The 288,358-nt window shown below is 46.6% G+C and overlaps 1 protein-coding gene, 1 long non-coding RNA gene and 1 other non-coding gene across 5 annotated transcripts; 2 read left to right on the top strand and 1 right to left on the bottom strand.

The window, feature by feature from the left end:
• The first annotated feature begins 80,441 nt into the window (after nt 1-80,441).
• On the top strand, nt 80,442-93,332 carry LOC123614752 (uncharacterized). The gene is made up of 3 exons (XR_006722236.2): nt 80,442-80,536; nt 91,299-91,423; nt 93,056-93,332. It is a non-coding gene; the product is annotated as an uncharacterized LOC123614752 (long non-coding RNA).
• Nucleotides 91,569-91,675, top strand: LOC123614778 (U6 spliceosomal RNA). The gene has a single exon (XR_006722250.2). It is a non-coding gene; the product is annotated as a U6 spliceosomal RNA (small nuclear RNA).
• A 29,340-nt stretch (nt 93,333-122,672) lies between the features above and the next one.
• Nucleotides 122,673-281,142, bottom strand: ATP10A (ATPase phospholipid transporting 10A (putative)). 3 transcript variants are annotated; one of them, XM_074354282.1, is made up of 21 exons: nt 280,516-281,142; nt 215,950-216,154; nt 177,368-177,453; nt 167,091-167,197; nt 166,482-166,613; nt 165,293-165,423; nt 163,303-163,555; nt 159,986-160,203; nt 157,840-158,034; nt 156,019-156,631; nt 150,464-150,567; nt 150,259-150,385; nt 143,957-144,141; nt 137,790-138,117; nt 135,222-135,298; nt 130,780-130,905; nt 126,903-126,989; nt 124,868-124,948; nt 124,688-124,792; nt 124,101-124,288; nt 122,673-123,968 (listed from the first exon to the last, which is right to left on the bottom strand). In XM_074354282.1, the coding sequence occupies exons 1-21, from the start codon at nt 280,971-280,973 to the stop codon at nt 123,350-123,352; spliced, it is 4,425 nt and encodes a 1,474-aa protein (XP_074210383.1). In that variant the 5' UTR covers nt 280,974-281,142; the 3' UTR covers nt 122,673-123,349. The 3 variants fall into 3 exon arrangements, with proteins under 3 accessions (XP_074210383.1, XP_074210381.1, XP_074210382.1); XM_074354280.1 differs by having other exon boundaries at nt 126,903-127,103; nt 280,516-281,141; XM_074354281.1 differs by having other exon boundaries at nt 126,903-127,103; nt 156,019-156,628; nt 280,516-281,141.
• Between the last annotated feature and the right edge of the window lie 7,216 nt (nt 281,143-288,358).

Genomic DNA, 288,358 nt, shown 5'->3' with positions numbered 1-288,358 from the left:
TATACTACATCTTGTTAATCCATCCTACTGTGGCATCTGAGTTCTTTCCTGTTTTTGGATATAATGAATAACTCTGTTAGGAAAATTCTTGAAGTGAACGTAGCCTGCCTCTGCTTGAATCATGAACAAAGGACTCTTCTACCGCAGAAACAGTGCCCCAGATTCACCCGGCTTTCTTATCACCATCCAGCTTTGTGATCTGCAATATATTTGATCAACTACGTTCTTCCACAAACAGCACGATTCATCAACACAACACAAGCTTTGTTTTCCTCACTGTTCTATTAATATGCTTGCCCACTAGAGAATATTATGAGACTTAATGAGATTTAAGATTCTGGAAGTCCTTGGAGCACCATGGGAGGAGTGCACTAGACTAACTCCCAGCTTGTTTATGCTAATGGGATCCAGACGTAAGGCAGATAACATGATATCAACACAGTAAATCCTCATTTCTGTCCTACAGTTTGGTCGTACTATAAGTTCTCCTCCAACTTTCTCAGTAAAGCTTCCGAGGGCAAAATTAATAGTCAGAACCAGCAACAACTTTGAATTGTCAACATCTGTAGTGTGCTACAGAGTCTGGATCGGTAAGTCTGAAGCAGAGACCAGGAGACACATTTTTAACAAACACGCAAAGGAGACGTCAGTACACGTGTTCTTTGGACTCTGCTGTGGCAAGGCTGTCAAGAAGCAGGGACAGGAGGAGAAGCAAGGGGTATGACTAGGGGAGTGAAGAGAAAGATTTAAAAAACGTAAGAAGATGACAAGAAAACCAACTGCACTCCTTGCTGGAGACAGTGGTAAAGATCTGACTGTGGCGAGTGCTTAGAACCCAGGACTCTCTCCTCTGGATTCATCTACCTCCCACACCAGCGCTGAGGCAAGTCGGGGTCTTGCCTTCCACATTGGCAGGCAGATTAGCAAAAACTTGAATGTTGCATGTACTCACACCAAAGTGAGAAGTCATTTGGGGAGCACAATGATTTCAAAATGAAAAATAGCATACTCAATTATAGATCGTGTCAGAAGTAGAAATATTAAAAGAGGACCAATAAATTAAATTATCCCCCACTGGGGATAACACGCTGGATGAGACAAAAGACAAAGTTAACAATGGGAAACAAGAACAATAAGAGTCTGACAACAACCAAGCAGAAAAATTAGGTGTCAAAAATAATACCTAAAATAAAGAATACAGTCATTGGGATGTGTCTGAGGAATGAGTTAATAAATTAGAGGACAGGATGAGGAAATCTCTTGGAAGAGAAAGCAAAAAAAAAAAAATTTTTTTTAATATATGGAGGAGAAAAATAGAAGTGCCAATATCCAGATAATAGGAGTCCCAGAAAGAGAAAATATAAATGGATATAAGGAAATATTTGAAGAAATAATGGAGATTAAATTTTCTCAAATTAAATAAAGATGAAAGACCTCTGTTTCAAAGGCCTCACAAGTGCCCTTGAAGACATAAAGGAAAGCTTACGTGCATATGTGCTATAGTGAAACATAAGATATCGAAGACAAAGAGAAATTAGAAGGCTTTAGAGACAAAACAAATCACAAACGAGACCAAGAATCAGATTGACATCAGATTTAGTTTTCACGATCAACTAGAAACAAGAAGACACTGCAATAGGATAGTCAACATACTGAAGGCACACAACTTATAATCTGGAGTTTCATATCCAAATAAACTGTCATTCAAACTTGGAGACGGGATAAGATATTCTCTGGCACAGAAGTCCTTAGACGGTCTGTCAAACAAAGATCTGCACTGGAAACAAGGGTGAACTAGTTAAACAAGCGGAGACAAAATCTAGGAGATGCTGCAGGAGGTCTACAAAGGAACAAGAGAGCTCACATCTTGGTAGAGTTTATTGTTGAATTAAAAAATGACATCAAAGAGAGATAAAAAATATACTCATAATAACTATGAATTTTTAATCTAGATATTACCAACATAAGGGGTGAGGAGTCTGAAATATTTGAAAATGTGATAAAAATTCTTTCACTTTGGGGGTAGAAGAAATTAAAACATCAATACCAGAAAAAAAAAGTTAAGACAGCAATTAAAATAATGGAAAAGTGCAAGAAAACTGAAATAATACACTGAGATTGTGAAAATAGATTTTGTTAGATCAGATGCCCCCCAAGCACACTCTGACATGAGAATGGCTCCATGCAGAGCACAGCACTGTCTGCCAGGCAGGTCCAAGTCCATCAGTAACGTCAATAAAGGTAAGTGAAATAAGCGTACAGGGAAAACCATGGACGTGTCAAAGTTGAAAACCTAGGAATGGAAAAAGACATATTATGCAGTGACCTTCTCCAACCCCACTAATATTTATGGTCTTAAATCCTATTCTTATATTATTAGACAAGAAAGGTCACTACATAGTGGTAAAAATTTCAACACACCAACCAAGTGCTTTCTCGGTGTTAAACATGCATGCAGATAAAACAGCTTCAGACTATTTTAAGTTGATGATTCAACAATGTAGAATAACAAGTTAAACAGATCATTTGAACGTCAAATTTCAATAGGATGCATACAAATATGGAGGAACAGATACATATTTAGAGCAGAGATTTACCAGATACTTGAGGTATTTAAGACAGTAAAACTATTGTAGAGAGGGTAGGATGCCTCTGGGAAAAAACTCTATGTCCAAAATGATTGAATATTAAATTTTTCCCTTCATGAAATGAAACTATTATGTAAGTTTAAGCAGTGGAAATTAAGAAGAACATGTTTTTTGTTTGTTTGTTTGCTTTAATGGAGGTACTGGGGATTGAACATAGGACCTTGGGCAGGATAAGCAGGTGCTCTACCACTGAGCTATGCCCTTCCCTCCAGAAGCCCAGAGTTTTGACTGGAGAAGGGGTGTGGGGAATGCAGTAATAATCACCAGAGGTTAAAAGGAGAGCATTTTAATGGTTGACTAGGGGATGTTTGGAGAACGAGGAGGGAGAGAGTTGCAGGTCACATCAAAGCTTTGCATTGACTGACCAAGAGCATCAGCATGTCATTGGCAGGGGCCCTGGCTGGCGAGCACAGAGGGCCCATGTTATAACACTGTTCACACAGCCTCATGGAGACAGTACAGAGAACCTGTGTCAATTATGAACTATAAATTACTGTTACCCAATGCACATTCATGTGCCCAACACACTGTGAGGCAGAACAAACTGAAATATCAGGGTTTGAAACAGAAAAAGGTTTATTGCAGGACCGAGCAAGGACAGGTGGCTCGGGCCCAAGAAAACCCCGAATTCCCTGAAGGGTTTTAGCAAAACATATTTAAAAGCCAGGCAAGGGAGGGGGTTGCAGGGTACCTGATCAGCGCATGCACAGTCTTCTGATTGGCTGATGTGGAGGGAAGAAAGCATCCACACCATCCACTCCCAGGTGCCAGGTCTGGGAGCCAGGTGCTCTCGATCATCAAGTAGTTAATTTCTTCCAATTGGCGGTGGTTTTTAGCATCTGAAAAACCCAGGACTTAGGCATGAGATACTATGATCTGGGTACTTCAGAGAGGAGCTACAGCAGAGGATACTGGGGGGGGGGGGGGAGGCGGGGTCTGTCCCAGGAAGGCCCCACAGCATCCTGCTTTCTTACACTAATGCCTGGAGGAGGCCTCTCCACAGGGCATGGCCCACAGTGGGGCAGCTGCCAGCATCTGTGAGAGGTTCATGAGTGGTACAAGACAGGAACTCTCGCTGTCAGCAGGGGACAGGACAGTTGTTTTGCATGAACAGGTGGAGAATGGGGAAGAAGAGAACGACTGGGGCGTGGGTTCCAGAAGACTGGTTAAAAAAGGCCCCAACATTTTTTCCAGTCTTATCCCAATAGGGGAACAAAAAAAGAAAAGTAAGCATAAAGTTTATATAATGTAAAATGTAAGGGTAATGCCAGTGGAAAAGGTCTTGAGGGAGTCAGTGAAGCTCAAAGTGTTGTCCAGATTAGTTTTGGGGGCCAAAATCCTGTGATATTGAATATTAATGTATGTATTCTTTAAGATTGTCAGCTAGGCCTTAGGAGTGTTTTATATTAGGTGGAATGTCCCTTTAACTGGACTTGACCCTGGTCCAGAATTGGATCTGGGTCCCACGCGTGTATTTTAGGAAGTAGCAGGTGAGGCCATTGAATTTGGCACGTTGCTGAAAACAGTGCCCAGGGAATGAACCCTGACATCACCCAGCCCTCTTAGCTTGCTAAGAATGCATCACACTTTCTTGATCTTCTGCCAAAGAACACAGCCAACCTCTGGCACAGAAACCAGGAGAGAAGCCTGGGTGTCTAATGTTCTCTCTACCCTCAGAAATAATTCCCAAACCACTCACTGGACCCGGCACGGAGCAGCTCACAGAGCAGACATGATCAGCCTGTAGGAAGGCACTTTCTCTGAGCTGTTACTACTGGCCTGGCCCTGCTGGCTTGTGCTGATGGTTACACTTTTTCCCAGATAAGGAGCAGGTGACAGCAGACTGGCCACTGGAGGATTTTGCAATAGAGGTCACGAGGTTAGTGATGTATTACGACTCTCGTGCTAAAATCTGTTTAGTAGGATTGTCAGAAACAGAATCCGCTCTTCAGTGCCCAGCAACTTGTGGAGGTCAGACCAGCATAGAGCACACAGTGTGTCTAAACCAGTGACAGTGTCAAACAGTGCTTGGGAGCAATAGATCTCAGAGAAGGGAACTGAATCGAGGCAGTAAGGCTGCCATCCAAAGTGTCATTGCCCCGAGGCACATCATGGGGACGGCTTGGCAGGACCACCCTTGCCTGAGGACCTCACTGTGAAGGGCTGTGTCCACTAGTGGTAGCTTCTGCAGAACAGAACCACTGCAGTTCTTTCTCATCAGAATCCACTTGAAAGTCATCCTGTTCTTGAGTCAGCAGTGGAGTCGATCAGAGTGTGTTAGAAGACGATGTTGATGTCATTAAAGAAACTTATTTTAGAAATTCTAAGAAAGCGGTTAGCTGAGTTTAATAAACTGGAGTACAAAAAATTCCCCAGCAACATGCACCTTCTCAGAGCCCTTATTGAAAATGACTGCCCAGGATATGACTTGAACGTGTCATAATAAATGGAACAATAAAGAGAAGAGATGTGCTCAAAGAAAACAGAATAGCTTTTGGAACAAAGGCCTTCATCCTCAGTGAAGACTATCAGGAAGTTTTTAGGTTAGAGAAGGTGGTTTTTATGAGTATGAGTTTAGACTGTGTCATGTAGCAACATTTAGTTATCATAATATTTTTATATTCTTGTTTTTAGAAAAATACACTTTGAAACATGAGTGTTACCACCACCACAAACCTTGAAATAATTGTCCAGTTTTTAGGACGCATTTTGTAAATGTTGAAACAATTATAGTGATTGGTTAATCTTTTAAAATTTTTATTTTAAAAATAATTTCTCTGATTAGAAAAGTGATACATACTTAACATTATTATGCTTTTCTGATTATAAAAGTAACGCAGTGAGAAATTCCAAAGAAGGAAGAAAAGGTCTTCAAAAAGAACTACTTCCCCAAGATAGAGAAAATCACGTATCTGAGCATTCAGACATTCCACAAGTATTCATCGATCCTTGCCTGTAGGCTAGACGCACGTTTAGATGCTGGGGATACAAAATTTGAATGATGCCATTGTCATGTCCCCGGAGGGTGCAGCTTACAAAGGAACATGGCTGGGACTGGGATGCTGTGGGAGCAGAGAGGAAGGTCAGATCAGAAGAGGGAGAGGTGAGGGGTGGCTTCTTGAGGCAGAGAGAATTTGAGTTACAAAGAAGAGGTGTGGTGGGAGGAGACCCCAGACAGAGGGTTAGGGTTAGCGGTCATTGTCCCCCGCTGGAGGAGGGACACTAGCATCTGATTAGGCTGGAGAAGCCAGTCAGGAGAGTCAGCTTGTGAAAGGCATGAATCTGACTTCAAACATGAAGGGAGAGGCGCTCAGTGGTGGAGTGCATGCCTAGCATGCGCGAGGCCCTGGGTCCAGTCCCCAGTACCTCCCTCAAATAAACAAATAAAATAAAATAAAATAAAATAAAATAAAATAAAATAAACCCAAACAAATCTAATTACCTGCCCCCACTAAAGACATAAATAGAACGTGAAGGGAACTTCCTAATGTGTGGCTTTGACAACCTAGCCGTCCACCAAGATAGAGAACGTAGGTCTGCCCAAAATTTTGTTCCTAATCCCGTTGACTAAACTTGGTTTTGCGATGTGTGAGCTGCGGTGGCATCTGTGTCTGTCCCAACCCAAGGCAGTGTCATTGCCCCTGAAAGTGAGCATCCTTCCACCAAAAGAAACTTCAGCACAGAAAACAAGCCAGACAAACACGGAGCCTCAATGTTCGGCCTCAGGCTGGACATCCAAGGAACCGTGCCTGTCCCTCCTGGAGATGATGGGACAGGCACCGTGAAAAGGAAAGGTGGCTGCTCAGAGAGTTAAAAAATAAGATAACTAACTCTTACTGGGACAGAACTTCCTGGATTCTCTTCAACTCTTAATCACTCTTAAAATTTTGTGGCTAAATAATAACAGCCAATGTTTACTGAGTATTTTCTGCATGCCAGAGGGTCACCAAGTTTTCATGAGAGACTCATAATGCCTGAGCAACTGCCTGTCCCATGTAACTCTACAAAAGACAATAAAAGGGGCTCAGTGTGAGAGGAAGAACATTTTACCTTATTCATGGGAGGAGGTTTAGGAAAAGTGAGGCAGACAGGTGTGCAAATGCTCCAGTGAAATGACACCTTCACGAGGTGGTGTGAGTCTAATTTTTTCCTAGTGAATTTTATGAAATTTCATGAATTCTAGTGAATTTTGTTTAGTGAGTCTAATTTTGTCGTTCTAATGAAAGGCACATTAAAGCACAAATTTGTTTATCTCTGGGAGTTGGGAAATTCAAGTAAAGTTTATTCCTTTTTTAGACCTTTTCTCTAGGATGTACACAAACAATTTTTATAGCGAAATTGTTATTTTTATAAAAGGACAATTTTATCTAGCTGAATTGGAGCTCAGAAGCAATGAGTGAAAAAAGTCTTTCTCTAAACGCCCCTTCAACTGTTGAACCCTAAGTATTTATTTGTAGCCATCGCTATGCAGGAAGAGTTTTTCTTCTCTCATTAGACGGGAGTTCTGGCTGAGTCAGTGGGCAGAGGCTGGATCTGAGGTTTTACAGCTAGAGGAAAGGCACGAGAAGTGGACAGAGCGACTTTCCGTGGAAGACTTGGTGGAGATGAGAGGCTAGAAATTGACAGAACTACAGAAGGAATACTCTGCGTGGTTCAGGCAAAATGAGAGCTGTTTATCTGCCCAAAGGACTGAGGTGACGCAGAGCGGGAGGGACCCCTTCTCCTCCCCTTGGCAAGAGCCAAGCAACTGCCTGGCATCAAGAGAGCCTGAGACCATGGGATTAGGTGGCCACTGTCGGGTGATAGGCAGGGCTGGGGTGAGAAAGTCAGAGCCAGGCCCCTTTGGGCACAAGTGGGAGCTTCAGCTGAAGACCAGGGCAGGTGCAGCTCACGTAGGAGTGAGTGTGAGGCCCCTTTCAGGACTCAGATGCATGGGGGAAACCTCAAGGACAATAGATGGTGAGCTGTGGAGGGAGGCCTTGTTTTGTGATCAGAGGCTGATGGAGGCTCAGCGTGAGGTTCTGTTACCAGGACCAGAAAGACAATGATGCACTTACAAGTAAGCAAGACATTCGACATCCGGTGGAATCCAGCCCAAAGCAGCACACAGTTTCTGACTTGCTTTGTGGTCCCAGGGAGCACCACTGGAGGCAAAACAGCTGGTGGCTGCCGGGGTCCCCACGAGGGAAGGTGCCAGATATGCCCTGCCTGCCCCACCCACAGGAGGCTTAAGGAGACACAGGTTTCAGCTTTAGGAACACATCTCCCTGTTAAGGACAAGGTCATGACCATCTGCTAGAGCCCATTCAACTCAAGTGCAGGCACCTTAAAGGGAAACACAAACTGACTGACTGAAGCATTTGGTTGTGTGACCATGAACTTCCCAACGTGACTGAGGAAGCTCCACTGTGCTTGAGCGCAGACCAGACCAAAGTCAATGTGATGCCTGGGGGTTTCCTGAGAACTCTGAGTAGTCTCTCTCAGCCTGATGTGGCCACAGGCCATGGGCATCTGCTAAAGCCAATGACAAAAGCAACCTAATGACGGCTCTGCTGAGAGTGAGTTCATTTACTGATAGGGTTCTATTTTCAGGGCCCTCCTCCCCCAGGACAGAGTTAATACAATTTCAGAAAGAATGTGTTCAACCAATGTTTTAACAAAGAAATGGATTCAGTAGCCATTACATGATTTCTGGGCTCAGGAGGAGAATGAGGACCATACTTAAAACCACCTTTGGGGGCGTGCTTTTGGGTTCAATCCCCCGTACCTCCATTAAAAATAATAATGATAATAAAAATTAAAAAACAATCTTTGTGTCCTGTTTCAGGGTTTATTGGTGGGATATGTAGATAAAATATAGCTGTTTTAAAAAGCCTGTTCAATCAAGGCAGGTAGACCACATTGGTCGGACACCACGAAGCCCCTCCCCCAGAGGAGGTGACTTAGAGCCCAGGTGTAAGCAGGCCCCCTGCACCCTCAAACGTGCACCCCTGTGGAGAACCTGGGGTGGACTCTGGTGCCCTCCCGATCGTGTACTCCGCACCAGCAGCTCCTGGATCTTTAAATCGATTTAACTAGAAGAGCTCAAAGTTATTTGACCAGAATATTTGTTTTTGTTTTTTTTCCCTCTTGAAACACCTCACCTCACCGAGGAACACTCTGCTTTCCGGCAGGGACTTTAAGAAGCCCTTTCCCATTGTTCTCTGGGGACACGCTGTCATTTTCCTCTGGAACTTAACACAGAGTATATTTCTCTTTCTGCCTTTTTGATGTGACTGTTCGTCCTCCAGGACACAGACCAGGGCTAATGGAATGTCACGTCATCCCAGCATCTCGTCCAGGGCTTGGCTAACAGCTGCCACAGCGGGAAGCCACCTCAGGGAGGTCTGCTGTGCACCTGCAGGACCAGCTGGCTGGGGGATGGGCTTGGCCAGGGAGCGGGGCTGGCCTTGGACCTTCTGAGAGTCGGGACAGGCCTTTCTCTTTCCAGCTGCTAAACTGTAGCAAACAGCAGCTACCACACAATTCCTGGAAGATACACTGTTTGAGGGGTTCCCATGGTGGGGGAGCCCTTTCCACTGGGACAGTTATGCATCAAGCGTGGAGAATTGGGGTTCCTCTGGGCCCTGTGTTTCAGAGTTCAGTCTCCCGTTGTTGGCGGTGGACAGGTATTGGGCTGGAAGGCAGCTCCTGGGGAAGGAGGCAGACTACATTGCTCTGTCTTTAATCAGCCACACAAGTTGAAACAAAAGTTGAAGAAAAAGAAGAAAGTTAGTTCACCTTTTTCTAAAGTTTGTTAATCTTCAGTTGCCATTAATTTTATTTTTAAATACTTTGGAATTTCATTAAAAAATTTTTAATTACTCAATTTAAAAAAAAATTTTGAAATAACTGCAGAATCACAGAAAGTGGCAAAAAAGAAAAAAAAAAAAAAAAAACACAGAGAGGACTTCTCACTAAATTTTCCCCAGTGGTAAGGTCTTTTATGAACAGGCGCAACATCACAATCGGAACAACGATGCTCCCTGCTCCGTCAGGCGGGTAATTTGTATCTGCTCCCACTCTGTCTCTGTCAGTCTTGCCAGAAGTGTGTCAGTTCCACTGACATGTTCAAAAGAACTAGCTTCTTGTTTTATTGATTTTTCTCTGTTGCTTTTCTGATTCCTATTTCATTGATTTCTGCTGTTTTTTATTTCTTTTTTTCCTGCTTGTTTTAGTTTGTTTTTCATTTTCTAATTTCTTGAGGCAGAAGCTTATTATTACTGATTTGAGAACTTTTTTCATCAATTCACTTAGTGCTGTAAATTTCCTTCAGCAGTACCTGAGCTGCATTCAGCAGATTTTGACACGCTGTATTTTTTCTTTCCTTTTTTTTTTTTTTTTTTTTTAGGGGAGGTACTAGAGATTGAACCCAGGATCTCGTGCATGTGCTCTACCATTGAGCTCTACCCCTACCCTCCTGGAATGTTGTATTTTTATTTTCACTCAGTCCTATGTATTTTTAAAATTTCCTCTGAGTCTTCCACTTCCATCCATGGATTATTTAGAAGTGTGGTGTTTAATTTCCAAGTCTGGGGAGACTTTCCTCATATCTTTCTGTTACTGACCTTTAGTTTGATTTCTTTATGGCAAGAAAATATACTCTGCATGATTTTGATTCTTTTAAATTTGTTGAGGTTTGTTTTACGACCCAGGATATACATCCAACCCTCCGTGTCTACAGGTTCTGCATCTGCAAATTCAACCAGCTATGGGTCGAAAATACTTGAGGAAAAGAAAAAAAAAATCTGGAAATTTCCAAAAAGCAAAACTTGAATTTGCCATGTGTGCTGACAACTGTTTACTTAGCATTTACATTGTATTGGGTATTATAAGCAACTTAAAGATGATTTAAATTATACAGGAGACTGTGTTAGGTTATAGGCAAATACTTCACAATTTTATATAAGGGTCTTGAGCATCCTTGGACTTTGCTACCTGCCATATGGAGGTGGGGGATCCAGGAGCCAATCCCCTAGGGATACCAAGGGATGACTATAGTCTATCTTGGCAGATGTTCCACCATGTTATGTCCTGATAAACCCATCATAAGTTGAAAATATCGTAAGTTGAAAATGCATTTTTAATACATCCAATTTGCTGAACATCATAGCTTGGCCAAGCCTACCTTAAATGAGCTCAGAACACTTACATTATCCTACAGTTGGGCCAAATCATCTAACACAAAATCCTATTGCATAGAAAAGTGTTGAAAATCTCATGTAATTTATTGAATACTGTACCGAAAAAAAAAAAAAAGAAAAATCGAACGACGGTTAAGTATAGGCTGCTTACCCTCATGACTGCGTGGCTGACTAGGAGATGGGGCCCAGCACCACACCAGAGTGTCGTACTGCATATCGCTAGTGCAGGAAAAGATCAAAATGCAAAAATGCTAAATGCAACGTTTCTACTGCATATGTATAGCTTCTGCACCACGGTGAAGTAAAAAAAAAAGTAAGTCAAACCATTGTAAGTCAGCAACCATCTGTATCGTGTCCATATTGATTGTTAAGTTGTTATTAATTGTGGGGTTTTTTTTTAACATTTTTCATTGATTTATAATCATTTTACAATGTTGTGTCAAATTCCAGTGTGGAGCACAATTTTTCAGTTATACATGAACATATATATATTCGTTGTCACATTTTTTTCTCTGTGAGCTACCATAAGATCTTGTATATATTTCCCTGTGCTATACAGTATAATCTTGTTTATCTATTCTACAATTTTGAAATCCCGGTTTATCCTTTCCCACCCCCTGCCCCCTTTTTTATTGAGTTATAATCATTTTACAATGTTGTGTCAAATTCCATTGTAGTGCACAATTTTTCAGTTATACATGAACATACATACATTTCATTGTCACATTCTCTTTCGCTGTGATCCACCACAAGATCCTGTATATATTTCCCTGTGCTACACAGTACAATCTTGTTAATCTAGTCTACATTTTGAAATCCCAGTCCCTTCCCACCCCCCTCATTGCAACTGCTCTTGATATTTCATTTAACTTGATTTCACCATGCACACATTTTGTGGAGGGCTAGCGCAGCATATTAGAATTATCTGGGAGCTTCAGAAGATGTGGATGCCTGGGCCACATTTGGGACTGATTGAATCAGAATCTCTAAGGGTGAGTCCTGGGCATCGGTCCTTTTAAAAAGCTCCCCAGGTGACTCTAGGATGCAGCTAAGGTTGAGGACCGCTGAGTAGAGGCTCCACAAAGTGACACAACTCAAGCCTCCTGGGTAACCCACCTGGGTGGAGCCACAAGGTCTACCTAGTGTCTGTACATTACTGTATATAAAACAGATAAGCCACAAGGACCCACTGTACACCACAGGGGACTATAGTCAATTTCTTATAATAATATATAATGGAAAAGAATCTGAAAAGGAAGAAAAATGTATGTACATGTATAACTGAATCACTTTGCTGTACACCTGAAACTAACATTGTAAATCAACTATTTACAATGAATTCTTTTTTTTTAAAGCCTAATGTCTGGAGCAGCCCTTCCATTGGAGCTGTCTGAGACGGTGGATACGGTCCATCTTTGCAGTGTCTAATGTAGTGGCACTGGCCACTCGTGGCAGCTGAGCGCTTGAAATGAAGTGAGTGGGACTGAAGAACTGAATGTTTAATTTTTATTTTATTTTATCTTAGTTAACTTAAATTTAAGCAGCCACATGTGGCTAGTGGCTACGGTATCGGACAGGCAGTTTTAGGTTCATAAGACATTTTCTGTCTTATTTTACCAGCAAAAGAAATGTGTTTTCACCCAAAATTTCCAATGATAAATGATTCTAAGTGGAAATCTCAGTTAAAAGCTATTTTTTTTCTTTCCTATTGAATAGTACATTTATCAGCAAAACACATGAACTGATGTGATTTGCCTCTGCAAAGTAAGACCTTAGGAAACAGTTCAAAGCACCTCTTTGTTTACAAAATTGCACTGATGGGAAATATTTGTAAATGATGTTGCTAAGGAATAATACTTGTGCCTGAAAATAAACTGACATTTTCTTTCAAATACTGATGTGTTATCCAGGGCTTTAAAAGCTGACTCCCAATACCCCAGTGACTCTGCTACTCTCTCTCCATTTAGTGAGGCTTTTAGTTACCGGGAGCACAGTTGTAGCAGTAAAAATATTCAAATCCAAATGTGTTGGATCCAAAGAATGCTTGCAATTATGCTGTAAGCTGTAATCAAGGTGCTGTAGCAAAATGCATGCATATTGGCTTTTCGGTGTTTGCAGCATGACTGATGTGTTTATAAAGTGAATTAGCCCATGAATTCTTCATTAGGGACTAATTCCTTAGACAGTGACTGACATACATTGCCCAGCGAGGCTGGGCAAAAAACGGCTCCATGATAAATCCAAAATGCAGATTTTTTTTACATACTGAATATGAGGCAACAGGCAAACAACCTATTCTTTATTGCAAAGCATTTATTCATTCTCTGGTCATTTTTAAATGCTAATTTTTAGTAACAGAATAAAACCAGAAAGAGAAGGAGTGCTAACATAAGTTCATCAAGAAAAAGCACTGCAGAATTTCAGTTATGCAAGATAAATAAGTTCTGGAGATCCTCTACACAGCACAGTGCCTGTAGCTCACAATACAATGTTAATATACTTTGTAACCACAAAAACGTATAATAATATTAAAGGCCTGGGAGCAAACATTGGGAAGTGACAGATACGTTTATGGCTTCAAGGATGGTGATGGTTTCACAGGTGTATCTTTATCCCCAAATTTATTGAGTTACATACAGTAAATATGTGTAACTTTTAATATGTCGATTATACTTCAATAAAGTAGTTCAAAAATAAAATAAAATAAAATTACAAAGAAACGAAAAAAGGCTATAATTAAAATTACTGTTTTCATTCTTCTTTCTTAAAAACATATCTGAAAAACTGAAATAATAAAAGATAGTCTACTCTGTCAATTTGAGGATTGGATATAATTTTTACAGATTTTATCACTGAATAGAAAACCACTGACAGTACATGTAAACTTGGCAGAAGATGTTGAAAACAATCTTAATGGAAAAATTATGAATTCTTTCTTTCCACAGCTGCTTTCAGCTCTAGGAACTGAGAGCTTTAATTTTCACTCAGGTCCATCTGCGGCCCAGGGAAACCCTCACCTATCGTAAGTGCGTATAAACAGGCTCTTCACTGGTTAGTTAAACATGAAATCAGTATGCAGCCAAAAAAGTCTGCCCAGACAGGGGAGAGGACTAACCAAATTCTAGCCTTCCTCCATCCAGCATTCCTCAGGCTTTTTAAGTAAAAGAACCTTTTCAAATTATAAAATTATGGACATTCTCCCCAGAAAAATACACATATCTCTCCAATTTTGCTTACCTTTCTAGGACCTTTAAAGACTTCCAAAGTCCATCCGCGGTCTCCAAGTTAGGGACTTTGTTCTAACACCAGGGAAGCCTCAGAAATAGACTTCTGCCCTTGTCCTGGTTAGCATGCTATTTCGCTGGGGCTTTGGCTGCCGGCCTGGGGCCACATAACTTATCTGGTCCTTGCCAGCTCCCACCCCTCCTCCCACAAGTGCAGCTCCATTTTTCCTTGCTCCTAAAGGTACAGATATCCAGCTCCAAACTCTGAGCTGATCACAGAGTCCAAGTGCTGTCCACATGGCATGGAAAAGCTGGACAGAACCATGGATGAGTTCACGTGGTTTTATGTTAGTGAGCTGAATACCAGGGCAAAAGATATTTCTAGGTGCAGAGTCAAATGGTATTTTTGTTAGAACAGGAAGGTAGCTACACATGAGCAGAGAAAAGGAGACATAGGCCAAATGGCAGGAATTGGGCAGGAAGGAGGGGCACAGGCCAAATGCAGGAAACCACATATCATGTAAGCACCAGGGGTCCCTGGGCAGAGAAAGAAAAGCAGGACCTCTGGGCTGATAAATGGTCACACATTTTGGGGTGACAAGTGGCCTGGAGATCTACAAACAAAGGTAGGAAAAGTAGGACTCTCCAGCGTCCAAATGTAACCTTTTGCTCATTATGCCCTCATTTCAATGAAATGAGACTTGCAGATTAGAAGTACCCGTCGTGCACCAACACTGTGACACTTCTGATCCAGACTAAATAAGGACAAAACCCCTCCTCCCATCGGAAAAGTGGAGCTGGGATGAAAATCAGGGAATAAGACCCCAAACCCTTTCCTCCCCAGTGAATATTCCGCCCATGCACTTTTACACCCTATGTAACCAACTGATCAAAGAAACTCAGGGCAGCCGCTCACCTGAGCCTGCCCGCCCTCCCTGTGAGAATGTAATATCCATCCCTTAATAAATCCTCATTTTACTGTCTTAACCTCCCTGTCTTGTCTCTGAATTCTTTCTGCGATGAGACAAGAACCTAATCACTGGCAGCATCTTCATCCCATTGTTTTAAAGCTTTTGAAACATACTCTCTTCTGTCTTCAACTGTACTAAATCTGCAGCTCCAGCCCACATCTCTCTCTTAAGAGCCTGAGATACATTTATGGCTTCAAAGCCTGTTCAACACATCCAAACCCCAAATCACTACATTTCCCACTCAAACTTACTTCCTGTCCCTTACTCCCAATGTTAATTACTGACTCCATCACCAATCCTGCCATCAAGTGAGGGATCCCAGAATCATTTATGACTTGTGTTTCTTCACCACTGTCATCAAATTCATCAGATGTGGGGCTTAGCTCAGGGATGCTTATTTTTAACTAGCCCCCCAGGGGCTCCTCACACAGGGTTTGGTGGGCCTTCTTTGAGAAACGCTTCCTGCACTCTGGAGAGGGAACACGCATTCAGCGTTCACTTTATTGTTACTGGCTCATCCCCTGGTCTGTAAATATGTTCAGATTTCCCCCACTAAAAAGAGAACCCTTGCCCAACCTCTTTGCACTGTATTCTTTTATAGCCAAGATCTCTTGAAAAAATAAACCCATGTTGGTGGTCTATTTCCTCACCCTCGTTCACTTTTCAGTTCTCTGCAATCCAGTATTTGTCCCCACCACTCCACATATACTCTTATTACCCTCAAAACAAACAAAATCCACCAACCGACCCAAACGCAAACCCTCTAATGAAGCCCCCAGCGCCCTGCATGACTCAGCCTGCCCCTCTCCGCAGGCAGCTCTGTCCTGTTTCCCGTCACTTGGTGCCCTACAGTCCTGGGCTTTCTTATAGTTTCCTGCTGTGCAGAGCTCTTTTCTGCCTCAGGGCCTTTGCACTGCCATTGCCGGGACCACGATGCCCTCTCCATGCTTCCTCCTCCCAGCTTGTCACTTGGATATCGGAGGCCTTTCCTCTTCACCTGATTTAAAGGAAGACCCCCTGTTACTCTCCTTCCTACAGCTCCTGTGTTTTTCCTTAGAGTACATTTCCTAATTTATATGTACACATATATTTTTTACTTGTTCATATTTTTTACTGCTTGTGTCTAGACTATGAACTTCAAAAGAGTAGGGGCTGCATTAGTGTTGGTTACCACTGTGCCAAGCCCAGTTCCTAGAACACCTTGGCTGCCTTACTTGTTGAAACAGCAAATGAATTAAGCTGTTTTGTCAGAGGCCACCAAGGACCCCATCGTTTCCAAGCTCTGTGCCCGGGGGCGTACGTGAGCTAGCAGAAAATCCATGACTCACCAGCCCCTCCCCACCACTCCGCCCACCCTGTGTTTTCGTTTTCCTCAGGAACAAAGCCATGTACCTGGCAGGTTTTGCTGCTGATCCCCACACTGAAAAGGGCTTAGGGAGTTTTGTTTTTAATGATTTCACTCTAAAAAAAGAAAAATCCCACAGTCTGGTTTCTTCCTCTGTACAGAAAGATGGTACAGCTGATGTTACTCTGCGATTACAGGATAATCTCAGTTCATCTTTGGCTGGCTTGTTTTTGTAGAATGAATGAATTCAGTCAAGGGAGCCCTGCATCATCCACCAGGTGCCATTCCCCTCTGCCAAGCTGTGGTTCCCAGGGTCCCCTGAGAAACAAAGGGCTGGGGTCCCAGGGTCCTGACTCTCAGCCTCCCTGTGTGTGCTGCCCTGCCTCCTGAGGGCAGAGCCTAGAAGGTTCTCATTTTTGCTGCATTTACCTTTCCTTCTTTGGGGCTGTAAATCTGCTAGCAATGAAAATATCCAACTGGGTAATGATGTATGCAGTGCACACTGTCAGTTTTTCCTAAACCATGTTAAATGGTGATAGGTCTTAACTGCTGTTTGGAAGGGAGCCCTTAAAAAGCCGTTTTTGAAAAAGCTGGTGCCTGCGTAGATACCCTGAAGTGTGTGCACACACACGTCCCACGACAGAAACTTTAACAAATCATTAACTCTGCCCTTTGAGATGCTTCCCCAGCAGATGAGACACTCTGGGTGAAAGGCTGGCCACTCTGTTGTTTCTTTTCTTATTCAAGAATGTTCTGAAATGTAATACAAATGGAACAGCAATAAGAAATACACTAATTCAAATGAGAAAAGAAAATGACCACTCTTGCCAAATAACAGGGCTGGAGAGCCCATGGAAATCACTTGCCTAGGACTAGTTTAGTAGAGTGGCTGGGTAGGACATAAAATAATTAATAAAAATCTTTGCAATATGCTTCCAGAGCTCATCCTGTAACGCTGAACAGACGCAGGAGCTCAAGGCTTACACAAGTCAATTCTTAGTACGCCTTTGACATGTCTTGCAACTCCCGGTATCCCTGCCAACTCAGTGCAGGCCCTTAGCACATTTTATCTGAATTATTGGAAGTGAATTGTTCCCACTGCCAAGACTGATTAGATGAGGACAAAGTGTCATTCATAAATGTGCTGAACATTTACTACCCTGTATCAGGCCTTGTGCTAGATGCCTGAACGAGGGTGATAAAGACCCAATGCTTCCCCAAGGACACACCGGGGAGGGTGTACCAAAACCCCCAGATTTAGTGATGGGAAGAGAAATAGGACTCAAGGAGTAAGAAAGAGTTTGGGGGAAAGGTGACAAGTTCTGACTCAGACACCAAGGACTTGCATTTCCCAAGAGCAATCCAGGTGGTGATGCCCAAGAAACAACGGGGAACGAGGGACGGGGTCAGAGACAGAGGCCAGGGTCTGAGGCAGAATCCATGGACAGACCCAGAGCTGCCACTGACGTTCTGCAAGTTGATGCTAGATTGCTAAGGAAATTCCTGAGAACAGGACTTGAATAGAGCTTATGAACTGGGATCTGCCGGAAAAAATAAAACAGTAGAGAAGAAGCCAAAGTCAGCAGGAAAGTGTGAGAGCCAGGAAACAGGGCCAAGGAGAGTTCCACGAAGGCACAGATGCAGGGACACATGCAGTAGCAGGTAAGGCAGTGAGAAGGGAGGGAAGGGGGCAGGGCACAACCGTTCGAGGAATGACACAACAATGACACCAAGATGGCAGGAGATCTGACTCCCAGTGGATCTTAAGCTTCATTACACACTCATTGTAATATAGGAGCACGGTAAACGGCTCCCACAGGCACCATGACAGCTCCAAAGCTGGCCGTAAAAGGTCAAAAAGTGGGCGGTGGCCGAATTCCTGGGACTCCCCACCCTTCCCCAAAGTAGCAGGAATAACCCTCCCACTTGGTAGCACATGAAATCACCGAGCCCATAAAATTAACCACCTCCACAGCTCGTGGCTGCCCTCCCCACTGAGTGAGATGCCCACACTCTGTCTATTGACTGTGTATCTACTCTTACTTTAAACTAAGCACCCAAACCCATACCTTGTGGCCTTTCTCTTACCTTCTGAGATGGCCTGCCCTCTGTCTATGGAGTACATATCTCCCTGAATAAATCTACTTTTACTCAACTGTGGCTCACTCTTGAATTCCTTCCTGAATTCCAAAGACCCACACTTGGCAGGGTGTATCCCTGGGACTCACATGAGACCTGAGACATGGCCTTCCTTTCGCCCCACCTTTTCCTGAATCAGTAGCAAGGCCAGAAAATTGCTTTGATACCGTGATAAGAGATGCCAGGGAGCCGGAGGCAGCTGGTCATCAGAGCGAGGTGGGGAAAACTGTCTGCCAAGGGCTAGGGTGCCAGAGTTCAAGGGGCAGAGGCTGCAAGGGACGCTGGTCTAGGGGATGTGGGTGGTCGATGGAAGAGGAGGATGTGGAGAAAAGGAGAGACTGATGACACTGGGAGATGATGGCTGATTGTCCATGTGGAGGCTGGACCACCAAGGAAAGCAATGAGAAAGAACAGGAAAGATAAGAAGGCATGAGATGAGACGGAGAGAAGACAGAGTGGAGAAGGCTTTCCTTCGGTGTCCTCCACCATTTTACCAAACTGGGAGGACAGGTAATATCATGAAAATGGAAAGGGCTCAGGTGTCACTGGGGGCTTGAAGGTGGTGCCACATGCTCAGAGCAGTCACTTGAGACAATACACAAGAAAGTCAAGAAAAGATAAACAAGGCCGTGCAGTTCCTCTGAGAGCCAGATTATGGTCAGCTCACAGTTTTGTTAGAGCAGGCAGATAGCTACATATGACAGAGAAAGGGGGACGCAGGCCAAATGGCAGGAATTGGGCAAAAAGGAGGGGCACAGGCCAAATGCAGGAAACCCTGCATCATGTAAGCACCAGGAGTCCCTGGGCATACAGAGAAAAGCAGGAACCTCTGGGCTGATAAGCAGTCACATATTTTGGGGTGACAAACAGCCTGGAGGCTGACAAAGAAAGGTAGGAAAAGGCAGGAATCTCCAGTGTCTGAAGATAACCTTTTGCTCATTATGCCCTCATTTCAATAAAATTAGCCTTGCAGATTAGAAGTACCCATCATGCACCGATGCCATGACACTTCCGATCCAGACTAAATAAGGACAAAAATCGCTCCTCCCTTCAGGGTGGTGGAGCTGGAATGAAAATCAGGGAATCTGACCCCAAAACCCTCCCCCCCCCCAGTGAATATTTTGCCCATTCATTTTTTATACTCTATGGAACCAACTTATCAAAGAAACTCAGGGCAGCTGCTCACCTGAGCCTGCCCGCGCTCCCCGTGAGAGTGTACTGTCTATTCCTTAATAAAACCCCACTTTGCTTTCTTAACTTCCACATCTCTTCTCTGAATTCTTTCTGGGATGGGACAAAAACCTGGACACTGGCTACACCTACCAGCATCATCTTGAGAATCAAAACAGCAGAGCCCTGTGACTTCCTCCCAAAATTCTTGGACAGGAAAGGGTTGGAAAAGCAGCAATTGTAGGACCCAAAGAGTCTAGTGATTTAAAATGACTGACCATGGGGTCCAGCCTGGGTAGATACAAAAGTGAGGGCAGAAAGGGCAGGAAAAGCCAGGAGAATAGGAAAGGTTTGCAGGACAGGAGACTAGGAGACAAATACCTCCATTTCCTTGGAAGGAGACAGGCCATTTCAAGGGCCAGCAGTGTACTCCCCTTGCCCCCTCGTCTGCTTGTCTCTTCCTCCTCACAGGTGCTAGTGGGCCAGCAGGTTGTAGCCAGAATCGGCCTAGAGAAGGGCATATTCCTGGTGGCGGTTCCCCTGGGATCCTGGGTCTCCCTTGCCTTATACCCACTGCAGGAGAAGCTACTGCCCTAATTAAGGCAAGGGGATTGAATAAACCATAGCCACAGTGACTGTCAATGTCACTAAACTACCAAATGCATAAAGGCGATTAATAACAATCCCATCCTGCTAGTGATACAGTCTTGCACCACAGGTACTTATACAGCAAGTCACGGATCCAACCCGTCAGGATCCTGGAGAATTTAAGTGGCCTGAGGGGAAACCTATGCTTCCTGCCAGTCCTGAGAGGCAGAGATGCCCCTGCTGCCCACAGTTGAACACAGCAGGTTATAATTAATCACAAAGATGTGGCTGAACAAACAGTGCCGGTCCTTCTGTCGTTTCCTGCTGCCTGGAGAGGAGCCAGCAGCCCTGGGAGACCTGCTAAGCGGCTCTTCGCCTCGTGCATCCTCGGCTTTCAGGCGCTCCTTCTCAAGCCTGCCTCCCCGCCGTCTTGGCTTCCCTCTCCCCATCTCTCTCTCTGCCCCCTTGCCAAATCTGGGCTTAGTCAGTGCTGCGGTGTTAACACTGCAGCTCTTAACGAGCCAACTCACGCTGACTCAGAACCCAAGGGCCGGATGAGCCCGGTACCTAGAGCTGAGGACAAAAAAAAGGGGGGGGGGGCGAACTCCTGGGCCAGGCCCCCTTCCTGGAGCGCCTCTCTTTGTTCAGACTCCTTCAGATGCCTGAGGGCCGAGGGCAGGGACAATGCGAGAAGGTGTGAACTTCCAAGAGGAAAACACTGCTTCAATAAGGAGAAGATTGCAGGCTTTACTCCGCATGTTGGGGGCTGATTGAGGGGGAGGTGGGGGAGGAGAGGGGCCTACGTGCACATGCGCACTTGTGTTGGAAGGTCTCTGGCCTTACACATTACTTTTGATGGAAAATTTAATTGATACAATTATAGATTCACATGCAATTATAAGAAATAATACAGAGAGATCCTGTATACACTTTGCCGGTTTTCCCCAGTGATAATATTTTGTAAAGTTACAGTGTAACATCACAACCAGTATATTGACATTGATGAAAACCACCGTCTATTTCAGATTCCAGGTTTTACTTCTCTGTCACTAGGATCCCCCAGGTTGCCCTTTGATAACCACATTCACCCCCCAACTCCTTTTCCCACACCCAGGCCAACCCCTAACCCCTGGCAACCACTGTTCTCCATTTCTAAAATTTGTCATTTCTAAACTGTTACGTAAATGGAATCATACAGTGTGTAACATATAAGATTTTTATGGTCAATTGATTTTCAGCAAAAGTGTCAGAGCAATTCAATAGGGAAAGCATAGTCTTTTCAACTAATGATGCTGAGACAATTGGATATTCATAGGCAAAATATGAGCTTACACTCTCACCTCATACCATATTCAAAAATTAACTCAAAATGAATCATAGACCTAAATGAAAGAAAAGTATAAAACTTCTAGAAGAAAACATAGGAGAAAAAAATTCTGCCCCCAGTATGGGTAAAAATTTCTTTGATACGATGACAGCCAGTATAATTGCTAAATAATTTTCCACCGTATGGATAAACCAGTTTGTTTAATCATTCCCAGTCAAGCTACCTATGCTATATTAGAAGGGTGTCTCTTCTAGGCAACAGTTAAAGGAGTTGTATTATTTTTATCTCTTCTGCAAATTTCTGTCTTTTTATCTCTGTATTTGAACCATTTATGTTGAAGGTAAATATTTATATGTTGATGCTTAAGTCAACCATTTTATTATTAGTTTTATGTTTGTTTCTCTGGTTCTTGTTCCTTTATTTCTCTTTTTTTTTTTTTTTTTTGCCTTCCTGGGGTTACTTGAACAATTTCTTAAATTCCATCTTGATTTATTTATAATGTTTTTGAGTGTATCTCTTTGTATAGTTTTTTATTTTTTTAGTGGTTGCTCTGGGTATTACAATATAAATATCTGACTTATCATAGTCCACTAGTATTAACATTTTACTACTTTGTGTTAACTGTGGAGTTTCATGTCCACCTAGATCTCTTTACTTTCTCCTCTTTTAAATTTTATTGGCTTGATTATCAGATAAGGTTACCATTTTGTTTCAATCATCAAACGTGACTGATGATTTATGAAACATGATTTATAAAATCCATGAGGAGAAGGATAGTTCAATGGATATAACCCACATTTCTGTTATTTCTTTTGTTTCTTCTTTTCTGATGCCCCAAGGTTTCCTCTTTCATCAGTTCCTTTCTGTTTGCCTTTAAGGGTAGGTCTGCTAGCAACAAATTCTTTTAGTTTTCTTTCACCTGAAAATGTCTTTGTTTTCCTTTCATTCCTGAAGGATAGTGTTCCCAGAATTTGTGGTTAATTATTTTTTCCTTTCAATACTTGAAAAATGTGCCACTTTCTTCTATCTCCATCCTAAGGAGAGAACTCTTCTGTCATTTGTATCATTTTCCCCTCCAGGTAACAACACATCATTTCTCTTTAGCTTCTTTCAAGATGCTTTTCTTTTCCTTTGGCATGGGTTTCTTTCAGTTGATCCTGTTTGAGATCCACTCAGCTTGTTGAATCTGTAGGTTTGTGCGTGTCACCAAATTGAGGACATTTTCAGTTATTACTTCTTCATATGCTTTTTCAACTCCACTGTATTTCTCCTCTTTTTCCGGTACTCTGATGACAGAAATGTTAGATTTTTATTTTAATAGTCCCTTAGGCCTCTGAGACTCAATTCATTCTTTGAAATCTATTTTTCTTTGTTGTTTAGATTGGTTCTTGAAATTGGACAAATTATTTCCCTCAGGTTCAGTGATTCTTTCCTCTGTCATCACCATTCCACCATTGAGCCCATCCAGTGAGTTTTTAAAAAAACTTTCTATTATATTTTTCAGTTCTCTAATTCCCATTTGGTTCTTTTTTGTAATTTCTATTCATTTGCTGAGTTTCAGTGATTGTTTTTATTATTGATTATTGAAGCATTTTTATAACAGCTATTTTAAACCCTTATGGGAGGGCTAGTGTATAGCTCAGTGGTAGAGCACAGTGCTTAGCATGCGCCATGTCCTCGGTTCAATCCCTGGCACCTCCATTAAGATATAATAATAATAATAATAAATAAAAACAAATTAATAAACCTAATTAGCCCCCCTCAAAAAAAAAACCTCATCAGATAATTCCAGCATCTTATTCATCTGTGTTAATGTCAGTTTATTGCCATTTCTCATTCAAGTTGTGATTTCCCTGGCTCTTGGCGTGACAGATGACTTTTTTGTATTATATCCTGGACATTTTGTCTATTGTGTTAGGAGACTCGGGGTCCTTAAAAAACCTTTAATTTTAGCAGGCAGTCACCCTGTTTAGGTTAAGCACTCAAGTTCTGGTTTACTTTTTCTAGCCTGTGGTTCCAAATCAGTTATATCTTAGTCTTTGGTCCCTTGATTCATCTGCTGGTGCTGGGACTCCAAGCCCCTCCTCTTAGCGCTGCCTGGGGGAGTGGCACAGGCTTCCCCAAGTTGGGCGACCAAGTGTCTTGGAGGAGGCGGGGAGTTTCAGTCAGATGGGGACAAAGGAGCTTCCTGGGCTGGGCTATTTTCCAAGGTGGCAGCCCTCTTCTGGTTCTGCCCACCCACAGGTACCTTGGCCAGTCTCTGCAGAGTCGGGGTCTCTTGCTTGTATTTTCCCTGGACTGTAAACCTGTAGAGGGGAGACCACATCTGGCTATCAGTGTGCAGCCATGGCCCCAGTGCGTGCATGGCACAGGGCAGACCGTGTGACGGGGTGTGCGGCAGGCTGGCGGTGTATTGTTCCCCAACACCCAGGGCCTCTTTGAGAATCGGCTTATCCCTGTGACTCACCTACTTAATGAGAAGCAAGCAGGAATGATGAATGTCACTTACAGGCGGAAGCTTTGAGAGCCAGGAGGAGCTCTCTGCGTCCTCTTCCCTGTCGTGATCACTGACGAGGTTTCAGATGGCAGCTGTTCCCTCAGCCCACGTCCCAGAGTGGGGCCGATGACAGCTCAGAGCAGAGCCCCCACAGGGCTGGGAAGACGTGTGATGAGAGTGATGTAAATGAGCAGGAACCTTCGTGTGTGAACTGTGCAGATCTGGGCCGTTGTCTGTCACCACAGCATCGCCTCACTTATTCTGCAGTGAATTTTGCTTAAAGAAAAAAAATTGAGGGAAGAGGCAAATCCTGGTAGCTGTGGAGGGTACCAGAAACGCAGCAAATCATATATCTTAAAAATGCCATAAATTAAGCATTTTATTCATTTAGCTTGTGTTCCTTAGTTAAAACAACAAAAGGGGTTTTTACCCTAGACAAATGAGAATCCAGAAATTTGGTCTGTGAAGACATCTGCAATACAGTGTGCTTTCCAGTAGGAGAATGGAGGGGTGGGGCTATTTTCAAGGAAGGCTTTTTCTGTCTCCTCCTGCTGTGATCTATGTGTTCCCTCAAATGTATGCGTTAAACCCTAAAGCCCAATGCGACAGTATCGAGAAGTGGGGCTTTGGCGAGGTGATTAGTTCATGAGGGCTCTGCATTAATTATGACATGAATGCCCTTCTGAAAGAGGTGCAGGAGAGCTCCCCTCCTTCCCCCCACGTGAGGACACAGCGAGAAGCTGGCATCTGCAACACCAGGACCTGACTCCACGGGCTTCAGAACTCCAGAAATGTCTGCGGCTTATAAGCCACCCAGTCACTGTTACAGTAGTCCAAATGGGCTAAGATGTCACCCCCAGGATGGACTCTAGCGTTGGCTTTGTGGCTCTGTGCTCATGCCCCAAGTTTTGCCTTCCATAGCATTTGCATTTCTTTATCATTCTTCTGCAAAATTCTGGCCTCCATCTTGCAGCTTGCTTCTGGATCTCCACAGGTCAGAGACAGGGTCAGTTCAGCCTGTACCAGACCCACAAGTACAGCCTCCAGGTATGAACAAGGCCACAAGCAGGGAAACTGGATAGCATCTGAGAGGAAAGAAATCGAGTTTCCTCTCGGAACCCCTAGGTAAGCCCGCAGCAGATGTGTTATTGCTAGGTGGGGTTTATTAGGTTAAGCCAGCCTGGAGACATTCGCGGATGCTCCTAATGCAATTTGGACTGAGGAAAGGATATTCTGGTCTTTTTATGAGGATGCAGAAATACTTCCTGTCAAATCGTGATGAAGGAAACTGCACCCCTTTTTTTTTTTTTACAATATTGAATTGGTGAAAGTGAAATCACTTTACAATGAAATTAGATGACACATGGACCACTGAATCAGGGAACCACAGGGAACTCGCCTTGGCCTGTTAAGTCCCTGGAACAAACTCCGTGTGCATAGCTGCCCCTAAGGGCTGCTTTGCGCTGAAGACACCTCAGGCATGAAACACATCATCTTTTCTCTCCTTCTATCTTTATTCTACAGCTGCTGCCACCTACTCACCTACTCTTTATTCTTGAGGTTTCTGTCTCCCCTAAAAGTCTAGTAATGGAATAAATTCCTTTTTCTGCATCGACTTGTTCTTTTCTGCTGTTCTGAGCAAGGTGTATTAGACTTTTTGTTTTATTTTTTCTTCACACACCTTTTTTCCCCCTATTTTTAAAAACTGAATTCTTTTTAAAATTTGTATGTATTTGTTTAAAGATTTTTTTGGGGTAATTAGCTTTATTTATTTATTATTTTTCAATTTTTTTGTATTGAAGTATAGTCAGTTTACAATGTTGTATCATTTCTGGTGTACAGCACACTGTTTCACTCATACATATACAGACATATATTCATTTTCATGTTCTTTTTCATTATAGGTTACTGCAAGGTATTGAATATAGTTCCCTCTGCTATACAGAAGAAACTTGTAGTTTATCTATTTTATATACAGTAGTTAGTATCTGCAAATCCCAAACTCCCAATTTATCCCTTTATTATTTTTTTTATTGAAGTATAGTCAGTTTATAATGTGGTGTCAGTTTCTGGTGGACAGCACAATGTGTCAGTCATACATAAATATACATACATTCATTTTCATATTCTTTTTCACTGTGACCTACTACGAGATGTTGAATATATTTCCCTGTGCTGTACAACCTTTATTATTACTTTTTAATGGAGGTACTGGGGATTGAACCCAGGACCTCGCACATGCTAAGCAAGCACTCTACCATTGAGCTATTCCTTCTCCCACTAGACTTTTTAATTTTAAGGATTTTATTAGCCTCTAGGTGGAAATAAAGAGAAACAAAGTGAAAAATTTTTTAAAACGTGGGCAAAGTTCAATATGTAAGAAGTCTCACAAGGCCCCTGTAGTTCTCATTCTCTGGCTTGCACAAAATGTGAGCAGAAGCGGACACAGCAGTCCCTTTACTCCATCCCCTGGCCAGACGATTCCTCCTTTAGTGCTAAGGAAAAGCCTTGATTCCTTCTTCCTTCCTCAGCTCACTTACCTCTGTCTGTGTGTCCATTTCCTTTGTGACTGTTGAACATTTGAGAGGAAGTGCTGTTTCTTCCCGACGTTTAAATCTCTGGGACCTAGCCCAGCACCCAGCAAAAGTGAGCTGCTCAATAAATGTTTCTTAAGTAAAATACATGCTCTTGGTGAGTTTATTCTCTTACAATTTAACAAATTACATTTTTGTTTCTGGAGTGGGAGCGTGAGGAGTTCCGCAAATGCACCTCTCCCAAAAAGCAATGAACACAGACAAAAACTGTCAAAATCAACCTTTAAAAGAACTCTCGAAATAAACCAGAGTTTTGCATTAATCTGAGGAGGGTTTATTCAGGAAAAACTGCTGAAAATATGTAAGAACAGTAGGGTTTGTGGCTTTGTAATGAAATCTAAATCCATCTCCCTTCACGCAGCTGGGCAGTAAATTTGAAAACCACACGACCTCAGCCACCTCACGACCACAGTAGCTATCAAAGCCAGCAATCTTGCAGCCACTGGAGGAGGGAGACCAGGTTTGGAGCTCCTTAAAAAGTCCTATCCTCAGACTAGTGTCCTTACTTTGGCTTGTCTCACAGTTCCCTGAAAAGCCACATTTTTCAAGGAATTATTGTTATTTGACCTGACTCGGAGCCCTGCGTTATAGGAAAGTCCTTTTTCCAGGGCATTTGTCAAAATCAAACAGCAACAAGTATTTAACATTGCAGCTGCCCCAAACTGTAACACAAGTTGGGACAAAGAGAACCCAACCAAAACTTAAATGGAAGATCAAAGCCCAGAAGATGGAGAAGATGTCATGGGGATCGAAAAGGTGCGCATGTGTGTCGGCGTGTGTACATGCTCAGGAAAGACCTTGAGACCTTTAGGGAAGGCTAAGGAAGAGCTGTAAACTGCCAGACATTGAAAGAAGGCTTTCCCCAACACACACACACACACACACACACACACACACACACACACACACACGACACTTTGCATATGACATTCCTTGCATACTACAAGGAATGCAGAATTTATAGAATTATTCCATGAAGTCACTAAATTAACAAACAACAACAAACAACAAAAATAACAAATTTGGGGTGTGAGAGAGGAGAATATGATTTCTAGAGTTACCACATTGCATTATGTAAAATGATCAGTTTTCAACAAAAAATTACAAAGTCATGCAAGGAAATAAGAAAGTATGACCCATATATGAATAAAGCAGTCAATAGAAACTGTCTCTGAGGAAGCCCCAATGCTGGATTTACTAGACAAAAGCTTTAAATCAACAATTACACTCAAAAAGCCAAAGGAAAGCATGTTCAAAGAATGAAAGGAAAGTATGGGAACAATGTGTTACCAAATCTCCAATTTCTATCTCAATGAAGAGACAGAAATTATAAAAGCAAAAGACCAAGTTGAAATTCTAGATCTAAAAATGCTACAAATTAAATGAAAAATTGCCTCAGAGAAATTTAACTTCAGGTTTAAGGTGAAAGAAAAATCAATGAACTTAAAGAAAGAGCAATTGAAATTATCCAGTCTGAGAAACAGAAAGATAAAAGAATGAAAAATAATTTAAAAAGAACAGAGCTGCGAAAATTTGCGAGACACCATCAAGGTTACCGAAACATCCACAAGAAGAGTCTTAGAAAGAGAGAAGAGAGGAAGGGGTAGAAGAAATACCTAAAGAAAAAATGACCAAAAACTCTCAAATTTTAATGAAAAGCACTTACGTACACAGCCCCCCCCCCCAAATTTCAAATTAGGTAAATGGAAATAAATCTACACCTATACATATCATAGTCGAGCTGTTAAAAGATAGAGAATTTTGGAGAGCTGGGTCATCAGTGGAGGGCACCATGCCTCGCCCCCCAGAACTGCCCCAGCTGGGTGCCTACGGATGGAGGCTCTTCGCTGGGAAATCCTGCTTCCGCTCTCCAGTGTGACCGCGAGTCGGCACAGCGTTCTGCAATTTTTTTGGTCCCTGAAATGATCTTGATCAGGAGATGAGAAAATGCTTGAAGAATGAATACATGGACGAGACAAACCAGAGCAGGGAGCATGGCAACGAGATGTGAGAAGAGACTTTTTAATCCTCCAGAGGAGTCTGAAAAATAGATCCTATTTTCCTGGACTGCCTTGGCTGAGGGAAACCCCAAAGACTCTTGGTTGGCAGCTGAAAGAATCCTGTCTCATTTGGTCTCCAGACTCGTGTGAATGGAAGGTGACCTGTGGGAAATCGAGCCATGGAAAAGTGCACCCTTAGCACGCTCTCTTCCACCAACACACCTGACTTCTCACATGTTTCTTCCCTTTGCCTTCCCTGCATTAACATTCAAGTAATTTATCTCCCTCAATAAAATCATTTGTTCTAATAAAAAAAAAAAGAAAGAAAGAGAGAATTTTTGAGGCAGAGGAAAATGATTCACAATGTACAAATAATCCTCAGTAAGATTAATGACTGACTCTACACAAGAAACCAAAGCAATGTAGTGACAGATTCAAAGTGCTGAAAGAAAGAATGCCAATCAAGCATTCTGTATACACAAAATTATCCTTCAGAAGTAAAGCAGAAATTAAAGTATCCATGGATAAACAAAAACTGAGTGAATTCATTACTAGCAAATCTACTCTACAAGAAATAATAGTCTTTCACTTAAAATTAAGGAACACTTGACAGTCACTTGAATTTGCATGAGCTGTAATGCTCCTTTTCTCGTCTGACTAATAGACAACTTCATAAAGCAGCAATTATAAAGCTGTGCTGATGAGCTTATAATGTATAAACATGTAATTTATGTAATAATAATGCACAAAGGAAGAGTGAATGGAGCTGTAATGGAGCAAACTTTTTGCATGCTACTGAAATTAGGTTGATACTGATCTGAATGAGATGGTTTTAAGTTATCAGGTTATTAGCCACTCAAAAATAACTAAAAAATGCAGTAAAAGGAACAACAAAGAAATTTAAATGGCACACTGGAAAATACATATTAATATGAAAGGAAGCAGCAACGAAAGAATACAGGAACAAAAACCATATAAAACATATAGAAAACAAATAGCAAAATGGTAGACATAAACCTTACTTCATTAGTAATTACATTAAATGTAAATGAATTAAACACTTCAAGCAAAAAAGGCAGAGTCTGGAAGAAAAATTTAAGAACAATCTATCTCTGCTCTGTCTACAAGAGACACTTTAGACTAAAAAGTCTGAGATTGAAAATGAAAGGATGGGAAAATATATAGAAGGCAAGCCATAATCAAAATAGTGCTGGGGTGTCTATACCAACAACAGACAAAACAGACTTTAAAATGAAACTTGTTACTAAAAACAAAGAAGTATACTTTATACTGACGAAGCGTTAATCCCTCAAGAAGACGTAACATATTAACTACATATGCAAATATATAACAAACTACAATAACAAAACCTTAAAGTACATGAAGCAAACTTGACAAAAAGATGAAGAAACAGGTAATCCAACAACCATAGTTTGAGACTTCTTTTGAAGTACACCATTTAATAATGGTTAGAACAAGTAAGGAGAAATTCAACAAAGAACAACACTGGGAAACAAACGTTTAATTTACAAACCATTAGCTAGACTGAGCAAGAAAAAAGAGAGAAGACTCAAGTTTTAAGATAAGGAACCAAATTTACAGAAAAAAAAAAAGGAGCATTATAAGGGAATACTGTGAAAAACATATGCCAATAAATGAGATAAACTAGGTGGAATGGACAAATTTCTAGAAAGACACAAAATACCAAAACTGACTCAGGATAAAACAGAAAATGTGAATAGATCTATTTAAATGTAAAGAGATTGAAGGTGGGAGGGTATAGCTGAGGTGGTAGAGTACATGCTTAGCATGCCTGAGGCCCTGGGTTCAATCCCCAGTACCTCTTCTAAAATAATAATAATAATAATAAAACCTAATTACTCCTCCCCACCCCCAAAAAGTAAAGAGATTGAACTAGTAATTTTAAAACTTCCCACAAAGGAAATTACATGCTTAGATGGCTTCACTGGTGAATTCTACCAAACATGCAGCGAGTAATGCCTCTCCCTCACAACTCTTCAAAAAAATAAATAAAAGGAAAGGGATCTTTTCCACTCAATCTACAAAGAGAGTTATTACCCAGATACTGAAACCAAACAAAGACATCACAAGAATATTGACACTAACCCTCCAAAAACACTAGCAATTGGGATCCACCAATATATAAAAAGGATTATATACCACGATCAAGTGGGGTTTTCTCCAGAATGTAATATTGGTTTAAAATTTTAAAATAAATCAATATAATATACTGCACTAATAGAATAAAGGACAAAAATCATACGATCATTTGAATAGACACAGAAGAAGCATTCAACAAAATCCAACAGCCTTTCTTGAAAAAACATTCAACAAACTAGGAATAGAATGCCTTCCACCTAAGATCATGCACAGGACAAGGATGTTTACTCCCACCACTTCTACTTAACATTTTCCTGGAGGTTACAGCCTGGGAAATTAGTCAAAAAGAGACCCATATGACCCAGCAATTCCACTCTTGGGTATATATCTAAAAAAAAGCCACTAATTCAAAAAGATACATGTACCCCAGCGTTCAGAGCAGCATTATTTACAACTGCCAAGATATGAAAGCAACCTAAGTGTCCATCAAAGGATGAATAAAGAAATTGTGGTCTATTTATACAATGGAATACTACTCAGCCATACAAAAGAATGAAAATTTGCCATTTGCAACAACATGGAAGAACTTGGAGGGTTATCAGGCTAAGTGAAAACAGGCAGACAGAGAAAGACAAATACTGTATTTGTATTCACTTACATGTGGAATCTAAAAAATACAACAAAGTAGTGAACATAACAAAAAGAAACAGACTCACAGATACAGAGAACAAACTAGTGGTTACCAGCAGGGAAAGGGAAGGGGGGAGGGGCAATACAAGAGTAGGGGATTAAGAGATACAAACTATTATGTATAAAATAAACTACAAGGATATATTGCACAACACAGGAAATATAGCCAATATTTATAATAACTATAAATGGGGTATTACCTTTACAAATTGTGAAACACTATATTGCACACTTGTAACTTAAATATTTTACATCAACTATATTTCAATTTAAAAAACAGCACACATTTTATCATGTAATTTAAAAAGAGAGAGAGAGAAATAAATGTGTCCAAAGTAGACAGGACAAAGTAAAACAATTTCTATTCACAGAAGACATGAAAAATCCTAAACTAATTTGAACTTCATGAAAATAAAAACTTCTGTGCTTCATGCTTCAAAGGATACCACCAAGAAAGTGAAAAGATGAATGAGAGAATATATTTGCAAATTGTATGTCTGATAAGAGTCTTGTGTCCAGCATATGTAAAGAAATCTTACCATCCACAGTAACAAGCCAATACAGTTTTTAAAAATGGAGAAAGGGTTTCTCCAAAGAAGATACACAAGTTGCCAATAAAAGCATGAAAGGATTCTCTACAGCATTTGTCATTATTTGTTAGGGAAATGCAAATCAAATCCATGGTGAGATACCTATTTGTGCCTACTAGGTTGGCTAAAATAAAAAGAAAGAAGACAATGACAAGTATTGACAAGGATGCAGAGAAATTGGAATCCTCATCCATTGTTGGTATAATTTAATATAGAATAGAAAACAAGTTGGTAGTTCCTCAAAATGTTCATCATAGAATTCCATATGACCTGCCAATACTACTCTCAGACATATACACCAGAAAAATAAAACACGAAAAAATAAAAACATATGTCTACATGAAACCTTAGACGAATGTTCAAAACAGCATTATTCGTAATAGTCAAAAATTGGAAACAACCCAAATGTGTATCAAGTGATGATTAGATGAACAAAACGAGGCATATCCTCACAATGGAAGCTGTCCAACAATAAAGAGGAATGAAGTGCTAATAAACATGCTCTTTTCTCTGCTTCCACCCCCACTCAGACACTGAGAATGACCTGTTCAGGAGTATGTACCTCTCATGAAAATGAGAAGAGCCTCTCAGCGTTTTGGATGACTGGGGCCCCTCTGCCTGTTGAAAGGGAGGAAGCGAATACTATTAGGTGACCAAATACAAATGAATGCTTAAATTAAACCTCCTGCCACTTGGGGCGAGGCTAGAGGGGAGCAGGCAGCACAATCTACAATGGTGTCATCATCATGTACCACTGGCCTCTTCCTCTTCCCCTTTCTTGGCTGACAGCATCTGATCTGAGAAGAGAAATGGTGCAGACAGCGCCTAGAGTCTTGTGGGACTGACAGACTTAACTGTGGTCTCTTTGTATTTTCCTGAACCTTCCCCTATCTTGAAGATGCCTTCGAGTCCCTGCAGTTCATTGCAATTCTCTTATTGACTATAACCTACCAGGAGAGGTCTGTTTTTTTCTGCAGACTCAGCAAAAACAAAGGTGATTACACTCCCTACCCTCAGGGTTGTCTTAGACTTGTGTCCTTGTCCAGTTGGGCAAAGCTCCCTGGATTCCTTCTAGATACGGTTTTCTCTTCTAGGAAACAGTCTTCCTACTGTCTCTGCAGAGTAGTTCATTTGATAGCCACACTATTTGTGTTCACCACTCCCATTGAATTCATGCCATTGGTGCTCCCTGGAGTTGTGTGTGTGACTACCCCTGGCTTCTCTGGTCTTGGCAGCTGGCCCTTTCCCATTGTCTGGGTGCTAGGGAAGACCAATGACTTTGTAGCCACCTGGGTGGTGGATGACTTTCCCACTAGCTCAGACAATATGGAAATGTGGCATTTGTGCCCACTTGAGTTTATGGACATATTCAGGCTCACTGCATTTGACTTCTTGGTTGTAAGAAACAGGAATTTTTCTTGGGGAAGTTGAGTAGAAAATGAGTCTATTATAAGAATGCACAGCTGGAGAGCTGGCTTGCACTGACCCAAGAACAGCAAAAATCATCCTGAACCTGTCTTGCATCTCTTTCTTTCTGACTCATTCATTTCTTTAAAAAAATCACTAGAGACCCATTTTTGGTTTCACCCTTCACAAGGAAGTAGAAGATGGCCTGCTGGGGAAAACTGACTTTCTCTGACCCAGTTCTTAGAGTAGAGATTCTGACTTGCTGAGTTTAGTCAGTGTCCACCTTTTGTGTGGGTTAGGCTGTCCAAAGACTACTTCTGCATATATTGGACAATCTGAGGCAGGGGAGATTTGTGAACTGGGTCAACCATCATTACATTGTTTTTATGAGACAAAGACAACATTTAAAAAAGAGTGTGGGACTTCCATGTAAGGAGCTTAAAAGTCACCAATCCATTCTAACAATAAGGAAAGAACTGAAAAATCTAAAAAGTCAACAACTCTTTTCAGATCCATCAGAGAAGTGAGGTCACCAATTCTCTGCCCTGCAAAGTTATGCTTCAAAAGTGCAGGAGAAATAAAATCTTTCTCAGACAAACAGAAATGGAAGGAGTTTGTTGCCAGTAGACAGGACAAAATGTAAGAAATATTGAAAGAAGTTCTTTAGAGACAAGGAAAATGATATAGGTCAGAAACTTGGATCTACATAAAGAAAGGAAGAGCATCAGAAAGAATAAATGAAGATACAATTAAAAAAACTTCTCTTATTCTTAATTGATCTAACAGAGAAAACACTTGTTCTAAATAATAATAGCAACAATATGTTAGGCTATTAACAATATTATGAACAATACATTACATATTTACATACACTTATGTACATGCGTCTGTATATGCTTATGTATGCTTATGATGTATAAGTGGAATGAATGACAGCAACAACACAAGAAATGGGAGGGAGGAAGTACAGTTATTTGATTAGTATAAGGTACTTGCACTATTCATGAAGAATTCATGTTATTTGAAAGTGGACTTGGATTAGTTGCTGATGTATATTGCAAACTCTAGGGTAACAAATTAAAAATGAGAAAAGAACTATAATTGACATGCAAGGAGAGAAAATGGAATCATGTAAAACGTTCAGTTAAAACCACAAAAGGCAGAACGAGTATAGAAGATAAAAATAGGAACAAAGAACATGGGTAACAAATAGAAAATAGTTCAAATATGGTAGGTATTCATCCAACTAAGTAAATAATTGCTTTAAATTTCATTGGTCTAAATACAGCAACTAAAAGACAGAACTTGCCATAGTGGATCAAAAACCAAGACCCAGGGGGGAGGATATAGCTCCATGGTAGTGTGTGTGCTTAGCTTGTACAAGGTCCTAGTTTCAAATAATAACCTACTTTAAATACAAAGACGTATATAGATTAAAAGTAAAGAGATGAAGAAAGATACCATGCTAACATCAATCAAAAAAAGAATAAGTAGCTTTGTTAATTTCAGATGGATAAGATTTCAAAGCAAGGAAAGTTACCAGAGATAAAGAGAGGCATTACATAATGATATGTTGTGTGCAAAAAGACATAATTCTTAATGTGTATGTGCCTAGCAACAGAGCACCCAAATACTAGAAGCAAAATCTGATAGAACTGCACGACAGGTAAACGAACCCATTACTGTTGTTGGATGGGTTCAACAAGTGTGCTATTGCCTTAGCACACTTCTATCAGAAACGGACAGATTGACCAGGCAGAAAATCAGCAAGGACGTAGTTGCATTCGACCGTTATCATTAGATAACTGGATATAACGGACATCTACTGACTACTTTATCCAACAACAGAATATTAGACAGTCTTCTCAATTTCAAATGAAACTTTCACCAGGATAGACCACACTTTGGGCCATGAAACACAGCTTAACAAATTTAAAAGAATAGAAATCATACAGGGTCTGCTTTCAGACCATAAGGGAATTAAACTAGAAATCAGTAGCAGAAAGCAGCTGCAAAATTCTCAAATGCGTGGAGATTAAACAACATACTTCTAAAGAACACGTGGGCCAAAGAAGTCTCAAGAGAAATTAAAATAATTATTTTGAATGTAATGAAAATGAAAACACAATTTATCAAAATTTCTGGAATGCAGTGAAAACAGTGCTAAGAGGAAAATTTATAGCACTGCATGCATATATTAAAAAAGAGAGAAAGACCTAAAATCAATCATCTGAGCTTCCACCTTTGGGAATTAGAAAAAGAAGTGCAAATTAAACCGCAAGTAAGCAGAAGGAAAAAAATAATGTGAAAGCTGACTTACCTTGAGCTAGCAGTTCCCAAGGTGTCCAACAGATGTCACTGTGTTTCCCTCCAAAATTTAAAGTATCCAGGAGGCCCTGTGAGTACCCTGAGGTGACTGCCCCAGGACACAGTCTGTTTATGCAAAGCAATATCTGTTTACCAGCAAACAGGTGTACGTAGTCGTTTTTTCTCTACATGATGATATTAGAGATGGAGAAAATCCTGGATAGGAATAGAGCAAAGGGAAAAAAATGGCCGGGGAGGGGGAGAATACAAATAGAATTTTAAAAAGAGCTACAGAAATGTATTTTTTATTCAGTGCTACAAAGATAAGCTTATCATTTTACTAGATATTTGATATCAGAATACAATTATGAATGAGGTAAATTACATTACCTACTTGACTTTTCTATAACTCAAATAATAAGTTACATGTAATCCCAAAGGGAGAGAGAACCATTTTTTTTTTAATATAAATGCTTTCTCAATTTGAAAACTAGAATTATAGTAATGCTCACAAGTGTAATAAACTCCAAGAATTAGTTGCTTAAACAATTGTTAGCAACCAAGGGGTTTCATTTTTTTTTTTCCTTCAAGAATGTTGCTGTGTGAAAAACTGAAACTATTGTCAACCATTCACTCAAGTCTAGCTAAATTCAACAGACAAGAGGAGTTAGGATTATCTCTAAATCTTCTAATAAAAACAAAACACAAAAGCAGTTGTTAGTTATAATTTGTAGTCAGTAACATGTTATTAATGGGTTGTTGGTTGATTTTATCTAGGGGTGGTTAGGTAGGTGTGTTTTTTGTTGTTTCTTTTAATTTCGTGTTATTTCAAGAAGGATGGCTGGATAACTTAGTTTCTGATGAGGACAGAAAGATATTTATATCTCATTTCACTGGTAATCTTTCTCTTCTGAACTTTGGACTTCTAGGTGCTTATTTAAAAAAATATGTTGCTACTGCCATCTGTTGGATGGAATGTGAGACCTGCTCAGACACACGGACCTTTGAAATAACCAAATTATATGTCCTTTCCTTTTAACTTGTCTCCCAAAGGAAAGATTCTGTCTTTACTCTGTAGGGGTTGGCACAGATGTTGGCTCCCAGTCCCAGAGCCTAATTTATTTTGGGAATATATTCTATTGTAGTGGGACACTGCCTCTTCTGAAGTTTAAATTCTTTCTACTGAAGAGAGAGTGTGAGGTTTTTATCAGCTCAGCAGGACTTAGAGAGTAAGGGAGGCTCGTGGGGGATGAGAGATGTGGCTGTGCTTGAGTATGTTTAGAACAAGCATATTTTTAGTACAAGGTAGTAGGACCTACAGTGGACTCAGTGGCAGAGGAATGAGGCAAGTTCTATTGCTAGATGGTCCTGCATTTTTGAAGCCAGTGATCTTATGTCTCTGGGTTTCATCTTTCTCAGCCATAAGATGAGATGGCTGGACTAGAACTCAGAAGAATCTCATGAGCGCAAGATACACGTGGTTCCCTCTCACTACAGAGTCACATTCAAAGAATGGCAGTCACCACAGCAAATACAAATTTAAATCCACAGCTCTTGAAAAACATGAAAAAAGAACCAATCTACCAACCCATGGGAAACCCATGTTACTCCATTCCAATTCTTTTCCTATTTTCTGCATGCTCTGAGGGTCAACCGTTCTTCCATCATCACCCGTCCCCACACTTTCTCCAAGAGTGGCTGTTCTTTCGCTCTCCTTCCCATTCTCTCTTGTTCAGCCTCTTCCTTAGTCCTTCCCTTCTCATCTTGCCCCTCAAATCCTGTGTGTCTCCAGTCTGGGAGAAATAGCCTCTTCTCCAAGGTGGGGGACAGGAGAAGCTGAGCGAGGTGAAACACATTTCATACTGGTCTTGGGAGGCAGGAGCGCTGGGAAGCTCATACGCATCCCCAAGCACCCACCCGCCGTAAGCCTTCTACCCTGTGCAACATGACTACAGCACCGAAAGCGAAGCCACCCGGCTAAAAAGCGCACCCTAGAATGTTTCCCGTGGACTGGCCATGACTAAAAGGTAGAGGCTACTTTGTTCCTTCCTCCAGCCTCGCTAAAGAAAGACTGGGGTCATTCCTGAGCTCAGTTCTAATTTGCTTTCTTGACATTTGATGCCCACAAGACTAGGAGTTTATTCACTTGCTCCTGCCTTCGCTCCATCCGTCAGTCATTCCATTCATCTGTACCAGATGGGGGAGGGGACATTTAGGAGGAACTCCTGTAAGGTTTCTTCTCTGAGGATGAAGTCCCGGTTGAGCCTTGGGCGGGTATCTCCAGAACGAGAGCCTGGGGGTGGGGCTTCTCCCGGGGCGAGGCCTCCCGCGGAGCTCTCGCGAGACTGTTCTCAGCCCCGGCCCCGGGGTAGGCTGGCTAGCCCGGTCCTCGGCTGCCACTCGGCGGCTCTCTGCCCACCCTCTCTTCCAGGCATGCCGAGGCTCGCTCTGCAAGAGGGGGCTGCAGCCAGGCTGCGCTCAGGCTTTCACAGAAAGGAAAAGCAGTTGCTCCTGGCAGAAGGTTTGGGGAGCTACTTAGACCTGTCTCTTACCAGTGCTGTCCGTGAAGAGAGGGCTCCCGGCGGCTGGGGTGGAAGGGCGTGGCCAGCAGGGTCTCCAGCCTGACACCCACCCCGGAGGAGGTCTGCAGAAGGAAGAGCCTGTTATCGGCGGAGAGTCACAGCCAGTTCTGCGTTTGGTGGTGATGATTCATTTCCTCGGTAGAGGTTTGGGAGGATTATAGCTGGAATTTGAAAAAGTCATTTCTATATCTGGCGACAAAGTGACTCGGAGTGATCAGCATGTACTTTTTTGTCATCGATGGTAATATCACCAACATCACTGTACTGAGAAAAATGTAAAATGAAGCTGTCACATTAAAAAAGAAATTATCCAAACAAAACTCCAAGCAAAATATGAAGCTCTACCACCCCCAGTCTCCTTAGGTTAAGTGCACAGGCTATGTATATATATGTATATCACATATATGTACACACACATATATGCTTATTTGTATGTATGTGCATGTATCTATGTATGTGTATGTGTGTATACATATGTGCATTTTCTAAGCATTCAGGCTTTAGACAACACAACGCAATGAGGTATGCTGTATTCCCAGCCGCCAGACCTAGTGCATGTCTCCAAACACTGGCTGGGTGGGGAGGATGCTTTAAAGATGCCCCCTATGTCAACAGTGTCCTCTCCAGCTTTGCTTGAGGAAGAGGTTAAATATTTGTTTGACAATTTGACAGCATGGAAAAGTGAGACTTCCGGGAACCTAGTCCATCCTCTCAAAGTCATTTTGCCTTTGCTGGTGCCTGGGGATCTTGGTCACTCACAGTCCCTATGGCAGGGAACAACACATCGCTAGTGCAGATGCTTACCAGGTCCTTCCCCTGGGATGGCTAGCTCCAATTCCACTCCCAGAGGGGCGTGACGCTTCTGTTTTTAGTATCTTCTGTCCTGAAGGATTCTCTGTTGAGGGCTAGTCCCTGGAGATAATCATCTTCCTGCACATGGAGGTAGTCCTGCACCTTAGAGCTTAAGGAGGCAGTAAGGGTCCTCGAGGCCATGCTGCCCTCTAGAGTCAGCCCTGTCTGTAAAGATGCATGGTTTGTAGGAACAGGGGGCACTGGCATATGGTGACTGGGTGGACCTGGGCACTGTGGGGGTGCAGAGATGCCACCCAGTAGATCCAGCTACACTGTAATGGGATGTCTTGGGAGGAGATCGGGGACAATCTGAAGCAGGCTCTCCAGTGCCTTTAGAATTGTCTTATCTCCAGAGGGGAGAGTATAGCTCAGTGATAGAGTTCAGTCCCCTGGGTTCAATCCGCAGTACCTCTATTAAAAATAAATCAATAGATCAGTCAATCAATCAACCTAACCCACCCTCCCCAAATCACTCTTATGGGATGGAATATAACATAATATTTTAATATGGGCAAAGGAAGGTAGGGTTTTAAGAGATTAAATGGGAACTTTGACTTGAAGTCTATGGAAATCTCATTTATTTATTTGCTTATTTATTTATATCGAAGTATAACATGTCATTGAGATGTGACACAACAGTATATTAGCTTCAGGTGTATGACATAATTATTTGAATATGTTGCAAAATGATGACCACAATAAATCTAGTTAACATCTGTCACTATACATTGTTACAAAAAAATTTTTCTTGTGGTGGGAACTTCTAAGATTTACTCTCTTAGCAACTTTCAAACATGCAATACTGTATTATTAACCATAGTCACCATGCTGTACATTACATCCTCATGACTTATTTATTTTATAACTGGAATTTTTAATCTTTTGACCCCCTTCACCTACCCACCTCTACCCCTGCCTCTGGCAAGCACCAATCTGTTTTCCATATCTATGAGCTTGGTTTTGCTTTGTTTTTAGAGTCCACATATAAGTAAGATCAAATGGTATTTGTCTTTCTCTGACTTTTTTCACTTAGCATAATGCCCTCAAAGTCCATCAATGTTGAAAGTGGCAAGATTTCCTCCTTTCTCATGACTGTATAATACCCACATTTCTCTCTATCTATGTATCTATCCATCCATCTGTCTATTAATGTCACTTTTTTTTATTCATTCATCCATTGATGGACACTTAGATTGTTTCTATATTTTGGCTTTTGTAAATACTATAATGAACACAGGATTGTATATATCTTTTCAAATCAGTTTTTGTTAGTCAGAATTGAAAACGCTAGATCATATGGCAATTTCATTGTTAATTTTTTGAGGAACCTCCATAGTTTTTTCCACAGTGGATGCACCAATTCATAGTCTCACCAAAAGTGCACGAGGGTCCCCCTTATATCCTTGCCAACATTTGCTGTTTCTTGTCTTTTTGATAATAATAGTTTCAGCACGTGTGAGGCGACATCTCATTGTGGTTTTGATTTGCATCTCCCTGATAATCAGTGATGTTGAGCATCCTTTCTGTGTCTATTGTCCATCTGTATGTCTTCTTTGGAAAAATGTCTATTCAGATCTTCTGCCTGTTTTAAAACTGATTTTTTTTTTTTGCTATTTTAATTGTGTGAGTTCTTTACATATTTTAAATATTTATCCATTATCATATGTATGATACGCAAATGTTTTCTCCCATTCAGTAGGTTGCCTCTTCATTTTATTGTGCAGAATCTTTTTAGGTTGATGTAGTCCCACCTTTTTGTTTAGGCTTTTGCTGCCTTTGCTTGTCAAATCCAAAAAACCATCACCAAGATTGATGTCAAGGAGCTTACGGGTTATGTTTTCTTCTGAGAACTTATGGGCCTTACATGCAGGTCTTTAATCTATTTTGAATTAGCTTTTATGCGTGATGTAAAATAGTGGTCCAGTTTCATTTTTCTGCATGTAGCTGTCCAGTTTTTTCAACATCATTATTGAAGAAACAATTCTCTCTCCATTGTATATTCTTGGCTCTTTCGTCATAAATTAATTGACCACATATGTGTGAGTTTATTTCTGGGCTCTCTATTCCACTTATGGAATCCTCTCTCCAATTATACCTCATTGTAATTTTTTTTAATTGCAGTTAATTAAGTTTCTCTATTAAAATGGCCTATAAGTGGACTTCAAGTCTACCAGAAGTCCATATTTTTCTACTTTGACGAGGCCTGGTGACCACTAGTAAGAACCTAGAGTTACAGTCATCACCAGTAGGATGAATGCTGGGATATGAATGATGGTCACTGCAGGAACCGGACAGCTGCCACTCCAGGAGCCCTTCTGTTGCTGTGCTGAGTGCACGTAGTTATCACATTTATTCCCCAGAGCAACTCATGGGGCAGGGTTTCCCATCCCAATTTTCAGAAAGAATACTGAAACCAAGAGAGGCTCACACAGCAGAACCAGGTGTGGATTTATGTACCCTGACCCCAAAGTTTTGACCTATTATGGGGAGCTCTGCTTCTTCCCAGGGGTTCTAGCCAGCAGCGTGGGGAGTAGATTTCCCTCTAGGGTGAGCGAGAGCTCCTGCTTTTTGGTACTATGTCAGTCAGGGGCGCCAAATCTGTTCGGCAGATGCAGCTGTATCTATAAATGTAGCCCTTGCCCTCATGAAACTTACAGACTTGTTAGTCTAATGGTAGAGATACAGCATTGATGTAAGATAATAACTATTTATTAATCTCTATTATTCCAGAAACAATATTGCTCTGCTATACCATAACTAGTCTCTTTCATTTTATATCCGAAATCAAATAAATATATTGCCCTAAGATAACAACTTAAACAGGTAGGTACTTTCCTTATCAAATTATCCATCATCCATCCATCCATCCATCCATCTAGAAAATATTTGTTGATTTTTACTTAGTGTCAGGTATGTTTGCTAAAGATTAAAGGCCATACAGAGATATAAAAATTAAACATCACTTCTTCCCCAAAGGTGCTCAAAGTCTGTCTGAGGGAGAACTTCTATATAGAGGATTATGATTGGTCCTCTGTATCCACGAATTCCTCATTCACAGACCCAACCAACCACAGGTCAAATATGTCTGAGAAAAAATTCCAGAAAGTTCCAAAAAGCAAAACTTGAGTATGCTGCATGCCAGCAACTATTTATACAGCATTTACATTGTGTTTACAACACTTTAGGTAGCATTTGCATTGCATTAGGTATTGTCAGTAATCCAGAGATGATTTAAAGTATATGGGAGGTCGAGATTTGCAGGTACTGCTATATATAAAACAGATAGACAAGTTTCTACTGTATAGCACAGGGAACCATATTCAATATCTTGTAGTAACCTCTAATGAAAAAGAATATGGAAATGAATATATGTCTGTATATGTATGACTGAAACTATGCTGTACACCAGAAATTGACACAATGTTGTAAACTGAATATATTTCAAATTAAAAATTAAAATAAGATAAAAAAATTAAGCATATAGGAGAATGTGAGTAGGTTATAGGCAAATGTGTTATTCGCTATAAGGGACTTGAGCATCCATGGATTTTGATTGGCTCCTGGAACCAGTCCCCTCTGGATACTGAGAAACGACTACATAACATAAGGGAGAATGAGCAAGTTCTGGGGAAGAGTTTGTAAGAGAGTAATCTCTCCCTGGGGAATCACGGAAGTCCTGACAAATGGACAGGGGAAATGGGCTAGTGGAGAGGACATTGCAGATGAACACAGGGAGCTTGGACTCAGGGGGCACTTGGGAATGTTAGTGGAGGGAAGAGCTGGAGCAAGGTTGAAGGGGCAGCCCATGGAGGGAGGGCTCAAGCACCAGGGTAGTGGCTCAGGCTGGATTCGGCAGGAGTGTGGTCCACGAGAGCTTTTACAGGAGGGGAAATCCATGACGGGTTTAGTGGGGAAAGCACGCTCTGTAGAGGCAGGCAGATCCTGGCTAGAATCTTGACTTTTTTTTTTAAGTGATGTCCACTGGTAAGTTACTCTCTGAGCCTCTGTTCCCACGTCTGCACCTTGAAGGAAATGATGCCTGCCTTTCGGTCTTGTTTGGAGGGCCCAGGTCGATCACATGTGCAGTGTCCATGATTGGGGAGGGTGGGGTTCCTGACTCGTGGGGACACTCTGTAGAGGGTGCATTCTGACGGGGTTAGGAGACTGGTGCTCTGGGACGCCTCCTCGTCAAGGTGGGTGGTGGAGGCTGGCAGCCTGGTTAAGATAACTACCTGAGGCCTCAAGGGCATGGCCATGGAAATGGAACACAAGCAGGGGCAGAGCTGGGAGACAAGGAAGAAGGGATGGAAACTGAAGTTTAATGGGAGGTGTAGCTGCAGGGTGAGGGAGCTACGGAGGCAGATGTGACCAAAAGGGATTCTGGGGCTGCTTTTCCAGCAGCACTCAGCCCGGGGAAGTCAGAGTTGGGCCACGAGCCTAGAACAGTCCTTCTGGGGAACTAGACTTTTTCTTTCAAGCCACAGCAAATTCCAGGAGTCCCCATTTTCACACAAGCTTCCAATGTCCGATGCCAGATTTATAGCTACAAGTGGCAAAGGATTTTTGGTTTTCCTTGGGGCTTAGACCACACCGGGCTGCTTGGCTTCCTCCTGTGTGGTCAGGTTGGCCAAGAAAACCGTTCGTCATTCTGCTTCGAAGGGAAGGCCTGCTGCTTTGTGGTTCTTGACACTTACTTTACCCCGAAAGCGGAACTTCACCCTGGCCTGCAGGGGTGGTGGGGGCGGAGCTGGAAACACGTATTTCCCACATTTGGACAGAGTCTTCGGCTTCAAACACTTTTATTCCTGGTGGCACAGTTTACAGCCTTGCTCGAAAAACAGAATTAGGAAACAAAATTAACTCAATGATGATTGAACTGTGATGAGGTGAGTGTCTGTAAGCACTTCCCCTAGGGGAACCAAGCGGGCGTCTACCACGTGAAAACTGTATCCCAAGGGAAGATGATGAAAAGTTGAAACTAGACTAAAGAATCTGAGAAAAAGAAGAATTATTTTAATTAGTGGTGCAGTCATTGTCTTAATTAAATTGTGATGTTCCAGAATAACACCTCTGTGGACATCAGGTATGAATTTCTATTCCGGGTGTTCCACCAGTGTCCCAGCGCAGAAAGGGCCATGAAATTCAGGCTTAGTAAACCTGAATCCACTTTGCGGCACTTCCAGACCCCGCGTAAGCGCTTCTGTGTTTTCACCAGCAGATGTCACTGTTTACACATAAAACGGAAACAGGGGTGCGTTCCAGGAAGGAAGTTAGGCTTAACGCCGGTAAGGACCTCTGAGAGGAGGAAGGCCAGACACCACCACAGGGCTAAGGGGTTGGGTTAGAAGATCCTGGTCTGTCTGAGAAAACTTGACCTTACTCACACTGGGCTACCATGGTTATAACTGGCCACCTGCCTCCCAGGTGTGAATGCCCAAACGTGTTTTGCACTGAGTAACAGGTAATTTTCCTTCTGACTCTGAGTTCCTTTGAATATTCTCAAAGTTCTCTGAGGCTAACGAAATCGTGGCTTTTAAGGGGATCTTGGTTAAAATGTTGGTTGCTGTCTTGCCCCAAATTTGAGTGTATAGAGTATGAGTCCAGGACAGACAGACCGTTGGTCAAACATTGGTCCTGCTTGTGGGCTGCAGCAATGGCAGCCGCAGCTGACACTTCAGAGGACTTCAGTGGGTGACAGTTTGAGTCCCCCACCCTCCCACCCTCGGGTTGAGATGCTGTTTTTGCTGCTTGCTAGCTGACACTGTGTGCTTACATACTGATAGGTACCAACCCAATGGAGATCCCATGACAAAATGGTGCCTAGAGCCAGTGCTCCCTCAGAGGGGCAAGCACGTCGGCTGAACTTGACATCCAGTAGGGAGAGAGAAAAAACTGAGAAGCATCTATTGGTTATCGGGTCCTAAGCTCAAGTCGATTGCAGAATCAAATGAGATGCCATTCGTGAAAGGACCTTGTGCCCTGCTACACACGCACTCTGTTGAGTAAGGCGTTATAATTTAGCAGCGCTAAGTGAGAGCTCCAGAAATACCTCAGGCACGCATTAGGGCCCTCTTAATAAATACATGCAGTCCATGGCAGCATCTGTGAGGAGGTGTATGTATTGGGGAAAATTGCACACTGTGAATCATGCAGGATTTATCTGCAAGGTCCTCCTTGCCTTTTGACCATGATGATGGTGGTAATGGTGACTGTGATCATTGGTTCCTAATTGCTTTGTCTATCAGATGACCCACCTGCCCCTCCGTGTGAAAAGCTGCCCTGGTTTGGGTTGCATGGATGCACGACGTGCCAATCCTTCTGGTCCACGGAGCCTCATCCAGAAGGCTCATCCCACCTCTCAGATCGCTGAATCACAGATCCAGCTGCCTCTGGTCTGAGGGTTTCCTTAACATCCTTATCACACCCTAGACATAGGTTGCATGAAACTTGCCTTACAGAAGAGGTGGGGCATGCCAATTCCCATTGAGCCCAGAACTAGAGGACCTAGGGAGACACAATGTAGGAAAGTGTTAATACATTCCCCCTGGCTCTGGTCCTCGCTGCTGAGAGGTAGTCTTCTTTGATCACTGACATGTCAGACACTGTGCTAAATGCTTTACAATATTATTCTGAGATAGACATTAGTACCCCAGTGCCCCATTATACAGAGGAGAACACTGAGGCTAGGAGAGGTTAAATAACTTGCCTAACAGCACACACTAGTGACAGACCCAGGACTTAAAGGCAGACAATTTGTCTCTGAAGACTTATACCTAAGCCCTAACAGTGTACTTACAGCATAGGAACAGTCCCTATTCCCAGTATGCTTTAGCTCATTATTCAGGTTTGCTGATTTCTTCCAGGGCTGTAGAATCCTCTCCCCTACGTCCTGCCCCCACCTTCATGCAACAGCTTTTCTGAACAAAGGCATCCATCTTCATTGCTGAATGGGAAGGCCATGGTAGGTATTCAACAGACACATGCTGAATGAATGCAAGTCTGCATGTTTTCTGTGGGGGCACCAAAGAGTCTTTACCCAGTTGGAAGCTCACAAGTGAGGCATGGGTTCCTCTCAATGTGCAGATAAAACCCCTGAGCAGGACAGAAAACCACTTTGAGGGCTCATTGCTCTCCACTGAGTTGAAGTAGCCAGGTTTCATGTCTCTAGGAGCCAGTTCATTTTATGAAATTGTATGTATAAGTAAGGAATGTTTAGGAAGGAAGATGATGAGAAATGCCATTCTTCTCCCTGGTGTGGTGAATCATTTTTTCTTTTTATTATTGAACTATAGTTGACCTACAATATTATGTTAGTTCAGGTGTACTGCATAGTATTTGCATACATTATAAACTAATCAGCATCATAAATCTAGTAACCATCTTTCCCCATAAAAAGTTATTACAACACCATTGATCATATTCCTTATGCTGTGTATTACATCCCTGTGGCTTCTTTTATAACTTGATGTTTGTACTTTTACCTGTTTCACCCACCCTCTGAATCCCTTCCCCTCTGGCAAGCCCCCTTCTGTTCTCTGTATTTATGGGTCTGTTTTCATTTTGTTTCATTTGCTTGTTTGTTTTATTTTTTAGATTCCGTTCCAAGTGAGATCATACAATATTTGTCTTTCTCTGTCTGGCTTATTTCACTTAGCATAATATCCTCTAGATCCATCCATGTTGTCGCAAAAGATTTCATTTCCTTTTTCATGACTGAGTAGTACTCCATTGTATGTATATACCATATCTTCTTTATCTCTTAAAGTATCTTCCTTTCTCTTTTTTGACCTCTCTGTTGTAGGTTTTTTGTTGGTGGTTACCTCGAGGTTTGTGTACAACAGCCTACGTATATATGTGATTATTTTAAGTTGATGGTCTCTTAAGTTTGAATGCATTCTGACAACCTTACATTTTTTACTCCCCACCTCTATTTAGTGCTTCTGATGTCATATTGTACATCTTTGTGTTTTCTGGATATAGATGATTTTACTCCCTTTGTCTTTTAGTCTTCCTACTACTTTTTTTTTTTTAACTGTATGTTTGCTTTATCAGTGAGACTTCTTTCACAGCTTTTATATTTCCAGTTGTAGGCTTCTTTTCTGCTTAAAGAAGTTCCTTTAACATTTTTTGTAAATTCAGTTTTGGGATGCTGAACTCTTTTAGCTTGTTTCTCTGTTAAACTCTTTATTTCTCCTTCAAATCTGAATGATAACCGTACTGGGTAGAGTATTCTTGATTGTAGGGTTTTATTTTTTCCTCCTTATCACTTTGAATATATCATGTCACTCTCTCCTTGCCTGCAAAGTTTCTGCTGAGAAGTCATGTGATAGTCTTAGGGGGGTTCCCTTGTCCATAACTCATTGCATTTCTCTTGCTGCTTTTGAGATTCTCTCTTTGTCTTTATTTTTTGTCATTTTAATGTTAATGTATCTTGATGTGGACCTCCTTGGTTTATCTTGTTTGGGAATCTCTGTGCTTCCTGGACTTAGGTGTTTATTTCTACAGGTTAGAAAATTTTTCAGCCATTGTTTCTCCAGATAAGTTCTCTGCCTCTTTCTCTTTCCTTTCTCCTTCTGAGAATATAATATAATGTGAGTGTTAGTATGCTTGATGTTGCTCCAGAAGTCTCTTAAAGTATCCTCATTAAAAAAATTTTTTTCTCTTTTCTGAAAAAAATTTTTTTCACGTTGAGTGATTTCCACTACTTTGTCTTCCAGTTTGTTGAACAGCTTTATGATCATTATCTTGAACCCTTAATGGGTATGTTGCTTATCTCCATTTTGTTTAATTTTTTTTTAAGGTCTTAGTTTATTTATTTTATTTTTAAATTTTATTTTATTGAGTTATCATCAGTTTACAACATTGTGTCAATTTCTAGCATAGAGCACAATTTTTCAGTTATGCATGAACATACACATATTCATTGTCACATTCTTTTTCACCTTGAGCTCCTCGTTTAATTCTTTTTCCGAGGTTTTGTTTCTTTGTCTCGCCCAATTCTCTGTGTTTATTTCTACATATCAGGTTAGCCGGTTATGTTTTCCAGTTTTGGAGAGGTGCCTTTAAGTAGGAGACATCCTATGGGGCTCAGGAGTATGCTCCTCTCTGGCCGCCAAATTGTATGCTGTAGGATGCTCCCTGTGTGGGCTGCAGGCCCCTTCTGTGGAGGCAGGGCTGGGAACCATAGGCACACCAGTAGGTGGGGCTTGCTACACACCTGCTTGGCAGTGAGACTGTGCCTCGTGTGATGGCTGCAGGCCTGCTGGAGGGTGCAATGGACTTCCCATGTAGTTGGCTGTGTGGCCCAGGGGACACAGGGCTTTTGGTGACCTGATGGTAAGCAAGGCTGTGTCTGCACATGGCTGTCTGCTTGACTTGGGTGGGGTGGGGGGGGGCTCTGGTGCTGGCCCATTGGAGAATGGGTTTGGGCTCCCTGGCCTGTGTGGCCCAGGGGGGCTTGGGCCTCGTGCAGCCTGCTGATGGGCAGGTAAGCCCCTGGAGCTTGAGGGAGGTGCTTACCAGTGATGATTTTATTGTAGTAGGGTGAGCTCCCCAAAATACCTGCTGCCTCCCCAGAAAGCTCTCCAAGGTCAGCAAGTGGGTCTGGCCCAGGCTCCTTTCAAAGCATTGCCTCTGTCCTGGGACCTGGAGTATGTGAGAATTTGCACGTGATCTTTAAGAGCGGAGTCTCTGTTTCCTGTGGCTCTCTGACTCTCCCAAACACACGCCCCACTGGTTTTCAAAGCCTTATCTCCCCAGTGCAGGACCCCTGGGCTGAGGAGTCTGATGTGGGGCGCTGACCCCTTGCTTTTTGGGCAGAACCTCTACATTGTGATGTTCCTCCCATTTGTGGGTCACTGACCCAGGGGTGTGGGTCCTGACAATGCACGTCTCTATCCCTCCTACTCATCTTGATGTGGTACCTTCTTTATATCTTCAGTTGTGGAAAATTGTTCTGCTAGTCATCAGGGTGTTCTCCCTGATAGCTGCTCTGTACCTAGTGTAATTTGGGTGTGTCTTTGGGAGGAGGTGAGTTCAGGGTCTTCCTCCTGCATCTTTGAAAACAACCTGGGGTACATTCTTCAGAGCAGAGGTTCCCTCCAACCTCTTATCTTTGCTGCATTGAGATCATGGGAATTTTTAGCCAAAAGCTAGAAGCCAAGGTAGCCATAGCCTTCGGTTAGCACCCGACTGCCCATTCCAGGATTGCATCACAACAACCTGTAACCCCCAAAGGTCCCTCTACCAGTCAGCTGCCCATCACGCTTGCTCCCCCTTCAGATCTCTGGAAAAAGCAACTTCTTATCCAAAGGGGAAACTCTTGTTCTTGATACAGAGTCCTTCATGAATCCTGTGAGAAGGGAGTCTTTATTTTTTTTTTTTTTAAAGATTCCGTTTCCTTGGCGTTCACACATATGACTTTTCCTATTTGAATTTTAACAACATCCTACTCACAGGCAGGTAGGGAAAAGCCCATAATCTGATCCTGTCTCAGAGGCACGGGGCTCAGCATGTGATCAGAGAGAAATGTAAGTGGATTAGTGACCATCGTTGTTTCCATGGTTACCAGACCCTACTGTTGGGAAAGGTTCACTGCTCCTCATCCTGTGGCACCTAACGCTTTGTTAGTACAATCATTCCTCCGTGTATGCAGAGGATTGGCTCCAGGAAACCCCACAGATATCAAAATCCATGAATGGTCAAGTCCCCTACAGTTGGCCCTCTTTATCTGTGGGCTCTGTATCTCGTAAACGGAGGGCTGATTGTATTTAATCAATCAGCTAACACCTACAGGATACACTGTATCAGCTTTCCGCATAATATACTCAAAATTCTCCAGTTATACTCCAGGGGTTTTTTTCGGAGCAGCTCTAAGGACTACAAAGACTTCCTAAAAGAATGCATTTGATGTGATCATTGTTCGCTAAGTATCTGGCATATTTCCTGTCTTGGAAGAAACACCCTCTTCCTCCTTCAGTAAAGAAGTAAGGTGTGCAGCCTCCTCTGCTCAGGGAGTGAGGAATAGCTTATTTGATCAGGATCGCCGTTTCCTTGCTCTTATCACAGGACGGCAATCTCCTGCCTGTGGTTTTTGTGACCACTGATGATGGCACAGTAAGGGGTATGATTGAGAATCTAGGCCTTCAAATTAGACAGACCTGGCTTGAAATCCTGGCTCAAATCCTGCATTTCCCACTGACTCACTCTCTGAACCTGACAAGCTCCTGGATAGATCTGTGCCTTAGTTTGCTCAGCTGTGGAATGGGAAGAGTAATTAATGCCTACCTCTCAGGGTGGAGTAAAGAGTGAGACATGTCATAACTGGGACATTGTGCTGTACACCAGAAACTGATGCATTGTGACTGACTATACTTCAATTAAAAACAAAAAAGAGTGAGATATGTCAAGCCCAGTGGGGGTGCACGGTCAGCAGTCACACATGCTAGCACTCATTTTGTGGTTTTTACATTGGGTGGGTATGGGGAGAGGTGCAGAGTGCAAATGACAGAATCCCAAAGGAAATCTTCAGTTGGTATAATTAATGAAAATGCAAGTTCAATATTTGACCAGAGATAAGAAATTTATGGGCATGAATACTGCAGCTCTGATCACATAACCTACGTATGTTGTAGGAGGCAGCATTTCTTTTACTTAAAGCCCTATGTGCTCAATTTGCATTCAGAGACAGGTTGTGAAATCATCCAGACCTACTGCAAACAAGAAATCGAGATGCCAGCAAGGCCAGTGTTTTTGTGAGAATGTTAGGCTATTAATCATAAAATAGCAAAACAGAGCACTTTTATTTATAGCAAGCTGTTGCTAAGCAGATAATAAAGACCCCTTTCAGAGCTCTCATTTTTTTCTCCACCTGGCTTGTACAATGGTTTTTCACGTGAAATAAAAACCCCATATGTGCATGGGGCCTGAGTATTTGTGGTTTTCAGACCACGACCCTTGGCATCAACCAGACCCTGCAGAACAGAGCACGAGCCATGGAGAAACCCTGTGAGGAGAGGCCAGGCTGCAGGCGACCCCCTTTAACAGTGGCTGGGTACGTGAAGTCCCTTCTTCAGGTTGGAAATGAGTGAGCGGTGGGGAAAGCCCAGGTGAGCACCTGCAGCTTCCTCTGCTGGATGACTGAGAGGTCCCAGGTCTCCTCCTGCTGGGCTGGGTGGGGCTCGTGGTCATCATTCAATCAGACTTGCCTTTCCTGGCCCCTCTAGAGTTGGATGCTGACTCCTCCCAAGAAATGTGTGGGGAGCTGCCAGTTCATGAGAGCTCAGTTTTTTGCAGTCCCTGCTACAATGATCTCCAAGCTTTTTGAAGTCCAAGGTCGAAGCTTTTTGAAGTCCAAGTTCAGAGCTTTTGCAGTTTCTGGATAAAGCAGGCACTTAAAGATTTGCAGAATTCAGGAATGACTTTATGCATGTCTCTAAATCTGTCCTCTAGCAAATAGAAGATATGGTAGGCTGAAAAATTGGCCCCCAAAGATATCCACATCTTAATCCTTGAAATTTGTACATATTAGCTTTTTGGGGAAAGGGTCTTTGGAGATGTGATTAAGTTAAGGATCCTGAGATGGGAAGATGATTGCAGACTACGAGGAGGACCCCAAGTTCAGTTACATGTGTTTATATAAGAGGGAAGCATAGGACGATTTAACTACAAACAGAAGAGGAGAAAGTGACGTGGAAAGGGAGGCAGGCATTGGGGTAATGCAGTCACAGCCTAAATGTCCACCTAAAGATGACTGTAGAAAGAAAATGTGACACACACACACACACACACACACACACACACACACACACACACACACACAAAGGAATATTACTCAGCCATTAAAAAGAATGAAGAATGCCATCTGCAGCAGCATGAATGGACCTACAGATTATTATATTGAGTGAAGTAAGTCAGACAGAGAAAGACAAATATCATGTGATATCACTTACATGTAGAATCTAAAAAAAAATAATAATACAAATTCTACTTATATATGAAAAACAGACTCATGGACATAGAAAACAAACTATGGTTACCAAAGGGAAAGGGTGAGGAAGGATATGTTAAGGGTTGGGATTAACAGACACACACTACTGTGTATAAAATAAACAACAAGGACATACTGTAGAGCACAGGAAATTACATTCAATTTCTTGTAATAAATTATAATTGAAAAGAATCTGAAAAGAAAAAATATATGTATTTTTTATGTTTATATATAACTGAATCACTTTGCTGTATACCTGAAACTAACATTGTAAATTGACTACAATTGACTTCAATAAAAAAAATTTAAATATATATATATATAAGTGTGCCCTCTACCCTATTTCCCTGGCGTCCGTCCTCTAGCTGCACTTGCATCTTCTTTAAATTAATATGAATAGGAGCATATTTACATCCAGTCATCTTGACGCAAAACTGATCATTCATTCACACCACACAGCTCCTTTGGTTCAGTTAAAACTTTATTTTGGGAGATCTTCCCATACATGTATGTAGATATTGCCTCATTCTTTTTAAAAAAATTGTGTAAAAATTTCATTGTATGGATATATTACAACTTGTTTAATTGGTACAAAATGGTGAATTATTAAGGTAACTGAATATGCTTTTGTTTTGACAAGGACAGGATGACTTTAAACTGTACCTCTAAGAGCACAGAATTTTTTTCTTTCCCTAGATTATAGCCAACGATTGTGATCGCCTTCAAAGGCAGCATGGTTAATGGAGAGGTTGGGTCCTGCCCAGTAACTGTGGGATTGGGGAGCAGTCTGGGAGGTGCCTTCTCTTTTTGCTCCTGGACTCTCGTGCCAGGGACAAGCATCAAGGTTGTTTGTTCATTCATCCCTTTGTTCAACCAGCGAGTTTCAGAGCCACCGATGTTCCCAGAACTGTGCCAATATTCTGCAGGTGCCAAAGGTGAGCATTGCAAAGCAGCTTGCCTCCCAGGAGCTCGCGGCCGAGCAGTGCGCTGCTGATAACCCCTCGCCAGACGGAGTGGTGTCTGTGGGCAGGCGCTGCTCTAGTATACTCTGCTTCCACTGCTTCAGCCAGCGCTTCTGTTACTGTTATCCCCTGCTTCAGGTAAGAAACCTGGAGCAGAGAGTGAGAAAGCCCAAGTCACCTACTAGAGGTCTCAGTGCTAGGAAGTGGCCAAGCCAGCGTTTAACCTCAGTTGGAGGACACCTGAGCCACCCACACTCTCAACTCATAGAGACAAACACTTTGACATCTATTGGTGCATTACAACCGCCCCCAAACTCAGGAGCTAAAACCCACAGCAGTGGTGCTTTTGCTCCTGATCCTGCAATTTGGACAGTCCCTGGTGAGGACAGCTCACCTCTTCCCCTTGTAGTGAGCATCTGCTTGGGCTGGACCGTCCAAAATGGATTTTTAACTCATGTGTGTCTGGAGCCTCAGCTGGGTGTTTGGAACATGGGGCCTGGCTGGCCATTTCTCCATGTGGCCCCATCAACATAAATAATCAATAAACAATCAAGAAGAAGGAGAGGAAAGAGTTTTATTTGAGCCAAACTGAAGATGAGCCAGGAAGCCTGCATCCCAGATGACTCCGAGCTGAGGTGCTGCTCCAGAGAAGCATGGTTTCCAGCACAGTTTTAAATCTTGTCAGAGCAAAGAAACATGAACAAGTCAGGGATACATTCCTTTCAAAAACAAACAATGAACAAACAGCCCAGCACATACACGTACAATATGTGCAGGACGGCCTTGGCACATGGGACTGGTCTTGTCATCCAAGGAGGACCAGCACTGGTGTCCTGGGAAGAGAAGCATTTAATCTTTATTTTTTAACATGGACATCCTTTACTTCTGGTCAGTGTGCCCTTTTCTTTAATAATGAAAACAGATGTACGATGTATGCTTGATAGGCCACAAACAGGCTGTTCTAGTTAGCATCAAGTTCAAGTTAACTCATGTACAAGCCAGAATGGCTTCCCTATGTCTCCAGATGTGAAAATTGCTTTTATCAGTGCCTTCACATGACAAGTTGGCTTCCTCAGAGTACAGTGGTCTCAGGCTCGTTGGCCGCCTCCCATAGCAGCTGACTTCTCTCAGAGCAGAAAAGCAGAAGCTGCCATTCCCCGCCCCCCCCCCCCTTTTTTTTTTGCCATTCCCTCTTAATTCCGGGATTTGGAAATTTAAGAACATCATTTCCAGTGATTTCCTTGGTCAAAACGATTACAAGGCTGGGTAAGATTCAAAGGGGGATGAAGAGGGAAAAAAAAAAAAAAAAAAACCTCTGTCTCTCACCGAGCGAAATTCAAGGCCACACTGCAAAAGAGCATGTAAGATGGGAGCTATTATCATGGAAACCTCTGGAAACACAGTCCACCAGAGGCGATTAGCCATGTCCATAGACAGGAGAAGAGAGGAGTAAATGCTCAAAAAGGGTAGAGTTGGGGAAATTGACAGATGACTTCCAGCGTGCCGAGTCAGAGACAGAGACCCACGGAGGGCACATTTAAATTGGTTTGGTGGGTAGGCAGCATCAGACAGGTGCACGTGAGAAGAAAGAGGTCCCAGGAGCACAGTGTGAGCAAAGGCCAGAGGTGGGAGAGTGGTGTGTGCATGCATGTGCGTGTGTGCTCACAGGAACCCTGTGCCACCGTGTTTGAGCATGGGGCACGGGGAGGGGGGTTGTGGGAGATGGACCAAGGAAGGCAGGGGGCGGTGCCAAGCCAGCAGGGTACTGCTTTTTAAAGGAGCAAGGAGTATGGAGACAGGAGTAAGTCACCGAAAGGGTTACTTTGGCAAAGCAATGAACAGACTGAAGAGAAGAAAGCAATTAGGAGGCCACAGTTAGCAGCTTTGATGTCCAGGGAGAGATAATGGGCATAACTGGTCATCATCGAAAGTGCCAGAAGAAAGGCAGGCTTGAAGATTTGTTTTTAATTGCAGTATAGTTGATTTACAATATTATCTGGCTTCAAGTGTACAACACAGTGATTCAATATTTTTATAGATTATCCTCCATTTAAAGTTATTATAAAATATTTTCTATAGTCCTTGTACTGTGCAATATACCCTTGCAGCTTATTTTTTAAATGTTTTTCAAATTTTATTTTATTATCATTTATTTTTAAGGAGGGGAGGTAATTAAGTTTGTTTATTTATTTTTTGATGGGCGTACTGGGGATTGAACCCAGGACCTCCTGCATGCTAAGCACACACTCTACCACTAGGCTGTCCCCTCCCCTCTTGTAGCTTATTTATTTCATATACAGTAGTTTGTACCTAATAATCCCTCACTCCTACCTTGCCCCTCCCCTCTTCCTTCCTCCCAGTGGTAACCACTAGTTGTTCTGGATACCTGGAAGATAGTTTAAAGCGTGTGTGCATGTGTGTGTGTGTGTGTGTGTGTGTGTGTGTGTGTGTGTGTGTATTTCGATCAAAAGATCTAGTGAGAAGAGGGTTGAAGAGCTGTAGGGTCTATTTTTAAGCACAAGATCAAAGGTGGAGCAGAGATCCTGATGAGACCAGCTTTCTCTGGCATCAGAAGAAAAGGCCCAGATGAGCGGCCAGGAGTGGCAAACACAAGTGGAGGAGGCAGGACTCCCCCCTCTTCCTCCAAGGGCGCTGGGAAGGCTTCCTCTTCGAGGGCTGCCCTTGGCCTGGAGATGAGCTCTGACTGGGCTCCTCCCCTGCCCCGGCCAACCCAGCACCCTCCCGAGGCCCCTCCCAGCCCCGTGTCCGTGCTGCCCCTGTCGCGTGGGCACAGCTGCGGGGGCGGCGTCCCAGTAGTGATGGGAAGGTGATGCCAATGAGCAGATGGGGTGTGGCTGGGGTTGTGGAGAGCAGAGCCTGCCCTGGTGGTGGTTGTTGAGCAGGGCCTCCTTTTTTGTTCTGTGGTCATCACAGCCCTGACAGGGGCTGGGTCTGCTCCCCTGTTGCTGGAGTCTAGGCTTCTAGACCCGTTTCTGAGCTGTGGTGTGTGGTCAGCGGGGTTGGAACGCTTCAGCTGGGAAGAAGGGTAGGCAGGAGATGTGCACTGGGAGGTGCCCTCTGTGGTGTCGTCTGTCACTGGTCATGCGGCTTACAGAGTATTCTTTGAGGCTGCCTTTGTCCCCACCTTTGCTATAGGAATGTCAGCCATCTGCTCTGGTGTCCCCCAGGTTCTGGGTCCCCGGAACCCCCAGTGCAGATCTCCCAACATCAGATGCTAGGACCTACTGTAGTAAGTGTGTAGTCATGTACCTGGATCCGTGGTGTGCCACGGGGTCAGCAGAGACCCCAGCCCTGCCTCTGTGCATGCTGACCTGCTTTGAATGCCCGCACTCACCCCTGCCCTGCGCCAGATCGCCGTTCACTGCTTATTCATCCCAGAGGCACAGGTGCACAAAGGCACCAGCTGAGCAAACCCACCCTCTCTGCTTGGGGCTAGAAACACATCTCAGCCCCGTCTGTGAAGCTGCAGGGCCCCTGGGTGTGGATTCAGCTTTCATCCGGCTTCAGGTTTTTGAAGACACAGCCTCCTTCCTGCTTAAGTCCTTTTCTCCCAGACTCCAGAAGACATAAGCCATCCATGTGCTCACCTTGGTGCCAAGCACTTGGCAAAGGATGGAGAAGATGAAGCCTCTTACTGCCACCATGTGATAGAAACATCTCAGCATCCTCACAGGAAGGCTCTTCCTCTCTTCTCTCCCTTCAGCTGCAGTCATCCCTAGCCAACAGAAAGGATTCCTACTAGCAGAACTGGTTTCAGAATCACTTAGTAAATTCAGCTTCAGCACTATAGCACCTCAGCCTAGGTTGTGAGGGTATTTGCCATCCATTCTATTTTCTTCAGATGAAACAAAGACAAAAGCAGTTCTAGTTTAAACCATGTTACAGAAGCATGTTTATCTCTATCCATTATTTAAAATTTTACTCAATCAAGATTATAGCAGATATTGCTGGCCTTGTGCCAGTGGAATTCACATCTGGAAAGCCCCACCCAGCATCCCCTTCGCCCCTAACCCAGCTGCCTTTTCTGTTGTCCTCATTGCTCAGGACTGTGTCCTTCCTATCTCTTGTCGTGTTTCCATCATTTCTGACTTCGCACCATGTTGGCTGTGGTGCTCTCTCTCAGCAGGTATACAGAGGTTTCCTACGTCACACAACTTGCTGAGGTTTTCTTTGCAGTCACACAAAGTGCAATGTTTGAGTGGTGGTGATGGTGGAAATGGTAGCACTGGTGGTGGAGAGGTGGGTGGAAGTGGTGGCGTTTGAAGTGTTGGTGGTGGTAGAGGTGGGGGAGGTGGGGGAGGTGAAAGACAGAGGTAGAGGTAGAGGTGATGATGGTGGTGGAGGTGGAGATGGTACAGGTGGAGGTGGTGGTGGCGGTGTTGGTGGAAGTCAAGACGGTGGAGGTGGTGGTGGAGGTGGCGTTTGCTTTTTTTTTAACTGGTGAACTTTTTATTAAATCCACAAAAGTAAAAACCATACTGTGAGGGGCTAGGATGTGGACCACCAAGGAGTGGGAGCCAGGTCACCAGAGGGAGGAGGAGGAACAGGAGAGGGAGAGGGGGTGACGGGATAGGAGGGAGGTGACAGGGCCAGCGGAGATGGAGGTCAAAGTGATGGTGGTGTTGAAAGCGTGGCTTCTGCAGAATAAACACGAAGCAACCCTGAAGGGATCCTCTATGCTCCAGGGAATGGATTTCCACGGAACGCGGTCTCCTCTGAGTTTGATCTCACGGTAAAACAATTACGAACTGTAGTAGGAAATGAATTATAAGAAGGAGAGTCAGCAGACACATGAATGGGAGAATTTGCATCGCAATACCCAGATTTAAGTAAAAGAGACCTGGGAAGGAGAGACTTGAGATCATGGAAAGAGAGAATGTTTTTAAAAGAATACACTTTGTCCTGAACAGAACAAATGAAAACAAATCCACACCTAGATATATTGTAATGAAATTTCCAAAATTACAAAATAGAGACAAGCATGCAAGCCAGAGTGATACATGACAGATTGGTGAAAGGCAGCAGGTGGGCAGCTGGCTGGTGGCTTCTCAAGGACTGAGGCTCTTAGAAGATCAGCAACTGGGGTTTCAAGAAGAGAAACAGAATCCTACCTTACAGGTGCTGGGGGAAGCTGACTGCTGGGCACAAAAGGTATTTTCAGGCACAGACATTTTTCCAGTGTAAACACTCGCCAAGGTCTCCCCATTAATATAAAAAACAGCTATAGTTTGAACTTCAGCAAATAAAAAACAAATTAATCTGGAAGGGGAAGAGCGAACCACTGAACACAGTCATGAAGGAAGAACTCCACAAAACTCTGGAAAATCCAGAAATATATTAATTTTAAATAATAACATGAACAACTGATCAGGGTAGATTTTTTTTGACAAGTGGTAGAACTAAAATATTGGGAAATGGTAAATATAGAAGATGACAGGGATTGATAGGGAACAAAGTCTGAGAGTCTTTATTCCATGGGACCAGAATAGAGATCTCTATTAGCTTTCAGCTGTGGCAAACAATCATGTTAAGAAATTAGAAATAATCTCTCAAAGGATAGAAACAGGATACATAACTTCCAAACCAGCTGGAATAACATGGGAACAAAGAAAAGTCATTAATCAAATGGAAAGCAGGGAAAGAGGTGGGCAAGGGAGCCAAGAAGACGCTGGGAAGTAAACACAGAAGTGAGAGATGGCCATCACTCCAGGGGGGCAGTGGCAAGGCCAGGGGAAGGCCGTCTCCTGCGGCACCTGGGTTAGCCCCACTTCAGCATTACAGAGTGGTCCTGGAGCCTCACAGGGAGGGGCAGGGGACTGGGAGGAGAGGCCCGGGGGACACACCAATGAGCAGATTCATGGGTCCACTGTGATGGGGTTGATTCCTGCTTCCACTCAACAAAACTGCCTTTTCTTGTAGCTCTTAGTCCTAACCCGAAAATTGCTCTTTATTGTCTCTGGGCGTCTCTGCAGGGCCCTCAGGGTCCAGTCTGTTGCTGGGTCCACCATCAGCTCAGCCTGGTCTGACCTGAGAGAGCGTGGGATACGTTTTCCATTTTTCAGGGGAAACGAGCCACACATAGTATAAACTTACTGTCTATTCTCTGCTCATCTGTGCTCCAGGTGCTTCCTGGGGGTTGCACCACCCCTGGAGTTTCAGAAATAAATGTATGCTAAAGGTGGACAAAAAGCAAAGAGTGATAGGGTCTTTGGTGCCTGGGAGAGAAATGGATTCCTCTCTGCTCACATTTTCAAGTAGTTATAGAATTTAAAACCTGCTCTTTAAAACCCGTGAACTCTATAACCCGGATAAGGCCCAACCTATTCTTATTTTAGGTTGCTATTTGAAATCTGTTCCATTAAAGGATAAAGCTTTTGCTTCCTCGCTGGGTCCATTTCATTGTATCTGTTTGTTTCTTTCCTTTGCAAAGAGCCAAAGCAAAGGCAGGAATAAGCGCTCCTCTGCCTGACCCTCTTTTCTTGCATTGCAAAAGATCATTCTTACAAGCCTGGAGTGAGAAGAAAAGAAATCGGTCCTTCAGTGGAACTAGGCTGAGCTCCTGGGGAGAACCCCCTCCCCAGGCTGGATTTAAAGAGACCGTCTTGACAAACCTCTGTAGGATCTGACCGATCCACCGAAGTTACTAAGGGCACATAGTCTTGGGGGATTTGGTATTTATGCACTGGAGGGGGCTCTACATGCAGCCCCCTCCTTAAGCAAGTCCACATGAGCCCCGCTGGCCTTCCCCACGCACCTGCCTGACAGCAGGACTCAGCCATTGCCTCTTTCCCCACAGACAACCCACAAGCTTCTTCCCCATAAACCTTAAATGCCTTTCTTGCAAGCCCTTTTCCCTCCCTCCTTCCCTCCCTTCCTTCCTTTCCTTCTTTCTTTAAATTTTATTCTACTGCGGTAAGAACACTGAATATGGGATTTCCCTTTTAACACCTGTTCAGCTGTGCAACGCAGTGCCGCGGTCTCAGGTGTCACATGGCGCAGCCCGTCTCCAGAACCCATTCGTCCTCCTTGGCTGAAACTTTATGCCTCTTGGTTGGTGACTCCCCATTTTCCCCTAACCCCGGGTCCTGGCAGCCACCATCCCGCTCTCGGAAATCTATGAACTTGATTATTTCAGATCCCGCCTGTAAGCGGAACATGCAGCATTTTTCCATCCGTAACTGGCTTGTTTCACTGAGCGTAATGTCCTCAGGGTTCATCCATGTGGTCACCCACTGCAGAACTTCCTTGTCTTTTAAGGCTGGGTAATATTCCACGTATGTATAGACCACATTTTCTTTATCCACTCGTCTTATCGATGGACATTTAAGCCATCTCCACACCGTGGCTGTTGCAGATAGCTCTGTAATGAACACGAGAGTGCAGGGATCTCTTCAAGATCCTGTGGAAACCAGTGTGGAGGGTCCTCAGAAGACTAAAAGTAGAACTACCATGTGATCCAGCAATCCCACTTCTGGGTATTTACCCTCTTCTGTTTCTGTAATAAACACGTATTTTTCAATTCATTTTAAAATTTTTATTTTATTATTTATTTATTTATTTGTTTATATTGAGTTATAGTCAGTTTACAATGTTGTGTCTGTTTCTGGTGTATAGCACAATTTTTCAGTCATACATAAATATGCATATATTCATTTTCATTTTCTTTTTCACCGTGAGCTACTATAAGATCTTGAATATATTTCCCTAAACTATACAGTATAAACTTGTTCATCTATTCTGTATATATCTGTCAGTATCTATGAATCTTGAACTCCCAGTCTGTCCCTTCCCAACCCCCTCTCCCTGGCAACCACAAGTTTGTATTCTATGTCTGTGAGTCTGTTTCTGTTCTATATTTAAATTCATTTGTCTTCTTCTAATTTTTTTTTAGATTCCACATATGAGTGATATCATATGGTATTTTTCTTTCTTTCTGGCTTACTTCACTTACAATGACATTCTCCAGGGACATCCATGTTGCTGCAAATGGCATTATGTTGTCAGATTTTACAGCTGAGTAGTATTCCATTGTATAAATATACCACAACTTCTTTATCCAGTCATCTGTCGATGAACATTTAGGTTGTTTCCATGTCTTGGCTATTGTAGATAGTGTGTATTAAGCACATTTTTAAAACCTCTTACCTTTTGTTAAAATTGAAGGATAATTGGTTTATAAGATTGTGTTAATTTCTGGTGTACAGCATAGTGATTCAGTTGTGTGTGTGTGTGTGTGTGTATATATATATATATTCTTTTTCACTATAGGTTACTACAAAGTATGGAATATAGTTCCCTGGGCTGTACAGTAAGACCTTGTTGTTCATCTATTTTGTATATAGCAGTTAGTATCTGCTAATCCTTAACTCTCAGTTTATTCCTGGATCACCCCTTCCCCACCACTGGTAAACTTGAGTTTGTTTTTCTATGTCTGTGAGTCTGTTTCTGTAAAAATCTCTTCACTTTTTTTTCCCCATGAGAAATGCCATGTATTCTTTAAAAATTCTTGTTCAGTTTAGTATTATGACCATTTTCTGAGCTGCTGCTAAGTGTCTTGACAAAGCAGCCTCAGCTGGGATCTGGCGAAGAATGCAGGACCCGGCCAGACCACTGCGACCAAATCTGCATTTTCATGAGATCATTTTGAACCTTGGGTCATTTCATGGACTCTCCCTCTAAGAAAGCAATCCCCTAGATGGAGGGGTTGGCTGCTGCCCATTAAGCTACGACGATTTTCCCTGAGTCTTTGTTTTTAAAAGGAACTAGGAATTCCTGCACTTTTTTCTTTTTGCTTTGTGGTCTTGCTTTCAGCTGTTAGAAAGGAGCTGGCGGTAGGCACTTTGCTGGCATATTGGCCAATTAGTTCCCCATCCTCCACATTATGCCCCTAATTTCCCTAAGGCAATCATGCCATTAGCTTCAACACAGTCAACAAAAAAGCATGCCAGGCCACTGGATAGAAAGGATGAGCTGGAAACACCTCTCCACAGGGTTGTCTTCATTTTCCCACAGAAGACGGTGTCAACATATTTACAAAGCTGGCTGTGCATTACAAAGTGCATCCACCGACTTGAGTCAGCAATATCCTTTTGTCCCTTTTGAAATCTACTGTGCAGTCTGAGCATGCTGTGTGCATTAGAGAGGAATTTTTTTCTTCTGGACTCGAGTGCTTAAAGAAAGTTGGCCAGCTTCATTGCTGGCAACAAAAGCATATCTTTCTCTATGTAGGTCTCAGATGATACAGTCCCCAATTCTCTCCGGATCACCAAAAATAGAACAGGACAAGCCAAGATAAGTAGATGTCTTACCCCCACATCCTAAACAAGGTATTTAAGCCCTGGAATTTAATAGCAAAGGGTGTGATGGCTGAAATATCACTCCTGTCAGAGTCTTTCTTCATAAAGCTGGACAGGGGGCAGGTACTGATTATTGCATTTGATTTATGCACAACTTAAATACTGGATTTTTAAAAAATTTAAATGTTTTCAATTAAATTATTTTGCAAGTGGGGAACTTATTATTGGAGAAATCTTATGATAAGATCTCTTTATAAAGCAATAAATCTTTTAGGTTTATTTGACTGTAAAATCAATATAATAGAATTACAGGAAGTGTCAAAAATGATCAAAGTTGATTACCTGCCATCTCCTAACTCGAATGTGACTCGTTTCCGTTATGCTTTTTTCTAGCTTTTGTGTATGACATATACATTCTACTTAGTTGAAACTACAGAATCCATGAGCATCAGATTTTTTCCCCTCACTCTACTTCATTGTATCTTAAATAATAGTCACTTTTTTATTACTGTACATTGAACTTGTTTCTAGTTTGTTGCTGTGGTAGTGTTCAAGCAGGCAGATAGCTAGATATGAACAGAGAAAGGGGGACACAGACCAAAAGGCAGGAATTGGGCAGAAAGGAGGGGCACAGGCCAAATGCAGGAAACCCTACATCATGTCAGCACCAGGGGTCCCTGGACAGAGAAAGAAAAGCAGGAATCTTTGGGCTGATAAGGGGTCATACCTTTTGGCCTGGAGACCCACAAAGGAGGGTCAGAAAAGGCAGGAACTTCCAGTGGCCGAATGTAACCTTTTGCTCATTATGACCTCATTTCAATACAATTAGCCTTGCAGATCAGAAGTACCCATCATGCACCGATGCCGTGACACTTCTGATTCAGACTAAATAAGGACAAAAACCCCTCCTCCCTTTGGGAAGGTGGAGTTGGGATGATAATCAGGGAATATGACCCCAAACCCATCCCTCCCCAATGAATATTCCGCCCATTCATTTTTACACCCATGTAACCAACTTGCAAAGAGACTCAGGGCAGCCACTCACCTGAGCCTGCCCGCTTTCCCCTTGAGAGCGTCCCATCCATCCTTTAGTAAATCCTCACTTTACTTTTTTTAACCTCTACATCTTCTCTGAATTCTTTCTGGGACGGGACAGGAACCTGGGACACCAGTTGCACCCACCGGCAACAGTAGTAGATGTGATGGATGTTTCGAGCCTCTCCCTCCACCCCTAATTACACACCTGTAATTAGTTCACAGCCGCAGCAATAAAGTCAGCGTGGTCATTATATGAGCACACTGAGATCGCTCAGTGGGACACCAGGATGATAACTTGGAAAAACTCGACTGCAAATGAAAAGACCTCCCCTAGCCTCTTTAAGTCTTCTGCAGAATAATTTTCTTAATAAATTCCCAGGAGCAGTATGCTCGGCCAGAAAATCCTTTTATTATTACCAATGTATCTGATGTTTTATGTGATTTTTAATTTTTTTTTTTAATATTTTGAATTTGTTTCAATGAGGCAACTGGCTGTGGCATAACATTTCCTAGCTCCTGTTCCCCTGGTTCATAAGAATGGCCTCTTTGTGAACCTTTCCGTTTGGTGTCTTCTACATGGATTCATGTGCATGAATCAGGTAATTTCTACGGAGCAGGGTTTTCAGAAACCAATGTGGTGAACGCAGCACACATACTATTAGAAGAGACACCTTTCTTTGGCAAATTGAGGTGTAAGTGCTGAGTCTCTGCCCTGTAAGATCCCAAAGCAGAAAATAAATACCCATATTCTTGGATCTGCCATTAGCAGTGTAAACTGAAAGAAAATGCACAACCTAAAAGCTGACGGACATTTGGCGGACATTTCTGAGGACTGAATCCCTTTGAGCCCTGGACGGCGACCTCCCAGATCTCTCTGAGGGACTGCTCCAAAGAGGTAGGGGTGGAGCCAGGATATGTAGGAGCTTTACAGCAAAGACCAGGTAGTCGGAATGTTAATGAGTACTGTTAAAGAAAGCCAGGCATCTCTAGTTAAAGAATTAAGCGCTTTTCTAGGTATAGGAAGGAGCAAACATCTGGGCTCACTGAATTCATTCCTTTGACAAGCACCTGGCTATCTAGGGCCAGTGTCCTGTCCTTTCTTATTCCAAGTCCCCTCAGAGGGCACCACTGTGAGTGGCTGCAGAGGCCGGGCTGCAGGCTTGTCTTCACTGCGGCGGATGGCAGCAGCTGCTGATGACTTGATGACTTGAGCATTCTGTGTTTACTGATATGTCTCGCAATATTTTTCGTTCACAGGAGTTAGTGTCTGTGGGGCATTTCAACCTTACTTCTGTCAACTGAAATAAAATGCATGACCTGAAAGTTGAGAGTTATGTTTTATTTGGTGGACTTTCTGAGGACTCAAACCCAGGAGGCGGCCTCTCAGATGGCTCTAAGAGACTGTTCTGCCCACATAAGTGAGGAGCCAGGATGTATAGGAGTTTTTGCAACAAAGACCAGGTTGTCAGAACATCAAAAGATTACTGTTAATTAAAGAAAACCAGGCATCTCAAGTTAAGGAATTGAGCACTTTTCTATACATGGGAAGGCGCAAAGATCTGGGTTCACTGGCGACATTCCTTTGGGATGCAGCTAGCTGTTTAGGGCCAGTGTCCTGTCTGCACATCCTGAGTTCCCTTCGCTCACTGCTGGGGACGGCGATAGTGGCTGATGACTTGATGGCCACAGCATCCGTTGTTTACTGACATGGCCGGCAATAGGTTTCATTCACACGTCTTACAGAAGGTAGCCAATTACAAACAAAAAGACAACACTGTGGGTCTTCCTAGAAGGTAGGTACTTGCTGGAGGCTCTGAAGTGAGTCACCCACACTCTTCTGTCTGTCAGGCAGGTGAGTGACTCTCATCTAATTTGAATATTTGGGAAAACCAGCCATGACTTCCTGGGACAGCCATATGCCTGAGCCTCAGGCCGTGAGACTTCTGAGGGGATGGGTCTGACTATCTTGCCTCTTTTCCTCATTAAGTAGTGGTGTGTGTGTGTGTGTGTGTGCGTGTGTGTGTGTGTGTGTTATCATGCACTTGGAGAAAAGCACACACAAAATAAAAGTAGAATTCAGCACATATCTTCTAAAGAACACCTAAATCCAAAAACAGAATACTTGTGTTTCTGAAAGGACACTGTGTTCATTTTCTATTGCTGTTGTATCAAATGATCACAAGCTTAGTGACTTGAAACACTGCACATTTGTTATCTTACTGTTATAGAGGTCCGAGTTCCTAAAATCAAGGTGGCGGCAGAAGGGCCTTCCTTTCTGGAGGCTTCAGGGGAGAATCTGATTCCTTGCCTTTTCCAACTTCTAGAGGCCACCTGCATTCCTTGGTCCATGGCCCGTTCCTTATCTTTAAGGCTGTTGCTATGGCCCGTCGAGTCTTTCTCACAGGGCATCACTCTGACCTTGCTCTTGTCGCCCTCTCTGATTCTGACTTTCCTGCCTCCCTTCCCTTTTAAGGACCCTCGTGATTGTATCAGGCCTCTGGGATAATTCAGGACAATCTCCTAGGCTCAAGCTCCTTAACCTTAATCTCACCTGCAATGTCCCCTTTGCCATGTTTATAGAATTACAGGTTTTGGAACATTAGTGCTTGGACATCGTTAGGGAGCCGTGGCTCTGTCCACTGCATTAACACTATCCTAACTTTCTGCATTATGATTTGTACTGCCTCAAGTTACACTGTTTGTTCTTTTTGTGTCTGTCTTTTTTTTCCCCCTTCAACCTGGTGTGAGATTCATTATGTAACTCTAGTTTATTGATTCCTTACTATAATATTCTAGTCTTACCATATGATATCACTTGTATGTGAAATCTTTAAAAAAATGACACAAATGAACTTATTTACAAAACAGACTCACAGACATAGAAAACAAACTTATGGTTACCAGGGGAGAAAGGGAAGGGGCAGAGGGATAAATTGGGAGCTCAAGATTTGCAGATACTAACTACTATATACAAATAGATAAACAGCAAGGTCCTACTATATAGCTTAGGGAATTATATTCAATATCTTGTACCCATAATGAAAAAGAATATGAAAATGAATATATATATATGTATAACTGAATCACTACGCTGTACACTATTAACTAACACAACCTTGTAAACCAACTGTACTTCAGTAAAAAAAATTCTATTCTGTGAATACACGAAAATTTGTGTATACACTGTAAGTGGATGGATATTTGGGTCCCCAGCTCTGTGCTTTTATAAGTGTTGAACATCCTTGAGCCTGTATCTTGATGTTTCTATGAGAGGCAACATTGGGTAAGAGAATGCACCACAACTGACGTGAACATACATCCTGATTTGCCTGAAACAGCCTTGACTTATGCCTGCTGTCCTGGTGTCCTGTCTGGTTACAGCCTTCATTCACTCTCCAAAATATGGTCATCCTAGTCATAGTGAATGCTTATGTTCAATGTCAAGAAATTATTGATGCAAGATAGTTTCTAAACTGATGGTGATTTATGCTCCACATCCTCACCAACATTTATGATCGACCATCTTTTCCATGAATTTGCATTTCCCTGATTACTAATAAGGTTGAGAAACCTCTCATATATTTATTGTCCAATTGGAAGAATAGATCTTTTGGGAAATCCCTGTATGACTCACTTTCCCTTTTTTCAATGGACTCATCTATCTTGCTCTTATTGATTTGTTAGGAATGCTTTTGATATTCTGGGTATGAGTCTTTTGCTGTTTACATAAATTGCAAATATCTTCTCTCAGTCTCTGGCTTGCCTTTTCACTTTTAATTTGAATGTAGTTTGAAGTATCAATCTTTGCCTGTATAATTAGCCCTTTTGGTGTTCCATTTAGAAAATCTTTCCCTGCCCCCAGGGTCATAAAAATATCTTCCTTTATTACTTTCCTGATGATTTATTGTTTTGCCTTTTTTATTTAGACCTATGATATACTGAAACTTGATTTTTGTGTAAGGGGGGTTCAGCTTTAATTTTATTCTTCAAAAAGACTCAGCATCATTTATCTAAAGTACTATCTTATTTTTCACTGTTTGCTCTACCAGGCTTTCAAAAATCAAGTGTTAAAAATATGCGTTGGTTTGTTTCTGCACTTTCTATTCTGCTTCATTAGTCCAGTTGTCTGTTTTTGTAACAGTATCACTCTGTCTTAACTACTGCAGTTTTATAATAAATTTTGAAATGTAGAAGAGGAAATCCTCCCCCATTGTTTTGTTTTAAGGGTGTTCTAACTATGCTTGGCTCTTTGCATCTCCATTTAGATTTCAAATTATATTATTAATGACCTTCAAAAGCTTTGCTGAAGTTGCATAAATCAGCTTAGGAAGATCTTACATTTTTAACAATATTGCATTTTTTTAATATGAGATTGTTTTTAAATAAAGAGAAAATGTCAATAATACCTAAAAATACTGCAATTCTACATTACTAAAAGAGACTCTGACTTGGTATTTGAAGTTGGGAAGTCTGGCTCAGGAGTTGCTCTCCTGAAGCATTTACCCTGCATTGCCTGTAAATTTTTTCTTAAACAAACTAAGATTTTTTTTTTTTTCTCAGTGAAAAGAGAATATGGAAGTAGGCAGCTGCTGGCAGTGGTCCAGAATTTCCAAGTCATAATTTATGTCTCTTTTGTTGTCTTAGTCTTTCTCTCATGGTCACAAGATGGCTGCCATGCTCCATGCATCTCAGATGCATGGCAGGCAGGACAAAGTAGGGGGAAGGGAGGCATCAGCAATGTCTCCTCTGTTACTAAGGATGCTTTTCCCCACCCACACCACCTCCAACAGGCAGACATGTCCCTCCATCAGAAAAGGTGCCCTTCTGTAGTAGTGGTAGATGAGGGAGACTGTAGGAGGGAGATGGTGCTGAGTGAACCTGTCCACAGAGTCAGTCTCAGCTTTCAAGACTTGGGCCCGGGCTACAGCAGGGAACCACCACAACACGCCACATTAGAATGGGCTGTAGTTAGAGATCACTGAAAAGTACCATTTTCTTTCATTCTTTTGGCAACTTTCTAGGGTCTCCTACTACAAGTGAAATATTTAAAGTTGCATCATTTTGTTTCTTGGTCTTTATTTAAATTAAACTTAATTTGGTCCATCAGAAATGTTACATTAGAAAAATTACTTCTGATATTCCAAAAGCAGAGAAATTTTTGTGTTTATCTCTGTGACTCCCCACAAAAAATAAAATCTACCCCTCCTAAACAGGAGATAATCAGTAAACATTTATTGTTTGAATTTATGTAAAAGTAGGGCAAGGAAATGGTACAGCTGATACTAAAATTGGGTAAAAATGGGCAATGGAAAGCATTAAATCGTCTCAATAAAGAGACAAAATGTGGATCAATTGCCTGAGCCTTGAAAACTTCCAAGATTAAAGTCTTTACAAAAGAATAAAATTTCTTTATGCTGGTCATTAGTGTAGCACCTCCCACCTTTTCTCCCCACCAGTCCCTTAACCAAGAATTTGGTCTTATGAGAAGCTGTGACCCAGTCAGCAGCAACTACTTCAAAGAACAAATTTTCTTCCCTCCACAGAGGAAGTATAAGGATGCAGGATTGCTGTGAGATTATTCACATGGGCTTTTCAACATACTTTTTACATCAATGTAGGGAGCACAAGAATAATGCAGATTGCATGTTGCACAAGGACAGCGAGCAGGAGTCTCTGCCTGGTGGTGACATGACGGCAGGGTGATAGCTCAAAGTCCTCTGAGCTTTTTCCATGAAGCAGGTAACTGATGGTGGTGGTTTTAAACCAAGCATGAGTTTATGATGAGGGGAGAGAGTTGATCAATTTTAAAGAGGAAATGAAGGGAGGGAGGAAGGGAGGAAGGAAGGAAAGAAAGAAGGAAGGAAGGAAATGAAGGGGAAAAAAGGGGAAAAAGCATGGCTTAGAACTGAAGACCCTTGACTTCCTTTTCCACTTCCATCACTAATTGTACAAGCTTTAGTTAGACCATTCCATCTCTCAATGCCTGAGTTGAAATGGAAGCAAGAGAGCATCTTTCTGAATTTATTCTAAGGGGACCGTGCTCTGAATTATTTGAAGGATAAGGCTGGATTGACTGACTGATTGACCACATATCCCTGCTTCTTTTGTCTCGTGCCCCTCTGGTTTAGCCAGATTCTCAGATCCGCTCCTTCTCTGCAGGCTGCTTTGCTGTATCAAAGGTGGCCTATTTTCAAGACCTGGGCTGTGTGCCAAGGTTTGGTGAATAACTCAAGAGGGAAGAGTCTCGTTCCTCCTCTCTGCTTCATCGGGGTCAGGCTGCAAATGGCATGTAAGGCAAAGAGGACACATTTATCCACTATATTGCTAGCCTGTGACATAGAGCTAACAAGGGAACCTGGTCCACTCAGAAGCCAACGGGACATTCCCATTACCCCAGTCATCACCGGCTTCTCCCTAAACCTCCTCTCCGAGTTTTTCTTTTCCCTTGGCCCCTCATCAGATTGCAGCTTCTCATCCTTCAAGCCATGTCTGTCCTGTTTGCACTCTCCTCTCCCCTTCTCCAGTTCAATGCCCCTCTCTTTCTCTGTCTCTGACCTTCTCTTCCTTCCCCTCTCTCCTTGTGGCCCTTCCCCTTGATTCTCTGCTCTCATTTTCTCTTTGATCTTTCTCTGGGTTTGTTCCTTAAGCTGCCAGTATCATTCATGGACCTTGAAGGAAATATGGACTCTCAGAATTATCAGGGAGCTCTGGAGACAGTCAGCCAGCCCCTGCCTGGTGCCTGGGGACAGGAACCAAAAGATCATGAAGCCCAGACCAGCGTCATGAAGAGAGGCCACTGGAAGGATCAGGATAGTAAGTCCAAGTTGTGATTGTGGCCATGCGTCTGTTTTATTAATTCCCTCACTCGGTATTGACTGAATCCCTCCTTCCAGACACTGCGCCACACACTGGAATAAAGAAATGAGGATGTTACTTCTTCCAGAAGGGCATTAAGTTTGTTCTTATGGCCCTTTTCCCCAGAATTGTCCAATTAATTTTCATGCTTTTTAAATAAAGAAGAGTAACAGGTGTGGGATGAAACACTGACACATACAGTCATTAAATGATTTCAGCAAATGCCCAGTGATTTGACCATTACCACAAGCAGTGAGGAAAGGTTGTAATCCAAAAAGCGTACAAGTATATTAGGATAGAGAAGGCCTGGCTCGGATCCCAGATGAATTAATATTCTTTCACAGGTGACCAGAGGTCACCTTCAGAAATGTACACAGAATTCTTTAAATGACATTTTCTATAATGTGGTAAGCCTTTCCATAAGTCATTATATATACTCATATGATATAACCTTTATCCATCTTTTGAAAGAACTTTTGAGAAAAGGTCTGAAGTGGGCCTGAACTTGACTGGTCCTGCCATCCTTCTGGAGAAGGGAACTTGTGAACAGTTTAACCACTTTGTTAAGCCACTTAAATGATAAATATTGTAACTGTGTCAAGCACCTTCTACCTTTCCCAAGGAGCACGTGACATACCCCACTGTCAAGTCAATGCAATTTCCTGGCAAAACCAACACAGTGGTTCTATGCAGTTATACATTTTGGTTTAGGATCCATGGAATTACTGATTTTGTTGCAAAATTGTATCCCAATAAATCCCCTTCAACAATAATTTCCAGGTTTGAGATAGTGCAAAGGATTAAAACTTCTTTTAAATGTACATGCTTTTTGACAACGCGAACATGTTAAAATTTTAGGAGCTCTTTTTTGGAGGATTTCATGTTATTTATTTATTTATTTGTTTGTTTGTTTATTGAAGTATTTATTTATTTATTTATTGAAGTATTTATTGGAGTTGACAATGTTGTGTCGGCTACTGGTGTACAGCATAATGTTTCAGCCATGCATGTACATACATATATTCCTTTTCATATTGTTTTTCATTGTAGGTTACTACAGGATACTGAATATAGTTCCCTCTGTTATACAGTATAAATTCGTTGTTTATCCGTTTTATATACAGTAGTTAGTCTCTGCAAATCTCAAACTCCCAACTGATCCCTTCCCACCCCTTCCCCTCCTGGTAACCATAAGTTGTTTTCTATGTCTGTGAGTCAGTTTTATAAGTACATTAATTTGTGTCTTTTTTTTTTAGATTCCGCATATGAGTGACATCATATGGTATTTTTCCTTCTCTTTCTGGAGTACTTCACTTAGAATGACGATCTCCAGGTCTTGACGGTTTCTGTCTCCTGAGGGCTTGTCACAGTGCCTGCCCATCTCAAGCAGGTGACTAATAGATGAGGATGGCTGACTCTACCTGGTCCATCGATTCACCAGATTGGGTTATTTCCCAGCAGTATTGATTAAACTCCCACCTGTGCACCACACATCTGATTTTCCAGAACTCACGATGCCCGGGCCAGTGAGCTGCTCTCCTCCGTGCCAGGTGTGCTGTTCCGTGCTTTCAGAGGACATCTGCACATGCATGTGATGCTCCTCCAGGAGAAAGAGGTGCCAAGAGGACAAGGTCGGATAAAGAGAATAATGAACAGCACGGTAAAAAACGCTGTTACGTCAGTGAATAAGGTATTAACCCTGTGCTGTAAAATTAAGTGCTATCTTTGAAAGTCTCCTAAGTCTCCTGTGACAAGCACATGGAAAACAGATCAGGAATAAGGAATTGAAAAGGATGTTGAAACAAATGCCAATGGGACCCAGTAGATGCAGAAATGGAAAGTAAAGCGGAGGACTTCAGGAAGGTAAGTCAGCAGAAAGGAATTAAAAGTGAGGAAAAGGAACTATAATGTCCTTAAATTAAAATGCTTTAATGAAAGGCTAAGCCCTGACAGAGGTGTTTCGATTACCCTGTGACTCTGATTATAGACCAACATAATGACCATGCTCTCACTGACACAGTTGGCTCAGCTTCGATGTAATATCTGTGGAATTCAAAACACTTTGTCGAGCACACGGAAAAGGAAGGCGGACACACTCTTCTTGTACTTTACTTGAACCCCATTATAGGAGGAGTGGGGAAGAAAGGAAGAGGAGAACAAAAAAACAAAAAAGACATTTAGCTAGTTTTTTTTTTTCCCCATGTTGTCTCAATGTCTCATCTAATCCTCAGCCCAAACACACAAGCTAACTATTTTGTAGTTGGCATTATTGAGGTGTAATTGACTGATATTCAACGGCATAGGTTTAAATTGTACAACTTGATAAGGCTGATAAAATGATAATCTCAATCAAGATAATGAATATATCCATCCACAAAAACTTCATGTTTCTAGGTAATCCCCTTCTGGTCTCTTCTGGCAACCATTTCCTCCATCCCCAGGCCACCTCATTTCTTTTCATTACTGTAAAACTAATTTGTATTTTTTGGAATTTTACATAAATGACAACATATCTATTTTTGGGGGGAGGCGGTCTGGCTTTTATAATCAGCATAATCATTTTGAGATTTACCCACCTGGCTGTGTGCATCCGTAGCTCACTTATGGTTATTGCAGAGTGATATTTTGTTGTAGGGATGCACCACAATTTTGTCTGTTCACCTCTTGGTGGACGTTCGGGTTGTTTCCAACTCAGAGCTATTACAAATAAGCTCCTGTGAGTGTTTGTGGGAGCTTATGCTTTCATTGCTCTTGGGTAAATACCTAGAAGCTGGATTGCTGGGCCAGATGGCTGGCATGGTGAAGTTTTTAAGAATTAACCAAAATGTTTTCCAAAGCGGTTGCTTCATGTACCATTCTCATCAGCAATGTAAGGAAGGTCCCAGTTGCTTCACAGCCACCTCCACACTGGCTGTGATCAGGCCGCTCCATTCTTGCTGCTCTGGCTGAGCATGTAGTACCAGCTCCTTGTGCTCTTTGTTTGCATTTCCCTGTGACTTGTGACGCCGGGGATCTTTTCATGTGCTTGCTGGGTGTTTGTGTGTCTCTGGTGGAGTGTTTGCTCAAATATTTTACTCATTTTTAACTGGGATGTTTGTCTTTTCTTATTCAGTTATGAGAGTTTACGTATTTTAAATTAAAGTTTTTTGTTAGATACAGGTTTTGCAAAGACTTGGATAAACTCCATTTTTAAACCCTATCATTGAAAAGCAAATTCTTTTAGAAATTTTGAATAAGAACAACTCATTGATTTTTTATAGTTTGGACTTTTGCATTATATCTAAAATCTTTCTCAAATCCACAGTCACTAAGATATTCTCTAAGTTTTTCTTCAAGAAGTGCTGTAGTTTGAGCTCTTACATTAGGTCTAACATCCATTTTTTAAATTTTTATATCTGATGTGTTAAGTGCCAAGGTTCATTGCTTTATTCTGATGCCCATTTGTTCCAGCACCACTTGTTGGAAAGACTCTCTTTTCCCTATTGAATTACCTTTTTGGTCAATCCATCTCAATCCATGGATGACTTTCACTTTTTGAATGATGGAATAGATGCACTGCGCTGTGTTTCTCCTGTGAAGGACAGCTTAAAACTTGGGAAAGATGACCTGGTGGTTAGTGATGGGCTTTCTTTTTGCCTCAATATCCCAGACTGAAAACTGGAGAGGCTGGCATCCCTGAAATACTGATTGTTACAGAACAACAGCAAGCAAAAGGATTAGAAAAGGGACATCCCTGCCAGATGAAAACCTTTTAGAAAATAAACACTGAACTGCAGCTGTACACTGCAGGACCAGAGGTGAGGCCCACCCCTACCCTCACCAGCAAAGACAGAATGGAGAGTCCAGACTTCCCATTCGTGTTCCAACTCTTCTTCCTCTACCAGGGTGTTGTCAGAGGTGGCCAAGTAGGGAGCCAGCTCAGCACCCACTACTCCAGTTGGCGAACGCAGCTGGATACCATGTAGGGAGCCTAGCCTCCACCTCCATTCACTCTGCCCCGCCCCATTGGTGTGGCGTCAGGAACAGCCTAGATAAGAGCCAGAACTTTCACCACTATTTAAGTGGTGTTAAGGCCACATCCACACATGGTTTCAGTGGAGGCCATAAGAGGGGCATAACAAGATGTCCCGCTCCTTCCCAGCTAGGGATGTATTAGTGGAGTTCTGGTAGGCATCTGGTACTCCCACAAATTCCCCACATTAAGGAGAGCTATCTCCTCAGGTGTCAGTGGAGGCCAAGTAGTAAATCTGGATTTTTCTCACATCTGGCAGTAATGAGGTAGCAGCCACTCTTCCCCCGCTGGAGTGATGTCAAAGAAGCTAGTTAAAACAGAAAGTTCAAATAAGATCCACAGTTTTGTAACATAATAACCAAATTATCTAAGAACCAGGAACATTCCAAAAGCAGAATAAGGAGCAGACAGAAAAGAATGACAGAACAGAAGAAATTATCCAATATGAACAACATAGGCAAAATAGATTGAAAAAATGACAGAACAGAAGAAATCATCCAATATGAACAACATAGGCAAAATAGATTGAAAAAATAAAAAAATATACAGAGCCTCAGGGACATGTGAGACTATAGGGGAAAAAAGCTTAATATTCATGTCATTTGAACCCCAGAAGAAGAAGATAATGTGGATGGCAATGAAAAACTATTGGAAGAATTCATGGCTGAAAAATTTCTAACCAGCAAAACCCATAAACACAAAGGTTCATAAAACTAAGAGAAACTCAAATAAGCTAAACTCAAATAAATCCACACCAAATCACAGCATAGTCGAAAAATAGAAACTGACATACAAGGGGAAAATCTTGACAGATCAGAGAGAAATGGTGCATACATGCAGGGGAAAAACAATTCAAATGACAGCAGACTTCTTTCAAGTGAGAAGCTATGGAGGCCACAGAGAAGTGGCACAACATTTTCCCAATGATGAAAGAAAAAAAAAATTGCAACCCAGAATTCTATATCCAGTGAAAATATTCTGAAAAAAAGGGAAAATCATTCTCATATGAATGAAAGAAGCCACCTCCATAACATAAAAGCGCAAAGTGAGCATCAAGTGCTAATGTAGAAGCTACAGCAGGTTACCTAGAAGACCCGGCTAAGATAACTAATGAAGGTGGGGACACTAAACAGACTTTCAGTGTAGATGAAGCAGCCTTATATTGGAAGAAGATGCCATCTAGAACTTCCATAGCTAGAGAGGAGAAGTCAACGCCTGGCTTCAAATCTTCGAAGTACGGACTGACTCTCTTGTTAGGGACTAATGCAGCTAGTGATGTGAGGTTGAAACCAACTCTCACTTACCATTCTGAAAACCCTAGGGCCCTTAAGAATTGTGCCAAATCTACTCTGCTAACTCTGCCTGTGCTCTCTAAATGGAAGCGATATGCCAGGATAACAGCACATCTGTTTGCAACAAGGTTGACCAAATATTTTAAGCCCACCGTTGAGATGTACCACTCAGAAGAAAAGATTTCTTTCAAAATACTACTGCTCATTGACAATGTACCTAGTCACCCAAGAGCTCAGAGATGGAGATGTGCAAGATTAATGCTGTTTTCATGCCTGCTAACACAACATCCATTCTGTGGCCCACGGATCAAAAAGTAGTTTCATTCTTGTAATAACATATAATGGAAAAGAACCTGAAAATTAAAAAAAAGTATGTATGTATGTATGTATATGTGTAAATGAATTGTTTTGCTGTACACCTGAAGTCAATATTGTAAATCAACTACACTTCAATAAAAATTTTTTAAAATTTATAAAGTAATTTCAACTTTCAAGTCTTATTATTTGAGAAATATATTATTGCAAGGCTATATCTGCTATAGATAGTGATTCTTCCAATGGAGCTGGTCAAAGTCCATTGAAAGCCTTCTAGAAAGGATTCACCATTCTAGATGCCATTAAGAACATTTGTGATTTATAGGAAGGGGTCAAAATATCAACATTAACAGGAGTTTGGAAGAAGCTGATTCCAAACCTCATGGATGACTTTGAGTGGTTCAAGACTTCAGTGGAGGAAGTCACTGTAGATGTGGTAGAAACAGCTAGAGAACTAGAATTACAGGGGGAACCTGAAGATGTAACTGAATTCATACCCCTATGGTAAAACTTTAATGAATGAGGAGTTGCTTTGATGATGAACAAAGAACAGTGGTTTCTTGAAATAGAATTTACTCCTGATGAAGGCGCTGTGAAATTGATGAAATGATGACAAAAGATTTCAAATATTACCTAAACTTTGTTGATAAAGCAGAAGCACAGTTTGAGAAGATTGACTCCAATTTTGAAAGAAGTTGTATTGTGGGTAAAATGTCATCAAACAGCATGGCATGTTGCAAAGAAATCATTTGCGAAAGGAAAAGTCAATTGATGCAGCAAACTTCATTGCTCTTATTTTAAGAAATTGTCACATCCACTGAACCCTTTAGCCACCACTACTCTGATCAGTCAGCAGCCATCAATATCAAGGCAAAATCCTCTACCAGCAAAAAAGATTACAACTTGCTGAAGGCTCAGATGATGGTTAGCATTTTTTAGAAATAACATTATTTTTAAATTAAGATATGTACGTCCTTTTTTTTTTTAGACACAATACTATTGTGAACTTAACAGACTACAGAATAACACAAACACAACTCTTATGTGCACTGGAAAACAAAAACATCCGGGTAACTGGCTTTGTTGTGATATTTTGAAAATAGGACTTTGCACCTGTGATTAAGTTAAAGACTTCAAAAGGAAGAGATAATACTAGATGATCGCAGGTAGATCCCAAGTCCTTAGAAATCATCTATAAGGTATCCTTATGGGGAAAAGAGGAGAAGATGCTCACACAGAGAAGAAGACACGGAAGAGAGAGGGCAATGTGACCGTGGAGGCAGAGACTCGAGTGATGCAGGCACAGGCTAAGGAATGCTGGCAGCCTTCAGAAACTAGAAGAGGCAAGAAATGGGATTCTTTCCTGGAGCCTCAGCATCCAGCCAACACCTTGACTTTGGCCCAGTGATACCGATTTAGGAATTCTGACCTAGGCAAAATCCTAGGAACTGTGAGAGAACAAATTTCTGTTGTTTTAAGCCACCAAGTTTGTGGTGATTTCTTATGGCAGCCACAGGAATCTGATACAGTAGACTTAGACCTTTTTTCAAATTTGAGACGTTATCAGACATTAATTACTTCTCTGAGTGCTTTTCAGCCCTGCTCTCGTTCTCTCCTCTTCTGGGACTTTAATAATTCCAATGTTAGCTCTGTTTATTACTATATCACAATTCCTTGAGTCTCCATTCCTTCTTTTTTCAGTCTGTTTTATTTTATTTTATTATTATATTTTTTCTGTATAGGCAGTTTTTATTCTAGCATATGCTCTGAAGAAGATGTCTGTTTCTGATAATCAAGGATATTTGTTACTTTCATGTTTTTTTTTTTTTTTCCTTTCTTTCAAAGGAGTTGGTACCTTTGGGTTGTGCTGTGTTGTGTGTGCCTCTTGACTTTATCCATAAAGTCCTTGCAATTTAATTCATTTTCAATTTCCGTAACATTTGTTATTTTTAAAATTTTGTATTCCATTCATCTCTCACTGTATCCATGAATCAACAGAAAATTAATTTAATTTCTAATCTTTTATACATGGGTTAGGGAACTTCACTCTATTTTCCCTTCGGATTTTTAAGAAATATTCTTATTTGTTTACTCTACATGTCAATGGAATTTTTACCTGCACAGCACAAACATGTGGTACTAGTATAGAACTCAAAATCAATTCATAAACTGATTAAAGTGTTGTTGATTTCCTGATACTGTTAAATGTTCCTACTTAAACTAGCAGTGTTATTATTTTTGACTTGTACAAACCTTATTTCACTGTTTTCAGAAATATTTACCCTTATTCCTTTTTACTGGATTTGTAAAATATGGCTTTCTCTAGAATTCTGTCGGTCCTTTTTTTACATCTCTTCTCAGTCTATTTCAGCCTTATTCAGCTTGGGTTAATTCTACCAATCTGTCCCCTAGTTCATTGCGTCTGTCTTCTATCATCTTCACTCTACTACCAAGTTTATTCAATTAGTTTGTCATTTCAGTTATTATATTATTCAGTTCTGTAATTTGCACCTGGTTCTTTAAAAATAACTATGATTTCTTTTCTGCAGTTTTCTATTTGTTTCAGTTTCTTCCAAGAAAATCAGCAATTGCTTATTAAAGCATCTTCATAACGCCTGCTTTGAAACTTGTCAGCGAATTCCAGCATTTGATCCATGTTGGTGTTGGTCTGCTGCTGGCCTTTTCTCATTGACGTCATGATTTTCTCAGTTCTGAGTTTGATGCACGATTTTCACTTGTATGCCAGCCTTTTGGGATAGGAGACTTGGAGTCCTATTTAATTATTTTTTCAGCAGGCATCTGCCCGTGGAGGTGCAGCACAAAGTCTCGCTGGGCGTGTGCATTCGTCTTTCCACTGAGCCCTGCCAATGCTGCACCACGAAAGCAGAGCATGCTGAGTCACCTGCCTCCTTGCAGAGGTAGGGGGGAGTGTTCAGCCTTCCCTCCGCCGTTGACCCCTTCTGCACGAAAATCTGGTGCTAACTCACACCATCATGTTGCCTCCAAGTTGGAGGGGGTAAGCTCAGCTCCTGGCCATGCCCTGCTGTCCCCAGGGAAGGGAAGCAGAGGGCTGACTCATACTGTTGGGGTAGAGACAGCTTATCCTGAAGAGGCTGTTGTGGGGGAAATTGGTGTCCCACCTGCATCCCTGGGCAAGGAAAGGACAGTGAGTTCACCCCTCAGCCCCAGGACAGGAAGATTGCCACCTGCTCCATAGTGCAGGGAGTGGGTGGAAAATCAACTGGAACCAGGGAGGGAGCGGTTCTTTCCCTTGGCATTTGACTGAAGGAGGGTGGTTATTGCCAACAGGTTTTCTATCCTTACCTCAGCCTCCCTGGCTGTCAGCCTAGAAGGCCAGACTGCTCAAGGCCCTCTGTACGTGTGCCTGCAGTGATCCGGGAGGAGGCTCTGTGGTCCCAGCAGGGTTCTGGGAATCAACACCACATGTGTGGTCCTAGGTCTCTACTCAGCTCCACTCCTTTCCCCCTCTGCCAGCGCTCCCAGGTGCAGTTGTTGGGTTACACCCAGGGATTTGTAGTTGTGAGGGGAAGACCCAGGCAGGATGGGGCTGCTCTGCTTTGGTGGGCCCGGAAGGAATCACAGGCTGTGACCGGGACACTAGCACAGGGCCTGCCCTCAGGTTAAAGCTCTGCTGTCACCAGCTCGAAAGTCTTAACCATTGTTGACTGAAGGGGGTGTCTGCACAGGGCTCCCGCAGATTACGAGGCTGGATGGACAGTCTGTGTTTTCATCCATCACAGCAGTCTGTCTTTAACTGGAAGCCTGCCCATGTCTTTCAAAGACTCATCTCTCTGTATAGCAATAACCCCTTCCTCAGTCTTTTACTCCTGAAACTTTTGGAGAATAGAAAATACAAAATGTTTTGCCATTTTATCTCCAAAGTCTGGCCAGAGCCTTCCACACAGTCCAGCCTCAATACGTAGCTGTATGTATAAATAAAGGCCCCTTGGCATCTTTATCTGCTAGCTCTTACCCAGCCTGGATTTCATAACTGTGCATGCGAACACACACACACACATGCGAACACACACACACACACGAACACACACACACACACACACACACACACACACACTTTCCTCTGACTTCTAGGTCCTTAGACCTACCAATATAGTATCTAAAAATAAAATTTGTCTTGTTGGAAATACAAAATAAAACCCTTTAATTCTCAATCTATGCCCCCAAAGAACTACTGGGTAGATAATGCAAAACGGTAGCAAATTCACAAAACGTTTCCAAGTGACTTAAGAGTACATGACACAATTTGGTTTCATTTGCCTAATTATATTTGACTTGGATTGCTAAAATAAAGTTTCCACAGCAGACCACACCCTAAAAGGTGGTGTGTGGAGCCCCAGCAGACCATACCCTAAAAGGTGGTGTGTTAGACTGGGGCAGAGCTGTGCCTGGATCTGAGTCCTGGGAGGACGCCCTGCAGAGACAGGACTGGGGGTTCGGGAGGCTGCTCCCACCACATCAAAGGTCTGAAAGCGGCTTCCAGGTGGGTCTAGGGGTCCCTGACCCTGCCAGGAGGAGTAAAGTTGGTAGAGTGAAAACAATGGAGTCCCTTGGCTTGGGAGGGTAAGACCCCTAGTGCTGACTCTTCCTGGAAATGCCTGCTCCTGGTCCTCGCCGAACTGCAGGGCAGGGCAGCCGCGACCCGAGCTCCGGCTCCGGCTGGGGAGAGCCCTTCCTCGCCCCGGCACCCCTCCCTCTTGGTCTGATAAAAACCACTGTAAGAGGGAATGATGGCGCTATTGACCTGCTTAGGCACACTTGCGCGTTCACAGGGACCGGAGGGAGGCAGACAGAGCAGCAGAAGGAGCGTCCCCTGGACAGGGAGGGTCTGCGGTCCCCGGGGTGTCCGTGGGATGCCCGCGGAGACGCGCTCTGCGTCACCGGCACATCTGCACGGTCTGCAGCTCGGCTCCCGCTGGCGGGGGAGGCTAAAAATAGCAGCGCAGCGGGGAGGCGCCGGGGAGGACTCAGAGGCGCAGGGACGGGGGCGGGGCGGTGGAGGGGGCGGGGCTGCCTGGCCGGGGCGCCGGGACTCAGCCCCCGAGAAGAGAGAAGGGCCGCGGGGCAGTTACACCCCGGGCAGGCTGGAGCAAGGCCAGGATTGCCAGGGACCGTGCTCGCGACCCGCCCTTTGTTTCTGGGCTCTCTGTAGACAAACCAGCCTTGTCAGCGTCAAGGAAGGCAATCCGGAGCCCTCCATTCTGGATGTTACAAGCCTAATACGCTGCTTTTTTGAGATGATTCTGGGTTTATGGATCTTGAAATTCTTCTGAAAAGAATAATACCAGAAGACCAGAGTAGCCCCCATCTGACTTTTGAGAAGAGCTTAGGACCCTTTAAGTACACACAGGGCTCCCCCAAAGACAGTGGGATTTAAATGTTTACTGGATGCAGAGTGAGATGAGAGAACACAGCCCGAGCAGTGATGCCTCTGCTCCTTTAAGAAAGCGTGTGAGTGCGGAGGCGCACCTTTTATTTAGGATAGCTTGTCTGCCTTTTAGGGCATTCCGGGATGTGTTGGGATTTTGTGTTATTTTTGGAAGAGGGGCAGTCTGAGAGAACGCCCCCTGAATAGTGGAGACGGGGGGGGGGGTGCGCGCGCGTGTATGCATGACAATCAGAGCTGGAGCAGAGGATTCTAGGTTTACTTGCAGCTCCCAAATTCTGTGGCTCTGAGCCACATGTTCACATGAGTGATTTCAAACTGAAAGACCGAATATACAAAGGGGCAAGGACCAGATCAGATATAAAAATAGAGCTTGGCCCCACCGCTGGCAGCAACCTAACTAACCCAGCCCTCTGGTCTCCCATAAACATCCCAGAAGCAGCCTGCTGTCAGTTGGTCAGACTTGCAGGAAGCCAGACTGCCGTCTCTAGTCGCTGTGACAATCCAGAAGGCTAAACAATCATTTCTGTGACAATCAGCTAAAATTCACCAAGACTTGATGAACAACTGACAGCTGCCCCATTTTTTGCCCCCATTCCAATTTAGAGCTGTTGCCAGAGAATAAATTCTGGTTTCTTCGCAGAAAGAATTCAGAGACAAGACACGGAGGTCAAGAAACTAAAGTAAGGAGAGCTCAACCAGACTTAGCTGAGCAGCCGTGCAGAGTTTCTTTGGCAAGCTGGTTATACAAGGTGTGAAAATGAGTTAGCAGAATGTTCATTGGAGACCGTGGGGTTTGGCGTAGTATTTCCTTGTATCTATTACAGCTCCGCCTTCTTGAAAGGAGGAGTGGTTTCTGTCCTTACTTAGTTTTGATCGGAAGTGTCAAGGTGTCAGTGCATGATGGGTACTTCTAATTTGCAGGGCTAATTCTATTGGAATGAGGGCCTAATGAGCAAAAGGTTACATTTGGATGCTGGAGATTCTTGCCTTTTCCCACCTTTCTTTGCCTACCTCCAGCACACTGGTCACCCCAAAATGCATGGTCTCTTATCTGTCTGGAGGTTCCTGCTTTTCTGTCTGCCCAAGGACCCCCATTGTTCATAAGATGTATGGTTTCCTGCCATTTGGCCCCATGGCCCCCTTCTTCTGCCCACATCTAGCATCTGCCTGCTCTAACATTACCACCCAGAGAAAACCAAACATGCACCCCTACCAACCACATAGGAAACCCCACTTCCAGTGAGCCCACCTCCAGCCTCCCCGGGCTGGTAGACTGCAATCAGGGCACCCTTGAAGCCTTCTCTTTTTCCATTATCAAGCTTTCCTCCTCCTCTGCCTGCCTGCCTGCCTTTGAGTCTCTGTCAAGCTCAAATTGTGGTGACTTTCTGACTCCCTTGCTCTAGCAAGCTCTGAATAAACAGTCTTTGCTTTTCTCATTTGGTTTGTCTTCATTTATTTTCACAAAGCCTGAAGCTGGGACACAGCCATCATTTGGTGTTCTGACCCATCCTCCATGAAGTCGGTCCTGCCCACCTCCCTCCTGCTTGTCCGTGGCCAGAGTGTACTCATCTCAGCACCCATGTGCAACGGGAAAAGCTTTTCTCCCAGTAGGACCCTTGCACCTAGTTTCTGGTCTTACCTGGCATAACCTGTGGGTATGTGTGGTATGAAGCCACATATTTCTCTCACTGATTTGTCACGAGGGATATAATTCTGATGGGTATGTGAAAGGCAACAAAAAGTTACTTGCCTGCCAACATTTAGTTAGAAGCCCCTGCTGTCTGCCAAACACAGGATTGGGTACAAGATGAATGAACTCTCTGCCCCACCATCACGTTTAGGGTGTTCACAGCCTCTAAGGGCTTGTGGGCATGTTAACAAATTGTTAGATCTCAGCTTCCCAGGAGCATGGACAGAGGGCATGGGGGACCCTTGGGGAGTCATCGAAGGCTTCTCCAAGGGAGTGACACTTGTGTGAGATCTCAGAGGACGCTCAGAAAGGTGACTGAGAAAAGTCGTCTTGTGAGAAATGAAATTTGGCATTCATACGACAGTTTCTTTCTCAACTTGTCTTGCCTTTAATTAAGATTACAAATAAATACTCCAAGCTTGGTGGGCTCAGGGAGAGGGGGAAGATCTGTAACCTAGGGCAGCCCAGGACAGGACAGAGGACCTTTCTCTGCCAGAACAGACCCTCTTATGGAGACCCCTGATGAAAGGCAGGGGTGGGCCCAGGGATTCCAGGGTTTGGGGATCCTGCCCTGGATGGAGAAGCTTAATGGAGGCGGGAAAAGCAGCAATGGGCTTCTGGGGTTTCCCCAAGGTAAGGGGGAGCTTTAGGAGGTGAGGGAGCAGATTCAAGCCGCAGGGTGGGACCCAGCAGCTAAAGGAGGGAGACATGGAAACAGTGGTGACAGCAGGCCAGCACAGATCCAGCATCTCAGGCCCCCTGAGAGCCCCACACACGTGTCCCCACCGTGGTCAGGTGCAGCCTTTCTGGCCCTTTATTCTGGGGGGACATGCAAATGTGAAGCGCCTCCTTCACGATCGCATTCTCAGATTTTTAAAAAAAATTTTTGAGAGGAAAGTACTTAGGCTTATTTATTTATCTATTGTACTTATTTCTTTAATGGAGGTACTGGGGATGGAACCCAGGACCCTGTGCATGCTAAGCATGCGCTCTACCACTGAGCTATACCCTTCTCCCTTAATTCTCAAAAGGAACCTCCCAATTTCTCTAGGCAATTCAGCTCCTAGTCTGGGCAATCATCAAGGCCTTTGGAGAAGGGGAGAAATTTGGCATGAGCAGGCAAGGATCACCAAGAACCAACCCTGGAAGAGCTAGGCTTTAGGGTGGAGGGTCCTGAGCCCCTCGAAGGTGTCTGTGCCCCTTGCCCTCAGCTATTGGTCCTGCTGCCTCCAAAGCTGGGTAGACTGTCCTTGGGTTACACCAGAAGTTCTATACTTGGTCACCCATACTTGGTCAATTCATTCCATAAACATTTTGCTCATCTATCACTTATCCCCCCAAAAAATGATTTAAACAAACATTTATTGAGCACCTACTGTGTGCCCAATATTGTATGCTAGAGCCCCAGGCATACCAATGAGACACACGCTCTGTCATCATTCAGATTAGTGATTTTCTATAGCAGCTGGGGAGGAGATAGGGGTGCACATCATATACAAGGCCTTTTTACTGCCTCTCCCTGCTGGGTGGGACTTTCTGTTACAGACTGTGGGGATAGGTCATGTTCCTCAAGCAGACTGGAGCAGAAAAAGAGTCGAGAACCCCTGATTTTGGTGCCAAAGACAAGAAAATAAAATATCTGTCAGAAACCATAAGAATAAGCAACATGTCTAGTGATATGTTACAAGGAGGTTGGGGCAGTGTGTCCCAAAGTCCTGGAGAATAAGGATCTTTCCAGGGACTGCTAGAACACGTGTGGGCTGGGGGATCCTGGCGAGGGCTGAGTGAATGGTGAGCATGAGTCACGGGGTAACACTCAAGGACAGCCTCACGAAGGAGCTGGAGTGAGCTGGTCCCAGAAGGATGCAGCCGGACTCAGGACCGGGGCCATGCTCAGGACTGGCCGACTTAGGCCCCTCAAATTGTTTCTGTGTCCTCCTGCCCCCTTCTAGCTCCAGGAGCCAATGATCGCAGCTGCCTGGCTGCCAGACTCGCCAGCTGCTCCCCCAAGCCCACCACCTTCTATTGCTACCAGCACTCCCCTGAATCACAAGGATGCTGGCTGTGTCCCCACTTCCCTGGCTGAGTCTAGCTCCTGCCAGCGGGCTGGATATCTCTCCTTCTCCTCAGTCCTGGTCATCAGTTAGGGCTTCCTGTTCCTCCCCGTCTTCTGCTTACGGGCTGGGCAGGTTGGTGAAGCACAGCCCCACTTTGAAGAAAGAATTCGAATGACAGAGGGACTTTAGAATAGAGCGTCTCCCCACCCCGCCATCTCTGGCACCCGTTCCCTGAATCATTTCCAATTTTCTTCCAACGGGAAGTACGTGCTGCCAAGGGCAGTGGTGGGTTCTGCTTTGCACTCTCAAGAAGGGCACAGGAAACATGATTCTGCTGTCTTAGCAGGAGATGAACCGGCACTGGGAGGCTGCCCGGCCTGCAGAAAAGGCTTGAGGTGACTCCTGCATTTTCTGTGTCCAGATAAGGATGTGTCTCTACGGCACAGAATCAGAGGGTTCCATGGATTTGCTGCCCACACGTGTCACAGACACGAACGGGGATGACGCATGTGCATACAGCATGCCATACACTTAGCATGCCACGCACATGCGACATGTAGATAATGTGCTGAGATCCAGGCAGACTGCCCGAGGAGTCTGGCATGAGCAAGGAAACTTATTGGACCCTTGGTCTTTTTATTGCCACCTGACCTGAAGATAGCTGTTTATATATTTTTTTAATTTAAAAAAATCTCCAAAGTGGGAGGAGGCATGCTTAGCATGCACGAGGTCCTGGTTCATCCCCAGTACCTCCATTAATTAACAAACCTAATTACCTACCCCTCCCCACCCCCGCAAGCAAAAACCTCCAAAGCAATAGTCCCCAGGTGCCAGCTCCTGAGTGGTGCCCAGCACATGTGAGGTTTTCACTGGCCTCTGTCAAAACAGCAGAACAATGAGGTTTCAGAAAATGAAACATAACCAAGTTGAGATTATGTCTTTTTTTTTTGATATCAAAATATTCTTTTTCTAATCAAATGATGGTGAAAATTAATGGTATTTTTTAAATTAAATTCTTATTGGCAAAATTAAAAGACACCACATTTGCCCCCTTTTAATGGGCTGCTTTGTGAAAGTGTGGAAGCTATGAATGTGGTGGGGAAAATTCTGTTTTGGATAAATTGTTTGGCTTTTATATAGTTTGTTTAGTTGTTGAGGCCAGGGAAGTCTTACTGGTGTTTTATCAGCATGGAAAACCGGCTTTGTCCTAGAAAGCCACCTACAGTCCTTTTGTTACTCTTGGTAAGAAATCATCTCATGTCGTGTGTGTGCATATGTTTGTATGTATGTAATTTTTTTCTGCATCAGCCTCCCACCTCCCCACCATCAGCTACACACAAGTATTAAACTAAACACAGTTTCAGTGGCTGGGAAGATAGGAACTTAATAACTGAGGCAAGTACGCTCTCCCAAAAAAGCAAAGGGACACGGGTAGGTAGGGAGGGGGTCCACACATTCCTGCTGCCGAGAAAGTCCTGGGGCGGCGCCTTTCCAGGGGAAGCTGCAGAATGTGGCCAGGAAACAGGCCAGGAATGCAGGCACCAGCATCAGCTACCACAGTGGGTTTTGCTTAGGTGAGTCTCAAGGTCTCGGGTCTCAGGTCAGGGTCTCAGGGTGCTCAGGGTGCTCAGGGTGCTCAGGGTGGGCCCACCCCACTGAACAGAAGGCTGCCCAAGGAAACCGAGGCTCTTAAACGAAGGGGAAGAGGACAAAGACGTCTGCTTCCAGTCCTGGGGAAGCACGCTGTGTCCTGCAAAGGTTGTTCAGATTTGGTACCCCAGGAGCTACAGGGAAGCCAGGGATGCAGGCTGGTAACCCGCTGCGTGCAGAGCTCAGAAGACAACAGGTCCAGAAAGGAATCTGAAGCCGTATTTGCCGACTTCCAGAAGCAAACATCTTGGGAAGGGAGGGGCATTTAGCACGAGTAGCAGCTAAGGGTGGAAGCCCCAAGCCTGGAGGCAGTAGCTTCCAGGATGACCTGCAGCTCCTCCTGGGGGCCCTCCGGTGTGGGGGCGGAGGGGTAAGATTCACCGTCAGCAGCACATGGAATGGTTGAGGGGAAACAGAGTATCTTTAGTTTGGAAAGCCATCACACCGAGGAAGAGAAGAGTCTCATTTGGTGAGCCTTGACAGGACATTAATTAAACACACACACACAGACAAAACACCACCATTTTAGTTGAGAGGGACCTTTCGTGCTTTGTGGATCTTGTTGCAGTGTTTTCCGTAGATTCCAGCCAAGTCGGGATACTAATCCTGAATTTTTGTAAGGACTTTCCCGTTGTAACTTACCTTAAGCCATCTGACTCCTTCTCAGATGCCGGCCTGCCCTGTCTGTGCAGCCCCGGGGGATCTCCTGGCCTCTCAGAGCCACCATTCCCAGCTACACAACCAGGCCAATTGTATCACCTGATGACTTTATTTTGATGATTAGATGATTAGATGAAACAATATGTCTGAGAATTTTTAAAATATATTTTTATTGAAGTACAGTTAGTTTACAATGTTGTGTCAATTTCTGGCATACAGCACAGCGCTTCAGTCACATAGGAACATACACACATTCGTTCTCATATTCTTTTTCACCACAAGATAATGAACATGGTTCCCTGTGCTATATAGTATATGTTTATCCTTTTTACATATATTAGTTAGTATCTGCAAATCTCGAACTCCCAATTTTTCCCTTTCCATCCCCTTCCTCCCCTGGTAACCGTAAGTTTGCTTTCTATGTCTGTGAGTCTGTTTCTGTTTTATAAATAAGTTCATTTGTCTTTTTCTTTTGTTTGTTTTTTAGATTACACATATAAGTGATATCACGTGGTATTTTTCTTTCTCTTTCTGGCTGACTTTGCTTGCAATGACATTCTCCAGTTTCAACCATGTTGCTGCAAATGGCATTATTTTATTATTTTTTATGGCTAGGTAGTATTCCATCGTGTGTGTGCATGTGCATGTGTGTGTGCACGCATGTGTGTGTGTGTACCACATCTTCTTTATCCAGTCATATGTTGATGGACATTTGGGTTGTTTCCATGTGTTGGCTATTGAAAATAGTGCTGCTGTGGACATTGGGGTACATGTGTCTTTTTGAATTTTATTTTTCTCTGGATATATGCCCAGAAGTGGGATTGCTGGATCATAGGGTAAGTCTATTTTTAGTTTTTCAAGGAATCTCCATACTGTTCTCCATGGTGGCTGCACCAAGTTACATTCCCACCAGCAGTATAAGAGGGTACCCTTTACTCCACACCCTCTCCAGCATTTGTCATTTGTGGACTTTTGAATGATGACCATTCTGGCTGGTGTGAGGTGATGTTTCATTGTGGTTTTGATTTACATTTCTCTAATAGTTAGTGATGTTGAGCATCTTTTCATGTGCTTGTTGGCCATCCTAGTAGCTTTTCTTTTAATGGCAGCATAGTACTCCTGTTTCTGGATGTCCCGTTAATTTGTGCCTCAGGAGCTGGGCGCACCATTTAGCTAGGACTCTTTAAATCCAAATTCAAAGCCTGAGGCTCCTTGGGCCACACTGATGACTCAAAGTCAGGCTGCAAGTCTAGGCACAGGCCCATTTCTGTCCACTTCACTCTCACCTGAGAGTGTTGGCCTTTAGAGTTCTACCTTCACATCACTGTAGTCTATTTGCAGCCCTATTTCAGGAGGCCTGGAGATTTGATTTTGATTCCTTCTGACTAAAAATTAGTTTTCCTGCTGTTTCTTTGTTTATACAGGAAATCCCCAGGGCAAAATAGCTCTGAGCCTTTGTCTTACCTTTTCTGGTTCTGGTCTTCTTTCAAAGTGTGGTCTTTACTCTTTCGTTAGCTCTCGGATGCGTTTAAGATGATATATTTTAGCATCATCCAGATAGTTTCGTTTTTCTCAGAGCAAGGGTCGGCCTGATTGCTCAGTCGGCCATTACTGGAACCATTTGTTACCTTCATAGTTTGGGAAAATTTAAAAAGAAACATTCATGATAATCTGCGCTATTAGTGTCAGTTTTGACTTACAACACTGAACCGAAAAAATCATGTTAACATTAACATTTTCCCACTTTGTGGATATAATGTTCTTTCCAATAGCATAAGCCTAAGTACCTTGGAAAGTAAAGCTTCTATGTGTGCCTTGGAAAATTTGAAAAGCAGTCATGGGTTAATGGACCGTGATTTGTAAAAAGATCTGCAGATCTTTTTAAAGACACCCATTCAGTATGCCCAAAGCTCATTATTCCAAGCTGAGAGAGAGGCTGCAGATGCAAGGTAGACTCCCAGCACCCAGCCATCATCTCCCAAGTAGAGATGTGAGGTGTGGAAGGCAGGACAGACAAATGAAAGAAGGAACAAGCCAGAGATCACTTGTTTCTAAGCCTGAGCTTGGAAAGGACCCAGTGCTGCATTGTGACCTGAGTGGTCACTGAGATAACAGTAAGGACAATTTACATTGGACTATGAATGTGATTATCATGTTCCCAATTATGCACCTCATGTTCTGCACTAAGGCCCTTTTCAGGAGATGCAGTAACTCTCCATTTAAAACATCACATGAATGACCTCAGCAGAGGGCCTTTTGTCCAGTTCGCCTGTGGCTGGGGCAGGAAAGGGGTGAGACACATGAGCCCCGCAGTGCAGATGGTTGTTTCCCAGGAGCACTGAGAGTCATGCCATCAATGGTCGCTGACGAGAAGGAAGCACAATGAAAACAGAGCTGACTCGAGCCCCCTTCCGTCCCCACCATCGCCCTAGAACCCAGCAGCAGACACACGGCCTCGTCTTCTGGACCTGAATTTCCATGCCACGATGCTCAGCAAGGCTGAACGGGGGCACTGATGGCCGGCGGTCCCGCAGAGTGGGGACGGCTAGGCAGAAGCATGTCTAATTTTGTTGAAAAGAGATGCAGGGCCCCATCTGGCTCTGTTTGCTGATTCCATATGGCACAGAGGGTGGCGTGTGAACGGGCCTGTGGGCTGTGCAGCATCTGTGTGAACAGCAGCTCCTCTGCACAGCTCCAGCTGTTGTCCATGTGCTGGGCAACAGAATGCAAATTAAAACAGCCAAGAAAGGCCAGGCTGATGTTTGTGACCTAATCTCGCCTCAAGAGGGAAACCCTCCCGGTGCTGCAGTAACTCCTGTCTGAGGTCTTTCTTCTCTGCCGCCCAGGGTCAGCTGGGTGATTCCTGCAGTAAATGGAGAATCACTCTCAGGATGATACGTGGGGCAACAGCTCCACGAAACACTTCCAGGCACTCGGTCTGGAGAACATCCCAACCTCAGGTTCTCAGGTTGGGTCCTCAGCCGGGGGAGCTGCGCGTCTCTGGATGGCTCTAGTTTCCAGGGTGAATAATTGGTCTCCTATTGGAAGAGACAAGCTGCTGGCCATCCAGTCCTGTCCTTGGGTTCCAGGACCTCCCCCAGATCATTTGGAGGACTGGCTGAGTGTGCCTTACCTTCCTGCCCCAGAGTTCAGTAACAGCTTTCAAAGTGAACCCCACTGATTCCAGACAAGGAGATACACACACACACACACACACACACATATACATGGATCTGGATGTGTATATATGTGTGTATATATGTATATGTGTATCTGGATGTGTATATATGTATGTGTATGCATATATGTAATGCTATCCAGTTACTCATTAGCTACTGGTTTGCCTCCATTTCTTTTGTTTTCTTTGTTTTTTTTTTCCCTCCTTCAGATTTCAGTTTCTTCTTCTTCTTCAGAAACCATTTTATCGTTAACATCAAAGAGGAAACTCTCCTCAGACTTCTAGCCTGACTTTGGAAAGGAATAAAAACCAAAAAAAGAGTTGGAAAAAAAAGAGATAGAGGGAGAGAGACTGGCCCGGTTTCTGACATTCTGTGTTCTCTGTTGCCTTGATTAGAGAAAGATGGCCAGTACAACATTCTGCAACCTCAGAGCCGGCGTAATTTCTTCTTCCTGAGTTAGTGTAACTGGGCCAGAGTCTAAAATTTACCTTCTTTCCTCCTGTTAATAACAGCTCTGGGATTTGGTGGCTTGCTGGATGTGTGCCTTTGATGATGTGTTTGGCGTCTATCATATTGGTTCTTGTAATTTGTTTTCACTCTGCCTGGACTGTTCCCTGCAGACTGCCTCGCTTTGACAGTGTTTACATGGGTCCTGATGAGAATTATGCATGGGTTCACCGAAGTGATGGTCTTGGAAGCTGAGAGCAAGAGGCCGCATCCCAGGTTCTATTTACCTGAGGAAAAGGTGACCTTAACTGAAATTTGTAAATTGTCCTTGTGATTTCTTTATTATTATGTACAGAAATTTCACCAGACTTTTATTTGCCATTCTTAAAAGTTATGATGATCCTCAACAAACCGAAACAAAACACAGAATTACCGTATAATCCATGCTGGCTTCGGCAGCATGCACACTGAAACTGGGGCCACACAGGGAGGATTAGCACGGCCCCTGCTCAGAGATGACACGCAAATTCACGAAGCGTTCCATGTTTAGAAAAAAAATTACCATATAACCCACCAATTCTGCTTCTGGGCTCAAAAGAGTTAGCATCAGGGACTCAAATAGGCATTTGTACATCTATGTTCAGAGCAGCACTATCCACAATAGTCAAATGGTGGAAATAGTTCAAAAGTTCATCAACAGAAAAATGGATAAACAAAATGTGGTCTCTATGTCCAGTGGAATAGTATTCAGCCTTAAAAAAGAAACGAAATTCTGACACATGCTACCACGTGGATGAATCCTGAGAACTTTACGCTAAGTGACATCAGCCAGTCACAAAAGGACAAATATTGTATAATTCCTCTCATATGAGGTGCCTGGAGGAATCAAAATCATTCTGCAATCACCAAAAGCAGAATGGTGGCTGCCATGGGCTGCAGAGAGGGGAGAATGGGGAATTGTAGTCTAACAGGTACAGGGTTTCAGCTGGGAAAGATGAAGGGTTGGAAGATGGATGGTGGATGGATGGGTGGATGGTGGGGACAGTTGCACAACCATGTGATTGTACTTAATGCTGCTAAACCATATACTTAAAAATGGTTAAAATGGCAAATTTTATGTTGTGTATATTTTACCACAATAAAAAGTTATGATTAATGTGGATTTATACATATTAAACCATACTCTGCCTATAGCGCTGGAATTTGAAGGGAAAGACATAGATGTGAGGGAGGTTTTAGGCTGCCTGCAGTCACTCTGGGTTATGCTGGTCTGTCGAATCACCCTTGTACATAAGCATGGGGCTTATCTGCATCGTCTTGGAAGAGCTGCTGTATCATTTTACCAGTGTTACAAGCCGGTTTAATGTGCCCCTGCTGAGACTCTCTTGTCCTGCTTGGCTTTTTATAGTTTGGAGGAAATTAATTTTCGTGTGCCTCTAGTATTTATTGCAACATCAGAAGAAAAGGGTGAGGTTTGTATTGACTTTGATTTTTCTTCTTCAAGTAACATTAAAAGGTACCAGTGTAGAAAGAAACTGAAAAGGAGAGGTCTTTCAAAAACTCTTCAATTTAGGTTTTATGAAATTTAGGTTTAAAGAAAACTCAAAGAACCAAAGTGCTAAACTGAAGCTCCAGGGTTATTTTGATCCAAGAACATTTTTGAAATCCATGTCAGCAAGGTGATTAACAATGTGGACATTTATGGATTGTTCAGTGAAATAATTTATCATACTTCTGACACCCAGACACAGATGGGGGAATGAGGAAGACCCTTCAGCATGGTCACAACATGATTTCACAGTAATCTTGGGGCCATCAAACCCAATTTGGTGTGGTTTGAAAAACTTGGGAATTATTTTAGCCAAGTTAGAGTATTCTTAATGAAAATGTTTACGGTGAATCTAACTGAAGCTTTTGTTTTGACTTCTAGTTCATGAGAGAGAGAGAGCACCTAGTCAAATGATGCCACCAATGACATCGCCATCAAATCCCGAATGTAGACATTCATTTCATGAGGCAACTGCCCTGGTGTCTTCAAAACATCATGACCAAAAGGGACTAAGAAGATGTAACAACCACATGCAACACGTGAATCTTGGTTGTATCCACATTTAAAAAACTGAGCTACAATGTGAAACAGAAACAGACTCACAGACATAGAATACAAACTCGTGGTTGCCAGGGAGGAGGTGGGTGGGAAGGGACAGACTGGGAGTTCGAGATTGGTAGATCCCGACAGGTATATACAGAATAGGTAAACAAGTTTATACTGTGTAGCACAGGGAAATAAATACAAGATCTTGTAGTAGCTCATAGGGAAAAAGAATGTGAAAGTGAATACATGTATATTCATGTATGGCTGAAAAATTGTGCTGTCCACCAGAAACTGACATAGCATTGTAAACCGACTATAACTCAATTAAAAAAATAAATTAAAAAAAACTGAGCTACAAAAAACATTTTGGAGATGAGCGGGAATAACATATAGTTGATATTAGGAAATTAAGGTCAAGTGTGATTATGCTATTGGAGTCATAGAGTCACTTTTAATGCAGCATGTGGAGTGTCATGGCCAGCTTTGTCCAGTTGCTGGACACCCTATGGGTGGAGCGATGGTGAGGGGCACACCTGCAGTGAGTCTCCCAGGGCCACGTGCCTAGACAGGGACTCTAAGGGGCAAACGGGGATGCATGTCAGTCCACTTTTGATCTCTTTTCCAGGTTTGCAATTATTATCCCAAAGCATAATAATCTTTCAGCTGCTCAGCATCCCTTCATCTGGAAATTTGGAAGATTTCTTCCCTCTTGAACTGTGTACAGTTTTTTCTAAGGTAAATGATATTTCAATAAATGGGTATTAGAATAAGTTCCTAAGAGTGTAATTCCAGAGCGGAGGGTATAAACATTATTAAAACTCTGAATACATATAGCAAAACTGCTTACCCAGAAGGCTATCAACATTAACAGTTTCTCTGCAGTCAGCCCAGTTCACCAAAGCCTTTCCAGCCCTGGAATTAAAACAGAGGGAACATTTTCCAGCCACCTCCACCCTCCCCATGTAGACCTTGCCTTCCAATTAAGCTGAGTGTATTCTGGGACCTCAGTGGGCTCTTTTCTCCTCTGCTGCTGGGTTCCTCCACACAGAGGCTGCCCCCCGTTCCTCTTCTGCTCATTCAAGTGCTGTAGGCACCTCCCAGGCACATGTCAGCCAGCGACAACCTCAGACGTACACAGCAGGCTGCCAAACAAACACATGTGTGTACAAACTACAACGTATAAAATAAATAAGCTACAAGGATGTGCTGTACCCCCCAGGGAAGATAGTCAATATTTATAATGACTATACAGAGTGTAATCTTTAAAAATTGTGAATCACTATGTTGTATACTTGAAATTAATCTTATATTGCCAATCAACTATATCACAATTTTTAAAAAAATGTGGAACAGGGTCAGTTGGTAAGGAAAACATATGTGACTTTCACTTGGAAGGGAGTGACACGGAAAAAAAAATCCCTGATGACAAATCTGACATTCATTTGCATTACAGACAATGGCGAGTCCGGAGCATTCAGCAAAGCCTGAGGCACCATGCCGTTCCGTTTAAATGTCAGGGATGTCTTTGGAGACAGACCATCTACTCCCATGACCACCTCTACACACTAAGTGAAGGCGGTCAACTCCTGCATCTCTGCCCCAGGCTTTCGCTACCTGGATAAATGCCCCAGGCAGGGCCAGCCTCGCGGGTCCCCCCATTCCCCTCACTGAGAAGGACATTGCTGTCATTGTCATGAAATCCCTGTAGTTCTGTTCTTGGGCTCGTGTGTTTTGTAGGTGAAGGCGATGATTACTGGAGCGTGTGCGTGAGCAGAGGAGAGCCACACGAGGTGTGTGTCCCCCACCATTGTTTCTGGCCTCCCCATTCCCGATGGTCCCCCAAGCCCCAAATTTAGGGAGCCAGGAAGCCGGGAGGAAGTGAGCACAAAGTGCGTGTGTCACGTCCATGACCGAGGAAAGGGGCGCAAACAGCCCAGGAGGCCGTGCTTTCTGCTCACATGGGAACTCGCTCCACAGGCAGAGAGGAGGTTCGGGAACAACTGAAGAACCTTGTCACATCCGTTCTTACCTCTGTTACTTCCCCGTATTAGCCAATCACTTATGCTGAAATTGAAGACATAGAGGAAAAGCAAAGAGCGGGCGGCCCACCTTTCCGCTCAAGGCCTTCCTCACTCATCAGCGCCAGAGACGCCCGGTGTCGGGGTGGACACCCATGGACAAGTGAACTGAAACCAGACGGGCTCGTTTCGTGTGGCCACCTTTCTGGGAAGAGATACAGATGTCTTGTGAACTACAAGACACAGATTGTATAATGTTTTTGATTCTGCATGAGTTAAATGCTGGTATTTGCCTTTAAAACTAGCATTGCATAGTATAAAGATGACCATAATAATTTAAAAGTCTTCCTTGTCCCTTGTTTGGAATAACTTTGTGGTGTCTTCTCCATTGTGGGTAGACACCTCCAGTGTGGCTGAGGTCCAGCTGTCCCCATGATTACTGGCTTGACGATAACCCACCACCGCCACCACCGCCGCCACCACCCCAGCCCGTGTTCCCTCCCTTTTGAATTCCCCACCCCTCTGCGGTCTTTTCTGTATCACTGCCCCAAAACACTACCTAACACTCAGGTGCTGGAATCAGGGCCTCTCCCGCAGACTCCGTCACAGACACACCTCTCTACACCGAGGGTCCCGGCAGGAACGTCCCCTCCGTGACTCTGCCCTGAGCAGGTGAACCATTGACAAGCCGGTAGAGAGCTTTGATGTTTGATGTGTGTCTTACCAGCCCGCTTTGCAGCTCACTGCAGCTCAGACAGGCCGGGAGGCGGCAGCACCTTTTGAAAGCTTGTTGACATTTTGAAGAAAAATGTTAAGTTGCTAGTTTTAGAAATATTGAACTCAACAATCAAAATATTTTTTGGTGAATGTCAGGATATCCCAAAATAAATACCCTTTCATTATTTCATCCACTTTTGGAATTCATTTTGTAGACGCCTGGGGGGTTCTGTTAGCCTCATGGGGCCCCTGAACTTCCTAGCCAAGGTGAATCCAATGTGGATGGACCTGTTGAGCCATGATGTACATGGGCCGCAGGGGTCCCACTGTCCCTTGTCAGACTCTTTTCTGAGTTCCAGGGCCTTCCCAACCCAGTCCCAGGATGCAGAGCAGTGGGGGGGCCTTATCGAGTGAGGCGGGAGGAGTTGGTTCTTTTGTCCTGAGCTCGGGGCATCCGTCCCACTGGTGCAGAATCACTGAATGGCTGAGGTACAGTCATTCCCAGGGCAAATGTCCTGGGTGCACCCATCATGTCTGGAACCAGAAGACCCACTGAGCGCCAAGACAGCACTGAAACTTCACCTTCTAATACTTACTTACGGGGCCTCGCGTGACCATCTGTACCGGGCATGGCGAGACGGAAGGGCTGCCCTTCCTCCCCTCTGAGGAGTGCAGGGGACACAGTTGAATCGGAGCAGATTTCACTCCAGCAGATTTTGACCCAGTCTCACTCTTGACCTGGGAAGCCCAGTCTAGTTCTAATAATTTCGACTCTTTTGAGCCTCGCTTAGAGAACAAACACTCCACACATCAAGGCTTTGACGTGGGCCTCACGTAAGAGTGCCAGTCTGGGAGTGCTCTGTGTGGTTTTCACAATCATGGAGCCAAATCACAATTTAAGTGTCATGTTTGGGAAGGAGGGATAGAAGCTCAGTGGGAGAGCACATGCTTAGCGTGCACAAGGTCCTGGGTTCAATCCCCAGCACCTCCAGTAAAAAAATAAATAAACCTAATTACCCCTCCCCAAAAGATTTCTTTAAAAAGAAATAAATGTCATGTTTGTGCATACAATGTTCTAATTCTGAGATGAAGATATATAAAGATTTAGGTACTCTGGCTTTAGTAATTTGTGACCAGTCCTAAGGTGAAGTGTCTTAAACTGTCCAAAACAGCACAGACCTTCAAAGCCTAGCTCCTGAATTGAGGCCAGACTCCACACCTCTCCTTGGGACCTGGAAACAAATCACACGGGCTCACACTCATACACACAATGCTCACATGCTCATTCACACACACAGACACACACGCGCACCCCATCCACCAGACCAGCCACTGTGCTTAGAACACCTGTAGCTGTTCCAGTCTTCTGCTCAGGACCCCCCGCCCCTTGTCCGTCACGCTCCCGCAGCCCTCCACACGCACCTCCTCCATCGTGGGTTGTCACTTTGGCCCCATTTCAGACTCCAGGCTCTTGGCTCCACCTCAGCTTTCGAAGCCTGCCTCTGGTTTATACATGCCCACCCTTCTACACACTTCTGAGAGTCCAGAACTCAGCCTTCCCGCATGTGTTTACCACTCTCCTTCTCCAAACCTGCCCTATCCTTTCATGTCAGGTGGAGGGAGACCCCCGATCCAGCTCTGACCCTCTGGCCTGCTTCTCTGCACTCCAGTCTCCAGACCAGGGCCCTTGGGAGGCAGGCAGCACCAGCTCCTCCCCTGCAGAAGTGAGAGGCTTTGGGCATCCTGGCCACAAGGTCCATCCCAAGTGGGAACGAGATGCAGTTTAAGCAGACATTCTGTTTGGGGCATTTCCCTGAACCTCTCTGGCCTTGATTTGAAAGGCCACCCCTGGAAGCGCAGACCAGTGCCCGCGAGCCCCCGGGGGACAGGTGGAGACAGGCTCCTCGTCTCTGCTAAGATGTGCTCCCCGCCTTCCCCGGAGCTCGCGCTGCCACACCAGGTCTCGTCTTCTTAGCGCACGCTCCTGCCTCTCCCTGTCCTGCCTGTGGGGGCTGGGAAACAGTCCAGCTGGAAAGGGGATTTACCTACGTGTCTGTGTGGGATTGAGGGCAGATAGGCAGCTGATCAGTAGGCATGAGACGTGGCTGATCCAGGAGCCCACAGCAAATCCTGCCAGGCCGTGTAGCAGAAGATAAAGCGTTCTTTCTGCTCGGGGTGGGAAGCCAGTGTCTGGACGAGGAGGGCTTGGGGAACTTGCTGATTTGGGCTGATGCGTGGATATGTCTAGGGCAAGTGTGTCTGAGCAAGAGCTCTAGGACACACCCCATCCCCAGGGTCCCCTGCTGTGTGCCAGGCTCCGTACTAGGACCCAGGAATATAAGGACCACGGTGATGAGGGCTGTAGCCTCATAAGCGTCTCAGTCTGAGACAGAGTCAAATATGCAAATACCTGCGAGCAAACACGCGTCTCAGGGACATGAAATGCTGTCCCTGCTGTGCCTGGAAATGGACTGTGGTGTCGAACTCACACTCTGCTCAACTGAGTTCTTTGTCCTGAAGCATGAGCATGCCCCTACTCCCTTTACTTTAGGGATTAAAAAACATATACATTCTTCACACCCATTAGGATGGCGACTATTTTAAAAAATCAGAAATGAAAAATGCAGGCGAGGATATAGAGAAATTGGAGCCCTTCTGCACTACTTGTGGGAATGCAAAATGTTGCAGTCACTGTGGAAAACAGTAGGCAGTTCCTGAAAGAGTTAAAAATAGAATTACCAAGGGGAGGGTGTAGCTCAGTGGCAGAGCGCATGCTTAGCATGCATGAGGTCATGGGTTTGAGCCCCAGGACCTTCATTATATCAAAAAAAAAAAGTAAGCCTAATTACCACCACCACCCCGCCTCAAAGAAAATTAAAATAGAATTACTATGTGATCCAGCAATCCCACTTCTCGGTATATAGCCGAAAGAATTGAAGGCAGGAACTCAAACAGAAATCTGTACACCCATGTTTATACTATTTGTAATAGCCAAAAGGAGGAAGTAATCCAAGTGTCCATCCACACAAGAATGAAGACACAAAATGTGGTCTACACACACTATGAAATATTGTTCAGCCTTTTAAAAGTAATGAAATAATGACATTTGTTACAACAGGGATGAACCTTGAGGACATTAGGCTAAGTGAAATAAGCCTGTCACAACAGGACAAATTCTGTCTGATTCCACCCATATGAGGTCCCTAGAGGAGTCAGACTCACAGAGACAGAAAGTAGACGGTGGCTACCAGGGACGGGGGAGGGAAGAAGAGAGAATGGAGTTAGTGTTTAATGGGGATAGAGTTTCAGTTTGAGAAGATGAAAAATTTCTCTGGAGATGCCTGGAGGTGATGGGTGCACAACAGTGTGAATGTATTTGAAACCACTGAAGTATATACTTAAAAATGGTTAAGATGATAAATTTTATGTTATATGTATTTTGCTACAATATTAAAATTAAAAATACATTATTAAAAAGCTATAGGATATGATCCAGCAATCCCACTCCTGGGCATATACCCAGAGGGAAATCTCATTCAAAAAGATACATGCACCCTAATGTTCATAGCAGCACTATTTACAATAGCCAAGACATGGGAGCAACCTAAATGTCCATCAACAGATGACTGGATAAAGAAGCTGTGGTATATTTATACAATGGAGTACTACTCAGCCATAAAAAAGAATAAAATAGTGCCATTTGTAGCAACATGGATGGACCTGGAGATCATTATTCTAAGTGAAGTAAACCAGAAAGAGAAAGAAAAATATCATATGACATTACTCATAGGTGGAATGTAAAAAAAAAAAAGACATAAATGAGCTTATTAACAAAACAGAGACAGACTCACAGACATAGTAAACAAACATACGGTTACCAGAGGGTAAAGGGGGTGGGAAGGGATAAATTGGGAGTTTGAGATTTACAGATACTAACTACTATATATAAAGTAGATAAACAATAAGTTTATACTGTGTAGCACAGGGAACTATATTTAATACCTGTAGTCACCTATAATGAAAAATAATATGAAAAGGAATATATGTATGTGTATGTATGACTGAAACATTACACTGTACACCAGAAATTGACACAACACTGTAAACTGATTATGTCTTAAAAAAAAAAACTATGGGATAAACAAAACATTTTTTAGGATTTCAGGAGAAAAGAGTGATTTTTCTGAGGTGGCAAATCTGCCAAGACCTTGCCCAGACTGCCCTGACCTGGGGCCCAGGCTGCAAGCAAGGCCAAGCCGTCTGTGCCTGGATGCAGACCCGGTATAGCAGACATGTCAGTCCCGCCAGTGTCTGCCTTCTCTTCACAGAGGCCCTTGGCCATGGCCAGTTCTCCCTCACAGGTACTGCCAGTCCCCGTGAGTTCTGCCCTGTGCTCAGGCGTGAAGAGGATGCTTCTGTATCTGGGGCCTGACTCTTCTTCTGGCTTTGGGCTGCCCCGGGGCACCCTGAAGATGCTGCTCAAATCCCAGAGGTCCCGCCCTCTCCGGCCCATGTGTCAGCAGCAGACCCTCTAGCCAGCTATTGGGCAGGTGAGTTCCCTGTCCTGCTCCACTAACCCAGCAGCCGCTGGTCTCTGGGAGCTAGCCCTGGCCAGAGTTGCCTCTTCTTCCATCCTAGGTAGTATTTTGAGGTTTAGGAAAGGAGAAAAGACATGAAAGTAAGTAAAGGACCCAGTTTTCAATCCAGATGCTTCAATAGGTACTTTGGAATCTCTTGCAGGTGACAGAGGAGACCCTGTTATGGATACGAGGATGTGCTGCCCTGAGTCCCTTCAAGGGAGGGCTTGCTGCCCAGCCTCTGGGGAGCTGCTGACAGTCGGCCTCTCAGCCCCTTGGGCACTGGTCCAGCTGCAGAGCCATCCACCCACGGTTACATCCCTCCCTGGGGGGGCCTGCATCTCTGGGACAATCTAGGACAACTCTGCCTGTCACAGCTCCAGAGTGCCCCCGGCCGGCTGGGCCATCTCTCATCTCAACTCCTCCTCCACCTGATCCAGCTTCCTGTCCCTCCGTCCACAGGTGATGATCCCACAGGGGTTATCTCCCTAAGAAACACCCTGCACACCAAGCTGTGCCTCAGAGTCGGCTTCCTGGGAACCCAGTGGTGACACCTGTCTGTCCTAGGAATGCCTCATGGCACAAGATTGAGGAAGTTCGAATATGAATGCAACTGTTCATCTCTGTGCTGTGAATCTATATGCAAAAAGTATTCAATACACAAAATATATTTATACAGATGCTTAATGTAGAGACACAAATATTTAAAATACATGTTTATATAGACATATACACACATACTTAATTAAATTATTCATAGGATCTCTTATTTAATGCTTATGAGACCAATAACTGGTAAGTGAACAGCCAAAAATCACTTAAAGTAGAAAATCATTGTGTGTACACACACACACATATGCACACACATGCATGCACACACAAACACGTTATGTACATACATACACAAATGTGTATATATGTATGTGTATGTGTATATGTTACATTTTATTTTAACTTGAAACCTAAACACGTAGATGTACGTGCTGATCATCTGATTTGCTGATTTCCGATCCACATTTCCTGTCCAAACCACACACAGCCCTAAGACATTGTCTGTATTTACCAATTTCAACTTATTTAAAGTGACATGAGAAGCTAAGACATCTGCGCAAGATTCCTAGTGCAGACTTAGGGATTTTTTACTCCCCTTCCCATCTTTCAAGAATTTCCCCGTGCACGCATAGTGGAACATCATCTTTTATAATTTGCCATTATTGAGTCTTTCCAAAGCTTTGAACTTGATTTCTGGAGAAGCAACAGCTCTCTTTTTCTGCTCATATTTCACAGGATTGGGGAAAGCTTAATTAAAGGACACAGAAATATCAGGGCCTGTCGGGGCTGGACAGCAATGCCCGGGCTCCAGGGAAGCACAGTCCTAAAAGATCAGTCAAGGACCACGGGCCTCAAAGGCAGCCCATGGACTCCCTGAGGGTGGGTGGAGGCGTGAGAGCCCAGGGAGGGCCCGGTGGGGGTGGCTGCGAGGGCTGTGGCTGAGTGAGCGTAACTCACCCGGGGTTGGATGAGCATGTTTCAAGCAGATACACTTGCTTACTCCTTTCACGCAGCACATACTGCTTGGTTCCTGCTCTGCGCTGGGTCCTGAGAACACAGTCCCCCTAAATGCAAAGTCCTCCCCCAGGAGGGACTCAGGCCCACGAAGGCCAACTTGCAACCGGCTCATTTCAAACAACATGACAGGTGCTGCAGGCTCACACAGGCGGGACACCAACTGCGCAGGGAGCAGCGAGCTCAGACATGAAGCACCTAGTCACTGGGTCGTACAGAATGAGTAGGAGTTTGCTAGGTAAGTAACAGGAGGAAGCTTCTCGGCAGAGGCATGTGGGCAAAGCTGCTGACATACGGGAGGGCCCAGCACGTCCAGGGGTGGGCAGCAGCCCTGCGGGACTGGGGTCCAGCGCACGCCGCAGAGCCCAGAGGGGAGACGGAGGGGCCTGGGCTGCGGGTGGGGAAGCCGGTGTGAACTGGAGCCCTTGTACATCTGCATATTTATCTTCTGGGAGCTGACTCTTCCGCCATCTTGGTGCTAATGGCTGTGTCATTCTGTTAATGGCTGTGCCCTGCCCCCTTCCCTCCTGTCTCAAACTTACTTTTCTACTTAAGAACCTTTAAAAAAAATTGTAATACTACTGTGGGAAATGGAAGCTAACACTTTCAAATAAAAATGTTGGCGTAATTATCTCACGTACCAGCAGAAGAAAGTACACCTCCCTTTGGGAAATGGTGATGGTAAGCGTCTGGCCCTTCTCTGGGATCCTTAACCCTTTATAAGGAGGTCTTTTGGATGAAAAAAAAAAATTTGTGCACTTCCCCTATAGGTGACTTTTCTTCAGTATCTGCCAACCGAGAAAATACCCAGCAGCCAAGCTGTGACGAATCCAGAATGATGGGCGTTAGGCTCGTGACGTCAGCTGCAGGCTGCGGTGCCCCCTCTTCCATGGGGAGAGCGTCTGGCCCCAGCTAATGTGAAGTCCCCTGAAACTCTGGGGCTCCTGGGATCTGTCGCCCAGAGTTCCTCCCTCCCCTCATTTAGAAGAAAGCGCCTAGGCTCTCCTTCACTCTGTGGACTAGGCACATTTGCCTTAGCGGTTTTTGGTTCCCCAGTGTGTGAAGCGGGGCTAAGAGTCCCTGCTGACCTGTGACCACACGGATGATGTTTTGGGGGATGATAAAATTAAATGCTGCTATTGAAAAGAGAAAAGAAAACCTTATTAAGTGCAAAACGTAAAAGTATAAGCCTTTCTGTAAAATATCAGAAGAAAACTAGGACTCTGCGGAGAGAGAATATGGACCAGGGGAGGATGGAGGCCAGAAATGATGGGGAGGGTGGCCGACCCCAAGGGCCCTGCGTGACCTGCAGCCCGGGCTCAGACCAGACCGGACTTGGTGGCTCCGCCCACTCAGCTCACATTTGGTCACCAAGCAGGTGGCAGGAAGAGAGAGGAGGCCATGTGACAGGGGTGACCTCCAGGCCCCCGCAGCTTTGGCCTTGAGGTTTGGTCTGTGCACTGAAGAGAGGGGTGTGGAGGTAAGGGGCTTCCCCTCTGGCCTGTCTGTTACGGGGGAAATGGACCAGGCTGCACGCGGGGCCCCTTTTCCTTCTTTGCAAAAACCCACCAGGACTAGCCTGGCTGCCCTGCGGCTGGAGAGAGGGATGCGAGAAAGGTCAGGGACCCTGAGCTGCGAGCGACCCTGCCCTCCAGGTTGGGGGGCGAGGTGGGAGGCAGCTCTTCCCTCCCCTCCAAGTAGCTCCCAGAACAAAGGAAAGCCTTGTGACATCACCCTCCTGTGTGTCGACTGTTCCTGTCACATCTGCAGTCCTTCGGAAAGTGGAATCCGTCCCTGCTGTTCATAAAAGCCTCTGCTGGGATGATACCGAGAAATAAATGACTGTGGGTGGGCAGTTCTTGGCAGTATACAAACTGGGGCCAAAGGTGGCTTTGTAATAATAGGAAGAGACAATCAGGCAGGCGGGGATGGCCTTGTGAATAGATGATGAGGTCGCAGTGAGCTTATTTTAGCTTCTCTGGCCCATAGTAGTGACGATGGAGTAGTGCTCGGATATAAATATATCCTTCCTGAATTTTTTTTTCTTTTTAGTTCAAAATCTCAAGAATAGGTAAAACCTAAACTTCTGAGTTTCCATAAAGAGGTCAGAGCTCCTTTTAGAAAAATTCTAAACTGAGCCAAGAGTGAGATCCTGACTACAACGGCCGCTCTGTTGGGAAAATGCAGGAGCAGCGCATCTGCTGTCTTGATGTCATCGTCTGCGGGGGGCGCTCTGCCAGCCCTGCTCCCACGGAGAGCAGGGCAGGCGCTGGGCGGCGCAGAGGAAGGGGCCGGTGTTGGGGGAGGGGGTGGGGCGGGAGGCCTGGAGATGTATAGATTAACAACCAGGTAAGGAACAAATGGGGTCACAGCAGTGCTGTTGATCTGTTGGGTAGATTTTCCATTTGGGGTCAACCAAACAGGCAGCAGGAGAATTTTTTAAGCCACCACCAGCTTCCCTAAATCTACATTTTAGGTGTCAGTCTGAGAAGGATGGGAGATTTAGGGCAGGGCAGGGCTGCCCAGGGGAGGGACTTCAGGGGAGCCTGTGAAAGGGGCAAGAGTCTGATTGCTCACAGTTCTGGCTGCTCCCACATTCTCCTCCTGGCCCATCCATCTTTGTGACTCTACCGTTGGGCCTCCCGGGGGACATCGGGCTAGATTGACTCTAGGGCAGAGGGCTGCGTGGGTTTTGTTGGTTTCTGCAATAGGAATCCAACAGGGGTTATCTTTTACTTCCCTGCTGAGTGCACACAGCCCCCCTTGGAGAGCTGGGAGAGCCCAGTGGATGCTGTTTTCAGAATCTGTCCATCACTGGCTCTGACCCAGGAGTCGCCTGTTTCAAAGCTGAGTGCCAGGACTTCCCATGAAGCAGTCTCTCAGCCTCCACAACGAGCCCCCTGCCTGCTCTGTTCCGATGTTACGGGAGAATGTAAGTTCTTGCCTCTCACAGCGAAGAATTCAACAGCAAGACCAATAAAATAAAATAAAATAAAATAAAATAAAATAAAATAAAATAAAGATAAACAACAACTTTCTTCTGTATGGCACAGGGAACTATATTCAATATCTTGTAGTAACTTACAATGAAAAAGAATATTAAAAATGACTGTATGTAGGTACATGTATGACTGAAACATTATGCTGGGCACTAGAAATGGACACAATATTGTAAACTGACTATATTTCAACTGAAAAAAAAAGAGCGAGGCATAGTAAAGGGAAAGTGAATTTATTCAGGGGGATGCACACCCCGTAAACAGAGTGCAGTCCATCTCACTCAGAAGGCAGAGCAGCTTAGGAGATAAACACACCATAGCCAAAATGGGGGTCATCTCAAAAGGCAAGAGGGAGAAAGGCCAGGAGGCAACGGGGGGGGGGGGGCAGGGTGTTAGTTTAAAGTAAAAGTAGATACACACGCCATAGAGAGTGTGGCCATCTCAGGAGGAAAGAGGAGCATGACCACGAGGCACAGGGTTGTTGGTTTTTATGGGCTTGGTAATTTCATATGCTAACCAGTAGGAGGATTATTCCAACTATTTTGGGAAGGGGTGCGGACTTCCAGGAATTGGATCCCCTCCCACTTTTTGGCCTTTTACGATCAGCCTGGGAACTGTCATTTAGCAGCTAATGTATTACAATGAGCGTGTAATGAGGCTCAAGGTCTACTGGGAGTTGACTCTTCCGCCATCTTGGTTCCAGCCAGTTTGTCCTCGATGGCTGTGTCATTCCTTCAGTGGCTGTGCCCTGCCCCCTTCCCTCCTGTCTCACTGGCTGTCTCCTCAGCACCCTCTCTGAGCAGGGCCTGAGGGAGCTTCTAGACTGCTGAAGGGCCTAGCTCTTCATTTTCTTTCTCTCTCTGTCAGCTTATGTTAGCTAAGGCACCTGAGCTGCCATGGCCCAGCCGCCATGTGAGCCGGGAGCCCTTAAGGACCCGAGCCGCTCCCTTAACCAGAACCCTCAGCTTCTGTGCACAGAGGGCCCCAGTTCTAAGGTCTGCTGTGGGGTTCACGCAAGGCCTCTGGGGCCCTGAGGCATCGTCTTTGCTTCTCCCAAGAGAGCAGGCTGGACACTGGCGTCCTCAGGAGTTGTGCGTGGATTGGATGATGGGTGGTTTCTCAAGGTAGTGATCTGGGTGATTCATCATGAGTGTGTGAGTGTGGGCGTGTGGCTGTGCGTGGGTGTAAACCCCCAGGGTGTGGTTGGCACTGTGTGTACCAGACTGTGCTTTTACTTTTCTTCTTTAGAGACCCAGAACCCTGCATTCCCCTCCCACAGGTGGGTGTGGCTGAGTCCCCCGCACACAGCCTGACACCCTACAACAGGGCCACGGGGAGGGTGGGGACATATTCCAGGGCTTCTGAAAGCCTTTCTTCCTGCCCATCCTTCTTGGCCGCCAAGCCCTAACCCGATGCAAGCAGACCTTCTGGTCTTCTGTGTTGGACTGAGAGCAGCAGTGTGGCCTGGAGAGCTGGCGTCTGCAGCCACGTCCCCAACTGACTGCAGGGAAAGGCACTTGCTGTCTTTTTTCCTGTGACTATAGTCTTGTGTTCCTGGGAGGCCACCGAATCCAGGAGGCAGGCATGGTTGTGGGGTCCTTGAAGTGCTGTCCTGCCTTTTGAAAGTCCTGTGTGTCCTCCTTCAAGATAACTCATCCCCCAAGGGGGCTAAGGTTCAGGTTCACAGAGTCACGGATCTTTTCCTCTGCCCAGGAATGGCTCCCAGCAGGACCATGGGATCTGGGGACTGAGCAGCCGGCCCTCCGACAGGCTGAGTGTGCAGTTACTGTGGCCAGCAGCCAATGGTGTCCCCACTCTGGCTGCTCTGAGGTCCCCCTAGTGGTCCCCCTCTGAGGTCATCCTTCTAGTGGTTTTGTGAGAGCAGGCAGTTAGCTGGATATGAGCATAAAAAGGGGAACAAGGCCTAATGGCGGGAACTGGGGGGGGAGGAAAGGAGAAAGCACTGGCCAAATGCAGGAAATCACACACCATGTGAACAACGGGGGTCCTTGGACAGAAAGAGAAGAGCAGGAACATCTGGGCTGATAAGCGATCACACATTTTGGGGTGACAAGCAGCCTGGAGGCCGACAAAGAAATGCGGGAAAAGGCAGGAATCTTCAGCATCCAAATGTAGCCTTTTACTCATTATGCCCTTATTTCAATAAAATTAGCCTTGCAGATTAGAAGTACCCATCATGCACTGATGCTGTGACACTTCCGATCTAGGCTAAATAAGGACAAAAATCCCTTCTCCCTTTGGGAATGTGGAGCTGGGATGAAAATTAGGGAATATGACCCGAAACCTTTCCCTCCCAGGTGAATATCCCACCCATTCATTTTTACAGTCTGTGTAACCAGCTTGCCAAAGAAACGCTGGGCAGCTGCTCACCTGAGTCTGCCCGCTCTCCCCTTGAGAGCATCCTATCCCTTAATAAATCTTCACTTTATGTTCTTAACCTCTATGCCTCATCTCTGAATTCCTTCTGCGACAAGACAAGAGCCTAGTCACCAACAACAATTTCAAGAAAGCAGACTGAGACCCTCACAGCAGAATGGAGGCTAGGACAGGGTCAGATCAGTCAGAGCCACTTAAAGGAGGGCTGAGGCCTAGCCAGTGTGTGCTGCTTCCCCACCCTACTCCTGCAGCCAAGCTTCTCAACACTGTGGAACCTTCTTCTCCACCAGCGTTGCCTTTTAAACCAACAAAATCACAGCACAACACAAGCCATAGCCAGCCACTGTGGACACCACCTGGCCCCCTTATCTTCACCTAAGCCTTGCTATTGTGGGCCCACTGTTCAGGGCAGGGCACGGGGTGGTGGGCTTCTGGGCTCCAGCCTGTGAGCACATCTAGCACTGGGCACATTCTCATGGGTCCCCAGGTTAGCAGCAGCTCTCAGCCTGTGGCAGCTGTCTGCAAGCTGCCTGAGAAGTTACCCAAACTTGATGAGTTGGTGTATTAGGAACCATAATGAATGAACTCAAGGACTCAGAACTTCCTCAGAGGAGCACTTAAGCCCTGCAGCTCTGTGCTCTGCCATCAAGCTTTCCCGCGTGGTTTTGTTTGCTGAGAACTGAAGCGCTATGTGCAGTGTGGCTGTGTAACACATAGACAGGCTCCGGGCCTCTGCCGCCGAGGACGATGCCCACTGCCAACACGTGCTCTTCTGAGATCATGCTCAGCATGCCCAGGAACCAGATCTGAGCACACGGGAGTTCCAAGATGAAGCCAGCCCTTGAAGAACACCTCCCCTTTCTCTTGGACATGAGTCGACATTTCAGCAGGAAGATGCTCTCATAATGCACCTCTGAAATGCCCAAGCTCGGGTGGTAGGGCCCTGCGGGACCATGGGCAATGTGGGGTCGACGCATAACGGTCTAGAGAAATGTCATAGGCGACAAACATTGCAGGGCCTCAGACTCTAAATGCAGAAAGTGAACATAAGCTTGTTTCAGAGGCTTAGGAACAGGGCTGCTCAGACTTCTCCAGTGGATTTCTGCAGTCCCGTGTGGTCAGTCTCCTGAGGAACATTTCAAGTAGCTTCATTTTAGATGTATTTTTCCAGATTTTTTGACCCACCAGTTTTCCAGCCATCCATCATATACTGCGTAGCTTTTGGGGGGTTTTTTGTTTGTTTGTTTGTTTGTTTGTTTGTTTGTTTGTTTTGGCTCTTTCTCTGTTTCTTCTTTTCCATCCACCTTGGTTTTTTGTTTTTTTTTTTAAGCAAACCAGAAATCCAAAGTCTTGTGTCTAGACCTGATTTACCATTTGGAAAGCTGTGTGACTTCAGGCAGGCACTTAACCTCTCTGAACTTTAATCCTTCCTTTCAGTCAAAATTAAATATGAAATGGAGACCGGACTTGAGAATTCTCTGAGCCAACAAAATCATTTAAGCCATGTGAGTAAAGCAAAATCTAGCTTATTTCATGGACAAAAGCAAAACTTAACTTAGCTTATTTCTTGTAAAAGCCTCTGACAATTTTAAAAGCAAGTTAAGTCATCTTTGTGAAAATGGTATGAGATAATCATTTTTTGCCAATCTCCTGCCATCTGGAAACCCCCATTGTCATAACCAACCCTCATTTTCACTTGATAAGCAGTCCTGTAACGCCACGTCAGTTTGAATTTGGAAGCTCCTGGCGAGCTGTTTTTATGTGCACAATAAATTTTTATTAGATACTATCTATTGATTTCATGGTTTTAATTTTGCCATCTTTGGACTTTTGACATCTGTAAAATTAAGGCACTGGTCTGTATAATCCTAATGTTTCTTGTGTTAGGCCAATGATTTTTGTGGTAAATATGATGCCAAATGGCTTCTGTCCTGCTAGAAATATATGTATGTCATTGTGTCAGTGATTAAGTTCTTGTCTCGCAGCAGAAGGAATTCAGAGATGAGACACACAGGTTGAGAAAGTAAAGTGAGGATTTATTATTTATCAAAGGGAGAGCAGGCAGACTCAGGTGAGCAGCTACCCTGAGTGTCTTTGACAAGTTGGTTACACAGAGTGTAAAAATGAGTGGGAGGAATATTCATTGGGGAGGGAAGGGTTTGGGGTCATATACCCTGATTTTTTCCCCAGCTCCACTTTCCTGAAGGGAAGAGAGATTTTTGTCCTTATTTAGTCTGGATTGGAAGTGTCACGGCATCGGTGCATGATGGGTACTTCTAATCTGCAAGGCTAGTTTTATTGAAGTGAGGGCATAATGAGCAAAAGGCTACATTTGGATGCTGGAGATTCCTGCCTTTTCCCACTTTTCTTTGTCAGCCTCCAGGCCGCTTGTCAGCCCAGAGGTTCCTGCTTTTCTCTGTCTGCACAAGGACCCCTGTTGTTTACATGATGTATGATTTCCTGTATTTGGCCCTGTGCCCATCTCCTTTTTGTCCAGTTTCTGCCATTTGGCCTTGTCCTCCTCCCCTTTTTTTCCCCTCATATCTAGCTATCTGCCTGCTCTGACATCATGACTACAAACCTCACCTTCTGAGAGACAAGTGCCAACTGTGTTTAGCAGACATGGAGAGGTCGTGCAATATGGCACTCCTCCCCGCCATGAGAATCACCAGGACTTTAGCTGGGCTGAGGCGTCGATAATTTCACCCACACCCACCCCATTGCCTGGGGTGACAGCCTTATCTCATCCATATATAAAAATTAATTCAAGAAAGACCATAGACCTAAATACAGAACCCAAAGTTATAAAGCCCCGAGGAATAACCCAGAAGACTAGTCTGTAATTGTGGGGTAGGCAAATATATCTTGGACATGACACACACAAAAATAATAATACTAAATTTAAATTCATCAGAATCAAAAAAACGGTGCTTACCAAATGATACTTTTGAGAAAATGAAAGACAAGACACAAATGGAGATAAAATATTTACAATACATACATTTGACAAAGAATTTATACCCAGAATATATAAAGAACTACTACAACTCAATAATGAGGAATTTAATTTCTTTTTTGAAAGTTGAGCAAAAGACTTGAGTAAACACTTTACAGAAAAGACTTGAACAAATGACAAATGAACATATAAATAGGCTGTCAATACCGTACGTTTCAGTAAAATGTCAGTGAAACCACCCTGAAATACCATTTCACACCCACTAGATCGTCTATAATTAAAAAGACTGGTAACTCCAAAATTTGGCAACAATCAGCCTGGAAACTTACACCCGGCTGGTAGGAGAGTGAAATAGGACAATCACTTAGGAAAACAGTTTGACAGTTTCAGAAAAGGTTAAATATACACCCACTCTGTGACTCAGCAGTGTCACTTCCAGGTATTGACCCAAGAGAAATAAAAATACACATTCACAATAAGAGTTGCACAGGAATATTTCTAGCAAGGTTATCCATAATAACTCCAAACTGGAAAAATCCTAAATGTTTGTCAATGAGAGAACTGATAAACACATGTTGACAGAGTCATGTGACAATGAAAATCAGCAACAAAAAGAGAATTAGTGATACCCATTAACACCATGTGTAGAACTCAGTCATAGAGCACATGCTTAGCATGCATGAGGTCCTGGATTCAATCCCCAGTACCTTGAAAGAAAGAAGGAAAGAAGGAAAAAGAAAGAAAGAAAAAGAAAGAAAAGGAAAGAAAGAAAGAAAGAAAGAAAGAAAGAAAGAAAGAAAGAAAGAAAGAAAGAAAGAAAGAAAGAAAGAAAGAAAGAAAGAAAGAAAGAAAGAAAGAAAGAAAGAAAGAAAGGAAGGAAGGGAGGGAGGGAGGGAGGGAGGGAGGGAGGGAGGGAGGGAAGGAAGGAAGGAAGGAAGGAAGGAAGGAAGGAAGGAAGGAAGGAAGGAAGAAAGAGAAAAGTTGTCAACTGAGAAATGCACAGCCTAAAAACTGAGAGCTACGTTCTATTTGGTGGACTTTCCGAGGACTCGAACCTGGGAGGCAGCCTCTCAGATGGCTCTAAGAGACTGTTCTGAAGAGGCAGCGGAGGAGCCAGGATATATAGGAGTTTTTGCCACAAAGTCTAGGTAGTTGGACCATCAAAAGGTTACTTTTAATTAAAGAAAACCAGACATCTCAAGTTAAGGAATTTAGGGCTTTTCTATGTACGGGAAGGTGCAAAGGTCTGGGCTTATTGAAATCATTCCTTTGAGATGCACCTGGCTGTCTAGGGCCAGTGTCCTGTCCTTACACATCCTGAGTCCCCTCAGGGGGCACCGTTGGGGGTGGCAGCAGAGGCTGGGCTGCCTGCTTGTCTGCATCCTCAGTTCCCTCCACTCACTGTCAGGGGTGGGGGTAGCAGCTGAAGACTTGATGGCCACAGCATCCTCTGTTTACTGATATGGCTGGCAGTATTTTTCATCCACGAAGCTGCCCCACAGGCAAGGCTTACAGGTTTATCAGGACTGGACAGTGCTTTTTGCATGCTTTTCCCTCAAATTTCTGCTGTGCAGTATTTGTCCTCGTTGTTTTCTCCCCCTCCCACCTCCTTCCCTTCCTCTTCCGCAGTCCTCCTCCCCTTCCTCCCCCCTCCTCCCCTCCTCACTCTCCTCCCCTCCTTTCCTCCCTCCCCGCTCCTTTTCCTTCTTTAATTGTAGCTTCCAGAGGCATTGGTACACCAATTTTATAAAACAAACAAAAAGATAGTACCCTCCCTGTATTTGGTTCCAAAAGCTGAAGAATAAATAAGACTTTGTTCAGAACAGAGCAGTTAAGAGTAAAAAGGAAAAGGACTTCACCTTTTACTTTCCTACTCACTAAGCTTTTTTCCTACTCACTAAGCTCAATCGAGAGAACGTCAGCTGGGCCCCTGCTCTGCCTTGGGCACTGTGCTGGCTTCTGGGAAACAAAAAGGAATACACAGATCCCACTCCCTCGGAGAGCTGTCAGGCCGGTGTGTCACAGCAGCCGCGAGCGCTTCCAGAAGGAACTTCGGGTGAGAAAATAATTAAATGGACATAAAGTTTTCTCTCCTCCCCCAGTAGATCCATTATGCAAACCCAGATTTTTATAATTTGAATTTTTTGAAAAATAGAAACGATCCACTTGGTGGCAAGTTTTAGACAGACTGCAGATTTCTGGAAGTAATTTAGGGAGGTTTCTGAAGTTGGTATGCAAAGCTGGATGGAACAGAAACTTCTGCACCAAGGCTTCAAGATGGCGCTTACAATGGAGACGTCTGTACTCGGAAGCTCCTTGTGTGCTGCTAGTGAAGGTGTTGCTGAAAAACCATCCTCGGGACCCTGATAGCCAAACTGAGACTTGGAGGCTGAATTCTGGGAGAATTATTAAAAAACTGCTTTACTGCTTTGCCAAGCAAACGGGAGTCACAGCAGACTAATGCCTCAGAGACTATGAATCCATCTTGGGGTTGGGATCCTGAGGTTTTATAGAAAAACTGGACTGAACAGGAAGGCAGCAACAATTAGGGTGTTTTTCCAGGATGCTGTATTTTTCTTAAGCTTGATGAATCCAACTGGCGTCATGGAGAAACTCCGGAGGATCTGTTCATTCTTCTGAGGCTATAAGCCCATGACCACCTTCCTGGAACACAGCTGAGTTAGAGGGTAATCTGTTCTGGGTAAAGAATGTATTGGTAGTGGAGCGTGTCATGGGAAGGCTGGAGACTGTTTAGCACAAAAGCATGTGAGCAAGTGAAGCAAAGACGGGGGTTTGTCAGAGAAAAGAGAAAGACAAGTTGCAAGAATGTTTCAGTCAGAATGAACCAGCAAACAGCTTTAGCATCAGGGAAGCCGCTTTGTTAGCTAGCTTCCTACTCTCTCAGTTACCTAGCACTTCCCACTCAGCGAAGACACCTTTGCTGTCGTATTTCATAGGCAGACAACTCTCAGGCCACCCCAAAGTGAAGCGGGATGTAGGCAGGCCCGGCTGCTGAGCCAGCAGGAGAGCGGGTCGTGCGGGCTTCCTGAGCTCTGCCTCATGATCTCATGTTTTGAAAATATTTTAATTAACAATTGTATTCTCCAGGGTACTCTTGACTCTTTAAAAAAATTTGAAACTTTTTGTAGTTTAATTAAAAAATTTTTTTGTCGGTTTTATTTTAAACAATTAAAATAATTTTGTTGATTTTGTTAATTTTATTAATTTTTGTTTTTTGGGGGGCGTGTAATTAGGTTTATTTATTTATTTTAATGGAGGTACTGGAGATTGAACCTAGGACCTCGTGCATGCTAAGCACACACTCTACCACTGAGCTATACCCACCCCCTAACTTTTTTTTTAATGCCATAAAATATACATGGCATAAAATTGACCGTCTTGCCCATGTTCAGTGTGCAGCTTAGTGGCATACAGTGCATTGGCATGCAGCTGTCACCATGATCCTGCCACGAACATTTTCATCATCCTGAGCTGAAATGCTGCACACAAGAAAGTATAACTTACCCCTTCTCCCCTCCCCCAGCAACCGCCATTCTACTTCCTGTTGCAATGAACCTGACCACTCTAGGTACCTTGTATGAGTGAAATCATACAGTACTTGTCTCTTTGTGTCTGGCTTATTTCACCGAGCATAATGACCACAAAGTTAACCCATGTTATAAAGAGTGTGTCAGAATTTCCTTCTATTTTAAGGCTGAACAATTGCATGTAAAGACTACGTTTTGTTTATCCATTCGTCTGTTGATAGACATGTGGGTTGCCTCCATCCTTTGACTATTGTGCATAATGCTGCTATGAATAAGAGTGCGTAAATAGCTGTTTCAGTTCCTGTTTTCCATCCTTTGGGGTATGTACCCAGAAGTAGGATTGCTGAATCATATATTAATTTCATGGGTTTTTTTTTTTTTTTTTTTTTTTGAGAAATCACCATTCTGTTTTCCACAGTGGCTATAGCATTTTCCATTCCAATACCAGCACACAAGAGTTCCAGTTTCTCCACATCTTTGCCAACACTTATTGTTATTTATTTATTTATTTTTTGATAAACTTCATACTAGGCTTCATACTAGGTATGACGTGGTATCTCATTGTGGTTTTGATTTGCATTTCCCTAATGATTAGTGAAGTTGAGGATGCCTTGAATATTGATATTATGAGACTATTGTATTATTGATATTAAGAGATTTTAACATGAGTGATTATTAAAGCAATGAAAAGAACTTCCATAAGTTATGTTTTGAACTGTAGGTTGTGGGTAAGAGAAACCATGGTGTTTGGCCTGCACCCCAATGTTCATACCAGCACTATTTACAATAGCCAAGACATGGAAACAGCCTAAATGTCCATCCACAGATGACTGGATAAAGAAGATGTGGTATATTTATACACTGAAATACTATTCAGCCACAAAAACCGACAACATAACGTCATTTGCAGCAATGTGGATGTTCCTGGAGAATGTCATTCTAAGTGAAGTAAGCCAGAAAGAGAAAGAAAAATACCATATGATATTGCTCATATGTGGAATCTAAAAAAAACCAAAAATACAAAACAGAAACAGACTCATAGACATAGACTACAAACTTGTGGCTGCCAAGGGGGCAGGGGGTGGGAAGGGACAGACTGGGATTTCAAAATGTAGAATAGATAAACAAGATTATACTGTATAGCACAGGGAAATATATACAAGATCTTGTGGTAGCTCACAGCGAAAAAGATGTGACAATGAATATATGTATGGTCATGTATAACTGAAAAATTGCGCTCTACGCTGGAATTTGACACAACATTGTAAAATGATTATAAATCAATAAAAAAAAGTTAAAAAAAAAAGAAACCCTGGTGTTTGGAGGGCAGATGGAATCCCTGGGGCAGCATAAGTCATGGTTGGGTGTTTTGTGCAGAGGGATAATATGTTTAAAACTAACTGACTGAAGACGTGAATGTAAGACCTAAAACCACACAATCCCTAGAAGAAAACATACATGGCACCTCAGTGACACCGATCTTAGCAGTGTCTTTGTGGTTCTGACTCCAAAGGCAAGGGAAACAAAAGCAAAAGTGAACAAGTGGGACTACATCAAACTAAAAAGGTTCTGCTCAGCAAAGGAAACTATGGGCAAACTTAAAAAGCCACCTACTGAATAGGAAAAAATACTTGCAAGTCATACATTTGATAAGGGGTTAATATCCAAAATATATAAAGAACTCAATAACTAAAAGAGAAACAAGCACAAAACAAAGCAAACAAAAAAACAGGTAGACTGAAAAGTGAGCAAAGGATCTGAATAGACATTTTTCCAAAGAGGGCATGCAGATGGCCAACGGGCACATGGAAACATGCTCAATGTCACTAATTATCAGGAAGATGTAAATCAAAACCACAGTGAGAGATGACCTCACACCTGTCAGAGTGGCTACCATCAAAAAGTCTCCAAATAACAAATGTTGGTAAGGCTGGAGAGAAAATGGAACCCTAGTACATTGTTGGTGGGAACGCAAATTGGTGCAGCCAATAAGGAAAACAGCATGGAAGTTTCACAACAAAAGAAGAACAGACCTACCATAGGTCTCAGCTGTTACTTTTCTGGGCACACACATACCTCGGAGGTGTTGTGGATTTGGTGCCAGTCCCCGGCAATGAAGCGAGTCACACAATTCCTTTTTGCGATAGTAGCATCGAAGATCACTGATCACAGATTGACATAGCAAATGCTATAATAATGAAACCGTTTGAAACATTGCAAGAATTACCAAAATGTGATAGAGACAAAATAAGTGAGCAAATGCTGTTGGAAAAACTGATAGACTTGCCAGATGCAGGGTTGCCACAAATCTTCAATGTATAAAAAACAAAATATCTTCAAAGTGCCATAAAATGAGATATGCCTATATTTATCTGCAGAACACACACACAAAAAAACCACTAATTCAAACAGATACATGCGTTCTTATGTTCACTGTAGCATTATTTACAATAGCCAAGTTATGGAAACATTGATGATTCATTGAAGGATAAATGAGTCAAAAAGAAGTGGTATATATATATACACATATATATACATTATATTATATATTATATATATACAAGGGAATATCGCTCAGCCATAAAAGTGAATGAAATCCTTCCATGTGCAACAACACAGATGGACCTTGAGGGTATTACACTAAATGAAATAGGTCAGATGAAGGAAGATAAATACCATATGATTTTGCTCATGAGTGGAATCTAAGAAGGAAAAAAAAACTCAATCAACAGCAACAAAGTCACAGATACAGAGAACAGATTAGTGGTCACCAGAGTGGAAGGGGGTTGGGGGTGAGCGAAACGGGTGCAACAGGCAGCTGTGTGGTGGCGGATGGGAACTAGACGTCTGGTGGTGCACACAGATGTTGAACTGCAATGCTCTACACCGGGAACTTCTACATGTGAGAAAAGAGCTGAGCTGCAGTCATCAGCCTTGATACAAAGGTGCAGAAGCTCTCGCTCAGGAATACCCCAAGCATCATACCCTTTGGGTGGGAGGGACAAAAGGAGGGTCCACAGGGACAGCGACTGCTTAGCAGAGCACAAGGGCCATACCCAGGGCCCCGGTGGGAGTCTGCAGGTGTTTAGGGTGGGCTGTCTGCCCCCAGCAGTCAGCCGCAAGAAGGGCTCGGAAACCCCAGTTCCAAAATAGAAGGGGAGGCTGGGGGGACACGCTCAGGCATGGGCAGAACACGGCCCTGGCATTCTGACACCTCCCACGGCGCTGGGCAGTGTGGGGACGACCCCCCCACTCATTTGAACAGGAGCCCCTCTCTCCTTGGCGGAAAATTACCAACAAGGCTGGAGGAGTGGTAGGTTCCTGGGTGTCTGTCTTGCCAGGCTTCTACTCCTGGGGAACACCAATGGGTCACGGCTAAAATTCAGTAGGAAAAGAGAGATAAATTTCCATTGAAATTGCCCTCCTTCTGCACAAGATTCAAATAACTCTATCGTCTCCTCAGATCTCGCTCACACAGGACTTTGGGAACCGCACACACCAGGCTCACGGCGCAAGGACACGCGCCTTCCCAGCGCCGGCAGGTGCAGCTCCTCAAGGAGCGGGGGCTTCCGAGCGCTGGTGGGTCTCCAAGCACCCGCCACGCCCTTCCAGACCGTCGCCCAGAAAAGGATTGGCACGCCCTTCCTTGCCAGCCTTGGCTCATTTTTGAGGTCACCACATTTAAAAGTCTCAAGAATAGTAAGTACTTAAAACACTGAGATCGCTTTCCCTTGTATTTAAAGAAGGGAGTGGGCGGCAGTGCCTCTCCGCGTGTGTCCTTAATGGAAAATGCACCCTTTCCGGGGGAGCCTCAGCCCTTTCTTGGCAGCCTGATGCGTGGTCTGGGTGGGGCTGTCCTGAAGTCACCTGTGTGTGCAGGTGTGGAGGCAGCCCACTGTGGGTGTGGGTGTGGGTGTGACGGCCCACGTGGGCATCTTGAACGGTCACTTGACTGGTATTTGCTTCCCCAGCAGCTCTGTTTCCTTGGCCTGGGAATGTGATGCAAGACAGGCGGGCCATGAGCCCTGACAGTCCCTCTCCTTAGACTGACGGAAGGAACGCATATAACCCTCTGCAAGTCTCCGTCCTGGGACGCTCTCTGTTGAAGCTGTTGAGTTGCCGCATGTGGCCAAGAGCTTCAAGACCCCTGACCCATCAGGAGGGGCTGGAAGGGTAAAGGGGAGGCCCACCAACCATGGCCAGAAGTTGTTCCTGACCCGGTGTCAGGACTCCAGGACATTTTCCAAACAGAGAAAAGCAGCTATTTACAGCCCAAAAACCCAGGAGTGAGCCCTTCCTCACATACCTGACCTCAGGTGCAAAGCAGAATTCAGGAAGAGAAAGAAGCTGGAGAAACCCCTCTAGCTGCTTCGGCTGCCCTTCCCGCGCCACGTGTGGACTTCCGTTTGCAAGAATGACTCATGAGCTCCAATTAGAGCCGTGCTAACCAGGAGCTCCTTTTATGTTTTATTAGGTGGGCACGTCTCTGGCCAGTTCTCCTTAAAATTCATGGCTTCATCCCCACAGTGTAATGGATCTGCTCCAACAGCCTACAACATTTTTGCTTTTCTCTGTATGTGAATTACAGGCTGGAGCCAGCATGGCCAGTGCATCTTGGGTCATTTTTTTTTTTTTTTTTTTTGTCATTTAGCTTTGAAAGGCAAGAATCAAAAATCTTGAAAACTTTAAAGAAACCTCTTCTAAAATAATGGAATTACAGTCTAGGAAATATTCATTTCTGAGGCAAAAGATTGATTTGCCTGGGGTGTCGTGGAAGGCGGCTTCGCGGGGAGTGCAGAGGGCAGACTGCAGGACGGCTCTTGGCTTTCTGAGCCCAGATGTTTTCTCTGCCACCCCCTTAGCTAGGGTTGACCCCAAAAGGGTTGAGAACAGGTGAGAATGAGGAAGGGATTCAATTTAGTGAGCAATCTGGGCGCTGTATGCTGGTTTAAGGCAGAACTGAGAATGACAAATGGTTCTTAACCTCAATTTACCAAAATGTTGATTTTAAAGACTTGACATACATATGGAATAGCACTGCAAAGCGAAATTTAAAAAGAACAAGAAAGAAAGAAAGAAAGAAAGAAAGAAAGAAAGAAAGAAAGAAAGAAAGAAAGAAAGAAAGAAAGAAAAGCTGAAGAAGGTGAAAATCCTAATTATAAAAAAAAAAACCCAGAATCCCACAGAGTCACCTGAAGCCCACCCAGAGTGGAGGTGGTGACTACACTGTCCTGACTCAGTGTGCGTGGGGGATGGGAACACAGCTCAGGTAACCATAAGGCAGTGAGCTGCTTTCCTGGCAGAGTGAGTTTGGCGTGTGGCACCCTGTGCCCATCAGGACTGGGTTTGGTTAAGGAGGACTTCCTTATGCCAACTGGTGTCTGAACCAGGTCATAAGCTTTCCAGTGAAGGTCTCCAGTTATATTTCTATTAACAAGGACAGAAGGAAAGAAATGCCATTACAAGTGTCTTGGAAACACTTTGTCATTGTTCCAAAACACTTGCTTCGAGTTAGGCATAAACTAAGATCAAATCGTGCAGAACTGTTTTAATGCTTTTACAAACGCAAGAAAGAAACCAGCTTGCGATTATGTTAAAACTGCAGGGTTGAAATCAAAAAGGAACCCTAACGTGCAGATCCTTCCGGGAGAGATGCTAGGGGCTTGTGCAATGGTCCGTGTGACAGAGAGCTCACCCCTGGGCAGGGCAGAGGCAGCCCTCCTGGAGGTGGCGTTCATTCCGAGTAAGATCCAAGTCCAGAGGCAGGGCGGGAGGTGAGAAAGGACTGTCGTCTTCCTTGTGGCTTGCTTGGATGACCGAAGAGCATCGTTTCATTAAAGAAAAGAAAAATGGCTGGTGGGGACAAAGTTGATCTCATAATTTATGAATGGGCCCCAACCAGAGAAGGATTTCACTGCACTGGCAGAATGAACACAAAGAAAGGACTTGAGAATAAGTCCCAGCATGGAGATTATTCAGTAGAGATGCGAGAAATGCAGGATGAGGTGATGCGAGCGGCAGTGCTGGGGCTGGCACCCTGCGGGCGGGGCTTGGCAGGGGGCCTTGGAGCCCTCCCTCCTGGGAGGCAGGGACAAGGGTACGAGGGCAGGGCAGAGTCAGGTGGGTGGGAGGGCCTGTGTCTCGAGCCTGTAAGAGCTGGGGACTGAAGGACCTTCCCTGTCCCTACTCTGCTCGCTGTCCACAGCACTTCCCACCACCCGCCCCTCCCTGGCCTTGCCTGGCTTAATCCACATCTAGCTAAAGTCAAGGTGCTCTGTCTATGAGACTTGTGGCCACTGCAGACTTGATGTTGGGCCTGTATTTTCTACTCACTTCACAGTCACAGGAGCAGGAACAAGCTGCCTGTGATCTTTCTCCTACAACCGCTTTTTTTCCTCTGACCCATTCTATTCATTTCTGAGAGAGGGTCAGGTACATTTGTGATTTTTTTTCTGTTCCTCCTTTCTGTCAGTTTCTGTTGCATGTGTTTTGAAGCTCTGCTATTAGGTGCACAACATTTAGGACTGTTAAAGACCAGAAAGTGGACAGTGGCCCAGGTCCTGGGAATCCCAGCCCCTTCCCCAAGGTAGTTAGAATAACCCTCCCGCTTGTCAGCATATGAAGTTACTCGGCCCATAAAAATTAACCGCCTCATATCCTGGGGCCTCTCACCATCTGAGATGGCCTGCACTCTGTCTATGGAGTCTGTACCTCCCTGAATAAATCTACCTTCAGTCAACTACAGCTCGCTCTTGAATTCTTTCCTGTTCGAAGCCAAGGACCCTCGTTTGATGGGGCGTGTCCCAGGGACTCACATGAGACCTGGGACACAGCCATCCTCTGAAGCCCCATTTTCCTGCAACAATTGCATTAGCCAGAAATTCCAGAAAATATTAAGTAACACTGGCTTAGAACAAGCAACTTTCCTTTAGCTCCGATTCTAACAGGAACGCCTTGAGTGTTTCAGTATTAACATTTACTCTCGGAGTCGTCAAACATTTACTGAATGTATTCTAAGAGCTAATTTCTGTGCTGGTGCCAGGGGTATAAGGTGAAGAGAACACACGATCTGACCTCCAAGAACTTAAAATTGGTTTTGTATAATGTTGCATGTAGCCGTTTTGTCACCAAGGGCAGAGGCAGCCTTCTTACCTATTTTAGACGTGCCATTAGTACTGGGCGACAGGACATGCATGTCCCAGGGCTCTTTTGAGAATATCATGCAGTCCATCTCTGCAGTATGGTCTTCTTTTGAGGTCGAACTTAGGGGCTTGCAATGTATTCTGATAAGCACCTATGGACAGTCTTCATCCCAGAGGGCAGCTGACTGCATATGCCCTTTACCACGCTTATGCCTCTGAAATGGCCTCGGTACCCACCCTCACAAAGCCACTTCCTGCATCATTCCATCTCTAAGAGAAGTGTCTAGGGAGGAAAGATGCCTTTGAAAGTAGGTGTATTGTGAGTGCAGGAAAATCGGGAAGCTGGGGCACCTTGAACTCTCAGGTACTCAGGTAAATAGGCATCTAGTTCCCATACTTTGTGCTAACAACCATTAATTTAATTTGGGAAACAGTAGAGTTGTGCCCCTTCCCAGGGAAAGGCTCTTTATACGCGTTGCTCCAAGAACGGAGGAGGGCGCCTGAGGTGTGGGGGAGGGGCGGGTGGGGTGGCATCCCCTTCTGTCCTGGGCACTGCTGGCTGCAGGAGCCTCCCACTCCCTCCTCTCTCTTGCTCCTCTAAAAGGACCCAGACGCTCCTCTGAGGATCCACTTATGCAGCCCAGGTGCTTGGAGGGGAGCTAACCTCTCTCCCAGCTCCAGCCTAGAGCCCATCAGGACATTCCCCGCTCTTTTCCAGTGACTGGTTCAAGGCTTTCTGGCAACCCATGTGGGGACCCTTCCTGGGACGTGGAGAGGGGCGCCCCATCTCCCCTCTGCATGTGATGTGAGCACATCTCCTGGGACCGTTCCAGCCACGCCATCACCAAGAACGGAGCCAGCCCTGGGATCACGCTGACCCCGGAAGGCCGGGCGCAGGGAGGGAGGGGGCAAGCCCAGGTCTGAGCAGCGTGTTCGGCTGCCCCGGAGTCCCTCTCTCTCTGGTGTGGCAGACACGAGGCCTGCCTTCCCTTTCCACCTGACCTCAGGAGTCACAGGCACGGGTGACCAGCCACTCCTCCTGTGTGCTGTGCTCAGAAACTGCTTCGACCTTGGCTCCTGCTCCGGGACGGGAGCCCTAAGCAGGAGCACATCCTCATGTCATGTCCCTAGGCGGAGCGAGCGGGCAACTCACAAGGATTGGCCAAGTCCAAGAGAGGGTTCTGAAGGGGAAATGCCATGTAACTGCCTTGGACTTCTTAAAATAATCTTTTCTTTCTCTTTTTCTCTGTTCAGAGAGACAGAAATAATGACTCCCAAGACAATGCTTAAAGATACACACCTGAGAAGACCAGGCTTTTGGCAGCAAGGGTCTGGTGGGTGCTGACGCCTGGTACAGGGAGCTGTGGTGTAGCCCACGTCACTGTCACAGTGTCATGGTGTGCATGCCACCCAGCTGCTTCCTTCCCGGCGTCTACAAGGACCTGCCATGAAAAGGTGCCCTGCAGCACTCAGACCATATCCTCCTAGGTCACGTATTAACAACATCACACAACAGTGCCAACCGGACACGCTCTCTTTGCAAAGTGAAGGTTGTTTATTGCTCGTTATGAGTTTGACAGGCAAGACCCGAGACAGGGACCATCATACCTCCAGGCGATCTTTACCAAATGCCTGCGTAGAAATGGATGTTGGAATGAACATGGCACGCATGTGTGTGTGTGTGTGCGTGTTTTCCCGGAGTTCTCAGTTTTTCCTTCCTGGAGAAGCAGAGCCCCCACCCTCCCGGTGGTGGGATGGAGAGAGAGAGGGTGGTGGATCTCTGCTGGGGCCCTGTGCTCGCGTGTCACCTCCTCTCACTCCCGTCCACACCCGTCCGGGGTTCACTGTGCTCACACACATTTACACACGTTGAAGAAAACCAATCTGCTGCATTTTCTTATAAAATGAGATGAAAAAATAAACTTCAACACATCTTTTCAAGTGTCACTCTTCTATAAATTTTTATATATGTTAAAGCTCTTCTTTTTCTTTTCAATATACTCTACTTAGAAATTTTAAAAAATAAACTTTCTTTCTGGGTACCTTTCATTTCCTGTGTTCGCCTTGGAAATATATAAAATACATCTTGCTAGAACTCTTTTTGTGCAAATAATAAAACATAAATAATATTAACATTTCTGTTATAAAAAAAGAGCATTTCGAGGTTTCCACCGCTGCCACCGTCAGCTACAGTCCCTGGAAGGTGCTTCTAGAAGCAGTCTGTGGTCTGTCCACTCAAGCCCCGCAGGTCCTGGTCTGGCTGCGGGCGGCTGGCCAGGAACTCACCGTCCCGCTTGTCCATCTGTAAACCACTTCGGGAGAACTGGAGGACACTTCCCAGCCCGCTGACCAGCGAGAGGGAGGAAATCCAGCTGAGGGAGCTGAAGCTGGGGAGGCTGAAGATGGATGAGAGCGGGGCTGCCCTGCTGGTGCTGGTGGGCTTCCTCCTGGAGTACCTGGGACAGCCTTCCAGGACCACCTGCCCCGGCGAGGAGGCCCCCGGGGTCTGGCCGCTCAGCCCTTCCAGCAGGGCGTCCTCCCGCAGAGGCATGCCCATGTCCACCACACTGGGCTCCCCGCTGGCCTCCGGGGAGCAGGCCGGCTGCTGCGCATGCCAGGATGCCTGCGAGCCGCAGTCCTGAGAGAAGGACCCCGAGGCTCTGAGGCTCCTCTGTTCTGATGGTTCAGTCCTCGGTTCTCCTGGAACATGTCCCTGAGCAAAGGTCCCTTTGGGAGCACTGAGTTTCTCAGGGGACCTCTTGGCTAACTGGCGTGCCAGCTGAAGTTGGGTGGGGAACAGACTCCCCTGCAGGGCTTTGCAGAATAACCTGGAAAAAACACACAGAAAGGAGTCAGCTATTGCTCTGCTGGTGCCTTTGTGCTTCTGAGACTTGAATGGAGCAAGGAAAATGCTTTCAGAGCTTGTGAGGGGCCTGACGGACACTGTCCCCAATACCCACCTGGGCAGCAGCGCGGCGACAGGTGCGATGAGACAAGTCAAGTAAAACACGGGGTCGCCCATCAGCGTCTGCATGGTCCAGTAGGGGTTGGATGGAGGGTAACAGGTCGCACAGGAAGCATTGTAAATCAAAGCCACGGTGAAAAATAAAAGGATGCTGAAGCCACAGGCGGTCCAGTTGAGCCAGGTCTGAGGGGTAAAAGAGAGAGACAGAGCTTTTATTTCAACAGAAGTGCACCAGTCCTCCACGGGCGGGCGGAGTAGAAACAGGACGGCTGGTGTGGTGGCGTGAAGCCCTGGGAACCTGCGGACTGGCCTGAATCCAGTTTGGGGAGATGGAAGGCAGAAGCAGGAGGGAAAGAGAGGTGGGGGGAGCCTGGTGGGGGTGGTGTGCAGGAGCCCAGGGCAAGTGTGGGCCAGGGACCGGGCTGCTCCCACACCAACGGGCTTATAGATCTTTTCTTGTTCTCATCTCATCAGGCTGGCTCCTGTCGGCTCAAAACCCGGCTAGACTACCGGGAATCCGCACTGAAGGAAGCATGGGGCTCGCAGACCAGCCCCATTCTGGATCACGCCCCCAGGCCTTACCCAGGTCTTGGTTTCGATGCCCAGGTGCAGGAGGAAGGTGAACAGTGCGATGGCAGTGATGGGGGTCCCCCAGGTAAACACATCCGTGTCGGAGTCGTAGTAGGCCTGGAAGACAGTGCGTCTGGGTCTGTGGGTCGTGGAGGCCCCTGCCGGGAAGGGTGGTGCCAGGGGCCCACTTACCAGGTAGGGGATGAAGAAGCACACCAAGCTCTGGAAGGCGGCGTCGGCCATGTTCAACCAGAACGTACGAGGCCGGTATTCCTGGGGCACAGAAACAGGCAGAGCAATGGCAGGGACGCCCCCATCTCCCTCAGCGGCTCTCCAGGCTGCTACCGGCCGCCGGGGCACAAGCCAAGCGCCCTGTGAAACGCGCTAACTCGGGGCTTTTGAAGAGCGAGGCCCCGGGGGGCTGGGGAGAGGAACACCACCGAGGGCCTGCAGAGGGCAGGCAACGGAGTCGCTCCCTGAGCATCTGGACCCGCAGGACCCGCTGCCGCAACGCTAGGTCAACAGCAGAAAGATGACGACGCTTTCTAAATCCTGTGAGGGGCCGTTTCCCAGAGAGGGACTAGCGCCTGAAATTCCGCCCCCTCCCCCAGTCTGAGTCCTTCCACTCCTGCTTTGTCAGGGCTTGGCCTCCCCTCTGGCTGGTGGACCCCCTAGCATGTTTCTTAAAAGTGAGTTCTTTTAAAAGAAAGAAAAATACCATATGATATTGTTTACACATGGAATATTAAAAAAATAAAAAGATACAAATGAACTTACAAAACAGAGACAGACTCACAAACTTATGGTGAGCAGCGGGGGAAAGAGGGTAGGAAGGGATAAATTGGGAGTTCGAGATTTACAGATAGTAACTACGGTATGTGAAATAGATAAACAACAAGGTCCTACTGTACAGCACAGGGAACTATATTCATATCTGCAGTAGTCCATAATGAAAAATATGAAAAGGAATATGAATGACTGAAACATTATGCTGTACACCAGAAATTGACACAATATTGTAAATGACTATACTTCAATAAAAAAAGAATGCAAAAAAAAAAAAGATTAAAAAAAAGTGAGTTCTTTTAAAATTAGATCATGGCTGTTTCCTAATGTTCAAATCAAAAAGCTGCCTAGCAAGGGCAACAATGACCTTGAAATGGACGCATCACGTCCTCATCGTCTGGGTGCCCACGTCTGCACTCAACCCCACTGCGCTCTGAGCTGCTGGTCCCGGCACTGGGCCGTGGGACACGCAGAGCAGACGGGAGGAGCATCCACTGAGCCCCTCGGAAAGCGCCGGCTGGGCCTTTCCCGCCGGCCACCTGACTCCCCAGGACACGCCCCCTGCGGCTGCCCAGCAGGTGAGGCCTGGCTGAGGGCAGGGGTCCCCCCAGGTGACAGGTGGCAGGTGGCAAGCAGAGGCCCTCCTCATCTGCCTGACCTTCAGCAGCCCCCAGCCCAGGCCGCCTGCCTGGGTGGGAACCCGTCGTCACCAGAGGTGACGGGAAATCAACTCTTCAGTACACCAGCTCTGAATTAGAGACTGTCGTGCGGAACGTGGGGCCCTGTTTCCTTTGCACACACATAATAACTCCAATCAGCCCAAGAGAAGCACTCAGACGGCTTCCTTTAATGGCTGGCTAGGAACAGCTGGCAATTAGCCCGTCAATCTACGCGGCGTGTTGATGTAAACATGCATTTACATCATCTGTTTGTATTCATTTGTTCTTTCCAGGGTTTCCCCGTGGGTTGGTCTCCTCGTTAATGCCCATTCAAAGCAAAGCACATTTCTTTTGGGGGTGTTCTAGGAAAATCTGTCCTCCCCATGTGACATTGACTTAGAGTCCAAATGGGCTTTCCTTGGGTTCCTGGAGACTCCTGGTGTGAAGACAGTTTTCACCTCACTCTGCTTTTTAATTTTTTTAATCTTTATCTAGGTAAGTTGATCTACAAAAACTGCACATTTTTAATGTACACATTTCGATGGGTTTGGGCACGTGCATGCGCCCGATACCATCACTACACCACCGGCCTCACTCTACTTAGGGCGCTGCAGTCAGGTAGACGGAGTTCACTGTTTACCTCCCACGGGTCAGATACTAGGATTTTAACAGTTTGTCCCAAGGTGTTCATTCAAAGGGAGGCGTGGGGACCCGCACTTTGCAGGAGGTTGGCGTGGAGGGTGAGGGGACCAGGAGACAGGAGGCGGGGCGGGGGTCCTCACCTCCCTGTTCTGGCCACTCGTGTAGAGCTGTGGCTTGGTCAGCAGCACGTCGGCCGGCACGTCCTTGTCCAGCACCCCAGTCACGAGCTGGGGGAGCGAGGAGAAGAGCAGGTTAAAGAAGATCAGGTACCACTGGTCGATCATGGCGGACGCGGAGAAGCCACAGTAAAACTGGAACCAGAACAGGAGGCCCACGAACATCTGTAGTCAGGAAGAGTGGGAACCGGCAATGCTCAGACGCCCTGCAGACTCTCACCCAGGGGAGGCAAGGGGTCTGCGGGGTCTGACTGTAAAGGCTGAATTTATAGGTAGGTATTTCCTACCAAGACAGCCCTTACCTTGGAGCCCTCTGACTCCCCGCTTCCTCCTCCTCCCTGCTCCCACCTGGATCCCTTAAGCAGGAAGAACTGACAACGTTAGCTGGGAGTTCCCACGGATGGCCCTTGGAGGAACCAGGTCTTGTGTCCAAAGGGCCACAGATCGTAACAGAAAACAAAATACAAGTCTGGCAGGGTCTAGGGTGGCTCATATCCCAAAAAGGCCGGCTGGGTAAGTCACCCATCACCAGGCTTCTTTCCGAGTGCCCCTCTCTGTGACACCAAACCAAACCTACCCAGGTTACACCCTGGATCTTGCCCCTCTTTTTGATGGGGAACAGTGTGCAATTACTGACTTTCATGGAGGCAAGGACTCACATAAGCATGGTGGTAAAGGCGGTGAAGACACCAACCCCGCCGCCTTGACTGAGCCCTGGTACCCGCCCAGCACTCTGCGCAGGGAGCTACAGGCATTATCACTGGTCCCTACAGCTATCCCAAACAGGAAAGGTTCAGGGAGGTGGAAGGGCTTCCTCCCATGCTTAGTAGGAGGAGCTGGGGAGACCTCTTCCCACTGTTAGTTGATCACTGGACGTCCATGGCCTGAATGCTTTTTCCTTTTTTCTAATGGACGTATTGGGGATTGAACCCATGATCTCATGCATGCTAAGCATGTGCTCTACCACTGAGCTACACCCTCCCCCATGACTGTATTTCTATGATGGGCATGGGGGGCAACTACAAAGCATTCCGACATTTATTAGCAGTGCAACCTGGCTCAGACCATTTAGCCCCTCTTGCCTCAGTGTTCCTGTCCACTAAATGGGCACACACGTGGCACTTAGGTGTGGGGCTGTCATGAGGACTGATGACTGATGCACCTTCAAGAACCCACAGGAGTCCCCTGCACACTGTAGATGCTCATCCTTGGTTTGTGGTTGTTTCTGTTGGCAGGAGGGCTATTTTCTTTGTTTGAGGCCCAAGCAGGGCCAGCGTGCTTATGACCTCATTTAGAGGAAAGGAAACTGAGGGCCACGATGTCAGATGACTGGACTACGGTCACCGCATGAGTAATAAACCCAGTGTGTGCAATCACCCGATGATCTTGGCCCGGAGGAGCCACGGAGGGAGAACGTTCTCTGCTGGGTGCAGCTGACAGTGGCCTGGGTGTGGCTCATGGAGCTGCCACCATCCACACTTCCAACCTGGACACAGTCACTTAACCTCCCTGAGCTCTGGTTTCTTGACCTGAACGTGGCTTGTTCCCAAGATCAGAAAAAAATGACAATCTACATGGACATCACCTCCAAAAGAGACACAGATCTTCTAGGACCTGTTTCAATCTGTGACTTACTGCGACTTCCCCTTCCCACCCTGAAAAGCGACAAACTTGGGTTTTTCATTGACTTTCTTCCCTTTCTCACTCCCACGCCTGGTTTTCTCTTGCCCACCTCCATGGGCGCAGCCTAATGAGTCATCAGTGAGCAAGTGAAGTCAGACAAAGAGGAAAACCACTTGGATAATTGAGATTTTTTTCCCCCTGTAGTACCAAAAAAACTTTCTCCCCAAACCACTGTTGCTATGGAAACTTTTCTTCTCTGCTCCTTACTGGAAAGGAAGGCCAACTCACTCCTAAAGCTAACGAATTTCTCACTTTGGGAGGCAGAGTGATTATCCTGGAACTTCTCAAGTAGATTAAGTGCTTGTTAACAGAGGCTGTGCAACTTATATAGAACAAAAAGCAGGCACCCTCTTCACCTGAATGTCCCTGTCCCCTCCCTGGGGACAAATTCACAGTGGCAGGCAGGAGGCTGTGCCCACTCCAGGTGGCCATTCTGGGCCCCATTTGCAACTGAAATGTTTAATGCCTTCCCCTCAGTCTGAGACATTTTCATTAGGAATTACGGAGAGCTGGTTTCAGATAAAGAAGACAAAGTCCATAAAAAGGCAAATAACTTGCTCCAGATGGCACTGCTAATGAACGTCAGAGGCAGGGCTGGGAGGCTGCTCTGCCCGTGCCACTCACCTTGACTCAAAGCACCCACCCTCCGGGAGCTGGTACCCTCTAGGTCTGCAGCCGTGTGCCCGGGGCCTCAGTGCTGGGCAGGCAGAGCCAGGCAGTCAGGAGAAAGGGGACTGGACTGACAAGGATAGGGGGAGTGATGCACAGCCATGCATGGGTCCAGTCCCAGGCGGAACCAAACCTGTTAATTCCCAGGACTCAACCTACAAAATTAGACGTGCCCTGATTGTCCAGAGTATCTGTGTTAATTTGCTAGAAGATATTTCAAACAATGAGTGAGAGTGAGGGGGCGGGAGCGGACGGGAAAAGAAAGGGAGGTCTCAGCCTTCAGAACAATTAAGAATATGAAACAGAGCTGCGCTGATGGTGGTTCAGAGCGAACACGGAGATTCTAGAATGGAATTTGAAAAAAAACAAATAAATAAGGCTTTTACTGTTTTTTGTTTCAGGAGGGTACAGGACGATCTTGACTTTGGAGCTGTGCGTCCAACGGGCTAGATTTACGGGACTACTCTGGAAGGTCAGTTAGCCCAAGAGTGAGTTTATTTCTTGTCTCCTTGTCTGCATATTCAATTGCAAGCTCTGAGAGGCAAGAGTGACAAGGAGCAATCCGGCAACTTCTCAGCAGAATGTCTATACCTCACTCACAGGCAGGCCAGGGTTCTGTGATGGCCAAGTTGTCCATCCCGGAAGGCTACGAAAAAAGACGGCTGTCTGCCAAGGACACAGTAACGAAGGGGCGAAGAATTAAATGTTAGTGGCAACAGGAAATGGACCCAGGGCCTGGATCAGAGTCCCTGGAGAGGCAGAACCGACCTCAGCTGGCCAGGCCTGGGTATGCCCTAACTGAAGGTCAACTCCGGACTGATCTGGCAGAGGGGGCGTCTGCCCCGCCCAGCCCAGGAGAGGCGGGGGCAGGCCTGCTAGCAGCCCCTTCCTGCTGGCCCAGGGTGAGTGTATCTCAACAGACCACTCGGTGTCAGGATCACAGCCTAAGTCCTCTCATTCTGACCCAGAACTGCCAATCACGCCCCTGCTTACCACGATTCCCTGCCTGCTCTAGACAGACCACCGATGAGAGCCCATCCCTGACACACAGTGACAGAGCGGTCACGTGCTTGGGAGCTGGAATCAGATGGATGGGGACTGAACGCGGTGAAACATGCATGCAAAAACCAACGGCGACTGCAAAATTCCTGAAAACTTATCAACAGAGTATGAGCATCTCTGGCTGATGACCTCGTGCAGACCCCTGGACCACATGGTCGTTCTACTTCCTATTGTAAAGCCCTAAGTGGATGTTCCCCTTGGGTCTGCCTGTTTCCAAGACCTTCTCCCTCAGAGGTGCAGATGAGTTAAGACTTCTGAGCCTGCAGGGTGCAAGGCCAGGCCAGGCCTGGGGGAAATCCACCAAGGCCAAGGAAGGTGGAGCCAATGGGAGGCTGTGGGATGGCCCACCGGCCAAGGTCAGGTGATGGTCCTGTGAACCTCAGGCCTTTCATATCAAAAATTCTTGATCGTGGCATCAAATACTTACTGTGTTTTTGTAGAAGAAATACAGCACCATGTTGGCAAGTCGGGAATAGCACCAGTGTCCGTGAACGATCAGGAGTCTCTCCAGGTACCGGAATCTGGGCACTGCAAAGTCGCTGGCCATCACTGCCTTGAAAAGGAGAGAGTTCCTGTTATGGTGCCAACCTCACTCCGCCTAAGGTCTGTCCTCTCCCCTCCACCAAGCCAAGGCGCCAGGTGGACGGAGAAGTTCAGTCTGAACACACGTGCCTGGCCAAGGCTGGCTGTACCATGGTCTCCCTTACAAAAGTCCAATCTCAACCACACTCAGGTTCCAGGATGTCACTCTCCAGGGCTCACTGAAGGTTTCAAATATATGTAACTGATGGATTTTTAAAGTTTTTACGTTTTCTTTTCCTTGTTATTTTTTTTTAAACAAGCTAACAAAAATACAGAGATGTGTGAAGTTTCCCTGCTTTTCCCATCCTCCGATGCTTTATTTGTTCATCTAAATCATGTTACAGAATCTCGACCCAAAGGTGAACCAAAGCCACCCTTTATGTAGGCCTCAGATAGACGGACAGCTGTCCTGGGAGTCGGTCCTGGGTCGTTCTTCCCACGAGCTACAGGTGATGAGCAAGGCCAGGCCCGTGGCTCCTCTGGCCTCCAGGTAGCCTGTCCCAGGATGGCACGGCAGGGCCCTGGACATGGACAGGAAGGAGGCGGGTGGCAGGCTTCCTCTACCAACAGGAAAGACACCAGGGGCGGACACATCCCCGTACTTCACCGAGCATCCTGCTCGACACACTTAAACTAATTGGGCCAGACAAACGCTATCAACGTGACACTTTTGTGCCCAAAATAACTCAAAACACATCACATAATGAGTTTCTTTATTTGGGGGAAAAGAAAAATCGGAGAAAATGTCACTGAATAGAATACATGTCTACTCATCTTTGGAGCTTAGTCCGCCCCAAAACGTAAGTCTGCTTTTAAAACTGACCTGACTTGCTTATACTTAAATAACACCTGGAAAAAAGATCAGCCTTGAGGTTGTCCTGCCCGTGAAGCAGCGTAACATCAGGATGCAGGACAGGAACGTCCGAAGCCTCCGGATAGCTTTATTTTATTAAAAGAAAAAATTTTAATATAATATATATATTTATATTTTATTGAAGTAGAGTCAGTTTACAATGTCGTGTTACTTTTATTATTATCATTATAGGTTGCTAAGATATTGAATGTAGCTCCTTGTGCTGTGCAGAAGAAACTTGTTGTTTCTCTGTTTTATATATAGCAGTGTAGTATCTGCAAAGCTTTACAGGCCCAAGTTGCCAGGCTTAGCCGAGAAGCAGGCTTAGCAGAGCCTGGCCAGAGTTCAGTGACGGAGAGGAAAGTCTTCACTTAGGACGGCTGTGCTCCATTTAAAATTATTTTATTCCCATTTCACAGCCTTAGTCCTAAGAGATGTCCATGACCCTTAAATGCTCTCTGCAGCTTTGAATTTATTTTTTATTTAAATGTTTCAAAAAAAATTTGGGGTGGGAGGAGATCATTAGGTTTTATTTATTTATTTTATTTCAATGGAGGTACTGGGGAAATGCAAGGTGTCTGCTTTCTGAACCCAAACATAAGAATCTGAAAGCCAATAGTGTCTTTATGCCTTTTCGCATCCACATACAGGCATCTCAAGGGTTTTGTGCATCCTTCATCCTTTCATTCATTCCATTATTCCTTTTCTCAAAAGTCACATATTAAGACCCTCCAGTTGCCAGGCACAGACTGGGAGGCACAGACACCGTCATACAGGGTCCCTGTTCTCAGTGGAGTCAGTCTAAAAACTCTAAGGGATGTGGTTAGTATGAAGTTAAGAAGAGCCCAAGACGCAGGCGTCCACATCGCACTGGAGAAGCAGCCTGGACCCCTGAGAGCTGCAGACAGACCCCTCCTTCCAGGCCCCGCCTGCCTCTCCAGCCTTTGGCCACGGCGTCCCACCTCCACACTTGGGCTCCTCTGCCAAAGCGGCCTCCCCAGTGTTCCCAGCCAGGTCAGAGCCTCCGGTCACACCCTCAATGGAGACACCCGTGTTTCTCTTTCACAGCACTCACTGCCATTATGACCACTGGTGTAAGCTTAAAATACTATCTGCCTTCCCGTTTTGGCTTTTCTGAGCCTTCCACGAGAGCCAGGATAGTAGATGTGGTCACTGCTGCCCTGGTTCCCGGTCAGCGCTTGGTCCTGTGGGGCACTCAGGGAACGTGGTGGACCAGATGACTCCACGAAGCCAGGTCCTCTCAGACACACAGAATCTCCCTGGTCCCATCTCCCCGCCTGGGACACCTTTCCCAACTTGGCTGAGCTGGGCAGTTCCCAGCGACCTCACCCTTCCTCAGTGACTCAGCTGGGATTCCTCAGGCCCCTACTGCCACAGCATCCCACCCAGTGCGTCTCCCAGAGGCCTCAGCACATCTCTTTGCTTATCAGACTAAGATGCAGGCAGGGCTGTCATCCCCCAGGTAACCTGCGCACTTACAACAGTAAGAAAAGATACCAAGCTTTATCACCAACTTACATAATAATGCACCCTCAATGAGGAAGTGTAGCTTTAAATAAATACAGAAGCATCCAGTAAGACCCCCACCCAGAAGTCACGGCCACCCAAAGCCGCGCCTCAATACGAGCCCTAAGCTCAGCCGTCCCCTCCAACTCCTGCCTCAAGGACAAGCAGCAGGGGCGGCTCACCCCACTCCCCCTCACATGCTTAGGCTTAGAGTCTGGACACAAAGTGCCTTCACTTGGTGGATTTCTCTGCATGTGTGCTTGGCGGGCACTGCCCTGGGTAGCTTTTCACTCGAGCACAAAGGAGGCGATGCTGATGACATCAGAATGAATTAACTATTTTGCCCATTCATTCAACAGATGCTTTTTGAGCTCCCCCATGAGCTCGGCGCTGTGAGGAGGCAGGGAGACTCCAGCCTGCACTCCATTTTTAATTTTGTGGAGGAACAAAAAACGTACAAGTAACATCACACAAGTCAGAGGAGGGCAAGTGGAGGGTATGAAGGTGCTGAGGGTGAGGACAGGCCCGAGATGGAACGGCTGTGCTCCTGGCTCAGGGCTTCCCAGCTTCTTGCCATTTCAGGGCCAAGGTGAAAACTCCTGAGCCAGCCAGGCCTGGCGCACAGGAGGGCTCAGTAGGTAACAACCGACCGGATGCATCAATGAACAGATCAACCAGTGACTAAACAGTGATCAACATCCTGATTTCTACAAGATGACTGGATAGATTGTTCCCTGAAGTCTCCACCAGGTTAAAAAAAATACTGGGATTCAATGTTAATAAAACGTGGGAAACTGCTGTGACACTATGGCCAAAAGAAGTCCATTTTGGTGGGGGAGGGTCCAGCTCAGAGGTAGAGCACGTGCTTAGCATGCACGAGGTCCTGGCTTCAATCCCCAGAACCTCCGTTAAAAATTAAATAAATGAACTTAATTACCACTACCCTCCAAAAAAAACAACAAAAGAAGTCCATTTTTCACTGACTCATTTGTTCACTGTCTGGATCGCATGTCAAGAACTAACACGATGACAGATGAAAAAGGCAGAGATGCGTTGTCACATGAGCCAAGACAGCCACACTCCACTTGTAACCGAGCAGGACCTTGTGGCGCCTTCCCGGGACAGACCCCTCCCCGTGCCCTCTGCTGCAGCTCCTCTCTGAAGTACCCGGATAACAGTGTCATCTCATGCACACGTCCTGTGTTCTTCAGATACTAAAAACTACCACCAAAGGGAAGAAATTACTTGATGGAGAGGATGTGGCCCCCAGACCTCCTGGTGCCCGAGGGTTGATGGTGTTGACGCCTGTTACCTGTACACCAACCAGTCAGAGGATTGTGCACAACTGCTCACGTACCCTGTGATCCACCCCCACCTTACCTGGCTTTTAAATAGGCTTTGCTGAAACCCTTCAGGAAGCTCGGGGTTTTCTTGGGCACAAGCCACCTGTCCTCCTTGCTCGGCCCTAAAATAAACCTTTCTCTGCTCCAAACTCTGACGTTGTGGTTAGTTTGGCCTCACGATGCGTTGGAACACAAACTTGCCTTCGGTAACACATTTTTATAGTGACACCAGGTTGCACCAGCACTATGGCAAAGTTCGCTTTTCAAACGGTATCCCCAGTGCTCAGGAGCAGCGAAAAATGCCTTCCAGGGATGAGCTGCTGACAGCCAGAGGCAGGCGATGACTTACCCTGCCTCGCTCTGCCCCACCTTTTCACAGAAATACTTAGAGACACGAGCAGGCATATTCCTGGCATGTGGCTTCCCCGGCCACCTGGCCTCCTGCCGCTGGCTTAGCAGAAGGCGAGCGACAGTTGGACTGAAGCCCAGCCCTTTCGCTCCGCGGGACAGAGCCCAGGGGAAGGCCAGCACAGCTCACACGGGACAGCCCCGCTCGGTCGTTACCTGCATGCCCTCCTGGCCCGAGATTCCCACACCCACGTCCGCCACCTGGATCATGCTGACGTCATTGGCTCCGTCTCCTAGAAACAGCACAGGCAGGAAGAATCGTTTGAATGGAGGTTCGCAGAATCAAATCGGCTTAACGCATCCTCCCAGGGTCCCCATGAGCAGAGTCCTGGGCAGGGTCTGGGGGCAGGGAGCAGAGGCGGTGCAGAGTCTTCCCCAAGGGAGCCGAGTGACGCAGTCAGAACAAGCATGGTGGGGGGCTCAGAGCCACCAGCCCCACCAGGATGCATCTCAGAAGGCAGTTAGCAGGTACCTTTCCAGCTAGCACACGCCCTACGCTGCCCTTCGCGTGGTGTCCAGCACCGCGAGAGACGTGACCTCCACCTTGATCGTCGTTTCCTGAACTGCTCCGGTGTTTGTCACGTCAAGGCTACTCCCACTCATACTCACGTGAGTGGTTTTCTAAACTGAATGAGGGAGGTTAACCTCTGCCCAGCAGACTGGAGAGCCCGTTCCACACATGCATGTCCAGCCAGCTTGTTGGCCCCTGGGCTCACCGCTGGGCTCTCTGAGGGTGTCATAAAGGAGGCTGCCTATTTATTCAGTCAAACTGCTACAGAAAACGCTTAGGAACGCAGGGTATAGGCCAGAGCTTTCGCCACCTTCGGGGAAAGGCAAGCAGAAACGTAGTCATTGTCGCTCAGTGATTGTGGCCATTCTTGGAACAGGGTCACAGAAGGTCCCAAATCACGGAGTCCCTCCCACGTTTCACATATGCCAAAGGTGCGGATATAAAGAGTTGGAGTGACCCACGCTGTGGCCACAGGATGTGTCCCCTGCGGTATCTCTGTCCTTTATTGCACTGGACCCAACACGGGTGATTAGTCAGTATTTGTCCAATTGAAATTCTGCAAAGCAATAACCTTTGCAGCTCTTCCCAGAACGTCCCATTCAAAATGAGATACAGAGGCAACGATGTTCTCTGTATCATTAACCACTGGACGCCCAGGACCCGGTCACATCAGTGCTTTAACTCATGGTCAAAGAAATGAGCTCATGTTCTTGTAAGTCATTACTTTTCCTCTTTCCCTTCGGAGAGTCTATTTTGTTTTTTAATTTTCTTTTTAACCAGCCAAGGCTTTACCTCCATTTTCCTAAAGGAATGCCACACACTCATGATTCAGTGGCCGACCAGGCAGTGAAAATGTGGCTTGTCACTCCCGTCTGACACCAGCCCTGTCAGGGGGCACTGTCCGCATGTTCTCACTGAGGGCAGGAGCAGGGAGGAGCAGCTAGCAGTAAAGCTGCAGACCCCCTGGCTTCGGCCTTGAACACCTGCTCAGGGAGACCTGAGGCCACTCCAGGCACACGAGGGCGAAAGTGGTCCTGAGACAGTGTCCCCGAGGAGGGGCCACCCCAGAAGAGCTGCCTGTCTCCCCTTATCCTGAGCTGAGCTGAGCACACGCTCACTCTCCTGAGCGGTTGCCACGGCCCTCAGGATAGGCAGGGCCATCTCCATGACGACCACACTAGGGCCATCCCAGTGCAGACCCAGCCAATATGCTGGGCTCAACTGTCTTGCCGCGGCATCCTGTGTGACGGGGTGGCAATCCCCACGCCAGCAAGGAGGGCTGTCACAGATTGACCGTATTTTGTAGAAAATACAGTAATAATTGTTACTGATTGGCGAGGATGCTTTAGCTCAGAGCCAGCCCTCACTCAGGTGTGCATTCTATATGCAGGGAGAGCAAACTGTTTGCTATCCAGGGATCATGGGAGTCACCCCTTTTCCTAGGCTATCTGCACCTCACCAGCAGGTGATGCTACCAAGCCCCTCAACCTCACTGGACAGTGGACGTGAACGGAGGTGGGTAGGGGTGCTGCCTTGAGGGGAGACAGGTGAGACTGGAGAGATGCCTGGAAGGCTCTCCGGGCCAACAGTCTGCAAGGAAAAACCATCATTAGATGCATAGTCCTTAAAGAAATGATGCAAAATTTAGCAACTATTCATACCTTAGGATGGATTTTTTTAAAATTAGATGCTTGTTTCAAAAGAATCAAAGTTCAGCAGACAGGAAGCAACAGGAGCTCAAGTCTCTGGGCCCCGGGGCATCAGCAGCCTCGGACTCCAGGTGGCTCAGGGCGGTCAGAAGCACCTGCAGCGGGCCTCCGTTCTAAGCTGGCCTGGGAGAGTGCTTAGCGTGCAGGGCTCTGCTGTGGCCGTGCCTGCCTGGGACCGGCTGCTCTCTAGTCTCCCGTCTCCCGTCTCTCGGGAAACAGTAAACCGCCATTGCACTACTGACTTCCCAATACGTAGCTATCTCTGTTGCTAGTATCTTTTGTGGCTTTCACATCGAAGCTTTACATTTGGAACAGACTGCCTGTTTCACTGCACTGGCTGTGATTTTTATAAATAGAAAATAGAGCAAAAGAGCGTTCGTTTTCCCATCCTGTGGCACAGCACAGAAGGGGCAGGAAATTCAGGATGCTCCGAGAGGAAGCAGCTGCACGAGGTGGGGGCTGCTCATTCACACAGGGCCCCGCCCGGACGGCCTAGATACTTGCCTATGGCCAGAGTCATGGCCTTGAGCTTGCTTCTGACCAGCTTGACCACCATGCTCTTCTGCAGGGGGGTCGAGCGGCAGCAGAGGACAGACCGGCACTGCTTAGCGAGGAAGAGGAATTTGTCCTCCAGGTTTTTCTCCAAGGCGTAGGCCAGACTTCTGCCGTCGATCACGAGGCTCAGGCTGGGGCCGGCGGTGGTGACCGTGGAGGGCGGGTAGACAGGGGAGAAGCCCACACTCAGGCTGCCAGCAGTCTTCTCAGGGGCACTGTGGGGGCTCCTGGACTGCACGTAGTGGAGGCACTGGTCCAGCAGGGCCGCGCACACCTCCTGAAATGGACAGGAGAGGACGATGTGGTTCACTCGGCTGCGTCCCTGACCAGGTCACCCGCCTATGACACGTCTGAGAATCTCCAGGGACCCAGGCTGCAGGCTCTGCCCAGGAGGCCTCCCTCCTGAAACTGGGAAGTGCGTGAAAGAGATGACTTCCAACACAAAAGAGTTTGAGCTGGTTTAGGGTTACTGTAAGGTTCCGCTATATTCCATTATACTGTGTAGAGGGTAGGCAAGATCACCTTCTGGCTGGTTCGACGGCAGGAGCTTCCCGGGCCATGCCCCATGGGCTTCTGAGACCCTTACTCAGCCCTTCCTATTTGCTGGTGAGGTACCAACAAAAGCCTCAATTAGTCCCTGAGGAAGTGTCATCAAAGAGGGAGGAAATAGCTCAAGTGGCAGAGCACATGCTTAGCACGCACAGGGTCCTGTGTTCAGTCCCCAGTCCCTCCTCTAAAAATAAATAAATAAACCTAATTAACCCCCCCAAAATAAATTAAATTAAATCAATTATAAGGATTTGAGGATCCTTAATGACGGGGATAATTAAAAAAAAAAAAAGAAGTGTCATCAGTGTCTACCTACATTCTCCAGGTGACCAGGAAAATGGAGTTTAAAAAAAAAAGCATAATGACTGAGGCTTTTAATTGGCAGTGCCCGTCCAAAACTGTATCTGGTTCTAGAAAGAAAAAGGAAACAAACTTACTGGGGACCCTGCAGGGTCTGGGACAGAGGCACAGGAGGGACATATATTTCCAGGAACAAACACACTCCAGGGAACACAAGTGGTTCCTGGTCTTCCACAGACGGACAGCGAGTGACCAGCTTCCTGTGATGCACCATGGAAATCCAGTCGTGCCCAACAAGCACTTACTTTGTTTCTTCTTTCTTTTTTTTAATGGAGGTACTGGGGATTGAACCTAGGACCTCACGCATGCTAAGCATGCATCCTACCACTGAGCTCTACCATCCACCCACCAACGAGTGTTTACTGAAGACCTTTCATGTTTAGAAAAGTGAGTGAGATTACAGCAAAGAAGATGAAAAGATGCAGTTATTGGCCTTGGGCGACAGACAGGCAGCTGGACACACACGCACGCTCACTCGTGACCGCAGCAAGTCATGGACCAGGATGTGCAAAGTGTCGCTGGGCAGAGAGGGAGCGATTTGCTTCCGGGGGGGCTGGGAGTGGCAGTGACAGGGAAGGCCTTGAAGAGAACATGGGGCCTCATCACAGGAAGACCTTGAATCTCCGGGTCATTGCAAGAGGTCTTGGAGCAAGCACACCCTGCCGCCCCCTGGGGAATGCAGCTGCGGCACCTGGACAGGGTCACACAGCAGCTCTTTGAGGACTCAGAGTAAGCAGCAGCTGTCACCCTAGGGAGGAAGACCAGCACTGAAAGCACCCTAAATGGTGAGCTTTCCACCTTCACCTCGTCTGGACCCACGCGTCACGGGAGCTGGGAGTGGGTGCCGAGGTGGGACAGAGAGAGGTCCAGCTTCAGGAGAAGCCCTCTGCTTCTGTCTCGAGGAGAAGAGACGAGAACTTCCAACGCTCGGAGAAGATGGAGGAAACCCCGTTTGTATTTATTTGCCTCTCTCGCCTCTCGAACCCAGTCTCAGGCAATTTGCTCTGGAGGCGGGCAGCAGAATCAGTGGTAGGAGGGCCATCTGCCGCCCAGGACACTGAGGGAGGTGGTCCTTCCCTCCTGTCCTACCAGTACTTGGCCCTGGATGTCGGTGTTGGTGCAGAATACAAAGCAGATCAAACCCCAGCTTTCTGGCCAGAGGGAGCTCCAGAGAATCAGAAAGTACTGGAAAAACTGTGAGGAGAGAGAGCTTGGCAAAAATGTAAGACAGATTCTAACAGTTTGGCAAAGGCTAAACCAAACTGATGTTGAAACCAACCCCCCGAGGCTGCTCAGAGCACACAGCCCAAACCCAGGAGGACTACCTTAAACAAAAGTCCATATTCTCCACAGAATTTAAACTGACCAGAGTGCCATTCAAAAGGCCCATAACACAGCAGCAAACTTAGCAGCGTGTAAAAAGGAAAGGCTCAGTGCATGTGGAAACGACACGAACAGAAGCCAGTGCCAAGACGACACACGTCCTGGGATTGCCTGACAAGAACTCTGACGCAGCCATTATAACAGTGTCCCAAGAAGGAAGAGAACATTCTAGAAATGAATAGAAAAGAAGTCGCGGCAAAAACTAGAAGATCTAATAAAGAAGAATCAAATAAAAATTCTAGAACCCCCCAAAACACATTAACCAAAACAAAAAGTTCACAGAATTCCATGTATGTGTCCATCATTGGATCACATAAATAATTTATGTGACTTCTCTGTGCTCAAGGAGCGGGAAATGTAACTCCACACTCTGTGTAAGTGTGAGCTGTGCTTCCAAAGAGGACCGCGTGAGAGGGGTGGAGAGAGTTAGTTTACGGCAGAGGGACCTGACAAAGTATCTACAGAGACAAGTCGTGCTGACAGCATGTGCCCTTGACATGAGGTGATGAAATGATGAAAATGGAACTTTATGTCCATGGTCTTCCTCCCCAAACTCATAACTTTAATCACGAAAAAGACATCAGACAAATCCCCATATGAGGACATTCTACAAAATATCTGACCAGTACTCCTCAAAACCATCAAGATCATCAAAAACAAAGGAAGTATGAGAAACTGTTACAGTCAGTAAGAGCCTAAGGGGACATGATGAATGGAATGCGGTCCTGGATGAGATTCTGGAAAACAAAAAGAACATTAGGTGAAAATTAAGATGGTCTGAATATAGGACGGATTTTAGTTAAGTAATTATATATTAATATCAATTTTTTAATTGTAAATATAATAATTAGCAAAGTTAGGTGTAATGAAACACTGAGTGCTATCTTCACAATTTTTCTGTAAATCTAAAACCACTCTATATTAAAAAGTTTATTTTTGAAAAACTACTAAATGGGTTCAGTAGGAAAATGGTGGTAACAGAAGAAAAAGTCAGTGACATCAAAGACAGATCAATAGAAATTATCCAGCTTGAACAAGAGAGAGAAAAAAAAAAGAGAGATAAAGAACAGCCCAGGGGCTCTTGAGAAAACACCAAAAGACCCAGCATTCACGCCATCACATTCTGGAAGTGGAGGAGAAAGTGCAGTGCAGAAAAAGTGTTTTAATGGAATAAAGGCTACAAACTTACCAAATCTGGTGAAAGACACAACCCCACAGACTCAAGAAGCTTAGCAAATCCCAGAGTATAAATCAAAAGAAATCTGTGCCCAAACACGTCACAATCAAACTGCTTAAAACTAAAGACAAAGAAAAACACTGGAAAGCAGGCAGATAAAGACGATTCATTAGTTATAGGCTAATAATGATTGTTGATTTTTCACCGGGTACCATGATGAAATAAAGACATTATCTGAACTTACTCTAAAAAAAAATTGATAAAGGAAGTTCTTCCTACAAAAGGGAAATTGTACCTCAAGGAAACTGGAAGCAACAACAGTGTAAGAAGAACAGCAGAAATTGTAAGTATTTATGTAAATAGAATGGACTATTCTTTTCCTCTTGAGTTCTTAAATATATGCTTTTTGAGTGAAAGTAAAAAAAATATAATATGATCTGATGAGGGTTTCAGTGTACGTAGCTGTACTATATACACCTACAGCATTAGGGGTAAGAGTACGGGGCACATGGACTGATAAGATCTCTTCACTCCACTTGAAGGGGAAAAATACTGATTCTAAGTAAACTGTGACAACTTAAGTATGCATACTGTAATCCTAGAATACACACTAAAAGAGCCAAGCAAGGTGATGCTGTCAAAACACAACAGACCAATTAAAATGGAATACAAAAAATGTTCAAATAACCCAAAAGAAGAGAGGAAAGGGAATGTAGGAACCAAAACCAGAGAATAGTAAGAAAACAAAAAATAAAATGGGAGAGTTAAGCCCAAAGATACTGACAATCACAATAAATGTAAAGGATCTAAGCGTATCAATTAAAAGGGACTGTCTGAATGTATGAAACATGACATAGGTACCAAAAACCAAACAAACAAACCAACCCATTTCAAATGTAATGCTACAGGTAGATTAAAAACAAAGGATAAAACAAGATGTGCCATGCAAACAGAAATCAACATAGCTGGCATGGCTATTTTGGCCCAGAATAATATTTCAGACTTTTCAGGTCATTCAGCCTCTTGTGGCAACTACTCAACACTGCCATCATAGCATGAAAACAGCCACAGATTGTATATAAAAACATGGTGAGGACTGTGTTCAGGTAAAACTCTGTCTATAGAAATAGGTGGTAGGTTGGAATTGACCCACAGGTGACAGTTTGCTGACCCTATTACAGAAGAATTGAACCATACCATCTCTCAGCTGGATCTAATTGATCCACATGGCAGGATACACACTCTTTTTAGATTCATGTGAACATTCACCAAGAGAGACCACACTCTGGGTCATTTAAAAAAATGAACAAATGTGAAAGAATTAAAATCATAAAAAGCATATTCAAGGAGTGGGAAGGGACAAGTGAGGAGTTCAAGAATTACAAATACTGACTATGGTATATATAAAATAGATAAAAAAAATATTTATTTTGTACAGCACAGGGAACTATATTCAATATCTTGTAGTAACCTACAATGAAAAAAGAATATAAAAACGAATATTTTATATGCATATGTATGACTGAAACATGCTGTACACCAGAAACTGACACAATGTAACTAACTATACTTCAATTAAAAAAATAATAAAATGATTTAAACTAGTGGAAAAAAAAGCATATTCTATGACAATAATGGATAGATATCAACTGAAGAGGTTAAAATAGAAGTCAGTAACAGAAAGACAATGTGGAAACTCCACAAACACTTGGAAATTAAAGAAAACACTACCAATTTTAAGACTTATTTTTAAAAAACACAGGAAAACATAGTACTGATAAAGGTATAGATACATAGATCAATGGAATAGAATAGAAAGTCTAGAAATAGACCCACACAAATAGGACCAACTGGTTTTCAACAAAGGTGTAAAGACAATTTAATGGAAAAAAGACAGGCTGTCCACAGACGGTGTCTGATTAATTAGCTCCATGCAGAAGAAAGAAGTTTGACACAAACCTCACACCTTACACAAAATTCCACACGAAATGGATTGTGTCTACTGCTGACACACTAAACTACCTTTAAAAAGAAAATGTAGGAGAAACCCTCGTGGGAAGACACATCTTAAGCGTGACCACTAAAGCATGATTCACGAGAGAGACAGTCGGATTTCATTACTCGCTGGAGATGCTCCAAATGCGAGTCACTGGAGGAATCAGAGCCCAGGCCAGAGCCCATGGGAAGCAGATCTTCCCTCCGCACTTGGGGATTTCAGTTGACAGATGGGAGGCATGAAAACCCCAGTGCCTCTGGGCACCCCCGGGGACACCCATGCCATCCTGAGGATGCCAAAGCCTAATGGACTGCTGCCCTGGCTCCACGTGACCTCAGGAAAAACACTCTCTGATACTGTTGGCTGGGGAGCGGGGTCAGGAGAAAGCGGGTTGAACTTTGCATTATAAAGCCCAGATGCACGTTCCTTTGAAATTAGGAAATCCCAGCACATGCCACATCTTCCAAGACAATGACAAGCACGTTCTAAGCACCAGAACCACAATCCGGGTCCAAACCGAGAGGCAGAGGGCAAAGGCCCCTCTCACAGCAGCTGCCAGAAGTGCAAGGCATTCCTTCCTGCTCTGCCCGGGGGATGCTGGTCAGGTGTGAGGCTGCCCAGGCAGAGCCGGGCTCCCTGACATCCGCCCACCTGGGATTCCGCGTTCAGGGTAATGACTTCCTCGTTGTGGTCCAGCAGCTTGCAGGCATACGCGATGTTGATGGCTGTTTCCTGTTTGTCACCGGTGAGAACCCAAATCTGCAGACCCGCCTGACGCAATTTAGCAATGGTTTCCGGGACTCCGTCCTGCAGGCGGTCTTCAATCCCAGTGGCACCTGGTCAAAGGTACGACAGTGTGGGTGAGCCCCCTGCTCCTGGGCTCCAGCCCTGACACAGCAAAGGTGCTGACCCCTCCTGCAGACGGGGCCCTGCTTGTGGTCCGTATCACCTGGAAGCACTCAGGTGATTCCACACTCAGGACAGGGCTCTCCCAACTCCACATGGCAGGGTAACTGGGAGGGGAGATGCTGAATGCAATTCTCCAGCCTTACAGCAGAGCATCTCCAATGCTTCCTACACACAGCTGACTTCCCACTTCACAGACAGCCTGGAAACCAGGCGTGTGCAGAGACGGGGGCAATGACCATGTTCCCAGGGATGAAAAAGTTTAAAAAAATCACCCATCCCATAGAAAGCTTCTGGTGAATGACATCCACAGTGTGTGTTCTCAACAGTCCTTACAGGGAGCTGACGAAACAGACCACAGAGGCCCATTCTTTCTCTTTTTTTTAAGTTAAAAAATTTTTTTAAATGGAGGTACTGGGGATTGAACCCAGGACCTCGTGCAGGCTAAGCACACGCTCTCCCGCTGAGCTATACCCTCCCCCCCATCATTTCTTGAAAGCAACACTGTCTGGAATATGCTTTTTCCACAAACATAGTGATTAAGAGGCAGATTTCCCCCATGCAGGAATCAGGAAAAATATACCACTTGGTGCAGAAAAGCATTCTCTAAAGCCAGCCTCCATTTCTCCTCTGCTTCCAACTTGGGGAGATGGCCTCTGCCTTCCTTCTAGAAGTGCAGCATTGCCTACAGGCCCCCCTCGCCCCAGCCCTGCCTTTCTTTTATGCCATGCTGTTCCCTGTGCGGGGATGTCGCTGTGGACTGAACGTCTGTGTTCCCTCCCTCTTCCAACAAAAACCCATAGGTTGACGCCCTAATCCCTAAGGTGACGGCATTGGGGGGTGGCCTCTGGGAGGTGATTAGGTCATGAGGGTGGAGCCCTCATGAGGGAGATTAGTGCCCTTGTAATAATAAAAGACACAAGAGAGACAGTGTCTCTCTCTCCGTGGTGCAAGGATACAGAAGGAAGGCAGCCGTTTGCAGAACAGGAAGGGAGTCCTTATCAAGAATCAAACTGGCCAGCACCCTGACCTGAGACTTCCAGCCTCCAGGACTACGAGAAATAAAGGCCTGGCTTTTAAGCTACCCAGCCCGTGCTGTTTTGTTAGAGAGGCCCGAAATGACTAAGACAGACACCATTTTCCCTTTCTCTGACTCGAAAAGAAGAGATGGCAGGTGCAGGGAGGGTGAAGTCAAGGTGTAACACACACACAAAAAGTGCACATTTCTTAGATTCACCCTTTAATGCACTTTCACACATCACACACCTGTGTACCCAGCCCTCAGCTCAGGAAACAGGATCACCAACTCCCCAGGAGCCCCCCTCGGGGGTCAGTGGCTGATTTTTCTCTTCCAGCTCATGCAGCCTGTGCAGCGTGTTGGACCTGGACCTCCCACTTGGTAAGTGCACCAGAAGGCTAAGTGGGAACTTGGGAGGAGTCCAGAAAGGATGAGGGGATACTGCACCCAAGCTGCCCTCTGCTCTAAACCACGGAGGCCCCGGTGGGAGGACCAGGCAGGGTGTGGGGCTCAAGGTCTGCTGAGGAATGAAGCACGTTATGTTCCATGCTCACCGTGGGCGTGTCCCTCGGGTCCTGGTCCCCCTCCCCACCCCTAGCTCTGTGGCTCTAGCATTGGAAGAGAGCATGTATCTCTGACCCCTCATCTTTACCGCCCAACAGTGCCAACATCTTTCTGCACATCCTGAGTGTCACATCTGCTGAAGTGTGTTCCCTGATGTGGCGGGGAGAGCAGAGGGAGGGAGGGTCTTGCCCACCTCTGTGTGTTCACAGTGTCTTGTTCACACTTAATAATAATGACTATGGAAAAATCATAATGGTGGCTAATCCTGGTGGATTACCATCTACCAGGAAAAGTTTGCACAGCATCCCCAAGACGTGAGAACTACAATTTCCTCACCACTCAGGGGTGGAAAGCAAGGTGAGGGAGGTGAGTTTAGCAAAGGACGGGCCCATGTGTGGAGGGTGAGAAGGCTAGCTGACCCACAGCCTGGCCACTTCTCTCCCCCCTCCATTGTCCAAGGCTGCCACCATCCTGCCTGGAACACAGACTAGTCTCCTAGCCAGTGACCCTGCCTCTGTCCTTGCCTGCCCCAGAGCCGATCCTCAGAGAAGCCAGAGCACTCCTCTAAACCACCAGGTGAGTTGGAAATCTGGGGACAAATCTAAGCTCTACTGAATTCTCCTATCGTTGTAAACTCTGCTGTTAGATTTTGGTCAATAGGAAAGCAGTCTGGGAGGCATTGTCTTGAGATCCACCCTGCTTTTAACTGCAAACACTGGTCTCAGCTGTCCCACAGTGCCCTGCATGTGAAGATGCTCAATCAATATCTGAATTGACGGGGAAAAAAATGCATTCCCCACGAAGTATGCCTCTGCTCCAAACCTCTGAGCGGCATTACCTGCACTAGGACAACGCTCCCACTATGAGACAGTGCTTTGTGTACAAATCAACCAATTACCCACTCTTCACTAGATAGTGATCTCCTGCAAAAAGGTCTTCTTTCCCCCCATCTTTGTATCCTGGCTGTTTAGCCAGGACCCTCGGTAAATGTCCCCAAGGAAAGAAAGCAGGGATGGTCGCGCACGTAAATTCTGGTCCAGAGGGAGTCTGCCTCTGTTTAGGGAAAATTGAGTACCTTAAAAATACAGCTTCTTACTAACTACTATATATAAAATAGATAAACAATGAGTTTCTTTTGTATAGCACAGGGAACTATATTCAATATCTTGTAGTAACCCTATAATGAAAAAGAAAATACAAACTAATATATGTAGGTATATGTACGACTGGAACATGATGTTGTACACCAGAAACTGACACAACATTGCAAACTGACTATATTACATCATAGACTGACTATGTTACTATATATATATATTTATATATAGCTTCTTTATTTTAGGAGCTAATTGGCCAAAGTAATGGCCTCCCCACTGGGACACTTGACAGACCTTCATCTATACAATGTACAGGTTTGAATCAAACACAGAACACGACCAAAGTCAGAAACAGAGTTATGAAATACGGCATGAACTATGGCTGCGAAAGAAGAGGTAATCTGAAGAACAGTCCTTTTAAGATGACCTGTGTCTTTCTGAGCTCTCCAAAGTAGCTTGTTTGTAATATTATTTATGTGGCTTTGAGTAAATGCCACCTTCTTTACAACCTGATCCCTGGGAGAACCTGGCATTTCGAGATTTATAACCAGGGTAGTGAGTAGGGTTCAAGTTGGTGCCACCAAGCCCCACTGGGCTCAGATGTCAGGCAGCTTTTAATGAGGTGGGGATCCCACCAACTGAGGAGCTGCAGATGACATTTGTAGAAAAGAGCAAGATAGCCTGGAGAAAGTGAGCAGAATGTAGGTTCTTGGCCAGAACACGGTGGAAAAGAAAATTTCAAGAGCACAGTGTGAATGATGATCATTCCCCTCACGGTTCTCTGATGTTCTTTAATGTAAGAACCTAAGTAAAAAGATTCCAGTGGGGCTTTGGGATATTAAATTTGGCTTGGGCACATTAAATATCTAAAAGCTCACTCCACATTTCTCAAATGTGACTCTGAGGAGTTGGAGCACTGTGCCCGTGGAAGACTCAGTGGTGAGCAGTGAGGCGGTGGCTCTCCCATTCTCCAGCTTGGCCTCCTCATCTCCAAGCCATAAACATTCCAAACTGTAGGGGATGGTTAAGTGTCTCCCAGCCGGCTTGCAGGAGGAAGGCTGACTTGCTGCTTTTGCCATTTCTGTGGTGCAAGCACACACACCTTGGGTGATTTCAAGCCACCAAAACAGCACTGGAGCAGGTGAGGGTAGAGCTCAGTGGTAGAGTGTGTGCTTAGCATGCCTGAGGTCCTGGGTTCAATCCCCAGTACTGCCATTAAAAATAGTAAACAAATAAATGAATAAATAAACCTAATTACCTCTCCCCCTAATTAAAAAAAAAAAAGCATCAGAAGGCTATGCAAAATTCCTGAGAATGCATGCAAAACAGCAAAGTGACCGCAAAATTCCTGAAAACTTAGCAGCAGGCTCCGGCCAAAGGGCATGAGCAGACTCCAGCGTGCTGCCCATGTCCTGGTGGGCAGTCCTGGGGCTCCTTCCCCGACCCAGCTCAGAGCCACCCTAATACACCTCTGGAGAGAAGCATCTGCCTGGGGATGACAAACATGCTTGAATCAGAATTCTGAACCATTTTACTGCCAGGACACTGACCTGACCCCAACAGAAAGGGCTGGAGGAGGGAAAAGTAGAAAACCCTATTTTTAGAGGTTTGCACAATTGTCCAAGTAAAAATGCCAGAACCTGAGCCAGGAAGCAATTCCTGGGGAAAAGATCTAGGAAGATGAGTTGATTTCAAGTTCAGGATGATCCTAGGGTGAACTAGGGCTGTTTAAAATTCAGGATATGTTAACAGACATACAGCATGTGGGCCAAGGGAGGTGACAGGTGCCCAACCACCAGAGAGTTGTACAGGAGAGGCTAGCCAGGCCATTCAGGTGTGGAGCCTTCATCACTGCGCAGCTGCTAGGTGTGGACCTGGAGTCTGCACCTTGCTCAGCCCTTCGCTGCATCCCCTCTGCTCACCCTCACAGGACTATTACTTCCCCTTAGCGGATAAGGAAACTGGTATGCACGTGCCCAGGCTCACATGACCAGTAAGCAGCAGAGCCAGGACTGGACCACTGAGCCAGGGCAGGGAGGCAGATTTCACTCTACTCAGTAAGTTAGAGCTGTGGCGGGGGTGAGGGGAGAGGAGCTGCTCCTAGGGGAGGGCACCTGCAGTGGAGGTCAGAGAGGCCGGGCAGGTGCATCCTGCCCTCCAGACAGGACAACCAGCAGGACCTCCTCCCATTCCACAGGCCTATCAACTATCTTTTGGAGAAGCTCCTTCCAGATGTGAACAGCATTCAGTAAATCAAAACCTGGCAGCCTCGACGAGGCACAGCCCGTTTCCAAGTGTTTCATTTAATTCACCCCCAGGGATACCACTCAGGATGCCTCTGGGGCTCTGGGTCCTCGGACTGTTTTGAATTGTACATGGCCTCCTATAGGACAACGTGGACAAAAGAGAATATCATACAAAGTGTGTATATGTGATGCTCTTAAGTATATGAGTACTCTACTCCATTGCAGACGCATATGTAGATATATCGATATCCCAACTCGTTTGCCCAGGGAGGAGGCCAAACGAATTACAGCCTTTCTTGTTGAAAGGTGAACCCTCATTTATCTGTGCCCCGGGAAGATCATCTGACCACCAGCACCATGGGATGGCGAGGGTGTACACACGCACAGCACTGTCCCAACGAGCTCCTGTTGAGTGTACAGACAGCGCAAATACAAAGACTCCTCTAATTTAATACATACGTCAATAAATATTACGTACTTTAAATACTTAATCAAATGAATACTGAAGTAATAAAATACTTTTATAGACACTAATATGAATTCAGTAGCAAATATGAGCACATTGTAGTAAAAATTAGCCTTCTTTTTTGGGGGGGGTGTTAATTCAAATTGAATTTTTGAAACATTCACAAGATGTGAGTGGAGTCCAATGGTTTCTGTGTTTCCTGGATGGGGGAGATCTTGTCAAGCATCCATTGTTGAGAAGCCTTACTCCTCATCACTATTTTTGGTGGGAAAGTAGGGTTTCAGGGGAGGCAAGTCGGGTGTGGTTGCAGTGTCTGGCCGGAGTGGCATATGAAATGTCACAGAGGGACACAGTGAGAATATTCAATCAAGGCCAGCAGCCCCCACACCGGGGTGGGTCCCCGCTGCGTCAGGCCAGAGGGGTCTTAAACAGGCCCGCGTGTGCGCAGATGTCACAGAGGGACACAGTGAGAATATTCAATCAAGGCCAGCAGCCCCCACACCGGGGTGGGTCCCCGCTGCGTCAGGCCAGAGGGGTCTTAAACAGGCCCGCGTGCGCGCAGAGCTGCCACTGGCTAAAGGCACCGGCACCTCCCGGTCCAGGATGCTGCAAACTCCGCGCGGCTCCACATGACATCCTCTCGAGAGCGTAATTACCCAACAGATGCAGATTCGTCTCCAGGCGCAGGGCAGACTGAAAGAGGAGCTCCTCGCGGTTGTCCAGGGCAGATTCCGCTTCCAAGTGGCTTTGCAGCCAACAGGCATACTCCTCTTTGCTCAGAACCTGGGAGAGACCCGTTGATGAGCGCCCGCAGGCCGAGCCCCGCCGGCCCTGTCCTCCCGCGGAGCCACGCCCACTCACCCTCTTGGCGATGCACAAGGTGCGCAGGCCCTCCACCGCGTACAGGTTGAGGTAATTCTGAGTCTTGCTTCGGATTTTCTTTTGATGCCTTCCCCTGGCGTCATCTAAGTTGGAGGAGAAGCAGAAACGACAGAGGAGTGAGGACAGCAGAGCCCGGTGGAGGACCCTGGGTGGACCTCCCCGGCCACTTTGCCCATCGACATCACGCTGCGTCCGCGGATCATGCAGAGGGAGAGCTCGGCACCAGCAGAGGTTCTAGCCGGGAACCCTTCCCACCCGTGGAAAGAAAACAGCCACGTGTTAAGGCCTCTAATGGAATCATGCTCACAGAGACGGAACATAGCATGGTGGCTGCCAGGGGCTGGAGGGAGGGGAGAAAGTCGTACAGAGCTTCAGTTTTACAAGATTAAAAAGTTCTGGAGTTCTGCTGCACAGCAATGCAAATAAACTCGCCACTACTGAGCTGTACACCTAAAAATGGTTAAGATAGTACATGTATGTTGTTTTCTTAAAAATCACAATTAAAAAAAAAAAAAAAAGCTAAGAAATCAGCTGTCAGCTAGTAAGAGTTTCCCAAACATCCACCCTTTTCTGTTTTCTGCAGACCCAGATGTGGAGCAGGCTGGCGTGTTTCCAGTCTGCAGAAGTGCTGACTCTGAGCCTCACCCAACTGCGGAATCCACGGCAAAATGACACACACCTTCTTAACTCCACCATGTTCTGGGGGCAATAATTATGAGCGAGAAGGCAGAAGGCAATTCAGTTTCCGCACGCTAACAGTGTGAGTGAGTGCATGAGTGTGTTTTGGGGCCAGTGAGGAGGACGTGGCCATCCCCGTTCTGCCTCCTGCTAGCTGGCCGCATTTGGAATGCTGGCCAGAATTTGGCTACAATTCATCAAGCAGCAATGCCACAAGAGTATCCTTTCGCGATGACTGATTCCAACCACCTGCAGTGAGGGGCACCCTGAGCACATCTGCTCCACTCGGTTTATCCTACGTCTGTTTCATTCCCTGTCAATAGTACACACGTTCAATAAAAACTTAAAAGTCAGATGTTACTTTAAAAAGAAACTTGTTGTCTTTTTGACTGCTTCTAATATCCCTTGTTGAAATGAGAATGTCATATAAACAAAAGCTCACTAAGAGTGATCTGCCGTCCCTTTGTCCAGGAGGTGGACATATAAACGGAGGCACATAAACTTCCTGTTTATGAAAAATCATATTTAATAATAACAATAAGGGCACAAATGAACTACTTACTATTTATAACTAAGATGACTGATTTCTTGAATATGTGTAAGCACATCTGACTGTCCTTTATGACTGGATTGCCGCATTCTATTGATTTTTATTTTGTGGTTGGCTTTATTCCTTTGATAATTATGTAAGTTTAAAAAGCTAAAGCTCTAATCTGCTCTCAGAAACAATGATCAGTACACATATGTAAATTTTAAAAAAACTGCAGTATATTGTATATATGTATTTACATGCAATATAATGTGTGTGTGTGCAGTCAAACTGTAATAATTCTACCTAATAAAACTGAAAAAGGAAAAAAAAAAAGAAAAATCATATTTAATAGAAAGTCCAATTTCTATCCCCCGTACACCAGTAATGTTGCCAGACAGAAGATGCCTAAATGGCACACTGGACATACCTTTCACTAAAAATACTATTTCTCGTTTACCTGAAATTAAATTTTAACTAGATATTCAATATATTTAATTTGCTAATTCTAGCCATCCTACCTTCCAGTGATGAGGCCCCTGGTCTGGGGAAGGCAATCTATGATCCAAGTCAGCTCCTTGACAAACAGGACCTGGGAGAGGCTCTCTTAACCTCGGAGGGGAGTGCTCTCTCCATGGAGATGACAGCGCCCCCTAAAGACCAAAGATTGGTCCCCTGGGGGCAAAAAAGTCTTTCTATGCATAAAGCACAGATCTACAGAAAGTCCATAAACAGACATACAGCACATCTGTGGCATTAAAATGTCATGGGTGGACAATTAGGAAAAAAATCCAAGACGACTCCCTAAGGGGGCAGTGAAAATAGAGGGTTGGGCACCCCCGCCCGAGACTTCAAGGGATTTAAGTTTCCTGAAAAGATGACACTGAAAGTCATCTTGATTTTGACTACCGTTTATTCCTGGTGTTGTGATAACATTATTCCAGATTCTGACTGTTCTTTGAGCAAAGACATCTGAGGGACCTGGATGTGATATTAATAAAGTGCTTCAGGTGTCTGGGGGGTGGGGGGAGGGTAAGGCTGCACTCCGGGGAGGGAGCAGGGTGCATGGCCTTTAACCACCTTGGTCAAAACAAAACTAATGAATGAAAAAGAATATGAAATGTACATATGTGTATGATTGAAACATGACGCTGTACACCAGAAATCGACACATTATAACTGGCTATGCTTCAATTAAAACAAACAAACAAAAAACTAATGAGTGAGAGAAGGCAGGCCAGGCCACTCAGGACCTAGGGGGCCCTGGATGAAGGTTTGGTCACACACCGTGGTGTTTCTGTTTGGGACGGAGTCTACCCAGCCCTGCAGGGAGAGAAACCGTGACCACCACCTGGTGGCCCTCCCTCCTCCTCTATTCTTTGCCCTTGGAGGAGGGTGGAGCCGTCTGCAGCTCTGTGCCTTAAAAACCACACAAAGTGGCAACTGGACTGAACCTCTGGTGAGTGAATCTTAAGGAAAAGAAACCACAGAGAGGGGAAAGGGACCACACTTAAGCTTTATGCCTGTAACACACCAGGCACGGTGCTAGGAGTTTGGACAGGGGTTTGCTGTCAGGTCAGCATCCTGACTTCCTCTGTACAGATGGGAGACTGAGGCACGGGGAGAGTGAGTGACTTGCCCAGGGTCACTCCAGCCCATAAGACTTGGAATTTGAATAGAGGTCTGTAGGTCCTGGATGGGGTAGAGTCCCTGCTTTCTACCCGATCCCACCTAACTTATTGCCAGGCCATGTCCTTCGAACACGACGCATTCCCCATCCACCTCCCCGTGTCTTTTTTGATCAAAGTGTTGCAAGCTCTTTGAAGAAAGATGCAGGACACTCCGATGCTCTCCTCCCTGTATCCCCTGCACACAGGCAGAGCAACCTGGCCACAGTGCTGCACGTCACAGGCAGCCATCTGCAAATCTGCTCTGCTCCATACCCCACCCACTCCCTCACTCCCAATATGAAAACTGAATGAGTTATGCACAATGCCAGGGTGTCACTGGTGGATAACTTCAAGATGACCCCAGAGCCATCCCTTCCCTTGGGAAACCGCTGGGGGCTCTGAATGCCCTGAATCTTAAACTGCCTGACGTCTACGTGTAGATCTTCCCTCTCCAAGCCTCCCTGAAGCGCACATTGCTTGGAAATTCCCAGAGGAAGGTGGAGACTTACACAAACTTCTTGTTTTTGATTTGTACCCTCCAACATCATGGTTTGAGCAATGTGAGAGTTAAGATGACGTCGTGCTTTTACTTTTTCCATGGTGCAACAGATGGAAGGCTTTGCTCTTTCTTACCTGCAGTTAATTCCTCCCGGGGACCCATAAGGAGGAGGTGGGCAGCAGCAGGTGAGGTGGGTGCCAGAGCAAAGCTACACTGGGGCTGCAGGACAGAAGGGAGGGGGTCTAGAAGGCCCGCCAGCTTGCACTTGGGCTCCCTTCACCCCCTGACCTTGAAGCTGACTCTGAGAGATAGAAGTTTTGTTTGTGCTTTGTCTAGACATTTGAAGCTTTTTATTCATTTTTCAAAAAGTGCACTGCCAGCCAAGTATGAGCGTGGCCACTGCTGCAGGCTTCTCGGCGGCTCTGATGCCCCTCACACAGGTCAGCAGGCTCCCTGCTCTCTCTCTCGGCTGGGGGTCAGCCTCTCTGGCCATCCCACCCTACCCTTGCTGGTTAGTGCTGGTTTGGCTATTCACCCTATCCATAACCCACTGCAGGTGTTAAAGTCCAAAACACAGAGGTCTGTTAAACTGTCTTTACAAGAAGGCTGTAGAATTCTTTTAAAAAAATAATCAAAAGGCTCCTTTATTGTAAATGTAGATAATACCATAATTCATCAAAATAATTTATAATAGTTAACTGCTTCTTAAATATAATCTTATAAATGATGCCTTTTGAAGTTAAAAGTAATGTGGATTCAGTTCATTTAAAATTATTTAGAACAGGGTAATAGAAATTAAAAAAAAATTAACTGCCACCTATAAAGTCTTCTAAGAAAGGAAATCATGACAAGTTCTTGATGAGATAAACACCACTCCATTATTAAAGGAGATCAAGAAGAAGCATAAAGTTAAAAAGCACAAAGGTAATGTTTTTGCAGTAGAAGGAAATCTACTCAGGAAGGACCATATCTACAGTTTTTCTTTCATGTGGATACAAAAGCTAATTTCAGAATGAAGGTGGCTCTCTGAACAAAATCAGCCTGAAACTTGGACTCCATGTCTTCCCTGGGGCAGAATCACCACCTGATGGGAAGGCAAAACCCGTCCCCCACCCCCCCCCAGTAGGTCATCCCCAAGAAAGGCCCTCCATTGAAACCAGACGCCATTTGCAATTCACTCAGATGCCTTTAGGAGGGAATAGCTCTGTGCCAGGAAAAAGGATTTCCTGTCTGCAGAGTTCCTGCGGTAGTCAGGAGTCCTGCTCTGAGGCACTGTGATTATGGGGAGAGGACGAGAGGACCGTGGGAAGTTAAGCAGTATTCCCTAGCTCCACTCCTGAGCTCCAGAGGGGCATATCCAGTGTACAGGGCTTCACACAGGTGGTACCCAGAGCTGTTTCCAGGATACAGCAAGGAGGGAGGCAGCGGAATTATGTGATCCCTCTCCATCTGCCAGCAGCATCCTCACCTCCACCCTGCTTCTTTCCCCTAGAGGTCAGACGTCCCCTCCTTTGTCCTTTGGGTACAGAGGGAGGTGTAACCAGCTTTCCTAGTGGGCACCCAGGTTCTCCCCCTCCCAAGTCCAGTAGCATTTGTTCCTGGAAAAGAGGGGCAAGTCCTCCTGCTAAACAAAGTTCCACCCTCTATACCAGTGGTTTCTGAACTCCACTTTTCAACCCCAAAGTTGCATGGAACTCTAGCACAAAAGAGACCAAGATGGAGCTTCTCGGCCCCACAGCGGCCAGAGGCCTGCAGTCCCCACTACCCTGGCCCCCACTGAGGCCTGAGGCAGCTCCACAAATGGGCTAAAAACCATGGCCTGGGTGTCACAGGTGCTCCAGGTCCAGACAGTCACAGGGCAGAAGGGAACCTCCTGGGACTTCTGGCCCGAAGTTCTTAACCTTCACTGTCCAGATTTAAAACCTGATGCTGGGCCTCACCCCCAGGAATGCCCAACCCCATTCTCTGGAGGCTGGTTCAGACACTGAAGCCCTCCATCCCCCACCCGCACCGCGCATTCCAATCCAAACCCTTCAAGGGAGAATTTCTGGCCACCCAGAGAGGCAAAGCTCCGATGGGGGGAGGGGGTGATTTCTGGGGACGCCCCCAGCCCCTGCGCTGAGTGGGTGGGGAGCTGCGAGCAGAGGGAGCAGGGTACCTGCGGAGCAGGGCAGCAGGAGGTCCATGACCACCGAGTCGGCCCCCTTGGTATAGACGTTAATCTCATCGGTGAGCGGGTGCCTGATCACCACCGACATCCTCTTGCGGATGGAGTCGAAGCCCAGCGTGTGCAGGAGCTCGAAGGTGAGGCGGCCCAGGTGGGGCAGCTCCACTGACACCTGGTCGTGCAGCCGGTCCACGAGCTTGCAGTTGTAGGCGCGGGCGGCGTAGACAAGCGCCGCCTCGTCGGGGCTCTCAGCCTCGTAGCGCAGCTCGCCCTCGGGCCCGGGCTGGGACTGGGGCTCGGGCTCCGGCTCCGGCTGCGGCTCCCGCGCCGCCGCGCACTGGGCCGCCCAGCCGCGCGCTCCGCTGCTGTAGCCGTTGCTGGCGAGGGCCGGGGCCGGCGGGCCCAGCCGCTCCTCCAGCCCGAGCAGCGCGCTGTCGTTGGGCAGGGTGGACAGGAAGCTGGACCCCGCCTTGTGGGCGGGCTTGGTGGCGGCCACGCTCCCGATGCTGCTGCAGCTCGAGGTCAGGCGGCTGGGCGTGAACCGCCGCAGGAAGTCCTCTATCGTCTTCACCGGGGACTTCAGCTCAAACCGCACCCTCACCTGCTGGAGAGGCGGGCAGAAAGGCAGGTGAGGGGCTCACCCCGACCCCCACAGGGCCCTCCTCCACTTCCCGGGTGGGGCCGGGAACACAGATTTCCCACTCAAAACTGCAACCAGGCCAGGGTCTCGTCCCTCCGCCTCGTCCACTTCCCCTAACCAAAGGCTATGCAGTAGTTACTCCTTCTTTCAGGATTTGCTTGTAGGGTAGCCGCAGCCCAGGCCCTGGGACTGACTCCGCAGGCCAGTGTGGCAGGAGCACGAGCAGGAGGGGCACACGCTGCTGCCAGATATGCCACTGCGGCGAAGAGGGCAGAGACCCCTTGTTTAGCCTCCATCACCCACCAATGGCTCCACTGGCAGAACCTGCTGGAAGGGCTGGCCCGGGAGGAGGGGAAAGGATCTGGGAGAGTAGGGGGCCCGGGGACATGGCATGCATCCAGCCCTAGAAGACCTTCATTTGTATCCACTTAAAGTTGCCTGGGTGCATCGCGCTCAGCCATGCTGAGGTGCACCCACCACCTGACACCACCTGGCCCACCTGGACGACCTTCTGAGGAGCTCCTGGGTTCACAGAGGCTCCTTTCACACAGAAAACCTTACTCTCTTCGGAGAGAATCTTCATGATAACCCAAACAAAACCCAGCTCGAGGACTGCCATGTTCCCACCACCTTCAGTCACTTCCCACTGATTCTCAACCACTCCTTGAATGACAATGTTATGAACGCCAAATACAGTTACTGTGTGCCCAGCCCTACTTGGAACCCTGGCCCTAAAGCCCCACCACCGCGCCCACGTCCCAGACACAGGAAGGGACTGGCTGGTGTCAAAGTCAGGATTCAGGTCCCAGCAGCTCCTCCAGGAGTCTCAGCCCCAGCCTGTTCTGTCCTCGCTGTACCCTGCAGCACTGGGAGGCAGGTCGGGTGGCCACCCTCCTGGCTGCTCTGTGTCCCTCTCATCCCGGGCTCCACAGCTGTCTCCGGCCATCCATCCTCCTCCCCTGGCCACAATCCTAACACCTGCCCACTAGTCTGGGAACGTCCCTGCAGAACTAGTGAGCTGGTCTGCTCTATCTGAAGTTCCCAGCTGCAACCCCTTAGACCAGAGAGCAGTGCTGAGCGACTCTGGCTCCTGTGGGAAACTGATGATAGGGGGGCCACCCTGAAGGTCAGGGGCTCTGCGGGCTCGCAGGGACGGGGACTCCAGAACTTGCCTTTTGTCGTGGCTGATCGGGGGACGTGACCACCACTGTGTTGCAGATGGTGAGGGCGATGAAGAAGTCGAAGATGTCAGACAGCTCCGGCGAGAGGTGGGCCAGCGGGTGTTCCTGGTGTCTCGCGAAGGCCAGGCACCTGCCGCACTCACTCACCTTCTCCAGCAGCTTTGGGTCGGGCGTGATGTCTTTCTCCTGGGGAGGACACAGAGGCCGAGGGGTCAGTCTGACCCAGTGACCTGCCAAGCATCTTTTTTTTTTAAATAGACTTTTTTTTTCCCCTTCAATTATTATTATTTTTTTGGGGGGGGAGGGAAGGGATTTATTTTATTTATTTATTTTTTAATGGAGGTACTAGGGATGGAACCCAGAACCTTGTGCATGCTCGGCACCCACTCTGCCACTGAGCTATACACCCTCCCCACCCCGCCTGCCAGGTGTCTTGGTGCTTGACTATTTAGTATGCCTTGATTTTACTAGAAGCTGTGAACCTCACCTCACCTCACATATACACATATGTCTTTTTGTAATAATACATCATGTATGATTTTAATTATATAAGAATATACAGTTGACACCTGAAATGAAATGCATATATTATATACAATAAGGTACACACGTCCTTTTTATAAAATAATACTCCTAAGAATATACATTATTATAAAGTAACATATCTTACTCAGATTTGGAAAAATAAGAGAGTAATAGGGAAAAACCTAACAAATTTGTATCACACCACCTCACGGTAATATGCACTTTTTGAAAAGCATGCATCTACCTTTCCTTCCAGTCTTTTTTCTACATATTTACATTTTATAGAATCAAAATATTTTATACATAAACTGGAAGTTTCTATTTTCCCCAGAAACATTATATTGCCTCAACTTTACCAGGCCTTTAAAAGCTATTTGAAAACACAGTTTTTTTTAACTTAGTTAATTTTTATTGTTGTTGAATTAATAATATTTTTATTGATGTATAGTTGATTTACCATGTTGTGTTGGTTTCAGGTGTACGGCAAAGTGATTCAGTTATACATACACATGTATATTCTTTTTTGGATTCTTTTCCATTAAAGGTCATTCTGAAATTGACTGTAGCTCCCTGTGCTATCCAGTAGGTCCTTGTGGTTTATCTATTTTACATAGATTGTGTATATGTTAGTCCCAAACTCCTAATTTATCCCTACCCTCCACCCTTTTCCCCTTATGATAACCACAGTTTGTTTTCTAAGTCTGTGAGTCTGAAAACACAATTTTTTAAGTTTCAAAACAGACATACCATCATTTACTTGACCATTTTCTTTATCACTGGATGCACGTTTGCACTGCTTACTGACATAACTAACACACTGATAAGCTTCTGTATAGAGAAATCCTTGATTGAATCACTGACTTTCTAGGTCAGAGAGTTGGAACACTTCGAATACTCTTGACCCATACTGACTGCTAAATCACGTCAGGAAAACTTGTTCCAACACAGCCTCCCTCCTGCCCTGCGTGAGAGCTCCCTACCCACGTGCCCTGTGTAAACCCACCAATCAGCGACCACCATTCTAGGTGACCTCTATTCAAACGGAAGTTTCTACAGGGGTTTCAAAGGATGTAAAGGAACGAGGCCACCAAACGTGAGCAAAATGGTTTCTCCCTCTCTGGTCTTCAAAAATTTTAGAAGTGAAAGTGTCTTTTAGAAGTTATCATGCACTTCTGGAAACTTCCCTGTCAGATGAGAATGCCCTGTAAATATTTGGGCAGCTGACAAGGCAAGGGAGAAAGATGTTTATTAAATTTGGGCTCATCTAACTAAAACTTCTATTTTTTAATTTGAGTTTGCTTTTTCACAGCTGTTATCTTGCTCTGACACTTGTTTTCGTTTCATATGATGGGACAGTCTTCCTCTCCATCACCCGTCTGGGTGGATCACTGGCAGTCCCCAGCCTGAGAAGCTTGGTAAGGGGACCGTGTCAGTGTTTGGAAAAGATACAGCAGTGTGAATCGGGGGAAGGCCCTGGCCAGAGGAACGTCCCCTAACTGAACAGAGGTGACCCCCACCAGCAAGAGCTCACTTGTACCGTGAAGCACAGACACTTCCGGTGAGCCAGAGTTGGAGGGCAGGTGACAGCAGGAAGGAGTGGGGCGGGACTCACCATGGGGCTGCTGAAGGCCGTGTGCTTGGACAGCATGCTGGCCAGCTTGGCCTCAGCGCGGCTGCCTGTGCGCCGGTGCGACCTGGTGCTCTGGCTCCTGTGCACGATGCGGATGCTCTGGTGGCTCCCGGAGCTGCCGCGCTGGGGCAACGAGCCCCCTCTGGGCACCACCTCCTCCTCTTCTGAGTCTGCCTCCTGGTACCTGGCCAGACGCCGGGCTGCAGGGAGAGGGACAGAGTGACACACCATGGGGAGGCTGGGCATGAAACTGACTCCACGCAACAGTTTCAAGCAGGGAGCCCCTGCCACCGTCGCTCCCTAGTGGCAAGGCCACGTTTGACAGGGGTTTCCACTGAGAGGTGGGGGCTGTTGTCATTTACGTGTGCCTTCAGTCAACCCCATTTCACAGGTGAGAAGACTGAGTCTCAGCTCATTAAGGTCACAGGAAGCAGAGGCAGGGCGTGGAGACAGCACTCAGACCCCATGGGATACCAAGGCTCCGTTTCTGTCTGATGGCACAGAGGCCATCCCACCCCACAAACAAGTCACATGTGGGTGGAGACAGGTTCACATACAGCCCCTCTGTTCAGGGGGAGCCCAGGTGTAAACGGGGTGGGTGGGCTGGTGTGACCCCTGAGGCTCATCCTGGGGTCACAGGGCCACCTCCCCACTGGAGCCATCAGGACAGATCACGTGTTGAGCATCTGCCCTGTGGTCACGCAGACGTAACAGTTCTTAGGCCGTGTGGATGGCGCTTTCCCACAGGGGGCTCCTTGCTCAGGGTCAGGGGTGGGGAGGGTACTGTCCGCACTCACCCCACAAGGATGAAGCACCCTGCATCAGGGAGGCTCCCAGCCCCCCTGGGGTCGCACAGCGTGGAGGAGCCAGAGTTCAGGTCCCCCCAGCAGAGCTCCCAGGAGGAGCCTGACCTGATGCCTGAGCCCTTAGGGGCCGCTGGGAAGCCATGGTCCCTGTGGCCACCAGGGCCCTCGGGGGTTCACAGAAGTACACCTGCAGCGCTGCTCTCGTTGAGGGAGGCTCTCAGCACATTTTCCTGGCTTCGCCCAGTTAGTTCAGCTTGTTCCACCGTGGATGAGCGAGAGGAGGTTAGTCAAGAGGACGTCTCACTCAGTAAGTGACTTGTGAGAGCTTCAAAACAGGTCCAGTGCTGGGCGGCAGCGCAAGACATCCTAACGCGAAGCGGTCTGCGAGAGCGGCTGCGAGGGTCTCTGGCCTGGGCATGCGTGGCACAATCTGCCCCATGGGCCAGGCCTTGCACTCAGCATCTTCCAAATAAAGACCTTTCTTTAGAGATAAGGCAAGGGAAGTCACCTGCCCGTGGTCACAAGGCTGGGTAACTGCTGACGCCAGGATCCCAACTCAGGGAACTCCTAGTTCCAGGAGCAAAACAGACTCCTGCGTGTCCCCCCGCTCCCGGCAGCGCAGTGGCGAGTGGATGGAGAAGAGAAAAGCCTGGACCAGTCCGTCCAGCTTGTAGGCTTGGGCATCACAAGCGTGGTGTCAGCCTTCCGACGGCTCGCCTGCCCTGCCCACCCTCCCATAGCAGTGATCAGATGTTAGCCTAAAAGTGGCCATGCCTCAGGCCCCTGCTGGTGTGTCTGTGCTCTGTGCCCGTGCAGCAGTTTCTGGCCAGCAGTGGCCTCAGCGATGCCCTCGGTGTCCTTGGGGAAGACGGAGACAAGGAGCAGGTGATGCGGGCCCTGGTCCTGTACCATCACCAGGACACAAGGTAGAGAGGGACACGCCCACGGTCTGTGTGGCCAGTGCAGTACACATGAGCTGGGCTCAGCGCTCAAGCAAATCCACCTGAATTCATTTCACCAACCAGCTCTGAGAGGTCGGATCACGGGAGCAGCTGGGGAAGGTGCTCTTGGCCCCGGGGCACATCAGTCACTGGTCCAGCTCTTCCTTAAAAGTGCTGCAGACACACCTGGTTGGTTCAGTCTTCCCCAGAAACGCTGTCCTGTGTCTTCCAGGGAGATGGACCCCTTTGCTTTACGGTACGCATCTGACAACTGTCAAAATCTTCCTGGAGTCTTATTTGGGATTCTGCCCACGGAGCTTCAGTTCCAGCGTTCAAAGGCTGACCTCAGACCTGGGTCCTCCGACTGACTCCTTTACAACTAGGCTGAGCTCTGCTTTCAGGCCAGCGAACTCGTCTGCACAAGGCTGAGGAGTCAAGGGAAGTGAACCGAGAGAGGGAGGCAGGTGGGTGGGGGGGCCACTGTTACTGACCGCTTCTTTTGGGTGGCAAATCAAACGCGAAACAAAGCAGATCCATTTCTGTACCTTCTGCTAAGATGATAAATTTTATGTGAAGGACACTAGTGGATATCATGATAATTCTTGGTTTTATATATATATATATATAAATATATTTATATTTATATATATATATATATATATGGGGAAGTAATTAGGTTTATTTGTTTATTTTTTTAATGGAGGCACTGGGGATTGAACTCAGGACCTCATGCATGCTAAGCACACACTCTACTACTGAGCTATACCTGCCCCTGCTTTGGTTTTATAAAACTCACAAAAATCTCATGCTTCCAACAGATCTTTCCCACCAAATGCCCCTGAAAAGCAGTCTTCTGTTGACGCCCACGTGCTGTCCCCCAGTTCTGGATTTGCCTCTGTTTCCACGCAAGGCTTCTCTGATGCTCTCAGATGCTGGTACAGGAAAGGAGGGGAGTCCTGCTGGTACAGAGCAGGTGACCCTACTCAGAGGTACGACGGCCCTGTGGTGCGGGAACCCCCTCCTGGCTCGGGCTGGCGGGTGGCTCTGGTCACACCTCGAAGCAGACGGCTCCCCTGCGTGTTCAGAGGGAATGGAGGCGGCCAAGGATGAGGAAAGGACTGCCTGAACTCCGAAGTGAGGTGACACGTCCCTCCAGCTCCCCAGACGTCACATTTCAGAGGAAAGAACGCAGCATGAACTGCCCCACGCCCTTCTGAGAATTTGCAGCTGATAACAAGGAGACTGATGGGTGACCAAGGAAACATCTCTTTGCCTCTTGGTGTGACAGAGACCCAGTGCCTTGAATGTGAGCTCCTCCAGGCTGCCTTTCTTGGTTAAGCTTGTCTGGCAGGAAACACGGAGGAGCCTTTGCTGTGGATGCTGCCAAGCCTCAGGTTCCCGAGCAGCTCCGACAGCCTTTCTGTTTTGTTCTCCCTCAAAAACCAGCAATCCCTGGAGCATGTGTGCGTACACGCACACACACAGGTGTGCAACTCTAACAGAGCAGCTCCCTGGCCAAGCCCAGATTGGAAGCCCCCAGCCCCAGACTCACCATTTGCATCATGGGAATACTCCACACCGGACACAGTGCATCTTCGGAAAACCATCTTATTCTCGGTTAAAGTGCCAGTTTTGTCGGAGAAGATGTACTGTATCTGCCCTAGGTCCTCCGTGATGTTCAGAGCCCGACACTGCAGCTGCGAGTCTGTCTCCTCATCATACAGCTCGATGTCCTGGTTGATGAAGTGCACTTGGCACACTTTGACAATTTCAATGGAAACATATAAGGAAATTGGGATCAAAACCTACAAGACACGAGGCACACGGAATGAGTGACGGCGAGGAGCCGGAAGCTGTGGAGTTAGTCCAATCTATTTAAACAACAAATAACTACAACCACAAGCAAGTGGGGGCTACACTGTACCTTTAAGAGCTTAACCAGGTTGGTTTACAGTCAGTACTGGAAAATACTAGGATACTGGCTGCGAGTTTAAACTAGGACAAGCCCACGGTCCCACTGCAGAGCGGAAATCCACTGCGGTGTCTGGAAGTGCGGTAACCATGGCTTGGACAGAAGCAAGCGTGTCGGCTTACTAAGTCGTGCCTGACAGAAGCTAGGAAAGGAAAGAGAGAAGAGAAAAAAACAAAGCAAAACACATAGCACAGTCAGAGTCCTCATAAGCAAAGTCACCTCGCACCCAAGCTGTCCAGGGGGCTCCCGGTGACAGGAGCGGCCCGTCCTGCAGACACAACCCCACAGTTCAGAAGAGACAGTCTTTTCAGAGGCTGGTTCTGTGAACAGAACAATTTTGTGTGATCTTGATAGAGAGCAGAGGGAAGAAGGCTTGGAGAACAGTCACAGGTATGCACTGGCAATTTAAGAGTAATCTTCATGGAATCAGTCCTCCATTTGTTTTCTTTTTTGTGTGGAGTAAAGGTATTGAACTGCTATCAATGGGCTCAGAAGGTCATATCCAGACTGACTGGTTCTCTGAGTAACTTCAGTATATGTTAATGCAACACCTGCCACAGTACCAACTCAAGGCCAGAACAAAACATGCTTTCATAAAAGGAGACTAATTTGGAAAGTTAAGACTGCTTTCCCTTGGATGAAGTACACATGATAAAAGACAGCAGGCAAAGGGCTAAGCCTCATCCTCTGTTCACTCTGCTCCTGAAGGTGGCAGGGATGCTCAAAGCCCCCCGCTATTCCAACAGATCCCCAGGGCACAGATCCTCAGTTAGTGATGGGGAATTGTTCAGGAGGCATGTGAACATAGTAACAGTAATGTAATAGTAATAATCATGATCATAATCATAACCAATGCTGCAAAATGCAATGTGATTTCCTGAATTGAATTCTGGAACAGAAAAAGCACATTAGTGGAAAGACTAATAGAATCTGAATGATGTTTGGGGTTTAGTTCACGGTACCAGAGTTCGTTCCCAGCTTTGACAAGTTACCGTGGTAACGTAATATGCTCGCACGCAGACACACTGGGTGAAGGACACGTGGGAACTCTCTATACTATTTTTTGCAACTTGTCTGTAAATCGTAAAATTGTTCCAAAATAAAATTTAGAAAAATTGAAATTTTCTTTTTCAAGAAGTAACTGAATGGTGGCAGGGGGAGGGTACAGCTCAGTGGTAGAGCGTGTGCTTAGCATGCACAAGGTCCTGGGTTCAATCCCCAGTACCTCCAGTTAAATAAATAAATAAATAAACAAACAAACAAACCTATTTTACCCCCACCCACCCAAAAAAAAAGTGTAGGGGGAAAAAAAAGAAGTAATTGAATGGAAAAATAAAACAGAAAACAAGGATCAAAAAACCAACCTCTCAAAGCCTAAGAGTCTTAAGAATAGCAAAGGAGAATTTTCAGTTGAAAAGCACCCCAAGAAAAGACCCTTTAGATACATCGGGGGGAAAACAGAAGGCAATACATTAGGCCGGTGAATCTGTGCTCCTCCCAGATGCAGAATTTGTAGGAAGTTCTCAGCGGGAATGTAAAGCAATTGTCATATGGTACTTAGTGTCGTTACCTGCAGAACTATTATCATTGTCAAAAACGAATACACCGCCGCTGTGACTGGGGATAAAGAGGTGCCGTCAGACTCGGGGACATCAAATAATGACTTCTTCTCCTGATAGCGCTGCACCCACAGTCCATGTCCTGTAGCAATGTTCAAAGAGAAGTGTCATTCGCCCGACATAAAAACAGGAACACTGCTAGTACAAATCAAAGCAAACTTTTAAGACTATTCCTTGACACAGGTGCATCAGGGTTTACGAGCCTGCTTGGGACCTAAGAAAGCAAAGGCTTGCAGTATCGCTGGCATCCACGATCGGCGTGCTGGGACTTGGACTCTGCCTCACCCCAGCCCTCTCCTGTCACTGGCTCTGAACAGCATCCCTGGTCAGAGTGCAGGAACTGGATGTGTCAATGAGAAACCTCCAGAAAGGAGTTTCTCACCGTGTGCCTCCCCAGGCACCGGTCTCAGCAGGCTCTGGATACTGCCCATTCCCATCTCTTCTTGGAGATTCAAAAGTCACATCTCACAGGCTCCAAGAGCCAACAGCAACACACGTTACCTCATCAATTGAGCCCCACACCTATCTGACCACAGAGCCCTTGTCAGGTCCTGTGCACCTGTCTTTTACCACCGAGCTCTGAGGCCACAGCACACCTGTCACACCCATCATACCCGTCTGTGGGACAGCAGCTGAGCAAGGACATGGTGAAGGTCATTTAACAGGGGGCTGAATGCTCTAAGACCTGCCAGGGGCTCTTGAGGCAGCTCGCGGCTTTGGAGACCAGCGACGGCTGGCGAGCACCGGAGTCCGCACACAGCCTAACTGCTCATCTCTTCTCGGGACCAGATAATGTCTTTCCTCCTTTCACAGAGTTCCCATTAGCAGCCTTTGTGCCTCTGCTACTATGATTCCTGTCCATCACCAGGTCATAAACACTTCTTCCACTGGAATCATTACTACTGGTGCAATGAAACCGTTCTCCCACCCAAGAGGTTGCCAATTCAAAACCTACGCCTTTGCGCTCCCCGACCATCTGGGCGGCTCGCCGTGGCCACGCTGATCAACATCCTGAGTCCACGTCGGGGGACAAAGGTGTGTGAAGTAGAGCGCTGAGTGGGCCAGGGTCAGAGGCAGCCAGCAGGCGCACCTGGCGGCCATCCAGCAGGGTCCACTCAGTGACCCTCAGAGGAGACTTACCGACCGCCGAAAACAGAGACATACAAACGAGGAGGAGGACACACCAGAGCACGTCGCAGTTCATCTGCCTCTCGAGCTGGCTGCGCTTGTAGCGGGGCCCGCTGTTGTTCAGCAGAGCCTTGGTTTCGTGCCCTGCGATGGGGGGGTGGGGGACACGCGGGAACACGGTGAGACAACACCCGGCAGGTGAGGGGTGGGCTACTCCAAGTCCATGGCTGGAGAACCGTGCTGCCATCCAACGATTCTTTTTTTCTTTTTAGTAGAGGTACTGGGGATCGAACCCAGGACCTCGTGCATGCCAAGCACGCTCTTTACCACTGAGCTCTACCAAGCCCCCACCCAGTGATTCTCACAGGACAAGCTCAGTCAAGAGAGCAGGCGACACAGTTAGCCTTAAATAGGTAACCACCACGGAGACGGGCACGGGGCGGAACAGGCCAACAGGCTGAGAGCTGGGGGCCCAGCTGTCACTGGAAGTGTTGCTCCTTTCTATTCCCCTGGTTCCCCACCGTGGGTTTGGGCCACTCTGATAATCAGGAAGTACACAAACCCCCCGGGAGCCGTGTCCCGGGGCATAGCCACAGGCGGCGGGCGACACGCAGCGCCCACCTGCGTAGATGACGATGCCCACGACGGCTTCGGTGTTGCGGACGGTGCAGCCGCGGAGCAGCAGGTTCTCCTTGTAGAGCCCAGCCTTCTTCCCGCTGTCGTGCACGCTGTCGGGGAACAGGCGGCACGCGTCACCTGGGTGCCGGCACGGGCCTCCCCGCCAGGCAGCGCCGCCCCGGGAGGGATGGGCGGCCTGGATGCGGCGCTGGCGGGGGGGGGGGGGGCTGGATCCCGGGGAGCGACGGTCTTGGTGGATCTCTGCACCGTAACGGGGCTTCTAGAAGCACCTTCAGAGCCTGACGCCTGTTCCGTTACTTGGCCCGTGGGCTTTGTGAATAAGAAATAGATGACTTCTTCTCTGTCCCCCATTTTTTTTTTGGTGGGGGGAGGTAATTAGGTTTTTTAAATTTATTTAATGGAAGTACTGGGGATCCCATCTCTGACACAGGGCTCCTGACACCTTTGTAGTAAGGGTGTGAGGAGAAACTTTCATTCTAACATGGAGTCTCTGACTCTGGTTCCTGGCGCAAAGCTCCCAAATGCCTGTAATTTCCTAAGTGATCAGAGCCCTAGGGACACCTTTTGTTCTGCTATTCGGTCAGGGAGCCCGGCTGTTCCTGACACAGGACCAAGCCTGTGTCTTGTGAGATCTGAAACCACCTCCGGTAGACGGTGTCAGGACTGAATTGCGCTGTGGGGCACCCACCTGCTGTCATGGAATAGCCTGGCTTGGGAAAGACTCACATGTCAGAACTGGTATCAGGACCACTGTAAGATTTTCACCACGGGACTGACCCCTGCTGGGCAGGGCAGCGCTGGGAGCTGGGGGCCTGGGTTGGGAAGGCGGCCAGGGGAGGCCCTGCTATGTGGTCTCCACCCATGTCCTGCTCATCACAGGGAAACTGCTCCTCACCAGTCCCTCATGTTGTCACCAAAGTACAAGTATTTCTCTACAAAAGGGGAGAATATTGGTTTCCCCAGTATCTTCTGCATCCTATTTTTCTTATAAATAAAAAGTCATAAAATTATTAGAAATATGAATATATTAAATGTGAAATGCGGTGAATTCCATGAGACACTCTTATGCATCCAGGTTTCACTACTACTTGGATTCAGGAATATCCCAAGTGGAAGCCACTGGTTTTCAAACTTGTCCTCGTGACCCACCGATGGCTGCACCCTCACCCCTGTTGGCCAGGACCGTCCACACTGGGACCACACTGGGCAGATGAGGTCCCTGGAGCCTGACGAGTGGGTCAACAGGGGAGGCCCTGGAGGCCTCCAGAACAGGGGCCAGTCTAACCTACACCAGGCAGGGTCCCTTACCTCCAAGAACAGGGTCTTCTAAGACCCCTCCACTTTCTCGCACCCTAGGTGGAGAGCCCTGCCCAACCCTCCTACACACCCACACCCCAGACTCCTCCTCTGCGGGCTTGAAGCTCACCACAGACCCCTCCCACCCGCTCCTAGCATGGTGCCCACTGACCACGGGTGCAGAGCTGGTTTGGGGAGGTACAGGGTCAGAGGAAGCTCACAAGGCTTCCAGGAAAACAGCACTTCCTGCCACATCCGGACCCCAGTACCCACATGAGGGACAGGGCTGCCTCTCGACCAGGGAAATCAATATATTTCATGGTGAAGAAAAGAAGCTAAGCTAAAGATAAGGCCAAAAGGCATGTGGGGGGTGGGGGGGCACATTTCCCACAAGCCTGTAAGTTACCAACATAGCACCAGTTCTGCAGAACTCACGCAAGGGAATGTGCAGGCGGAGAGGAACCAACACTGGGCGATGCCCCGCTTCTGGCAATTTCAGAACAGAGTAAAGGTTTGCTTTTGAAAGAGAACTCAGCCATAAAAAAAAAAAAAAGAAAAGAATACAATAACGCCACTTGCAGCAACATGGAGAGCGTCATTCTAAGTGAAGTGAGCCAAAAAGAGAAAGAAAAATACCATATGATATCACTCATATACAGAATCTAAAAAAAATAAAAAGGAGAGAAAAAAGAGGACACTAATGAACTCATCTACAAAATAGACAGATTTGGAGACATAGTAAATAACCTTATGGTTACCGGGAGAAACAGGGAGGGAAAGGATAAATTTGTAGTTGGAGATTTGTAAATAAGTACTACATATAAAATTAGATGAACGAGTATCTCCTGTGCAGCACAGGGGACTATATTCAATGTCTTGTAGTGACATCTAATGAAAAAGAATATGAAAACGAATATATGTCTGTATATGTAGGACTGAAACATTATGCTGTACAACAGAAACTACACCACATTGTAAACTGACTATACTTCAATGAAAATTTTTTTTTAATTAAAAAGAAAAAGAGATTCAAGACTGGAAACCTCAGTGCTAGCTAGAGCATCAAGAGGCTGGCGTATGTCAGACATCACCCACAAACTCCAGCTTCCACATCTGCAGTGAGCGGATGCCCCCTGCCACGGTTCTCTGCCAACAGCCAGCCGTGGAAGCCATTCCTCAGGACGGCAGGAAAGGACGAACCGTCTCCCTCCAAGTCCCAGTCATGCTTATTCAGAACAAAAGATGACCTCAAGAGAAATAGGAAACATGCGTGGCATTCGGCTTCCGACGTGACCTACATCTTTTTTTAGCAACTGCTGTGCTTTCTGATCAGACCAAGCCAGACCAGAATGGACCACAGCAGGTGCATCGGCCTGTTCAAGGCCCCGGTGCAGACATGCCATGAGGGGGGCTGTGTCCCGAGTGAATGGCCCTATGTCAGAAGGGGAGGGAGGCGGGAGACTGGCATCACCCAGCAGGGACTTGGCAACTCAAGTGCTACCGCGGTCTCCTGAGGGCGAAAGTCCCCACCAAGGGTGAACAGGCCCAAGGCCAAGGAGGCACGAGGCTCAACTCCAGGAAGACACTCCTGAGAATGTGAGCCCATCACACTGCCCTCAACACCTCCCTCTTTCTTACGGGTTGACATGGGTCCTTCCTGAATTCACATGTTGGCGTCCTAACCTCAGTATCTCAGAATATGAGTGCATTTGGAGTTAGATCTCTAAAGAGGTAGTTGAGTTAAAATGAGGTCACATGGATGGGCCCTAACCCCCTAGGACTGATTTCTCTACAAGATGAGGAGATATGGTGGGGAGGGTGTAGCTCAGTGGTAGAGCACATGCTTAGCATGCACAAGGTCCTGGGTTCAAGCCTCTGAACCTCCATTAAAAAATTTTTTTTTTAAAAAGAAGAGATCTGGACACAGAGACAGACAAGGGCAGAGATTATGAGGATGTGAGGACACAGGGCAAGACCACGGCCGTCTGCGAGCCAAGGAGAAGGGCCTCGGGAGGCACCACTCCTGATGACACTGACCTCAGACGTCCGACCTCCGGAACCATGAGACCACACACTTCTGTGGTTTAAGCTGCCGGGTCTGTCACCCAAACAAACGGATACATCCTTTAACATCTCATCTGCACCACTTAGCAGAGTTCCTCTTGCTCAAGGCCCCAGGCCTCTTGACTCATCCAGCCAATCTCTTCCAAATTAAAAACTGTTCAGAAGTGCACAGTGCACTGGGAAATGCCACAGGCGCGCTCCCTGGGAAGTGGCAGGGCTCAGCTAGTAAATGTCCTGCCTGGCTGTTCTTTCTCAGGAGGGGCTCTGTCTCTTGACAGCCCTGGCTCTTGGTAACAGGACTTGCATGGCAGCGCTGGTCCATCTGAGTCCCAGCACGGGGAGGTGCTCACAGGGGCCTGCAACCCTGGGGGTCGCCACCCACTGGACCAGACACAGAGGTGCAAAGGTGCACCTGCCGCTGCCCGCTCTCCCCCAAGGCCAGGGAGGTGGTGCCAGAGTGCTGGGGCCTTGGACAGCAGCCTGCAGCCAGTTCCTCCCCAGGTCTTGTGGCCTCCAGCACCCAGGCCTGGTCCCCTCCTCTGTTCTGTCTCAGGCCAAAGCTCTACCGTCGACTGGTCACCTGGACCAGCACCCACGGTGCCATTCTTCACCCCCTCATTTTTATGTCCACTCAGACATCAGTCCTCAATTTTACCCTGCTTCGCTGGCTATTTCCTTCTTCTTCTTTTTTTTTTTTTTTTAAATGGAAGTACAGGGGATTGAACCCAGGACCTCGTGCATGCTAAGCAGGCACTCTACTACTGAGCTATACCCTGCCCCACCTGACTATTTCTTTATTCCACCTCCTTCTTGTGCTGTCTGTGCATCGCTCAGAAATTTCTCTGCTGGAGCCTGCGACCCACTCCTCATAGCCTGGATGCTGCCAGCCCTGGCCCCTCCTGTCTTTTTCTCACACAGGCACTGAGCGATGTTTCCGGGTGCAGATTTGAGCACTGTGTCATCCTGGGAGCATGCTGCAGGGGCTCTCACTTCCTCTTGGTGCACACAGTCCACTCTGCACCCCAAGGGGGCCCTTCCTTCCCGGGCCTTCTGCCCCGGCCACCCCTACACAGCACGTCCTGCTACCCACGCTGACCATCAGTCCAGCATGGCCTGCGCTGGCCTGTCTGTCTCGGGGAGCTTGACCAGCTACCCTGGGCACACGTTTTGCAGCCCTCAGGGAGATTCTTTGCTGGTGACATGCTCCCCAGGCCCCCTGGCCAGGAGATTTTGCAGTATTCTTTTGTGCTTCCCCGTCTCCACTTGTGAAGAGGGGCATCTCTCATCTTGTTCCATTCTGCATCCTAGGCCTGCCTCAGGCCCTGGCAAATGCTGAGGCTGCCTGGCCCTCAGCTTCAAGGGGGGACCAGCCTATGGGGATGTTAGACACCAAAGGAGTGGACAGAGGCCAGAGAGGATGGGAGCATACCCCTGGCTCCTCCTGGAGAGAGAGTGCTGGGCTGGTGTGTCCCCTGATCAGGGTGATGAGCCCCCCAGGAGGCCCCCTTGACATTAGTCCCCAGTGGCCACTCCTCCCCCAGGACCACTGGGCCTCCTGGTGACAATGGGTCAGCTACTAGTGACGGCCTGAAGCCCTGTCCCCTCTCAGCAGAAATGGACCCTTGGCTAACAAAACCCACCTCCACACCCTTACTGGAATTTGAGCCCCTGATCTGTTTCCTGTGGGGACCTGACTGACAGGTGGGGAGGGAGAAGGAGGGAGAAATCCTTCCACTGCAAGTCCCAGGCATAATTTTCTTTAAAATCATAGTTATTCGGGTTTCTGTTTATCCACGCAGGTGCAGAAGTGACCTGGCTGTGTTTTGTGCTGATATCAGATTGTGTGGAGATGTAAGGATCAGTTACAGGTGCTGAGGTGAAGTGAAATATCTCCCTCAGAGTCTAGCTGACATGGTTACAGTTCATCTCAGTGCCTGGTCCTTGGGGGTGAGGACGTTCGGGACATAAACCTACACACAGCTCCATCCAGACACTGGCTGGGGGCTGGGGGCCCTGAACGGGGTGACAACGGTCTTGGAGATGTCATCGGCCAGGGCAGTCGGGAGGGGCTGCCCTGGGCTCTGGGTGGCCGCCCGCGTCGTGGGGCTTGGCATGGTCAGGCAGGCTCTGCGGCCGGCGGGGAGGGAGCCCAGACCCACTTTGCAGAAGACCTGGGATGAGAACAGGACCGGCTTCACAACTGGAGATGGAATTTTGCATCAGATGGCGAGTCCAACCAATCTCTGTGCTTTATTTATTCTTTAGGAGTAAGTGATAATGTTTGATTGACTTGTGGCCCCAAAGGCCACCCATCGCTCTGCCATCTGAAGGCAGAGCGAGCTGAGCAGGGCACCTAGAGGCCCCACTCACAGGCGTCCCGGGGAGCCGGGGGCCCAGAGCAGCTGAAGGGTGGGGAGGGCTGCTATTTCCAGTCCCTCTCTCTGAGGATCTCAGCAGTGCTTCACGACAGGGACTGCATTAAGGAACAGTGAGCATTCAAGCACACCTGACTAATGACGTCCCTAACACTTCTGTCTGCACAGCTTGAGCTGTATTTCATATACCATGAAACTCACCCATTTAAAGTGTGCAGTTCAGGGTTTTTTGTGCATTGACAGAGCGGTACAGGTGTCCCCACTGGCAAATTTCAGAACGTTTCATCGCCCAGAAAGAAACCCCGTGTCTACTGGCAGTCACTCCCCACTCCCATCCCATCCCACACCCCTACCCTGAGTCCACTTTTTGTCTCTTCAGATATTCCTGTGTGGACATTTCACACCCATGGGGCCCACACCATGGCTGACGCCGCCCCCCTGCACGGACTGTTCAGATTCATGCTGTGTCTCACACTCCATCCAATGTCCGCCACTGTCCTCTCCAGAATTAGGAGGGAGCCGGGCTCAGAAACTCTGGAATAACTAACTTTCCTAAGGCCACCTGCCAGGAAGGAAAAAAGCTGGAATTCAGGCCTGGGACTTCTTGGTACAATCCCCAGCAAGCTTAGCTCTTCAACAGCAAGTAGCTGAAGTTTCAAGTTCAAATGGGCTGGTCCAAATGAGTGAGACCCGCTGGCCTGCCCAGTGGCGGCCGTCCCGGGCTCTCAGGCTGAGTGAGGCTCTAGGGTGGCAGCTGAGTCTAGGCTGAAGAAAGGCGGCCCGGAGAGACAGTGAAAGCCAGCCAGCCAGGGAACTGGCCCCCTGGGTCTAAACCTCAGAAGTGCAACCCAGACGAGCCCACCCCAAGCATCAGGACCAGCAGAAGGCAGGGGCCTCCTCCCCCGCTTCTGCCGGGAGGCAGGACTCAGGACCCAGGGTGACCGGCCCCTCCCCTCTGCACTCTTCCTGGAGACTTTAGCCAGACTCCCTGCAGCAGGGCTGGTGGTCCCCCCCAGAGTCATGGAGGGAGGAGTGTTCAACACACTGCTCCCAACTCACATCCACCTCCAGAGCCCCTGGCTGAACAGGCCTGGTGGGGAGAGGGGCCCCTCTGCACCCTGATGGTCCTGTAGCAAATCCCAAATATCCCACCCAGTAGAGACAGTCAAGTCACGATGACACCGGGGTCTAGGCGGGCAGGGGCCTGACCTGGCTGGCACCCGGGCTCCCCGACTCCAGCAGGGCAGGCAGCTTGTTGGGAAAAGTAAGAGCCAGCACAAGGCTGGACCAGAGCGGGAGGAGGGTTCACCCGGGGAGAGCTGCCTTCCGACCTTCCTCGGGCAACAGGCCAGCGAGAGGGACACATACTGGGAACGCTCGCTGCTGGCATGGTCTGCGGAGCCGAGTCAGCCTGGCTGGCCATCCACATGAGACATCTTTCCAAGAAGGAGGCAGCTGGGGTGTGGAGCCAGCTGAGGGCCGGCGCGGAGGTGGTGCAGGGGCTGGGGGTGGATGAGGGGCGGCGGGATGCTCTCCTCCTGCGTCACCGAATCCCCCCGCCCGGACTGGAGGTCCCCACGGAGACCCCCTCCAGCCTGGCCTCGTGTTATCTTCTCTCTTCCTAACAAGCATCTCGCCTCTTTTTGAGGCGTTCATCTCTGGCCCTGTCGCTCCTCTTCAAGCCACAGTTCTAGAAAGAGTGGTTGAAAGTATAATTCCTCTTCTATCTCCTGTGTCCTGGACTCTACCCACCCCTCTTCCCCAGGCTCCCTGGGGAGTCCAACGTCCTGCAGACCAGCCCACCTTCCTGAATGCCCCTCTGCACCTCCTCCACCAAGTGCTGCTCCTGGAACTGGGTCCCCATCACACCCAAGGACTCCTGCTCCCGAGCGCCGGGATCACTGTGCCCTCATTCCTTTTCTCTCTTCCCCAGCCCTCTGCCCTGTGTTGGTCTGGTGCCTCCCCTGGCATCAAACACGACCTCTCAACCTGTATCTTTAGCTCCTGCTTCTCCAAATTCCTGACACTTGTTTTTTTCTGTCAGCTGGGTCCCTCCCTCCATCTGATGCACCTGCCAGCTGCTCACTCAGGAAACCCCAAACCCATTGTTCCTCCACCTATAGCTTCTCTGGATACAAACGTTGTGGACCAGCCATCCTCCCAGCCTCCTCCTCTCGCACTGGCTCTCCCTCCCCAGGGAACATTCGTGTTCCCTCCTGTACCTCCTCCTGAACTTCCCTCCGTCCCGGCTAGGTATATTATAGTAAAAACATTACTACACAGTCATATAGTAATAGGAATGTTAACAGCAGCAATGACCATCACAGTGGCCAATACTTATGAAGCGCCCACCCTTTGGAAAGCTTTCCGTGTATTAAGTGGACAAAGCTTTGCACCAGTGACACGAGGTGGTGCCTGGATTCTCCCCATCACGCAGATGAGTGAAGGTAAGGAGTGTGCGGAGCCGCCGCGCTGGAGAGCGTGGGCCCCCGCGTCTGCCAGCCTCAGCGCGAAGCCGGACCTGTTTAACGCCCTTGTTTAACAGAGGCAGCTCCCCAAGGGCAGGACTGAGAGCGGCTGACTGAGGCTGGCGTCCCCTCCAGGGCTAATCCAACCAGAGGGCAGGGCCTCAGAGGACCCCAGAGATGAGGAGGCGCAGGCTGGAGCAGTGTCTGGAGAAGGCGGTCTAGCTTTCCCTTTGGTAGAGCTGGCACCAAAAAATCATGTCCCCAGGAAGAATGTCCCCGGGACACTCTCCCTAGAGGCCGCCCAGCCCCGTTCATGGCAGCTGTTTCAGGGTCCGTGGAAACCCAGCACCTGTTCTGTTTTGCCCGCCTGGCCCTGGAGGTCCAAGGTAGCACCAAGGATGTGAAGCCCGGAGAAGGTGACCTGGGGGCCACAGCAGACCAGGTTTGGAGGGATGGTTGAGCATTCTCTCCCAAATTTACAGATTACATTTTAGCATTTTTTTGAGTTTTATCTTCTTTTAATGTGTTCCTTTAAGGGGTGATCTAACACTTGCAAGTTCCGGTGGATCCTCGGGCAAGAATTGGCAATTTTAGTGGGTGACGGGCTATCTCTTGCCCCAGATGGTTAATGCTTTTCATTCATGGATGCTCCCACCCTCCCAGCACAAGGGGAAGCCTACCGGGAGCTGGGCACACGCAACAATGTTGAACGTGTCAGCAAAGCCGAAGCCCTGAACTCACACCAAAGCTCTCAGCCATGGAGCCCCCTCCCCGGGAGCAGAGCGCCAGTCTCTCCCTGAGTGTTCGCCGGCGGCCACGCTGTGCCCAGGCCGCTAAGCAGGAGCCGGGTCTGCGGGCCCCTGGGGGCAGGACAGCGGGGGAGGCCCCAGTTCCCCATGTGGGTCACACCCGCAGTCCCCAGGCTCTGCTCACACAGCTGGCTCCCTCTCTAGGGGGACACCCGAGTAGCATGACACGATTACAGAAATTTCCAAATGTACCCAAGAGCTGAGGGACTGGCAACTTACTTCCCAGAGACCCACAGCCCAGCTTCAGCAAGTCCCAACCTTCGGCCAGGCCCGTGTCATTGATGCCCCTGCAGTGTCCCTCTTTTCTGGAGAAGGGGCTGGGCTATTTGGCACGCCCTAGATTAGCCTTCTGGTTCTGTCTGCTGCCTCTCTTCCCCTAACAAGAGCAAAATGAACATGCGAGCAGGCATTTCTTCCATTCGGTTCACTGAGTTAGCCCCAGAGCCCAGAGAGGGGCCCAACACACAGTAGGTGCTCAGCAAACACTTGTTCAGTGGCTGAGTGCATGAAACCGAAGTTTTAAAAAAATTTTGTTGGGGTTTTTTTGGGGGAAGGAGGAGATAATTAGGTTTATCTATTTATCTCTTTATTTATCTTAATGGAGTTACTGGGGATTGAACCTGGGACCTTGTGCATGCTAGTCATGCACTCTGCCACTGAGCTGTACCTTCCCTGAGTGCATGAATGAATGAACTTCCAGGAAGGCTCCGTGTAGTCAGTCGTGCCTCCCGTGTTCCCCACCTTCTGGGGCTGCTAGACGGAGGGGAGGCGCGGCTTCTCCCCACGGGCAGACCTGACAGGCTCTGAGCAAGCAGTCCCATAAGCCCCGGTGCAGGACATTGCTCCACCACAGCTGCGCCAAGGGGCAAAGAGCATACACACACTAGACCGCACCCGACACAGCGGACCAGCGAACAACACGGGTCTGACCTGCGCGGTTCCACCTACTCGCAGGGGTTTCCAGTTAACACATCTCTGCGCCGTCTGAGGTTGGCTGAGTGCACGCGTGCTGAGTGGACGCGTGCTGAGTGGCAGATCCGGAGGGCAGACTGCGGGACCTGAGCACCGTGGGTTTTGGGATCCCCAGCAGGTCCTGGAACCAACCCCCGCGGACACCGAGGGAAGACTGAATTTTTGACTGGGGCAGGGGGCTGGTGCCCCTCGCCCCTGAGTCGTTCAAGGGTCGGCTGTTTATTTACAGCCAGTTTGTCCTACAGGAGGGCACGCTCAGGAGGTCTGATACTCACATGCAGCCACGGAACCTCGTCAGGTCGTTGTTCGGCTTCTCACACTCGATCACGCTGGTGAACGTCAGAGGGTTGAACTCGGAGACCTGAAATTACAGCACGGACGCGTCAGAGAGACCTGGGTGCAGCCGTCCGTCCTGGCTTCCGTCTCACACCCACGGTGGGGACACAGCGTGAAGGACTCTGCCTCGTAACCTGTGCAGAGTCCAGCACACACACAGACATGTCTACACAGACACACAGATGTGCACACACACAGACACACAAATATACACATGCACACACAGACACACAAGCCAATACACACCCAAATCACACATACATATACACACAAAAACACACATGCAGACAGACGTATACACGTGCACATACACACATGCATACACATATACACGTGTGCACACATGTACACAACACAATACACACCCAATTCACACACACGTCTACACACACATATGCACACACATAGACACCTACACATATACACACATACATACACGTATATGCAGATATATACACACATACGCAGATATGTACACACACACAGACACCTACACACATACACAAATATATACACACACATACACATACACACAACACAAAACACACCCAACTCACATATACATATATACAAAGATACACACATACATGCATACACACAGATATATGCAGATATACACACAAACACATAAATATGGATACATACACAGGCACACGCGCACGCACGCACACTGCACTTGGCCCGTGTGTCCTCGTTCTCACAGCGAGTGACCGCACGTCACTGAAGGATGAGCAGTAGTTAGTAAGACGGGACCAGGGCACCAGGGAGTGCAAAGGGCTGCATCTCTAATGCCAAGTAAGAGCCTGTGAGGTACAAGTAAGTGGAGAGATGGGTGAGGAGGCCGACCAGCGCCTTCCAGCTTCTATACACACTGAGAGAAGCAGACTCCATGTGGCAAAGAGGAACTTACAACAAAAGCATCGTTTCCTCAATGTGTAAGATTCTTCACAGACACTTGGTGAAAAACATTAAAATAACCAACATCTAAGCGAACAACTTCTTTCTTATTCTGCCAGATGAAGAAACAACAGCCCACCACCAAGACAGGCTTTCTCCGAGAATTTCGCATTGACAGCTGACGGGCTGCCCCGCTCCCATGAACTGACGCGGAGTGGGGAGCAGCGAGGGGAGGCGGCGGAGGAACAGATCACTGAGTGCAGTTTCTGGAATTTTAAAAATCAGCTCGCTGTCATCGGGCTGGCCCTTCTCCTTCCTCCACCAAGAGTCACAACGTGGTAAGAAACTGAACTGTCTCTGCTCACACAAGTGTATCATCACCAAGAAAAGTGCAGATGGTTAAAAATCAGAGGAATGGGCGGGGGGAGGGTATACAGTTCAGTGGCAGAGTGCATGCTTAGCAGGCACGAGGTCCTGGGTTCAATCCCCAGCACCTCCATTAAAATAAATAATTACCTCCCTTCCAAAAAACAACAAAAACAAAACTAAACAGAAAAAAAAAGAAAAATCAGAGGAATGGTATAAACATCGCTGACACCATCCCAGGTAACTAGTACTCCAGCACAGCACCGCCCGCCCTGGCACCGAACACAGCCATGAAGGTTAAGTGCTCAAAAGTCACTCCCAACTGTCTTCCAGCATAGCATCTCCGTTAAAAGAACTCACTGCATAATAGTAGCTCAATTCAACAGCTGAAACTAAAATGCCACTTTAGAAGGCTCTTCTCTTTTTTTTTGAGATGATTAAGACTTTATTCAACTTAGTGAAGTGTAAAAATTGACTACATTTAAAAAAAATTTCATTGAGCAATAGTCGGTTTACAATGTTGTGCCAATTTCTGGTGCCCAGCACAATGCTTCAGTCACACATGAATACACATTTTTTCATTGTCATATTCTTTTTCACCGAGAGCTGCCGCAAGCTCTTGTATATATTTCCCTGTGCTATACAGTATAAACTTGGTTATCTATTTTATATATCCCTGTCAGTATCTAAAAGGCTCTTCTTGAAGTTTAATCAGCCATCAGCGCCCCCTCTCCCTGGACTGAAATGACCTCTGGCTCTGTTTAGAGTAAGGCTATGTTTCGAGGAGCCCTGTGTTTATCTAAAGCCCTGTGGATTATCTTGAAGCCGGCTGGTTGCCTTTTCCAGAGCAGACATCCGCAGATGCGGCGGCCAGCATGACCATGAAGGGAGTGAGTTCCACAGCACACCAGGGTTATTCTTGGCACTCAGGGAGAGCAGACTTAAAATACTCGGCCTCTGTTTATTATGCTTTCTCTCTAAGAAAAATGTCGTGCGCGGCTCCCAAATGGTGGAACATTCTGTCTCCGGGGCTCGAGAGCTGCCTTTGTGATGGTCTACCAATAACCACACACCTGGGGGATGTGCGTGCCAGGGTCACGGATGCCCGGCCTCACCTGCTTTGCCTGGAACTGGGCAGGGCTTTTAGAACTGGAGGGATCTTGGGGACTGTTTGGGGTTGAACTGTGCCCTCTCACTCCTACCCCCAGAATTCACAGGTGGATTTCCTAACCCCTGGTATCTCAGAACGGGGACTGTATTTGGACACAGAGTCTTTAAAAAGATAATTAAGTCACAGTGGCATCCTTAGGGTGAATCCCAATACAGTCTGCCTGGTGTGCTTATAAGAAGAGGAAGTTTGGACGACCACGTGGATGCCTCGATCTCAGACTCTGCGGCCTCCAGCTCTGTGAGAAAACAAATTTGTCCTTTGTGACATGGCAGCCCTAACAACCTGAGACAGAGACCGTCTGCGAGTCCCCCATTTAAAAAGGGCTTCACATCCGAGCACACCTTTTGGATGAGAAGATTCTACTTACACTGACTGTTTCCAACTTAACTGGCGATCCCATAACACCCTCATTTAAGAAATATATTTACTGATCCCTCCATCCAGTCATCTACCTGTCTGCTTCATTCCAACCTGGCTTCAAGGTTTTGCCCAAGTCACATCAGCCAAACTTTGGCTGACCCGGCCTCAGTGTGTGGACGGAGGGTCCAGTCTACCCTTCCATCCCAAGCACGCTAACGCCATTTTTTAAAAATGCAGATACAGAGTTGCGGAGGATGAAAAAGTTCTGAAGATGGATGGTGGTGCACATTGTACAAGAAGGTACCTAATGTCACAGAACTGTACGTTTAAAAATGGTTAAAATGGCCATGATTAAAAAGTCAACACAGGGAAAAGGGAACCTCCCTACACTGTTGGTGGGAATATAGTTTGGTGCAGCCACTGTGAAAAACAGTACGGAAGTGTCTCAGAAAACTAAAAATAGGAACTACCATATGACCCAGCAATTCCACTCCTGGGTAGATATCTGAAAAAAACAAACACATCATCTTAAAAAGACACAGGCACCCCAGTGTTCACAACAGCACTATTTACAGTAGCCAAAACATGGAAACGACAAGTCTGGAGATGATCATATTAGTGAATCAAGTCTAACAGAGAAAGACAAATATCACGCAGTATCACTTATATGTAGAATCTAAAAATAAAATGACACAAATGAACTATTTACAAAACGGAAACAGACTCACAGACATAGAAAACAAACTTATGGTTACCAGGGGGGATCTGGGTGGGAAAGGATAAATTGGGAGTTTGCAATTTGCAGATATTAACTGCTACATATAAAATAGATAAGCAATAAGTTTATACTGTAAAGCACAGGATGCTATATTCAGTATCTTGTAGTCACCTGTAGTGAAAAAGAATATGAAAAGGAATGTATGTAGGTACACGTATGACTGAAGCACTGTGCTATACACCAGAGATTGACACAACATTGTAAACTGACTACACTTCAATAAAAAACAAAAACACTATATAACAAAATTAAAAAATAAAAGTGGTTAAAAGGGTAAATTATAGTGTTACGTATATTTTACCACCAAAAAGTTTTTAAAAAGCAAATACAAACATTGAGACCTGATGGTGAAGAAACAGCTTACTTGATTATATTCCACTTGATTAGAACGTAGCTCAGAAATCCAGGAATTTCAGCACAAATACAGAGAAGTGGAGAGTTGTGTAGCTCAGTGGTAGAGCGTGTGCTCAGCATGCACGAGGTCCTGGGTCCAATTCCCAGTACCTCCGTTAAAAAAAAAAACAAACTACATTAGATTTAAGCCATCCGAGGGCCCCTCTGTAACTGCACCACCGACGTCATCGTCATCAGTTACCACTGAAATGCTCTGCTCTCTCACTAGATGCCAAGAATTTGCTCAGTGCTGTTCACCACAACTCACAGCACCACCATGAGGTCGGTGGTTTAATTTAATTTGGGGTGGTTAAAGACCATGCCCAAGGTCATGCCCAAGGTCAGCAGACTTCAGAGGGACTGAGGGAAGGTCCTTGACCTCAGACATCCAGCTCAGCCACGGACCTCATCGAGCCTATCTCGCATCAGCAAGAAAAGATGACGCCGTGTATAATAAGCCAGAAAGTGTACAGCTGATGCTACAGAAATTTCCAAATACGCTCACACACGTCTGAAAGTTTCAATGACTTCAAAAGCATGTGTCAAGTAAGTGTGCCCTGGTCTGTGTGCCGACACGCCCTTCCCATCTTCAGCAGTGCCCGTGGGTGCAGGGCTAGCGCAGAACTGGAGCGAAAAGTCGGGAGCCCTGGGATTCACCCCGAGTTCTTGGTGAGTGAAGAGCGGGCGCTTGGACCTGGCTCTCCGAGGTGTCTGGAGCCCTGTGGATGCACAGGTCCAGGAACGCAGAGGTGGTGCTCACCCACCCCGCACTGGGACAGCCGTGGCATCGGAAGGCGCTGCAGACACAGATGACCTGCGCGTCACAGGCTGTCACAGGCTCGGACTCCAGCCAAGCTGCCTGCTGTCTGCAGCCTGGTCACAGCACATCCAGTGTCCTGGGCCAAGTGCAGTCAATGACGTCACTCACTGCAGAGCCCGCACGTCCAAACTTAGCGGCAATAAAATGCAAACGGTCTCTGCTACTAGACTCCAAACATTTCTCAAGCTTCTTTGGACACAGTGACTTGACCTTATTAGGTGGAAAGGAAGAGGCAGGAAGGTGACAAAAGGGTGAGCCCCAGGCCCTGCCCTTGAACTTGCATTTCTCTGGAAACTGCAGCAGCTGAGAACTTTACGAGCTGTTACCCGAGGGTGGTCCCTCCCCTCTTCCCTCCACGGATGCCCGCACCCACCTCCTCCTGATGCCCGGCACCTCCTCGGGGAGAACAGGGATCTGTGCAGGTGCTGTGACCCCTGCTCAGCCACACGGGGAGGCCCGGTGTCTAATTCACCAGTGGCCGGACTGGCCGCTGAATGTATGCTTGATTCATCGGGAAGATTCTGTTACCAACCTTGTATTTCACATTAGCGTTAAATGAATTACTAATCAGTATCCCGTAAAAGCAAAAGAGGACTTCCTCCATCCTAAAACGGAAGCAGTGATGTCTGAAGAATGATATTCATAGTCCAGTAAAGCACACATTTTTGGAAATTGAAGTACAGTTGGTTACGATGGCTTTTTTGGGGGGTGGAAGAAGAGGAGGTTAATTAGTCTTTGTTTATTTTTTAATGGAGGCACCAGGGATTGAACCCAGGACCTCGTGGGTGCTAAGCACATGCTCTACCACTGAGCTATACCCTCCCCCCAGGACACATGTATTTAATAAACTAGTTTATATTGCTTTGCCAATGGGCTAAGCACATGCTACCAGCAGGGACCCCACCACCTAGCTGCCCACGTGGAGGTTTCGGAGAGAGGCCGTGTGTCTTGATCTCTGGGTGACATGGGTCCAGGGGAGGGTGGTGAGACGACATGCAGAGCCCGGTACCACCACCATCACCTCCTGCACTGGTGGCGGGACATGGACAGGCAGGTGCTCCTGTTCTCTGCCTCTGGGACCCTGTCCTGAAAATGCTCTCTGTGTCGCCTGCCAGGATGCTCCTCTCCCAAGGGACTCAGGGTTCCCCTCCACCTCCAGTCTCAACATCACTATCCCACAGTGGCCTTAGAAGACTGATCGCCTACAGCAGCTGCCACTCTACAGGATGAAACCCGCACCTCCAAGCAGCAGCCAGGCTCTGCCTGCCCCACCCCACCCCCGCTGACCCCTTCAGCTGCCACCACCCCCAGCACCTGTTCCTGCCCTGGAGAAGCCAACACTTTTCCGCATGGCTTCCTTTGCGCTCCCACCTGACTCCCCCTGGCTCACTGTGCCCTCCATTTAGGATGTGACAGCCCCCTGCCCTCGGTTGGGCAGGCAGGTGTGGCTGCGTCAAGCCTGCACGGCCCCAGCACACACCGCTCCTTCACCTCAGGGTCCCTGAGGACAGGAGCTCTGCTTTCTTGAGACCAGCGCAAGGCCTGGTGCACAAGGCCCGGGGCTGACGGGTGCTTATCCTGCAAGGATCTCACGCACCACAAGCTTCCAAACAGACCCAGTGCTCTGTGCGGAGCACTCCTGGAGGCCTCGACCCCTTGCTTACCGGGCGCCCGTCACCTGGCACTAAGGCACACGGGGCTGCCAGGGGGGCTCCAGAAAACACGGCCCCTCTTCTACAAGCCTGAGTGCGTGTCACTCGGTGGCAACATGAAACAGTTTCTTCACAGCCTCTAATCTAGCTGCTTACTTATTGACAAAGGGCGAACAGTAACTGTATTAATTTAGGCAAAGCAATGAACCCAAATTACTGGAATAACTAACCCCAATTCTCACTTTCCATTTTCAATCCAATTTTTATTAACTACATGCCTGTCAGTGTCAGGGGCATTCAAAAGAGGGCGATGTGGAGTGAGCGAATGCAAGAAGAATTTACTTGTTTGCTGCTAAGACTGCACTGTCAAATCAGTATTTTCAGTTGATTAACCTGAAATGGGGAAGAAATTGTCTCATCTACCATGATGTCCCCTGGCGCGTAGAAGGTGCTCAATCAGTTTTTAGTAAATAAATAAAAACCCAAATGATGCCTGCCAACTGAAATAAAATCACACAACGTGAGAGTTGTGGGTCACGTTTTATTGGGGGCAAGATGAGGACTACAGCCCGGGGAGACAGCATCCCAGAAAGCACTGAGGAGCTGCTCCACAGAGGCAGGGGACACTCAGGATTACATGTGATTTCAGCGAAGGGGGTACGTGCAGTCAAGCACACACGTAGGCAGAGGCTGCTGCGAGTCACGAGGAGGAGCAGATGTCACCGTTAATTATTTTAGCGCTTTTCTAGATATGAGGAAATGCAAGAATCTGAGCTAATAAAATCTTCCCCTGAAAATATCTACCCATCTGAAGGCCTGTTCTGCCAGTTTTTCCCAGAGCACAGAGCGCCTCGTTCCTGATCTCCGCCCTGGACTCCTTTCAGGGAGTGTTGCCGGTCAGCGGCTGCAGTGGTTTGGATTTAACCCAAGCAGAGGTAGATGGCAAGTGCCAACGTGATCCTGTTCTTGGAGAGGCAGATGGCAATGCCAATTTTTAGCTGCCAAACAGAACGTATGGGGCACTAGTGTCAGGAGATGTGAAAGGCACAAAGAGCCTTAAACCAAAGAATCTTCTCCCTGATCAGTTTCACAGAGTGGAGTAGCCCTGGGAGTTTATGCCCTGACACAAACAAAAACAGCATAGAGACAATCATGAAAACGAATGCATGTATGTATATGCATGACTGGGGCACTATGCTGTACGCCAGAAAATGACACACTGTAACTGACCATAGTTCAATTTTAAAAAGTCCTTTAAAAAAAAAAAAAGAATAGAGACAATCACAAAACACATTTACGGAACTGATCCACGATTGCGCTGGTGTGTCATTTAACGTGCCCTAGACACAGAAGTGCCCCAGTGGGCTGGACAGCAGCCCGTGAGGGAGCGCTAGGCCGTGGGCAGCACAGCACAGGACGGTTCTGCAGAGGGCCACACCCATTGCCTGTGATGCCCTCAGCATCTCCAGGGAAACCGCGCTGACAGGGGCCAGGACAGGGGCATCAGGGCCACTGCCAGCCTCCCAGGAGGCTTCCAAGCTCAGAGCCTTTGACAGCTGACGGGCAGAGAGCCGATCAACGGTGTCAGGGCTGCCACCTCCCTTTTCTGACTGCAAATCTTCCTGCCACAAGGACGAGCTCTGGAGATCAGGTGCCCAGCGCTTGGTTTGAAGGCAGAAAGCCAGCCTTTCCTTTGTTGAATCAGACTTGAAAATGCAGGACCGGCCCTCCCGCCCTCCCCTGCCTTCTCACCCTTTGTTCCCCTGCCTCCTTGCTGGTTCACAGTTGGAAAAGCCTCAAAGCGTTCGTTTAGATGGTGGCAAAACACAAAGTCTCAGGGTGCTGGGTCTGAGCCTGAGTTCTCCAAATCAAAAGCCTTTCTTTCCCTCTCGGCTACAGATGCTCCCTGCTGCCTCCGAGGGCTGTGATTGCCAGCAGAGCTGCACTTTTCCTCATAGCAAACGTGTGCAAAGGATCTCAGGGCTGGCCCTGCATTCAGACAGCTACGCATAAACTCCGACTGAGCTGTTTTTGTAGAAAACCAACTTCAAAACCTAAATGTGGGCTGTTCTTTAAAATACCCCTCTAAAAAGAACCTGTACTTAATCCAACACGGTGCCAGCACATAAAACACGTCTAGATCGGTGCTAAGCTTATCGGTGCTGTCAGGTGACAGGTGAGCGTGTCTGCTTCCCTCCTGTCCCTCTTTCGTCACCACAGGTGGGAGTGACGTGCGGGCACAGCCGGGGCAGCAGGGTGTGAACCTGTCACCTTTCGGAGATCACTGAGCAGACAGCCGAGCTGGGGAAAAACACTCTCCTCTCACAAGGCGGCATGCACCGCAGCTTTGGGTACATGGATAACCAAGTGGACCCTGAGGGCAGCCCCCAGTGGTAACCGCTTAGGAGAGTCACACGGCTGGTGTCAGAAGAAAACCAGGATGGAGGATATAAAAAGAAGAAATGAAAGTTGCAGATGGACCTAAGATGGTTCATCAGCTGTCCCTGAGATGGGGACATTATCCCTGATTATCCTGCACTACTGCGGCAGTTTCTCTTGCACTAACGTGGGAAGTGACCAAAATGGTGGCAGGAATGCGAAATTTGAAAGCACAACTAAACTAGTTTAATCACTGGGATTCAAGAAAAAAAAATGTCTAGCATGAAAAATAGGCAATTTAGACGAATGTCTGGCTAGGGGCAAACAGAAACACTGGACAACACATTAAAAACACCTGCCCAGGGAGGAGGTCGGTGGATAGTTCAGGTGGCTGGAGCGCGTGCTTAGCATGCGTGCTTAGCATGCATGAGGTCCTGGGTTCAATCCCCAGTGTCTCCATTTAAATAAACAAATAAGTAAGCAAGCCTGATTACCTCCCCTGAAGAACAACAGAAACACCTATAGCCTGAGGTATCAGAGATGTAACAAGAAGGTGAAGAGGAATCAAGACAAGAGCTAGAAAAGATAGAAATTCAGAGAGCTGAGACTGGCCTTTGGGGCCTCTTTTCCCTTCGTGGAGGCTCCGGTCTCTGAAAGAGGCCGTGGAGAAATAAACAGAGCTCATGAGACCAGTGTCGGAGTGCAGAACCTGAGCCAGGTCACCAAACGTGCTGCCAAGGTTGGAAATGGGGTCTCACTGAGCTAAATCAAGGTGTCCAGAGGGCTGTGTTCCTTCTGGAAGCTCCAGAAGAAAATCCACTGCTTGGCCTCTTCCAGCTTCTCAAGATCACTCATGTTCCTTGACCCACGGCTTCCTTCCATTTCCAAGGTCAGCACCTGGGGATGGGGTCTCTCTCTCCCTGCATCTGACATTCACTCTCCTGCCTCCACTTTCACTTTATCTAAGGTTCCCTGGGATGACAAGGAGCCTGCCTCAGTAGATCAGGACAATTAGGGACAGTGTCCCCACCTCAGGGACAGCTGATTAACCACCTTAATTCTATCTGCAACTTTAATTTCCCCTTGTCACGCCACACAAGACATGGCATCTCTTGGGGGGCTGTTACACTGCTACCACCAACAGAGGGGCCTGGCAAACAGCCGTGCTTTTTCACGGGGCCATGAACAACTGAACCCCCGAGACAGTGTGACCTAGAAGGAAGAGTGAACCTCTGTGCACACTGGTCCCAGCTTAGAGCCAACTGGGTGGCCCAGGAAATATCAACCCACAGCATTGGAATGAAAGTAATTCCAGATTGCTGCAACTCCCAGATAATGAACAAAACAAACAGAAGTCCTCAATGAAAAAATATAATCCTAGTCCTCATATGATTTATAAAAGCCAAATTTCCACGTACAATGTCGGACCCATACTCCAAGGCAACCAAGTAAAAGACGGTGTGATGAAAAATACTGCAAACCATGTCAGTAAACAAAGAATGCTCAAGCCATTAAGTCATCAGCCACTGCCGCCACCCCGCAGGGAAGACAGGCCTGCAGCCCGGCCTCTGCAGCCACTCACAGTGGTGCCCTCTGAGGGGACTCAGAATAAGAAAGGACAGGACACTGGCCCTAGATAGCCAGGTGCTTGTCAAAGGAATGAATTCAGTGAGCCCAAATGCTTGCTCCCTTCCGTACACAGAAGAGCGCTAAATTCTTTAAATAGAGATGCCTGGTTTTCTTTAGTTAACAAGTAATCTTTTAATGTTCCGACTACCTGGTCTTTGTTGTAAAGCTCCTATACATCCTAGCCCCTCCTCTACCTCTTCGGAGCAGAGCCATCTGAGAGGCTGTCATCCCAGGCTCGAAGGGGTTCGAGTCCTCAGAAATGTCCGCCAAATAAAACGTAACTCTCAGCTTTTAGGCTGTGCATTTATTTCAGTCGACAACAGTATAAGGCATCTCACGCAACGAGAACCAACAAAAACAAGAGTAGGAACCGGCCCACAGGGACTTTAGAGGACCACGCTTGCGCGATCCTGAGGCTTAAGACAGGACTGACCAGATGGACGTTTTAGAAGAACTAGAAACTATAAAACATGACCTAACAGATGTAAACAAATGAAAACCAACTAGACCTGGAAAAAAATCAAATAACCTCTAATGAAAAAGAATATGAAAATAATTGGGGCACTGTGCTGTACACCAGAAATTGACACATTGTAACTGACTATACGTCAATTAAAAAAATAAAAATTTTTTTTAATTTAAAATAAATCAAGTACAAGCTTTATGAATGGTTCAGTGGAAGATCTGGTAAATCTGAAGAGAAAATTAGTAAAGAGGAAGAAAAGTTAGGAAAAATGTTTAGAATAAAACATGGGGGAAAAACAAAACAAGTTTCTTCTGTATAGAACAGAGAACTAAGTTCATATCTCATAATAACCTTTAATGAAAATGAATATGAAAATGAATATATGTACGTATATGCATGACTGGGACACTGTTCTGTGCACCAAAAATTGACACTGCAACTGGCTGTACTTCAATAAAAAAAATTTTTTTTTTAAATGGGGAGACTTGAGGATAAAAGCTAACAGAAGGGAGGGTAAGAGACATAGAGAGAAGGAGTGGCCCACATACTTGTAATCTGAGCTCCAGAAGGAAAGGAGAGAAAGACTTATGCAGGACCAGTGTTTGAAAAAAGTAACAGCTAAGAATTTAGCAAATCTGATAAAAAGTAGCAAACCACAGATCCAGAACCCTTAAGTAGGGAAAGGGAGACTGTACCCAGGCACGTGACACTGAAGCGCTGAAGACCAAAGCAGATAAATCTTAAAAGGAAATTGAGAGGATGTGTCACTAGCAGACCGGAACCAAAGAAAAGCTAAACAGCATTCTTCAAAGAAAAGGAAAAACCGGCCCCGATAAAAGGGTAAGACGCAGGAAAGAAAGAAGAGCAAGAGAAATCATAATTGTGAGGGCGAATGTAAAGACATGGTGACTGTGTGAAACAGTAATACTGATGCCTCAGGGGATCGACAAACAGCCATAATTACAACACGTGGCTACAAGGGCAGGTAAGAGGGAATAAAAAGATGTTAAAAGAAAAAAGAAAGATCCCTGTATTACCCAAGAAGAGGGTAAGAATCGATTCCTATTTATTAAATACTGGTAAGTCAAAGATACATGCTCTAAGAAAAGAAAAAGGCAAATGAACATAAATACAAAACAGAAACAGACTCACAGACATAGAATACAAACTTGCTGTTGCTGGGGGGGAGGGGGGTGGGAAGGGACAGACTGGGAGTTCGAAATTTGTAGATACTGACACGCATATGTAGAATAGATAAACAAGATTATACTGTATAGCACAGGGAAAGAAACACAAGATCTTGTGGTAGCTCACGGTGAAAAAGACTGTGACAATGAATATATGTATGTTCATGTATAACTGAAAAATTGTGCTCCACACTGGAAATTGACAGAATATTGTAAAATTACTATAACTCAATAAAATAAAATAAAATAAAAAGATACATGCTCTATTCGCTAATATAACCCCTAAAATAAGAGTAAAGGAATGTATAACTTCCAATCCAACTGAAGAAAATAAAACTTTCAAGTAATCTAAAAGAAGGTGAAAAAGGAGGAAAAAACAGAAAATGGACCAGGGAGAACAAATAAAAGATGGAATATTCACACCCAAGTACAGCATTAGAAGTAAATCACGTACAGTCTTTTAGTGAAAATACAGACTGTCAGAGTGGACTTTAAAAATACTCAACAGCATGGTGTTTTGTAAGAAATGACACAGATACCAGAAAACAACGTGAAGGGTGAAAAATACACCCGACAAAGAACAACAGAAGGCAAGCTAGTGTCTCTGTATGAATCCTGGACAAAGTGATTGTGAATCAAAAAGCATATCTATATATAAAAAGGGTTAATGTGAAATGACAAAAAGTTCAATTCATAGGAAAACAAAAAGAATTCTAAATTTACATACTCCTAGTAACATTACTTCAAATCATAGATAACAAATTAACAGAAACAAGAGACACAAAAACAAATCCACAGTCTTCACTGGGGCTTCTTAACACTCCCTTCTCAGTATTTGATAGAACAGTCGAAAAACCAGGAAGGTCTAGAAAATCTGAACAGCACTATTAACAACCATATATACATAACCACACACATATATATATGTATATATACACACACATACATATGCAAACATACATATATATAAAACACTGCATTCAACAACTGTAGAATATAGTTTTATCAAGTGCACACACAAAATTTACAAATGTTGATCACATACCAAGCCATAAAGCAAGTAACAAATCTAAAAAAAAAAAAAAAAAATGAATACAGGATTCAATTAAACCAGAATAAATAATTAAAAGAAAAAAAATTTTTTTTACAAAGACTTGCTTTGAAATTATGGAAAACAATTCTAAATAACCAGTTGGTCAAAGAAAAAAGTCACAAGAGAAATTAGAACATACATTTACTTAAGTGATACTAAATATATTATGTATCAAAACTTGTGGGGTATTGCTTGCTTTCAGGGAAGCTAAGAACCTATTTGCATACATTAAAAGTATTAAAAAGCTGAAATTAACAAGATAGGAGACCATCTTAAAAGTCAGAAAACAGTAAATGAAATCTAATGAAAGTTGAAGGAAGGCTGTATTAAACATCATAGCAGAGAAAAGTACAAATATCGTAACTAACCCAACCTCAGAAAGACTGAGCTTGAAAAGAATGTGTACAAATTATGAATAATAGGAATAAAAAAGAAGTCATCACTACAGATTCTATCAGCATCAAGAAGTTTAAAGGTGCTGTATGAATAATTGTATGCCAGTAAGTTTGAAAATTGAAATGAAAAGAACAGATGACCAGAATACAAAATACTAAAATTTGTAGTAGAGAAATACACATTCTAGTTATTTAAACATTAAATAAATTTAAAGATATTTAAATCTTCCACCAAGAAAATTTCAGATTCAGATGGTTTCACCAGTGAATTTAGCAAAATCTGAGGAAGAAATAGCACTCACAAAAACTCTTCTAGTGATGAGGACAAACACTTCCCAACTTATTTCTGAAGCCAGTATCAGCTTGACATCGAAATCTAACAAACCCATTATGTAAACAGAAAATCACAAGCCTATCTTATTTATGCAAATAGCCTTAATAAAACATTAGCAAACTAAAGCCCAACAGTGTATATCAAAAGATGACACGTTAGGAAAGCGGTTATAGTCCAAACACTCAAGGTTGGTACGTTATCAGAAAAATCCGTGTAATCAGCCACGTTGGCACAAAAGGAGAAAAATTATACAATCATCTCAATCGAAGCAGAAAATGTGTTTCATACAATTCAGCTTCCATTCATGATAATGCCTCTTAACAGAGTAAGAATGAAACGGATCATCCTTAGTCTGTGAAAGGCCTTCAGAGGTGTCATAATGAAAGAGTATGTGTAATAGTGAAATGTTCAAATTTTTCTCTTTAAGATTCATTATCAGAGAATGTCTGATATTACCACTTCTATTCAAGACTGTTGGAGGTCGTTGCCTTTGCAAATGGGGGAAAAAAAGAACTAAAGGTATAATAATTGGAAAGGTAGAAATAATGCTATCGTCTTTAGCAAATGAAATGGTTACATGTATAGAAAATCTAAAATAATCTTCAGAAAACTTGTTAGAATTAATATGTGGATTTAGCAAAGCTTCTGGGTACAAGGTCGTCCATTATATTTCTACAGATTGCATACACATACATATATTTATGCATAATGCATTTACTCTTGTAAATACACACACATACTGCATTTATATACACATTATAACAATCTAACAAAACCATTTTGCTAGGATTAAATCTAACAAGAAGGTACAAAGACTTTATGTTGAAAACTATGAAGTATCATTGAGAGAGATTAAAGAAGACAATTGAGTGGAGAAATATATATTTGTGAATCACAGAACTCAAAATTGCAACAATACCAGTTTTCATCTCTCCAAATTCATCTGCATAGTCAGTGTAATCACAGTCAAACTTCCAGCATCTTTGGCGACAGGTTCATTCTAAAAGAAGGGAGATGCAAACAGCCAAGAACAGTCACGACACCCTTGAAAAAGAGAGCAAAGTGGGAGGACGATTTCCACCACATGGCAAGACTTGTCAGTCAGCTCGAATAATTAACGCAGTGCAGAGCTGGCGTGAGGACAGACAAACGGACGGAAGCGCAGAGAGGCCTCCGAACAGAGCTGTGCGTGACGGCCACCCGAGCTACGATGCGGGGTGCAGCTCTGGGAAGAGGGTGTCTTTCCAGTACGTGATTTGGGGATAACTGAATGACCACATGGGAAAAGGAAGTCATCTACAAAACTCAGTTCCAGGCAGACTGTGCCCTAAATGGGAAAGGGAAAACAAGAAAGCTTCTATAAAGTTACAGGAAAACACTTTCACAACACCAGGATAAGGAAGGGTTTATTAAACAGGCACTTAGAGGGATTCGTCACAAAGGAGAAGACTCATAAATTGTCTTCTAGAAATAGTAATAACTCTCCTTAATCAAGACACCATAAGGGGGAGGATGCAGCTCAGTGGTAGAGTGAATGCCTAGCATGCACAAGGTCCTGGGTTCAATCCCCAGTACCTCTATTACATAAATAAATAAACCTAATTACCCACCCCCACCAAAAAGAAAAAAAAAGACACCATAAAAAAGGTGAAGCAGCAAACCACAGAATGGGAGGAAATCCCTGCCCAGGGCTTTTATAAGGGAATATGTAAAGAATTCTTAAGCAAATGGCTTGAATAGGAATGTTACAAAAGACAGTGTCTAGAAGAAAAAAAAAAAAGAAAAGGTATTCAGCCTCCTTGGTATGTACAGCACAGGGAACTACACTCAATGCCTTGTAATAATAGCCCATAATGAAAAAGAATATGAAAAGGAATATTTAAACACACATATGTGTGTATGTATGTAATGTGTAAATGAATCACTATGCTGTACACCAGAAATTAACACAACATTGTACATCAACTACACTTCAATTAAAAAAAAACCACTGGTAATTAGAAAAGTGCAAATTAAACCACAATGAGATACCTTCCACATCCCGTGAGACTGACTGCACAGAAAAGCACCGCGTGTCGGTGAGGAGCTGTACAAAGTGAGCTCACACACGGTACAAAGTGAGCCCGGGCCCTCGGATGACTGCTGGGCATCATCTGTCAAGTTCAGACGGTGTGGAAGCAGGATGACCCTCTCTTTACCACTCCCCGTGACCTCTACAGGGAATCTGTGCTTCCCATCCCTCCAATTGGTAGCTCCGCTGGATCAGAAGTCCTGGCTCCTGGGGAAGATGAGGTTGAGGGAGACGATTTTCCACCAGAAAACTTGCCCATTAACTTAAAGCTGCGGCCACCACCTGTCAGAGGCTCCTCACGTCAGAATACCAACTGTGAAAGAGGACCCTAATCATCCTGAGTGGAGAGGGGGCAGGGAGGGGCACCTCTGAAATGTAGAGACTTTGCTATGGCATCGCTGGTGCCTCCACAACTGGTGACCATGACCAGGTAGTGCAGCCACTGTGGCCACCAAGGGCACAGTGACCAGGATCTCGCTGGGGACAGAGGTCTGGGTCACCCCACCGAGCAGAAAACCCAGACCAACACATGAGCTAGTTGAGGTGAGGGGAATCCGGAACGGGTGGCAGAGGAGAGTGAGGATGAGCGTTAATTACGGCCTCAGGACCAACAGTTATCTTCTGGTTTTACTCTGTCAAAAGAAATCTTAACGGCCCCCACTTTGAAGAACTGGTGACAAGGCAGCAAGCACTGGGTGTGGAGAACGAGCAGGCTAGGAGGTGCGCAGAGAGGACATGCACGTCCCGGTCATTGCCCACCTTCCACAGCCAGCACCCGCACCCCTTTACCTGAGGGCTTTGGGGACTGACAGAGCCCCCGCCGTTGCCAGGCAGAAGGTGACCTCAAGCAGGGAACGGCACGTGTCCGTGTAGGAACATCCCAGGTCCCGTGCCCCTCGGCCAGGTGATCTGAGGTGGCTGTCCACACTGCCTCCCAGAGTTTAATCAACTGCTGCCACTCAGCTCCAGGTGCCCACAGGGGTGACCTGCTTGACAACGCGCCCTTTGTGGGCTGCCTTCCCTCCCCAGTCTCACTTCCCCGCTCCCCTATCTGTGTTTCCTGGAATCGTCTCCCCCAAAACTGCTAGCCCTCAAAGCTTTCCCTCAGTGCCTGTTTCAGGACCACACGATGGCAGAGGTTCAAGAAAGAAAATGATTTCATTACACAGAAGAATGAAGACCACAGGAAATGTAACTGCATGGATGGGTACATAAGATTTCTTATTATGTAAATCTCTTTAATATACATGTATAAACAAAAAATAGCAGCATATTGTGGTGTTTAACACATTTAGTAAAAGTAAAATGTATGTGACAATAGTACAAAGGCTGCAAGAAGGAAAATGGAAGTACACCATTGCAAAGTTCTTTTATCACATGTGAAGTGGAGTAATTTAACTTGGGACAAACTGGGATGAGTTAAAGATGTATTTTATAAACCCTGAAGTAGTTACTAAAATACCAAAATAGTTACAGCTAAAGAACAGATAAAAAAAAAACAGAGAAAAGAAGGTGAGAAAATAAACATTAAACCTAACCACATCTGTAATCATCTTAAATGCAGAAGCTTTAAGCATTCCATTTAAAAGATAGATGGTGGGGGCAGGGTGTAGCTCAGTGGTGGAGTGTGTGCTTAACATGAACAAGGTCCTGGGTTCAATCCCCAGTATCTCCATTAAAAAATGATAATAAAATACAAAAATAAATAAATAAACCTAATTACTGCCCCCACAAAAAAAAAAAGGAAAATTTAAATTTTTTAAAAGGTTAAAAAAAATAAAAAATAGACATTATCAGAAAGGATTAAAAAAAGGCTAGATCTAATTCTATGCTGCTTACAAAAATACACTTTAAAAATAAAGACATAACATAGGTTAGATATAAAAGGTTAGCATGTTAATACCAGTCAAAAGAAAGCTCCAATGGCCATACTACAACTGGAGAAAGCAAATATAAGAGCAAAGAATATTGCCAGGGATGTAGAAAGTTATTTCATAATGATAAAGGGGTCAAAAAGCCCCCCCAAAAGAAAGCTTCAAAATACATGAAACAAAGCTGATAGATCTGAAAAGAGAAATTGACAAATACACAACTATACTCAAGAGGTTTCAACAGCCCTTTCTGACAGTTCATAGAACAAGCAGCATAGAATTAGCAAGGACACGGAAGGCTCGACCACCACCATCAACCAGAATGAGCTGCTTGGCACTTACGGAACATTCCACCCAACCACAGCAGAACTCACACTGTTCTCAAAAGAGCACCTGGAGCGTTTACCAAGACAGACCACATTCCAGGGAATAAGACCAGTATCAGTAAATATAACATAGTTCAACTCATACAAAATATGTTCTCTATCCACTATGGAATTAAATTAGAAATCAGTAACAAAGATCTGTGGAAAATGCCCAAATATTTGGAAGTAAAATAAACACCTTTCTAAATGATGTGTAGGTCAAAAAGAAATAATAAAGGAAATCAGAAAGTGTTTTGAACTGAATGAAAATGAGAGCATAAATATGTGGAATTCCACTAAAGCAGAACATTGGGGGAAATTTATAGCACACAATTCATGTGTTAGACTTGAAGAATGGTCTCAACTCAGAGTTAACCTTACAAAACAAAGTAAGCGAAAGAAAGTGATAATGATCAAACTGGAAATTAGTGACAAAGAAAAAAAAAATTGAGAAAATCATTGAAACCCAAAGCTTGCTCTCTGAGAACATCAATGAAACTGATAAGCCTCAAGCCAGACTGACAAAGAAAGAAAAAAAAAAAAAAAAAAGAGAGAGAGAGAGGAAGGTACAAATTACCAGTATTAGGATGGAGCAAATAGGAACCAAGGCACTTAATATTAGTCATTAGTCATTAGGATGATGGAAATCACAACCACAATGGGATACCACTCCACACCTACTAGGAGGGCTATTTTTTTTTTAAAGGAAAATAACAAGTGCTGGCAAAGACCTAGAGAAATGAGAACCCCTATACATTGCTGGTGAAAATGTAAACTGTGCAGTCACTGTGGAAAAGGGTTTGACAGTTCCTAAAAATGCTAAACACAGAATTACCATATGACCCAGCAATGCCACTTCCAAGTATAAAGCTAAAAGAACTGAACACACAGATTCAGGAGATACTGGTACACCAGTGTTCACTGCAACATCATTCGCAATAGGCTAAAGGCGGAAACGACCCAAGTGTTCATCAGCAAATGAACAGATAAACAAACTGTGCTATATACATACAATGGAATATTACTCAGCTGTAAAAAAGGAATAAAGTTCTGACACATGAGACAACATGGATGAAATGTGACACCTAATGGTAAGTGAAATAAGTGATAACAAAAGGACAAATATATAGTTATTCTATTCTACAAATATATATATTCTATTTATACAAAATATATACAATAGGCAAATTCATAGAAACAGAGGGCAGATAAAAGGTTGCCAGGGATTGGGGGAATAGGGAGATATAGCTTAATGGTGACAGGGCTCCATTTGAGGTGATGAAAAGGTTTGGAACTAAACAGTGGTGACAGTTGTACAACACTGTGAAAGAAACTAACGCCATTAAATTGTACATTTAAAAACTGCAAAGCTAATTTTGTGTTACACATATTTTAGCACAATTAAACTAAAATACTGGCTGACTGCTCACCACACCAAATGCTGAGGATGTGTAAGACTTGGAACTCTCATACAAGCTGGTGGGAATGCAAAATGGTGCAGCCTCTTTGGAGGCTCAGAAGTTAAACACACACCTCCCATAAAAGCCAGCTCTTCCACTCCTGGGGATTTTATTTATCTAAGAAAAATGAAAGTCTCCTTCCTTACAGAGACCTATACCTGAAATTTCACAGCATCTGGTTTTGTAACAGCCAAAAACTATAAACAACCCAAATGTCTATCAACAGTTGAACATATCGAGATATGTAACTGAGAAACGTCTATATAAAGGAATACCACTGGCAATGAAAAGAAACAAATTATTAACCCGCAACAACTTGGATGAATCTCAAAATATCTGTACTGAGAGAAAAAAGCCAGACCAAAAAAGTACATACCATATGATTTCATTTGTAAATCTCTAGAAAACCCAAAGTAATGGATAATGATGGAAAGATGATCAGTGGTTGTCCAGGGCCTCGGAGGGATGGGAGAGAGGGATCACAAACTTCCAGAGGGGACGGATATGTTCACTACCGTGACTGTGGTGATGGCTTCCCTGGTGTACACCTAGGTCAAAACTTAGCAAACTGTCCACTTTAATTATGGGCAGTTTATTGTATGTCAGTTGTACCTCAATGAAGCAGCTTTTTTTTTTTAATTGAAGTATAGTTGGTTTATGGTGTTGTGTTAATTTCTGGTGTACAGCATAGTGATTCAGTTATACGTATATATATATATATATATATATATATATATATATTTTCTTTTTCACTATAGGCTACATAAGATATTGAATATAGTTCCCTGTGCTGTACAATAGGACCTTGTTGTTTATCTCTTTTATATATAGTAGTTTGTATCTGCAAAGGGCAGCTTAAGTTTGCAACTGATAATTAAATAGCCAAAATTTTTTTTTCTCCAGTGACACCACTTTTTATGTTTTGAATGAGTCAGAGAACAGGTTAAAAACAACCACTTAATCAACTGCCTCTCTTTTAGGAACTACACTGCCATCTGACTTTTCCGAGTCTGTTTTCACTTTAGGAAGAGAGAAACTTATTTCTGAAAGGGAACAACTGATCTCCACCTACACTGACTTCATTCTCCAGCACAATTAACCCGCCCAGAGCAAGAGCTCCAGTTTTACGAGCCTAAGTTGCTTGCATATGGAATTCTTGAAATAAATTATCTTCACTGGGACTCGGCGTCCTCTTAATTCTCCATCATTAACTGAACATAAGCTTATTTATTGTCTCTTGAATCTCAACACCTGGTGAGCACGACCCATCCCGGAGGACAGCAGATGGTCAGGCTCCCGCCTCCAACAACTCCCTCTCCCTGGGTCTCAGGACTCACTTCCTCCCGCTGACTGTGCTCCCTGCATGTCCATTACCAGCCTCAAGTCTCTCCCATCGTCTGAACCTTCTTATCACCTGAGGCTCCGCTCAGCTCCCACTCCCAACCCTTCTGATTCTTGAGAACACCCATCGGGACCCGCCCTGATCCATCACAAACCCACTTAGCAACCAAACAGCCCTGTCTTACCGAGTATAGGCCATGTGCCAGGAACCACACTTTACTTTGCCTCCAGTCCCTACAAAGCATTCTCTCACCTACTTGACACAGATAAAGAACTGGGACCGGGAGGGCATGCAGCTGGCCCCAGCAGAGTTAAGCAGGAAGCCTAGCCCTTTCAAGGCATCCTCCTCTTCCCTGGGCTCCTTCTTGCCCCCAGGGACAGCTGGGGTGGAGGAAGGGGGCTCCGGGTCACAGAGAACAGCTGTGCTGTGTGCCGCTCTCACACACGCCCCCTTTGCTCCTCTGCCCTGGGCCACGCTGTCGGCAGCTGCCCCCTCTGCTCTGCCAAGCAGGTCAACAGCAGTGGCCTCCGCTGCTTGCACTGACGCAGAACGATGCTCCTATTCCCACCCTTAACTGGCTAACGGCCCTTGTTCTCCTCCTCACCATGATGCTTGTCAGGATCTAAAACCCCAGCAACAGAATCCCCTTTGTTATCAAGGATCCGAGGTCAGACAGCAATCCGTCTCTGGCCCCTGGGGGCAGCAGGGCACCTGTGGCTCTGTCCTCCAGGGCTCAGGGAGGGAGACTCCCAGCTTGGCTGGGCATAGTCGTGTCTGGTGCGGTGTACCCAACCCCACCAGGTGCACTCATGTTACAGAAATGACAGGCCAGCCAAGAAACAAGCACCACTCGGAGGGCTGGAGTACTCTGATGTATTACGCCGGCGGGCTCAGAGGGGCTTCTGCTCCAAAGCTCTGAGCACCTCCAAGATGTGTGCATGGGGTTTTTATAGGGTTAATTACAAGCTTGGGGCTATTAGCCAATAAGGCTCGAACAGCAAAACAAAGGAATCAGCACACTGGAACTTACCTGTTAGGAACAGATCAGCTACTGACACTTGTTGAGCTTGGATTTACGAGTTAGCTTGTTAGCGCAGGAAACTGACACTAAACTTCAGATTTACGAGTTAGCCCAGCAGAACTTAGATCGGTAAACTGTTACTTATTACACTTGGATTTATGAGTTATCTTGTTAGCCCAGCCCGACTTCTCCTTCACATTCAAACACACTCCTAGGCAGCTAACCAGGTTCACCTAGATCAAAGCAGAGCAGTGCGGAAAAGAAGGAACGGGGTGGGGTGGGGGCTGGGGGGGTGCCCTCAGACAAATATCCCTCTTTTCCAAGGAGACGACCACAGGCTTCTGATCACTCCCCTCATTACAGACCTTTGAGTTCCAGAGCTGCCTCCCTCTGCCTGTACTGTTCATCCTCTCTTCAGAGAAAACCCCTAAGACACCAAGTGATTGTGGGTCATGGCTGATTTTATGTGCTGGTGTGACTGGGTCATGGGGCACCCGGATTAAACACTGCTTCTGGCTGTGCCTACAGGGTGTTTCCAGGTGAGATGGGCATTTGCACGCGTGGACTTGGTAAAGCGGTTGGCCCTCCCTCCCCAACGTGGGTGAGCCTCATGCAATCCACCGAGGGCCTGAACGGAGCCAGAAGTGGAGGAAGGAGGAATTCCAGCCCTTTTTTTCTGCCTCCCAATTGAGCTAGGACGGCTCACCTCATCTTCTGCCTTCAGACTGGAGTTCACACCGTTGGCTCCCTTGGTTCTCAGACCTTCAGACTCAGGCTGAATCACAGCACTGGCTTCTCTGGGCTTCCCTGCCAGCTTGCAGATGGCAGGTCATGGGGCCCCTCAGTCTCTGTCATCGTGTGAGCCAGTTTCTACAATAAATCTCTCTCTATATATAGACCTCCACGTGTAGATATCTATATACCTCTATATCCATCTAGAGAAACGTATATTTAGATACAGAACTATATATACATGCACATATATACAGAGAAAGAGATGGGCTCGTAGCCAGAGAGAGTTAGAGACAGAAATCTGTCTGTCTGTCTGTCTCATCTCTCCTGTTGGTTCTCTTTCTCTGGGGAGCCCTGAAACAATGTGCCACAACCTTTTAGGGTCTGTCACCCTTTCTGAGGACACCCAGAAACCTAAGTAAGGCCTCTTCCCAAAGCAGACTCCTGACGCTGACGGCAGCCGGCAGGAAGCAGGCCGAGGTTGGGAGGCATGGTTTCTGCGAGCGTCCCACCCTTGGGCAGCTCTGCCAAAGGCCTCCTGCTGCCCAGGAACGCTGGCTGAGGCGGTAAGTCATGGTTCCCAGGGAGGGCGCCTCCTCACGGGTGGACTGCAGGTCTGTGCATCCTTCCACGTGTGCGTGCGCGCACACACACTCGCAGGTGCGCACTCATGTCAGTCACGTGGCTGTGCCATGTGCCTCCTTACTTTTTTGGGGGGGAGGTAATTAGGTATGTTCGCTTATTTATTTAATGGAGGTACTGAACCCAGGACCTCGTGCATGCTACACACACACTCTACCGCCGAGCTAGACTCTCCCTCTGTGTCCTTACACCTTTAAACTTAAAAAACCAAGAATACTTGTTATACATCTTAATCTAAGCTGCAGTATTTCCAGAGGCCTCGGAGGGCAGGGTGTGGTATCTAAAATTTCGCCCACAGACAGAACCTGAAAGGAGGCCAGACCCCAGGAGTAGAGTCAGCTCCCCCACCCCGAGGCTGCCGGAGAGCAGGGCACACCTGCAGGAGAAGCCGGGGCGCCAGGCCTGGGCGCGCCGAGGACAGCATCCCCACAGAGGCGGGGAGGGCAGATGCGCTCAGGGTCAGCATGGGAAGGGGCCCCACCTGGACATGCAGTGGCTCTCAGCTGGGCAGGGGGGCTCCCTGAGGACACATGGGAACAGCAGAGGGAAGAGGCCGCCGGGTCTGTGCAGTCTGGGGCCAGCACCCACCGCACCTGGACTTTCCCGGGAGCACCGCTCAGAGCCGAGTGCCCGCAGGTCGCAGCCAGCACAGGCCCCCCAGCATGGACCAGCGGAGCGGGGCCAACAGAGCACCCCTGAAATTCCATCCAGGGAGAGTATCACCCAATTTTATTTTCTCCAGAGATGCTCAAAATCACATCTTTTGTAGCAGGTGATCTCTATTTGTGACTCTTCATGAAAAAGAAGTGTCTTAGGGAATCACTGAACTACCAGCTTCTGTCAGGAGGCCAAGAAGAACCCAGAAACGGATTATCATCCCACTTGTGTCCGGAAGAGAGGAAATAATTACAGAAAAATAAGTATGTCCAGGTGTCAGTCAGCACCGCGTGTCTTCTCAAAAATGAATCGCGTGATGATCTTGTCAAAATGCAGATCCTGCCGCTGTGGGGCCGGGCGGGCCCGGGACTCTGCATTTCTCACAGCCCCGGGTAAGGGCAATGCTGCTCCACCCACCAACCTCTGGACAAGGACCAAGGAACACGGGGGATTATGGGCAAATAAGTTTTCAGTCTAAGACCCATGACACAGTGTAGGTTTCCAGGAGCAAGGACGCTCCTGTCTGGGGATCCCGTAGCTGAGACAGAGACACAAGGGTCATCGCCAAAGATGACCTTGACGCTAGAAACCTGTTGAGCCCTGCCCTCGGTTTCGCGTGTGCCAGGAGCTCACGGCTCCAGCCCGCTGGCTGCAGGGGATGACTCTGCGGGGCGCAGTGGACGCTTGTGAGGAGGAACATAAATTAAGGTTCGCTTCTCTGTTGTTTTCGCCATGCAAGCCTGGCCTTTTGGTTTGAGGTGGAGCATCTCCAGAGCACTCCGGAGACTCCATGGAGTCTGCTCGTGGAGTTGGCACCGCGCTGTGGGGCGTCGTGCCTGCTGAGCTCAGCACCACGGCCCCCGCTCCTGGCTAATGGTCCCCGGCACGTCAAGCCAGCATCCTCCCGTCCTCTTTGGAACTCTTGCCAACAGCCGCAACAGTGACAAAAGGGTTCCCCCTAAAGACCAGGACTTTCCCTCTGAAGCTCGGACCCTTGCCCAGCGGTTGAGTCAAGGAGCAGACCCCTCAGGGTGCTGGTTCTGTCCCAACTTGCTCCACTGCTCTTGCACTGGGGGAGGCAGGTGTAAATGAAAAACACTGCCAGCCATATCAGTGAACAGAGGATGCTGTGGCCATCAAGTCATCAGCTGCCACCCCCACCCCTGACAGCGGAGGAACTCAGGATGCAGACAAGCAGGCAGCCCAGCCTCTGCTGCCACCCCCAACAGTGCCCCTTGAGGGGACTCAGGATGGAAAAAGAACAGGACACTGGCCCAAGACAGCTAGGTGTGTCTCAAAGGAATGATTTCAATGAGCCCAGACCTTTGCACCTTCCAATACTTAGAAAAGCACTAAATTCCTTAACTTGAGATGTCTGGTTTTCTTTAATTAAAAGTGATCTTCTGATGTTCCAACTACCTGGCCTTTGTTGCAAAAATTCCTACATATCCTGGCTTCTACCTTGCCGCTTTGGAGCAGTCTCTTAGAGCGACCTGAGAGGCCGCCTCCAGGCTCAAGTCCACAGAAAGTCTGCCAAATAAAACGTAACTCTCAACTTACAGGTTATGCACTTAATTTTCAGACACAGGTTAAAGGTGCTGACCCAGCGGCCCACACCTGCAGACTGGCACCCCACGCCACAGCCTCCTCCTCCCCAGAACCCTGCCCAGTTCCTGACTAGCAGCGAACCCTCCAGCTCTCTCCAGCTGCTCTGTTACCTCCCTGGACTCACTGAGCCCCAGGCTACGCCTCCCACTTCGGACAGAACTCTTGTGTTTATTTTTAGGCTCTCCTGCACAGCAAGGGGGCAAAGACAAGGGCAGAGGTGCCCCTGCTGAGCCTGCCAGGAGAGGAGACCCTCTGTCACTGTTCCTGTCTTGCAGATGTTGAAACTGAGGTCCAAAAGGTCACATGACCCTCCTGGGTCACAAGCCAGTGGGTGCAGAACCCAAAGCCTGCTCTCCACGGTGCTCTCCTGAGGCCCCCGTCTTCAAGTGCGGTGACCAAGCCCACGCGGGCCTCCTTCTTGGACCCTCAACTGTCCACCAGCATCTTAGCATCTTCCTCCCTGGGGCCCCTGCAGTGACCGTGGCCCATCCTAAAAACTGGGCTCTCCTCTGAGTCGGCAAGGAGAGGGAGGAGAGCCGGCCACCAGCAAGGCAGGTTGGTTGGGAAGCTGGGAAGGCAGGAGGCCAGACGCCCCATTGGGGACCACAGAAGGTCAGCTTTATTCCCACTCCGTGTGGACTGAGCATGAAGTCAGCCCCACCCCAGCTCTGCCAGCCTCTACTCTAATTGGGTTTTTCTTAGAAAGTCTTGGAGGGAACCAGGCAGGCTGGGCTGACACTCACAGAGGAACCGCAGGCCCGGGCATGCCCCCCAACCCTAGAGGGTGAGAGCAGGGTTTGTGGGGGGCAGTGCCGGGGAGCCCGGAGGCTGGGCTGAGTCCCTCCTGCTGCTCTAGGCAGGCTGCAGTTTGAATCCGGCTCTGCTTTACTAAACGGCTCAGATCACTTAACCCCTGGTTCCTTGAGGACAGGAAGGATGTTTTCTGTTCTGATCACGGTGCCTGCGGGCAAAGTGCTTAGTAAATCTGAGAACAGCGGAGGAGCCTTTCAGAGCCTCCGTCTTGTGTTTCCTCATCGGCACAACCTGGAGAGCCCGCCACCCTGCGTGCGTGTGGGGTGGGGAGGCCACCCTCTCAGTTCCCCCTCTCAAGAAGGGCAGACAGCAAAGAGGGCAAGGGCTCAGCTCTCCCTCCGCATCGTGGCCAGACCGCTGACGGTGACGGCTGTCACGCTCATTTAAAAGCCCAAGCGCAGCGCTGTGGTGGGCACAGTGATGGAGGAGCCCCAGGGCCACCCTGCCCAGTGCACCTGTTTCCTGTCCCTGCTGTCTGAGAGCAGAAGCCTGCTCGGGACATGCCATGGGCCAAGGGGGTCGGCTCGTCTGCCCGCCGCCGCCCCTGGGTCCCTTGTCACCCTGGCTGACCAACCAGGGCACCCCAGCCCCATCAGAAATGGAGCCTCCATCCAGCCCCAGATCACCGGAGCTCAGCGTCTGCTGGACTGCACAGCGCCCATGCTCAGCAGGGCCTCCTGGGACGGAGCCAGAGGCGAGGGCCGTGGCCCAGTGAGGCGCACAGCCCGAAGGCCCCAGAAACAACCAAGCCAGCACTTCAAACCAGTGGAATTCTCCCAGCAAATCACATCTTAAGTGGAACCCACAGATACACGTGTGCACGTATATATCCTTATCTACTTTATGTATATCCATGTGTGTATATATAGAGAGACAGACAGACGTGTGCAGACAAACACGCATTACGCATTCTACCCTGCCTGGCTTCTTGGCATCAGCAGTTTCTTTAGACCAGGCCGTTCTGCTACACAGCACATCACAGTCAGATTTTTGGACAGTAATCAGTTTCCTCTGTGCCCGTTCCGGCCTGGGGAGCTAGCCCTTAACTTGACTGCGGTCAAGTGCCCGCCGCCGCTGCAGACTTCGGAGCCAGAGCACAAGATGAGAGCAGTGACTGGACGTGCTTTGAGCAGTTGCCGCAGCAGCGCCCAGGGCCGATTGCAGGGATGGGGGCGGGGAGGCGCTGCGGGGACCCACTGCAGGCCCCTCGGGGAGGGTCCACGAGGAGCCACGGGGGATGCTCTCCCGGGGAGCACGGACCAAGCGCCCCTGCAGGGTGGCCCGGGAGCTGGAGCAGCGAAGGAGCAGGAGGGGATGCTGCAGGGGTGGGCCGTGCATCCGGGTGAGCCACCTCCTCTCGCTGGGCCTTGGGCCACCTTATTTGTAAAACAGGAAGGCAGCTGTCCTCAATTCAGGGCAGTTGTCCTCAGCCCCACAGGGACCCTGGAACATCCCTGCCTGCCCACCCCACACCAAGGGAGGCAAAATGCTGGGGGCTGGCCCCAGGGGGCCCCATGCCTCTCCAGGGCAAGCTCAGATCAACCTTACTAGTAAGTACTGCTAAGTGGTTAAGGGCTGGTGTGGAGACCACCGCCCCGGGCAAGCTCTCAAAGTTCTGAACACTCCCCGGGAGGGAAGAGGAGATGCTCTCCCGAGACAGGACCTTTCAGAGTCACGTATTCAGGACAAATCTGATGCGCCAGCCTGGACGGGTGCACAGAAGGGCCATGGGTGTCCCCAGTTGAGGTGGCACTTGGTGGGGGGGCTGCCTCCCAGGCAGGGTCCCAGGCCTTGTGCTGCAGAACTACAGGACTGGGGCAGGTCCTCTGACGCCAAGAGGGAGGGTCGGGTCAGTGGTAACTCCAAGTGCTGGGCTGCAGTGGCCGGGAAATGACCCGACCATGAACAGGACGCAGTGGGAGGACTGGCCACGACCATGGGGGAGGGGAAGCAGGGAGGGGAGGGTCCGAGGGCCTCCTGAGTCCTGGGATGGGTGACACACGGAAGGGGTACCCAGGCCACCAGTTCCTGCCACAGCAGCGTGATGCCATTAACTGTGGACTTCTTTGTGAAAGGTGTAACCAGGGGAAAAGTGGCTTCTTCTATTCAGAATAAAAGCAAACGTTTCCTACTCCCTGCAATCACAGGAGTGGAATCAGAAGCACACAGTCCAAGCCGGACAGGAAGCCCAGCCCGGCCAGGTGTGGCAGTGTGACCGCAGGGGGCCCCCGCCTCTCACCCCGGTTGCCCCAAAGAGGGCCACGCTCTGCCCGCAGGTCCAGGCCTTGTTTTCCCAAAATGACCCAGAAGAGCTCTCTCTTTACTCCGGTGTAAAGAAAACAAGTCCTGAAATTCTTTTTATCTTATAAAATGAACAGGAAAAACACAAGACATCACATCCACTGGAAGTGACATCTTCCTTGAAGGAAGCTCCAAGATCCAAAGAAGATTTTAGCCAATAGCTGAAAGCGTTTCTCTCAATATTACAAAAGGAGAGTGTTTAAGAGAAAGGGTTTCTGTCCTCTCGTGGTGTTAATGATTAATACAGTTTTTATTTGCAGACATACTCTCAGTTGTTCGTTTCTTCCAGAATTTACCATGGCTGTGGATTCACCCAGCCCAGCCTTCCTCACCCTGAACATTTAACAGCAATGGTCACGTTGCTCCCTGGAGGAGTCTGGGAAGAGGGTCCCCAGGGCCGCCTGGTCCCCCTGGGCTGAGGGGCAACGCCACCGCTCCGTCTGTCCTGGTGTCAACCTCGCACAGTCTGTCCTCACAAGATTTCCTGCCTGATGCTCAGGGCTCCAGAACTTCTGATAAAGGCCGGATGACCAAACCGGCCATTTGAAGTTCCTTCCAAAACAAACCTAGATCTACAGGCCTTTGAAGCTGGCCTTCGTCACCACCCCAGCGAAAGGGCTCGCTTTCAGCCAACGGGCAGGATCTGCTGCAAAGTCACAAATGAGTGAGAACTACTTTTTTCCTTTTCTTTCTCTCAAAGACACAAGGATCTCAGGTGGATATTTCTGTTCAGGCAAGTCTGGTGTGTCTGTGTGTGTGTGATAAAGAACGACCTTTCAGCTTTGGCCCCATTCTTAACTTACAAGCCCCCTGCAGACGCATCTCAGCGGCAACTCTCTGGAACCAGAGGGGAAGCCCTGCAGTCACAGGCAGTGTCACCCTTTTCCAAGGAGGAGGGGAGGATGGCATCTTGACAGATCTATGACCACAAGTGGCTTCACTGGAAACCAACACACCACAGAAACGTGTCCCAGCCTGAGCTCAGCTGGGAAAACACTCCCATTGGGGACGATGAGTCACGTCCCGACACCTTTCACAGCGTGGATTATCCGTTACCACTGGTGAAAAAGACCAGAACGCGTTTCAGTATGGTTTGTACCCAATTTAGACGTTGGGGCCACGGTTTCATCCACACCTGAGCAGGTAACAGCGTGCCCAGCGGTATAGCTCTCGCTCCCCACAGAGAGAAATTCCCACATCAGGACTGGTCCCCGCGGACACCATGATGACAGCGCAGGTGTGGAGACAGAGCCCTGCTTTGGTCTCACCGGCAGAGAGGTGAGACTCCAAGAAGCACTCAGGCCGAAACAAGAAGCAAGCACTGCCGTCCACTGCAGGAACTCACACAAGCCAAAGGCTTTCCATAACTTCCCCAGTGATGCTTGGTGAAGTGGGGAACTAGATTCTCATACACGCAGAAACAAAACGAGGCTAACTCGAAAAATTCAAATGCTGTGGCCACTGGTCTTGTGTTGTAGAAACAGGGACCTTCCTCATGTTGGGGGCTCTGCTCTCAAAACAAAGGGAAGCGACCCAACCCCAGGCACAGACGCCCCATCAAAGAAGAAAGTGTCCCAGGGTTGACAGCACAGAGACCGGACTACCTGGGCGCCATCACCTAACGCAGGCAGTGAACAGAAGCAGTTCAACAACCAGACTGCAAATTTTAGATGCCCCAGGAAGAGCTCAATCTGCTTCTAGAACATTAAAGAATATTTATCCTCTCCCCCAAAATAGGACAAAGTGGTAACTGGAGCACACTTAGCTCATTTCGTTTTATTCTTTGGGACATACACTTGCGCACACGCACGCACACACACACACCCCTACCTGCCTGTGCACACACTCACACGTGGGCACACACAGGCACGCCCTCACACACACACCCATACCCACTTGTGAGGAGGAACTTGCGGCCAACTGGACAGATCTCCCGTTACCAGCTCTTTCTACTGGTAAAGAAATTCCTCTTCCAGAAACACACACACACAGAGCCTCAAACCTTCTGCAAATCCTGATGCAATTCAACTATGTCTAGAGAAGTTGGAATTTGGTTAAATTCTTTTTTCATTACACTGCAAATACAAAGGAAAAAAAAACACTGTATACCACCATAAATGGAACAAAAACCTCAGAGGGGAGGGTATAGCTCAATGGTAGAGCACGTGCTTAGCATGCATGAGGTTCTGAGTTCAATCCCCAGTCCCTCCATTTAAATAAATAAATAAATAAATACCTAATTACCCCTCCCTCCTCTAATTAAAAAGAAAAAACAAAACCAAAAACCTCTTATTGCTTTGGTCGTCTTTTTCCTAGAATAAAAAATGACCACTTCCAACCACACAAAAAACATGGAGTTAAATGCACACACACACACACACACACACAATGTTCAAGTTTACCCATATGGTAAATAGATCTTTTAGGATGAATTTTTCAGGTAAGCCTAATATTATCAATTGCATGGCATTTAGTTGTTTTCCTTAAGATTACAGTGCTTTACTCTCTGTAGGTGCTGCTTTGCTAGATCACAGGTTCAAGACAAAGAATCCATGACAAAGTCACCAGGATTAGAAAACAAAGCATCTTATTACACTACCAAATTTATATTCACCATGAAGTAAACACAGTTGATATTATAAGACACGGTTATGTCTCAGATAATTATATTACCCACCTAACTGGAATGCTTTGTATATTCACACTTGCTAGAATAAAAATTTTAGTCCAAATATAGTTACTGGATTCTCAAAGTAATTTTCTTTCCTATAGTCTTTCCTGTTAACCTATTTAATATCCTTTAACAAAAGTATGTGACTGTTAAATTTGAGAATGAAACAGTCCCACTCTTGGGTACATATCCAGAGAAAACTCCAACTTGAAAAGATATACATACCCCAGTTTTCACAGCAGCACTATTTACAACAGCCAAAACATGGAAACAACCTAAATGTCCATCAACAGATGACTGGATAAAGAAGATGTGGTATGTGTGTACACACACACACACACACACACACATATATACACACACAAATGGAATATTACTCAGCCATAAAAAGAATGAAATAATGTCATTTGCAGCAATGCGGATGGACTTGGGAGATTATCATGTTAAGTGGAGTATGTCAGACAGAGAAAGACAAATATCATATGGTGTAGCTTATATGTGGAATTTAAAAAAATATTTTTTATTTACAAACCAGAAATAGACTCATGGACATAGAAAACAAACTGTGGCTAGCAGGAGGGAAGTAGGGAGGTTGAGGGCAGCAGGGGTGAGGGGTGGTGGTGGAAGGGATAGATTAGGAGTTTGGGATTAGTAGATACACACTACTATATATAAAACAGATAAACAACAAGGACCTCTGTATAGCACAGGGAACTATATTCAATTTCTTGTAATGAGCTGTAATGGAAAAGAATCTGAAAATACACGTGTGTGTGTGTGTATGTGTGTGTGTGTGTGTGTGTGTGTATGTGTCTGAACTGCTTTGCTGTACACCTGAAACTAACATTGTAAATCAACTACAACAAAAAATAAGAATTAAAGAAAAAGAAAGAAAATGTTCCACAGTGTAACTTATATGTAAAAGACAACCATGAATCTTTCTGTCAAGGCTTGATATTAACTGATGCAATTAACACACCCAGCCAGCTGTCTTTGTTTTCCACTTAGATGACAAATGGTTTCCTTCTTCAATCCCACAGCAGAGACTGTAGCTAATTTAAAGACTACTCAAAAAGCTTAAGGAAAAAGAAACTTTGGTCCAAGAACTATCTATCTTGCAAACCACCTTTTCCCCACCTAGATTTCCTGTGGTGGAGATCATTTGGGGAGCGTGAGTAGGTAGAAACCAAAAAAATATTAATTTTGTCTCCTACATGTATGGAATTTTAAAGTCATTCTTCTAAGCATCTTGAATTCTGTCAGGGAACTGGGGCAGGGTGGGGACTGACTCCCTCATAAAGGAAACCCTCTGTCACTGCCTGAGCAGCATTTAGAAGAATGTGCAAAGTGGAGGAAAAGCCATGTCACTGTCTTAGGATCCGTGCCAGTCTGGACAGCAGGTACATCTTGTAAAATAGTGCTGCTCAGACTTTTTCCAGCCTAGGAAATTTCCATCCTAATGTCATCAGGACAGGCACCAGGCCCACAGGCACACACATGTGCACACACCCACACACGCCTGGGAGGAGCTAGCTTTGGCAGGATTGTGGTTTCAGCTCTTCCTGCAAGTCTTACAATCCCCACTCCAAACTGCGGGAAACAGATGGCCCCGTGGGTGGAGCTGGGGTTGGATCCATCCAACAGACAAACTGGAGGAACATTTTTTCCCTAGTAAATTAACCCACATAGAAGCTGCCTCCTGGGCGGCTCCGCCCTGACACTAACATGGCTTGCACGGCCTCAGGGCTGGGCTCCCTAACTGCCCTCCGGCCCCCCGGCCCATTAGAAACTCCAACACCACCCGACACGTCGGGTCCCTGTTTCTGCTTCATCCTCAGCACGTACCTCTTAAGTCCATCTCTGCTTAATTTACTTACTTACATGCCACATAACACTATGAGGGGAAGGAAGTTTGCCTGTTTTGACCGGTGCCTAGAATGGCATTTGAAGCTTAGTAAGTACTCAGTAAATACTTGTTAAAATAATCACAAAATGAGTTTCAGGGGAAAAAAATGATCTTTATATAAAATTATCAACCTAGGATAAACAGCAGAGTCCCACAGTATAGCACAGGGAACTATATTCAATACCTTGAAATAGCCTATAATGAAAAAGAATATGAAAAGGAATATATATAGATATAGATATAGATATATAGATATATTTGAATCACTATGCTGTACACCAGAAATTAACACAACATTGTAAACCGACTATACTTCAATAAAAAAATATAGAAATGAAAAAAAATTTATCAGCCTAGGGAACTCCAAATTCTGCAGAAATGACTGTGCGGATGTTACAGAGGAACCAGAAACGTCAACCTGTACAGAGGCTGAATGCATGTGGCTTCCTGGGCGCAGCTGCAGGTCTGTGTGTGGTGAGGCGACAGGATGCCCAGGGCACCAGAAAGGATCAGGCGGTGGGAACCTCCCCATCCTGCCACCTCAAAAGCTGCCAAACCCGGGGGACTCCAGATTCCCCTTCGATTCAAGGGGTGGGGGAAGGGGGCCTTGACAGAACTTCCTGACTTCCCTTTCTGCTGCTCTTCTATAAAAGGGTACAAGACCATATGACATCACTCATATGTGGAATCTAAAAAAAGACACAAGTGAACGTATTTACAAGACACAGAACGACTCACAGACTCTGTGAGTCATGAGAAAACAAACTCATGGTTACCAAAGGGGAAAGGCAGGTATAAATTAGGAGTTTGGGATTTGCAGATACAAACCACTATATATAAAACAGATAAACAAGTTTACATTGTACAGCACAAAGAACTATATCCAGTATCTTGTAGTAACCTATACTGAAAAAGAATATGAAAAGGATGTATGTACATGTACGACTGAAACATTATGCTGTGCACCAGAAACAGATACAATGTTGTAAACTGAGTATACTTCAATGTTTTAAAAACGGAAAAATAAATAAATAAAAGGGTACGATAATCATTACCTCATAATTTCTGTTTAAAACTATGACTGGCAATGGTTTGCACCCCTGTGAATGTGGGAAGCAGGACACGGCCTGGCCCCCAGGAAGCTGGAACGAATGTGACTCGTTACTGTGATGGCTTATGTTCAGTACTGGGGTTCCTCTTATTTCTTGGATAAAGCCAATCTGACTTCAGCTTTTCAGTCAAGTGTTTATTTTGAAGCCCCAATATCTAAGTTTCCTTCTAAGAGCAATATGGCTAGGGGACTGAAGATGTCTCAGGGCCTTGACCTTGAACGCAGGGTTCTGGGGAGGCCATGCATCCCCCACCACCCCCGACACTGTGCTTCCAGGCCCTCAATTCTGTACAGTCTGTCCAATACTCTTCATGAAACGCAATCCTATTTGCACCTCTGAGGCATCTTCTGACCTGGGTCACTGCCTGGAATACCTCCCGGGCACCCAAGCCCTCCCATCCGAGCCCTCAGAGTACAATTTAAGCCCTCTTTCTGAGCTCCTCCCTAGGCCTCTCAAAGGGCACTTTCCAAAGCCAGTCCCCTGCTGGGATTCTCTCGTGCCTCAGAACTGGGCGTTTGCTGGTGAGCCGGCCTGGGTCCTCCAGGTGTTGGTCCCACTGCCTTAGATTACCAGACCCCACAGCATGTGGACCACCTCCCTCCTTCTTAGCATCCTTCCACAAAGAAGCACTTCATGAACGACTTTGGAAACTCGAGAAGGTGGGCAGTCGGCCGTGGGTGCTGGAGGAAGGGGCTGGCCGCCAGGTGGGCGGTCAGTGAACTTGTCCTCCAGGACTGAACCTGCACGAGCTCTCTCCAACTCTCAGCTCAGGGGAACCAGGGCCCTGAGGCTCAGCCTCGGACCCCAGCCCAGGCTGCTGCTCCCTGCACCCGCTCCTGAATCCCCCACATGCACAAGCCTAGTCTCCGAGGGGCCACTGTCGAGAGCGCCACCACCCAGCCTTTGCCCAGTGGAGTGGCTGGAGCCACACACAGAAGGTGGCATCCCCAGTGCCCGGTTCCAGCCGCAACTGCCCAGCATCTTGAAAGTTCTGGGCCCAGCACCTCCCGGTGGCTGGCTCCCCTACCCCCGCGAGGGCTGCCTTCTGCTGGCACAGCCCCTTGGTAGCTTTTCTGCCCTCCCATGATGGACAGCCATGCCCTTGGCTGTGAGAATGAGACTCAGGCTCGGAGCCCTCTTCGCTGGCCGCTGTCTCAGCCCCAGGGCCACAGCTGTTCCCTCCATGAGTTCCTCTGTGCTCTGCAGAGTCACTTTACTTCTTCAGTGCGGTCCCCAACCAGGAGATCTGCACACCCAACTTGCCCTGAGTCACGTGTGGCTTCTGCCTCCTCACTGGACCCTGACAGATGCACTCAGTCCCCACCCGCACTGATGTCAGGGTCCTCTTATTTTTCACCTAAATTTCGCAAATCACCTCTAATTTAAGTTCTCCTGGGGTCACCACTCCCAACTGCCCATTCATCTACATGGCACCGTGTTACTGTGAATTCAACAGGAATCCATTCTTCACCCAAGACACCAGCTGGCCCTCCATCCACGAAAAACCCACCTCAACACAGAGGACTGAAATGTTCCTGGCGTGGTAATGTTGCAGTCAGAAAATAAAAGATTTTCCATCTTTATTTTCACATATTTCAGAACAGTAATGCATGAACAAGAATTCAGGGACCAGAAAAATGCCTTGGGATGTTAGCGAAAGACAGGGGGAAAAACAGAAAGTGAAAAAATTATACCAATAGTAGGGACTATTGAAGAATTTGGGTGCTGATAAAGAAGCTTTTTTTTTTTTAAATCAAAATTGTTGTGGTTCTTAATTTTGGCCATTTTGACTAAGTTACGGCTCAGATCCATTTACTTCCTCCGGCCCCTGAATGCAGGACATGTCTGTCTGCAGCCACCCTGGAATTTCAAACATCCATCTTACAAACAGCATGTTTCTATAAAGCACCACCGAGCTGTAAAGTGTTCCAGCTCTTGTTTGGGGAAAAAAGTGGGTGGAGGAGGCTTTTAGATATGACTGGGTTCAGCAGTTGAGAAAATTAGAAAGTAGGGAAAAAGGAAGTTGTTCCTGAGAGCTGACCAAGGAGATGTACCCACATGGCCTTGCCCCACCCGCCACCCAAACAGGTCCACTCTGCTCTCCGGTCCGCAGCTTGCCCAGATCCTCCAGCACGTCTGATGTTTCGCCCATCAGACCTTCGAATGCATCCGTTTATGTAAGAGGCACCGTCCGCACACACTGGCCGCTCCTCCAAGCTGGAGCCCAAGCCTGCGTGGTCACCGCTTGCCTCCTTCCAAAAGCACCCCTACTGATCTCAGGTCTGTCCCCACGCTGGGCTGTGCCCTGGAGAAGGCTGAGGAACTCAGGAACTCTGGGGGTCTGGGGGAGAAAGCCTGGGGGTAGAGGGACCTCAGGGAACATGCACACGGGTCCTGGGGGGCGAGGGGCAGCACAAGGCAGGTTTAGATGACCAAACCCTGGAGCACAACCAGTGCAGAAGCTGGAACTTGCCGGATACACTAGCGCTGGGCCTCGAGGGTCCCTAATAAGCACTGTCACCAACTCTCCTGATCTGGGAGGAGAGCACCTCATTTTCTAAAAATAAGATTTTTAGTATTTAGGTATGTTTTGCTTGATTCCAAGAAAGACTGGAGGCAGCTCACAAAAACAGACTTGACACAAGAGGAGAATTAGGGGGCAGAGGGCATGGCTCGAGTGGTAGAGCGCATGCTTAGTATGGACGAGGTCATGGGTTCAATCCCCAGTACCTCCTCTAAAAAAATAAATAAATGTAATTAACTCCTCCCCCCAAAACAAAAAAGAATTAAAAAATAATATAATAATAAAGAGGAGAATTAAATGAGGAGATCATGATGGTAGATGGAAGGGAGGGCAGAACAAGCCAGATGCCAGTGAAAGTTCGGGCCACTCTAGAGAAGGTGGGTGAGCCTCAGGCTCAGAAAGTCCCGCCAGCCGAGGCCAGGCGGGAGCCCCAGGGTTGGGGAATGCCGCCAGGCCCTCTGCAAGTGTGCAGAGGTACCTTGGCTGTCACGGTGACCAAGAGTCAACTGCATGGACACTCATAGCAGGAGGCAACAATCCTACCTAAGGAACACCCTATCCTCAAATGCCAGTACTGCCCTGGGGACACCCCCAGGCTATAAAACCAGCCAGCTGCCCCAGGAGCCCCCCAGTCCTGATTCTAAGGCCTGGTTCTCCTCAGGAGCTCACGTGGAGGGCGTGATGGCAGAGCAGGAATCTCCAATGTGGGCCACTGACTGACACACACTGTGGGATGGAGGAAGAGGCTGCCCAGTGCTTCCCTCCTGAAACTCAGGAGCTCACTTCCCTGGGCCCCCCTTAAAGCTTCCTCCAGTTTGTGGTGATGGCCAGACCCCCCAGCATGACTGAGACAGGAGAACCGAGGTATGGGCTGGCCCTTCCAGATACGCTGTGATCCCTGAGGGTTCATGCTCCCCTCTGTGCCCCAGAGTTTGCTCCTCGGCATCCTCTGCACAGACTTGGAGGGTGACAGAGGTTGGAAACCCCTGGCAGGGTCTGGACTTTCCAGCCACAAGGCTATTGGTGAGGACAGGTGTTCGGACACTGCTTCCCTCCTGACTCCTCACAGTCTGTGCATTTCTGAGCAGTGGCTGGTGCTCCTCTAAACTCAGTCTGTGATGCTGAACTCAGAAACATCCTGGAGGAGAAAGACTCCTGAGCCACACCTGGGGGTCAGGTCCTTACTTCTGTGTTGCCATTTAGCCAACTAGAGAGACAGCTGGGTACATGCGAACAGTCAGCTGGCCCTAAGTGTTCCTGGGAACCTTAAAGGGACTCTAAGTCGAAGGCATGTACAGTGGAAACCAGAGTCATAAAAGCCAGTCCCGGTTCCTACACAGCTGTAGAGGCCGGTTATGGGCTTGGGCAGGCTGGGGTCCTCTCAGACCCTCAGACCCACACTCACCCACTGGGAAAATCCACCTGGCATGATGGAAGGCACGCAGGCGCTCTAACGCCTGGAGGACCGGCCCGGGAAGCCCACGCAGACGCGCCAGGTCACTTACGAGCTCAGAGAAGCCTCGGACCACCTGGCGCCGTTTCAGGTTGGTCTCTCCATCCAGGTTGGCAGTCTCGATGTGGCACAGCCCGTCGGGGTCACTGGAGGAGAGCAGCAGAATGTCCGCGGGGATGATCTCATTGCAGCGAAGACGCACGAAGTCTCCCACGCGGACCTCCTTCCAGTGTCGGTGCACGTACTGCTTTTCCTCCCTGGTAAGGAGACGGCTGTTAACAAGGCTGGGAGGGGCGAGCGAGGCCAGATCTGGGTGACAGGCGTGCAGAGCTCCTTGAGCAATCTGTGCCACTTTCTAGTAAGTTGAAAATTTCCATAATAAAAAGTGTTTTAAAAAGATTCCTGGGGGGTGGGGATAGCTCAGTGGTAGAGCGCATGCTTAGCATGCATGAGGTCCTGGGTTCAACAAACAAACAAACAAACAAACAAAAAAAACAAATGGACGTTGTTTTTTTCAAAAAAGCTTCCTAAAGGCCACATACAGTGTAACTCCAATTATATGAAATATCTAGAACAGACAAATCACAAGGATAGAAGGTGGGTTAGTGGTTGCCTGGGCCTAGGGGGAGGGGCGATGGAGAGAAACTTCTTACTGTGTACAAGTTTCCATTTGGGGTGATTAAAATGTTCTGGAACTAAGTCCTGAAACCGCTCTAAAGAAATAAAGTCTATTGAAGAAAAAAATGTTCTGGAACTAGGTAGTGACGATGGTTGCACAGCACTGAACACACTCAGTACCACTGACTTGTCCACTTTAAAATGGTTAAGATTTCCACGCCTCAGTATATACCCTGAAGAATTAAAAGCAGAGACTTGAAGACATATTTGCACACCCATGTTCACCATAGTTCAAAGGTGGAAATGACCCCAATGCCCAATGACAGATGAATGGATAAGCAACAGTGTCTTATGGCCACACAGTGGAATATTACTCAGCCATGAAAAGGAAGGAAATTCTGACACATGTGACAACATGAACGAACTCTGAGGACATTATGCCAAGTGCATTAAGCCACTTACAATGGGCCAAATATTGTATGATTTCACTTTTGCAAGGTCCATATAATACACAAATCCATGGGGACAGAGAGTAGGACCTCTGTCCATCTCACTGTCCCCATCTACAGAGTGGAGACCAGAGCAGATGCATCCTCTCCATGTCACCCAAGATAAAGTAGACATTCACTCAGAAGAGTGCCCACCAGTCAGCTTCCAACACTCAGCAGTCACTATTTATTAACAGGATAAAAACATCATGTGTAAATTTACTCTTTAGATTGTTTTTTCACTCTGGAAAAATGGGCTAATTGATCCTACAAAGGTTTTTTTTAAGAGTTCGTAGGAGGCAGTTTTGTCCACTTTTATAAGTAAGCAGAGGAACAAGACTTCATCGCAACATGACATGCTATATACGGAAACCGCATCAAACAATCCTCTGGGCTACACTGAGGAAGATAAAAAGCCTTAAAGCACCTTCCACTTCTGCCATCACCTTCCCGCTGCATCCCGTCTCATAAAACGACCCCCTCACCTGTGCTCCCAGAGCGCGATTCAGCAGCGAGTCTGGGTCTCAAGGTGGGACCGAACCTCAAGCTTTAAGCGAGAAGGCCTAAGAGTGTCAGACCTCTATCTATTCCACGCTGTGGATTTAGGGGAACCCGTGGCAAACTTCCCGGGGCTCCCAGCCATCAGCTGCCCCAGATGCTGAAGACAGAAGTAGCCCCTTCCATTGTCAGCCTCTATTTTCTCATGCTCCTCTAATTCAAGATCCACCGTCGTGTGGTGGCTACAGAGCCAACAAAGATAAATTAGACACAGTTCTGTCCTCCAAAATGCATGCCAGGAAAGACCAAAGCACTAGTGAGTGCCCCAGGGGGGCTGCAGACTCCAGCCTCCAAGGTGAGCACAAAGGTACTTTTGCAACTCCCTGCAAGGCCAGGGTGCTTTTCAAGGGAAACGTTCTCCAGTTGTGACAAGTCCCACCGGCCCCCGCCCCAGGGCAGCTGCTCGCTCCCTGTCCCGGTCTGACCCTTTTCCAGGGGACAGATGGAGAACCTTGACAACTGACAGACGGAATACCACTTAACCATGGTCCTATCTCCTTTTCTAAAGGTCAGACCTTGACTTTACATCATTGTGACTGTTAGCTCCATAACCACAGAGGAATTCAAAAGGGTTCATCCTTTCCAGACATTTCCAAAAGCTACATCGCTGTGCAGTCGCAGAGGTGGCACGCGCATGCTGGGAATGAGCTGAAGAGGCTGCGGTGTGACCCGAGCTGTCAGGAGACCGGTGTTCCCACGCTGGCCCTGTGGGACAGGCAGAGGCTGTCCACGGGGCCGGGGGAGGTGGGGGAGAGAGACTGTCTGGGTTCAGTTTATCTTAACGACATTCCATTTACAGAACTCATCACAAATAAGGTCAGTTTCCATCTGCCTTGAAATCTTAGGACATGAGTTTGCCCACCAGAGCAGAGAACGTTTTTCAAACAGTCACTCTGGTGGACAAACTTGAGCCTGGAAACACGGAGCGAAGGATGAGAAGACCTCAGGGTGGAGGACCCACCCCAGTCACAGAAAGCAAAGGAAGCAGATGCAGAGCAGCTCAGGATGCCTTCAAGGAAAAGGCCCTATAGCTCCCAGGAACTCTCAAAGTGGCAGGACCCTTAAAACCCAGAATCAGGAATTCATTGAGAAAGAACAGCATCCCAGAACCCCTTCCTCGCCTCAACAGACAGACCAAAGATTTCTCATCAAAGCCCCAGACTGTTCCAGCTGGAGCGCCCAGCACTGAGTCTAGACCCTGGATCTCCTGGCCACGTCCCTGCCCGCATTACTCTTACCCACTTTTATTGTATGTATGTTGTATACATTCTTTAATAATATATATTGTATAGTTTATGTATATCATATTCCATGTGTGCATATGTACGTGTATACTAGATACATTACATTTAACATATTACACATCAGTAGCCTTCCTTTCCATGCGGGAAGGTATGTTTATTTTTCCCCAGCAACTGTGTTTGGACATACGGTCTTCAAAGGCGTGATTAAGAAGAAATGAGATCACAGGGTGGGGTCCTGATCCAATGGGACTGGAGTCCTTCTAAGAAGAGGAAGACACACCAGGGATGTGTGTGCACAGAGAAACCACCGCGTGAGGACACGGTGGGAAGACGGCCATCAGAGGAGCCAAGGAGAAAGGCTTCAGGAGACACCAGTCCCGTCGGCGCCGTGATCTTGGACTTGCAGCCTCCAGACTGAGAGATAATAAACTTCTGTGATGCCAGCCGCCCAGTCTGGGGTGCTCTGTTCTGACGGCCAGAGCAGACTAGCAGCTAATAACTTCAATTCCCCTGACTCCTGCTGGAAGGGGTGGTCCCCAGGCCGCAGGGACGGAAAACGGGGGGCAGTGGAGGTGACAGACGAGCACTGCACAGGGAGACTCTTCCAGGGCCTGGGCCCGCCCCCACATCTGTGCACGGGAGAAGCACCGCAGAGAAGACAGACATAAACCCCACTGACACAGGACTGGACTTTAACAGTGGCCCCCTAAGAACGCTCCTTTACAGACTTTTAGAAGCAGCAGGTGAACGGCTTAGGACTGCCTCCTATTGCCCCAGGCCACAGTGGAGGCAGTTCAGGGTGGACAGGACAGATGACCCTCCCTCCCCACAGGACAAGTCTCCGGAGTGCGTGTCACCCCACAGCCTCCCTGCAAACTCTCCAGTCAGGCAGGTGCAGCCCCCCTCTAGGGGCCACTGGGTCCGAGGCACAAGGTGTAAAATCGCCCCATCAGTACCAGGTATTTGTTACAGCAGGTTTAGGAAGTGGCGCTGTTTCGTTTGCCCACGTGATCTTCCTCCTCAGGACAGGTGTCACCTGCTGTGGGGGCAGGATCCTGAGAAACAGCCCCCAGATCCCCAGCCCTGGTGTGCATGCCCCTGCCAGCCCCTCGAGTGAGGCAGGGGCTGAGCATACACAGGAGTGACTCCTGCAGGTGGCATGGACGATGAGTTGGTCAGCAGGTAGGGGCCTGACGGAGCCACAGGAGCCCAGTAAACGGGGCCTAAGCCAGAGACAGCAAGTCAGACACGGACAAGCAGAGAGCAGTGGAGGGGCCACGTGACCAGGGCCCGGGGCTGACAGTGGTCCTGGCCATCAGCCAGCAAGAGCCCGGGGTCTCACAGGCCCCCCCACCCCTGGAGCCAAACTCCAGCAAGAACCCGAATGAGTCCAGAAGAGAACTGAGCCTTGGCCAACACCGGGACCGCAGCCGGGGCCACCCCGGGCAGAGAGCCCCGGCCAGCCCGCGCTGGCACCCCCTGGTCCTGGCTCCCGGCAAGGGTGACAGCGCACATCTGGGTTGCTTCCAGCTGCTGAGTTTGGCGGAACAAGTCCCACAGCAATCGCAAATGGACACACGCTGCTCCCACCTTCTGCACAGAAGTGGGAGCCAGGCGCGGCCCCCCGCCCGGCGGCTCCATCACAGGCACATCCGACAGAAGACACCTCTTGAGGAAAGAAGGCGGAGCAAGGCTGGTTAAAATCCAGGCCCGAGTCTCTCTCGACACAGAGCGGAAGCTCATCAGGGGGCACGAACACCCCACTCACAGTGGGAAACCTGAAAGCGTGCAGTTCTGAAATACGGACCGCATCATAAACGACAGGCGTGGGGCACGCGCCCTTCACGGGAATGACATCCGCCCTGCCGATCAACCCAGCGCCCTGCTCAGGGGACCAAGGGGCCGGACCCCGAGGGTCCGTCCAAGAGTTCAAAGGTCATTGGTGGGAAACTGATTTTTCTGAGATGGGGGTGGGGGTGGAGGGAAAGGGTGGGGGAGGGGTGCCCAAGCTGAAAGGGGTCCTGATTCAAAACGGGGGTGAATTAGGAGGCCACAGGCAAAAGAGAGTCTTCCAAGGAAGCAAGGCCACTGAGGTTTCTGTGCTAACCACCTCACCTCTCGGCCGGCTGTCTGCTCAGCTGTTAAGCGGGTTTAAACAGATCATTTCGAAGATCTGCTCTTAGGCCAATGAGAGGTTTCTATGATTAGCTTTCCTCTTCTGGGAAAACCCGTTGACATTTATAATTAGTCCTGCTGAGCTCTGCAGTTCTTATCCGAGCTTTTTTGGTCCAAAACAGCACAAGGCAGGGGTGAAGACAGAAGGAAGTTTTAGTGGGACTAGTGACAAAGTTTATTTCAAGAGAAGTGCTAAACAAAGCTTTAAGATCCTTTTAACTCGTCGTTTTCGGTCACTTGTTAAGGCTGACAAACTACTGTACCAGCTATGTTTTTAAGGTTACTAGGTAAACAATTCCAATAAGAGGTAATGGCTGACTGAGGCAATTTACAGGAATTACTTTACGCAGCTGAAAGCTTGTTTTGTTTTGTTTTGGTGGGGAGGGTACAGCTCAGTGGTAGAGCACATGCTTAGCATACATGAGGTCCTGAGTTCAATCCCCCCGTACCTCCGTTAAAAAAGAAAAAAAGGCAAGCATGTTTTTTGCCTGAAGACCACTGTTACTCTTATGTAGCTCTTCATGAATGCAGGAGTCAAGGACTACTGCTCAGAAATGTTATTAATGATTTATTATTTGAAATGCATCCAAGTCTCCACTAGCCTCACTCCTGACCCCTCTCCAGCGCGGGACGTGTCTCTGCAATGGCCGAAGGTTTTCAACAACGTACTTACAAATCCCTCCAACGTGGCGAAGGTGCGATCTATTCCGTAAAACCAAACAAACTTAAAGTGTTTTATGCTTTTTTTTTAAAGGCACTTGCAGGAGTTGAGCGAACTGTACTTTCATCTTCAATGGGTTGTTTCCAAATAGATCTGCATTTAGGTTATTGGATTACAATGCTCCCTAATAGCAAACGAACATCTTTTTTGCTTTTTAAGGTGACAACAGGTTCCAAATTTGACAAACCAGTTAACATCCCTGATGACCCACTGCCACGCCTTGTACAATGACAGTCACAATAATTGGACCATCACTGTCCTTATCTCCAACCTGGTCCGTGGCGTCACGAGAGAGAGTATCCCCTTGTAAGAGTCCTCCCTGCTCAAGGCAGGAGGAGGGGGAGGAAGGCGCACGCCCGTTACTGATTCCACCCACAGCAAGTGACTCCTGCCTTGTGATGTCACATGGCCGTTCGGGTTCAGCAGCAAAGTGTCCGGTTGCTCACACTTCTAAACATGTTCATAAAACGCCCCTGCCACACACAAGAAGCCACCTTCCCAGGGCATCTTGCCATTGGAGACACTCACTTCTTCCATTTCTTGGTAATTTAGGAAATGAATGAGAAGTCTGAAATGCTTATATCTTGAATACACATTAGATTTTCTTACCCTTACGTTATCTTAATGTGGCCGTATTTTACCATATACTTTCCCATGTTCCAAGAATGCTGGCTTTAGCTCAATTGCACATTATTTTCACAACCACACCTGGAACCCCTCACGACAGACACACCCCCTCCTCAGGTGCTGACGTGGGGGTGGAGGGGGTGGAAGGAGGAGCATCTCACTCACCTCCCTTGATTTCTCTTGCCCTTAAACTTGTCTCTCCCCCAACAAGACCAACCAACAAAGGAGTGTGTCTTGGGTTCAAATGAGCAGGAAAGAGTGAAAAAGAGAAAGAAGAGATGGAGAGCATTTAAGGTTTGAGCAAATCTACCTGAAAACAAGGCATGAAAGATGAAAGTACAATTCCTTCACTTGTTTTCCACGTACGATTTGGCGCTAGGCGATCAGGGAGCACCTCCTGGAAGAGGCACCGAATTTAGCTCCAGAAGGAAGAAAAATAAATCTCAGCCTCACCCATCCCCACCCTCACCCCAAAGTGGAAATTAGGGAGAGGCTAGAAGGGCAGAGCCCAAACCAGAGCTGAGGGGTGGGCCGAGCAAACGAGATCGTGGACTCGGAGACAGAGGCAGGAAGGAAAGAAGAGGCGTTGTGGGCGTCTGATTGGACAACTAATGGACGGGGCACTGAGAAGGACGAGATGAGAACAGGCACACATGCGCCCAGGTCTCCAGCCCTGGTGGCTGGAATGTGGGAGCCACTGACCTCACCCCGGAGTGAATCTGCCGTGGGATGAACGGAGTCGAGTAGAGAGCAAGGCTGAGTGTAGGGTGCTGGTGGGGCATGTGGGGTGGCTTGTGGGAAATGCCCCAGCTATGAAGACCAAGGTACATGAAGACAGGCACTGGGAGCTCACACGTGGAGGAGACAGGACGCAGCCCGTGGGCGCTGTCACTGCGATGACCAGGGAGCGAGCTGGCTGGCTAGAAGAAACAGCGCTGACAGTGAGCACCGATGGGCCCACGAGGGAGGGAGATGTCAAGGTGGGGAGGCGGGCGGGGCAGAGGGTACGGGGTGAGAGCCCAGACCTGGGAACCCAGGGTCCACGGGACAAAGATGCGACCCCCTCCCACTAGCACAGGTGGCCTGGGCAGGAGTCCAGGGGCCGTATCTACACCCCCATGCCTCTCCCTTTCAGTGCCGAGTGAACACATCTGGAAAAACAGCCATGGAACGTGTGCACTCAAGTCACTGGGTTTGCGTTTCCTTTTGGCGGAGCTGCAACCTTTGGTGGTGCACGCTGAACGTGGCACAGATGTTAAGATCGCAGTCCCCTTTCCAAACACTCCTGGGAATTCTTCCTCCCCCTCCGGACCGGTTCACCACGAGGGGTCCGGGAAGCCCTGGGGAGGCCTGGCTTTGAAAGCACACCTGATGAGGCGGCCCCAGCAGGGCAACTTGGCAAAATTCTCTGCCCAAAGCTCATTTTCTCCCTCGCCAATTATACAGCCCAGGGACCAGCGCGGCCTGAAAATAACATACTGCTATGCTTGAAAAAGGTGGAAAGGCAGACACTTCCAGACCCAGGCGGTGTTTGACCCCAACACCGAATAACACATTTCAGTCCATCCGCCAGAACACCTGCTTATTTGCAACCAACCAGCATGGCCATGTCCAAGGTTAGAAGTCATCAAATTGTGGTCTTGGCTACAAACTGGGAAGTGTGCCCTAAATGGGCTCCCCATGCTCACGGCAGCCACCTGGGCTGGAGCCCTCTGGGGCTGAAGGACAGCTGGCGGGCGGTGACTGCGGCCGGACAGAGGTTTACTCTCCTGGCTTCGGGATGAGGTGGTAGCACTGACAAGCGCCCTCCTTGGGCAGGGCACACCTGACACTGTTGGAGGCAAGGTTATGGGCTATGCACCGACGGGCCATCTTCAAGTACAGTATGTCTCCCTGTGGGCATCACTTCTGTGCAAAGCTGCCCAGCTTTCTTGAAAAACCCCTCCCTGGAAAATATTTACAAACAGTACTAAGCTGCTGGTTCTGGAAGGATCCGAGTTAATGGTGACGCCCGGCACCTGGCCAGCACTCTCGTGTTGAGTCAGAAGCCTCTGTCTCACCAAAGTAAGACACCCGCAGTTAAGCGGCACCTCGGAAGGGAAGGCCGGACTCTGGAGGACGGAACTACGAGCCTCCAGTCCTGCTCCGCAGAGAAGGCCCGCACAACCTCGGTCTCTCCGCCAGACCTCGCACCCAGCTGAGGCCCCACCCCAGCCTCGGCTCTGGTCCCAAGGGACCGTCCACCCTCCCAGTGGGCACCAGACCGCCCACAAGGACCCCTCAATTGAGTGGGGTCACCGTCTCTATCGGGACTTCCTTTTCCATTTTTCTGTGTGTGATTTTCTCCCCACTCTTACTTTGGAAGCCAGTGTCGGATTTTGACTAATAAAATGAGAAACACTACAAAGGAACAGCAAGTTACATCCTACTTTTGATTCCTGGTTGGTCGTTAGGGCAAGAGCTGCTATTTTGTTTTCTTAACTTAGAAAGACGGTGTAACTGTTCACAGCAGTTAAATGAACAGGGCACTGGATGGGTGGTGCCGAATGTGCCGTATGTATGTGTACTTACAGCAAATAAGATTACATGGTTAGCACATCCTACACTACCTCGCTGGCACGGAACACATTATCCCTGTGGAGAGAAAGCGCTTTCCAAACATCTAACTGCTTCTGGTCCACCTGTCAGTTTATCACACTTCCTGCTGGTAAAATATCCCCTGGATGAGAAAGGCTTGTTCCAACGAAAGTTGTGCTTCATTTACGACAGAAACAGAGTTGGCCAGAAGTATCGGGACGCGCCCTGTCTCACAGGCCAGACAGCTGAACACGGTTTCTTCTCCTCCCAGCGGGTCAAGGTCGAGGTCGGGTTAAACATAAAGCATCTAGAAGGGTCCACAAAATACATTTTTAAGAAAAAGAAAAGACCAGAGAATTAACCAAACATGCAAACTGACTCGATGGAGGCTTCCCAAGCTCACGAGTGAAGCACTCTGGCCCATGAAGGGGCGAGCAGCACAAGACTTTTTTAAGCCAAGGAAGGAACGAGGAAGCAGGATGCAGTGAGGTTCACGGCCAGAGATCCAAGAATCTCATGGAATCATCAGTGCGCCAAGGCCTGATGCCTTGGGGATAAGAAAAACCTCTGTGGATTCGTTATTCAGATCGTGGACAAATGAAGGAGTGTGTCTGGAGTGAAGAGAGACACAGAGATACGGAGATGGGGACAAATTTCACAGCACTTTAAGAAGACCCATCGAGACTCTGAAATGACTCCAAATTTACTGTGCACTCATTACACAACAGGCAGAGAAATGCAAAGCCCAGAATGAGAAAGACAGTAGCTTGAAAGCAGTTTCCCAGCCTCAGCACTGCTGATGTTCTGAGCCCGATCATTCTTTCCGCAGAGGGCCGTCTGCACGGCGGGATCTGGGCGGCACCCGGCCTCCACCCAAGAGGTGCGGCAGCTCCTCTGCAAAATCGCCCCAGATCGAGAACCACTGCTTTCCAGCACCCGGGATGAACATTCTGGAAGGTGAATTATTAAGTAAACGCTTCCAGGACCAATTTATTTTAAAAATCCTATGGGTGAGAACTCAGCACTGAAACAGAAATGGCAAAACCTGCAGCAGGAACTCGACCTAAGTATGTTGCGTAATGTCCAGAACGTGGCTTCTTTCCACCCTAAACTGAAACAGCTGCTCCTTTGGTGAGACAGGATAATGGACTCAGAATCCAATGCTACAAAGTCAGAGGATGCTGACAGAACTTGCTCCTGATCGCAAGGGCCTCTGGCTCCTTTAGAAAGAAGACTGGAGGCTGACTTTCCCAGACCACACCAGACTATGCTGGGACCATGCAATTATCCACTACAATGCCACACTGCATACCCAGAAGACGTGAATTTTTCCCTGGAAATGTACTAGCTGGTGACAGCAAGATGATACCTAAAAAAACAAGACCACTTAGAAACCTCTTAGTGAGTTTTAACATAATAAAAAACAATTTTTTTTGGACAAGTTATTTGTACTGCAGTCTTTTCTGAGTTTCATGGGACAGTCTCAAAATATCTCAGTAGACATGAATACGGGGGTCAGAGTCAACATCCCAGTAACAACACTGCCCATTTGTAAAGCGTGCAAAACACTCCGGGGGGCACTTTTTGGAGTTTTCAAGGTAATTTCTTCTATATTAATTCACTGGTTGGTAGGACATTCTCACAAAACAGGGCAGAACAAGCCACATTCTTTCAGGTGGTGCCCTAAAGCTGGGAGAGGTCTGGTGTTTTTAATAATTTTTCCCAAGAGGCTGCAACAATCCATATTTCTCCATTGGTATCTGAGTGCCCGCCCCCTCGTTTCTGCAAACAATAGCTGCTTCTTTCTTTCTTTTTGAAACCTCCCTGCCAGTCTGCTAGGCAGACCGGACACCCATTTAACCTGTTCTGGGAATTAACTGCCTACCTTCCCCTCTTTTTCCTGTTGTATTATTTGGTTTCTTCCTGACAACTTAATTTGTGAGAGCTTTTAGATTAAAAATATTAACCCCCTTTTCTTTTACCTTGAAAATAGTTTTGTCTAAAGAATTTTTTTTTAATGTTTGCTTGTGGTGTATTTTGCCATATAATAATTTTAAATTTTTTTAAATTTTTAATCAATTTAAAAATTTTACATCGTTAACTGTGTGAATTTTCCAGGCTTGGCTAAGAAAGTCCCCTGTGCCCTTGAACTGCCCCTGTTGCTTCTCTGTTTTTTGGAGGGGAGTGCCGAGTTCTTTTCTGTTTCACTATTTAAGTGTTCAAACGAACTGATACTCATTTTTATATGGTACAACCTAGGGGCACAGCGCTGTCTCCTCCAGATGCCAATTGTACAAAGATTATTAAGTAATCCTTTTCCCACCGAACTTAATTACCCACTCTACAATTCTCACATACAGTATCTTGTACTTGGGGTTTCTCTATTACGTTCGGGCAATCAAGTTGTCTTTCTCCTTGTCCACACCGGGACACTGGGCTCCACTGCATGGTGGGCTGAATCAGCTCCACTGCTGGTGCCCCCCCTCTCCCCAGTAGAGGCAGTCTGGGTGATGCTGGGTGGTGTCTGCTGCTGCCTCTGCAGGGCACCTGTGAGTCACATACAACTTCAAGCTGCAGCCCTGGTTCCACTAACTGGTACGAAAAGCCCCTCCTGGGTCATCTTTTTAAAAATGTCTTGGCTAAGGCTCACCAAGAAGAAACAGGAGAGGACACAAACAAAATAAGAAATGAAAAAAGAAATGAGCTATCAAACCATGGAAAGACACAGAAGGATATGAAATGCGTATTACTAAGTGAAAAAAACCAATCTGAAAATGCTACAAACTATATGATCCCAAACACAACATTCGGGAACAGGCAAAACTGTGGAGACAGTAAAGAGATCCGTGGTTGTCAGGGGTTAAGGGGTCGGGAGGGCTGAATAGCAGCACAGAGTTTTTTTTATGTCAGTGAAATTACTCTGTATGATGCTATAATGATGGATGCACATCCTTTATGCATTTGTACACAGAACGTACACCAAGAGTGAACCCTAATGTCAACTACGGACATTGGGTGACAGAAACAAATCAATGTAGGTTCTTAGATTGAAACAAATGCACCAGTCTAATGCAAGATGTTGATGGTGGCGGTAACGTATGTACGTGGGCGAAGGGTATATGGGAAATCCACCTTCTGCTCAATTTTGCTATGAGCCTAAAACTGCCCTAAAAAATTAAGTCTGTTTAAAAAAATATATCTTGGCTATACTGGAGCAACAGAAACTCTAAAGCCATTTTATTTGATTCCAAGAGAACCCTGCAGGCAGAGCTGCCTGACACATGGGCCATCTTCCTGGAGAACCAGCACGGAGACAGCACATACTCCCCCGCCCAGGGATGCAGGAAGCCTCCTGCTTGCTTATGTAACAGAAAAGAACAAACCAGACTCCACGTTAGATCTGTTTCTTTGGCTTTAACTCTGTACCCTGTTTGTGAGCTCAGTCTTTCTAGCTCTGCACCTTTGGTAAAGGAATGTTGCCTTTAGCCTGAAATATGCAGGAGAGCCTATTCTCAAGGCTCTGACCTTTAAGGATATTAACACTTTTGTACTTATATAAAGATAACAAGTTGCAGAATGGAAAATAATGTTTGTTTTGTTGGAAGTTTACAGGGGCACCATGATCTGACCCAAGTGGACAGATGCAAGAACAAAGAATTGCTACAGCAAGAAGTCTGCAACCAACCACCCCCACCCCCTTTTTAATATAAAAGGAGCCTGCATTCTGACTGAAGCAGGATGGTTCTCCAAGACATTATTACTCTGCCATCCTCTTGTTCTGCTGGCTTTCCAAATAAAGTCATTATTCCTTGCCCCAACACCTTGTCTCCCAATTTACTGGCCTGTTGTGTGGCGAGCAGAACAAGTTTGGACTCAGTAACACTTACATCCTTCAAAAACCAACTGCTGTTTTCTCATGAGGGTTTTTAACCCTTCTTGTTAAATTCATTCCCGGGTACTTTACAGCTTTTGCTCCTGTTTTCAGCACTGTTTCCCACTCCCCACCCCTAGGTGCTCACTGCGCCTGGAGTTACTGTAACGTCCACTCTACATAAAACCTTTCTAAAAACAACCATCGCTGTAACATTTCTCCGTATTTATTGCCAATGTCCCCCAGTGGTCTGTGAAAGACCTTCAACAGGCCCTGTCCTTCAGAAAATCTGGACCCTGGAATGGAAGGGATGTTAAAATATGGATCCAACTATGCTGTGGTTCTCTTGATGTAGTTCGCATGGTGATGTTAAGACACCTCTGGAAGTCACAGCTTGGGAATCTAATCCCAGTTTTCTCCAGCAAAGAAGTGGCGGGGGGAGTGGGTAGAGCTCAGTGGCAGAGCATATGCTTAGCAGGCATGAGGTCCTAGGTTCAATCCTCCGCTAAAAAGAAAAACAAAAACTAATAATCCAATAAAGCAGTAACAGCAGCAGTAACCTTGGGAAACTGATGTCACCCAATAATTTTTCTGAGAACGATCGACAATGTTGGGATTCAGAACTGACCAAACCCCGTCCTTGGGTAAAAACACGGTACGTCTGGCTATGGTGACCGCCACCATGTGCCTCGGGCACTGGACCCTAGGGGCCACGGCTGAGTCTCTGTCACCTGCTCGCCTTGGCAGGGCCCTGCGAGGTGGTGCCACTCCCACTTGAAGGACGAAGAGGCTGAGGGTCAGAGGGGGTTAAGTCAGTGCCCAAAGACGCACGGCTAGAAGTTCGGAGTGCTGCTCCAAAACCACGTGAAACTGAGTAAATCGTGCTTTCCAATTTTAGATTATTGAGGGGGGAGATACTGAAAAATGCCAATTGCTAAAATACAGATGTTGTCACCTGTCTTCATTTAGGGAAAATAAATATCTTTTTCTAGTTAGGGAAATCAAGCAGGTTACAACCAATTACAAAGTATCTTTTGTCCTTCTGCAAACAGGCTGAGGTAGGAAGCACATCCCCTGCCCCTTCCAAGGAACTGAATGGGGGCGAGGGGTCCGCCCACCTCAACACCAAATTGCTGCCACACAGCTGAGCCCACCCGGCGAGGTCTGGGTACCACAGACTGTCACGCAGGCCTCGCTGTGGGAAGGCCTGCTGACTGGTCACTTCTGGCCCAATTCTGAACACGTAACAGTGATGACGGTGGGCTGTCAACTCAGCCTCCTGAGATGAGAGAGAAAGACTTTCCTCAGTCCGCCTTAGTGATTTGGGACTGAAATAGGGACAAAAATTCTTTGAATATTTTTGGGTTTCTGCTTATGTCTCTCACAATCTAAATACCACTGAATTGTTTTTTGAAGTATAGTCAGTTACCATGTGTCAATTTCTAGTGTAGAGCATAATGTTTCAGTGATACACATTCATACATATATGTTTTCATATTTTTTCATTATAGCTTACTACAAGATATTGAAAATAGTTCCCTGTGCTATACAGAAGAAATTTGTTTTTTAACTATTTTATATAGAGTAGTTACTATTTACAAATCTCAAACTCCCAATTTATCCCTTCCTATCCCATTTTCTCCAGGTTAATCGTAAGATTGTTTATTGTACCTTCCAGTCTATTTCTGTTTTATAGATGAGTTCATTAGTGTCTTTTTTTTCATTTCCTTTCTTTTTTTTTTTAGATTCCACATATATGTGGTATCATATGGTATTTTTCTTTCTCTTTCTGGCTTACTTCACTTAGAAGGACGATCTCCAGGTCCATCCATGTTGCTGCAATGACATTATTTTATTCTTTTTTATGGCTGAGTAGTATTCCACTATATAAATACACCACATCTTCTTTATCCAGTCACCTGTGGATGTACATTTATGTTGCTTCCGTGTCTTTAAATGCCACTGAATGAGATTCCTGATTTTGGTTTCAGCCATATGTTACTATCCTTGTCACTATTCATAGTGGTACTTATTTTCTGCAGGAGTGCCAGACAGGTAACCAGCTCTAAAATTACTGCCTGGAAATACTTCTTTAGACATTTTATTTCTTAACTGTGAAGCCGCATGTCATGAGATCCGCTGGGAAAAATTCGACCTGTGCAGAATTTTTGGTTTGTTTTGGAGCCAGTGCAAACGTTCTGTGTCAAGCTACCTCTGTGACCCACACTGTCTTGACCCTGTGTGCACACACAGAGATGCCCGGCACCCGAGGTTCCCGCAGGGCACTGGCAAGGATGCCTCTGTCCCTGCACAGGTGGTGCTGGTACCATCAGGGAGCACCCCACCTCTGCACATCACCCCAGCTCTTTCTCTGGGGGGGGGTGCTCCCACAGCAGCGAGGCATCCTGGGCATGGCTCCAGTCACATGTGGCCTGGACAGGCGTCCTCTACCTGGAACCTGCCTGCCCCCCCTCCCCAGGATGGGCCAACTGGACCTCAGGACAATGCACCCCAGGTTGGAAAACAGTGGCAGCAGTGATTCCGACTTGACTCCGAGAGGTCTTTTACTGCTCAGTGGCTCTGGAAACGTCAGTAACTTGGAAATGTTATTTTTCAGAAAAGCACTCACAAAGCACACAGCTGTGTATATGAGGCCCCTCAGTGCCAGGAGGACCACCCGCCCACCGGGAGGAAGTGGCCCCTGCTCCCTCGGCCGGTCCTCCTGGACACCTACCCAGGGGAGGGGGGTCTGTGCTCCTCTGAATCAAGCCTCCCCGACTTCTCTATTTTGTACTGGGCTTTTCTTTTAAATCAGAGTCTCTCCCGATGGAAACAGGCACCCTCTCAAGGGTGAGAGGGTCGTCAGGCCCCCTTCAAGGGGGACAGTCACTGCGGTGAGCCGGCCTCCCAGCTACAGATCCTCCTTCCCTCCCGTGGGGGTCAGGCTGGGCCTCCGACTTAACTAGGGACACTGTCCTGGGAGTGGGGACACAGATCACAGGGCAGACCAGACCCACGGCCAGGCTTCCACGCCAAGGCCACCTCCTCCAGGGTGTCCACAGGATAAGGCTGAGCACAGAGATCATGCCACCCGGTAAGAAGCTTTCTGAGAACAAGTTAAATATACAAGACTTACGTGGCCAATTAGACACTTCGTCCTAAGCTATTTTTAAAAACACAGCCCTTGCGAAGTTCGTCAGGGCCACGAATCTGGAAGATGAATTTCGCTGTCCCACAGAAAAAGGCCCCCACTGCCTGCCATCTGCCTTCCCCGCTTAACTTGGAGTTGATGACCTACTGACACGCCCTTCTACGCCACCGACACCATACACTCCTCTGCCGATGACAGCCCTGCCCTGCCTGGGAGGACCCAACCCCAAACCAGAGAAATCAAAGTATCTTGGAGGCAAATAAGTGCTCCTGAGGGGCAAGTGCTCCGTGCTTTCAAGGGCCTGGATTCCAGGCAGGGGTGGCTCCCTCCCCAAGGCCACTGCTCCTGGGCTAGGGGTGTGCGCCCGCAGTCCCCCTGTGGCCAGGAGAGCTGGGCCAGGCGCCCCCCAGGGCCAGGAGACACCTCCAAGCAGGTCTCTGTTAAGCAAAGGGGCCGACCCACAGCCCACGTGGGTACGGGGCTCAAGACATCCCACGGCAAGGCCTGGGGCCCAAGGAGGGCAGCACAGAACAGGGAGGAGATCCAGATTAGCAAGAGAAAAGAGGGGCAGGAGGACACCAAGCACAGTCTCCAGGTCTCGGGGACAAAGCCAGACTTGGTGGGAGGGTCCTGCCGCTCTGGTCGGCCGGCCCCTTCCCGTCCTCAAAAAAAAACACAGCTGCTCCTGCCCCAGACACGCCCATAAAGGGCCTCTGTCCATGCCCCCAACAATGTGAACTAAGTCGAGCACAGCGTGCAAGTTCGTCCAGCCCACTCTGGAACGTTCGGGGGGCTTCCCGCTGGTCCTAATAAAGCTCACTTTATCTCAAACATCAATACACGGTAACCATTTTAACCATCTACTTCTCATCTTATTTAATTTTTTTATTTTTCAGTTTTATTTTATTCCTAGGATTTCGGCGACATCAGAGCCTGTGTCCTTTGACAGAGGTACAGTCCACACGTTTAATCCATGCCATGTTCAATCCACGCCACGTTTAATCTACACCCAGTGTTTGAGTGACTTTTAGGCTAAAGGCACATTCCTCACTCTGTCCCCTCCTAGAGCTTCGGCCACAAGGCAGAGGGTTGGAGGAGTCACCCTGGGTGAAGGAAGCTGTCTCCTCTTAGAGAAACAAACCTGAGCAAAAGAAAACCCTTTGCGGTGAGAGCATCCCCTCACCAGGGAGGGCGGTACAGTGAGTGCCCTGGGGACAATCTACTCATTTGGACAGAACTGTCCCATGTGGCAGGAAACAGCTTGCTTTTAAGGAAAACACACCTTTCAGCTCTATAAGGCACCCAGCCCCTGCCGCACGTACGGATGCTGTCCTTTCACACCACTGGGCGGGAGGAGCACCTCGGACTCCCGTGGGGAACCCCCCTTACTAATCTCTGAACCTGACACGCCAGACAGAGCACAGAGGCCACTGATCGCATCGCTCTGATAACACATCCCAGCTGGCGAGCAGCTACCACCTGCCCCGGGCCAAAGGCTGACAACCTCCCCGGGTCCCAAAAGGGAAGGCCTAACGGACATTTTTATACCAACACAGGGAACACATGCTCCACATGACAGGGGCACGTGGCCTCCTAAAGCCATCTTTGTTCACTAAGGAGACTCTGAAAATAATTTCCCTGTTTGGAGTCAATAAAATGTTGCTTTTGGGCCAAGGCGGGCCAAGGCTTTATTGGAAACCCTCCATCTGAAGGTTTGTCTTCTGAGAACAGAACAGAAGGTGGGCAAAGGCACCACGGAAACGCGGTACGAGTCCACCTCCGCAGCACAGACCACGTCGTCTCAACACTGAAACACAGCGCGGGGCTCCCTCTTTGAAAGCCGAGACCACTGGGGGGAAATGTCGGGGCAGCTTCTCTCAGGCCCAGACCCGCCTCGCTACAGCTGGGGCCACGAGGACACACTGAGTCAGAGCCCCAGGACCATGTGCCTGGTTCCTCTGGTGGCCGTAATAGGTTACCGCCAGCGTGGTGGCTTAAAATGAAAGCCATACAGAGTGATTACCCTAACAGCCCTGGAGGTCAGAATCCCAGCACTGGTCTCACTGAACTGAAATCCAGGCATCAGCAGGGGCGCTTCCCTCTGGAAGCTCTGGGATGAACGTCTCCCTGCCTCTTCCGGTCTCCAGGGCCACCCTCGTTCCTTGGCATGCGGCCCTTCCACCTTCAATGCCAACGTGGCGGTCAGGCCTGCCTCACCGAGCTCCATCTCTCTGTTTTTTTCCTTCCACCACAGGAGCCTGAGACTGTAATGGGCTCACCTGGAAAGCCCAGGCTAATCTCCTTATCTTAGGATCACCTGATGAGCCAAGGAAACTGCACTTTGCCACGTGACTGAAAATACTCAAGGTTTCTGAGGACTGGGACGTGGACATCTTGGGAGGAACCATTATTCTGCCTAAAACAAACCATAAACAGAAGGTAGGTAAAACTGCATTTTATATGTGAGGAGGGTGTGGCCAGTATGCAGGGGGAGGTGCTGTTCTGGGGTTTGTACCTCGCAGTCAGCTCCCACCTGGTACCCTCACGGCCAGGGGCCCTTTGTGAGGTGGGATCACTCCTGAAATGAGACAAGGAACAAGGACAAGGTCAGGTTGCAGAACACATCCTCTTCTGACCCCTGTACGCAGCAGCCCCGAGGTCTGAACAGAGACAAATCATTAGTGGGAAAGTAGCCAGGTGGTGACTCCACAGCTGGTGCTGCGCCATGCTGTCCCCTCGGACCCCTGGACCTCACATGACCAGCTGGGCACCTTCTTCCTTTCATTCATTCATTCATTCATTCCAGTGTCTGTTGGTTCTGCTGGGTACGGACTCTGTGCTAAGGGACAAGTACAACATGAAAAAATGCTCCATATCACTAATTATCAGAGAAATGCAAATCAGAACTACAGTGAGGTGTCACCTCACACTAGTCAGAATGGCCATCGTTCAAAAGTCCACAAATGATCAATGCTGGAGAGGGTGTGGAGGAAAGGGAACCCTCCTTCACTGCTGGTGGAAAGGTAAATTTGTGCAGCCATTATGGAAAACAGTGTGGAGCTTCCTCAAAAAACTAAAAACAGACCTAACATATGATCCAGCAACCCTACTGCTGGGCATATATCCAGAGGGAACTCTAATTCGAAAAGATACACACACCCCAGTGTTCAGAGCAGCACTATTTACGATAGATAGCCAAAACATGGAGGCAACCTAAGTGTTCATCGATAGAGGACTGGATAAAGAAGTTGTGGTACATTTACACAATGGAATACTACTCAGCCATAAAAAGAATAAAATAGTGCCATTTGCAGCAACATGGATGGATCTGGAGATCGTCATTCTAAGTGAAGTAAGTGAGACAGAGAAAGACAAATACCATATGATATCACTCATATGTGGAATCTGAAAAACAGACAAAAAGGAGAGGGTATATAGCTCAAGTGGTAGAGCACACGCTTAGCATGCACAAGGTCTTGGGTTCAATCCCCAATACTGCCTCTAAAAAATAAATAAGTAAGTAAACCTAATAACTCTCTCCAAAAAAAGAAAACAGAAAAAAAGAAAAAAGAAGACACTAATGAACTCATCTACAAAACAGAAACAGACTTGCAGACATAGTAAATCATCTTGTGGTTACCAGGGGGGAAGAGGTTGGAAGGGATAAATTTGGCAGCTTGAGATTTGCAAATATTAACTACTATATATAAAAATAGGTAAAAGACAAATTTCTTCTGTGTAGCACAGGGAACATGTTTGGTATTTGCAATAACCTTTAATAAAAAAGAATATGAAAACAAACATATGTACGTATATGCATGACTGGGGCGTTATACTGTGCACCAGAAACTGACACACTGTAACTGACTGTACTTTGATAAAGAAAAAAATAAAAATAAAGAGAATGACGGAACCAAAACCAGCAACCTGAGCTGCTCTTAAGTCAGTGGGAACCAGGGCTTGGCCACAATGTGGCTGCCATTCTGTCCTCTGGAGGGCTAAGTCCAGCATCCATGCTCACATGTCCTGGTCACAGCACCTGTTCCATGAGGACAAGATCCTCGGGGCTCCGGAGTGTGCTGCCGTCCTGCTCGTGATTCTAGACAGCCCACAGAGGACAGCCGTGCCCGCTACCCTGCACAGTGAACTCAGAGAGCCGAGGATGAAACCCCTCAGTCCTGACCATGGTGGGCAATTCATAAACCTCCATGGGCCCAGCTTCTGTGAGTGTAGACGGGGGCAGCAGATCTCCCGGCATGGGCTCACATGCGCCTCCAGTACCCCCCACAGGCTGCTGGTGTGGCTTCACACTGCCCTGCCCCAAGACATGTGTGAATGAGGTGTGTGTATGCATGTGAGTGTGTGTATGTGATGGGGGTGTGTGTGTGTGTGAGTATGTGTGTGTCAGGGCATGCACACGTGTACACACGGATATTCACATAAAGGACAACTGGCAGGCGTGGAAGTCGAGCAGAAAGAGTGTGAGATCTACAGAGACAGACGGGCTCAACTCACCTCTGTCATCCACTGAGCGTGCGTGCTTGGATACGCCACCTAACTACCATGACCATGAGTATGTCATCTGCTCTGTGAAATTTAGCCAAGGACACAGATGCGTCACCTCTCAGAACTGCCCTTGGGAATCAAATCAGAATTCTTCCCAGCACATGCTTTTTTCCCCACTCCTTTTAAAATGTTTTGTTTGTTTCTTTATTTTTTAAATTGTGTCGGGGGAGGATGTTAGGTTTATTTATTTATTTTCTTTAATGGACGGAGTGGGGATTGAACCCAGAACCCCGTGCATGCTGAGCACAGACTCTACCACTCCCCACCCAACACACACTTTTGAGTATTAAATATATATATATTCAAATGAATGTTTGTTGAACAGTTGAATGAATATATGTGATGTTTCTTTTAGAAGCATAAAATAAAATATGACAGAACTAGCGGGAATTTGAACTGTCGGCTTTTCAGATTTGCTTAAAGCATAATACATCCTGGGTAGGTGGATGCTCTTGGTGTGAAAAATAGAAAGGTGGGAACGGAGGAGAGGTAAAAGCTCTCTTTTGAAATCTTCTAAGGCACATGCAGTGGGCGTGGCGAGCGAAGGCTGATGCAGGAGGGGTTCTGAGAGGACCAGCCCCCACAGCCACACGCAGGCCCAGCGGAGCTGCCGGGTGCCCGCTCCCTGATGCTCCCCAGCCAGCTCTGAATGACTAGTCGAGTCCCTCTGACCCGCTGTGCAGAAGGAATCTGCCGGGCCCAGCACACACTGGCCTCGGGGCCCGTACCACCCGGACCTGGCCCCCCACTGCAGCCCCTCGGGTTCCTCCAGCTCCCCAAGGGTCCGGATCTGGGAAAAGGGATGCTGCCTCGTTAATAAAAAACAAAAAGTCCTGTATCATAATCACTGTTTCCACAGTAGCATTTACGAAAAACTGGACCCACCCACTATATCACACTTGACACGTATTCTTTGTGCTGCCTCTGAGGTAGGACAGCAGCGAGCTGGCTACTTACAGATTTCGATGAGGAAACTCAGGCACGAACATGCAAGAAAGTCCAGATAAAAGTCGAAGTGGGTCGTGCTCCACTCCAGCACCACTGGGACCACAGACTGGAAGGACAGTCACGTTTCCCCCCAAAAGGGGCAGAACACAAGGAAACGCTAAATCCATAGGATAAAAAATGAAGGCTGGCCATTTTCCTTCCCCCAAATCACCTAACTCTAGGAAGTGCCAAACATTTCATCATCTGCTTCAAGAAAATAAGTTTCTACCTTTACTGAAAATAAAAGAAATAAAGAACATCTTAAGTTCCCGTAATTCCCAGACTGGAGGAAGAGCTATTTTAGAATCAAAGATGGAAGGCACACCTGCTCACTATTTTGAAGAATCTTCCCAAGACATTTACCTGAATTATTAGAAAAGACCTTAACTGCTTTGAGAAGAAGCAACTGAAAGCTACTAAACGTAATTATTTTCTGATACAGAAGATTAAAGTGTCCCCAGGGCTGTGCCTGAATGAGCGATTTTCATTCATTCCATGCACTACGTGAAACAGCCTCCCTAACACACTTTCTGCCCGCCTCCACCATAACTGTCCTCTCACCCCAAACTGTAACCCATCCTTTCCCCAGGATAACCGACAGGCAGGCACTTGTTTTCTCCAGTGCATCTAAACCGTGCAGTCCTGACCACAGCTCACCGCTCGACACGCCCGTGTCTCCATCAGACAGACGGCCTCCACCCAGGCTGAGAGGGCAGCTTTTTGGGAGCCATCAAAAGATGCTCACAAGAGAAGTTCTCAGGACTTTCAAAGGATGGAGACCAGGAAAACACCCTTCACTCATTTCTTCACCCAGTGCAATCTTCGCATATTTCAAGCATCCTTCCAAATGCCATCTTCCCTCCTCCACCGAACACCTCTAAAGCCTCAAGGTGACCAGACGCCGGGGCTCTGAGCACCTGCATCAGGCGGGGTAGGTAGGCAGCCTGCACGTGGGGCTCCTCACCCTCCACCGTAGCCACCTGCCCAGGCTTTGGGCTGGACTTCAGGCTGCCCACCTCCTCACCCAGCCCAGGGCCCGGCATCCCAGAGGTGAAGCCAGCTTTACTGGCTGGCTGGATGAATGCTTTGAAATTCTTGTGGTGGTCCAACATTCCTTGCGGGACGATGGTTTTAAATGAAGTCCTAATTACCCATATGTTTTCAAGAGAGAAACGCTTTTATTGGTGCCAGTTGGGACTCTAAAATGACGTCCTTATGGATTTTGTAACTATCTTTATAGTGGAGGTGAAGGTGAAAAGTTCGACTGAATGATTTCTTCGAGGGAGAATACAGTAGACCATACCAGTAAGAAAAAAAAAAAGGCAATAAGCAATCACCAGTTAAATAATAATTAAAGTTAAATATGTCCTATTTACTTTCAAACGCACCAAATAAACCAGCAGGCTGACAGAAGACAGCCCCTGATTTAACCGCATGCTCCAGCACTCCCTCAAGAACTAGATCCTTCATTTCACAGCAGGAAAACAACCCCACCACGAGCTACCCCTGCACAACAAGGCAAAGGATGGCAGGCTTCCCCGACTACCCAAAAGCAGGGTGTTCCTATGAAACCTTTCCTGACCCAAAATGGCATTAAGCAAAGCAGCAGTTACCTCAGGACGCACCTGGCTAAGGGATGCACAAAATCAATTGAGATGAAGCACAGATGTTCACACAGTTTAAAGCCATAGCGACTCGATGCAGAGATGCTGCGTGTGGCTCCCGGGGAAGGAGCCTGGTGCTACCAACTCTCGCTGCCTCTGCTACAGCTTGCTGCAAAACAAACGCTAAATGCTCTTTTTGCTTTGCACATTTTTTCATAAAAGCAAAAATTCTTTTCGGATTTCTTTCGGTTAGCAAAAACAGGTACTAACACAGAAGTAAAAGCAAAAAAAAAAAAAGGAAAAGGAAGAACCAAGTGGCGTAAAGCAGGGGAAATCTGTACTTCAGCACAATTGATCAATGCCACTCATCAAAACACCCTCCAGTTTGTCTCCTGTTTTCCAAGTGGGAAAGTATCTGTGTAAGTAACGAGTGGTTCCCAACTCCTGTATTTTTATGGCAGGATGTTCCCCCGGCGGGTGACCAGCCTGAATCAATGGTATCTTTATGCCAGATGCTATCTATTCTTTGGGGGAACTCAGAAGAAGTTTCCTGGATGAGGTGGGGTTTGGTTTTAGGATTAAGGGCTGGGAGAATTCATAAGCCTTGACACTGGCACAGGCTTTCCCGGGTTTGGGGAAGATCAACGTGGCTGGGAGGACGGGATGTGCTTGACTGACTGGCTGGGAGACGGGGCTGTGCAGAGAGGCCAGAGCTGGTCCCCACGTTCTCTACAGAATGAGGCCTACATTGCAGAGAGGGGCCCTGCTTGTATCCTCTGAAACCTGAGCCCTGTGCATTGGGGTGGAAGCTCTCTGCACTCTAAGTGAGAGCGCCCAGGGTGGCTCCCATTGGGATAGTGGGAGGCGGAGAGGTGGGACCACCCTCCACAATAGCCCAGCTGAGTACGGGATGGGAGGGGTCCCAGAATTTGTCCCAGTGGAGAAGTGCCCAGGAGATGGGACACAGGAGGATGCCTGTAATTCCTGTAACTCCCATACAGATCCAGGGGAGCTGGGGTGGAGCAGCGAGCCTTGAACCGAGGGCACTCACTCCCCAGACATCCAGGGACAATTACTGCATGGCAGAGTGACGGAGGACACTCATCTCCCTTCGACTTTCTCAAAAGAACAGCATTTCTTTGAAACCCAAAGAAGAAGAAAAAAAAAAAATCTGATGAGCAACAAACAACTTCCTGTCTGTGGTCACCTGATGGTACAGCTGTCACAGGAGCAGTGGGGTTGCCAGGAGACGGGGTGCAGGGATGAAGGCGCGGGTGGATTACCAATGGACGGTCAGAGCCTGATGCGCCTGCAGTGAACTCAGGGCTGCTGGCAGGCAGTTCAGCCGCAGATCGGTCCTCTCGCCTGCATACATCATGGTTCCCTTAAGTCTGAAGATGCTTTGGGAAATGCACGCCTATATATTTGTTTGCTGTCAAAGTGTAACAATGTCCACAGAACTCCGGGCATACAGACTGTTTGGCAAAAGTTAAAAATGCATGATGAAAGACAGCAAAGAAAAAGAGCCAAACTAAATTCAGATTCTACGTCCACGGGGCTTGACCTCCTACCTGCCTACCACAGGCACAAGACCAACAAGCACCCTTTGTACCACAGCCTGAAGAGCGAGCAAACAGTGCTGGCCAGGACTTAACGAAGCGAGCGCGGTCCGCCCAGGTCTGAGGGAAAAGCCTTCCACAGAAAGGACCACTCCTGGCACCCGGGGGCGACCACCAGGCGGGCAGCAATTCACCCTCACAGCCAGGGGGCAAGGTGCGCCAAGACACACCACAGATTGCGTCCAGAAGCAGAGTGCAGCATGGCCTTGCAGAAGTAGACACGTCATCGGGGCCCCGACCTGGGGTCCAGAGAAGTCCTAGCTGTGACAGTGTGTGTGTTTAAGGAAGCGGAGGGCTGTCGTCAGGCAGAGGGACCACTTCACTGCACTCATTAACAGCCCACTAAGACTCCTGACCCACCAGACAGTGGGGCCCAGTGAGAGCAGGTCCCGGAGGGGTCAGTGTGGGTGGGACACAGGAGGCGGGAAAGGCCAGCATCGGGGATACCACTGGGGCCCAGGAGGCGGCTGCCAGATGTTCCAGGCAGATGTGGACCACGGAGGCTCGTGCAGGCTCTTCGCAGATACAGAGCTGGGCGATTAAGAGGAAAGTCAGAGGCAGCTTTGCTGACTGGCCAGTTCTAGGCTACAGAGAGAGTGCAGCATCCCACAAAGACATCCAGAGATGGGAGAAGAAAGGAAAGGAAGAAACTAAGAGAGGAACCAGAGACGAAGACGGGGAGGGAACAGAGCCCTCCGGTAATGCCCTCTTGAGGGTCCCCTCCAGCTAAACAAACAGAGACGGTGCCCACGGCCATCTCCACTGCTTTTGTGGTAAGACTGGTGTGTAACTGGGAAAGTCACCTGAAAATGTACAGGAAAGAAAATGAGAAAGCCCTTGTGAGACTGTGGGGAGGAAAAGATGCAAGAGGGCCCAGAGACATCACAAGCATCAGGAATCAGGGACAGTATGCATGGGGCACGGGATGCATGGGAACCGAGGTCACACCTAATCCTGCTGGACCACAGCTCACCCTGCCAGGCACTATGCATCTGCCTGGGCCTGGCTGCACCCCATGGCTCTCTACTCTGCAAGGCCAGGGAAACTGAGGCAGAGGGCTGGAAGATGCCAGCAGGCAGGGTGCCGCAGCGCTCGGCAGTGCCCGGCAACAGCAGGAAACTGCAGGGATAACAATGCTCGCTCAGAGCCTGGTACTCAGAGCCTGGTCTGCGTTTCTCCCCACCCCGGCCCCTCCTAAGTGGACCAAAGCACAAGTGATTAGGAGACAGAGCAAAGACTGACAGGAGCAAAACTGACAGCTGCAGTGCCCACCTGGTATTCTTAGAAACTGATGCCTGGGGGCTCAACCCAAATGAGTTGGGAGTTTTTTTTTTTTTTTTAATTTTATTTTATTTTATTTTATTTTATTTTATTTTATTTTATTTTATTTTATTTATTTTATTTTATTTTATTACAGTTTCCTTAGTTTCTGACTATTCTCTGATAAAGAGCATGGTATCAATCACACTTAACAAGTCAGGAAACAGGAACCTCACTCACGGATCCTTATCGTGTTCAAGAACACTTCTGTAGTTTGGATATCGTGCCCTGTTCCAAGCACAAAGCTCTGTTTGTTTCTGCTTTGTAGTGTAGAGTGTTATGTTCTACCGTTGCTACACAATCACTTTGAGGGAACATGACTATAAAAATAAATAAGTTTCTTTTTTCATTCAAAGAGAGGGAAACTAACCAGGGCGCCCTAAGCACACCCACAAACCACTTCCAACAACACTTGCAGCGGCCCCGGGGCCGGCAAGAATGCTTTGCCAGTGATATCAAAGCCTTCTCATTTATCTACGATCAACCCGACTTAAACACAAAGAGGAAAAAACACTTGTTCTGTTCCACTTTAAATTTCAAACAGGCTATTTTTTGGGTACAAGGCTGTCTTTATTTTTCTTTGAACACAGGGGAATACGCTACTCTGAAACCTTGCACTACTCCTCCCTCTTGGTTATGGAAAAGCAGAAAAACACATTATTAATCTCTGAGTTGGAGCTTGAGAAAGTATAATTCCATTTTCAAAAATGATCGCCAGCTTCCAACTTCTGATCAAATGGAATAAAGGTACAGGATTTACCCTCCTCTCTGAAATAAGTAAGAAGTTGGGGGAAAAATCACATTTAAAAAAAGTAGTTTTTAGACACTGGACAGCAGGAAGCAAGGACCATGACCACTGTGAGTGGGAAGCAGACAAAGTGAGCCCCACGCCATCCCCGATTTACTGTCTGGAGGGTCTCGGGCTGCAGACAAGACAGAGATCCAAGCAGAGCCCTCGGTCCCCAGAGAGGAGGGTCCAGGGAGATCAAGGTTGCTGCAGTTTGCAGGGCAGAGTGTCAGAAAGGGAGAGCTGCCCAGAGAGGTCAGCTGCTCTGGAGGTCAACGGAGATTCCCCTGACTTTTCCACCAAGTCTTGATCAGCACATGCATGTGAGGAAATGACCCAACATCAGGGAAAGAACCACCTGGAAAAAAGCAAAGAAAAGCTCTCGGAAGCTCCCAGTGGTCCAGGAATAGTCCTTGCCATCACCAGCTAGGGTAGAAAGTTCAAAATGGACTAAAGTGTCCAACAGCTTACAAAGTAAAATTCACAACATTTGACCTGGTGATTAAAAAAAATAATTTTAAAAAACCACAGGTATGCAAAGAACAAGAAAAATAAAACCAATAATGAAGATAAAAATCAAGCAATAAAAACAGATGCAGGAATGACACAGATGATAGAGTGAGCAGGGCATCAACACAGTGGTGGCACCTGGAATCTCTGTGTTCAAGAAACTAGAGGAAAGATTAAATTGTTAAGTAGACACAAGAAATATATTAAAAAATAAAGACCCAAATCAAACTTCTAGAGTTCAGCTCAACAAAGCCTGAGATGAAAAACCCACTGGATGAGATTAATGGTAGATTAGACACAATAAAAGAAGAAAAAAATAATGAACTTGAAGACACAGAAATAGAAACTGTCTGGGGGAGGGTGGAGCTCAGTGGCAGAGTGCGGGCTTAGCATGCACGAGGTCCTGGGTTCAATCCCCAGTGCCTCCGTCAAAATCAATCAATCAATCAAAGGAATTATCCAGTATGAAAAATAGATTTGAAAAAAAGAGAAGAGGGAATGAAAAGAGTGTCAGTGAGCTGTGGGACAACTTCTAGTAGCCTAATATATCTGTAATTAGCATCTGAGACGTGGGGGCAGAAAAAAATGGATGACGAAATAATGAACAAAAATTTTCCAAATTTGGTGAAAGCTATACAGCCTCAGATTCAACACACTCAATAAATCCCCAGCATACGAAACAAGAAAATGATGCCCAGGCAAACCATATTCAAACTGCTTAAAAAATCAATGACAGAATCACAAAGACAGAGAAAAAAGATGCATTCTATTCAGAGAAGCCAGGATAAGAATGATAAACATCTCACTGGAAACACTGAAGCGAAAAAGACAGTGGAGCAACACCTTCAAAGTATGGGACAAAAAAAACTGTCCATCTATAATTCTACACCTAATGAAAATATATTTTGAAAACCAAAAAGAAATATATAGACTTTTTCAAACTTCAAAAAATGTCAAGAATTCATCTAGGGCAGACCCGTTCTCTGGTAAAGGACATAGAAACCCTTCGGGCAGAAGGGACACCGTGCCAGGGGGAACTCTGCATGCTGCATGTGCAGAAGTGATGACAGGACCAGAACTGACACCCATCACCTGGTGTCACCAGTGACTCCTACAGATCAGCCTCTGGGTCTGCAGTCCAAATTCTCATTTGCCCCTTTCCTCAGCACCTCCCAGGCCAATGTTGGGGCCTCATTTCCCTGCTCCGGAAAACACGTTTCTTTGTGATCCCTGAGGTTTCCACAGTCTTCACGCTGGGCCGTTGTAGTGGGAGTCAGTTATTGTGAAAGATGAATGGATAAGCTTTCTTAAATTTAACTGATGCCACTTTGGATTTCCCATGGAACTATTTCTGGTTTGGGAACCTATTTCGTGTATAAAAACAGGAAAATCTTTTATAGGTCCAAATCTGAGGACAAACAGAAGATAAAAAGGCAGAGCTAGCCATGTATAACCTGGTATTGAGAAGTTTGTCAGAGTCGGGGAACAAACTTTAAAAATTAATGGGAGATGCTGACTACTATATCTAAAATAGATAAACAGCAAGTTTCTTCTGTATAGCACAATGAACCATATTCAATGTCCTGTAGCAACCTATAATGAAAAAGAATATGAAAACAGATATCTATATATATGTGTATAACTAAAACATTATGCTGTACATGAGAAATTGATACAATATTGTAAACTGACTACACTTCAATAAAAAATAGAAAAAATTAATAGGAAAATGCACAAACACCTGCACTGTTTATAAAATAGGTTTACCTCCTAACCACAAACCAGCCACCGGGCTTGTGAAGAATATGTATGCAAGAAAGTTCCCTCAAGAAACTAGAACGTCCTTTTAAGAAAAAAAGATATTACAATTCCCACTGTTTGTTACAATCAGTTTTATTAAACTGAACTCTCTCCACTCCCTCAGCCCTCTACGAAGCTGACATCAAACCACTGGGCCCTCAGAAGTTAAACTGCATAAAACACAGGCAGCTGCGCACCACTGAAACAAAAACAAAAGTTGAAACGGACAGCTTCTCATTTACCCCAGCTGTTGTGGAGGTTACTGATCAGTGGAGATGATCAGTGCTCAGAAACAATTAACACAGCCTCAAATTCCAAACCAGGAGAAATCTGTGTCTCCCAGCATTCTAGGGGGGAGACACCCGGGAGGTGACAGGAGAGCCAGGACGATGCAGCCACAGACTGGCCACTTGGGCATCGAGGCCTGTCTTCTCGTTTCACAGCAGCACTGCTTTCTCATCACGTAAAGGAGGGACTGTGGCTCTCCAACCGTTTTGAACACTTTGAACACAGAAACTACAGAATCGATGGAGGGCCTGCTCCACAGGTGTGTCAAGGTCCCAAACCTGGGTCCACAGTAACTCTGCCCTCAGAGTTCAAAAAAAGAGACTTATAAAAAGACATTTATACTCCTAGTGGAAAACATAGGCAGAACACTCTTGGACATAAATCACAGCAATATTTTTTTTTCAAACCAGCTTCTGGAATAATGGAAATAAAAGCAAAAATAAACAAACGGGGCCTAACTAAACTTCAAAGCTTTTGCACAGCTAAGGATACCATCAACAAAACGAAAAGACAACCTACAGAATGGGAGAAAATATTTGCAAATAGTGCGACCGACAAGGGACTAATTTACAAAATATACAAACAGCTCATACAGCTTAATATCAAAAAAAAAAAGTAACCCAAACAAAAATTGGGCAGAACACCTAAATACTAAATAGACATCTCTCCAGAGAAGACATCCAGATGGCCAAAAAGAACATGAAAAGATGCTCAAGATCATTAATTGTTAAGAGAAATGAAAATCAAAACTACAATGACATTATCGCCTCACATCAGTCAGAATGGCCATCATTATAAAGTCTACAAATAATAAATGCTGGAGAGGTTGTGGAGAAAAGGGAACCCTCCTACACTGTTGGTAAGAATGTATATTGGGACAGACAGTATGACGGTTCCTTAAAAAACTAAAAATGAACCTACCATATGATCCAGCAATCCCCCTCCTGGGTATATATCTGGAGGAAAATACAATTTGAAAAGACACATGCACCCCAATGTTCACAGCAGCACTATTTACAATAGCCAAGACATGGAAGCAACCTAAATGTCCATGGATAGCTGACTGGATAAAGCAGATGTAGTAAACACACACACACACACACACACACACACACAATGGAATACTACTCAGCCATAAAAAAGAATAAAATAATACCATTTGCAGCAACATGGATGGACCTGGAGATCATCATTCTAAGTAAGCCAGAAAGAGAAAGAAAAATACCGTATGACATCACTTACATGTGGACTCTAAAAACAAGACACAAATGAACTTATTTATAAAACAGAAACAGACTCACAGACATAGAGAACAGATTTACGGTTACCAGGGGTAAAGGGGGTGGGAAGGGATAAACTGGGAGTTCGAGATTTGCAGATACTAACTACTATATATAAAATAGATAAACAAGTTTCTATATTCAATATCTTATAGTAAAAAGAATATGAAAACTAATACATCTATGTATATGTATGACTGAAATATGCTCTACACCAGAAATGAACACAACATTGTAAACTGACTATACTTCAATTAAAAAATAATGCAAAAAAAAAAAAAAAGACGTTTATAAAAATCTCCCTGTCTGCTCTGCTGTGAAACTCAGCTAGCACCGAAGTGCATGGGAACAAGGGCCATCTCAAGGGCGATGCTGGCTTCTGCAGCATCCCAGGGTGTCTGGGTACCTGTATCTGCACAGCAGAGCACCGCTGGGAGGACATACCCTCCTCCTGGCTGCTGGATCCCCTCAGCCCCTCCCACTAGCTCCTCTCACTTCCCAGGAGCAGCCAGGCAGAAAGAATACAGAAAACGAAATGCATCAGCTTTGTTATCTACTAGCCGCTGTTTTTCACACTGCAGAATCTTACAGGGCAAAGAACCTCAGAGCTCTCCCATTCAACACACCAGGCCACCTCTCCTGGCTAATTACAGGACACCAACTGAAACCAAGCTCAGGAATGAATTCTGCAAACACACTTTATTAATCTTACTGTAATGACTAGATTTTCTGTGAAACGTGGCTTTTCCCAAGAAAATGATATGACACTGGAAATGCTGAAACCAAAGGCTGGTTTTAATTATCAGCCATTTCAGAGTAAATGGTGCCTTTACCAAGCAATAAGCTTCCCTGCTTAGGATGATACATTTTACTTTAAAAAGCACATGCTACCTTGTCCTTGAAATTGGAGGGTCATTTTTAGTTCCAACTCTTGCAAATAACAAGGAGATTTTACTTTTCCTATTCTAGGCTGATAATCTGAGGGTTACTCTGACAATTGTGTCTTATGGAAAGAGTTTTAAGAAAAAGAGGAAAACTATTTAAATCTTTTTTTAACCAGAAATTTCCATCACAGGGAATCCACAATGCCCATAATGAATAATTTACAAGAAAACCTGAAATAGTTCTAAAAGTGAGATATACCGGTTCCTTTATTGTCAGTAACATTTAAAATTTAGAATTTAAAATGTATGAAGTTGGGAAACAGAATTTGCAGAGCAATAAAACTTAATGATAAATAAAATGACTGATCTTACATCGCTTTTCTGATTTTGCTTTTAAAACAAAAGTGGAAAAATATATATAAAGAAAAAAGAACTCAAAGTTTTTCCTTTCTGACTGTGCCCAAAGAATAAAACTGGTTTTATGTAAGCAAAAATTCAGATTTCTGTTAGACAGGCATACTAAAACATCTATGAAATACAGAATTCTGTGCCAGTTTTTTTGAAGTATACATTTGTTTCGTATTTTCAAAAATATTGCCATGCTCTTCATCTATTTGATCGATAATCAATCATCAACCATGCAACCTTAGGGATCATTTTAAATTGCTAATTTATTTTTATGCAAACAATATATAAAAGTAAAATTATTTGTTCATTATGCAATATACTTAAAGCTAATTGAAACCAAAAAAAGTTTTTAATGTGGAAAAATATAGGACAATATATGAGAAATTTTTTAAAAGAATAAATTAATATTAAACAAATTTTTTGTAAACTGACTATACTTCAATAAAAAATGGAAAAAATATTAAACAAATATTTTAAACAAAAGACATCAAAGGAATAGGTCATACTATAGAGATAAATATGTATAGGTGAATGTAAGTAAGCTAGAATTATCATGATATGATAATAATCAGAAACTTGACTAAAATAGCCAGATACAACCAGACAACGTACTTCTAAGGGGGCAATCACCAGCTGAAAAATCTGGGGGACGGAGCTTGTCCAAGGAAGGCAGTCCATTCACAATAGCACAAAAATTACAAATGTAAAGAAATAAATTTAAAAGTTAATGTGCAGAATCTATGTGAAGGAAATGACAGTGCTCTCTGAATAACTTCAAAGGAAAACTTACCTAACAGGAAGACCCACCACCATGACCCAAAGTGGACACCCTCTACATCGCACTGATGGTGATTCTGCTTCTACTGGACCAAAACTCCAGAGAGGTTTTTTTTTCTGTTTTTTTTTTTTTTTTGTGAGACAGTGGCTTGAAAACATTTCTAACATTTACATGGAAAAATAAATGAATTAAGTGAAAATACTTAAGAAAACAACTTACGTGGAGTAATTTTTCACCACCACAGGTTAAAATGTTCATAAATGTGAGGAGGGAGAGGACAGCTCAATGGTAGAGCACCTGCTTAGCAGGCATGATGTCCCAGGTTTCATCCCCATGACCTCCATTAAAAATAAACAAACCTCATTACCTCCCCCCTGAACAGTTTTTAAATGTTTATGTATTTTTTTTAATGTGCAATGTAGTATGCAGGGTAAAGTCAATTGAGTAAGAAAACAAACAAACAAAAACACTTGAATACAATAAAAGTAGGATTTTAAATTTATTATATGAAAAGGAAAAAAATTTTCTTCTACCCTTACAAAATAGCACTGTAAAACATTTAAGAGAAACTGAAACATAAAATCACAAGGAAAACAAAAATGAATATAAGGTACTATTTGCATGATGATATTCCAGGGTTTGGAAGAGCTCATAAATTAAAACGTATAAAAAAAACCCTACAGGTTGAGAGATATGACTATATAAAAGTTTTCAACTTTTATGAGTCAAAAAGCACTAAACAAAAATTGAAAGATTGAAATATATATATATACACACACATAGATATTCCTTTTCATGTTCTTTTTCATTATAAGCCATCACCAGGTATTGAGCTCCCTGCGCTATACAGTAGGTCCTTGTTGTTTATCTATTTTATATATAGTAGTATGTATATGTTAATCCCAAACTCCTAATTTATCCTTCCCCCCAACTTTCCCCTTTGGTAACCATAAGGTTGTTTTTGTATTCATGAGACTGTTTATGTTTTGTAAATAAGTTTACTTGTACCATTTTTAAAAATTTTACATATAAGTGATATCTTACGATATTTGTCTCTGACTTCCTTCACTTAGTATGACGATCTCTGAAGTCCACCCATGTTGCTGCAAACAGCATTATTTTATTCTTTTAATGGATGAGTATTATTCCATGTTTTATATATACACACATACACACACTCCACATCTTCTTATTCATTCATCTGTTGATAGACATTTAGGTTGCTTTCATATCCTAGCTATTATAAATAGTACTTCTATGAACATGTGCTTCTATGAACTTGTATCTTTTCAAATTAGAGTTTTTGTCTTTTCCATGTATATGCCCACGAAAAGAACTGCTAGATCATATGGTAAGTCTATTTTTAGTTTTCTGAGGGATCTCCATACTGTCCTCCGTAACGGCTACACCAGTGTACATTGCCACCAGCAGTGTAGGAGGGTCCCCTTTTCTCCACACCTTCTCCAGCATTTATTTGTGGGCTTTTTAATGATGACCATTCTGACTGGTGTGAGGTGACACCTCATTGTAGTTTTGACTTGCATTTCTCTAATAATTAGCAACGCCGTGTATCTTTTCATGTACCTGTTGGCCATCTGGATGTCTTCTTTGGAGAAATGTCTATTTAGGTGTTCTGTCCACTTTCTGATTGGGTTGTTTGTTTTGTTGATGTTGAGCTGTATGAATATTTTGGAAATTAACCTCTTGTCGGTCACATCATTTGCAAATATCTTCTCCCCTTCTGGAGGCTGTCTTTTTGTTTTGTTCACGGTTTCCTTTGCTGTGCAAAAGCTTGTAAGTTTGCTTAGGTTTGCTTTGGGAGACTGATCTAAGAAAACACTGCTACAATGTATATCAGGGAATATTCTGCCTGCGTTCTCTTCTAGGAGTTTCATGGTGTCATGTCTTAATATTTAAGTCCTTAAGCCATTTTGAGTTTTTTTAATAAAATAAATTAAGTGTGAAGGTGTGTACTAACTTAACTGATTTACATGAAGAGACTGTCTTTTCTCCATTGTATATTCTTGCCTACTTTGTCAAAGATTCATTGACCATAGATGTGTGGGTTTATTTCTGGGCTCTCTATTCTGTTCCATTGATCCATGTCCATTTTTGTGCCAACATCATGCTGTTTTGATTACTGCAGCTCTGAAGTATTACTGTCTGAGGTCTGGGAGGATTATTCCTCCAGCTTCGTTCTTTTTCCTCAGGATTCTTTGGCAATTCTGAGTCTTTAATGGATTTATTTGTTCTCGTTCTGTGAAAAATGTGAAAAATGTGAAAAATGTGATAGGGATCACATTAAATCCATAGACTGCTTTGGGTAATATGGCAACTGTAACAATATTAATTCCTCCAATCCAAGAGTATGACATGTCATTCCATTTCTTTGAATCGTCTTCACTTTCCTTTCTCAGTAGTTTATAGCTCCCAGCATGTATATCTTTCACCTCCTTGGTCAGGTTTATTCCAAGGTATTTGTTTTAATGTAATTTTAGAAAGGGATTTTTTAAAATTTTCTCTTTCTGATATTTCATTGTTAATGTAAGGAAATGAAACAGATTTCTGTATGTTAATCTTGTATCCTCCTACCTCACTGAATTTATTTATCAGTTCTAATAATTTTTGTGTGGAGTCTTCAGGGTTTTCTATATAAATATCATGTCATCTGCATATAATGACAGTTTTACCTCTTCCTTTCCGGTTTGGATCCCTTTTATTTCTTTTTCTCGTGTGAGTGCTGTGGCTAGTACTTCCAATACCATGTTGAATAGAAGTGGTGAGAGTGGGCATTCTTGTCTCGTTCCAGAATTTAGCAGGAAGGCTCTCAGGTTTTCATCACTGAGTATGACGTTGGCTGTGGGTTTGTCATAAATAGCTCTTACTACGTTGAGATGTATTCCCTTTATACTCATTCTAGTGAGAGTTTTTTTTATCATCAAAACACATACGTATGTGGACATTAAACAATATACTCTTGAATAACTAATAGATCCAAGACGAAGTCATAAGAGAAACTAGAAAATACTTTGAGATAAATGCAAACGAATACACAACACACCAAAACTTACAGACTGTGGCTAAAAGAGAGTCTAAAACAGAAAGAAATTTAACATCCTATATTAAATATCATTTGTACCATGTTTTTCCTCAATACTACTCCCATGTAATTAAAAGTATTTTTAAATATACTTTAACAAATTCACAATATTCCAGGAAATGAACGTACCATGATATCTAACTATCATACCAATTCAGCAGAATTTAAGTTGTGTTCTACTTGTGCTGTTGTAAAAGCTGACCACGTTTGGACACTTTAACTTGTGACTACATTAAATATTATTTTCTCAGGATAGATTTATAGAAATGGAATACCCACTCAGAAGGCAGGTGTTCCCATGGCTGCTAGTACCCGGCAGCCTCATGTTCACTGTGTACGAAGCTGTGTCCCGCGTCATGCACACGCTGGAAAGGTGTGGGGGAGAAGTGGTGGCAGATGTCCTGACTCTGCTGTGCTTGCGAGAAACAACACTGGCTGGGGAAGGGAGGCCCGCTGCACTCCCTCCTTTCCACCTTTCTTTCAACAACACAAGTATGTCAAGAGTCCGCTTTTATAAAGGAATTATTACAAAGCTTGGTCACACCTGTCTGAGGCGAGGCTAAGGGGGTCAGTTCAGGCAACTTCATGGCAGATAGTATGTCGCCAAGGAGGAGGACAAGCCCTGACAGCACGTGAGGAGCGATGCTGTAGGGACTGTGCATCCGCCTAACCTGAAGTTACACAGAGGGGGAAGTGTCAGCTCCATTTTAAAGGTGATCGAACACGGGGCACTCGGTAAAAACAAGTCTTAAACAAGTGAGGCAGTGATTATTGAGCACTTTGATGTTATTTGTTATTTATTTTTTGTTTAATTTTTAGGGGGGAGGTAATTAGATTTATTTATTTTTTCATTTATTTTAATGGAGGCATCTAGGATTTAACCCAGGACCTTGTGCGTGCTAAGCACGCACTCTACCACTGAGCTATACCTTCCCCACTATGTTATTTGTTCTTCAAAATGTACATTAGTGTGTATACCTTGAGCATGTTTAGGAAGCGAATGTGCTCCCCTCCAGGGGCCAGGTGTGCAACCAACCTCCTGCCTCTATGGAGTTCACACTCTGATTGCGGCGGTGGGGGGGGGGGGCGTTCCAAAACAACCAATGGCTCAGACAGGCAGCAGGTGAACCACAGGGAGTGCTGTCAGGATCAACGGAGCAGGGTGTGGGGAAGGGCTCCCTGAGGACGTGACACTGGAACCTGGATGTGTGTGATGTGGGATCAGCTAGGGAGCACGGGGAAGGTTCCAGAAAGGGCAGCCACCTTGGGTCCTGAAGGAGACACAGCCCAGAGACAACCTGGGGTATGCAGTGGAATTGGGGAGGGGGCAGTGCCAAGGACATGAGGGAGGGAGGCAGCAGCCAGCCAGGTACAGGACCAGGGAGGCCCAGAAAAGGGCTCTTCCAGGTGGGTGGGGAGGCAAGGAGGATTCTGAGTAGAAGCCTCCGTGATCTGCTTTAAGGGTGTTTTTTTGTTTTGTTTTTTTTTTAATATTTTTGTTGTTTTTTGTTGTTTTTGTTTTTGGGTTTGGGGGGATAATTAGATTTTTATTTATTTATCTATTTATTTATTTTTTTAATGAAGGTACTGGGGATTGAACCCAGGACCCTGTGCATGCTAAGTGGGCGCTCTACCACTGAGATATACCCTCCCCCTGCTTTAGGTTTTAAGGCATCGCTCTGACTGCTGGGTAGAGGGTACCCGATGTGTGCTGGGGGCAGAGGCAGGAACTGGAAAAAGTAAAGGCTGGGGGGCCAGCTGGGGGACCAGTGGGGATGGAGGGGTGAAGAGGGAGGGACGCTGCAAGGCCCCTTGGGGAAACCATCTGGAGCTGGGATCCATCTATGATGGGATTGGGGCGTGAGAACGGCCGCCCCACTGCCCAGACACAAGCACACCTGGGGCTTAACCGCAGGAGATATGGTGCCAGCGGGTGGTGCCTGGCCCCAAGCCCCATCCTCCCTGTCCCCTCCCTCAGCAGAAGCCCCAAGGTGCTGCACCTCTGCTCCACGACAGGGCCTCGTTCTGTGGGACTACCCCAGCCCCCGTCACTGTGGGTTTGGGGGTCCTTGATCCAGAACTTTAAGTCTATGATTTACCCACACCCAGGAAGGCATGACGTTAGGAGAGTCTTTTTGTTTTAATTATGAGATCCTTTCTAAAAATCAACTTTAGGAAGCTTGTCACCTAGTGTGACCTTCAATGTCTAACAACTCATGGAAATCAGCACCTCAAATCCAAGGAATTCACTTCCTCAGAGGCACAAAAGCTACCGGTCAAACTAAGGTGGTCTGAGAGGAGGCGTCCACCCTCCCCCGGCTTCACAGCTTCGCCCCGTGCAGACTCCCGCGGTCGGGCCGCCCACCCACATCACCCGGAGCCAAAACTGGATTTGGGGCTCATGACGAAGCCACCATGAACTTCGGCCAGACTCCCCCCCTGCCCACCAGCTCCCCCCACCCCCGTCCTGCCCCCACAGACGGGCTGCGCCCTGGACCCGACCCAGCGCCCTGCACCGCGTCTGGCCGTCTGGAACTGCCGCCCACTGCCGCCCCCGCCCCAGGAAGCCCGGCTCATTCCAAAGCTGTGTGTGGCTGGGGCCCCCCCAGACCCGCCTAGACAAGGCACTCGTGCCGCAGCTGCACGCCGTCGGGCGGTGCGTGTTAACTGCAGCGGTTCTGCGTGTTTTCTGCTCCTGCCAAAAAAGGCCAGGTTTATTCACCGACAGCGCATCTCCTTGATAACACTCTCCTGGGGAGTGCTGTGGGCCGGCAAGTGCTCACAGGCGAAGGAACCACACTGGGGAGAGTTCTCTGAAAACACGCTGCGTAGAGACGTGAAAGCAAAGCTGACCCAGCCAACAGCCTGGAAATGCTTGGCAATCAGAGTGTCTTCCAGGATTATTTCCAAATACCATATGGATTAATGTGCTGCATTTTCTGAGTTTTTTTTTTTCTAAGTATAATTGATTTCCAATGTTGTGTTAGTTCCTCGTGTACAGCCTGGTGATTCAGTTACACACACGCAGATACATACATATTCTTTTTTCACAAGTTCTAACTGAGCTCTTGGGACAAGCCAGGCGTTGTGCCGGGCGTGGGCGGGCTGGGGACCACGAGCAAGGCTGCCCCTCACTTTCAGAAGCTCCCGTGGGCACCACCTCACTGCCCAACCAGGTAAAGACCCGGACGATGCCAGGGATTTCCAAAGAGCCACACCACCTTCGTCTCTGAACAACTCATTACTCACCACCAAAAGGAGAATCCTTTACAAACGTAAACAAACCAGCCCCCCGGGCCGAGACCCACAAGTGTCAGTTAAGTGACGGCAGCAATTACACTGTGATGAACAGTGTCCTCAAAGTCACATCCACCCAGAGCCTCCGAGCGTGACCTTATTTGGAAATAGGGTCTTTGTCAGTTACCACGAGGCCACGATGGATTAAGGTGAGCCCTCATCCACTGACTGCCGTCCTTATAAGTAAAGAAAGCAAACGCAGAGACACACAGAGAGAAGACGGCCACGGAGAGAAGACGGCCACGGTGAGACGCAGACAAGGCTGCAACCACACAGCTGCATGCCAAATAACACGCCGGATGGCCAGCTGCCACCAGCAGCCACAAGACGCATGGACAGATTCTTCCCTCCAGACTTCAGAGGGAGCACAGCTCTGCTGAAAGCTCGACTGCATGCTTCTGGCCACCAGATTTGTGAGAGAACACACTGCCGTGGTTCAACACCACCCGCTTTGCGTCCACTCAGAAACCTTCACAGCCATGTCAGAGGTGGGCTCCGCCCCCTGCGCGGACCCAGGCCCCGCTCTGGTGGCAGGGCATAGGCACCACAGGGACAGCAGACACTCAGGGTCCCGCCCGGGAATTCCAAACTGTCGTCTTTACATCCCAGGTCGCTGACGGGCAGATTCCACTTTTTGTTTTCTGATCATAGGAATTATTTCAAATGGGTTCTGGGTTTGTTTTCTTTTCTCCTGTGAACGTGTCCTCTGCGTCAGAGTCACTCTACCTACTTTCAGCCACTACATGTAAAGCAGAAAAATAAAACAAACTGCAGGGGGAACACATGGCAGGCAGACCTAGTTAACGGGGAGCCGGGCAGGAGGGAAGACGGGCCGGGGAGGGCTGAACTGGGTGACCGCACTGTTGGACGGCAGAGCCTGGCCGGGGCCCTGCTCTCGGGCAGCGAGAGGTCAAGAGGGGGGAGAGGCGATGGCACCAGCGCTCTGGGGCTGGTGCTCCAGTGTCAGCAAGTGGCAGCAGCGAACACAGGTGACCGCACCCACCCGAGTCTGACCAGCTCGTGGGGGCAGGGCGTTAGAATGTGAACCTCTAACGGGTTCCAAGGTGACGCGATGTGATGTGATGCTGTTGGTCTAGGGACCGCACTTTGAAAACCACTACTCTAGGGAGCGCTAGCCATTCCTTGAGCAGAAGTTGCCCCCGGGTGCCTGTGAAACTCCACAGCCAAGTGTAGCCCAGTCAGATCGGGGTCTGCTCAGGTCTCCAGCTGCTTTCCAGAGGAGAGATGCGGTTCCGGCTGCCGCCAGCCTTCCATAACAGACCTCGTTCTACTCTGTCTGCAGACGAATACACCAACGGGAAGCAAGCGTGTTTTCCAATGAGAATCCTGCCAAGAGACCCACCCGGCAACAGCTGCTAACCAAGGCAGGAAAGGGGGTGGGGAGTGGAGAAGGGAACTATTCACCTAGGGAAGCAAACACACTCTAATTAAGCCCCGCTTCAGCTGATTCGGATGGGATGCGGTGCCCCCAGGAGGGCCCACTCCCCCTGCCCTAAGGAGAGTGGAGACAGATCACCTGAATCGACGAATGGACAGGACTGTGAGATTCTTTGTTTTATTAAAGACTCAGACAGACTGAGATTTTTAACCTCAAGTAATGATGAGATTATAACCTCATCTCGTTAAATACGAAAAGGCCTTCAACTTTCAGAGAAATGGTGGCTAGAGAGAGGAATTATTCTGTCACAGGGTTACCCTGAAGTAGAAATTTATTGAGTGTAAGAAAATATGTAAAAAGTACTAAGATGTTCCTGGAGGGGGGTGGAGTGGGTAACTAGTTTAAAAAACAAAAAAAGCTGAGGCTACCAAACGCCAGATGGCCAGGGCATTTAGTTCTGTTGGGCGCACATCAGAGAAGCACGGGGGTGTCCTCTGCACTGCGTCCGTCCGGGTCTCTGGGAAATGCATGAGCTGCAGCAGCCAGGGGCTGGTCCCAGGGGAAGGCCCTTTCAGGAAGCGTGTACACTACCGAGGTCCAGTTTTCCTGAGGTTTGGCAGGTTCCCATTCGACCTGATTCCGGCATAACAGAAACTGGGATCCTTTGATTTTTCAGTGTGAAACCAACACAAAGCAAAGTGCTTGTTACTCGGCCACAGGGATCTCAGAGGCCTGACACACACATTCCAAACCTGCCTGCACAGAACACACGCCCCAGGAACCCACGCCAGCTGGGCTCCTGTGCAGCCCTCAGCTTCCTTCAGGTCACTGGGACGTGACCAACTCACAGCCCAAGCAGAGTCACGCCGGGGCTGGGCAACACCTTCCTTCCCAAGCCGCATGTTCAGTGTGAAAACCCACACCTGGACCATATGCATCACACAGCATCCAATTGCAGCCCCACGGCTCTGTGCTCCAGGACGTCCTTCAATCTCTGTTCTAGCGCAAATAATATTTTATTAATCCAACAACGGGGGTTGCGACTCAAACACAGATCAAGCTGCGATTTTCCGCAGCTTTAAACTCCGCTGCGATGGAGTCCCTTGAGGCTTCTTAAGGGAAGTGTCCCATTGAGACCTGAGGTTCTTGAGTAAGGATGTTGCTCGCAGCACTTCCTTAAAACGAAGGTCCCCTGAGCCAGCGAGGAAAGGGTGGGCATTACCCCAAGATGCTGTTCTAGAAGTCACCTTTCTTTACAGTTAGCAATCAAGATGTTTGCAGTAGCATTTCCTATTGAGAGCTCCCTCACTGTTCCGTAGGACTGCAAGACGCCAGCCTGTGTTCGGTATGTCTTGTCTCACGGGAGTCAGTCTCCAGTTGAGAGTGTGTTTATTTTAGTGCAGTATTTCTCTGCAGCACTCATCTTTTGTAAATACATTAAAAATACATATTTACCCAGGTGTCAACTGTGACTTAACAACATGCATTTATCCAAGACCATTCTTTCTAGAAGACACTGGCTGCCCTTCAGCATCTAATCCTGATTTCACAAGAAAAGGGCTGTGACACTCCCAGGAGTAAGACAGGTTGATAAGTAACTCCAGGCTATGTGCATGATGCACCCCTTCCAACGTAATTATCTGAATTACTCGTAACAGTAAGATAAAAGGACATTAAGATAAACTACTGGCGGATACTTCCAAGCATTCATTTAAGCTAATAATCCCGAGTGTTTTAAATATTCCTTGTAACCAGAGAACCAAGTCTCCTGAAAGTCAGGAGTAATCATAGCGAGTCTTCTATTTGCCCTGAATTAGTTACTCGTAAGTCTTACATGTTTATGCCCACACCCGTGAGAGGTGCTGTTCCCAAGCTCTGCATCTCTGCCAGGACGAGTAACGTCTGACACTGCCGTTCCCCAGGGAGCGAGGTGGGCGCATCTTCGCCCCTCCTCTGGTTTGCAGTGGCGCAACATCCTCAGGGACCGGGGATCCCTTCCGAGGCCGTGGTCCTGGCAGCCTCATGCACCCACTGTCTGGGTCCTACACACCCTGAATTTCTGTGTCTCCTTCTCATACCTAACAATTATAGTGCTTCCAAGGGATTTTTAGGGTGATAAAATTATTCTGTATGATACTGAAGTGGTGGCTACATGCCATTATGCATTTGTCAAAGCCCACAGAATGTACAACAGCAAGAGTGAGCCCTAATGTAAACTGTGGACTTTGGTTGATTAATAATGTGTCCGTGTAGGTTCATCGATTGTACCAAACATGCCACACTGATGAGGGAGGTTGAGGGTAGAGGAGTATGTACGTGTGGGTGGGGAGGGCTGTGTGGGAACTCTGTATTTTCTGCTCAATTCTGCTGTAAACCTGAAATTTCTCTAAAAAAAAAAGTCTATTAAAAATTTTTTTAAAAAATGATTATAGCGCTTCATAACAAAATGATCATTTTTATTTTAAAATAATTATAGAAGGGGTGGGGGATAAAGGTCAGTGGTAAAGCACGTGCTTGGGGTGCCTGAGGTCCTGGGTTCAATCCCTAGTTCCTCCGCTAAGGGAAAATAAATAAATAACATTTATTTAAAAAATACATACATAAAATTTTTAAAATGAAATAATTACAGAGTCACAGGAAGGTGCAAAGAAATATACGAGGAGGGCCTGTCCACCCTTGGTGCATCCCCATCTGACATCCTACACAACGAGGGCACAACGCTGAAACAAGTAAACTGGCGGTGTCGTCACCCACCGAGCTGACGCGGAGTTCACCAGCTTTCAGCGCCCTCCCGTGTGCATGCACCCTTCCAAGCATTTCCCCACGTGTCACCTCTTGTGAAGACCACATGAAGATGCAAGGCCCCTTCCTGCTACCACCTCTCGGCAGCCATATCCACCCTCCCCGTCCCCAACCCCCGGCAGCCACTCATTTGATCCCTGTCTCCATAATTATGTTATGTCACAAATGCTACAGAAATGGAATCGTGCCGCAGGTTTCCTTCTGAATCAGCTGTTCACACTCAGCAAAGTGTCCTCGAGGCCCATCCGAGTGGTTCCGTAGCAACAGCTCATTCCGTTTTATTGCTGGGTTGTCCGTGGTGTGGACAAACGCTTCACCCGCTGAACACTGGGGTGGTTTCTAGCATTGGGCTATTAGGAATAAAGCTGCCATGCACATCCGTGTGCAGGTTTCTGGGTGAAAAGAAGTTCTCAGTTCTCTGGGGTAAGTGTCCAAGAGTAGAGCTGGGATCATACAGGAGTTCTAGTCATGGTTTTAAAAAGACTATTTCCCAGAGTGTGTATATTTCACAGCCCCGCCGGCAATATAGGAGAGCTTCAGCTTCTCTGCATCCTTGGCAACGTTGGCTGCTATCACCATTTTTATCCTTGCCATTCTGGTGGATGTGCAGTGATGTCGCCTTGAGGTTTTAATTTGCATGTCCCTCTTATCTGAGGATGCTGAACATTTTTTATGCGCTTGCTGCCATCTGTGTGTCTTCTCCAGTGAAATGTCTTCTCATGTCTTGCTCATTTTCAAATTGGGTATTTTTTTAATGTGCAATCTTTAGAGTCCTCTTTTTATTCTGAATACAAGTGCTTTGTTAGATATGTGATCAGCGAATACTCTCTCTCAGTCTGTAACTTGAATCTCCTTTGTCTTAACGGGGTCTTTCCCACAGAAAATGTTTTTAATTTTGAAGAGGTCCAGTTTATCAACATTTCCTTTTATGGATAGTGTTTTTGGTATCAAGTCTAAGAACTTTTTGCCTAGTCCTCAATCCTGAAAAATTTTTTTTTATGTTTTCTTCTAGAAGTTTTAGATTTACATTTAAATCTATGATCCTTTTGGAGTTAATTTTTGTATGAGGTGTAAGGCTTAGAGTGTTTTCCTTCTTTCTTTTTCTCCTTTCTTCTTTCTTTCTTTCTTTTCTTTTTCTTTCTTTCTCTTTCTTTTCCTTCCTTCCCTTCTGTTCTTCCTTTCTTTCCTTTCTTTTCTTTCTTTCTCCCTTTCTCTCTTTCTTTCTTTCTCTCCCTATGGGTATTAAATTGCTCCTACACAGCTTCTTAAAAGGCTATACTTCCTTCATCGAATTGCTTTTGGTTCTTTGTCAGAAACTAACTGGATGTATTTGTGTGGGTTTACTTCTGAGTTCTCTGTTCTGTTTCTTTGATCTGTGTGACTATCCCTTTGCCAACCCCACATCGTCCTGAACTCTGCAGCTCTAGAGGAAGCAGTAATCCTGGGAACAGTGATTCTTCCCATTTTATTCTTTTTCAAAACCGTTTTGGCTATTCCAAAACCTGTGCTTTTCCATACAAATATTAGAACAAGCCTGCGCATGGCCACAAAGACTTTGCTGAGGTTTTTGACAGGAACTGTGTTAAACCTGGGGATAACTGACACCCCAACTATGTAGATCCCTCCCACCCATTAACATGGTACGTCTCTACTTTTACACAAATCTCCTTTCATTTCTTCCATCGGCACGTTGTCATTTTCATCACACAGATCTTGTATGAGCTTTGTTAAATTCACACCTAAGTATTTCATTTTCTTTGGAGCAACGATAAACGGTGTTGGGTTTACGATTTGTTTCCACTTGTCCACGGGCAGTACACAGAAATGCAGTTGACTTGTCTGTGATGATGCTGTGTGCTCTAATCTTAAATATATAAATAAATAAACCTAACTACCTCCTCCCATTAAAAAAATGTTTTTAATTAAAAAAAAAAAGAAATGCATCATTTTCATAGTGTGATGAATAGAAATTACCTAATCTAGACATATGATCACGGTCAACAGCCTCTTAGGCCTCAGTCATAAATGCTATCCCTGGTTTTATATGGTCTCTTTTACCGCTAAAAGTCTGACTTTTTGAGCAAGCAGTTTCATTTAAATATTAAAATTACCTTCCTTCATCACTAGAATTTTAAAACCTAGTGTTCTAAACAGCTGTAGGGGGTGCCAACAGTTTAATGTTGGAAAGGGGGTACAAAATAAAACTGGGCAAACTTGTCTACCATGGTCATTCCACATGCCTCCATTCCCCCCGCCCTCCCACCCCCGCCAGAGAGGAGATGTGAACCCAAAAAGAAGTAGGTCCGTCCTCCACTCCCATCAGCCCGCAGTGTGGCTGGGACATTCCAAAGTCTTTCCTCACCACTCAAACCTGCACCAGTGTGTGCAGAGGATCCTAGGGGCACACTTCCACAAATGTCAAATTTCGAAACAGAAAACAAGAGACAGAAGGAAACTCCCTCTTCCGAGCAAGCAGAGTGAGATGTGATTAAGTGGCAGGGAGGGGAAAACCTTCTTGAGGAACCTGCCTGAACTTCACCTCTATACAGGTCGATTGGTAGATTTTCCCCACCCAGTGCCCAGATCTGGTGCAGAAAAGAGACACTTCTCTCTGCGCAGGGGTTTGTCGTCTGCATCCTTTGTTGTAGAGCACACACGTGTGCACGCACATACACACACGTGTGCGCACATCAGCTTTTTTAGGAACCTATGAATAGAGACAGTTTCCTTCCACATCCATCCCCAAGCCCTGACTTCACAGAATCCCATCTCGGATTTCGCCGTGGCACCCAGAACGGAACAAGCCCTTTGGCAATGTTCAAGGAGAACTCATCCCCGACATGAAGATAAATGCCTGGTCCCCACGTGAAACTCCCAACGCCTGTACTCACCGGGTCCACCACACCACGCCCACCGCTCCCGCCACAGCGCCCACCAACTCCAGAAGCTATTTCTGGACGCTTTTTCTGGTTGAAAACCACAAACTCTAAATTCACGAACACTCAACAGGCACTATCAGAAAGGACTGGAGCCTCCTTTTCACTTGCTTCCTCCCTCCCGTGGTCTTAAAGCAGTTTTCAAATATTTGTCTAAAACAACATTATCCTCTGCCAAATTGCGACAAAGCCCACCTCACTAGAAGTGTCTGCTCATGGCAACTCAAGTGGAGATGGCACCTTACTTTACTATGGCTCCAAATAATACGAAGGAGCCAAAATCTGGGAAACAAATGACCCAAGGCCACAGAGCACAACGGTATTAAAAACGCCTTTGTCACACACTTTGATAGCATGTTTATTATTTCTTGAGGGTTCTATGTCACAACGCTACAATTTGCGTGCTTTCAAAAATGGAGAGAATTTGCCACCCAGTAGAAATGACCACGCGATAGCAAATCTTGAGTTTCTCTCCGCCTCCCACCTCTGGCCAGCTGGACCCTCTACAAAAGGGAGGCTGAATAAACTCCTACCTCAAATTAAATTATGACGCAAATAAAAAGAACTTTACACACCTTCCTGAACTGGGGATTCTGATGAAGGTAATGAGGCTTAAGAAATATTTGTCTAAGCACCTATGTTCCCAGTGCATTTTATTTTGAGGGGGAGGTAATTAGGTTTATTTATTTATTTACTTAGTAGAGTTTTGGGGGTGGAACCCAGGACCTTGTGCGTGCTAGGCAAGCACTCTACCACTGAGCTATACCCTCTCCCTTAAAACATTCATTTTTATGATGTCCAGTTTTTCAAGAAATCTGTTAATTTCTCAGGTAATCAAAACGGAATTAAGTGAGATTGTTTTCCTTTAGAAACAATTTCGGTGTTCCTGAAAGCTTTCACAACGTGCACAGAGCAAGCACTCACTGGTGAGTGAGAGGGGTGATCTCAAGCCCTCTGTCTTCAGTGACAGATTTTAGGTCCACAGAGCTCTCTCCTTCTCTCCTGTTCCTCCAGTCACCAATCAGCAAACGCCTCTGATCTGACCACAAGGGGCACAGTCTGAACAAGGGAGTGGTCAAAGAATCGAACTGACCCAGGAAAACCCCGAAATGCAGGGAGATGGTGGCACCTCGTGCGACGAGGTGGAACTCACCAAGTAAGACCTCGCCTGGTGATTCTCAGGAGCTGTGAGCCACCCCTGGGCTCTGACTGCAGGGAATCAAAGCGTGAACAAGGACGCGCACCGTGAGCATCAGTAAAGAAGACGGGGAGAAACGGTCGCCAAGGGCAGCGAAGACCGAGTCAGGCCTGCAGAATCCCGAAGTCAGTGGGCCCGTTCTCCCACGTGCGGGCATCAGAGGCCATCCTGGCGACAGTGATGCCGGGTGCCCCCACCAGTGTGCGCTGCAGATAGCCCACGGCTGTGCCGGTGGCCAGCGAGCAGGGCCGCCTCTGGACTCGAAAGGAGTCTCAAGCTCGAATATAAAGGGTGGGATGACACTCAGGCAATGGGACCACAAGGGAGCACCTGACTCAGGCTAAGCTGGAGGCAGCGCCCCCTGGAGGCAGGTGTGTTTGTGCTGGGGCAGGTGCGGTTACCCGGACACTGGCTGGGTTCCTGGAGGACTCTCCCGGAAGGCAAGTCCCTGGGCCTGGACCAGTCCCCGTGGCGAGCGCTGATCAGGAGGGTGGGGAAGAGGACGGGGTATGGGGAAGGGAGTGTGGGGGTGGGGAGGGACATGCAGACGTCACTGCAGCCTCAGCACCCTCTGCCACCACTGCAGCCGGGGTTGGCTAGGGCTCCCAACAGCCAAGGAAACACTCATCCCAGCAGAACGCCAGATGTGAGTAACACCTGGCTTCACCAGGAGGTTCCAAGAGTCAAAGGATAAGTTGTAACATTTATAAACTGAAAAAGACAGCTCTGGTAGCAGTGAGGAGGCGCGGCCACAGGGGAGGTGCTGACAGAGGCAGGAGTAGATAAGTTTGGAGGTGAAGTCAGAGGCACAAGGAAGCTGAAGAGGGCCTAGGGCGAGGGGGCTGCTCCAGCTGTCTGGTACCTGGCCCTGGGGGTCTGGGGGCAGGGGCATTGGGGGCCTTGCGTGTGACAGCCTGATAAAAGGGGGTGTAGGGTGTGGGCTCTGGATTGGTTGGTTTGCATATGAAAGGCACACTCAGGCCAGTCCTTTGCTCTCTCCAGGAACTGGCTGGTCCTGGGAGGAGCCATCCCTCCACAGGCAGCAAGTCCCCAGAGGTCAACGCACAGGACAGAGACAATAAAGATGAGGGAAACAACCCAAATGTCCATCGACAGATGACTGGATAGAGAAGTGGTATGTTTATACAATGGAATACTACTCAGCCATAAAAAAGAATAGAATAGTGCCATTTGCAGCAACATGATGGGCCTGGAGATCAACAATCTAAGTGAAGTAAGCCAGGCAGAGAAAGATACCATATACTATCATTTATATGTGGAATCTAAAAAAAAGGACACAAATGAACTTATTTACAAAACAGGAACAGACTCACAGACATAGAAAACAAGCTTACAGAGGAAAAAAAGAATACAAATTTACAGTTAGAGGGCAGGGGGGAAGCATTGGGGAGGGCTAAATTGGGAGTTTGGGATTTACAGATACACACTACTATACATAAAACAGATAAACAAGGTCCTACTGTACAGCACAGGGAACTATATTCAGTATCTTGTAATAGCCTATAATGAAAAGGAATATATATATATGTATAACTGAATCACTATGCTGCACACCAGAAATCAACATAATACTGTAAACTGATTATACTTCAAAAAAAATTTAAAAAAAAAAAAGACAAGAACAACACAAGCCTGAAAAAGAAAGAACTAATTTGGGATGTCACTACATGCACTGGCTGGGACCAGAGCCAAGAATGACAGACACAGTGCTCCCTCCACCCGTCCACACCCCCTCCAGCAGCCCCTGCACACTGTGAGAAAATTCCCATTACGTCACAAAGGAATCAGTGGGAGTGAAAAGAAGAAAGTACGAGCAGAAGTGGGGAGGTTAGCATGCTCAGCGCTGAGTGTCTACAGAACCCAGGAAGCCATCCCTGCCATTGGGGCAGCCAGAGCCCTGGGACTCAGCCCTGCCCTGACCCACAGCTCCCCAGGGAAGAGCCCTGGCCACAGCACACTGCCCTGGGTCGACGTGTGAAAGACAGGGACACGGCAACCAGATCTCAATGATTCTCTGTAATGAATCAAACTTTCCACCCCACTTAAGAGCAACGATTTTCTTTCCAAAAAAACAAAAAATAAAACAAAACTGTTAAGCGGAAAATATTACAATGCCAGTCACTATGTGCCAGGAACAGTCCACACATCTGATCTAACTGAAGTCTGTCACCGCAAAGTAAATACAGAAAATAAAAGAACGAGGATGACAGTTGCAACACAGAATGTCACAGCCTAGGCTTCTACCCGTTAGTCATGAGAGGACCCAACTACTAAAATATCGGGCAGTCAGTAAAAGAATTCTTTTAGAAAATAAATTAATGCCATGTGTGTCCTGAGGCTGCTGACTGAACAGGGAGCATCTATGGCCCTCACTTGCCCATAGGAGACATTCTGGAACAAATATTGGATGCATTTAAAAATGGCTTGTTTGTTCAGAGAGACACAAGCTGAGAGCATCCCAAGAGGGCCGTTCCCTCCCTCCCGATAACTCACTCCTCCCTGCGCTGTCTTTTCGCCCTAGATGGTTCTGGGGTTTCTGAGCCAACAGACTTCCCGAGCCGCTGAGGATGACCAGGAGACAGAGAGTGAATGGACGGGTGTGGGAGCTGAGATGAAACTGATTTCCATCTTGGCGGAGGGCAGGGGAGGAGACTCTGCCCAGAGCGCTGGAGAGAAAAGCGCTGGGACCCGGAGGTGGCCGCACCCTGTGAGTCAGCCCGACGCTCACTGCTCCGCCCACCACCTGACGGGTGGACTAAGCGGGGAGACCTGGGGCTGGGCACCGCCCGCCGGAAGGAGGCTGGCGGACCCGGAGCGGAGCCCGGGCGGCTCAGGTGGGATCCACGTGCGTGGTCCACGCCCCCCGCCCCATCCACAGCTGGCACACGGCGCAGATGCCACCCAGAGTCCCAGTGTCACATCTGAGAAAGGAGAGAACTTGCAACCAAAACCGAACTCTCCTGATCTTGATTTTCTTTAGCGGGACAGAAGAGTGGTGAAAAGTGTCTGGTGACAGCTTGGGCTTCCTTCCACTTCATTAACCCTTCAGGTACTGGATTCCTCTAGGGGCAGAAGTTTTCCCTCGGGGCGAGGGGAGGGTGGAGCTCAGTGGTAGAGCAAATGCTTAGCATGCACCAAGTCCTGGGTTTAACCCCCAGTACCTCCATTTAAATAAATGAACAAACAAAACACCCAAATAAATAAATAAATAAATACCTAATTACCCCTCCTAAGAAACAATAAGGAAAGAAGTTTTCCCTTCAGAAAAGCACTGCTGAGCCAAAGAAGACAATCAGCAAGGCAGGCTAGGGAGTGGGGCTCTGGGGGCTCACAGAGCTTTGGAAGGGGCAGACTTTTAAGACCCAGCCCACCCTCCTGTCTGTTCACATCCTGGGGCCTTTCTAGGAAAGTCAGTTCCTGAAAGAGGCAAACCCTGATGCGGAAGAAAATTTAAGACAGATCGGGAGCTTGTTTGACTTCCCTACTCTTCTAAACTCTGGGGGCTCTGGAGAAGCAGCCTTGCGGGGAGCCCTGCAAGCTAGGCGCTGGAGGATGCCCACCCTGGCTGCTCAAGGCTGGTTCTCCTTTTGAAAATCAAAGACTTCCTGTGGGTTGTTGTTGCTTCTTCAAAGGTTGATTAAGCAAAAATGAGAAACTCAAAGACATCCTCAAATAGGTCAATGAATTTAAGTCATTTGATGTTTTAAAAACCAAAAAAAGAGTTTCACCAAAGCCAATGGATTTATAAAACACATCCTGCCACACTGCTTGCTAATTATTAATCTAAACAATGCCTTAATGTCACCACTTCCCTGTAGTGCTTCTCCAAGGAAGTGCATTTCTAAGAAGATACCTGAGCCACCAGGGGCATCCGGAGATTACCGGGGACCCATGAAGTTAGCAACAGAGTCCACAAGCAACTTTCAATATTTCAAGATGCTTTCAAAAGCTGTCTGGTTACTCACGATAAAACTACACAGGCTAGAGGAAGGTACAAGAGGAAGGCGTAGCTCAGTAGTAGAGCGCATGCTAAGCACACACGAGGTCCTGGGTTCAATAACAAATAAACCCAATTACCTACCCTCCAAAAAAAAACCAAAACAAAACGAAATAATACTACACAGGCTAAATGACAAAGTTCTTTGTTTTGGCCAGAAATAGATCCACTTCACTATAGTAACAACATTCGGAACATTCTGACCCAAAGATCTTAGCAACAATGATAATCAGTAGCGGGAGTAATAACTGTATTAAGAAGCTGCAGTCAACCTTTTCAAATATTTACCTGCCTGCCGGGGCTTGGCTCAGCCCCTCCGTGCAATGTCTCACTTAACTCCTCACAGCACGCCCAGACGGCAGTCCTCACTCCCGTTTAAAGGAGGAGACTGGGCCACAGAGGGAGGCATCTGCCCAGCGTCTTCCTGCTAGCACGCATTCAGTCTCATTACAGGCAGTTTAATTGCTACTGATTGACTTGAAATGGGCAAAGGAATTCATTATTACCTAATGAAAATAGTTTGGTAGGCAAAGCATTTCAAGATACAGTATCCAGGATGGAGAAATAACCAGAGGGTATGTCGGAGGCAATGCCAACAAACCGTTCCCTGAGAAGATGCAAAATAAGGAAATAGAGAGAGCCAAGCAACGTGTGCTCTAAAAAAGCAAAGATCAAAATAGCTGCTCCATTTTTCCTGTGAATTCCTTTAATGCACCATATATAGCAAGGTCAGTCTTGTACAAACAAGTCCATTGAGCTCCCTTAGGAAGGGAATTCAACCAAAGGCTGGACCGGCCCATTGTGACGGGCAGAGCTCTGGCCTGTCTCAATCTCCCCAAGTCAAGGAATCCAGATACATGGACAAGCTTTGTCTTTAGAATGTCTTCCAAAAGTGTTTCTCAATGAAGGCCTGACCGGTCTTGGCAACTGGGCCGTTCTTTATGGAATGGGACCATCCAGAACAAGGCAAGGCATCACATGCCACTGAGCACCAAATCCGAGGAAGACCAGCAGTCACTGTGATAACTGAGTATTTGCAAACACGCCCAGAGGAAGTCCCCTGCAGAGGAGACACCTGACTCCTTCCAGGAAAGATGGAACCTACAGAGTCAACGATCACCACAATGAATGAGCATCACTTGAGGGTCCAGGGAGACATAGCATGGCAAAACAGCATGGACGGACTTGGCTTCTGAGGCCACTGAAAGCTACTGAAGAATTGTGTTAAAAAATAACAAAGCCACTGATCAAATTCAAAAATGGGCAAAAAAATCTGAATAGACACTTTCCCAAAGAAGATACATACATGGCCAACAGGTAAATGAAAAGATGCTCAACATCACTAATCAGCATGTAAATGCAAATCAAAGCCACTAGGAGAGATCACCTCAACCAATCAGAATGGCTAGTATCCAAAAAAAAAAAAGAGAGAGAGAGAGAGAGAGAGATAACAAATGTTGGCAAGGATGTGAAGAGAAAGGACCCTCTGTGCACTGCTGGTGGGAATGTAAATTGGTGTAGCCACTATGGAGAACAGTATAGAGATTCCTCAAAAAATTAACACTACCATATTATCCAGAAATTCCACTTTTGGGACTATATCCAAAGGAAATGAAAACACCATGTCAAAGAGATATCTGCGCCACCACATTCACAGCAGCATCATTTTACAATAGCCAAGATATGGAAACAACCTAAGTGCCCATCAACCAATGACTGGATAAAGAAGATGTGGTGTATATACACAATGGAATGTTACTCACCCATAAAAAGTAATGAAATATTGCCATTTGCTACAACATGAATGGACCTTGAGGGTATTATGCTAAGTGAAATGTCAGACAGAGAGAGACAAACATATCTGATCTCACAGGTAGAATCTGAAAAAAAAAAAAATCTCACAGTAAAAGAGATCAGATGGGTCTTTATCAGAGGTGGAGGTGGGGGGAGTGGATGAAGGTGGTCAAAAGGGAAAAGCTTCCATTTTTGAGATAAGTAACTACTAGGGATATAATGTTAAGTACTGAGGATACAGTGTTAACATGATGACTACAGTTAACACTGCTGTATGGTGTATTTGAAAGCAGCTAAGAGAGTAAATTCTTAGAGTTCTCAACGCAAGAAAAAAAATTTTTCTTTTGCTTTTGTTTTGTATCTGTACGAGATGATGAATACTAAGTTAATTTATTGTGGTAATCATTTCACAATATACGTAAATCCTTATTATGCTATTCACCTTAAACGTGTACAGCGCTGTATTTTGATTATATATATATATCTCAGTAAAACTGGAAAAAAATAACAAACCCTCTTTGGTTGGAAAAGTGAGGGTAGAAAATATTTAAGCTGAGCTTGCAATACGGACCAAAAGAAATGACTGGCAGTTTTGTCAAAAGGACTCAAGAGCCAACATGACCAAAGAACATCAATGATCATAACTACAACTAACTTAAAATCATTGAATTATATTTAAATAATTAAATAAATGATACATAAACCTATAAAAGCCATAATAATATTTTTTAAAACTAAGCATCCTCAAGAGAAGTGATTGATTCCAGAATCAAGGCAAGGAAAATAGAAGGTGAGCCTGTAAGGAGCATCCTTACAGAGCCAGAAAGTAAGGAAGAGCTCAGGAAAGGCGGGGGACATATCCGAGGGACACAGAGCCAGCCTGAGAGAGCTCCTATCTCCAAAGCTGCAACAATGTGGGCAACAAGATAAGCTACAATAGTGTTTGACTATAAAGCCTATGGAACCCATTACATCAATATCCATTCATTTGCATTGATATAAATAATTGAGAAAATAAATCAATGGGGAAGAAAAAGATGGCTCTTGCAAGAATTCTCATTCATAAATACGGAAAGAGTGAAGGATAAAGAAATTCACCATGAGAATACCAACGCAATAATGACTGCAGACAAGACCTGTCAATGGATCAGTGTCGGAGGGCAAAGGTTCAAGGAGATATAAGATACCTACGAAGTCTCAGGTACCAATTCCAAGATTTTTTTTACCAAAGGGAAAATAATACACTTACAATAGTGAAACCTAGCAGACACCATCCTAACCACATGATCAAAGCTAGCATCATCAATAATAAGATACATTGGCATCAAATACCCTCTGATAGCATGCAGAGAAGGGTGTCACCTCAGTGGTATTCCTGCCCAAAAAACCCAAATATTAATCCACTCATGAGAAACAACAGACCAACCCAAACTGAGGGAAAATTTTACAAAGTGACTGATCAGGATGTGAGACTGCCAGAATGGTGAAGTGAGGGCCTCTGTAAGTTTGATCCAACATAAAAACAACACTGGCATAAATTTCCAAATCAACTTTTTCAGAGTGCTGGATGTTAACAAATCTTGCCATAATCTGAGGTGGGTGGATTGGGAAAAAAAATCTGCTGAACCTTGGTGAGAACCACAGGACTGGCGGTGTTTCCACTTGACTTACTCCCATCTCCCTCTCACTAGCTCCACAGTACCTGTGAAAACCAGCTGACTGGTTACCACCAAAAGAAGCAGACTGAGTTCCGAGTTCCTCAAAGAGCCCCAATCCCAGGACAGTGTTGTTATGGGAGCTGATCTGGACCTTGCTTTGTGGGAAAAGCCCAGTACCCAGAGCATGCATTGAAAACAATCAGCAGCAACTGTTTAATATCACAGTTGCTGGAGGCTGCTGCACCAGTTAAGGCAAACAAGACGAATATATTTTTTGGTAACTGTTTTCTTCTCCTACCTGGATTTAAAAGAGCATTCTGCAAAACAACTATTATAAATCTGTGTTAATAGACTGATAACGTATAAAGATGTAATCTGTATGATCATAGCAGAAAGGAGGGGGAGAAAATGAAACAATATTGAGGCAAAGTTTTTATATACTATGGAAATTGTTAGTATTAATCTGAACTAGATTATTTCTGATTAAGATGCTAGTTTTAATCCCCAGAGCACCACTGAAAAGATAACTAACAACAAATACAGTAAAAGAAATAACAAGGAATTAAAACTGTACACTAAAAAATATTTATTTAAAGAAGACAATAATGGAAGACTATAAACAGAAACACATAAGACATATAGAAAACAATTAGCAAATTGCAGGCATAAATCCTATCTTATCAGTAATTACATTTAATGCTAATAAAAAATACTACAATTAAAAGGCACCCAGTGCTGTTTCTCCCTAAGGAGCTGTGGGTAACAGAGCTGTGAACGCTTTCCGGTTTGTCTCTGTTGAGCTGAGCCTGGCCTTACCATAGCTTACCCCACAGTAATATGGTTAGAACACATTTAAACATGATTTAAGTTATATATGAATTTTCCAACGTCCTTCTTGCAGAATAAAAATTTTAAAATATGTGATTCAACTCTATACTTTCCACAAGACACACACGTTAGATGCAAAGACACAAACAGGTTAAAAGTAAAAGGATGGAAAAAAATACCATGCAAACAGTAACCAAAGGAGAGCTGACGAGGCTGCGTTATTCCTAGACAAAACAGACTTTAAGACAAAAATTGGTAGAGATAAAGAAATGTATTTTACAATGACAGAAGGGTCAATCCATGAGGAAGACATGACAGCTATATAACAGGGCCCCATAACACAGGAAGCAAAAACTAGCAGAGGTGAAGAGAGAAATAAACAACTCAACAATCGTGGGAGACTCCACTGTTCCACTTACAATAAAGACTAGAAAAATAGGCAGAAGAACAAGGAAACAGAAAATGTAAGCAACATTTTAAATCAACTAGACCTAACAAATATCTATAGAACTTCATAGAACAACAGAATATACATGTTTCTCAAGCACACAAGGAACATTCTCTAAGATAGATGATGAAACAAGCCTCAACAAATTTAAAGGACTGATATCATACAAACTATTTCAATAGAGTGAAATTAGAAATCAGTAACAGGAAAAAATTTTTGGAAAATTCACAAATATGTGGAATTAAACATGACATTCCTAAGTAACCAATGGGTCAAAGAAGACATCCACCACGGAAACTAGAAAATACTTTAAGACAAAAAAGGGAAGGAAGGAAGGATGGAAGGATGGAAGGAAGGAAATAATACATCCCATACAGGGAAGTTTAATAGCTGCAAACACATTAACAAAGAAAATGGATCTCAAAAAAATGAACAAAGCCTCCACCTTGAATAACTGTAAAAATAAGAACAAACTAACTCAAGTCAAACAGAAGAAAGGAAATAATAAAGAGCAAAAACAATGAAATAGAGAACAGAAAAACAATAGAGAAAAATCAATACAAAAAATTAGGTTCTTTGACAAGATCAACAAAATTAGAAAATCTTTAGCTAGAAGGACCAATAAGAGAGAAAGCTCAAAGTATTACAATCAGTAATAACAGAGGATCCATCAGCACCAACTGTACAGAAACGGAAAGGACTATGAGGGAATGTTACAAACAAGTGTACGCCGACAAACAAGGTAAGTCAGATGAAACGGACAGTTTCCTAGAAAGGTACAAAATTACCACAGCTGACTCAGGAATAAACAGAAAATCTGAATGGACCTACAGGCAAAGAGATTGAACCAGTCATTTTTAAACTCCCCACAAGGAAAAGCCCAAGCCCAGACTCACATTGTCTTCAATGTTGAGTTCTTTCAAACCTCTAGTGAAGAATTAATACTTAGTCTACACAAACTCTTCCAAGAAAGATAATAGTGGGAGAACTCCCCATCTCATTCTATGAGGTCACACAGTATTTTCCTTATAGCAAAACCAGACAAACACACACAGACACACACACACAGACATATACACACAGACATATACATCAATATCCCATACGAATACAGATGCAAAAATCTGCAACAAATTCTAGTAAACTGAAGCAAGCAAATTATAAAAAGGATTATAAGGATACCATATATATGATATATAAAGGATACCACAGCCAGTCTTGGGATTTATCCCAAGAAGGCAAGATTGGTTTAACATAGGAAAAATCAATGTATCACTATTTTATTATATTTTATTTTATCATTATATTTTTCCCACTTATCTTTTATCATGTGATTTATCATATCATTTATTATCATGTTAATTTAATAAAGGACAAAAGCCACATGATCATGTCAACAGATGAAGAAAAAGTATTTAACAAAATCCAACACTGTCTGGATTTGAAAAAAAGAAAAAAAGAAACCTCAACAAAATCAACAAAGTAGGAACAGAAAGGAACTTTCTCTGACTGTGGCGTCTATAAAACAGCCACAGCTAGCACCATACTTAGTGGCGAAAGACAATGTTTTCACCCTCAGATCAGGAGCAAGACATGCTGATATACAGAAAATCTTAAGGAATCTGTCCACAAAGCAACTGTGAGCTCTAATAAATGAGTTAGCAAGGGGCAGGATACAAGACCCCCAAGCAAAGGACTGACCGATACTCATTAATGCATGGAAAAACTACTTAGATCTGAATAAAAATGTAGTTTCATTTAATTGCTTTGTGCTAATGTTAATGTCTTCATTTTGACCACTGTAATACAGCAAAGTAAAATGTTAAAATTAGAGGAAGGTTGGTGAGGGACATACTGTTTTTGCGACCTTTCTATAAGGTCTAAAATGATTTCAAAACAAAAAGTTTAAAAATTTTAGAAAGCCAAATTAGTTCCCATTGGAAAATGCGAGTGACCCAAATTAAGTGGTTCTCTCTCTTTCCTACATGATGAGTTGTACCGCTGGGAAACCAGGTAGTGGATGAGGGGTAAGGTCTTCGTATGAAAATATTCAAAATAATTAATGAAAGAATTAGACAGGCACCATTTCCCAACCTCTAACCAATTAATCGATGTTGACGATGATTTTCAATGGCTACTAACATCACAAAAAGAGAGACTAAGGAACTTTCCGTTCCTCACAATTGAAGTACATCACTTATGCGTGTGGTTTTGACCAAAAAAAAAAAAAAAATTCAAGCTGTGGGAAACCCTCTAGGACAAAAACTCAGTTTCTTCAAATGTACTTTGCAAGGGTAAAAATAAACAAATAGCAAGGGGAAAACAGAGAGAGAAAGGGAATTGCACAGGAGGAAGTCAAAACAATAAAGGAGATCCAAAAGACAGATCAGCCAATTGCAATGAGAACTTACTTGGATCTGATTCAAACATACAAATTGAAAAAATATATATATGAGCGGGGAAGGGGTAGCTCAGTGGTCAAGTGAGTGCTGAGCATGCACGAGGTCCTGGGTTCAATCTCCAGTACCGCCATTTAAAAATAATAATAATTTAAAAATAAATAAATAATCTTAATTACTTCCTCTCCAAAACAAACAAAAAAAAAACTATACAGGCTAAATAACAAAGTTCTCTGTTTTGGCCAAACAAAAAAAAACAAACCAAAAAAAAAAAAAGAAACAAGTATGACAATTATGAGGCAAGTGGAAACTTGAACATAGATTGGGTATTTAATAATATTAAGAAATTAATATTAATTTTAAAATGTTAAATAGGTAAAATAATGGTATTGTAGTCTAGTTTTAAAAAGAATCACTGCTTTTCTAAAGATAAATACTGAAACATTACGGAAGAAATGTCATCTCTGGGATGCGCTTCGAAATAAAAGAGGGGGAAGGACAAGTGGGACAGATAAACAAGGTTGCCACGAGGTGCTAACTGTTCACCTGCCTGATGGACACACAGAAGCCCCTATGGATGTGCTGCTTTATAGTACAACTGGAAATCAGTAGCAAAGAAATTTGGAAAACTCACAAATGCGTGGAAATCACAGCTTTCCTAAATGACCAATGGGTCAAAGAAGAAATCACCAGGGAAATTAGAAAATATTTTGAGATAAAGAAAATGTTAAAGTTTTTTTGTTTTGTTTTGTTTTGTTTTTAAATAAAGCATCCTGCACTTGGGGGTGGAGCTGGCAAGTACAAGAAACTGCTAACATAAGAAACTGCTAACATAAGAGTCCCCAAGCAGGATGACTCTTGGCTCAAGCCATGGCACTGCCATCTCCTACCACGGGACCTAAGGCAGTGATAAAGCTCAGTTTCCTCATCTGTGAAATGGGAATATGAAACAGGACTGTCGGGAGGTTACAACAGGGAATTTTGCACTAAAATACTGCGCTCATATTAACAAGTATAAAAAGGACCTCCCCATGAACAAGACTACCTTCTGAGGGCAACCAAGTTTTGAGGGAAAGAAAAGTTCTTTTTCTATAACTCAATCCCATATGTGACACATGAAAGGTTTCAAAAGAAAAATTACTTCCAGAAACCGTGTCACCGGCCATGTTCAAATATTATGCTGCAAGTGTTCCCCCACCGAGCACCCCCAAGGGATGTCCCTGGTTAAAGAAGACTTGCATTACCCTGGCAAGTCCCTGTCCCCTGGGTCCTGGGCTGGTGTCTCTGCTTCTGCAAATCTTTTACTACAAATAAGACAGATGCTGCGCTTCCCAGGAGCAAAGTTTCTGCTGCTGGCCAGGAAGAGACGTGGCTCTCAGGAAAGGAAGATCAAGGCGTGATGAACAGACAAAAAACAAAAGGAGAACATTGTTGGGTCTCATTTCAGGCTCTTCTGAAAAAACAAATCACAAAGCCCAAGGTAAGCAAGTCGGACAGATACCCTAATAAACTGGGGAAATGAAGTGAGAATCAAAGGAAAGAGACAAAAATGAGAGTAATTCCAAGATAAGCATTGGAGCACACCTCATCTGTTTTCCCAAAAGATGATGGAAAGACACCAGAATGCCACGCTCAAATCCCAGAATAGAGCCCAAAAGACCCAAAAGATTCAGGGACAAGTCACCTCTGGTTAATTCATGCAGAAACTCTGTTTCCATCATCCTAGAGACAGACACTGACAGGCGTCCGCGTCTGAGTCATCACAAAGTGTATGGAAGCAAAAGGGAACACGGTATCCAATAACCCAGGCAGGGCTTGGGCAGAGGGTGGGGGTTTCACAGGACAAGGGTGCCAGCCCCTCCCAGGGTCATGGGATCAGAGCCAGAAGGAGTGTGCGGACCTGGGGCTATTATCGCACTTTACAGGTTGGAAAACGGAGTGCAGGTGAGGCAGAGGGCTTGTGCAGAGTTCCTGCCAGGCCCACCCAGCCTGGGACCCCCGACCTCAGGACCCATCTCCTAAAGCTTACTCTGTTTCTGGGGACAGGAGCAAGGTTTGCCGGTTTGAAGGGGTTACCCACTCGCCCCATGATTGAAAAGGTGGACGAGAGAGGTCTGACCCTGGCTTCCGCCCTTCACCTCTCTCAGGCAAATCCTCTTCCAGGAGTGTTTCTCTTTCAATTTCCCCCAACTCTTCCTCTGATAACCAGTCTCTGCTTTCCTGCCACCAGAAGCACCACTCTCCGGGCTGGCTCCGCCCTCCTGTCCCCTCTCCTCTGCCAGCCCAGCCAGCCTTGGGCCCTGCTGTCATTAGCTGCCCCCTCACCCCTGGGCCCTGGGGGCACCAGCCTTGTCTCAGCTGGACACTCAGTGCTTGATGCTTGTGAAAGAAAGTGAAGTCCAAGGCCCCCAGCAACAGAAACTTGAGGCCGCATCACCTGCACTCACACGGGAGTGGATCTGGAGGGGGAAGGGGGAAACTCAAACACCCTCTTTCTTCCCACCTGTGCCCAGAGGGAGATGGCTTTCCAGCCAGGCATCGCCAGTCCCAAGGAGGTCTATGTGACCAAAAAGGGCTTGCATGCCTGCCCCACCCAACTAGCCCCTTGCCAGGCGATGCCCAGACTGACCCTTCCCGGGGCGGGGCCACAGGCAGGACCTGAACCCCCAGGATCACCCACTACACTCTCGTCCTAATGGCTTGGCTCGGGAGGATTTTCCTAAACACAGTCTGAAATCCACGAGATGGTCCGTGGGCTCAGGCCGCAGAAACAGGAGTCGGCAGCACCGTGGCTTCAGCCCAGAGCCATCCCGCTCCGATGCCGTGTTGGCAGTTTTCCCATACTGGCCATCTCCACCACCAAGAGCAGGACGCTCCTGCATTTCAGCACCGCAGTTCCAATTCCTGTGTGCCCACGAGGCTGCGATGCGGACTCCGCAGCGCCGGGCTGGGGGAATGGGTACCTGGGAACCCGCCTTTCCAGCGAGCTGGACGCGGGATGCTCACAGGGCGACCCAGGGACTGCGTCAGTGGGACACACCGCATCACCAGTGGTATAAAGATCCGATGCACTGCGCGCTGCAGTCAGCACACACACGGCGATGTCCCAGAGAAGCCGCCGTCCAGCCGGCATCAGCAGGTTTAGCTCCCTCGCTGAAGTGTGCTCTCACTCTGCATTTACAGGCTTTGCACGTCAACCAAAGCAGTGACACAACGCAGAGCAGACCCTGATGTGCACAGCCGTGCTGCCCTGTCCCTGCAGTAACCGAAGGCCCTGAAGGAACTCCGGCCACGCTCCCTGGTCCTCCGACCCCTGCCCTTCTCTGGGAGTTTCCTGCCCTGTCTCACTGGGCTAGGAGCCTCACCCAGGGCCCCCCGCACCCCACCAAGGGCCATGGACACCCCGACGGTGCAGTCAGTCCCCACGGTAAGCTCTAGGTGAGACCCAGACCTTCTCCAGAGCCTGGCTGGGCTGTGTGAGGAACAGCTCAGGGCACTGGTTTGAGCTGATGGGCAGGAGCAGCCAGCAGCTACTGCAGCCTGAAGGCAGCGGGCGCACCAGCCACTCTCCGTTCAGAGGATGCGGAGGACTCAGAAATCCACCGTCCTCACAGCCCAGGCCTGAAAACACCAGCCGCAGACCTTCTGGGCCTGGAGGAGTCGGACCTGGCTTCTGTATGGGGATGACTCTCCTCCAGACAGACCTCCTCTCCACACACAGCTGCCACCCATCACTCCCACGGCGCCTCCCCAGACGGAAGGCCCATTCTCTCCCCGGGAAAGCATTCAAGGAATGAGACTTGGGAGCTGGGAGGTGCTGGGGAACTTCTCCTGTAAGCACCGTTCTCCCCGAGACCTCGCCCCCAAGACGGCACCGAGCTTGTGAGAACCCCGGCTGGGTCAGGGCAGAAGGGGAGAGAACAGGGGTGGGCGCGTCCAGGGGCAGTGAAGGCTTCAGAATCCCGTGAAGCCTTTCGAGGTCACGGGGTCCAGGGACCGCTCTGGGGTTCTACTCTGAGTTTTCTGGTGGGCGTGTTGGGGGTGATGGTTGTTACAAGGGTCAAGTGACTTCATGGGCTGAAAGAACTATGTCAGCTGAAGATAACCTATGTTTCCTGAGCTCTAGGTATTTCTAAAAAGCAGGCGACGGGGGTTACCGGCTCAGTGATAACAGGAAGTGGTGTGTGTGCAAAGACTTCAGCCTGGAGCCCCACTGGGTCATGCTGTGCAGAAGAACAGACTGGACTGGGGACACTGAGGCCGTCTGTGTATGGGGGGCTGCCTCCCTGCTTGGCTTCGGGACTCTAGTGACCAGGAGCCAGGAAATCCCACAGCCTTTTCCATCGATGTCACACTTGCTGACTGGACGATGGGCACCCCTTGAAAGCAAGCTGAGCAATGTTACTCCAATGTGGGCCCTTATATAAGTGCCACCTCTGTGCTCATTAAATACTCAGATTCCTGGGCACAGTCCCAGATGAGCTTGTCAGCTGTGTTAAGGATGGAGCCTGAGAAGAGCTAAATTCTGTATTCTTAAATTCAAATTCTAAAGTTGTTATTTTTAATAAGCTCCTCAAGTGATTCTCATAAAAATTTAAGAAGCGTAAGGACCAGAATATTATAAAAGCTGTGGAGTCGGGAAGAACTGGGTCACATTCCAATACTATGACCCAGAAGCTGTGTAGCTTTGGGCAAGTTGCTTAACCTCTCTGAACCTCTGTTTACTCATGTCAAGTTAAGTATAAAGCAGAACCAGTGTTGCTGGCAGGGTCAGAAATCCTTAAAGGCATTCATGGTCTTCATCCAAACTATTCTAAGAGGCAGGAAAAACCATGACCCTCATCTTTTAGGGGAACCGTCTTCCACTGAGAGTACAAGGGAGGCCACTCACATGTGATGGAGGCTGAATGAGGCTAATGTCCTTCAACGCGGAGGCGGGTATCGGCCCCTACATCAGGACTCACGCAAACTAAACAGGAGGGCTAAGCTTTGGATGAAGGTCAAGACCATCTGCCTTCCTGAGGCGTGCAGCCTTGAGGCAGACTCTGCTACTAGACACAGCTCCAAGACAGGTCTGCAGCCAAGTGGCCCTCTTGGAGTGAGGAGTGTAAAAAGAGAAGAGGCAGCAGCATCCTGGACTGGCCCCGCCTGAGGGTCCAAAACTTGAGAAGTGCAGGGAGAGAAGGCGCAGGAGGAGCCCAGAGGAAGTACATTCCCAGGTACTACCCATGGGCAGGACCTCCAAGCCTCAGTCTTTCCATCTGGAAACCGTGCTCAATTTTTAAACTACTAAACAGTTAACTACGGGATGGCACCCAACTGGGTGCCCCGCTCACCGCACACATCAGTGGAGAGACCCCGCGGTTACTACCCCTGCCCTTTTATCCGGTCTGTGCCTGGCAAGTCAGAACTTGGTGGCAGTTTCACTCTGTTGTCCTAACCTAAGACCGCGCTTTCCATTCGCGTGTATGTTGTTAAAGTTATTAAACAACCTGGTCTGCGGGGTCTGGCCGAAGATTGAGGCTGGGATTTCAGGTCAGGGCGCCCAGGAACAGATTTCCCTCTTTTTGACTTATAAGGCAGGAGCGACTGGGGACGAGGACGCCCAGCGGCCGCTGGACTCCAGCCCTGGGATCACCCTGGCTCTGACGCGGCGTCTGAGTGACAAGCGGGGACAGGGAACCCCGGCGCACCCAGAGTCTGGGGTTTCACAGGCCCCTGGCCCCTCGAGGCGAGGCCCTCCGCGGAGTTGAGCGGCTCTCCGGGTCTCCCCGCCCCGCGCCACTCGCGCCGCGCCCAACGCCAAGTTCCCCGGAGCGCCCGGCCCCGCGCGGGCCCTGCCCCGCCCGGCCGCCCGCCCGCCCCGCCCGCCCTGCTCACCTGCTGAAGACGAGGCACCCCAGGTGGTTGATCTCGTGGTCGGAGCGGTGGCGGCTGTAGTCCTCCCATAGGTCCTTGAAGGCCGTGACGGCCAGGATGAAGAGCACGGGCGCCAGCGCCAGGCCGGGCTGGAAGGCGTTCACCGCCGGCACGAAGTTGAGCAGCGCGATGAAGACGAAGTACACGTTGGCCAGGCGGTGGAACTGCTCGAACAGGTTTTTGGGCAGGAAGGACAGCAGAGTGTACTTGGTGGTCTTGAGCCGGTTGTCGGCCAGGTGCTGGGTGCCCGCGCACCGCCGCCGCGCGCCCTTGGCCACGCTGGTCCCGGGGTCCTCGGCGCCCGGGGGCGGCAGCAGGTTGGAGCGCACGGTGCGCGTCCTGCCCTCCCGGCGCCGCCGCCGCCGCCGCCGCGCCTCCGGGGACCCGGGCTCCTCGGCTGCCGCCGGCTCCTGCTCCATGGCCGCGTGTCGCCGCGCCCGCCTCCTCCGCCGCTTGCGCCCGCCCGCGCCAGCCTCCTAGGTGATCATCGCGGGCGGCCCGGGCGCGGCGGCGCGGGCTCCCCGCCTGCGGGACGCACGGAGACGCGGTCAGTGGCCGCCCCGCCCAGCCCGGCCCAGCCCGGCCCAGCCCAGCCCAGGCCTGCCCAGCCCGCCCGCCCGCCCGCCCGCCGTCGGGGCCCGGCGCGGCACAGAGCCCCCTTGTCCTCGAGCCCGTCCGGGCCTTTCCGCCGCCGCGGCTCCCGGTCCCGCCCCGCCCCGCCCCGCCCCGCGCTGGGCCGCGCCCCGGCTGGCCGGGACACCGCGGAGAGCGGGAAACAAAAAGTCAAGCTGAAAACTTTCGTTTCCCAGAAGCATCAGTTGGGTCCCAGCACACTGCCAACGCGCCCTGCCACCGGAGGAAAGAGGAAGCCGCAGGGTGTGGGAGAAAGGGCACCGCAGACCCCCGGCGGCGGGCGGGCTCTTCCTGGGCTGGGCCTGTCCCGGAAAGGGTCTGGGGGACCCGGGTTAGGAGCCTCCCCTAGAAATCGACTAGAATCAAAATCCACAGGACCCATGGCATTCCAGTGCTCTGATTTTTAAATATTGTTTGGGTAGGAGATTTACTTCTGGGACCCCGAGAGGATTCTTCCCTACCCTGCCCAGCCTCCATCTACTTTAAGATTAACTTCTTGGGTGACCTAGACTTTTAACTTTCGAGTTCATCGCTGCCTTTCCTTACTTCCCAAAATAGGATTTTTTCCCCCTTTAATTGGAGGGAGGAATATTTCGCTGAGCAAAGGCAGGCTTTGGTCTGCTCTATTTCAGTCTCTTTTCCTCCTTGGTAAACCCTGAGAGCCAAAATATACCCAGTGTGCTCTTGTTCTAAAGTGGCCTCTGTGACCCAGACAGTGACAGGGCATTGAAGATGGTGGCTGGAAGGGGGAGAGGGTCCCAGGAGGGTGTTGCAGGAGTGGAGAAGCCTCTGTTGGGACAAAGGGCTCCCCCTCAGGATTCACGGGGAATCAAGGAGAGGAGTGTGTGATGGAAAGGTGGGCAGTGGCTGGCCCTGGCAGAGGGATGGGGAGGTCCCACTTCTGGGATAAGACTTGTCCCCCAGATGTGCTACAGCGGGGACAGTTTGGCCCCCCCGACTCTAGAAGTACAGAGGTGAGGAGCAGGGATTTCTTGCCCAGGAGACCACGGAGTTGGAACACTTTCGTCCGGATTTGGGGAGCTGTTGGCCTTCTCCCCCTGCAGGCCAGCCCCTCTTTCTCTTCCTGCATTGAGACCTTCTGTCATGTCCCCAGGACGGCCTCAGCAGCCTCTGCTGGCTCTGAGTTCCTCCCTCAGGTGCCTGCTGACCAGTCCACTTCCCTGGCTTTGCTCAAATCACTGACCTCTTCCCTATGACCCTCTCTCAGGATGGTCTTCACCTCCCGTACCTTGGCTTGTACCCCACCACGCAGCCATGCCGGGGGCTCACATCTCTAAGGGAGCCTTCCCCCAGACCACAGTAGTTACTAGAATCCAGCTTAAGGAGGGGTGAGTGACAGGTCTTAAGAAAATGATCCATGTTGTATAAGAAGCCCCTTCCCCCACCATTCCTAGGGGTACCGTGCTGATGTGTGGAGGCCCAGATCGGAGAAAACAGTTTTGACTAAAGTGCCAGCATTTTCAGGGAAAGAAATCAGGTCGCATAGTGGGACCAGTGGCATCCCAAACTGAGCACCAACAGCACAGGAACGACCACAGCTTCCTTGGTCTCCAGTCACTCTTCATCCACATTTCCTCCATCACCCAGCCCGGCGAGGCCCTGGGCCTGCTGGTTCCCTCCCTTTCCCCTCCCTACTCAATCCCGAGGGCTTTCCCAGAGCCTCAGGGTGGCTCTCCTGCCTCCCAGTTCCCTGGCTAGTGCCTGTCGCCAGGTGGCCAAGATGGTGACCTCCTTTACTACATGACTTCATTTCCTTACCCGGGAGCTTACAGGAGCCCCTGCTGCTTACACAAAGTCAAAGGCTGACTTCTTGGGCAGAGGTCCCTTGAGGCCCTCAGGGAAACTGGCACCAGTTTGCGGATTTAACTCTGCCTCTCCTTCCTCCCTACCGGCACGGCACCCGGGAGAGATTTCCTTACCCTTCTCAGAACAGGCCCCACCTACATTCCACTCTAAGGTTCCAAGATTCTGTGAGTCACACTGCTCCTTAAGCCTGGAATCTTTCCCTACCTGCTTGTCACCAATCCAGACTCAGCATTTCTGCCAAGTCCTAGCCCATCTGGCCCCTGGGAAGGTTTCCACACTGTGTGACCCATTGGACCCATGGAATGACTTCGCTCTGACATGTACGCAGTGGTATGTAAACCTCTCAGACTGCTCTGCAGGAATTCGGGGCTCGGATGTCTTCTGTCAGCAAAACTCTCAGACTCTGGCCAGCCTGGGCCAGGAGGAGGCTCGGGTGGACTCTCGAGCTGGCCATCTGGATCACCGGGCTCTAAGGAGGCCCTGCTGCTGGTCCATGGGCAAGTCCTATTAATTGCCCTCACTTGGCAAACTCGTATTCATCGCCTGTGGTTGGCCTGGCACGGTTCTAGCCCCTGGGGCCCAGGGGAAATGGTCTCGTGGATCTAACATTCTAGGAGAACAGGCAGTGTGATACTGTGATCTAGGATAAGAAATACACACTTGGTCTTGGTCTGCATTTCTGGCACGGAGCTCCTAAATCTCTTGGAAGTTCCTAAGAGATGAGAACTCTAAGGGTGTCTTGATGTTCCTAACAAACCCCTTTCAACCACACCTGGGTTTATGTTCATGAAGTGGCTTTTAGGAAGCCCCTGAGGATGGCCGCTAGTTGCCAGGGAACCATCCCTGTGATTAGAAGGTTAGAACTTTCAGCCCTAACCCCTGACCTCTGGGGAGGGGAGGGAGCCTGGAGGCTGAATCAGTCACCAATAACCAAAGATTTTACTCCTGGCTGTATAGTGAAGCCTCCATAAAAACCCAAAGGACTGGGAGAGACTCCTAGGGGATGAACCCACTTCCAGGGGGCATGGAGATTCTGGGAGAGCTGGGAGCTGGGAGAAGGCATGGCGGCTGCGTGCTTTCCCCACCCTTCGCCCTGAGCATGTCTTCCATCTGGCTGTTCCTGACATATATATATATATGTTTAAATAATAAACTGGTAGCTTAGTAAATTAAATGTCTTCCTGAGTTCTGTGAGCCACCTTAGCAAGTCAGTTGAACTCTAGGAGGAGGTCTTGGGGCTCCGACCTGTAGCCAGACTCTGTAGCCACTTGTCAGAAGCACAGCTGGCAAACCTGAACTTGGGATTGGTGCCTGAAATGGGAAGCGTCTTGGGAGACTGAGCCCTTATCCTGTGGGGCCTGACACCATCTCTAAGTATAGTGTCAGAAGTGCGTTGAATTGTAGGACACCCAGCTAGTGTCATAGATTTGCTGGATGGGGGGAAAATCCCTTATGCAGACACGCACGCACACGCACACGCACACCACACACATTGGAATCGGTGTCCCATAACACAGGCAGCGGCCAAAACGAGACACTCTGGGAATACCACCAAGGCCCCGCCCTCAGGAACCCCGTGTTCTCCTGGGGGAGCGCGGACCAGGAGGGCACAGGAAATGCAGGGGCACAGGGCTCCGCCGGCAGGGGAGTGCTTGGCTTCCTGCAGCTGGGCCATCAGAGCGGGCGTCCCCCAGGCAGCCCGGAGCAGAAGCCTAAGGACACAAGTGCACAGGTGGTGGTGCCACCTGGTGCCGGCCAAGGACCTGCGACCCCCACACTTCCAGCCCTTCCTGCCTGCTCCGCTTCAGAAGGTAAAGCACTTTCTCTCCTGACGTGTGTTTGCCTTAGCAGAACCAGGGCCCCGGCAGGCACCACTTCGCATCGCATAAATGTCTAGGGGCAGAAACACCAAGTGCAGGAGAGGTTGGGGTTCCAGGCCCAGCCAGATGGGTCTGGGGACCTGGACTGGGCTCCTGGAGGGCCTAGAGGACCGCGGTGAGCATTTTAGCTTTTAGCTGAGTGAGAAGTGGAGCCTTGAGGAGTTTGGGTGGAAGAATCACGTGACTGGACTCAAGTCTTCAAGGATCATCGGCTGCCATGTGGGCGAAACAGCAGATCGGCCGTAAGAGGCCATTGCAGTGACCCTGGAGAGAGGACAGTGGCTCAGGCCCTGGTGGCTCTGATGGAGGCTAGAATGTGGCTACTCAAGAGGGATCTGCTGGTGGCCTGGGTGTCAGGTAGGAAAGGGCTCTAAGGGGCCCTGCTGCTGCTCCTTGGGCAAGTCCTTTTAATTGTTCTCACTTGGCAAATGCGTATTCATCACCTGGGGTTGGCCTGGCATGGTTCTAGGCACTGGGGCCACAGGGGGAAATGGTCTCACGGATCTAACGAGGGGGTTGGGGATGCACAGCTGGAAACTTGGGATGCTGAGGCCAGAAGGCAGTGGGAGAGGAGGGGCAGGCCTGCAGGTGGTCACCAGGCCCGGGAGCAGAGATGCAGGAGACAGAGGTGCACTTGTCCCAGCTCAGCAGGGAGGCTGGAGATGGCAGACTGGGGTCACAGAGCAGGTCTGGATGGAAGGTGGCATAACTGGGAGTGGGAGGGGGGCAGAGGGACCTGCGTGCAGGGCTTCACAACTGCCTTTGGGAGGGACTGGCCTCTCTGGATTTGCTCCAAGGGCAATGGGAAGCCACAGACTGCCCCAAGCAGAGGCAAGAGATGCATGGATCTGATGGAAGATGGCTTTGGAGCCCAGTGGGCACAAGCAAGGCAGTGAGTTAATGAGGAGCTGGCTTAGACCCAGGCAATGGACAGAGTAGGAAAGATGGAAGCATGTCTTCCACGTAGAGTCAGTTGGTTGGCCAACAGGTTGGATGCTTGGATGAGAAAAGGAGGTGAATCAAGAATAACACAGGAGAGTTTAGTTAATGAGGTGGAGACGAAGGGGAGCAGACTATGCCGCCCTGAAATACACCACTTTGGCACATTCATTATTTTGAATTAAAGTTCGTTGAGAAACAGCCAGTGCAAGAAGGACACTCTGGCCCTCCTTTGTCCCTCTGAAGTCAGGAAGTAAATCTCCCATGTGAAGCCCCCTCCCTGTACCAGGAGGGTAGAGGCATCCTCATCACTAGAAACAGGGAGCCTAGGACCAAGAAGGCTGTATATACAAACCTCGTTACTCCTCCACCATTTATTCCCAGAGCCCAAAGCCCTCTGTCTCATCAGTTCTTCCCAAATGTATCTTCTTCTAAAAGGTCTAAGAGCTGCCTGCTTTGGTCACTTCCTTGAGTCTCATTTTTTTTATAGGACTCCTGTACAGACAACATTAAGTTTGTTTTCCCCCTATTAACTAGTCTAATGTCAATGTGATGATTAGAGCAACTACAGAACCTAGAAGGGAGAAGGAAAGGTTTTTCCTCCCCTACAGGGAAGGACAGGTTTGGAGAAGAAAACGCAAAGCTGGCATAAGCCATGCTGAGTTTGAGGTGCCTGTTGGACATCAAACAGATGCCAAGTAGGCAGTGGGATGAAGTCTCGACATTACAGGAGACGCCAGCACCAGAGATACAGAGAGACCTGTGACTTAGAGCTATGTGATGAGAAGATGGTACTGTTAGAGCAGGCAGATAGCTAGATATGAGCAGAGAAAGGGGGACACAGGCCAAACGGCCGGAATTGGGCAGAAAGGAGGGGCACAGACCAAATACAGGAAACCACACATCACGTAAGCACCAGAGGTCCCTGGGCAGAGAGAGAAAAGCAGGAACCTTTGGGCTGATAAGTGGTCACACCTTTTGGGGTGATGAGTGGCCTAGAAACTGACAAAGAAAGGTGAGAAAAGGCAGGAATTTCCAGTGTCCGACTGTAACTTTTGCTCATTATGCCCTCATTTCAATAAAATTAGCCTTGCAGATTAGAAGTACCCATCATGCACCAATGCCATGACACTTCCAATCCAGACTAAATAAGGATAAAAGTACCTCCTCCCTTTGAGAAGGTGGAGCTGGGATGATAATCAGGGAATATGAACCCAAACCCTTCCCTCCCCAATGAACATTCTGCCCATTCATTTTTACACCCATGTAACCAACTTGCCAAAGAAACTCAGGGCAGCCGCTCACCTGAGCCTGCCCGCTCTCCCCTTGAGAGTGTATGATCCATCCTTTAATAAATCCTCACTTTACTTTTTTAATCACTACATCCTGTCTCTAAGTTCTTTCTGGGATGGAACAAAAACCTGGAACAGTGGTTACATCCACCGGTAACAGTACCTACAGACAGAGTCTAGAGAGAATACACAGAGGAGACCCTGGTGCCATGTTTCCACTGCAAAAGGTAGGGAACTGGACAAGGCAGTCCTGAAAACTGCATCCAGCTTTCATGTAGAGAGACTCAGCCCCTTTGCTGGTGCGATGCTTTCTTATGGAATAAGTGAGAATCACATTCTCAACATTTTAAACTGACATCATTTGTTTAATATTTATTCTTGTGATTGCCCCTAATTAAAAAAAAAATTTTGGCAAGGGGGTGGTTATGTATGTAAGTATGTATGTATGTATGTATGTTTTTTTCATGGAGGTGCTGGGGATTGAACCAAGGACCTCATGCATGCTAAGCGGTAGCTCCACCACTGAGTTATACCCACCCCCGATTACCCCAAATTTTTTTTTTGTTGAAGCTACAATGGCCCCTAATTTTTTTTTAAAGGCAGAAGAGATTCTGGAACTTGTAATGTATAAAATTAGGCACAGACACTGGCCATTAATTAATAAAGCTTAACACGCGTTTTAAAGTCATCAAAGCACAGAGCTGTGGAATATTAGGTTAGGCTACTTGGCTGAGGATCTGTGATAATGTCCCAAATCCCAGAAACGCCGCATTCCCGAGACTCAAGAAAAGGTTTCTATGCTTGCCTGAGCACAATTGTGCGCCTTTTCTCCAAACTGAATTCCTTTTGCAAAGACATTTTTTTTTTTTAAGGATAAATGTATAGGTGTGCTTGGAAACTGGGGAAAGTGTCTTTGGAAGCTAGAAAGGGATACTGGAGACATAAAACAGGTAAATGTGGGCTGATGAGGAAGTGTAATAAATCCAAGAGAGTGCATTACACAGTTCAGTAGGCAAGGAAACTTTAAAAAAAAAAAAAAAACTGTATCCCAAACACATCTCTGGGAAAACCCCAAAATCTGAGAGAGCAGTTCTGGGGCATCTGGGAAGCAATGAGGCCCATCACTCCTAGAAAATGTAAGGAGTCAACAAAAGGATCTTGGTTTTAGAATAAGATGAAATACCTAACAGAAAGTAATTAAAAATCAGCTCGGGATATATGCAAATAATCATA

This window comes from Camelus bactrianus, chromosome 27, assembly GCF_048773025.1.
Source record: "Camelus bactrianus isolate YW-2024 breed Bactrian camel chromosome 27, ASM4877302v1, whole genome shotgun sequence".
Taxonomy (NCBI): Eukaryota; Metazoa; Chordata; class Mammalia; order Artiodactyla; family Camelidae; genus Camelus; species Camelus bactrianus.
Note: the sequence above shows the minus strand (reverse complement) of the source record. Positions and strands in the feature narration are given on the sequence as shown.

Bases quoted from the DNA above. Each gene is read 5' to 3' on its own strand.
- ATP10A (XM_074354280.1), bottom strand. From the start codon at position 280,973: ATGGAGCAGGAGCCGGCGGCAGCCGAGGAGCCCGGGTCCCCGGAGGCG. The intron at 165,424-166,481 runs GTAAGTCTCCTC...ACATTGCTACAG, and splicing joins GTCTCTGTTTTCGGCGGTCG to GACATGGACTGTGGGTGCAG. The intron at 158,035-159,985 runs GTGAGTCCCGCC...TGTCCTCCCCAG, and splicing joins CGGCCTTCAGCAGCCCCATG to GAGAAAGACATCACGCCCGA.